At 42.6% G+C, this 288,358-nt stretch overlaps 10 protein-coding genes across 13 annotated transcripts in view; 4 read left to right on the top strand and 6 right to left on the bottom strand.

Annotated features, from left to right (window-relative positions):
* The window catches only part of rptor (regulatory associated protein of MTOR, complex 1), a 155,130-nt gene extending 81,580 nt beyond the window's left edge, over window positions 1–73,550 (bottom strand). Inside the window, exons 1-7 of the mRNA XM_078282116.1 lie at window positions 73,163–73,550; window positions 72,073–72,247; window positions 57,526–57,628; window positions 55,211–55,293; window positions 18,485–18,643; window positions 17,021–17,167; window positions 7,458–7,633 (exon numbers count right to left, since the gene is read on the bottom strand). Coding sequence (XP_078138242.1) covers window positions 7,458–7,633; window positions 17,021–17,167; window positions 18,485–18,643; window positions 55,211–55,293; window positions 57,526–57,628; window positions 72,073–72,240 — 836 coding nt within the window. The 5' untranslated portion in view covers window positions 72,241–72,247; window positions 73,163–73,550. The remainder of the gene's footprint in view (window positions 1–7,457; window positions 7,634–17,020; window positions 17,168–18,484; window positions 18,644–55,210; window positions 55,294–57,525; window positions 57,629–72,072; window positions 72,248–73,162) is intronic.
* Window positions 73,551–86,166: 12,616 nt separating this feature from the next.
* On the top strand, window positions 86,167–91,675 carry LOC139924861 (neuronal pentraxin-1-like). Its single transcript, XM_071916069.2, has 5 exons — window positions 86,167–86,583; window positions 87,063–87,270; window positions 88,443–88,684; window positions 89,408–89,587; window positions 90,456–91,675. The coding sequence occupies exons 1-5, from the start codon at window positions 86,167–86,169 to the stop codon at window positions 90,675–90,677; spliced, it is 1,269 nt and encodes a 422-aa protein (XP_071772170.1). The 3' UTR covers window positions 90,678–91,675.
* A 50,124-nt stretch (window positions 91,676–141,799) lies between these two features.
* LOC139924866 (endonuclease V-like) lies at window positions 141,800–173,732 on the bottom strand. Its single transcript, XM_071916074.2, has 9 exons — window positions 173,573–173,732; window positions 171,412–171,583; window positions 166,254–166,388; window positions 164,317–164,356; window positions 162,713–162,825; window positions 156,711–156,779; window positions 156,300–156,428; window positions 143,753–143,821; window positions 141,800–142,045 (listed from the first exon to the last, which is right to left on the bottom strand). The coding sequence occupies exons 1-8, from the start codon at window positions 173,614–173,616 to the stop codon at window positions 143,765–143,767; spliced, it is 759 nt and encodes a 252-aa protein (XP_071772175.1). The 5' UTR covers window positions 173,617–173,732; the 3' UTR covers window positions 141,800–142,045; window positions 143,753–143,764.
* A 2,379-nt stretch (window positions 173,733–176,111) lies between these two features.
* LOC139924837 (SEC14-like protein 1) lies at window positions 176,112–214,268 on the bottom strand. The gene is made up of 16 exons (XM_071916027.2): window positions 213,929–214,268; window positions 212,290–212,379; window positions 191,308–191,457; window positions 190,562–190,693; window positions 189,182–189,310; window positions 188,228–188,501; window positions 187,419–187,528; window positions 186,832–187,021; window positions 185,860–185,948; window positions 185,423–185,493; window positions 184,361–184,532; window positions 184,006–184,140; window positions 183,540–183,674; window positions 182,342–182,593; window positions 181,291–181,469; window positions 176,112–179,608 (listed from the first exon to the last, which is right to left on the bottom strand). The coding sequence occupies exons 2-16, from the start codon at window positions 212,350–212,352 to the stop codon at window positions 179,503–179,505; spliced, it is 2,187 nt and encodes a 728-aa protein (XP_071772128.1). The 5' UTR covers window positions 212,353–212,379; window positions 213,929–214,268; the 3' UTR covers window positions 176,112–179,502.
* Window positions 189,703–268,710, bottom strand: cbx8b (chromobox homolog 8b). Of its 2 annotated transcripts, XR_011785242.1 has the most exons (6): window positions 268,565–268,710; window positions 268,394–268,437; window positions 268,055–268,120; window positions 267,871–267,937; window positions 265,208–266,882; window positions 189,703–189,713 (listed from the first exon to the last, which is right to left on the bottom strand). XR_011785242.1 is itself a non-coding variant. In XM_071916033.1 (5 exons), exons 1-5 carry the CDS (start codon window positions 268,631–268,633, stop codon window positions 266,001–266,003), a joined length of 1,128 nt encoding a protein of 375 aa, XP_071772134.1. In that variant the 5' UTR covers window positions 268,634–268,710; the 3' UTR covers window positions 265,187–266,000. The 2 variants fall into 2 exon arrangements, 1 of the variants encoding a protein (XP_071772134.1); XM_071916033.1 differs by lacking the exon at window positions 189,703–189,713 and having other exon boundaries at window positions 265,187–266,882.
* Window positions 219,467–231,861, top strand: rasal3 (RAS protein activator like 3). 2 transcript variants are annotated; one of them, XM_078290683.1, is made up of 19 exons: window positions 219,467–220,469; window positions 221,515–221,657; window positions 222,309–222,387; window positions 223,782–223,849; window positions 223,982–224,067; window positions 224,247–224,376; window positions 224,528–224,626; window positions 224,912–225,586; window positions 225,831–225,975; window positions 226,159–226,303; window positions 226,415–226,651; window positions 227,214–227,415; window positions 228,206–228,297; window positions 228,457–228,570; window positions 229,352–229,556; window positions 229,714–229,827; window positions 229,946–230,136; window positions 230,471–230,555; window positions 231,464–231,861. In XM_078290683.1, exons 1-19 carry the CDS (start codon window positions 219,848–219,850, stop codon window positions 231,575–231,577), a joined length of 3,546 nt encoding a protein of 1,181 aa, XP_078146809.1. In that variant the 5' UTR covers window positions 219,467–219,847; the 3' UTR covers window positions 231,578–231,861. The 2 variants fall into 2 exon arrangements, with proteins under 2 accessions (XP_078146809.1, XP_071772148.1); XM_071916047.2 differs by lacking the exons at window positions 219,467–220,469; window positions 221,515–221,657; window positions 222,309–222,387 and adding an exon at window positions 222,708–222,951.
* trim25 (tripartite motif containing 25) lies at window positions 232,997–245,782 on the top strand. Of its 2 annotated transcripts, none has more exons than XM_078290583.1 (11): window positions 232,997–233,056; window positions 233,117–233,227; window positions 233,589–234,238; window positions 234,922–235,017; window positions 235,282–235,515; window positions 237,118–237,286; window positions 238,358–238,441; window positions 239,782–239,838; window positions 240,709–240,816; window positions 241,285–241,344; window positions 241,445–245,782. In XM_078290583.1, exons 3-11 carry the CDS (start codon window positions 233,642–233,644, stop codon window positions 241,975–241,977), a joined length of 1,938 nt encoding a protein of 645 aa, XP_078146709.1. In that variant the 5' UTR covers window positions 232,997–233,056; window positions 233,117–233,227; window positions 233,589–233,641; the 3' UTR covers window positions 241,978–245,782. The 2 variants fall into 2 exon arrangements, with proteins under 2 accessions (XP_078146709.1, XP_071772131.1); XM_071916030.2 differs by having other exon boundaries at window positions 237,118–237,292.
* Window positions 245,805–256,378, bottom strand: dgke (diacylglycerol kinase, epsilon). The gene is made up of 11 exons (XM_071916032.2): window positions 255,658–256,378; window positions 254,499–254,658; window positions 254,243–254,362; window positions 253,365–253,508; window positions 252,515–252,672; window positions 252,366–252,414; window positions 252,015–252,128; window positions 251,713–251,784; window positions 250,451–250,578; window positions 250,019–250,130; window positions 245,805–248,855 (listed from the first exon to the last, which is right to left on the bottom strand). The coding sequence occupies exons 1-11, from the start codon at window positions 256,107–256,109 to the stop codon at window positions 248,634–248,636; spliced, it is 1,731 nt and encodes a 576-aa protein (XP_071772133.2). The 5' UTR covers window positions 256,110–256,378; the 3' UTR covers window positions 245,805–248,633.
* c3h17orf67 (chromosome 3 C17orf67 homolog) lies at window positions 258,844–263,627 on the top strand. The gene is made up of 4 exons (XM_071916034.2): window positions 258,844–258,984; window positions 260,371–260,471; window positions 262,404–262,531; window positions 263,260–263,627. Exons 1-3 carry the CDS (start codon window positions 258,930–258,932, stop codon window positions 262,518–262,520), a joined length of 273 nt encoding a protein of 90 aa, XP_071772135.1. The 5' UTR covers window positions 258,844–258,929; the 3' UTR covers window positions 262,521–262,531; window positions 263,260–263,627.
* Window positions 268,711–276,948: 8,238 nt separating the features above from the next.
* Window positions 276,949–283,856, bottom strand: LOC139924848 (E3 SUMO-protein ligase CBX4-like). The gene is made up of 5 exons (XM_071916043.2): window positions 283,635–283,856; window positions 283,393–283,436; window positions 282,780–282,845; window positions 280,882–280,948; window positions 276,949–279,817 (listed from the first exon to the last, which is right to left on the bottom strand). Exons 1-5 carry the CDS (start codon window positions 283,701–283,703, stop codon window positions 278,354–278,356), a joined length of 1,710 nt encoding a protein of 569 aa, XP_071772144.2. The 5' UTR covers window positions 283,704–283,856; the 3' UTR covers window positions 276,949–278,353.
* Window positions 283,857–288,358: the final 4,502 nt, after the last annotated feature.

Raw genomic sequence — 288,358 nt, 5'->3', positions numbered from 1 at the left:
GAGAAGAGAAGAGAAAAGGAGAGGAGAGGAGAGGAGGAGAGAAGAGCAGAGAAGAGAGAGGAGAGGAGGGGAGAAGAGCAGAGAAGAGACAGGAGAGCAGAGGAGAGGACGGAAGAGGAAAGGAGAGGGGAGGAGAGGAGGATGGAGAGAAGACAAGAGAAGAAGAGAGGAGAAGAGAGAGGAGAGGAGAGGAGAAGAGGACAGGAGAGGAGAGGAGAGAAGAGCAGAGAAGAAAGGAGAAGAGAAGAGAGGAGAGGAAGAGGGGAGAAGAGCAGAGAAGAGCGGAGAAGAGAGGAGAGGAGAGGAGGAGGGGAGAAGAGCAGAGAAGAGAGGAGAAGAGAGGAGAGGAGAGGAAGAGGGGAGAAGAGCAGAGAAGAGCGGAGAAGAGAGGAGAGGACGGAAGAGGAGAGGGGAGGAGAGGAGGATAGGAGAGAAGAGAGGAGAGGAGAGGAGAAAAGAGGAGAGGAAGAAAGGAGAGGAGAGGAGAAAAGAGGAGAGAGGAGAAAAGAGGAGGAGAGGAGAAAAGAGGAGAAAAGAGGAGAGGAGAGGAGAGGAAAGGAGAGGAGAGGAGAAAAGAGGAGAGAGGAGAAAAGAAGAGAGGAGAGGAGAGGAGAAAAGAGGAGAGAGGAGAAAAGAGGAGAGGAGAGGAGAGGAGAGGAGAGAAGAGAAGAGGAGAGGAGAAAAGAGGAGAAAAGAGGAGAGGAGAGGAGAGGAGAGGAGAGGAGAGCATGTACACATTAAACTTTGAGGAGGGGAATGAAGTGGGATCCTGTGTGAGAAAGCTCTCCCTGGGCTGCAGAAGTGGGTCGTGGAGGAGAGGGAGGAGCAGAGCGTCTCCTGCGCTCCCCACAGAGCCGGCTGTCTGCTCCAGCTCATTACTCCTTCAATCAGCCCTCCCAAGTCACCGTCTCCCTCGGTCATGTGCTGGAAAGCGTTGCTGGTTGATCTCACATCTACTCTGATCTGTCGCTGATCCACAACATGGAATTTGAAATAAACCGTTGTCTGTATGTTCTCTGAAACCCTCAGAACGTCAATATCTCTCTGCACCAATGTCACAAGGACAGAAAAATGTAAAAGTACATTTATTATGCTCGGTGGATGGCGATCAAAGAAATTCTGATTCTTACAATTCCCTCCAGTTTCTCATCGATGTCTTCTCTCTTCTTTTTTGGTAAAAGCTCAGTCTGAGTTTGTCCCTTCACTCCACTATGGTCAAAAGGTTCAGAGTCCTGTAGTGTGAGTGAGTGAATTTCATAAGCGTCCCAGAAATATGTTCTCTGTGCCCATAGCTGCTGGTGATAATTAACATCGGCCACATGCGACACAGAAACCACTATTACTATTCGGGCTTCAGCTTCTGCTCTCAAACAGATTTCTGTGTTCTCTGAGACTGTAAAACTGCTGCGTATATTAGCGTAGTGACCTTTCAATACCGGGGTTTCAACCACAAAAACGCTGTTTCAATTACGCACAGGATGGAACCCCAATAAGCAATGATCACTATGTAGCCGTTTTAATCTCAGAGCTTGTGGTATCGGTGTTGCATAGTTAAATTCCTGCACCTAATGTAAATTATCGCTAGAGGCAATGGCCACAGAGGAAATATTAGCATAAACTAAAGAGACAACTATGTCCGCAAGCCAAATTGAGAGATACAGCAGGCATTTTACCCAAATACAATGTCTTCACTACAGCGCAGCATGTGGTCCATATGTCTAAAATGTATTTTGCAGACTATGAGAACAAAAGAGACATTTCAAGTGCCTCTAACCACTTTTTCTCATTGTTACATAAGACCATAACAAGTTGCTCATTAAATGCAGTGGCTTGCATTTGGTGTCTTGTGCAATTGTTCTTTTGTATTCTTAACAGAGCAACATTTCAAATTATGATGCATTATGATTAATTTTTATGCGATGATGGAGAGGGCTCTGCAATCAACATAGAAATATTGCTAAAAATACTGCTTTCATATCAAATAATTAGCATCAAAGTGTAGCACTAATTGGAAACATTATGCTAATTAAAAGATATTTCCTGAATGTACAGGGAGACTGACCTTGCCTACAGCACCACTGAAACTAGCAAGCTTTCATAATCAATCAGGTTTAAATATACACATATAAATGTTGTCAATTCTGAACAAAATTTTTTTACTCTTATTCCCAGATATTGCCCTGGTGCTATCCCAGTCACCTTTACTATCTTTCCCTGTTCAAATTCTTTAAATTCTCTGGTTTTTGCCATTCTTTGTCTTCTTCTTCTTTGCAATAGAGTTGTTCGTGTTCACAAACTTTGACTGAACTATCCAAGATTGCATTTGTAAAATTGAGTGATGTTCCCCTTTACGGGTGATCTTCAGCTGAAATTGTGGGTAATTGTGGGTACAAACTTGTACATCAGTGACGCACTGGAAGCGTCTGATTTTAAAAGCACAAACTGCGGCTGCTTGTTGTGAGATTTATGAACTTGCAGTGGCCATTTATCTATTCCGAAGTAAACAAAAGTTAAAAAGGTAATATAAAGACCACAAGCTAGCTAGTAGCACACAATTGTTAAGATGTATGGGCAAATTATGCGCAGTAGCTGGTCTAGTAACTGGTCTCTGAATATACGAAGCAGACTGCTGAACAGGCCATGGGACATATTTTAAGTCACTCTAAAGAAAATATGGTATAATTATCTCTACCAGTACATTCAGGCCTTTCGAGCGAGGAGAGAGCTGAGTTATTGGATATGCTGGAGTTTTCTGAGGTAAACCCGCTCTTCTATTCAAATGCACCGAGGTCTCTAGAAACTAAATAGTCAGCTAAGGCATATGCGGCGTTATGTAATACTTTCCCTCTCTAGTTCACTCTACATCAGGAGACAAGGGGGGAGGAAGACAAATGTGTCAACATTTCCACAAGTCATTTACATTTCAGTCATTAAGCCAAGGCTCTAGAATAAGAACAGACAGGGTGCTGTGTGTGTGTGTGTTAGGGCAACAAATAATTATTTTGAGTGTTTGATTTTCCTCTTTCCCCCTATAGAAGCCAGAAATAGGAGGACAGAGACTTAACCATGTTTGTTCTCAATGAATATAATGAGGCAGTGGTGTGTCGGGGGAGCGCCCGCTGAATGAAAGGAATACCAGATGCGATCACGTGAGAGCCTCGCTTGCTGACGCGCCGGCATTAAGAACCGATCCGCGTGCTCGCTCTTGAAGGTTCAGTACGTACATGAAGATAATGAGAAGCTACTTGAGGTTCCCGCCTTACCTGTCGAAGCCGAACAGGGAGGTTTAAAGTCACGGCACGCATCCACACACACGCACACACAAGGGAACGGTTGGTGTGTAAAAAGCAAGTGGCATTCATATACTAACGCATGGGCAAGCACGCAAGTATCCACAGGAACACACACACACACACACGTGCAACGCTTGTGTGAAAAGTGTCAATGGAAGGGGATATACTGACTGTGTGTGCATGCATGATTAATCACATACACACACAGAGCACCCAAGTGGGGGGAATGTAAAGAGGGGCAATATTGAGGAGACAGAGGCAAACGCTTGCCAAGGAGCCTTGCGTTCCTCACAGATTCAGCAGCCCGTTCCCAAAAGGGGAAAATGACAGAGGTGTTGCACCCCCCGTTCTGCCTGGCAGTGATGATACAGTTTCCTCCTGCATTATCCTTCTATTCATCCAGCGGCCACATTTGGCTCTTTAACAATCGAAAAATGCACTCCGGGGTTTTTATTCCTTCATCCCTCGTTTCTCTCCCTTTCTCTACCCCCTCCCCCCCGTTTGTCATCCCTTTCCCTCCCTCTCCATTTTCAGAACCCACACCTCCTCCACTCCCCCGTTGATCGCAGCATCGGGGAAATCCCTTGGAGATGGCGCTCCATCAGTAATGATTTTCTGCTTGGCTGAGCAATGAAAGGTACACATGCACACACTCTGCCTGGCTCTCTCCACCCCGCTCTCTCTCTCTCTCTCTCTCCCTTCCCCCTCACGCCGTAAACCCAATCATTCGTCCCTCAATGCATTTTATTAAAGTTTTAAAGCCAAGGTAAGCCAACACATCAGTCCCCACATCAGTGAATTGCACCTCCCCACTCCCCCCACCCACCCCATCTCCTCTCTGTGTCTCACTCTGGGGCTGGATGAAATTAAGGAGAAGACAGCTCTGTGTCTTTTTTTAGAAAATGAGGAGGGAACAGAGGCATTGAGACAGGAAGGAACTGGAGGAAGAGGAGGAGGAGAAGGGTAAGTGGTGAAAGAGAGATGCAGCACAGGTTGGGGGAAGCTGGAAGAGGTCCAGGTTTCACTTCTAGCTCGGGACCAGGTTGATTTAGATTCGGGCCGGAATTGGCATGGAGACTGGCGGGCGGTTTGAGCTGGCAGGTAGGTTTCTCCAGCGCTGGGAATATTCTCATTCAAATTGTTATTCCTGATCAAAGCCGGCAGAAGGACACTGAATGGCAGCTGTACTATGTGTGGAATTATTAATGTGCCTCCCAACAGTATACACCTCCTCCTCCTCCTCCTCACCCTTGAGTTAAACTGCTGTCACTGAAGCCCGCTTTAATAGAATTTTTCAGGAGGGAAAACGAAACACCAGAAATGAAATTAAATGGCGACTAGCTTTGTTGTTTTCCCTCAAAAATCCATGGTCCCCATCTTTGATAAAAAAATACAACTGAGAGAGACAGAGAGAGAGATAGATTGATTTTTGTTCTTTTTGATGAATGTCAAATTGTATTTAGATGCATTGGCAAAACAGTTCATGTAACATTCATGCCAATAAAGCACATTGAATTGAATTGAACTGCCAGACAGAGTGAGAGAAATTCATATATAAGCGAGAGGAGCGTCCTTGGTGCGTCCATACATGACTAAATTTACTGATCTGTCACTGTCAAGTTAAATTTATCACTAACTATTCATAACTATTCGTAGTCGGCCTTGACTGATCTTTTCTATTTATGACCCAGATAAATAGAAAAGATCAGTCCCAACTTGCCCCCAAAATGCCACAATATCCAGAGTATTAAGGAGTACTGGGAACTGTAGTTGAGTCAATGTTATGCAGCCGGCTTTTAGCACCTTGTTCTTCACAATGGGATGTTAGTAAAGGGATATCAATATTAATGGCATAATACGGAGACCTCATTATGCTGAAGGTCACTACAGGAACTAGATTTAGAGAGGAGAAAGATAAACGAAACTCTTTAACATTTATGGCAGAGATGAAACATCCCACTAGCTCTAGGACATTTCCTGGAGGCAGCCGTCCTTCTCACTTACAGATTTAGAAAAAAAAAAAGTTATCCGTCTCTTTCAAATTTTCAGCTGAAAATTTGGTTAAATCATCCCCATGACCTTAAGTGTGTGCAAAGTAAATTCAGGAGATATTAAAATGGTTTGCAAAAAAAAGTGCTGGTAAGTAATGATTTATGGCACCATGGGGAGACTGTGCACTGCGGATGGAGGATGTATCTGGGTAGGTAGTGCAGTGCATGTATGATGAGGTGATGACTCCAGACCTGCAATGCCCAAATATCAGTTACATAACAAGAGATCCTGTTGAGTCCAATGGGTGATGTTTGCATTGGCGGTAAAGAGTGGTGGTGCAGACACTAGCATGTTCCAGCAACAATTTACACATGTGTATATACGTACGCAATTTAGATTTAGCAGTTTATTAGAGAACAATGTGTCAGACAGCGGGAATGAGTCGGCTATGATAACCTGGTAACATGCTTTCTTATACAGAAAGACAGACAGAGAGAGAGAGAACAAAAGAGAGAGTGAGCGAGCGAGTGAGGGAGAGAGAGAGTGAAAGCAAGAATCCGAGAGAGAAAGAAAACAACAGAGAGGAACATTAAGAATGAAAGAGGAAGAATGAGCGAGAGCGAGAGAATGAGAAACAAAGAAACGGATAAACAGACTTTCTGGCTTGCGGAGCTGAAATTGATTGACCTTGGCTCCTGGCCTAATTCCACTGTAAAACTCATACAAAAATCATTTCACTCTCTCCGCTGCAAATATTCCGACAAGGACAGGCACATGCAAACACACACAGAATCACAACTCTATTCAATAGATTCGAATACTTGAATACAAAAAAACACAGGAAGCAAAATCTCACTTCTCTTTCAAACAACTAAAAGGTAACTAAAAGGTGAGCAAAGAGTTTGCTCAAGTGCAACTACATCACACTTTAAACTATGTCTTCTTGTCTGAGTGATAAAGAAGCTGAGCTCCCAATTCACCTCTCTGATCACCTCTTAATCCTGTCATAAATTGGTATAAATAAATACAAAAGCATGCCCGATATGTGGAGTTATATATGTGGATAATACATGAATGACCCATATCTGTGTCTGTGTGTGTATGTGTGCATCTATGTTTTGTGTTGACAGGGGATCGGAGGTGATGCAATCACCTTTGCCTGGGTGTGCAAGCCCCACATGCTCAGCATGCCCCACACAGCTGACTGGCTGATGCAACACATCTGCTCTCTCCGTTTAGCTTGTAGCTCCATCACTACAGTCCTCTGAATGATGCATCATCACGCATTTCCATCAGGCCACTGTATCGGCCAAGCCTCCCAAATGGACTCATTTCGCCTGCATATCTTTCACCTATTTTACTGCATCATCCTCTGCAGGGATTATCATCATCGCAGCGCTGTGGATGATGTACGTTTACATTTTTCATCATTGCTGAATATTGAACAAGGTCTGGGCTCGGTGGAATACTCGTTCTCTACACATGACACATGATGTGTTCTCTGAGCGTCTGAGCAATCCTCTAACGAGCTGCTAATAGGCTTGACAAATGTGTGACATGGACAGGGTTGTCACTGTGGGACAAGAGAAAAAATCCATGGGTTTTCCATGTCTTTACATGACTATCACAGAGAATGAATCCATAATGAATCACAGAGAATTCATCCAAAATCTTAAAATAATCTCAAAAATTGTATGATAATAATCTTAAAAAGTTCCTTAGTGGCATGTTTGCGTTGGTTTTTGGTCAAGAAAAGATAAGTAGTCCACATTGGGGCCAAACTGATTACTCAGCGACTCAAATTAGTTACTCAAATTCTCCCAAAACGAATTTTTTTTTTTTTTTTTACAAGCGAAGGTTCTAAGCTTCCCCTTGCCCTGGTTAAACCATATTTTGGGCTCAATGTGAAGAAGTGCTCATTAAATGTTAAAAAGCAGGTGAGGAAAAAACAAGTATTTCATGACTTCAGAGAATTGACTTTCTCATCTGAAATGCATTTCTCAAACTTGCACAACGTTGCAGGAATTCAATAAGCAGTGAGAAGCTTGTATAAATCACAGAAACATAGCAAAATGAAATACATCTCCCCACTAGTCCTTCATCCAGATGACTGAACGACTCTGCTGTGATGTAAGGGAGGGAAGGGAAGGAAGGTGTGAGAGAAAAGCTTACCACCGGAGGGCGATCTTGATGGGCGTGGTGAGGCAGGAGGTAAAGAGGTCGGCTGGGAGGTCGGGGTTCATGGGCAGGAGCTCGCTGGCCTCGCAGGCCGCCAACTGGATGCAGTTCTTCATGGAGGGCGGCAAGGGCATCTGGGCAAGCGGGTGGTTGGGGTTGATGGCTGCCACCTGAATGGACACAACAGACCAGAGTTTCCCCCTTTACATTCATTTGGCTGAGATGGCGCCCCCTATTGATGGAAAACTGCCCTCACAGCTAGAAATATGGAAATGCAATTAAAAGTCATCATCTGGCGTCACTGCTCAGTCCTCCCCACCGGGAAAAACAATTATAACAATTACAGCACAATTGATCATATATCATGATAGAAATGTCCAATTAAGAGACATTCTACAACTGCAACAGCAACTGATCACAGAATGAACCTGGGTTTCAGAACCAAAACATTTTTTTATTTTATTGCCCCGCAATTTGATGCCTATAATTGTGGGAGAGAGATGAGAGAGATGGACAGCACAGGAAGGGAAGCTGGAAAGACAGAAAAACAGAAAAATCCTGACTTCAAAGAGACAGAAGCTGTTGGTGGTCTGTGTTTCTGTCTGCCAGACAGATGGACACATCTGACAGTCATGGAGAGCATCTTCTCTGCAAAGCACTTTGTGACAATCCCATTTGTTAGGACAGATTTATTAATAAATAGGCCTTGACTTCACTCAACATTCACTAACTTTACTGTCATGCCAAAGCTTACCAGAGCTGGGCGAGAGGTTCAATACTTTCACCAAATATGTTCTACCAACTGAAATTCCATTTCGACATCACCTCCAGAGGGCGTATACACGCAGATTGGAATAGTTAGCAGAAGAAGAAGAAGGAGCAGGATTGGAACAAATAGAGCCGCAGTCTGGCTCTTGACAGGGGTGTGAAGCAGTCAGCGCAAAATTCAGTCAAACAGCTGAAAATATGGCAACCGCTTCAAACTATCCACCACGTCTTAAACTGGATCCCTGTCCACCTCAACTGGTTGATCAAACTGGTGCGAAATACGGAACGACTTCGCTTACAGTGCCGACAAAGACTACAAAGCTGTCCAAGTGTGGTAACACATTGCTTGTTGTTTTTTCTCAGTTGCCAAGGTTTCGTAGTAGCTAGATATAAACTTAGTATTGGTACAGAGTCTAAATTCTTGTATCATGACAACACTACCACGAAGAGACAAAGTTTGGGGACAGATGGGTTAGAGGATAGCAGAAGCAGACAGGATGATGGACGTTAGCTGAACACCAGATAAGATTGCCTTTTATTAGAGAGACACGAAATGAGGGGTCACAGTCACAGACACGGACTACAGCCAGTCCAGCTCCAAACTGATGGAGAAAGATATGAGGGGGACAAAAGAGACAAAACTACACAGACAAGAAAGAGACAATGGCAGGAGACTCCGATAAGAGAACAAGAGGGAGATTCAAAGAAAACATGAAGGGGTATGGACAAGTAGAACGATAAAGTGCGTGCGTGTGTGTGCGTGTGTGTGTGTGTGTGTGTGTGTGTGTGTCATGGCAGTTCCAGCAATGGCAACAGGTGAAGGCATTAGCGCCCCCTTACCACCTACACACACCTGTTGTAACGGCTGTCATTATTGGTGCAAGCTGTTTGAGTGCACGTGCATGAATGCGTGCATGCATGTGTGTGTATGTGTGTGCACGTGTGTTTATTGTGGTATTGCTCCACAGATTTGGCATCATCTCACAGCTCCTCGGCAACTTTTGTACAAAGGCAGATCTATATTTCATTTGATCACCTGTCAACTTTCCCTCCTAAAGCAGCAGACTGAGCTGAGACCAAAAACTCATCAATTTTCCCAGAATGCATTGGGCCTTGTCCAAATGTGCTGTATATAATATATTTTTTATTGTATTGGTTATGATGGACCTGGTCTATCACTGGACCTTTTCTGCTGTTCCTTACCTTTTGGGCTTCTTGTCTATTTTTGCCAGAGCCGCTTGCATATTTGAAGCATGGAAATACACTATTTTACTTGTGGGTGTATCTATACACAATGAAAACACAGAAAGTAAACAAATGTGATGTGATCGCTGTGCCTTCTCAAAGCGGCAAGCTGGTCGCTGCTTATCACGAATTATGTGCTTGTTTTATCTTCATAAGCTGCCATGTTTCGTTGTTACGCTGCATGAAAAACTGAAACACAGTGTTGCAGAAAGACACTGAAAACTCATTAGAAAAACAGAAAAATAATTTAAAAAACATAGAGTTAAACTTTTTCCCCCTTGTAGAGAGCATGGGGTGTGGAGTCTTGAGCAGAAATGAAGTGCTGTTTTTATTATTTTGGTTTCCAAATGTTGCATAAGAAGGAGGAGGAAAATATGTTGGTTGCATAAGAAACAAGCCAGCGTCACTTTGCAAGTTTGCCACCTTGTGCTTTCAGCTAAAACAGATTACAATGGACACAGTGCCTGAACCATTTTGAGAACTTAATGATGATGTGATAGTTTATTGATCCCAGCAGAGAAATTTTCTTTTCGCCTGCCTACTCCCAGTGTGGTCCTTGGTCATAAACAATCTTCTAGTCTATCCTCCAAACAGAATTAACACGTCATTTCCACCATCTTGGACAGCTCCGTCAATACTTGCGAACATGAAAAACGGAAAAGGAGACTTTCAAATGACGTAAAACTTTAATTATACTTGGAGCACTTCATTATTTATGAGCTCATTATGCTGTTGTATTGTTGATTTGTTTGTTGGGAGTTCAATATGGTTTCTGTCTTTTGCTGAGAAGACTTTAATGAGCTGTGGGCGTTAATGGAGCCAGCAATGCAACACTTCCCTTTATCATAGCTGATTGTTATGTTTTGTTTCTTTTAATTTGTAGCCCTTTGTAAATTTAAGAAAACAGCTATACAAATATGGTTATTATTATTATTGTCTCAACAGACCAGTCAATACTAGAAACCTTTAATATTCTAACCCTTAATGACACCAAGAAACACTTTGTATTGCTCCAATTAATTGGAAATTGACTCTAATGATGTTCTTTTTTTAATTACAGTAGTTTTTACACCCAAATGAGCCTGATTCCATTCCAGAAAATGCCTCTAATGAGGGAAATCACCACAAATTCAGTCTGTCATTGCCAGTGGAAGAGCTATGGAGGGTGTCATCCCCTGATGGCATCCCAGATTAGAGTCTTGTTTCCAGCTATGAGAGACACTTTTTAATTGGCATAACTCTAAAATGAACTGCCAGAGGCCATAAGAACAATGTAATTGATTTCTTATTAAGAGGTGGATGCTTACTTGGATTGAACAACAGTAGGCGTGCATGCAACAGCTGATATATGAGACAGTGGGGATGCACAATTAATCGTATATTGCAGTATTAGTTTCCACAACCAATAATCGTACAATATTAACATATCAACAATATTGAAACGTTTCGTTTCATTTAGAATGCCTTCTCCAGTTGAAAACCGTTAAGATGTTGATATGAGATGCAAATCATCAAGACTAATAATCATGATTAATAACTATAATCACAACGTATATAGAAAAATAATCATTGTCATAATAACTGTGCAGCCACATTAGTCAGCACTTCTGTCACTCAAGGCTGCTTCAGCAGCCAGGGTTTCTGCAAGTTTCATTAAGTTCAATTTAAAACGTTTTTAAGACCTTTTAAATGCCAGTTAGAATGAAAAATAAGACCAATTTTGTAAGGGAAAATGAAAATGGAAATGAAACAACTGTAGAGCGATCAGAATATACTGTCGGTCTGCTAATTGGGCTCATTTTTCACCAGAAAAACAGCACACCAAGAATTTTTAAGACCTCTAAAACTGAATTTAAGATTTGAAATGACTGAGTCCAAGATGCTCTACTACTTAACTGTATTCTAGACCTTGTAATGCCTTGACTTTAGCTAGTATAATTTAATTCTAAGAAATTTTCAGGACTTGCAGACACTCTGAGCAGCAGTTTACTGCAGCAGAAAACGCTGCTTTTAGTGTTAAAACTCTTTCTGTGTTTGCAAACACTTTTGGGCTACAGACCGAAAGGCTGAGCAGGGAGAGTGGGTGTGAGGAGTCTTCAAAGTGTCTGGCGCCAGGTGTTACAACACACACTAAAAGCCCTGGCGATCAGTTTACACTGGAAAACATACACACAGGCAAACATACAAACACACACACACATGGATACAAGCGCAAACATACAGTGAACATACACAGACAACCACACAGGCACACTCATATAGATCCATCATCAGTAGGCGGTGGTGTAGAAAACAGCACAATCCACCACACAACAACATAAACACAGATACATACACACACACACACACACACACACACACACACAAACACACTACACACATGTAGTAGCACTCAGCTAGAGCTCCAGAATGGAAACTACTCCACAGCCCTCCCTGCCAGCTGTGTACTGTGTCTCAGCATCTGATGCAAGTCATGGTAAACCCACACTACCTGAGGCTAGCACTGAGGGGACGTGCTGCTCTTCTGAGCCCTAAGGGTTAGCCGAGCCGGTTACAAGATAAGACACGAAGACAAATAAAACAACTGATCCACAGGCAGCCCTGGAAACAAAATGAAAACAGAAAAAAAAACGCAGTTCCTACTGTATGCCTAGAAAGATTACTTCACAAGAAATAAGAACGTAAAGCATCTGTATTTCATTCGGGAACCGCCGCGACCTAATTCAGATATTCAATCCCTATTTCTGTTTCCAGTTTGGCAAATCACAGCCAGAAAACAGCTTCTGAGGAAGCAGTGTAGGTTTATGTAACGCCGTCCTATTCCTGTATCTACACCCTTACTGCTCTCTGGTAGCCCAATAACTCATGAGTTGACTCTATAATAAGTAGATTGGGTTCTCTATAGACAAAAAAAAAAACAGACAGCAGAAGCTGAGGCTCAGATCTCAGTGCGAGACATTATGTATTTACAGTACTGCACTATAACGAGTTCAGCACACACATGAATAAATCATGATATTAAGATTACAGCTCTTCGAAGAATAGTCTAAATTAATGGGGGAGTGTGATTGTTTGTGTAACTCTGCGTGTGTCTTTTTTTCTGTGTACATGCATATTTCATCCCTATGTGAAAGAATTATGTTTGCAGCCGTGAGTGGGTGCCCAAGTGCCGTCATTGCTGTGCGAGTGGATGTGTGCCAATCTCCGTGTACCATAATTCCTCTTCTCCCTCTTTAATGAGGAAAATGTAGACTCACTCAACCTCGCACACACACACACACACACACACACACACACACCACAATCAAAGCAACATGCATATCTAAGCCTCTCACAGTCGTCTTGTTGTGTCAATGTTAGAGGAACATTGTCTCCTAAAAGAATTTTGAGAAATTGTGCGACACCGCGCTAATCCTTGCGGTAAATACGACAACATTGCCAGCAGAAGCTGATTAATGCCAAGCATCCACTGTAATTATCACATTAGCATATTGTAATCTCACAAATTACCATGAAACTCACCATGACAGCTTTCTTTTCTCTCTCCTCCACTTGGGGATATCAGGATACAATTTAATTGCTGAGAATTCCTTTTTTTTTTTGAGTGACACTAATTTATAACACTAATCCTACGGGGGAATTTCAGATCCTTGTGTAATCACACAAACACGGTAAAGGAACAAACTCACGCACGCGCATTCAAACGCACGCATAACATGGCGGGCGACCAAACTGCAACTCTAAGTCAACCGATAAATTCTACCGCCGCATATCAATTATTCATCAATATGAAAGCGGGAGCCAGTAGAGGCTTAATGAGGGCATCCTGGAAACGCTGGCAACACAAACACCTAGTCCACACCACACACACACACACACACACATACACACACACACATACACACAATCACTGTCCAGTATGCCCTAGCTGCGAGTGCTGCAGTGATTCTGTTTGAAACTTTCCCTATTTCTGCATGATGGATACACGCAGAAACACACACACTCTCACACACACACACACACACACACAAAGACACACGCGCACTCACACACACCTCTTTCCGCCCCACAGCTAATGCGGGGAGCGTGTTTGCTGAGTGTGTGCAGGAAGTCATGAGATATTTAAAAGGAAGCAGGTGGCCCCATAATAGAGCACTCAGACCAGACGCCCACACACAGCACTGACTGGCTGGCTGGCTCAATGGATAGCTGAATTGAGGTTGCATTGATATTGCGTGGTGGAGGAGTGATAAAACACCTCCTCTTCCTCTCCTTTCTTTTCTTCAGCCTCTCCCTCGTCTGCATCACTGCCCCTCTATCTCCTGATAATGTGTTCCCCAGTGAGATCAGGCCTGTCGCACGTTGGATCTGCGATTAAATGTGAAAAGGCGTGTGGGTACATTACATTTTGTTAATATGTGTACACTGTGCCTGTGATTGTGTATGCAAAGCCAGTTGGAGCATGCAGACTTGTGTTTGTGTTCAACAGTCCATGAAGGCCAATGCTGGGACTCCCTCTGCTGCACGCTCCCTCAGTGTTGCGACAGAGAGATTGGGGCGGGGCGAGGTGGGTGGGTGGGTGGGTAAGTGGGTGGGGGGACTCCCCGCTTGGATTGTCTCCTGCATGTTTAATAAGCCTCTGGAAGTCGCTCCCTCACTCGTCTCCTCCATGTCTCCATTACCCCTCCCATTATTCACTTTCTGTGTGAGTGGGTGAGAGGGGCGAGCGCTCGGGTGCGAAATTGAAACATTTCCGCGTTTGGCTGTTATACAACTTCATCTGCATTTAACTGGGGGTCTTCTCCAAGTTTTAACCCTGCCAACCAAAGCTCTGTAGTTTAGGCTTACACCCTCAAATAAATACGTTTTGTGCAATGATGCAGCTAATGGCTTTGGAGTGTGTGATGTGCCGCGCTACGTACACAAAACATGCAGAATAGAGTTACCAAAAATCAAGGCACTGGCAGCCATAAGATAATTTTGAATGGATTGTGAGAAATGCAGTAAACAGTAAACTTCTGCCGTTCCCTCACCAAGTGTTTTGTCCACTCTTGCCTCAGCCACACAGCATCTCTCAGCATGCGGTGACCTCCTGGACGACTACAGCTCCTTTAGACGGCTTTAGCTCCCGGGCTAGGTAAGCTTTGCAGGTGGGCTTGACTGCAGTTACACTCGACTGACTGCAGACAGCAGTAGCTAAAACTCTTATCTTGGGCTGTAGCTGTGGGAGAACCCCAAGTGGCCCATTACACCGTAACCCTCGTACGAGCTCGCTAGAAGAACCAGGAGTTTCTTCTCCTGCCACCTCCTCTCTCCGGCTGCCTCGTCCCTGCAACACTTGAATCTCACTGCTTCTACTCCTCTGTGAAAGCCTATCCTGCTCTTGTGTCTTGCAAGAAAGAAAAGACCAGAGGGAAGGGCAGGGGGTCAATTCACTTTCAATACACTCAAAATGTAACTTGAAACTGCATGAAAAATCCTGAACTTTCATTATTGACAGTGTTTTTAGTTTAAGAATTTCTTAAGGGGTAAAATAACCTTTTTATGGCAAAAGATTTCCACATGCAGTTCCAGTTGTATTTTGACAAAAATCCGTCCTGAATTAATCGCAGTGATTGTGATTTAAGTGATTTTACCCTAAACCTGTCTCCTTTTCTTCTTTCTCTCTCACTCTGTTTGGTCTCTCCTTTCTGATGTTCCCTCTCTCTTTTACCTATAGGGCTGCACGATTAATTGTAGATAATCATATATCGTAATTTTATGTTTCCACGATTTAAAAAAAATCATGTAATTCAGCGATACTGACGTGTTTGTTATTTGTCAATTCCCTTGAAAGCCCCAGTGTGGTATATCAAGCGCTTCCATTACGGATGACCAATCACTACCTCTGAATGTGCAACGTGCACCATGTGACCAAAACCACAGTTCAGATGGAGAAGTAGGTAGCTCCGGTGGGAAAGAAAGAGAGAAACCTTACCTAGACCAAGTCACAAACAAAATGAAAAAGAATGGATTGGCCAACGTTAGAGAGGAAAAACCTTCTATCCGAGTCTGAAGATGAAAACATTTTAGTTCATAAAAGTGTATTGGCATCAGTCAGAGATACTTTGGCTTTAAATCAGGTGATGACAAACAAGTACAGATTCTGTGCAAAGTTTTCCTTACGGTTGTAGCTGCTCCCCAAAGTAATAATCTTAATGACTTACAAAATTCAAATAATAAATAATTAATAATTTATTATTTGAATTTTGGAAGTCATTAAGAGTGAAAACAAAATGTTGTAGCTGCTGCTACTTTGAGAAATACTGAAAAAAGTGAAAATATATGTTAACGTGCGGAAGTGCAATAAAATAAGTTTGTTTCTGAAGCCAACATATAATCATGATTAATAATCATGATCACAATATTTGTCTAAATAATCGTAATTATCGTTTTTGTCATAATCATGCGGCACAACTGTGACCCTTGCAAACTTCAACAGAAAAGAGCAGAAAGGCTGAGGATGGAGAGAAACTTGTGAGGGTTTCTGCTGAATTCTGTAGCAACTCAGCAATTTGGCTTCTACCTTCACCTTTACTTTATCGGGTAAGACAGCCTTCACAGCACTGCTGCTTTTTTCTCTCCTTCTACCTCTGTCACCTCCCGTCTCTCTGCCTCCCCTATATTGCTTGGTACTGTTCATTATCTACCTTTATTCTCTTTACTAACTCTACTCTTCATCTCTCTCTCCTCCCATTCTCTCTCTCTTTCTCTCTCTCTCTCTCTCTCTCTGCGTCTCTCTTCTGTTGTTTTCCAGCTAATCTACAGTCTGGCTGAAACTTCTCCATGAATAATTGAGATGAATGACAGCGCCATCTCATTAGGAATTCACATAACATGCCATAGCTGGGAGAGAGAGAGAGAGAGAGAGAGAGAGAGAGAGAGAGAGAGAGAAGGAGAGAGAGAGAGAGAGAGTAATAAAAAGATGAAGAGGTAGAGGGATGGGGAACGGCGAGAGGGGCAATGGTGTGTGTGTGTGTGTTTATGTGTGTGAGTGTGTTTGTGGGTGTGTGTGTGTGTGTGTGGGTCGTATCTACCCAAATCAGAACCACAACCCTATTATTAATTCATTTAGAGCCAGCTGCCCATTTGATTGGCTGGATCACAGCATTGAGTACTTCCTGGTTCTTTATACAGAGGATTCAAGCCAAGCATCGTGATTCTACACACACTGAGACCACTTACGTCTCCTTTGAGGGGGTTTTATATATATGAGCGAGTGTGTGTCTGTGTGTGTGTGTGTGTGTGTGTGTGTGTGGGCAAAAGCGTGTGTGTGTGAGAGAGTGATATGTGAGTGAGTGTGATATGTGAGTAAGTGTATGTGTGTGTGTGTGAGCACATTTGAGACCCATTGATCACCCAGCCTTAACTGCAGATATGAGTGTGTTTGCCACTAATAACTCATAAAATACCAACAATTCATTTTACTCTGTGGGAGTGCAAACCAAATGTTGTGTGTGTGCGTGTGTGTGTGTGTGTGTGTGTGTGTGTAAGCAACCACCCACCTCCAGCTCCTGCTCCCTCTGCAGGGCGAACTGTTTGAAGGACTTGACAATGATGCCTGCGTTGGAGCAGTCGTAGACGAAGATGGACGGACTTCCCATCCATGTCTGCAGGTCGTAGATGGACAGAGGGATGTACTGGGTGTAGTTCTAGAGAGAGAGAGAGAGAGAGAGAGAGAGAGAGAGAGAGAGAGAGAGAGAGAGAGAGAGAGAGAGAGAGAGAGAGAGAGGGAGAGGGTGGGGGGTAGAGGGAGAAAGAGTGAGAAAGAGAGTGTGTTATATTATTGCTGACAACACAGATATTTATTGGTTTTTGTTAAATTATTAACTAGTCATCTGTTGTTTGTGTCTACAATATTACATCAACGTGGCTTTCTTCCCTGCCATGCCGATAAATCATATTTGAACAAAAAGGGAGAGAGAAAGAAGGGAAAGGAGGGAAAGAGAAGGGAAATAGGGGGAGAGAGAGAGAAATGAGAGAGATAGGGAAAGAGAGCGAGAGAGGGAGAAAGCGAGACAGAGGGAAAGAGATAAAGCAAGAGAGGGAGATGAAGAGACAAAAAGCAGAGTGAAAGAAGGGGGAACAGAGAGAGAAAGAGAGAGAATGGAGGAGAGAGAAACAGAAAGAGGGAAAGAGAAAGACTAAGAAAGTGAAGAAGAGGGGGAGAAACAGCGATGGACAGAGAGAGAAAGAGAATGTCAGAAGGCGAAGGAGAGAGAGAAACAGTGAAATAGAGAGAAAGATGGAGAACTAAAGTGAAAATGAAAGACAGAAAGAGAAAGGAAGTATAGGGGAAAGGCACAGAGAGAGAGAGAAAGAGAAAGAGAAAGGAGGGCAGGGGCAGAGAGCAATAAATATAATAGTCACAGTGCTATAAAGTTGTTATACCATATACTTTACAGAACCCCTCCACTCCTCCTCCATTCAATGCAGGAGCAGCGAGGAAAACTCGGTGCTCCTTCCACTTCCCTGACATACTTTTCCTGCAGCTTCGACGCCAAATCCGAATCCCCATTGATCTCCTCGTCGGCCGTTCTTAGCCACACTGACACAGCAGCTTCTTTTTATAGGATTCATCAGTATACGGAATAAAATTAGGAGGAAAAAGGAGGGGGGAAAACAGAGGAAGAGGAGAGGAGACAAGGCCCAAGGGCGTACTGGGGAGGTGGAGGCAACAGCCAAGCCCAGACAGCAGCGGTGCATCATTGTGAGTGGGTGCTTACTTATAGGACAGGGCAATGAAGAACTGGGATTTTTATGTCTGATTTGCAAGTCGGTGAGTTTCTATAGTGCAACGGTGCTGAACCCTGGTGTCACGGCATGCTGGTTATACAGTGGAATTGAAAAGTTAGGATGAATCTAGGTGTTTACAGTTGGCTGTGATGTCAAAAAGAGTCGATAACTTCCACATCTGTGTATGCACGTCTAATAATTTGTGTGTGTGTTTGCGTGTGTCTATGCGGTACCTTGTTAAAGACCCAGATCTCTCCGTTGACGGTGGGTCGAGGGACACCGTGGCCGTTGTAGTGAAAGAGGACGCGCTCCTCCTTGGCGTTGCGTCTCAGCGACGTGCAAAGCTTCTTCACCTCGTCCACCGTGGGGTCCAGACTCTGCTTGTAACGCGCCTGAGCCGGGGAAGAGAGAGCAAGATGTCAGCATGATTGTTTACATATATATTTCATGCTTTAGGCATTTAGATGACGCTGTTATAGAGAGTCATCGAGTAGCACAGACATTGTTTTGCAGGCCCACACAACCACGCAATAACAGAGACAAGTAGGAAAGAGTGCAGTTTGTCAAATGAAAAAAGTATCAGTTCATTTTTATTTGGTTATTTTCCCATACGATGTTAACATTTGTGCAGCCCTCCCAGGTAAGTTAACAGCCCGCCAAGAAAATGTTTGTTTTGGATTCATTTTGGCTGCGGTGATGCATGAAACTGGCAGTTCTCAGCGATGTAGTTTCCAAACAATCAAGATTTAATTCTGCCAAGCGCCGAAAGCGTTTTAGTGAACTACAATGATCATAATTCATTGCACCTACAATGTAACGCATCTGTGCTCCTTTCGAGTTGCGGTGCGACTGTGCCAACACAAACTGAATGGGGAGACTGTGAAATGTAGCCTCGATAATCAGATGGAAGTATGATAGTCAGCTAATGTTGCAATGCCATTAGCTTTTACTAGATTGAGAGACTTTAGTGCCTGAAAACGTATGAGTTAATGCGCTCGTTAAATGAAACGTCAATAACAAGTCGTCAATAACATCCCTCCCAACGCCGCCCAGTAAACTGACAACCTGTGGGAAACACTGTGATGTGACTTACTTACTGTGACCATACAGACTACAGAACCATGTAAAATTAAGTAATAACCCATGAGTCGCCGTGCTTTACAGTGATTGTAGAACAGCAAAGAGGAGTTGCTTGGCACAACACGAAGCAGCAATGCAAAAAGCATGCACATGCTGTAGCTTTGTAATCAATAAAGAATGCAAATGTTCAATACATTTTATTTTCAATCAATCATAATTAAATAATATAATAATTAAATGTTATTCTTCTGCCAAACCACATGTTTCAAGTGCCAGTATGAGTACTGATTCCTGGTCATGCAGTCACAGGTTACATTGCATTTATTGGTTATTGTACAACAGCTTTGAATGTGATTCAGCCAATCAGAACTGAGGACCAGAACTATTCGTTTTGTAAGAAGAGAGAAGACGGTGGCAAGAAACAGCAACAAGAGCCTTCTCAAACACACAATTCAAGTGCTAGGTTCTGCTTCAATCAGTCAAGGTGAGTGATTGTGAATCTTATTGATCAGAATATAAGAGTCACATGGCACTCTTATATTCTGATCAATAAGACCAGCAATACAGGCCTAAAAGGGAAGAATGTGAAAGATGCACAAAGAAAATGAACAACCACACAATTCAATTAAAATCTTTATTGTCCCATAATGGAAATTCGGACCACAGATAGGATTTAATATAAAAGCACTTAACAAAATCACCACATCGTATACCAAGTTGATGACCAGTTGAAAATCAGAGAGGGAGTCGACAACAACAGAAAGTTGACAGCAACAGAAAAGTTGCTCATCATTGCAAAACACATATAGCTCCAAGCCCAAAAACAAAATACATCTAGTTCCAAACCCAGCACTAAAAGTATAAGTCTATAACCAAAGTAAAAGTGTTCACCACTTATCATGCCTGCAAATCCACAGAGATGCAGAGAGAAGAGCAGACCAAGCATTACTTCCTTATTCATCATGTCACACTTAAATGATGCAGCACCTATGGAGACGTCAGCCGGAATCGGTGGGGTTTATACGAATTCAACAAGTAGCAAACAATGCCCTCGTGAAAGAGGGAGAGGCAGAGAGAGAGAGTGGTGAAGGAAAACCTAGAGAAGCACATCTTGTGAAAACTGGGCTACATGGCCATGGGGGGGATCGTCCTACTGGTTTTCATTACGCATTTCTTTATGTTATGTGTGTCACTGGCCTTCCTACGAGAGAAACAAAGTGCACCGTGTCATGGTTACCCAACGGTGAACTATATAAACAAGACTTACCGCTGCTTCTTTTAATTAGAGACATTCCTATGGTGGACAATTAGCAGAGAGTCATGACGACCCACTACTCTGCAATGAAACTCACTGTGCCTTGTTTGACGCCCATGCTCACCGTTCTTAGCTGAGCACTCCAACAGCGCTGAAACGATTAGTCAAAGTCAATTATGCAAATTTGTCATCGACACGTCACATTTTTTATACATTTTCAGGCTGTATGCAAGAAAGATGTGTATTGTTAACTTGTCAAACTGACCAGCACGCAGCAGAGAGGCAAAGACGACGTTTCTGGCTAAAAATGCAACCAAACCCGCAAAAACCTTCCAAAAACGTTTCAAAACAAAGTCTGTGAATGTTTCAAACCCAACAATACAGCAGAGTGTAACCTCTGCAAAACAGAATGGCCTTCCACAGCAGCACTGCACCAACATTTAAAACTCAAGTATCCTGGAGCCACATATGAACCAGATAGCAGTTGGTGAGTCATTATGTTACCTGACTATCACTGACGTAGCACCTTGAATATGTGCTGATAGCTCTGGTTAGTTTAAGTCCTAAATTCACGTGCTCTCTCACCTCTACCTGCACACAGAGAATCCATGGCATTTGCAGGCCATGACATTATTGAATGTTGCCGTCTCATTCTCATTCTTCTCCTGCCTCTTATTTCTCTCTTCCCCTCATCTCTCTCTCTGTCTCAGTCCTCTTCTCCTCTCTCTTGTTAGGTTCAGGTTGAACAAAAGAAACAGAGAGACGGTTATAAATTAATATGTGCCCATCACTCCTCGTGACTGTAAAAGAAAACTGATTAAATCCTATCCAAAAACCTATGAGTTATATTTAATCAAAGGTTGTCCCTATATATATTTCATTATCTCATTGGGGGGGTGGGGCATCGTCTTTGCAACAGCGAGCAACAGGATTTATGGAAAATGTGGTCTTAATTTTGAAAAAGACAAAATGCTACACAAGCACCTTTAATTTGTGGGTAAATAAGCAAGTTTTACAATTCTGAGTGTGAATTTTCCGCAGGCTGGTGATGGTATATAGGGCATGAAACACAACAAAATAAAGTACTGGTTCTGCAGAAGTCTAGTATAGTACCATTTCTCAAAATAGGTATTACAGTACTTTTTCAGTACAGGTAGATTGTGCAACACGACCACACAGATCATCTACACAAGCTGTAAAGGTGCATGTAAACACAAGCGCACACAGCGTTGAGTCTAACGTGGTGCTAGCTTTACTCTTGGCCACCTGTTGCTTTATATCATACCTCGCTAGTCTCAGATGCTTTAACGCCCAAGTATCCAAGAGTGAAGTGTGTGTGTTGCCTGTGCCTGTGCATGTTTGTGTGTATGCAGCGTGAAAAAAAAACGAGAGAAAGTTTAAAAGAATAACAGTAGGAGAAACAGAAGACTGTGCATTGTTTGTGCTCCCTGAAGTTGAGTTAGGGATGTAATGTGTTTGTGTCTATGTATGTGTGTGTGTGTGTATGTGTGTGTACGGATGGGACAAAGAGGTGTCAACAAGTTATGCAATAGAAAGGCACCCGGTTAGACCAGTCTGAATCATTATCACACTCACCAAGGCACTTCTGTTATATAACCAACATGCCTTTTCCCAAACAGCCTGCCTCCTGTCAAATGGCTTTGAATCAGAGAAGTAGCCGCATTTAACCTCAACTTCTTCCAAACTTACAGTTACATAAAGCTACTACCAGCAGAACCTGAACCTTGATGACTTTGGTGACCCCTTAAGTCTCTTAGTGGTAGTATTTTACATCAACTGCCGCAAAGACGACTTGAGCGGTGGAACTGGAATAAACTTGTGTAAGGAGGCAAGTTATTTTTCCCCCACGACACACACTGTGCTCATCAGGAGCCAAATTCAGGCCAGACGATCAGTCAGTCTCTCTCCTCATATTAAAAGATGCTCGCTCGCCCGGTGTTAGGTATAGCTTTGCAACAGCAGCTAATCAATGTGCACAAAAAAAAAAACATAAAAAAATTTGCCAGCGAATATTTTACTTAAACTAGATTGAGCTAGCGCCGCTGTTTATTGTGTAACAGGTTTTGAATTTATTTGCCTCTCTCACCTGTATTAAGTGATGCTCGTTTGCCCAGTGTTGGTATCACAATGTGTATTTGTAACTGTGGTGGCTGATGGATACTGACAAAATATATTTTTCCTGACAAATATTTTAGTTACAACTAGATTGAGCTGGCACAGCAATTTATTGCCTAATAGTTGTGGAATTTATTATGTTTGGGCAATGCTAACGAAACATTTTGGCTAACAGGCTGCTATGATACTGAAAGGTTTGCTTTGAGGAACAAAATTATTACTTGCTCTTTGTTCATTGCATCCCACCTTGCCACCACTCAACCACTGAGGCCAAGCCACAAACAACGAAAAAAAAAAAAATCCTTGTGGCATCTTTGATCCTTGATCAAAGATGCCACACTTTAGTTTCCCCTAAATGAATGAGTTTGAAGTGAAGTGAGAAGGGCTTTGATAGTGGAGCTGGCAGGCTGATTCAATTTGGGTATAATCAGATAGGAGCGTCTGAATGCCGAGAGGCTCAGCGCTCGTCCTGATGATATCAAGTGGTATCTGAATGGGATAATGGTGTTACTGAGGGTCCTGCAGTGATGGAGGTGTAGCGTCTGAAATCAGAGCTTGTATGGGAAATGGGGGTGGGGGAGGTGGAGGGGTATAACTTTGTCAGAATACTGTGGAAGAGGGAGGTGTGTGAGTTAATTGAGGGAAGAGAGAGAGAGAAAGAGAGAGAAGTGGGACAAGTGTTGACGCTTTACCTGCTATGTATTTGTTATTTCTGATGAATCCCAATCCTATTTAGATGCTTTGGCAAGGCTGCTCATTAACATTCATGACAATAAAGCACATTAAATTGAAGTGGCATACAGAGACAGAGAGAGATTCATATGTATGAGAGAGACACCTAGGAGAGTCCATTTAAATATACCAATCAGAATTTTATGAGAGGGGGAGGTATGAGTGTTTGTGTGTTTGTGTGTGTATGTGAGTTAGAAGGCGACAGGGCGGGAGAGATGGAGAGAGAGACAGAAAGAGATAACGGAGAGAAACTTTTCCTCCTAACTGTACCCATCTTGACCTGAAGGGGGAGCCCCGGCACCCTGCGGGGTCCCTCTCCCTCCAGGCGAGTACAAACTGCAGCTGTCTGCCTCTGTCACCTCCTCATCCCTTCTTTACCCCACACCTCCCCCTGTAAAATACCTCCATTATATCCATCAAGGCCACAGGGAGCAAACTCTTTTTAACGGTGTGTTTTGTGTGGGTCCCGTCACTATTCATCATCGTGTCACATCCCAAGAACAGGTGACCTTTCCAAAGTACCGTAAGCATTCAGGATGCAATTACAATAAGACTGTTGAGCACTAAGGAGGGAGGCTGTCACACACATTGGGCAACATTTGGGACAACAAAACTGGCAATGCCCCCAGCGACAGGAAACAAACAACTCAAGCCAGCAAATCCAGCAACGCTTCATTAAGTTGCAATCAGTGAAAAAGTACTACTTGTTTCCTAGTGGATCAACCTTTAAGAACATTGTGTTGGTCTATGAGCACAAACTGCTTTGGTTAACAACAAAAAAGCATTTCTTTTTGAAGGGGAATGTATGAGGTGTTAAAGACCTGGTTGTAAGCTCAGTTTGGACACGATCACCGTTTTCAACAGCTGAGGCCTTTTTATCACAGTCTGGGCACTTTAGCTGACCTGAAGATAAGCTTTTTTGTTTTGTTTTGTTGTTGTTTTTTTTTTACCATGGAACGAATAAAAAAGCAATATGAAATAATGTATTCAACTTAAATAATTTTACTAATAAACTTTGGTTTAGTTTTTTTCTATCAAAAGCCCATTTAGTAATCTTGAAAATGGGAACTGCAACCACAAAATACATTTCCTGCAGAACATATTGTTGCCTGTTGTCGCATAGCAGCAACACAACATGGTTGTCAGAATGGATCATACAATTATTTTAAGTCATATGCAGAATGATTTCCTGGTAAAATGCATGGCAAATCTGTCTGTAATAAATATATTTTTCAAGGATCAACGTTTGTGACAGTGAATTTTTTTGACAACTTCAATGTGTCTCAATGTGTAATAAAGAGAGATGCAATGGAATGAAATGCATGCTTTTCATCCGTTTCTGTGAAAGTGGCAATCCTTTTAAGTTGCCAGACTGAAAACACCAAAGGACGTGTTAGTTTGGACGGCAGAGACAGCTGCAGCGACTTGTTGTCAAGGAGAGGAAATGAATAAAGCTGACCTCTGTCCTCTTCATCACCACCGCTGTATCAACATTTCAGCAGCAACACTGGGCTTGTTTAGATGGGAAGTACACCAAAGTAACAGGTAGCGAGAGAAACGCAGGTAGAGAGAGACAGGCAGAGACAGAAGCAGAGAAAGAGAGATGAGAGACAGGCAGAGACTGTTTCAAAGCACTGTATCCTCTTGCTGTTTTCAGCTGCCTAGATCACTTCTGCCTAGGCAAGATGCCAGTGAATGCACACATCAGGTGCACACACACAAATCCTGGTAATAATATCCCTATGAAGCCCCTCTCTCTTTGACTGCACTCATTCCCTGACTCCATTAAGTCATTTCTGACTTATAGACCTCTATTGGCAACCAAAGACCTGCAACATCGACAGCTCTCTGGCACAGCTTACTGTGTGAGCCTGTAATTGATCTACATATAAAAGGGCACATTTTCATAATAGAACGAGTAAGCTAGCTAATTAGAGCACAGATCCAACAGAAACGTCTGGTGAGGAGGTAATATATAAGCATATGCAAAGTAATACTGCTTTGTCATTTGTTTTTTTTGGCTTAAGAATGTGTTGTTGCAATGCCGGTCCCTTGAAAATGTGAATTGTTTCAAAACAGAGTACTGGTCAGGCAAGGAGTTTTGAAAGCCAGAAATCTCAGTACATGGTAAAGTAATTGGTGAGTCATTGGTATTGATCAACGGCCCTATCAACCCCCTGCAGATATATTATGGTCATTCTGTGCTATGGGACAGTAAAAATCTTATTTAAGGCTCCTTTAAACCTCACCACTACATGCCCAGCCTTAACCCCTGACACTTAGAGAAGTAAGAAGAAAAAGAAGTACCGGCAAAAAGAGGAAGGAAGAAGGAGGACCGGCAAAAAATGACCTCACTTCGCAAAAATGTCGTCACTCCTAAGGTCTAACACTCTAATACTGGTTCTCACAAGGATATAAGTACAAGGACACACACATACAGGATGTCACAACCTCTCACACACACCTTTAGTGATGAGTCAAAGTCTCACCTGCACATCGTCAATTCCGCTTACTGCTAGCAGTCACACGTACACAGGGACGGTCTCTCACACACACACACACACACACACACACTTTGGTCTTTTCAGTGACAAGTAGCAGTGGGATGATGCAGCGGTGGAACCGAGACCCCCTTGACCGCAGGTTGACAACAATCTTTTTCAGATTCAATGGGAATTTGAAAAGGCCATTACTGTATGTGTTACACGTGCACATTATGCAGCTCTCTCTCTCTCTCACACACACACACACACACACACACACACGCGCGCAAACAGTAAAAGTCACCAACATGACGTCAATGACGACATCATGTGAGTCAGAGTCTATAGTCCAGGTCAGGGGAAAGACAGCCTTCAACGGAGACTACCGGTGGTGATAATGACAAGTGGACAGATAGACGGCTTCCTAAAACACCTTGTTATTACCTCCAAACTACAGGAAATGGGGAACGACCAGCGGGTGAGTGGATTCAGGAGGTTTTTATACCTCGCTTCTGCAAAAACTCAAGTCAATTATTGCCTCTTAAAAAAGGCTACAATGATACTCAGAGGATCACAACACTAAAGGCTGCTTGGCTTATCTATTTTCTGTTCTAAACCCACTAGTCACAGTGTGTAATAATGGGGCTGAAAAATAAGGACAACAGTCATATTTCAGTGTGTAATTGTGGTGCCAGTGTACAGCTACTGAGTTATGCTTGGTCAGAACAAGGCAGTATTTCATATTGGTATAGTATTTGTAGCTTTTGGGACATTTATCTTGGTGTGGACTCGTGAACAATGAGCCATCAGCATCAGACACAGTCGCCTGTAGTGATGTCAGTGGTTTGCGTTTGTTTTGCATCCGTCTGAAAATCGTAGTTCCAACAAACATGTGACCTAAAGCTGGGCGACCATTTTCATTTTCTATTTGTCAAAAAGTGATTTTGATTTTCTTTTTATATTAGCTCAACAAATATCCAATAAGAAGATTAAGAATATATACCCGAATAGTGGTGATGAAAAGGGGTTCAACCAGGTTTATGAAGGCCGATGATATTTTTGATATTTTTGGATTAAAGCTGCCGACAACGAATCCTTTTGTGCCGGTATTCAATATCTTTAAATCTGACCGTTTTCATGCCAAAAAATTCCAAGTATTCAGTGTTTCCCTCAGATTTTTATTCTCGGCAGTGTGTAAAAGTCTTTGAAACAGGATTTAGACCATGGGACACTAAAAATGGGACACATTGAAACCCATACTAATGAAATTCTCTTAAGGGGTTTAGCAGCTTCTTAAGGCAGAGTATAAGAAAGATATATCACATAGTAGTAAATTCCCATTCCATGGGCAGCAAAGATCAGACAGTGAGAAACTGAATCCCTACCAGCTCCAAGCATGCTGATCTGTAGCCAGCCGTGTGATCTGACCCGCCTGGAGGGGGGCAAGCAATGGACAATTTCCCTTCAGGGATCAATAAAGCATCACAATAATCTTATTACTGTTGAATTCAGCTTAGAGAGCAGAGTCAGCTTTGGTAACCAACAGTGAGCAGGCTGGTGAGCAGGCCAGCACGGCGGTAGTCATTTCTCCAGTGACAGCAGTCCCACTGGGGCCGGCGTGTCCGGGCTGAGTCAGTTCGTAGCGGGTCGGATGGAGAAGAGGGAGAGGAGAGCTGACACGTCACCTCCCATCCTGCCAACACTCACCTCCTGTCGAGGCTTCGTTACCCACGCAGGCCTCTTTCAGTCCCAAAACTATAGTAGCAGAGGCGAGGGTGGGTGAGCGATTGTGCTTCTGAGGAGTTCTATTCCAAAACACAATATATCCGTTTTTGAAAAATGAAGTCATTACCCGAAGTTTGTGATTCAATTTTTCGAAAACAGACGATCTATTAGGATAAAGTTTAAACATTTTGTCAATAAAAGGAATTAAGTTACCTCTATCATTTAAAATGTATTACAACTTATTTGGCTTTTGTCAATAATTTTGTAAGAGGAGGTGTCATTCCAAATGGTGATTATCTCATTTTGCAACAACAACTCATCATTTCATATCTTCCCCCTCTGTTCTTCTGTTTAAGAAAAGCCCGAGGCTTGAAGGGAGCAGCAGGAGTCAGGACACTGCGCTGTCGCCGCTGACTAAGTGACATGGGTTATGTAACTGGCAGAAGGTCTGAATACAGTACGTGCTTGTGTTTGTTTAAAAGGGTGTGATAATACAAAAAAGACAGTGTGAAGACTCCACTTCAAAACGCAAAACGCACAAATCGTTTGATTTGATGTTTCAAAATCTAAAAATCTAACAGATGGCTGATTGTTGATTGACAGCTGACTGTTCTTTGATGCTGGAAAGAAAAACAAATATCTCAAACACAAGGGCCCAAAGTGAAAAACATCAAATTAACTATTTCAAGTATATTTGTTTTGTTTACAATACTTCTGTTTGGTTTCATTTACAAATTGTGTTCTTTTTGTTTACCATAGTGCATATTTTTTGTTTGCAATTCTGTGGCATCATCTTGACTCCATAGAGCGCTAAATTCCTAGATCGATAGAGTTAGATAGAGAGATAGATGAATAATTATTACTGCAACACATCTTTCCTCTCCCATCTCCTTCAGTATCCTGGCCTCTAGGTCTCTATGGAACATGAGCCGGTCCATTGAGAAGAGCTGAGAAATCAATGAGGCTTCCACTCCTCTGACCTTAACAAACCTCACTTCCTGGATCTATTATCAGAAACCTTTTATTCGGGAATACTTAGCATGCTTAAACACCCCCCACCCCCCACCCCCCACCCTCCCACCGCTCCACCCCATCCCTCCTTTCCTCCATTGACATCTTGTTTACGCATCCAGTCATAACAATTATTGTGTTATATTATTGTTTTTTCCAGTAAGGGACTTCTACAGAGAGAGAGTGCAGCTGTGTGTTACTGTGTGAGTCAGTGATAGTGTGTGTGTGTGTGTGTATGTGTGTGCGCGTCTATGACTGTGAGTGTGAATGTGTGTGTGTGCGTTTGCATACCATGGAGAAACAAAACGTTAAGGTGTTCTACTGCACCACAAAACATCAAGCTCTCAACTCAAAGTCATCAAGGAAGCAAACACTGGGAAGGCTTTCTAGATATGACGCTCTGGTGGAAATGCATGCACACTCAAACACGTGCACAGGCACTAACGCGCGTGACCAATTCAATGTCAGAGTCTGAGAGCCTGCCTAATATGTGTATGTGTGCGTTTTGTGTGCGTGTGTGTGTGTGTGTGTGTGTGTACACGTACATGTGTGTGGTAGAGTGGGGACAGAGAGACCGCTAAAGCGCCAGTCCAATTAAAACCTGAGTTTCAAGCGGTTCTCAGAAGTGGAGTGTTTGTGTATGTGTGTGTGTGTGTGTGTGCGTGTGCGTGTGCGTGTGTACGTCTGCATGCGTGACTGTAATTTGTAATCTTGTCCGTCATGTAGCCTTGTATTTGTATGCAGGACGGAGCGGGTAATGTTGTAGTTTGTTGCAGAACGCGTCTAAATCAGAAAACTTCCTAAAGTTTAGTATAGCACTTAATATGATGGAGGAGCTAAATAAAGTAATAGGATAATTAGCCTATCAGCTGCGATCCATTTGTTCATTGCTCAGTATTTAAAAAAAACACAGATAATTAGATTTTCTGAAATGTTCCTTTTTTGGAAAAGACTCAAGATCGTTAAGAAATCAATAACATTTAATAGTGACTGCAATCACCTTGTCAGAGTAGATGTCAGTTTTTTCCAAATAGTGGATATCTCATTTTGGAATTAAACTTTTTCACATTTATTTTACTTAATAGTCAGTTGGATAATTAGGATAGGATAATTTGGTAGATATTTTAATACCATCAAGTTGTCAAAAATAGGTGCATTTTGTATTTGGAATGAAATCCTTCAAATCTCTTATTTCCATTATAAAACCACTTAATACATGTGTGTATTTCACACTGTTATGCTTATGAAGCTGTTCTAACAGGGACAAATATCACAGGTTTCATTCCCCAGCGATAACGGACAGAGACCGGAGGTGCCGGTGGATACATGAGAGCGTCAGTTAGTCACAACAACCTGTAGTCCGACAGAAGCATTCGAGCAGCCACTCTGTTCCTGTGCTGCCGGCTGCCTGTTACAGCGCTTTCCTCTGCTCTAATCAACTGCTGTCCCCATTTCCAGCCACCAGCCGGGAGAATTACTCCGGCTGGTGATTGAGGAGGGATTGGAGCGACAAGAGTGCCACATACCATTAGCCTGGAGGAGAGGGCTTGGGGACTACTGCTGTTTGTGACTCTGTGTGACACCGAGACTGTGTGTGCGTGTGTGTGCGTGCGTGTGTGTGTACACACTTGGACATCTATTTAGGGAATCTACAGGTTTCAGAGAGCCACATTTTGGAATTGAACCTAAAGTCCTAATGACATGAAAAATGACTTAGCTAACACCTATTTAACAATAAATGCCATATTTTCTTGTATTACATCATGTTATCATTTAGATCAAAATCCCATTACTTTGCATTTTTAATGGTTACCTCATCCTGTACCAGTAGGCATAAATCAAAATTCCAACCAATAAAACTGCCCGTCTCTCCCCAACTGATATCCCATTGGTTTACACATCAGAATGATTACTTCCCCACGTTATGTCCCGCCCCAATGGCAGCAGCAATAGCAGTTTGTTTTGGAATAAATAGAAGAAGAAATAAGTAGTTAGCAGGAGCGAGAGGAGCGAGAGGAGCGAGAGGAGCGAGAGAGAGAGAGAGAGAGAGAGAGAGAGAGAGAGAGAGAGAGAGAGAGAGAGAGAGAGAGAGAGAGAGAGAGAGAGAGAGAGAGAGAGAGAGAGAAAGAGAGAGATTTGGGATTCAGGGTCAATTTTAAAATGTGGATCAGTAGGGCGATGAGGGGAATGACACCACACACACACACACACACACACACACACACACACACACACACACACACACAGAAGTATGCTTAATGTGGGTGTAATCAATCCACCTGAATTCAGAAATAGCTGGTAATTCTGTACACAGCACCAGGGCTCCACCGGACATTACACACACACAAACACACACGTCATGATATTTGAAGCATGCGGCGGATGTTTGCGGTGGGTCCTCCATCTCCAGGTCTATGTTTCAGTAAATGATGTTCATCCTCAATCCCAGGGGGCATTTGGAGTGGCGTAGGGTTTCTGTGACTGACCCCTCCCACACACACACACACAAATACAGAGGCTAAAACACAAACATATCTGCACACACACATTCTCATGTAAACCAAGCGAGGGAACAAAAACACGTGACAGAGAGGGTCTCTATCCTCATTTCCAAGTCTGTATCGATTGCCTTAGTTTCTTATAATAACTCAGCGTGAGCCCCGAGGGGTTCAGCAGACATATTTATAACCAGATCGATGGACCTATATCTACACCTGAGCTGGATATCTCCATAGACCAACATATCACCTGCGTGTGTGTGTGTGTGAGTGTGTGTGTGTGTGTGTGTGTGTGTGTGTGTGTGTGTGTGGTGAAGCCCATGTAAGAACGAATGGGAGATCCTGTGCTTTATCAACTGTTCAATCAAATTTCCCATTAGCACTCAAAGACTTCCAGGAAAATGTTTATTACTGGTTCTCATGTGTCTCTGTGTGTGTGTGTGTGTGTGTGTGTGTGTGAGTGTGTCCTTAGGTATGTGTATATCTTTACCTGTTTGTTTGTGTGTATGTGTTTATGTGTGTTTTCCGTTCTTTCTTTTTTATGCAAGTGTGTCTATGAGTGTGTGTGTGTGTGTGTGTGTGTGTTTGTACGTGTGGTTCCCCAGTCTCCTCATTAGTGCTCCCAGTCAGAAGGGTCAATATCCCAGCATGCATCATGACCTGAAGAAAAAGACCTGGCCATTAGCCAATAAGTTGCTTTTTTTTAATTTTTTCTCTTCCTTTCCTTCTCTCCCTCTATCTTTTTCTTAGCTCCCATGTACAATGGGAAAACACATTTTCTAATTCCAAGAATTCCATATTTTTCCAGACCTCAAGTTAGAAACTTTGTAGATTTATTGATGACTGGTTTTACACCTTTAGCAACTGGCAAATAAGTAAAATCTGTATTTATTCAGGGAAGATTTGTGGTGCGCATGTTTCGGTAAATGCTGGATAATGGTTGATACATTTAGTAAATCTGATAAATGTGAACATTTCCTGGTTAACGTGAGTGGAAAACATTATGCTGACCACATATCTGTGACACCATGATTCACTACAGTTCTGCACCTGAGGGTCTTTTGGTATTTGTTGTAGTACAGACTTGTCATTGGCTTCATGGAGTTATGTTATGCCAGATTCTTTAAAATCACTGGCGTAATTGAGAGGAAAGCATGTTTTGCACATCCACATCTTTTTACACATGGATGGAAATGAGATGTGTAGTCTTGTGTGTCCACTATTGGACTGAAATATAAAATCAATTAGGCATCAGTTTCTTGGTCAAACTACATCTACGTTGAATACACAGGTTATCAACTAAGCAATGTCTTATCTGCATATCAAAAGTAAAGAGATACACACGACAATGTACACCAGTTTGACAAAAAAAAAAAAAATCTGATAAATGTAAATGTCCAGAATATGCGGACATTTACCATGGAGTTGGTACACATTTACCATTAAATGTGAACATTTTACATTTTCCCACATTTACCTGCCACTGGAGCAATTGGGGGCTCAGTGCCTTGCTCAAGGGCACCTTACTGAGGAATAGTATTTGTCATTCAGGGTTAGGGTTACAAGTCTGCTTTTCTAACCTCTAACCTACCACCACCCACCGACTTATACTTAGTGGCGTAAACACACTCAGTCAGAGGTAATCTATTGACAGTGGTGATGAATTTCCAGACTTCTTCCAAACTTTCTCGTGATATATTTTTTCCCATATCTTTAAAGACCTGAAAAATCATTGAAATCATATTTATACTTTCTAGAAATGAATCACTGTGGAAGCTGTCCGCCTTCTCCTCCTCTTCTCATTATAGGCTTTTCGCCTGCAGTATTCCTCTCTCTAGAAACACATGCAAAGCAACTGAAAAACCTTGAAACCCATTTGAATTCTTTAACACCCAAACAAAAAAAGAAAAAGGAGCAGTGTGGGCTTTCTGCACGTGTACAGTAAGTGTGAGCGAGTGAGCGTGTGTGTGTGTGTGTGTAGTTTCAAACATTCATTCGCAGACATTAAGCATATGTAGCAGAGCCTTCAGCGAGGCCACATAACTACTGGTTCAGTGGGGGTTTAAATAACACCTCTAATTGTGGTGCCCTTGTGCCTGCTTAGTGAGTAATGGAGTGTGTGTGTATGCGTGTGTGTGTGTGTGTATACATGCAAGAGAGAGAGAGAAGAGAGAGATGTTAACATGTGTGTAACCGTGTATGTCAGGTGAGCCCTCGTTGCTGTGATTAATGAACTAATTGTGTGTGTGTGTGTGTGTGTGTGTGTTTCTCTGCATGTGTGTGTGTGTACTATTATGACTCCAGCCCTCAGGGTATTAGCGCCCATTGAGAGTGTATGGAAATGACCTTCTTCCAGTGTGTGTGTGTTTGTGTGCCTATGTGTGTTTGTTTATATGCGTGTGTATGTGTGTTCCCCAAGACTAAACACACACCTCCACCCACTCCCTCTCCCCCAGGGCCTCCAGCACTGGGAAATGGACTGAGTGCATTTTCCTGCCCTCCTGCCTCATTCCAGGAAAACTCAGGAAGGTGTTTGTCATTAAAAATAGCTCCCACATCTCCAAATCTAATAGCCTTTTCGGATGTAGCTATGGTGTTTTAGCGATGAGTAACAGAGCATCTCTCTCCATTGAGAGGAATAATGGTTGCACAAGAGGCTACATTCATATCGCATTAAACGTAATGAGATTGAGCAAGAGGCTGAAGATTGCTTTATTGGATTGGTGTTGTGCAATGTCAGGAAAAGGGAAAGACGAGGGAGCCTAAAAGCATTCGGAGGAATTTTTCTGACATCGCACAGGTCGACCTGTTCCGTTCACGGTTTTTGATTACATATATACATTATATGCAGAGTTGTTATGCTGTACTGATTTGAAGATGGTTGGGTATTCAAAATGCTCAATGTTAGCATGATAATGCCATTACCAATATAGGCAACGCACCTGTATAAATATCACTGAAATTTCTGACCAATTTCACATTATACTGTGACATGTAATGTACATTGGTTCACATTTTCTCTGGAGTCTGACAAGTCATAAATGAACTTCTGAATTCGAAGAAATATTCGAGAAATATGAAAATCTTCCCTTCATTCCACCAAAAAAGAATAAAAGAAACAAAGGATAAGGCTAATTTGTCCATATAAAGCATCCAAACAGAGCCACTGTGGACGTGAAAGTGCTTAGGCAAATTAAACACATTGCAATGATAGAATAAAATGCAATGGCAGGACACAACTGTTTATTTTTTGTTGACACTGCAATGTTTGGTTTGCTGTAAAACCTAAACCATGTACCGCTGTGTTTTAAGTGGGGAAAAGCTGAGAATTATTATTATGAGCAACCAAAGTCTACAGAAACCTTTAAGTCATGGCGTTTGACAGCTTCAAATGAGTTAAAATGCAAGAACACTTGCAAGATCTTGCTTTGAGCCAACAAGTGGTTCCAACGAATATTTCCTCATCATCTGAACGCAGCATAAACGACAGTCACATTCGTAAAGGGACGGGAGGTCTGCCGTAGCAGAGTGAGACATGGGAGGAGAAAGAAAGATGCAAAAGAAAGAAACGGTAACAGAGAAGTCAATATTCACAATTTCAAAATCACATTTCCCCTGTCAAAAGACGGCTGATACCATTTGTTAACCAGGCAAACTGGTAATAATCTGTTTAGGTGCTAAAATGTGACGTGTCATGTAGATCAACTCTTTATCTTGTCTTTACAAGCACAAGTAATGTGAGGCTTTGCTTGCATATAAAGCACTCTTTAAACAGTTTGTGGACAGTTGAACAGTTCTTTCTGTTCAATTTTCAAGCAGCTCTCCTGTGCAGAAGGTCTTTCTTCATGTCTGTCTGCACACTTCACCTCTATGGAAACACTTCCAAGCTCTAGGTAGCAGCAATATTCACTCTACATCAATGAAGCCAGACATGTGTGCATTCGTGTGAGTGTGCCTTCTTGGTCACACAGTACTTTGCAGACAGAGGGAGAAAGAGAGGCATGTTAGGATTGGGAGAGAAGATGGAGAGAAGGATGAAGACGGGGAATAGAAACTTGAGAGGGATGAGAGCGAGGCACAAGGTGAAGAGGAAAATAAGGGGGTGTAGGCAGAGACTGAAAGAGAATAATCAGCATGCTCTGCCTCCTGCATCTTTCAGGGGAAAGCTGATAGTCTGCTAGGATGGAGTGATGAATTTTAGGGGTGTGGGGGGCATGGAGGGGGAGAGGCAGAGCCATATTGGGTAACAAAAACCAAAATGAGCACATAAAAAGGAAGCAATGCCCAGTTATTCTTTTACTGCTCTCATAATATGTGAAATGTCACCAATTTATTTAATCAAACACATTTTGGAGGCAGCAATATGAGTGGACACTACGTTCGTTTTATGTAGACTTTGGCTTTTTTGGCTCCTGCGAAGAGATTGATATTTGAATAAGGATTACCTGACAGACATGTTTATGATTTGTTCAGTTTGAATACAGTGAAAGGTTTTCTCTGACATGAAACTTTTTTGGGCAGGTACTGACCATCTCTTACATTGCAGTAATCAATATTTAGTTTTTTGTTTTTCAAATTAATTCTGCAATTAATTAACTAAATCAGACAGTCAATTACTTAATTAAAACCTAATTCCGTGAAACTTCTTCTTTCTAAACCATACAGAGCAAGCTGAGAGGAAGAGGTGGAAAGGAAGGATGTTGAAATGCAAGCCTTAGGAAGTGATCCAATTTCAAAAAGCCAAAAAGTAATCTTAGCATCATATATCCTATACGGACAGTGATTACAGCGTGTTTCCTACTCTTTGACATCCAAACCACTATTCAACCACAACTGAAACTGAAGTTCCTGAATGAAACTACAGGGCTGTTGAGTCACCTGAATTATGAGCAATTCACAGAACCTAGAGAGAATGATCATGGCTCTATTTTTTTCATATTCTATTGATCCAAAAGCGGGAAATTTGTCTTTTTCTACTGCTCCCTCCCTCAGAGCAGAGGGTCAGCTACAGACCAGCACCCCTCGAGCCGATGACGAATTAGCGTCTCGCCCTGCTCCAGTATCCTCAGTAAGACGATGAATCCCTAGCAGACTCCAGGGATGTTGTTCTGTAGCTGACCGTGACCTCTGACCTCCCTGTGGAAGAGGGGAAAAGACAAAATAGAATTTCCCCAAGGGGATCAATACACTATCACATCACATCAAGGACTCTTTTACAGACTGGACACTCGGGGTCACGGACCGTGGGACCTTCCGGTTACAGGACGGTCTCTTTGGGTCTGAGCACTCACTTCATCTTACCACAGTATCATCAATTTACCAGCACACATGATTTAGATGTTGCAATCCTTTGTGCCATAATCCAAGGTGAGCATTAATAAAGAAGCACAATTCAGATTTTAAAAGAATGATACTAAATCACAAATGGTGAGTATACAGCAGTGGTTCTCAACGTGAGGTCTGGGGACCAATTGTTAAACTTCACCGTCATTTCATTTACAAGTATATTACAAGTTAACACAATTAGAGAATGTAGAACAAAGACTCGTTTGATCATAGTTTCACTGTTATCTCTCTACCTACAATACAGATAGTGATGGAATTCTGGACAAAATCGTATCTAACAATAACAATATTCTCAGATTTGGGTCTGAGAGACAAAATCTCATCAAATGGGGGTCCGTGGCTCTAATGTGGACTAAATTAGGGGTCCTTGATGTGAAAAAGGTTGAGAATCACTGCTCTAAAGGACATCAGGCTCTGCTGTGATAAATCTACAGGATCATCAGACAGGCAGCACCATTCACCAGATACCTGATCTAAATGTTACAGGGTTGAGTGTGTGAGTGCAGGTGTGTCACTGGAAGCGTGCACCTCCCATCACAGATGTTTCATTGAATAAGGCCCACGACTCCTCCACAATTAAGGCTCAACAGTGATTTCTGTCGTCCCAGAACACCCTGGACCTACACTTAGGCTTATCCCCAATTCCCAACATCACTCAATAATTGAGCCATCAGAAAGGCAGCTAAAACATTTCCAATTTCGGTATCTGGCTGTTGCTTTTATCCAGAGCGACTTGCATCAGGTGAATATGCAAAAAAAGGCCGAGATCACCATCGCCAGAAGCAATCAACAGTAAGGACTGAATTATCCTATAAGAAAGGTGCTAGGAAAAGAAATCAAATAAGAGCTAAGAGGAGAAGCATAAGGGATCTTTAAAGCAATTTGAGTATTGAGGAGAGAAGGCTGGGACAAGGTGGAGTGAAGTTCTTATGAAGTGAGTTTTCGGCAGAAGACGGGGAGTGACTCTGCTGCTCCGACTGGAGTGAGAAGGTCATTCCGCCATCGGGGAGCCAGGAGGGGGAGGAAAACTAGACCTGCCGACAAACTCCGGTCTAATTAGGGTGTTCACCCAGTCGCTAAATGCTCCAGATCAATCTCATAACATGTGGCCAGTGTGTTCCTAACTGTGGGACTGCTTAATATAGAGATAAGCCTCTCGTGTCACCAGCTAGGGCCCCTATCTATCTTCATTAAGCCGGCTGCGCTCGTGGACTGGCTGTGATGAATGGCTTCTCTCTCCTTTCTCCTACCTTTCCTCCCCCCCATGTCTCCCACTCTCCATCTCCTCCTCTTTTCTTTCTGTTCTTTCTCTCACTTTTATGCACACTATCCAATTGCCTCTATGACCATCTGCCACAGTGGGGAGCCTGTATGTGTTTTGTCAACTTGACTATACAGGGAGCATTTTGGTTAAGTTTGTCATGCTGACAGAGAGATATAAAGAATGTTTATCAGCCAGCCAGGCTAGCCAAATACAGAGGTATAACATATTTTAAAATACACCAGTATGGATCCATGAAAAGTTTGCAAACCCATGCAGTCTGATGAAGAGCAGTGAGCTTGAAATGTCAAACATGTATTGGTGTTAATCAGTTCATACAACTTGGAAGCAGCTATGAGTGTGCAGTGTGCTACTTTTGTTTACACAAAGTTAAAAATTTTTTTTGATTTGAAGCATGGATCCAGAAATCCTCACATACACATCCATTCATTCATTCATTCATTCAGTCACTCACTGTTCTGCCCCTAGTGGTAGTTAGGAGGCATGGCAATGTCTACAGACAGTGAACCATGGTCATTCACTCGCCTCCTCTCTGCAATACTGCTGAACTGAACTGTGTACAGTGCTTCACACTGTGTCCTTGTTAGAATAATGTCACCAGTTGTTTTTGTCAGTATATGTCAATATAAAATTTGCACATTTCAGTAGAATTATAATTTGTGTGATTTTTTATGAAAATCATTATGACAGTTTTGCTAAAAAAAACATCCAAAAGACATGACATAAATCAAAGCATAATTTGTATTGGAAAAGCCAAATACTACCAAAAATCAACCGAGCATCAAAAATGATGAAATACTATGACATGATATTTTGGCCATATTGCCCAGTCTTGCCAGTCCTTCACCTCTCCACCCCTGTGTGTCTGTTTACTGATGCGCACTGCCATGGGCAAACTCTGCCATGCTGCTGTCAGTGTCCTGAGCCCACGTAAGAGCTTTGAAATGGTACACACACACACACACACACACACACACACACTCACACACTCACACACAGACCAAATCCCTCCGTCACACTTGTGTGCTGGTTATCCAGTGAAGCGTCCATGACAGGGAACAGGGGACTGAGGTTTGCCCTGGTAACACTTCCAACACCTCCATGTCTGGTTCACCGACTAAAACCAAAAGCATGCAGACCAGATGAGACAGGATGAACGCCTTAAGATGTGTGTGCGTGTGTGTGTGTGAGAGTGAGAGAGACACAGAGAGACAGAGACAGAGAGAGAGAGAGCATGTTCGTGCATGTAGGTGTGAGCACGCAGGTCGATCTAGATTCTTGGAATCGCGAACACCAACACAACTGCAACAGAGGTCAAGGTGAGCTGAGCAGAGCTGTGGTTCAGGCAAGAACAGGCAAAGCCAGGTGAGGAAATGGGTGGGTGGGAACGGTGAAGAGCTCCACTGACCAGTTAACTCTTACAACAATGCAAAACACAAGCTTCTTGATTTGGTACAGTACTGCAAAATAGGGCTGAAAGATAATTGACAAAAAATCCAATTGTGATTATTTGACATTTTTTCTTTGTCATACATTTTTTATAAAATAAAAAATGAATTTTGTTACTGTTTTGTTTTGAACAAATAAATGTCAGTGTGCAGGATTTACTGAGTTTGAGTATGACGAAAGGTTTTCATCAATATTGGACTTGATTCATGGACCAAAGATTACCTGCAGTTCTAAAACACCTTGTTCAGAAATCCAGAAGTTCATAATTCCAGTTTTTCAATGAATTGACCCCCCCCCCCCCCCCCACTATCTCTGTATTGAAAGAAAAGAAAGAGAATCTCTGTATTATCCTGATGTGGTAAACCCCACCCATCTGGTATTTCATGGGGTTTTAGACAAACGCAAATACTTTCTCATACTATTTCATCCCGGTCTGGCCTGCACACTGGTATGTACAACGCTAAGTCTGTGGTCCTCAAAAAGGCTCAAGAAGCCCTCCTCTTTCCTTCTTTCTCCATCACATACACACTTTTGCCCTCTGGGATATTCAAGTCGCACGCATTTCTTGACGAGTCTTTTTAATTAAAGCCCTTTTCTGTGGAGAGAGGGGGCGAGACGGAAAAAAAAAACAAGAGAAAAGAATAGAGGAGAGATGAGAGGAGGTGAGGAGACAAAGGGAGAAGAGGGAAGAGGCGAGGAGCGAAAGTGGAAGGAGGGGAGACGAGATGAGAGGAGGGTAGAGGAGATGCGAGGAGATGAGAGGGAAGGAAAAAGGCGAGGAGAGAAGAGATGAGGAAAGAGGGCAGGGGAGGGGAAAGTATTGGAGTGGAGAGGAGAGGTAGCCTATAATGATCAATTGTCCCCAGCCTGTGGCAGTCTACAAGCCCCTCTAATCCTGAAAAGACTCTCCCTTCCATTTAATGATGCTGAGGGACAGGGAGGAAGAAAGAAACCCTGTCAAACTCCACATGGCTGGGCTTTATAGTTTTTGGAGGAGCAGCAGAGGGATTTTCCTGATTCTCTGATGTTAGGACCGGCTGTACTACGGTTCACGGATAATGCGTGTTTGGGCTCTGCGACGGGGCTCCGTTTCTTTACTTGGCTAGAGGTTTCATCAGTGGGTGTTTCAGCGCGAACATATTTCCTTCTGTACATAATTCAACCCACTTGTTAGTCAGCATAATCGCATGCGCGTCCAAGAAAAGCATACACTGCACGCTATCCTCCGGAGACTGGTGGCAGAGGCAGGGCCAGCTTTAAGCAGCTTTGAGAAGGAGCAGAGGCAGAGGCTTAGATCTGCTACTGTTGGCCAGCTAGGGCATCAAGGCCAAGCTTACAGCAATGCAGTCAACAGTATTAAAAAGAGTGAAGTAAAGCTTTTGACTCGTAAATCATGCAGTCAAAACAAAGGGCAGTAAATTGTTTAGTCAAAACAAAGGCCAGTGTGTCACTGCCTATTTAACTTTTCAACAGTCCACCCACAGTACGTGTTTTTTTTTTCCTCGCTTCCTTAAAAAAAATATAAAATGTACTGTACACTCGGGTCGTCACAATACCAAAATCTTGACTTTGGTAGTGATCCAGCCAAAGGATTACAGTTTCGATTCTAGGGAAACCAGGAAACCTGCATAACCTAAATAACATCACCTAACCCTTCAAACTGTTTAAAATGCAATAATAAAACAATTTTTTTTCTTTACATTTTTTCCCACCAAATTGCCATTGATACTTCTTTTTAAAGAGAGGGAAGAGAAACTACAAAACTGTTTCCAGTGGGACATATTTTGCTGACATTTTGTAACTTCCCTCGCATGCTACCAGCAAAATCACATGGTCAAACCACAGGAGCACATGAAAACCTTGAGTCATCTGGAGAATGATTTTCAGGTAAAATGTGATCTTAATCTGTGTATAAATATAGAATGTTTTTACAGGGATTTGTGAGTAAATCAAAAATTTTAATTTATTCCAGAGCTACACTGTGGAAATGAACCTGGAAATGTATACTCAGACTTATCTACAATCCACAACCAGGCCTTTCATTTAATTCAACATTTCCCAAATGGATGTTCAATTAACCTCATGTAAAATGTGATGATATCTGCCCCAAATCATCCTGGGATTCTCCTAACAAGCTGTAGCCATCTGCCATCGTTACAAAGCGTCTCTTTTTTGGGGGTTAAGTGTGATTACATTCAAAGATGGACAACGAGGCAGAAATCGTGCTATAAAAAGAGCCCATTAAAAGCCAAGCCCTGGTCACTGTGAACAAGCGGCTAATACAGACATCCAACGCTGCCATGAGATGGAGAGAAACCACAGGAGGAGAGCAGGCCATTAGAGATGCTGGATAGGGAGGGGAGGGACCGGGGAGGTGGGGGAGAAGAGCCATTAGCTGAGGACTTTAAGGGGCAAGAGAGGGGAACACTAATGATCTATAAAGACGGCAGTCCTGCTAATTGGTGGAGAGTGAGCGGTGGAAGTCTCAGCATTCGAAAGCAATCAGGGCCAAGGTGGAGGACAGTGGGATTGATTGACAGCGGGAGAGAGTGTGGAGGTTAAAAAAAAAACTTGGTGGCTGCTGACTGAACCGCTGTGTCCTGATGATCTGACATATAGAATTCCTATCCTGCAATTTAGCTCGACTAACGAGAGCACGGATGTGAAGACATATTATATATTACAATCTGTAGAGTGGATAATTGGAAGAACTCGCTCTTCAATTGGAGCCACTTTAGGAACAGAACAGACTGTGTAGCCTAATAATTTCAACTGCAGTCGAGAGGACACCCACCCCCCACCCCCCCGCCCGCACACTCGCTGTGTCAATAGCAGCCATTGTTTACAGCGATGTAAACACCATATCTAAATCAAGCTTACTGACAACCAACTCATTACTTAGAATTCATTAGCAGCATTATTCACAGCTGGATCGGCATCACAATTCCTTCACAGATCTTGATGAAGACCGAAAAACAAAACAAACACACAAAAAACCTTCTGAATAGCCATTATACGTCCATTCAATAGAAAGTTTACATAACTTGCGATCCTATTATGTCTGTTCCATAGCTTCTTGCTCGTCAATGCAACCGCAGCAAGGACATTAGTCTGTGTTAGTGGATGCTGTCCTCAACTATGTGAACAATGGAGCTGAGCTTGACACTGTGGCATGACAGGACTCCTTGCGACTGCCTCTGTGCAGACTCAAGGACAGCCAGCGAGACACTGTTCAATGGTAAATGAATTCACTGTAGTCAATAAGGAATAAAAAGCAGATAAATAATTAGTTTAGGGTTTAATTAGTAGGGGTTTTTGTGGTTGTCTTCAGTCACCATAGGACAGAAAACTAGTTAAAGAGCATTCCATGTCAAAAGCTTTCTAGCGTTCAGCAGAGAGAGGAACTGCATGGAGAGATCTGAGAAGATTTTTTTTTCAGCTTTTCTTTGTAGTGATGCAGCAAAAGGAAGCGTTGAGTACAAAGAAATCCTGGCTTTTGGGAGGCATATGAATGTCACATAGCAAAACCTCTCTCCGGCTTCAGGTACAGGATCTCAGGAGTAAGCCAGGGTAATTTTGCAAAATTTCTGGAAAAAAAAAATACATTTTGAAAAAAAGTAGTGGAGATAAGATTAGACAGCTGACAGAGAAAGGGCTGATTTGTAGACCTGAAGCTTATTCTTCACAACAAAGTCCTGATACAATTATATTTGTATCAGGACTGAATACCAGGGTTTTTTTGCAGACTTCTCCAGATTTCTGTCCAATTCGCAAATAAGACCTGGAATTTATCCTGTTCATTTCCCACACATTTCAGACTTAGAAGTAGTAGAAGCATACTGGCCAAGCATGAGGAGAGGTCAAACCCGTGCTAACGAGTGTAATTCCCTGACGGGGCAAGTGTTTACGATGGCCAAGTTCAACAACAGACACCCTCATGTACACAAATATTGTCACACCCACACTTGCCCATTACTGGTAGTGGCACATTTGACTGCCAGACAAGCTTGGACACTCGCCAACCAGTTCAGCAGACATTCTGTGTACAAAGGATATCCTTCTAAAATGGTTATCACGATTATATCACGACATATTATGATCATGATTATTAATCACGATTTTTAGTCTTGATGATGTGACAAATAAAGTTAGTTTACTGCACTTATTGCATCTTATACCAACACCCTGACCACTTTCACCTACAGCGGACATCCAAAAAAATACAAAATCAAATGTTCCAGTATTGCCAATATGCCAATACTGTACTATCATTACTTGTGGAAAAAATGCAATGTACCACTAAACTCAATTGTGCATCCCTAATCCCTCTCAAATTAAAGTTGTGCCAGTGAATACCAACCATACTTTGTGTGAAGGAAAGTCACCAACAGTTTCATTGACAATATCTCTGGGGACTGCACAGTTTTGGAGAGACACTGTAACATTTCCAATTTAATATTACAGCCATGGGTGGCTGGTTAGAGCGGTTTTAATAATCAGGAACAGGAGGGAACATAAATGTAGACCACTGGGCTCCGATGCACACGGAGAGTTTTGACTGAGCACTGTGTAAAAGGAGGAGGAGGATGTTCCTGTCAGGGTGGAAGGAGTCTAGCAGTCAGTGGAGTGGCTCAAATGACTAGCAAAGAGCCAAAACTTCTTCAGGGATGGGGGAACTTTGTCATCGCAAGAGCTCTAGTGTTTAAATTCAGAAAGACTGAACTGGATCAGTCCCAATTTGCACCATTGTCCCTCAGCACTCTGACGCGCCAGTGCCCCCACTTTGCAAAGCTGGAAACTTGTCGGATTGGAGTGCAAGAGGAATGAGAGCGCTACATTTTCACGCTTCGCTAGAATAAAGAATAAGTCAATGAAAAGGTGGGTGGCGTATCTTTAATATCTGTCCCCTGAGTCACATCCTGGCTTCCCGTGTCGCACCCTCCTGCTCTGCATCCTCTCCAGCAGGCTCGTGCCAACACACACACACACACACACACACACACGGAGGAGCCAGGATGTAATAATAATAGTCAAACACTGGCCATTAGTCCCCAAGCGCAGCGGACACTGAAACACGATGAGTGCAGCAACTGAGAGGTGAGTCATTGTGGAGAGAGCATCGCGGCACAGGAACGATTCATTACACACAACGCTGCATAGCACACACAGGGTTACACAAACACACACACACACACTTTACTGACAGGCTGCATTTACAAGGACAGACACCCTCATAGATTCTGAGAAATGGGTCTCTTATTTATACAGTATGCACCCGGTTCTCTGTTGGAACGTGACTGATGGGAAGTAATGGAAGTCAGCAATAGAAATAATATTAATAATAAACAGAATAATAATAATAATTAACAGAAATATATACAGATCTACAGAACATTGCACTGAGTATAAGCAGTATCAAGAGTAGGCTATAAGCTGAGTTTACATCCAAGTATTTCTCACAATTTTTAATAAATCAAATTATCGAAGCTGGAAACGGTCAAATTCAATAAAATTCCCTCAATATCACGATTTTACGCTTGCTTGAAGTGGAAAATGGTTTCATCAATACAGAAATTATGCAATAAATAGAGATGAAAACAAATTTGTCGAATAAATACTCATGTAGGCTTGACAACAGCATTTCAACAAATGGTTCAGTTTAATTGCGTAACAGTTTGAAAGTGGTTCTGGACATCCTGAAATGTCTCTAAGATATCTGTCCACCACGACCTGCCAGAGATGTCCTACCTGCTGTCATTCACATGTAGAAGTCTCCACTGTGGTTATACGGCCATTAGTTGGTGCACTGGAATATTGCCAAGTAGATTTCTTTGTTTTCGCCTTTGGATGAAAGCATGAAATATGGCCAGCACTAGCTGACACTAAAGGACAATAGCAACTTGCCCAATACTGATCAATTCTTGCAAGACTGGATTTTTTGGCAACCAGGAAGCCTATTTATTCCCTTCAAGCCAGCTGATGGAAACCCACCTAAATCGAATTTTTTTTTTTTTTTTTTAACATTTCAAAGTTAAAGTTAAAATTCGCTTGATGGTTAGATGGAAACATAGCTACAGACAGAGAGATATATCTATCAAAGCAACTAAAAGGAGTTTTGTATTTGAGTATTGCTAAAAGTTTCCTCACAAGTGGAATTCTAAAGAAAGATAGACAGAAGAAGAGATGGATACAGAGAGAGAGAAAGAGAGAGAGACAGACAGTCAGACAGACAGACAGACATGATGGAGGAAATTCTTTTCACACAGCGAGTGCACAAAGTACAGACACACTGTAGCCTAGCAGCAGCACAAAGTCAGAGGAAGCACACAAAATAATAAGTCACATATCCCAAGTCAATAGGCATGGTGCTGCCGTAGCAATCTTTAATATTCCTCGTCCACTGACACTTTCATCATGTGTTCTGTCGCACTGCTCATTCTCTACATCACTTAGTTTTATCACATGCAAAGAGCAGTCGTGGAGCGCTCTCTCTCTTTCTCTCTCTCTCTCTCCCACTCTGTGTCATTGTCTCTCACCCACGCCCAAGCACACCCATGCTCACTTGCACACAAACACACGTGCATTTTTTGGACAAACATTCATTTATAATGAAATATTATCACTTTCTGTGCCACTTTTGTGAGCCTGACTCACACACACACACACACACACACACACACACACACACACACACACACACACACACACACACACACACACACACACTCATGTCCAGTGGTGATGTCTCATAATTTGTCACAGCATTCGCTCACACAGCCTGCTGACAAGTGTTTTACACAATGGTCAGTCAGCACTCACTTGACACTGTCACACACACAGGCAATATTTCAATTTGGCAAAAATTGAGCCGTGAGAAGTATGATCTATGACACAGAATGAAATAATACTGACAATATTAGAAGTACGTCTTTTAAACTCTGTTTTAAGACAGTGGTATCGACTACGGGTCCCCAGAGTAGCCAATACTGGTGGTTAACAATTCATTTAACTTCTTTGGAGGTCTGTGCATTTACCAACCTGCATTTCACACACAACTACTGACCAGGAGCAGTACTCCCAAAAAAAGATCTCCAAAATTAAGTCTTCTTCCCTTCATCTCAATAGGGAGATGATGAAAGAGAATAGAGGAGCGCTGCAGCTATTGAACACTGCTAACAGCTAACCAAGGCACATACCACTTTAAAGGCTCGGGTTCAGAATGAGAGATTTATTCTCTCGCCCTGGGAGCGAGGATCAATAAAACACATTACTACTCTTGTCGTATGAGGACCCACTCGCCATAAACCTGTGGCCCAATTTGGGTCCCAGCCCCAAAGTTGATTTTTTTTTTTTTTTTTTTTAAGTTCAAAAACACTGAAATATAAGACTACAAAAAGACAAAGGTGAGGCATATTGGGACAAATGGATAGTCTATTGCAGGGAAATTGAGAAATTGGGTGACAACTTAATCCCTTTTTCTTTCAACTAAGTGCGAACTGTCGGTTTAAAAAAGGGAAAAGGAAAATGTAATTCCTGGCAACCTACTCCCCTCTTAAAATTCTATCTTTTTTTTTTCACATGTTACCGATTTTTGTTTATAACCCTGTTAAACTAATAGAAATAAAGCATAAAAAAGCACTGAACCACAGGCAACTACTGCATTCCCCTATCTGGTAATAAACTAGACTAGGTATAAACCATGATTATACTGCAGTCACCTTTACATCACCATAATCTAGAGTTAATCTCCTCCTAACCAGATACACTAACACTAGACGGCTTGATGTCTCCAAACTGTCTTCTAGTAGGATATTTATGAGGTGATCAGCAGCAGTGAGGGAACTGATCGATATTGTCTCTCTCTCTCTCCCTCCCTCTCTCTTTCCCCTTCGTTCTTGCGCTTTCTCTCCCTCCTCTTCCTCTCCCATAGGGATATCAGAGCCCTGACCTGCAGCCTTCCTCATAAGCACATTGTTTATAGATCTATTGGTGTGACGTCCATAACTCTTCCTGTGTGCTAATGGTTTCTCTGTGGCTCCCTCTGGGCTAAGTGCAGGAGGAGGGAGGGAGGGAGGGAGGTAGATCATCAAGACAGTTTCCGCATCACGTTATTCACTCCGTATATAGCTTCCCGCAACTTGGTTGTCAATTGAATTCAACTGGAATTCAACTGATTTAGCAGCAGTTAGGGGTCCTCAAAGGGAATAATGTAGTGGGTGTTGGGTTATTGTGTTGCAATTAAGGAGAGGAAGTACTTTTGCTGTATTCCCACTGCACCCAGGCAAGGATGAGTTTCATCAAAATTCATACAAAACTGGAAATTGTAAGCCATAAAAAGAGTCCACACCCAATCACACTCTCAGTCTGTCTATACTGTATTCATTGATCTCTATATCTCCCTTTCATATTCATCACCATTTTCATTTTCAAGTTCAGTATGAATTTGTTATAATTTCGTGCCATTAGTCATTTTGTAAGAGTGGGTGCCACTTTTTTCATTTCTGCTGGATTGTGATTGCCGTTGGTCTGATCACCGGTGTGAATTCCCTTCTTGATTGTAAGTTATTGCTTCTTGATTTCTGTTAATATAAAATGTAAATACTTCGCTTCCTTGCACAGTCAAAGCAAAGTTTCTGAAGCAATTAGCCTACTTAACTCCTCTCTCTCTCCCTCTCTCTCTCTCACACTCTCTCCAATTCAATTGGTTTTATTGGCATGACATTTGATGTGCTGCCAAGGCACCATTTAAAAAAAACCAAACAATAATGATTACAAAGGAAAATGCTAAAGGATTAACAGTATCAAAAACTCCATTAAGATATGTTAATAGAGAAATATACGTACAAGTAGAAGTCATCTATTAATCTATAAATAAGGGCAAAAAATAATAATAAAGAAAAGAAAGAAAAGGAGATGGTACTGGTAAGTGAAGTAAAAATCGCAGACATACTCTCTCTCTCCCTCCTCTCTCGCAGTTTCACTCACACAATCATACTCTGCCTCACTCTCTCTGTCTCTCTGGTTACAGATGCACCTTTGACAGTGAAGTCTAGTGAAAACTGTCCTCCAACACTGCTCAGCCTGCACATTCATACCATGAGACCTGGACCGCTCCCTAACCTTGTACTGCGGTGTTCTCTCTTGCCCCCAGCTGATCCATTGAGTTATATGGAGACAGTATTTTTTGCGGGCCATAGTCGTGCACAGTCCCATGCAGTGAGCAGCGCGCACTGTGCTGCACTCAAAGTTCAAAGAAATTGAAGACAAAAAACAAAAAAACTTGAGCACAGCGTGTCAATCGAGAGATGCTGGTACATCAACGCAACCAATAAACGCCACATATTTACAGCTGGAACGGCACAGTCAAGACCCAGGACAACAGACACTGTGCAAAAGAATCCTTTTTATTCTAAGATGATAATGAGCTACATGTTTCGCCTGATGAAGCTATAAATACATGGCATTTTTTGGTTCATTCTAATAAACTGAACTTTGAACTCCAAGTTGCTGACCATTGTAGTCTTGTCATGATTTCAAAAAATTCAGGAAAACTTATGCAATGTATTTCAGAATTTCTACAACAACTCTATCAGAGAATACCAAGAAGAGACAAATACGACTTATCCTTAAATGTAAGATTGTGTCACTCATGTAACTCACTTACCGTGCCTTACTTGTGAACATGTACTGAGTTGAGTAGTTGCACAGAAGCAGTACACAGAAGTAAATTCTTCATTGGTTTTTAATTGGTGCCATCCAGCGCTGGAGAGGCTACAACATTGCACTTTTCAAGTGCAGTGCAAGCATCTTGTATAACATTTTTCTTTGAATTAGATTTGCCATCTTGCCGCTGGTACAGAAAAAATACGCGTACGACTTATGTGTGATTGGTATCTGTAAATTTTGATACATTTGGCACAAATAAAAGCTGTGGCACTGACTCAGTTTTATTGCGTCATCACTGAGGCACGGTAACAAGTACTATCATGGCCACCCAAGCTTCACTACACGTGCAAATTGTTCACTCCTGTCTCTGTCTCCCACTGGGTAATTTGGGTGTTGCCAGGGTGATAAGAGAAGGCCTCAAAGCCAATCAGTGGCAAAGTGTTTGAGCTGCAGCACATTGATAAATAATACAGAGACGGTTAGGGGAGTGGACAGCAGGGATTCACAGGCTGCAGCCAAGCAGCACAGGTAGATAGGAGAGAGAGAGAGAGAGACAGAGAGAGAGAGAGAGAGAGAGAGACAGAGAGATAGACACAGAGACAGACAGACCAAAAGAGATATTTGAAATGACGATTATTCTCACCAGGAACCCAGCCAAAACCTGTTTGGCAGCTGCTACATGCTCACCAAGTTAGTCACACTGCAGGGCCTTTGAAAGGGTAATTGACAAGACAAGCACGTTGCTTTTCATCTCAATAACTACCAAACATCTAAAAAGTGTAAAGGGGAGAATTTCTGCACTAACCCCTCAAACACATAACACAGGCCAGAGAGGAAAAAAGTCAGAGAGAGAGAGAAAGAGAGGAAAAAGGGCGACAATGAAGAGACAGAAAACGAGGAAGAACAAGTGAGGCTTGAAAGAGAATAGGGGAGCAGAGCAGGCAGAAAACAAAGAGAGAAACTGAAGGTTAAGTAAGGTATCTTAATAACAGTCTCCCGACGCATCTCTATGAAACAAAAAGTAGTCCTCAGTTGAATTCAGTCTGTGCTCTAATATTACACACTCCTGGAGGAGCTGGTGCCACACAGACACAAAAAAAAACCCAAAACAAAACTATACCAGAGACAAGACTCTTCAGATGATGCTCAACAACAAAGATGGCTGAAGTAAATAAGATGGTGGTGGTAAGGGGCTATACTGAAGGCGCTGTACATGACGGAACAATAACGAGATAAACAAGTAGAAAAGCGTTAGAGAAAAACTGAAAAAGTTGAGTGTACGCACAACAATCTGTTAGTACATGTTTCCCACTTGGCTACAGTCAAGTTTATATATAGGCTAGAGCATTTTAATAAAAAAGGATGTCATCGAGTGCTTTACAGAAAACAAAGCGCAGAAATAAAAATAAGAATAATAAAAATGAATGATGGAGCAGCAAGCACATCACAAATTCCAAGAAAAAGTGGGCCAGTGCTTGTGCAAATGAGTGGATGCGTGTGTAAAAACCTCTCGTCAGTGTGTGGCTGCGTGGGCACATTCGTCTTTTTCTGAACCAGTTTGACCAAGTGTGTGTTAGCGATGGGCCATTTGTTGCCTTCAAAAGCTATTGCATGTGTAGGGACTTTCCAGCAGCTGACTGCCGTGCGCCACATGACGCTTTCAGCCTCCGCTGCAAACCTCTATTTGTATTCACAGTCATCTTGCGCCCACACACACACACACACACGATATCACCGTCTCTGAAGTGGCACACACTGGCCTTTATCTCACCCACACTAAACAGTTCATCAATAGGACACTGGATTGTTTATGGATAAGTATACAAGTGACTGTCATTATGAGGCTCAAGTGCGGAGGTGGAGAGGTAGAGGTAGAAAGGAGTTTCAGGCATGCAGCATGAGTACCACAGAAGCTGAAGTTAAGCCTGGGTTTGCGTGTGGGAAGAACGAAAACGCCTCATTACGCCCGACTTGAGCGCGGCTGCAGACAAGAGGCTACTGTGCGGCAGTGTTACGGCCGAGTGACAGAGTATGAGGACATCAGCCGGGCCCTCTGTGGGCTGACAGCCAACAGCACAGACAAATCAGCCCCGCTGCCAGCCGTCAGGTGTCACTTTCACTCAGGGTCTTTATCAGTGACTGGCTGCTAGCATGCTACGCTAACGCTACACCAGAGGGACCACACACAGACTCAACCGAAAACTGAATTTGTTTAAGCTATACAAGGTGTGGACAACAAAAAACTGTGAAGTACATAAATCACAATTACAAAGGCAGCTACACAGCCAAGTTATACTGAGTCAGCTTTAAAAAAGCTTTATATGTGAGTTTTCAAGGCAACATGAGCTAACTGAGTTCCAAAGAGACTGTATATTTGATATACATTAACACCCTAGGGGACTGATCTGTTATAATGAAGTTTTGGGTCAGATGTGTGCTAACTCAGCAATGTCATGCTACTGTTTGAACCAATAATGTTTCTCCCAAAAGGTCAAACACACAAGGCATTGAAAACCAATTGTGTAACTTCTGGTAGGCGCGTACCTGGGCTGCATCTGGTAGAATGAGCTAAATCGAGCTAGCTACACCCTGGGGGCAGATCCACCGCCTAAAATAGCCAATGCACAGTTGGACAGTGTGTGGGGTAATTTGCATCTACTGTATGAGCTGTCAGCTCCAAGCCAACAAGCAGCAGAAAGGCTTTACATCATCCTTTTTGACTCTAGTACAAGAAGAAAAAAATCCACAGGCAAGGAAGACTGGCACAGAGACAGAGAGGTGAAGAAAGGACGGACACAGGAGAGGCTTGATTGAAAAAGTGAAAACCAACTTTGGTGCGGAGTGGAAAATGGTGAAGAAAGGTCAGAGGAGAGAGAGAGAGAGAGAGAGAGAGAAAGAGAGAGAGAAAGAGAGAGAGAGAGAGAGAATGAAAAAAGAGCAGGAGGTAGAGTGTTGATAGAGAAATTGAGTGGGCTGCAGCCAAGACGGTGTTTGCCTTTCTCTCTGTGTTTTCTGGCCATGAGGGTTAATGTGAGAGTACAGAAGCAAACAGAGAAATGGATTCGTGACGGCAGGTTGGCACAGCGAAACTCTCCGGGTAGCTGAGCTGTTATCAACACTGCTTTCAACTACCAGCACCGCAGGTTTCACGAAAATGTGTGACAGGGTTTTGGTATTAATGCCTTGTGTTTATCAACTCTGCCCATCCGAACTGAGCTTATCATTATGCAATTTATCATCAACATGTTGACGAAGCAGCTAAATAGCAGCGGCCTCACGGAGTGCATTGTCAACAGTTTATGTAAGGTGTGTTGGCGAACGCTGCTCTGCTGTGCGGTGCTGCGGAGCTGTGAATCCCCAGGCTGGAAGAAAGAACAGCTTTCTCACCCTCCCACTCCTCCTCCTCTTCATCCACTCCTACCACCATTTGCCGCTGACCCCCTGGGTCACCCGAGCCCAGGCCCACACTCCTTCAGCTGGTCTCTCTTGCTCTCTCCATCTCTGTGGATGTCTGTCCTCCTCCTCCTCCTCCTCCTCTTCTTCTTACCTCATTCTTCACTTTTGTACTTTCTTTCCAAATGCAGTCCAGCCACACACCTCTCCATCTCCTACATTTAATTCCTCAAGAGTGGAGACAATTTTTTCAGGGGCCATGCAGGTGGCCAGCAAACAGGCTACAAGATATGCAGTCAAATGCTTCCTAGCAACTGGATGTTTCCATGTGAGTAAAGCAACAACACTGAGGCAACTCACTGGGTACTGTTGCACTAAAGTTGCCCTGTGCATCACTGCATTGGCTCCCTTTCACCTCTGGCAATCTCAAACTGTCTCCTCGTAGCTTTGCCTTTCCTCCTGCCCCGCTTTTCTTTTCATCTTCCTCCTGCTGCTCTCCTGCGCTCTCCTTCCTTCCGCCTCCACCTCTCTAAAATCCTCCCTCCTCCTCCTCTTCCTGTCCCTCAAAGGCTAAGCTCAGACAGGCTGCTAAAATCTGATTCTTTTACATATATCCAATATGAGTCAGACTTTTTCTAAAGTCTGAACAGCAAAAGAAACCTATGGAATCTGATCCTTTCAGATCATATTTAAACCACATTTGTATGTGGTTTGAAATGCGATTCAAATCAGATCTCAGTCGCAGTCGCCCCGCTCAGATCAGATTTCAAGTGGGGGGGTTTTCGCCACTCTCCACGGGACACGTGTTTGACGTCACATGTTACAACAAGAAGAGCAGAGAACAACAAACATGGAGGACAGCCATATCCATATCCCTCGCTGCACTGTGATGCCCGTGGTGACAGCAGTACCAACTAACATCGTATATACCACCCTCCTTTAGTTGCTGGACAGGAAATGTGCTTAGTCAGCATGTGTCATTACTATGACAAAAAATGGCATAATGACAGTAAATGATGATACTGTTTAAACACACAAATCTGAACAGTCAAATTACAATGTGGACAGTCAGCCTTAAAGATCAGATTTCAATCAAACAAATTGGATTTGCCTGCTGTCTAAGTCCAGTGAAATTCTCTCCCTCATTCCCTGCTCTCTCTGTCCCAGTGGTGTGTGAGCAGGTTTAGGAGCAGAACTCGGCCTTTTCTTTGCCAGCATCTTCACCGCTCAATCCAGCTACATTCAACACCGGCTCCTTCCCTTTCTGTCTCCTCCTGTCAATCTCTAATCATTTACTCTCCGTTTCCTCCCAACCTCACCACCTAAAATCCTTGCTTCCTCCACATCTTCAGTCTTCTGGTTGCCCCCCTGCGCTCCCTGTCTTAGTGTAGTGGGAGTGTGTTTAGGAGTGATGGGTGAGGGCTTGCCCGGCCAGGGGCTGCTGGAGGAGCACAGCAGACAGACTGAGGAGCCTCTGGGAAAACAGAAAGCGTACTCACAACAAGCCAAGGAGAGCTGCCGCTGCTGGCAATGACACAAATGCACACACACACGCGCATGGGGACAAACTCGCACACACACACACACATACACCTTATAGCGGAGTTTCCAAGCACACATGATGCCTCTGTTTAAAAAACTATGAATGATTGTCAAGAACACACGGGTGTTACATTGCCACAGTATTGGAACTGACAGGGTGAACACTGGGAGTGTCCAAACAAACCCAATCACCCTCTTTTGAACCACCGTTAAAATGCAAACACACTTAATTAGAACAACGCGTTGACACCTTAACAGAGAGTTGACAACATAGTTAACTGGCATTACTCCCACACGTGTCGCGGCTGTCCATATGCTTATGTACAGCAAAATATATCCGTCTGCATCTTCATTAACACACCAAATAAACTAATAATGAGCATTGAAGCGCTCTGAACCTGATGTAGGCTTACATCAGCACATGTCCGCCACGCAGCCCACGAATACACACACACAGCAAGGGAGTGAATATTGAAGAACTGTGTTTGTCGCACTGATGCACATCAGAGAGCAGAAAACAGTGTCTTAGCGGTGATACCTATAGAAAACATTGGAATCAAGAAAATGTGCTCAGTAGAGCACAGACCTCCACAACCACCTTTTGGTGATATGCCACGCCCAAAAGCACACCCCCTTTTGGCCAATCGACATGAAAAGTTAATCAGTTATTCCTTGGCCCATAACCAACCTTCATACCAAGTTTTGTGCAAATCCGTGCCCAACTTTTTGAGATATCCTGCTAACAGACGGACGGACGGACAGACGGACACACAGACACAGGCGAAAGCATTATCTCCTTGGCGGAGGTAATAACAGCTGCCTCTGTTCTAGGAGCCCGTTCTGAAACAGTACGGTACCACTGGATGCAAGCAGACGTGTGCCAAATAGTAGTTAATTTTTTTATTTTTTGGGGTTTGTTTTAGCCTAGTTGGTTGGCAGGTGCCGCTAATGAAGATCACAGGATTGGCAAAGAACTGAAGGACATATAGCAGGTATGACCTTCTGACAGGGTACTCTGCCAAAATCTATGCCATCTAAAATTACATCTAAAACATCCATGAAAAACACAGGAATGGCTTGATGAATGCTCATGCCAAAATGTGTTTGACTAATCAGTAAACATATGGTATAACTGAGGTTATGTCTCACCTTAATTGCATAAAAAAAGTGAGTTTTGGAGTGCCACCATTCCAGTTTTTCATGGATTTTTTTTTTAAACATTAAGAGTTCCTTGCAAATCCTATTTGATCCCAGTCTGTATGCAATGTGCAGCAGCGTGAGTGAATATAGTCACTGTAACGATATATAAGAACACACACGGGGGAGGAGGGAGAGAGGCTGGTTGACATGAACTCACTCACCCTGGGTTGCCAGTTTTCATATTGCTTCTGCAGGTTGGCCCCGATGGTCTCCAGGGCTTTCTGCGGGCTCATCGACAGAGGATCTGGCAAGCAAACACAGAGGCGCTGTAAACACACCGAGATCACACACAGCACACAGCGCTCCTCGCATGGCAAAACCATGGACACTCAATGTGGAGCTGACAAACCGGCCACAAATATATCATCCACCAGACAGCTTTACATTACATTTCTATTTTAGGCATTTAGCTGAAAACGCTTATCCAAAGCAACTTAAAATTATGTAATAAAAAAATCCAAATAAAAGTCCCTTAACCCATATACATCTTAACATCACTCAACACACCAGCAAAAGACACAGCCATGCTCATGATTACAGAAATAATCCAATAGGTGAGTTAAGAAAAAACAACAATGCAATGCAGTTTACAGTATCAACATCAAAGCAAATTCCTCCATTTCATAGCCATTTTCATATCAAATCATGCACAGGGTTAGGAAAAATAGGAACAGCACCTCAGGTTGAAATATTGATGAGAGAAAATCAATATGGCATAAAGAATAGCAGAATATAGATTGAGGGGGATCAAATTCCGCTCAGCAGGCAGAGAATAATACATTGGCAAGATTGCAGGAGATATTGATATGCTTTATGCATATAGAGACAATTAAACCGTTGCTGTGATGATGAATGAAGCTTCATCGCTATGAGTGTATTATTGCAACAACAAAGCTAAGGTCTGTTTGAAGAGCTAGATGTGAACTCCACCATTTGAAAAACACCTCCTCTTACAAAATGATTACTTTCTTTTCATTCTCTTGGAAAAATATTTGAGTTACGAGTTATTTTAACTGACTTTAAACCACAAAATACTACAATTTTTGATGATTTATTTTCTTGTTCTTTTTTTTCTCAAAATGGATATGCAGCATTTTGTGATGAAACACTTCATATGTAACTATGGTCAAATAACTCGCCTACCATGTTTAAAATGCACATCCCTGCAACAGCAAGGCCTATACCTATATATTAGTGCGGTCATCCTACTACAGTGTAGAGACAATTTGTCTCTGTAAACTGTCTGTTTATGGAGGGGAAGGTTTCACACACACACACACACACACACACACACACACACACACACACACACACACTGTGGCCACTGAATAGTAGATGTAGGCTGTTCTACTAGCATTTGGCTGGAGTGTGAGTAATAATTTAAACACCTTGGTGCATCTCAGGATATCTCCCTTGCCTCTAACCCTAAAAATCGCCCCCCCAAATAACTTCTCAAACAGCAACTGACAGGTCTGCACAGTGTCAGTGTCCTCAGAAGCCACTGGAAAAAGTAGCAGAAAACTTTTAGAACTGTGCTCCAACTTTAATGTTCTTTCCTCACTCTTAAGAGTCAAGTCTCAAGGGACATAAACAATGGTTTTGAGGTTCCTGCTCAATAGGGACGGTTCCCTTTGTTTTTGTTTTGCGTCACGTCATCTGGCTCTGGTGGGGGCAGATTGCTTCATCTCTAGTCGGCAGGGGCTTTATGCATGAAGATCCCTCGGGACAACTGAGAACATCCCTAAATGCTGAGAAATAAGAGCAAGGGGAGTTGGTAGTAGTGTTGCACAGCGTACCAGTGCTGAAAATGTACTGTGGCACCTGGTTTGAGAAACAGTACTATACTAGAATATTCCAGAACCAGTGTTTCACACCATATTTACCATTTGCATCTGGCATAATATTCACACTCATAAAAGTAAATGCCTGTGAAAATGTGTTTCTTTACAAATAGATCAAGTTTGCCTTATATTTTACCCCATTATCATAACTAACACCATTTGTTTGTTGTTCCATGCTTGTTCGACAAAAGAGGAAGCTGTGCATCAGCAAAATATGTCCCAAGGGAAGCATTTTGTCCAGATTCTGTCCCCCCCTCTTTATAAGAAGTATCAATTGCTGTTTGATGGGAAAAAAACTAAAACAAAGTTTATTTGTATAATAATTATTGATTATTATGACAACCCAAGTTGTTAGGAAATAAAACTGGGCTCCAGGCAGTGCCCAAAAAATGATCAGAGAATGCAGTCAGGGCAATGCAAGGACCTTTACTGAAATGTGTACACACTGTAATGTCCTCAGGCACAAATCAACGCATGAAATTCACACTGTTCTTTAGTTTATAAACAATCAACCTCCTCATGTACTGCTCTTTGTTCTGTGTTTGAGTGTGTGTGTGTTTTGTATTCATGTTGGTGTATTGTCTGCGTGTGTGTTGTGTGTGTGTGTGTGTGTGTGTGTGTGTGTGTACACTCACCTATCCAGCACTCCAGTCTGGCGCAGGGGGAGGTCTTGACCACGTCAGGAGGGTCCACTCCCACGTTGAGACACAACACCAGAGCTACACTCACCGTCTTCATCTAGGGGAAGACAGAGAGAACAATCTTTCAAGAACATTATCCTCACATCGCACACACACACACGTCTCACTTCATGCACATTCATGACAAATGAGCACACACACACACACACTATTTATGCCTCCAAACTAGAGATAAGCGTATATTCACACACAAAACACACTTTTTTGCCGATTTCATTCCACCGGCGTAGGCCCACAACAGAACAAAGCACCTGCAGTGGTCGGACCCACACACACACACACACACACACACACAACACACACACACACACTTTACCCTCTGGCATGGACTGATAGCATAATTACCTCTCTGTTGAGCTGGAATGGCCTCAACAGCCCAGAGATCAGATCACCTAGCCTACTCAGCCTTAACTGAACAAGATTTCACCAGTGTTGACTTGAGAGTTTATCAATTCACATGTTGTACTATGAGTAGCTCTATGGCAGCTCGATCTCCCCTACTTAAAATTCAACTCATCCATGTTGTTGTACAGTAATATTGACAAACTAGGGCTGCACCATCTTGTATAATCATATATCATAATCTTAGTTTCCACAATTTATTATCGTAGACTATTTGCATATTGTTATCAGCGGTACTGAAACATTTAATTTCATTTAAAATATGTACTGTAGTTGAAACTACTCAAGATGTTGTTATAAGATGCAAAAGGTCCAGTAAAACAATTTTGTTCCTCAAATCACTGAGACTACCTACTGTGACTAATAATCATAATCACAATGTCTGGCACCATAATTAGGATTTTAGCCATAATCATGCAGCCCTACTACAGAGTATGCAGCATTTCAGTCTTTCAAATAATTCGAGGGAGCAGGTGAGGAAGGTGAACGATGGTCTTCCCTCCCTCAATAACTACCTTTGTTTTTGTTTTGTTTTTAGAAACCTAATTTTATCCAGAGAAATTTGACTGAACATGCATTCTCTTTTGCAGCACCTTCCTGCTTCACTTTTGCACAGTTACACACACTCAGTCCTGGGAGCTTCCCAGTGCAACCACAGTCTGCTGCTGTTGGCCACTGAAGCTCCACTGGAGCGGTGGAGGTTAAGTGTCTTACCCAAGGGAAACTCCACAGTACTTGCTGAGGGAGGAGAAAGCATTACTTATTCACTTTCCCCACCCACATTTTCCCAGCTGGTCCAGGGATTCAAACCAGTGAAATCCCAGTCACAAGCCCACTTCTCTAACCTCGAGGCTGCTGCCACCCTGGATGCCGAGCCATCAAGGTGCCACTGATCAAGGAATTAAACCTGCAACTGCCTCAGCGGCTGCTCAGCGGCCAGCAGGAGAAGACTGTTGTCGTACTCGGCAGCTCATAGGCGTAAATGTGTGACTGTATGAATTTAAAGCAGGACGGTGCTGAAGAAGCACAAACGTGTTCAGCAAAAGCCCTTCCTTGGATAAATAAATATAAAACAAAAATCTTGTGCTGTATTAAACATGTGCACTGCTGTGTTGTTGTATACAGGTCAGTAGCCACAGACTCTGAGATAGCCAGGTAACTAACCCAGAGGCAGCAGGCCACTGGGACTGAGAGCAGGGTGAGAAGCAGGTCATCTGAAATGGGACAACCATCGATCCACGGGGTATGTGGCGAGTCCTTCCACACACACGCACGCATGCACACGCACACGCTTGAGCTGGCAGCATCGGCCACCTACAGTGCAGATGACACACTGCAGTAGTAGTTTTGACCTATCAGTCCATCTTCACTGTCGTCACGTCAGAAACAGCTTTCATTCCACAATTCCTAGTGCGTCACTGACAACGTCAGCGTTCATCAGTCCATGTTGCCCCCAACCTGCAGCTTTACTGAGGGCGAGTGACCGCTGGCCACAGGAGCTGCCACTCAGGCCGATCAATAGCTTTCATGCTGTCCGGTGTCATATCCCACACTGGCTTTGGGTCACTGACGTAAGTAAACTTTAACTGTATAACACCTTTGTAGACATGTAGTACAATCGCAAAGCACGTCATAAAACAGACGACTACACAACACAAAATATCTGCATTACAGATGTGTCTCTTTCTCTCCAAGACAGAGGTCAGTTATATAGCTGCTGCCAAGTGGACAGGGCAGTTACAAATTTAGGAATAAATAAGAGAAAGATGTTAGAGTTGATATTTGATGGTGAAAGGGACCTCGTCTGGTATGTTTCCCCTTACATCCATCAAGGCCAGTGTTTCTGTACAGTTGTAGCATGCTGCTTTCCCCTGGAGCAAGCTAACGCATTCCTTGAGATTGTGCTCAAGCTGTGCTGCCTGCAGCAATAAAAATGTTGACAGTAACTGCAGTATAGCTGGTCTACACCAACTTCTCATCTCCGCTATTGATGATGGCGATCGATTTCAGCAGGACAATTGTTTGTTGATGGCAGCGCTCGGCCACAGCTGACGACTCACCGTTTCATCAGCCTCTCTCTTTGTAGATAAAAGCCTGATAGCCAATGTCATTTACCCAGGGACAGACTGTGCTTAACCATCAGGAGACCTTTGTGTCCTCTCGGCTCCAATTAGCCGTAGGTCAGCTGACTACAGTATCTCTGCTGCTGTGGACTCATTCTCTCATGCACCATCTTAAATCTGTATGGGTCTGTGGTTTCTGATTTGCCAAAATCGCAGACAGAATCGAGGTATTTGGGTTTAAAACAGGACTTCAGACAAACGTTTTGTACAAACAGTCATGGAAATAATATTATTATTTTGAGTGGTTTCTATTAAAAGAAACGGTGTGTGTATATGTCTGTATGTATGTGCTTGTCTGTATGTGTACATCAGAAAATCCATGATGATTCAATAAATCACCAACACCACAACTGTTTAGAATGAGGCAATGAGTACCCACACAAATAAGATGAGACTTCAATGATCCCCATGAGGAAATTGGGTAATTTTCAAAAGTGCTGTCACTTTATAACTATGTCTATGACAACTTCTAAGCAGTGGTGTGTGTTGGAAGATTTCTGCATAATGTGTGTTTCTAACATCTAACGTTCTCCTTTTAGATAAAGCCCAACGCAGCCTCTACTTTCTCTGATGGATGCAATGTTTTGACCTAGGTTCAAATTCAAAAATATGTTAAAGTACCATCAGCCAGATAAGGAATAACAGCCGCTCACAATGATTAAAAGATACCTGCTGAAATAATAAACACTGAGAGATAAATGTGTTGTGCGTCTATCGTGAGCATTGCTCAATTAAGACAACAAAACAAGGATTACAGGCATTACTCAGTGTAAAAATGCTTAAAAAGATACAGAAGTAAATCTATGGAGAAAATGAAGCAAATCCACAGACAGAATTTGGGAAATCTTAAAAAGGATTCATTCACTGTCTACAAGCCATGGTTGGATATTGTTGGGGTACGGAAATGGATAACTACACATCTATGAACAGCTCCATGTTTAACCATCTGACAGTTTCCACACATGTAGGTCAGTGCAATGGGACCTATTAGCGACCTTTTACAGGTATTGTCAGTGAGGTATTGTCTCTGTGCGTAATGCAGACCTATGGAGTGCAGGTTGTGTGTGTGCTGGGTGGTTACCTCCCAGGGATGAGCGGGGTTAGGAGAGCTGCTGTTATGAAGGTAATTAAGGCTCCCTCCGCTTTCCCACCGACGGAGGAAAAGGTCAGTGTGCTAGTGGGACTCAGTAGGACAAGACCCAATACGACCCACACACACACACAGAGGCACACTACATTACATCGTCTCACTCGTCATTCATTCTCACCTGACCTCCTCACCCCTTGCCCTTTTAACACCGGTACGATCTACATCATGGACCTATTCTGATGAATGGAAACTGATGTGGAAAACACGACTGCATGCACACAATACGCTGGTTACTGTGAAAAATTAGGTTAAGGTGATAGCTCGATTAAAGCGTTTACATTGCACAAAGTAACGTGATTTCCCCCAATTATCCGGTTTTACAGGGGTTGGACAAAAAAAGAAACACCAGATGAAAAAGGACTTTGACTTTGAAGTAACTAAATCATAATTACAGGCAGCTACATTTAAAAAACTGAATGAAATGAGATTTAAGGTGTTCACATGGCCAAACAAATGAAAAGATTGAGCAGAATTGCCTTGTGTGCATGTAAATGCGCCTATTGTCTATCAGCTTTACAGGGACAGTAAAATATCTATACCAGTAACCTGGAAAAAGACATTTACCAATAAAACAAACTACAAAGACATTGACCCTGTGGGGATAAGCAGGTTGGGTTTGCCCTTTACAATACAACAGCTGAAATGACAGCACGCTTTGGGGAGGTAAGTCCTAAGAGAAAAAAGCCATTACTGCCACGCCAGGCAAAATGTCAGAGAAAACTGTTGATTATCTGGGCGAGACGGTAAGCCACCATTTCATTTTTTATTACTCTCCGATCATTAAGTTTCTGCCTTAACATACGCCAAGATTTTTTTACTTAAAACACACACACACACACATTAAAGAAATGCCTGCTCTAACGATACATAAACAGTACTCAAACTTTTTGGTCATGCAAGGCACTGCCAGGAGAAGAGAGTACACTCATGTCAGCAAAGTGGTCTCACTTAATCATGAACACAATTAACTAGCTCAAGACGCCAAGATGATTAACATCATAATATAAACAGCACTAATGAAATTATTTGTTTCCACCCAGCATCCAATGCAGGCAATTAATAATACATTTGATACTCATTTGCATGAGAATAATAGAGATGAATGAGAGATAGTGTTTTTCTGTTCCAACTCATCATCACAGTACAAAGTGGCATTTGGGTGTGACGGCAGCCAGATGTGGTCCGCATTTTCCCCCCATTCATTTGTCAGCTTATTTGTTCCACAAATCCCCTTCCCTACATCGGCAAACACAAAGTATGAGTCACCACTCACTAGGCTGGGAAATTAACGACCACCCACCAGATAAATGCTGGTAAACTTAAGCCAACATCTAGAAATCTAGTTGGCAGGTAAAATAGTCAAAGCGGCTGGTGAATATTGGGATTTAACAGCCGCTGTGGCCTGTAGTAGTAAATTAGTTTTCCTGCCCTGGAGTAAATTGTCAGACCTTGGGCTTGTCACTGTGTTTGTTGGTTTGTAACTGCAGCGTGCCAAGTGGGGTTTTAGTTCACATAAAGGCATAAAGGGGATTAACTAAAAGCAAACAGAATTGGAGTATGTAAGCTGGTTTTTATCTGTGGGAAGCGGGCCAGTGTGAGAACCAAATCGACAATCGATTTAGACTCGAGTCCAGGCTGTACCTGGGGCCAATTTAAAAAAACACAGCTCATTGCTGGCATCGTCATGTCTGGGTTTTAACACATACAATCAAATGTAACACAAAAGAAAGGGAGGCAGGAGGGCTGAAGAGAGTAAGAAAAATGGAGGAGCAATAAGAGGAAGGTGTGAAAGCTGAGCAGGACAGAAACAGAGAGCGGGGCTAAGCCAGGCTTCCCACCGGGCCAAAACGCTGTTCCACCCATAACAAGTGGCTCTTTATCAAATGGGCGGCCCTGGCCTGTTAATTTGATTGTTAACATTAATCTGAGAGGAAAGCCTAAACAAAATTAGATTTTAATACAGGTCTGCTGGACCTCATGGATTTCCAATAATCTCATAAATCCTTCTCCTGTGTGAGGAGAAAGGGGAGGAGGGAGAGGGAGAGAGAGAGAGAGAGAGAGAGAGAGAGAGAGAGAGAGAGAGAGAGAGAGAGAGAGAGAGAGAGAGAGAGAGAGAGAGAGAGAGAGAGAAAATGTGGCAGAGCCTCAGAGGAGTGCAAGCTTTCACAATGCTTTGCTCTTTGGCACACAGTTTGGCCCTTTGCTGAAATATAGAGAGCGAGAGAGCGAGAGAGAGAGAGCGAGAGTGAGAGGGGAGAAGAGAGACACAGAGAGAGAGAGAGAGTACATGTATGTGTCTTGGTGAGTATGTATGCGCATGTCTTCCCGTCTGGGCCCATGTGGGTAATTGGTGGCTGTCCTCCTCTCATTAATAACCTTCCAGCCTTTCCCCTCCCTGCCCTCTCTGGACTCCCCTTCGGCCCCCAGCACCTCTCACTACGTGGATCAATGGCCCCTGATTATTCCATTTGTTAGCCCTGCAGTAAATGAAGCTATTAAAATAGTGGAGGGCATTGATCTCCTCCAGGCGCGCTATAGCTAGCTGACTGCAACAGGTCAGCCATCGGAGGCTTCAGCTGCAAATCCACAAGACGAGAGAGAGAGAGGGGCCGATTTCAAGGGCATGCATTAAGTCTAGTCCTTGAATACAATGAGTGGGTTTTTTTTCCAATGGATATATCAAGAAGAACTCAACTAGGACATTGTTACGTTAGTCTATGCTGAAAACTAGTGTCTATAAAAGCATAAAATTGGAATAGAAAGGGTACGGGTGTTAAGTTGGCTGCGATGACAAAGCCAGAGCAGCCGAGCTTAGGCACCAGCTAAGCTTCTTTTAGAGCCGGAGAAAAACCCTGAGGGGGAGGAATCGTGCCAAAATACCAGTTTTCTACCTTCCACTGCTCACCTACACAACTCCCCATATCCATCTCCACTAATAGACACAGAATTTAACATCCGTAATCATTCCCACTAAAAACTAACACTCTTCTTCGATCAATCTTGTATTTCGTTCCTCCCCATTAACCTTCCCCTCGTTACAACTACAATACGAGGAGGAAAAGAAATGTGATATAAACTGAGATGGAGTGATAACACGAAGAAAGCAGCAGGCTGGAAGCCAGATATGCAATTAGCGGGCTTGATAAAACCGCTCGTCTTTTGAGGATATGAGAAAATCACTCTTGGAAATCCGGAAATCCCACAGATGTATAAAAATTTAAATATCTCAAATGCATATAAATGAGAGAGAGATACAGCTTGTGGCAGCCTCGTTTGTTTGAAATGCCAATTGAGTGCTTTTTTGTGATACTCTATTGAGACCCCGAGGAGAAACTTGTCTTTTGGTTTTCCCTCGCCTCATGGAGGTCAGAGCAGAGGGTCGGCTGCAGACCTGCGCCTGGAGCTGGTAGGGAATCAGTATCTTGATCAAGGACACTTCAGCAGTGCTTGCTAACAAAGGGGGGCTTGAGTCTTGGCCTTTTGGTTTCAGAACAGTGTCCTTATTCACCATGCCAGCCCTGCTACCACGATTCAATACCAATATAAAATCACTAGCCTGTAATTATTTATAGTGCTTTGCAAATACATTTTCTTTTCAGGCCTCCGTGGCTGAAAGTCTATATTCTAGCTAATGGACTGTGTACATTGATTGAATTCAACTAATGATACAGAAGATAAAGCAGCACAAAACACCTGCCTCATTTCCACATTATTACAATGGACTTGGTTATTGATGATGTATTGATTCAATTATTCCAATGTCGAAGAACGCAGCAGGCGACACGTGTGTGAAAAGCAGCAGGGAAGGAGACGAGAGAAAATGTAGGCTAGAGAAAATGTCTCATCATCTCACAAAGTTCAAGTCTGAACAATTCATTATCAGGGAGACAGACTTAAAGTTTATTCAAAATCCTCCTTCCCTCGAAATTAAAAGATCAAAACTAGAGTCATTGTTTGATAGTACAAAAGAGGTCACATCACATCAATTAAAACTCTAGCCTGCGATTTACAAATGAAAGATCTCAAGGAAGTACATTGTTTTACAAACACCTGCAAGCCAAGTCAACAAAATCTACAGTGAAACAGACTGCTTTGTCGATGCTGCATTCTGGTGTAACAAAAGCATTTCACCAACAATGTGCTGTCACTGTGTGAACTACAACAGTGCTGCGTGCATCGGGGAAAACAAAAGCAACGGCTAAGCTGTTGATGAGAAATATTAAAATAGTGTGATGGAATGTCGTGGATGACATGGTGAATCACACTAGCCTTACTGTGCGAGTGTTTCTGATAGTGACGAGGGCAAAGAAAAAAGAAATGTACAACACTGATGGACAGTCGGGACACTGATGATGATGGAAACTGAACTTCCATCACTGAACTTCTGTTCTGTTGGCTGGTTCAAAAATTTCAACCATCAACTCTCTCAAAGTGCCGACATATCGGTGCTCTGGAGTGTAACTAGGTCGAGACCATGAGGTGCTAACTGGAAAAGGCTGGCATGGCGATGCAAGTGATATAAACAAACATGAACATTGTGACAGGACACAGTTCGAGCCATTTGGCCCGGGGCATGCCAGTCAAACAGCCGGCACCAACAAAAACACACATACGGGGTCAAAGGGCACAGCTGTGGCTAGACCTTGTTCAGTCTCTCTGATGCAACAAGGACGACTGACTAAAAATCTGCGCCGTGTTATCTCTGCTCACCTGAACAGAGGCTGTGTTCATCAGACCTCTTTGGTTTAGACAAACAAGTTGCAAAAAAAATCGGCATCAGTCATGTCAATTTGTCAGCAAATACTAGGGATGCACCGATCCGACTTTTTCAGTCCAGATACCGATACCGATAACTGGGCTTTGGGTATCGGCCGATACAGAGTACCGATCCGATACCAGTGTTTAATTAATAAACTGTAGGCTATGCCTCACTGTGTGGAAGAGACTGGGATCATTCTTTTATGTGTAAGGCAACATCAGGCTTGACTTTAACATTGCTTTCCTAACTTTGTAAAACAAAATGTAACAAATAAATACATAGATATAAATGTACTCAATTGTTATTTATTATTAAAATAATAAATAATCGTGCTCCAGCAACTTGGTAAAACATCTTCAAAATTAACAGGAATTACAATTCAAGTGTAAACCTTTTAAATGCAGCAACAAATTGGTCAAGAATTAAAATTCCAGTATAAAACAATACAACTGCATCAAATGAGAACAAAATGTAAACATTAAATCACAGTTAAGTCACAAACTAGTGCAAACAAACTTGATAAATTAAATCACAATTCACACAAGTAGTACAAACAAGTAACTTGGTAAAAACAAAACATTCAAAATATGCAGAATAAACCTAAATTACTGAAATAACTCTGGCTTAACTGGTAATCTTGCTTTATGAAACAGCCCTCAGAAAAAAAATCAAGGTATGTTAGTCTGACTATGTGTCGGCCGAATGGAGCAGCAGTACCTGACGAACACGGAAAACACTTTAAATCGTGTTGTGGCAGGAAACAACGTTGACCTACAGCCGAGTCCCCGTAAACCTTGGATTTATGAATGGAGTCTGGCGCCGATTGTATAATTGGTGGAAAACTACTTTACCTCGCAGGTTAAATGGCAGCCTGCTCGGCCGCGCGGTGACCCGGGAGAGTTTAAACATATAACCGAGACAAAGTATTCATGCAGGTGTGTTTTTAACTACCGAGCATCAGCACCGACCCCCGGTCAGCTCACCCCGACCCCCGGTCAGCTCACCCCGACCCCGGCTCTGTTATGAGGGTTGGGCGCCAGGTTAGCTTGTTAGCCTGGATGCTAGCTGCGGGAGGCTCGCACCCCACGAGCGAGAATTCAGTGCGGGAGACGCTGCGCACGGCAGGCGGGATCCTCCGGGATCCTCCGGGATCCTCCGGAGCTGCTGGACCGGAGGAGCCACCGGACGGACCGAAGGCAAATGGCCGGGTCTACCGGCGCGCTGCTGACGCATGACGTAGTATGCGCACGTAGACATAAACATAGAATTGAATTGAATAGATCGGCCCCATTGTCACCGATACCCGATCCAGCTATTTGAGTCAGTATCGGACCGATATCCGATATCAGTATCGGATCGGTGCATCCCTAGCAAATACTTCAGGATTCAACACGTTAACATTGTTCCCCATGGTCAGAAAAAGTTGCCAGATTTGTCGCTAATCACTTTTGAGAAATAAAGTCACCAGGAGGGTCTGAAAAGTCGCCAAATCTAGTGACACCGTAGCCAAACGGGCAACACTGATCACAGAGCCAGTTCAATGGACAACACTGCTCTATCTTGAGAGACAGCACTCGAAGAAATGGAGCTGTGGTGTTTAGAGCGCCTTAATCACCACTAAAAGCCCACATGACACCAACAGAGCTTCCTCATGGCACTGGCCCAATGCAGTACTGGACACTCACAATACCTCCTCTACAGCTGCAGCCATACTGCATGTCCTGCTGCTTGAATGCACATAGTGACCAAATGCTGCATGTAGCCTATATTAGCAAAGTGTTACGTCTAATCTACTGCCTATTGTACTGTACACCGTGCACTTTCCTCTTTGCTCATTCTCCCCATCGCTGCACAACTGCGACCAAGACTAATTCCTGTACATTTCTTATTGGCAAATAAAGTAAATTCTGATCCATCTTCATGCTCAACAAGCTGAACAGCCCCCATAAGCACAGAGCCCTAAAAATATGTATCCCCGACGCCATTTCAGGGGCTGATAGAAAGTCAGGCTGGGAGGAATGGGCATCAGAGAGAGAGACAGGATGCTGGCAGGTGCAGCAAAGAAAACCATGCTACAAAGGTAGACTGTGAAGGGATGGACATGTGCATCAAGATGTCTGCCTCTCTGTTTGACGTCACACAGCTCTCCATACCAGTTCCACAGGGGATTGTGAAGCATAACAACAGCGAGGGAAGAAAAAGTTTCCATGCGTGCAAGGTAGGTCGATTCACATCCAGCTCTGAGGCATGTTCCCTATGTTAAGAATCTGTGAGTTATGTCTGCGTTTGAACATGGTCATGTAATTGGTCATATATAGCTGAAAATCGTCTTATAATTGGTCATGAATAGCTGAGTACGGCACCAACACTGCCAGGGGAAGGGATTTAATTCCAGCTGAGGCCACCCAAGCTAAAACAAAAACTATCACGTAAAGAGATCTCATGGTACTATAAGGTGCTTTCGAGAAAAGTGTCCACCAAATGGTATTTCTATTTATTTAGTAGATATTTCTACTGAATACTTTTGGCTTTATTTTAACAGGCGATTTCAGTCAGAGGAAAGGTGTTGATGCATGTGTGGAGACCAACTGTAGCGGCCGTGGATCTGCGATGGTTAAAGCCCTGCTGCAATCAGTAAGTTATCTTATCTGGTCGAGGTTCAGATTTATTTGCTTTCAATAGACAGACATCACCTTCTCTGTTCACTGTGACTGCAAGATTGCAAATTGGCCTAAAACAACAAACTATGTTTTGCCTCCAGAAATACAGAAACTGTTGATTTTATTGGCTTATTTTTTATTGTTCCCCTTTCTTGCTGTCGCTTTATGTGCAAACTGACTAAATCAACCCAAAATTAACATCAGTACCAAGTCCAATCCCAGTCCTTCATTCCCTCTCTACAGGACTCCATCCATTTGACGCTGCAGGTCTGCCAGTCCAGTAAAGGGAATGAGGTGCTGGACCTGCTCTAATCACACCTCTCCTCTTCTCTCCTCTCTGTCCAATTAACACTACTTACAACACTAATAGGGCTCTGATCAGTGGCTCTGGGGCAACATACAAGCTTGTCTGCCTCCATGTCTGTCTGATTGCTTCCTAATCAATGATTAGGTCACTTTTTATTGGTTAAAGGGGAGGCGCTTGCCATCTGAAGCTGGCCCTGACCTTGTACTATACTGTACAATACTGATAGCCGCTCTTGTATCTGAACACCGTTATCACAATTGTGCTTAGCAGGTGCAGTCGACACACGCATAGCTGTGCACAGTTGCACAGACACACACACACACACACACAGACAGACATAGTCACAACTCAATCGCAGACATCAGCCCCACAGGGAATAAAGACCCCATTTTGACCAATGGGCCTTGTAATTGTGCGGCCTCCCCCGCTCCTCCCATGTTCTCCTTCATACTGTGACAACTGCATGTGTGTGTGTATGTGTGTGTGTGTGTGTGTACATGCATGAGTGTGTGCTAGTCCTCTGATTTCCCACGGTGCAGAACATCACTTACGGCCCACTCGATAGCCCTATCACTGGACACTGCTCTGCCCAGGCTTAACTGTTCATATACCAACTGAGGAGACATCCTCACTGCTACAATTACTATCCATCAGCTTAAATCTCCCAAAACAATTAGTGCTGCAAGGCAAGTATGTGAGCACCACTGGGCAACTGGAGAGGAAATGTCTGAAGTTTGCAGAATAAGACCCAGTAATAGCAAAAACATAACATAACATACATATGCCATTAGATGATGCGTTTATCCAAAGCAATCTACAGTATCATGAGCGCATGAGCCCACTGAGCTACAGAATGAGTCATTTTTCGTAGGGCTGAACAATATATAAAAAAAACATCAAAACTGCAGCATTGACTGCTGAAATTTCAAAGTCTCAAGAGGCTACAAATTTTTCTCTGGGGCAAGGCTGTTAAAGAAAACTTCCTAAACAAAGTATTCATGCGCTACGCCTCATCCCTGACCTACAAACAAAGCTGTATGTTAGAGAAAATCTTCAATTTGATTCAAATTAAACTAATCAAGCATTTCCTTGTCCACTCAGTTTTAGTGACATTTTTTGAGTGATGAAAAGATAAACTGCATAAAAGTAGCTGGGCCCACATGATTCATATCACAATCATAATATTCAGGAAAATCTGATTTTTTTTAGTAAGTATTGGACAGACCCATTATTCAGCGATTTTTGTAGTGTTAACAATCAAAGACAGGCTTAGAGTCCAACCTTGGCCCACCTCTAGAGGCAGTGGACAAAAGCTAGGTTTGACACCGGGCCAGAGTTATATTCAAAGCCAAATTCTTCCTGTGTCAAACACAAACAAAATATTCTCTTTACTTCGAGTTCTCTTTGACTCCGGACGTGAAAGGACACAATCTCACTTGTGCAAAAATGTGGGTCTGCGGCCTGAAAAACGCTCTGAGCGAGAATTTGCAATGATGATAAATGTTACACAGTCGATTTAGTCTGACTTTCTGATAGGAGTGCCCGATGAAGAGTTGGGCCATTTCAGCCAGCCCCTATTACCTCTTTTAAATCAATACCAGACTCACATTTAATGATGCCTTCTTATTCAACATTTCCCTGAAGCTTGACAGTTCACCAGGCAATGTAGTGTAATTCTAGTGATGTCCTAACAGCAGTGCGGCGTTAAAATTTCATTTGGGTGAATGTCTACAATGGGTGCCGAGTCTGCCAGGGTTATGTATGACTATGTGGCATTCGGCATTATTATAACTATAGCTCTCCATAGCCGTGAGGCAATGAAATAATCAGGTAGGTAGCACTGCAGTGGATCAAACGCCAGCTTTATGAGAGCTGAGCAGCCGAGAAACCCACTGTAACCATTCATGAGGGAAAGCTTTGAGATTCCCCTGTCACAGCGTAGCGTGGGTAGCCTAAAGCAGAATAAAATGAATTGCACAAAAGTAGAACAATAATAAAGGCTAGGATGAGGGCTGGTTCGCTGCTGCAAGCCTGGCTGCTTAAAAGACTGATGTCCTCTCAAAGCGCAATGTGTGGCTTAAATGCGTTTGACTTGTCTCTTTAATGAGATAAAATATGTTTAACTTTAAGCAATTCTGAGAGCTGGCAGGGAGGATGGTTAAATATGCATGTCAGCAAGCTGAAACTCCATTTACAGGGACATCAAATTGGACAATCAAATTACTATTCTGCTCTCAAAATCATCCGTCTCTGGTTGGCACGGACAAAAGATCGACCACAAAAGATTCTGCAGATTTTAACCAGGACATCGGAAGAGAGATCATTTCGTTGCACCCCACTGCACAGTAGTTCATGCCCACTTAAGGTTTATCATGCATGTCAATGAAATCAAAGCACCCAACCCCTATTGAGGCTGCCGTCACTTTTAGTTCGCCGCTTCACCAGGGGAGATAGGATAGTCGAACGCATGCTGTTTACTAAAGCAGGTGCAAAACAAATATCTTTGACTAGACACTAATTCACAATGTATACACGTTGAGTCAGCCACACTGCTGTCTGCAAGAGGGTCTCCCTGAACTTATTGTTACTCGTTTCCAGATATAGGCACTAGCATCTTTCCCATTCACACTAAGGGCTCATAAGTTTGATGTCTACCATTTCTAAGATATAAAAGACTCAGGGATTTTCTGCTACTTTAGATTTGCAATATCTAGTCATTATTCTGTGTAATAAATCATACCTTGGTAATCTACTTTCCCCATTCCTCATATTATTAGTTCCTTCCACAAATAACTTGGCACCACCACAGATATTTGTATATGAAAAAGTAATATTGCATAGCTGCCAAAAATGTTAATATCTGTGTTCCCTATTGATTTGCATTGTAGATATGCCTGCAGAAGTTTATACCCCCTCAAAAACTTTGGGTGCCCTACATCCATGGCTGAAGGGATGCAGAGCAGAGCAGAGCGACGGGACAAAGAGACCCAACGACTTCAAACGACACCTCAGCACAGCTCCATTCAGACAGCATCCTTAACCTGCTGAAATACTCAAAATATAGATGAGCAGATAATTACCCTGTCCTTCATCCTCCAGCTCTGCGCCAGCGCCTTGGAGCCCTCGATCTTCTCCGAGTGGCGTTTCTTCATGAAGGCCAGTGGAAGTTTCCAGTCATTCATGTCAGGCTCCTCTTCCTCGGCAAGGCCCACGGCCGGTGAATGAAGCAAGTCTGAGTCCATTTTCATCAGGGCCCTATGGGGAGAGAGTTGAGAGAGCTCATGTCAGTAACTTAGATTTGATGACTTGCTGTGGCCACTTGTAGCGTGTGCTTGGTAGGAAATTAACACTAGTCACCGGCCAAATGCTTGTTAGTTTTGGCAGTTTATTTGCTGTGCTCTCACTTAAATAGTGAAAATGGCTATTGTATTTTGTGATTTTAGTGACTGTGGCCTCTAGGCAAAAAAAAGAAAAAATGGTTTCCTTCCCTTAGTGCATGACATAAAAGGAATGAGTCATTTTGCAATGCACTGTTGTGAATCTCCTGCTTGAATGACAACAATAACACCAAGGAAGCATGGGTGAAACTCAGTACGCCCACATCTGGAATCCTTCAAGTCACCAGTGCAATTCTGTTTGCGAACTGATTAGCTGCTTCAGCTTGTCCAGTACTTTTTACACGTATTATCCTAGCTGTCACATTTCCACAACCAGAGCAGCACCTGGATCGTGCCATGATGAGGCTCGAACTGGCCACGTGAACACAGCTCGAGCCACGGACGAGGAGCTGGTCAGTCCAGTGTAATAACTCATGTTACGGACAACTGTATGAACTAACGTTAACCTGGCCTAGCAGCGTTAAACTTGGTAATACAACCGGCTTCTTAGCGAGCAGCCGCTAAGCTAGTTAGCAAATAAACCGGCTGGCTAACCGCTAACATTCACTAACATGTTAGCTAAGCTAGCTCGGCTAATTTGACAGCTCTCACTGAAGCTGGCTCTGCCTTTTGCTGTCAGCTGTCAAACTGCAAAGCAGACTACTGCTATTTAAACCATTTCCAGTTAGCTTGCGAAAGAGTGAAACATTACGACCAAGCTGACAAGTGGGACAGAGCAGATGTGCAGAAATGGCGCTTGTCGTGGCAGCGAAGCGTGCAGATGCATGCAGACCTTGGTGCGGTAGGATGATCAACCCGGGCTTGGGAACCTCTCCGTCTCCTGACGATGACAGATACGGTCGCGCAAACAATCCTGGCCAGAAAATTGTATGGCAGCGTCCACAGCCTGTATATAATGTCAAACCCGTCAAGTCCAAGTTCGACGGGTATGTGTTTGCAGGGGAATCTGCGGGTCCTCTCCCCACGGCTCTTCGCTATGGGAAGGGGCTTGAGACGAGGCCCATCTTCACACGGACAGTCTGCCACAGCCACACGGAGCACCGACCCCACTTATCGATGACTTCGGTCGTATGGTCTCCCTGTACAGCGGTGTGTCGCTGTAGCTAATTTCGTGCGATGGTTTCCGCGAAATTCAGAGGCAATCCCAACAATTTCTCCAGAGAGGCACTTCTTCAGCACTTCTGCAAGGGCGCAGCCATCTTGGGTTGGACCCAGAATGCACTGTGTAGCTCTGTGGGGCGGCGAGGCTGTCATGAAACGTCAGCACTGTTGTTCGTGTGACAGACCAAAATAAAAACAAAGTGTCACTAGAAAAACACCTCAACTGAATGTTACCAGTCACTATACTGCAAATTTGAGTAAATAATTACAGTTATAAATGGCGCACAATCAGCTGCCTGTTTTGTCAACAAGGAACTGTTGTAAGGTCAAACGCCTAAAACAAGTCGTTGTGAAAATCTGAAAAGCATCAGGCAATATCTCCTAACGAAAATGCAATATAATATTCCGATATGGACTTATTATTTGTCTGTGGTAATCTTCAGTGAGTTTATAGTGACTTTATCATACTCTATGGTGTGTTTTTATCTCCAATAGTATCAATATGATATTCCTAATATATTCCTATATATTTTTTCAGTGATATTAGTATAGTATCCTGAAATTCTCTTCCTCATAAGGGGTTTAAACTCCCAATAATAATAATAATAATGAAAAACTATAGAGACTATAATGAGGCACAGAAAGCAGCATTAAAACTTATCAATGCAAAGAAAAAACACATTTTCATTCATGAACAGCAATGAGGAAAAACAAAAAGGAACTTGCCTCAAAACTTTTTCAAACTTGAAATTTTACTTAAACAGCTAGTATGGTCATTTGAGGTGGTTGACCACAGACTCAGCTCTGAATCTTTGGATAAAAACTGATATTTAGATGTGTAAGAGGAGGAAGAGAAGATGCCTGGGGCCTGTCCCTGATTCAGTAAGCATGTCACTTTTTAATTTTCTGATGTGAATGAGCTATAAATTCAGGATTAATTCAATACTAGAAGTAAATGTTTCTTTAAGTGGGTCGGAGACATAAACACTCACACAAAACACTCAACTACAACCATCATGCCCTACGACAACTCTGAAGGCTTCAGTGAATCAGAGGTCAGGTCTGCTTAACCTGCCTCTTTTATTCATCAGTTTAGAAGAAGAGTGTATTTCAAATGTGTATCTGGGAAACTCTTTCTGCAACAAATGATTCTAAATATTGGTCTAAAAGTATACAAAATGAGTTTCATGTTTGCCATATATCATTTTTGTCTATAATCATGGGATACTGACGTCGTTAGTGCCAAAGCGTGTGGGGTTTGGCTGATTTAACAGCCAAGTGTAGACCGACATGAAGTCTGTCCTCTGTGTGATGTATTGAATCCTGAGCCAGTTCACCCGATAGTTGCATCAATCAAAAAATAGCGGGAGAGCAGCTGTTCTGAAATCCCTCACTGCATGTGGGAGAGTTTTAAAGGTAGCCTGCGCTGTATATAACTCATGACGATCCACCATACTATGAATCAGTTGCTGCAAATACACATGAAGAAAAGGGGTTGCAGGTGACTGCAGGAACTGGTGAAATGTTGCAAGTTTTCAAAAATGTCTGTTTTTTCATTGCAAAATAATATAGTTTCTCGAATTCCTTTGAGTCTACCTTTTAAAACATCTGGTGAAAGTAATTTAATTATTGGAGTGACCTCATAGACATTCAATTACTAGGCTAAACACAGCAAAACGGTAAATTAAAGTTGGATGATATCTCAAATATGTTCCTTGTTGCTTGTTACATGGTTACATTCCATTTTTTTTCTTGTGTAACAATACAGTGAATGTACACGACCTTGCTTTTCTCACTGTCTACTGAACCAGTGAATTCACATGCGATTTGTCCCCAACATCCTTTGCTGTCACACCTCACACTCATTTCTCAAACAGCGGGAGCTACAGGTTTGTTCTTGAGAAAAAGCTGTCCCATCTGTCCCCGGGACAGAATCAAACAACAGTTCGCGTGTGCCTTCCACTAAGAATACAATACAGCAGTTGGCCGTGACATTATTGAGAGCCGTTTAATTGATGCGGCAAAATGAAAATGTTTAGTGTTGAGCAAAGACATTTGGCTGTAAGGTCTTGATTGCTTTAATCAAGCAGAACACGGGACACAGGACAATGCAGCGCTGAGATCACAGACAGCTTTCTCTGGGCGGTCAGCTCATCAGAAAACATGAAAATGCTGCACCAGATGGACGGGGGGCATGAAAATATCCCTCTCAATGCATTCACCAGTGCAGTAATCATCCCTATGGCAGCAGCAATCTGGTGTGTAAGAAACTCATAGGTACATCAGGCTGAATTCGTTCCTCTGCCTCCCCCTCCCCTCCACCTCCTGTCCCGGTGTCCACTGCAGTGGGGAAACCAATCCAATCTCCCAGGTGTGATAGAGGTTGGGACCCTGGGATATTTGGCACAGGAAGGAGAAGGAAGAGAAGATTAGTCTACTTTTTCCTCCCCACCCACCTCCCTCCATCTCCCCTCCTTCAGACTGGGAGCAGGGTGACATGATCAACTGGGCCGGATCCTGGAAGCTGGAGCTGTTCCCAGAGCCAAATCAGACAGGGGCAGGTACGGGCTAAAAAAAACCTGTCTCCAAGGACTGATTACAATAAGGCTGGCAAGACAGAGAGAGGAGAGAGAGAGACAGAGAGAGAGAGAGAAGTGGATGTGAGGGAGGGAGTGCTTCACAATAGGAAGCTATGCTATCATGTGATTCTCCAACGGGACGCCAAGAGAACAGTGACTCCTCTCAGGCAGGAAACTGGAGACACAAGACCCGTAATGGGGCATTAAGCCTCCTCTCCTGCGCTCTCCAATCACATAAAGATTACATATGGGGATCGGAGTTCCTAACTTTCTGGCTCAGCTTTATTTTATTACTTATCTGCTTCCATCGGTGTCATGAATCATGTTTAACAAGAATCAAAGTGTTTGAGAATCTGCGAGCGATTCTCCATGACACTTAGCTAAAACTCCTATTAACGCAATCTAATTTGAGGAACTTTTGAGGGAGATAAAAGGTTATTCTGAGCTTTTTTTTTTTTTTGCCACTATGCCTCTGAGGATAAAAGGCCAAACTCTCGGTCCACCTTTAATTATGCATGCAATTGCTGTTTTCAAGCCAAGTTTACGGACTATCAATAAAAACACTGGTGCAGTGATTAATGGTTTGGATTCCTCCGCATTATGATGAGCAGCTATTTTCACGGACAGCTCCGGTGGATGCTTCGGACCTCATAAGTCACATTCAAGGTTGATTGAGACATAAATTAAATCCATCAAGTCTGCACCTCAAACCTTTGAGAAGATGATTGCTGCAGCATTTGCTTAGAATGACGTCCATCAGAGGTCGATCTTTAGATAGACATCAAAGTATAATACGGTATGAGTTGATTAAAGAAGTGTCAAGAGACATGAGGTGGAAGAGAGCTGTTAGAGAGAAAGGCATACATATTAGGCCTTCTCCTTCAGCTTGTAAGATAAAAGAGATGAAGAAAAGGAGATTAGTCTGTATCATTTGAAGGGTTCATTTCCAAAATATATTCATTTTGGAAGAATAAATCATTACCTGATGTTCATCATTCAACTTCAACATTCAACATCATTCAAAATATAGACCATTCAAAATATATATGTGTCAAAAATGTCAAAAGTGTCAAAAGTCATTTTGTTGAGCAAGGATTTAAGTTACTCATTATCCTATAAAAAGTTTAATTTTATATTTTGGGTTATCAATCATTTTGTCAGATTGGATATCCCATTTTAGAACAAAGCTTCATTTCTTGACTTTTTGTTGACAGCGGTGTAACGAGGCTAAACACACAATATGATCCAAGATCATGATACAATGCTAACAAGAGAAAATTTAAAAACGTGTGTATGGAATAAGTAAAGTCTAGGCTACTTGTCTCTGTTTTAATGAGAGGGGTTAAATGGATAAAGAGCACAATGTCTTAACAATGTCTAGACATTTTAAATTAGAAGTGATATACCATGCAAATTTTCAGCTCCGCGATGTAAATTGTGACTTTTTCGTACCACAATATATGTGAAAATATGTTGACTCATGCCTGCTTCTTGACTTCACTGATGCATCTTTATAATAACTGAGCAGCGTGCAGAGCTTTTGCGGTAAAGCCACAGAAACCAAGCGTCCTTACGAGCCGCCTTTAAATCATAACGGTATCTGACAGCAGTGATGCCTATTAAAGCCTACCAAAAAGCTTTGTCAATAATTAGCTTTGAGAGATACACAGATTGCCTCTGCGTTCATGCAATTCTTCTGTAATCGCTAGCAGCCTCAACAGACAAGGTAATCGATAGCCACTTAGACAGGTGCCCATTCATTCATGACCATACAGGCATCATGGATCACACATCTAGACATGTCTCCATTTACCCCTGATCAATGTGTTCATATGAGACCAGACTACACCCAATCAATTGGATGAATGTGGAAGCCTATGTTCTGTCTCCTCCTCCCAGTAAAATGAATCTGCATGAGACGCGCTGGAAGATTACCTTCCTCACAGCATCAGCAGGTTATGGGAAGGGATATTTTACTTTTCACTTTTAGCATGCATAAGCTCATATGAGTTCATGAACAGTCGACTTCCATTACTGATGGCAATGGGTGTCCGCAGTGACATCACTGAGCCGCCTTCATTTGTAGGCGGCTACAAATATACAAAACTACAGCCAATGTTATATTAAGCTATGTTTATCATTTCAGTAAGTTGCCTAAATTTGCCTTGTTTTTGTTATTGATAATGAGTGTTGATAATGCTGAACATTGACAATTCATGAAAGTATATGCGCCATAACAAAGAAATTCACATGTGAAAAGCCACATGGTAATTCAAAACGCCTCTGCTTTTTGGACACGTTGGTTTTCATATGTGAATATTTTTTTTCACATTGTATTCTGACATCACGTCACAATTTCAATTCATAGGTGTAAAGTTTTTTTTTCACGTTTTCACCTACCACCTCATAAGAGAATATTTGCTTCACATGTGAAAACTTAATTTCACATGCAAAGAGACAATTCACTGGTGAAAATGTCATTTTCACATAGGAAAAAGGACATTTCACATATATGTCCACGTGTAATGTGTAAAACCAACTTTATTTATTGAACTTTTAAAACGTCATGGTATTGCAAGGCCTTCGTTAGAATACTGAATGGAGGATTTGCAGGCACACGCCCACCCACCCACACACACACACACACACACACACACACACACACACACCCACACACACAGAAACACACACACTCAAAGACATAGACAAAAGGTGGTGGGGGAGGGGGGGGGGTGTAAGGGCTGCTTGACCTTAACCTTGAGTTTTGAAGTGCTGTCTTCAATAATGGTGATGTCACTTTGTATTTGACAAAGCAACCATTGAAAGGCACTTCAGGCTGAGCACTTGTCACAGAAGTAGAAATGGCTATTTAACACTCACACGCACACAGGCCAGCGATGAGGCCACGGCTCAGGCTTTGTTCCAAGGAGAAGACCGAAGCCACGTGTTCACACTCATTAACAGAAGAAGTCCACACTACAAGTGTGAGGACCATTTACCATAGCGCTGAACAGCAGCTGCTGCTCACCCTCACCTTTCCAAACACACCAAGAGGTGTGGGCGGCGTGGAGAGTCTTGTTCTCAGAGGCCACATCAAACCCAGCACAGACCACTTCAGCTGACTGAGATGAAATTGTTTTTTTTGATCTGCATAGCTGCGTCATCATCTTAACACAATGAAATAAACAATACAGAGGGAGAGAGAGAGAGAGAGAGAGAGAGAGAGAGAGAGAGAGAGAGAGGAGCAGCTCTGGCTCGTGTGGCGCCATCTTAGGAATGGAATGATTAGCTTCTATGCCCAGAAGAGTAACAGCAACATAGCTGAGTGAAATTAAAGTATGATGGAGTGAGCGCTTTGTATGACAACAGTCAGGATTAATGAGACATGAGGGCAACAAAGCATTCTGAGGAGGCAATCAGCCCTCTGTACTGGGCTTCAGAGGGAGCACCTTGTAAAGAAACTGGGAGAGCGTCAAGCGGCCCTGCGCAGCACATCAAAGGTACATGATGGAGGCAACGTCTCAGGCAGATTTAAAAGAGTTGTTTTTGATATTCAAATAACTCTGACATGCTTGTCGCTCAAAGTCTTTAATGCTCACACATGCGGAGAAGATGAGTGCGCAGCGAGAGACACATCTTGTTTCTTTGGATCATAAAAGACACTGCATCCATCAACTCATGCTGCACTGAAGTGTAAAATTTGACAAATTTTAAGTAGAGTTATTGGCATATACTGGCTAATTATAATGTACAATCCATACGTCCCTAATTCCAATGAAAAGCAAAATCTGAAGTTAATGGTTGAAGTATATTTCTCTAAGAAATATTACTAAATAAGAATTAAATTATGACCTGGTCATTAAATGATGTGTTTGTGATCTTAAAAGTGCCAACAAATGACACTGGCACTAAATATGCATATTTATCACTCATGTTCAGTTCAGTATTCCTCCTCATATAAAAAATATATAGTGAGATGTTGTGCCATGCTAAGGTCTCTAAGCTTTGCTCTAATATTATAAATGATGTGGACCTTGACAAAATGTCCCAGAAGCAAACCTGAGTGATGACAGTGTGCTTTAATTAACTCTGCCTGGCTAATTTGTCATTTCTCATTACATAGACATAAAGGGATATACCCGCTCCCCATTGAAATACACCTTATTCCCCACAAGACACCAAGTACCCACAAGACACAAAACACAAGACAGGTGACTTCGATAACTGCCGTGGGCCTAGCTAGCCATCTGGAGAGGTGCATGATGGGATCTGGGTCGCTGCCTAGGAGACAATGGGCTTCCTTTAACTTCGTTTAACGAATGAATGAAATGAGAACGGGCATTACGTTTTTGCAATGTTCTGTCCACCTGCAAAGAGAAACCTGATGCGTTGTGATGACATTTTTCCTCAACATTTTTCTCTGTAAGCGAGGTTTACTCCAACCTCAGTCAAAATTTTATTACAGACCTCTACAAAGGAGGGTTGTGGCAGAGAGAGTTGTATTTTACAAGAAGACGCTCTGGTCACTTCAGGTAATTGAAAGAGGAAGTGCAGGGTGCTCTGTTTCCCTATTACTCACTTCCACTCTAGACCCTTCTGGTTTACAGGGTTTCATCTTCACAACATTATTGAGTCCTAAAACACACCTGCTCCCATAGTGCAGTGGTCTCGCTCTGCCACTAAATAGTAAGTGCTTCAGCTTGTCTTTAAGACCACAAGCTCTATGGGAATTGTTATCTATTATAGCACAGTATAAAATTTTTGGGACGCTTAACCCATTTTTCCGCTTGGATGATGCTGCGGTACACCTCTGCAGAGGGGTGAGTGCTTCCATAGCCACATAAGCAGAAATGGTGACATTTTCATGAGAGGGGAAAAAGTGACCTTGGTGCACTCAAGTGCAAAATGCAATGTTAACAAGCCTGGCTGATGTATTCGCTAGGGCTGTGAGCCACAAAAATAGTTTTTATTATTATCTTTTATGAAAAAAAATCCCTGAAATAAAACTTAACAGCATTTAAAGTGGTTTGATATACCTTGATTAGCCACCTGTAGATGTAAACAGGGATGAAACCCAAAAGGAGTTGGATTTTTCTGGTTTCTTGGTTTTTCTATGTTAAGAAAAGTATATGTTCTGTCATTAAAAGTCAGATTTAACAGTGTCACACCTTTCTTTGTTGCTGTTAGTTGGAACAATAAACCCATGAACATGCCATGCTCCCCCTCCTCTTGTGCTCACACGGCACCACTTGCACAGGGAAACACAAACGCACCCTGCACTTTTAACATCTGCTGTAAACTTTTATCACCAACTGTTAACTCTGCATAATCTTATCTTATGATGTACATATCTTTCACACAGGCCTACTGGAACAGAATTACCATTTCAATCAAACCGATGTTAAAGACGAAACCTGCCTCCCCTTCTGGACACATTTTGGCCCCAAACTTGTTGTCGAGGCGAAGGCCTAATGGGGAAGATGTTGTTTTTGGATGGAGTCCAACAAGGCCAACACCAGCGGCTTGATGAACAGCGCTGTCGTAGCAAAAGCGTTAATGTGCAGGCTTAGGAGAATTATGATGAGGTTAGCTTAGCGCCTGTGGAACACATAATGCCACTGGTATTTGTTTATGTCACTTTGGGTTTTAATGAGAAGGGAATAAGTTACTGAATGACTCTCTGGTGTGGCTGGACATCAATAAAACAATGGCCTGTTCCAGTCTGAGAGGTTGTGAGCAATTGATTATGGGGGTGAAGGTCATGGCCAAATCATTCAGCTCCATGCCTCAATGCCTCATCTACATACATGGACATCTAGAGGCAAATAATGACCCCAGACAGAACTATTTACAATGTCTAGTTTGCACTGTATCGGCATGTGTGTGTGTGTGTGTGTGTGTGTGTGTGTGTAACAAACCAGACTTGAAACTAGGCCTCTTAGACGGGAAACCAAACATCTACTTATCAGTGAGAGAAGAACCAGGTTTCAGAATGGCCTATATATTCTGCAACAAGTGCCTGTGTGTATGTGTGTATATAAGGTGTGTGTGTGTGTGTACATGCATGCATGCATATACTCCAACTTTTTTCTACTCTCCCATTCTTGAACTCTTCCATGCTGTCCTCCATGGGATTACATGCATAGAGACAGATGGACAGACAGACGGACGGACGGACAGAAGTCGGCGACACAGACGACTCCCTCCTGACTCTCCCTTCATCTCTCTCTCTTTGGGACGATTGAAATGGAGACATCAGTGCAGGAGAGACAGGGAAGTTACTACACTCAGGCTTCACTCACCTGGCAGCACATCTTACATCTCGACAGTCAGAAGTGAGGTAGTGCAGTGTGAACAAAGCTAAAGTATCGCTTACTTTGTGGATCCTGCACAGAGCAAACAAAGAGAGCAAGTTAATAGTTTTGAAAATGAAAATTACACTTCTTTTGAGGACTACAGACAGAATAAAACAAAACCCTGATCATAAAAAAAACATGATAAACTGTTTTAAAGTGTGGTACACTAGTGGAAAGAACTTATTTCTTCTGTGGTATACTTCAAAATAAGCTATACCTAACATACTCCAAAATACAGCTGCTGCCCTCACTACAACCCTTCCTTCCTATCTTGTTTTGTTTGTGCTGTACTCTCTGTTTTACAGTCACCCCCCCATCCCCCCACCCCCCGCCTCTTCCCTCTCTGCTATTGCAGATGCTGGATAAATAAGCAAGCGGTGCGCTGCCAGTGTGTGAAATGGTCCTTATCTATCTCTGCCATTAGAGAGTGGGTTCTATTATAAAGCCTTGCATTATTCAGTAAGCCTGAAAGACTGATCATTATGGATTGCAGCCCTTTTCCATGGAGCCCCTGGAGTCCGGCTCAGCTAGAAGGCCTGCTGGCTGATGCATGCATAGATCCCAACCTGACCTTGTGCTCTGAACAGCGGAGTGGAAAGGGGAACGGTGCATCATCTGAGCCTGTGTGTATTTGTGCGGTGCAAAAACTCCACCAAACACCAAAATAGAACATACCAAAGACTGAGCATCAGTGTGAGCACTTTGGTTTCAGGATGATGGAGAAGCTCTGCTGAGGAACTCGACCTCTCCATAAGCTTAAAGACTTGAATCAAGACTGCTGTTTGGATTCCTATATGGCAAATATGCAGCTTTTTAGGAAAAAAAGGAAAAATATACCGCACACAATACAATGCAAGTCACACATTTACATATGCAGCTTTTACCTGGTTTCATCTGGACATGGCTCCAAGAGTGACACTAAGTTATTCGAAGTTCCTGTGAACAAATCAGATTACTTGCATTCTGGGCAGACTAGTAAAAGTTGATTGACATTTAATGCAATTTTTCTTAGTGTAATAGTGGAGTAAGTGGCAGACACATGGTGAGAGAGAGAGAGAAAACATGGCTGAACATATGGTGCTGCTGCACTTTTTTTTTATGCGTAGGATAGGAGATGAATATTGAATAGATATGTGTGGCAAGCTGCTCATCCCTGACTGCAGCCTTACTGTGGCAGAGGTGGGCTGTTTCCCGGTGGGAAGTTTGGCTTAATCATTTACAATTCTGTACATCTAAAGCATAGAGCACTACCTCATTTGCTCCCATATGGTAAACAAGCATTGTATTGCTGGTCGGGGCTTGGACGAAGATAATGAACCATTACTTGTTGTTCTGTAGCTATTCAGGCTACTGCGCGCGCTAATGGCAAAAAATTGCTTGGATTTAATGTGCATGTGCTGAGATAAGGAGAATTTGTTACACGCCTGTCGAAGGCCGGCAATTAGACTCTGCCATTAACCATTTGTTATCTCCGCTGTTTCTTTGCCTTCAGCCTGGCACCTTGCTGATTACAACGCGCGCGATCGATAATTAAACAAATTAAACTGGACTGATGGGTCAATTTTCATCTTGTCTTGGCCAACGGCTGCCACGACGTCACGCATAAGTCTGGAAAACCTCTTGAAATGCAACAGACATAATTACAGTCTTTTTCGAAATGTTATTGCACAGTTGTTCCCAAAGTCCGTCCTGCACTAATGCCAGAGCTTTACGCGCACGAGACCCTGCTCCACTCCACTGATCTGATCTGAGAGCAGAACAAGGAGGGAAAAGTCGTCTGTGTAGTTTCTCAGGAGCGCCAATTCACTAAACCCTAAGGTGTGACACAGTCCCTGCCTATCTTTTGCCACCAAAACTTCGAAACCCGCGTATAAAGACACACTTCTGGGGACAAATGGAGCAATGACTGATGACTGACTGAAATTATTATTATTTGAGCAATGTGATAAAAAAAGACGTAGGTCACTAAATTTTCTTACACAGGCGCACACAGTGTAGAGGGAATATTGGTCCTGAATGCACCTCTAATGAGATTTTTTTTTAAAGATATGGCTTCCAAATTGATTTCTGGCATTTTATTTCTTGATCCTTGACCTGTATTATAATGATAAAAACTACGATATGAAATTTAATGGTCTCACTTAGGCTAAGGTGTCTACCGAAGTGACGCCCATGCACTCCGCAGTCGTGTCCTCCTCCTCCTCCTCCTCACTACGTCATGCCCCTCATGGTGATCTGATCTTTCCAACATGATCCATGGCAGACTGTGGTGTGGAAGACTCTTCCCGCGCTGTGTATCTTGTAAATATTCATGCAATAGCCGCGGGGATAGTTACGTAACAGTCTGTTTAATTATTTGAAAACATTTCGTTTTCCTTTAGCGCTTCTCCCGTCAGAGTGGTGAGATTTGACATAACTATTAGCATATCAGACAAGGCAGTGATCAAGCCCAAAGCTCAGAGATGAGATGATCATACTCACTCTCTCTCTCTCTCTCTCTCTGTCTCTCTCTCTCTCTCTCTCTCTCGCTCCCAAAACATTTAATGCCTCTGGTCTTCCTTGTTGCACCTCAAGGGTGGAAGAAAAACACGAGGTGAACAATAGACACAAAATAAATTATAGTCTACATTAAAATACTTAAAACTTAAGAGCATAAAAAAACGAAACTGTTTATCATTATATATAATCCTCCTTGGAACATAAAACACTCAGTATGCTCTTCCTGTGGGCCAGAGATAATGGGCATTTTGAAATGTCAGTAGGCTACTTCTAAACCTCTTGTACAGTCCCCGACAGCGCTGTTGTACAGTAATCACATATGGACAATATAACATTATAAACCTTGACAAATCACATTTCTCGGCACAGGGATCCAACGTGTGCACGAGCGAGTGAGACGCAGTGACATGTTCTAATATTTTTTCACCTTGAAGAAGAGCGGAGAGAGAGAGCGAGAGAGAGAGAGAGAGAGCAAGAGAGAGAGAGAGAGAGAGAGAGAGAGAGAGAGAGAGAGAGAGAGAGAGAGAGAGAGAAACTCCGACCGTGGGACAGGGAGGCAGGCTGCCACCGTCCTCCTCACTCCCCAGGATCGTGGGGACTGGGGAGTGGCTTCGGTTTAAGGTAGACCAGCTCAGATCACCACCACGCGCATCCACGTTTTAAAAGCATGTAACCCAACGAGACTAAACAGATATAAGACTATCATATAAAGTCATATGAAGGATATAAGGACGTCATATAAAAGTATAAATGGACAGTTTCGCAAGAAGACATAGGCTTGAATCAGCATTAATTACATTACGTCATTTTACATTACATTACATTATGCTAATATCTACACAATGTCTACACAAACTCTATTTCCACTTCAACTGTTGCCAATTTGCCCCAAGAACACTTTCATTATGCCATTATAGCATACAAATACACTCTGGTCTCTCTCGCATTTCTGCTAATGGGGGTTCTTGCCTGTGTAGGCGCTCAGCAAATAGTCCAGGTCCACCTTAAATGAGGGGCTGGACGCTGTAGGTAGCAGAACCTGCTGCCTCCCTTCAGTGATGCAGTGAACCCGCGCTGCGCTGTGTCCGCTATATAAACTGGGGCGAGCAACGGTGAAGTCTCACAGCTTCAGTGGACAGCTCCGTCGTGCTGAAATCTCAGGCGCACACTCGCAGCGACCGAGGCATTACACACACACACACACACCACACACACACACGCCGTGATACATGACTGGAACCATGGACGGATTCTCTTGGAAACTTTTTCTACTTTCTTGCCTGGTTGCGGAGGGCTCCGCGCAAGACTTCGGACAGACCCAGTTTATTTGCACGTCGGTGCCCAAGGATATGGACTTGTGCACGGCTACGATGCAGAACAGCGGACCGGCGGAGGACCTGAAGACCACGGTCATGCAGCTGCGGGAGACTGTGCTGCAGCAAAAGGAGACCATTATGAACCAAAAGGAGACAATCAGGGAACTAACGTCCAAGTTGAGCCGCTGCGAGAGCCAGAGCCTCCCCGAGGCGGCGGGACCTGGCAGCAGGCGGCCGGGATCGAAGAACACCATGGGGGATGTATCTCGGGGTCCCACGGACACTCTGGCCCAACTGGGACAGACTTTACAGACCCTCAAACAGAGGCTGGAGAATCTAGAGGTAGGCAAGCCAGGGGGAGTCCACTGCTAACCAGGTTAAACACTCATATTTTCTGTGCGTAAAGTTAATTGAATTAGGTTGTCCTGGTTATTAATTAGAATGGGGATTAAGCCTCTAAGCCACTGCTGCCATATTGTTCTGTCCGTGTGTAGTCTCTGTTCGGAGCTGCCGTGAGAGCCACATGTGTTAAGGATATTCTGTTTTCTTGGCAGTCCGACAGAATCATTTACAGTAGAGCCAAGTGCAACAGACTTCTGAGGTTCACTGCCTCGTCTTTGCATAATAAACCATGTGACGCAGAGTTTAATTATAGTCAACTAACACAGTTCCAAACAGGCTGCAGCTTCTAAATGAGCAAAGTGAGCATGTGTTCGGGAGTTTTTCTAACACCGTTAACCCCCCCCCAAAAAAAAAAAAAAAAAAACCCCTCTCCTCCCTCTTTTCCTATTTAACCCAATATCTGTCTCCCTCCAATGCAGCAATACAGCCGAGGGAACAATACCGTGCAAGCGAACAGTCTGAAAGATCTACTGCAAAACAAGATAGATGATATGGAGAAGCAGGTTCTGTCCCGGGTCAACACTCTGGAGGAGACCAAACCGGGCCCGAGAAACGACACCGACCAGCGGAACAGAGTGGAGTCCACGCTGACTTCTCTGCACCACCGGATCACAGACCTGGAGAAAGGTGCGTTTGGATTCAGAGGAAACGGGAATGTGCGCACAGGACTTTTAATTCTCAGTTTAATATCCGCATGGAAACCGACCAGCTCAGTTAACTCGTTTTTATGTCCTTAAAGGGGCCTCCAGGGGGGTTCCCAGCAAGATTTGGTATAGTTTTATATCACTTTTATAGAGGAAAGCGCAATAAGAGACCGGATAAGGATGCTGTTTGTTTTGTTTATAGGTTTAACTCTTCCCACTGCAACCTCCCCATCTACAATAGACAGTTATGTAATTCTGTATAAAAGCATAGTTAACTAGAAAATCATCCTTAATTGGCTGTTATGCGCAAGGTCGTCGGAACCCAGAGAAACCAGATGTCTTCAGCTCGTGCACATCATGAACACACCACTCATACGGAACGGTTTACACTGCCGCAGCCATCACGTTGCGCACAGATATTGTGAGGGAGGAGGAGAGAGCTGCATTGCTTTGCATATCTCAGTACCTGTTAACACCTCGGCTTCGCTGAGTTTAGATTTTTCTTGGGCCAAAACGTAACTATGTCCTGCTTATTAGCCTACGCACAGGGTATTTTTGCAGAGGTCGGGAGGTGAGAAACTTTGCAGGGTAATTCTCTGACAATGCGCGCCTCTTGCACTGCGCACAGACAGGCGCATTTTGGAATATCGATCAAGGTTTAAGCTTGTTCAGCTTGTTACTGACAGTCATAAGCGTGTGTGTGTGTGTGTGTGTGTGTGTGTGTGTGTGGTGGGTGGGCGGGTGGGAGAGTGAGAGAGAGAGAGAGAGACCTCATACACATACATGCAACGCACAGACACTGAGAAAGCTATAATAAAAACATTTTCATATAATATAATTACTGATAGAGTGGTAAATATCACCATAAGGCAAAGAACCACCATTATGAACAAAAATGATCGATTATATTTTCAGAAAAGCATTATTTTCTTTTCCCTAAGAGAGACTGTTTTCATGTAATTTCCATAAGTTTAATACTACTTACTATGATCTATATTATGAGTTTATGTGTGGAAGATTTATGTAAGCCTAAAAAAGGTGGATAAACTGAGCGGTGGGATTACCCTCCACTAAATCCCAAAATATAATAAACAAAATACTCAGTTGAGTTTGACAGATGGAATAGTTTGTAACTGAAAACAATCTCCTGCACAGGCAAAGACAACAGACCAACGGACAAGTTCCAGCTGACCTTCCCCCTGAGAACCAACTACATGTACGCCAAAGCCAAGAGGAGCCTCCCTGAGATGTACTCCTTCACCGTGTGTCTGTGGATCAAGTCCAACGCCTCTCCTGGGGTGGGAACACCCTTCTCCTACGCTGTCCCGGGACAGGCCAACGAGCTGGTGCTGATCGAGTGGGGGAACAACCCCATGGAGATTCTCATCAATGACAAGGTAATGGCAAACTCATCAGCTGAATGATGACTATGCATAAACACAGATTCATAATAATACGATTTTAGACATTTATTATGCTTGTAGTGCATCCTTATGGTCTTTTACATTTACATGTTACATTTTAAGCTTATCCAGAGAGATTTACAATGAGTGCAACAGTAGAATAAGCTTCATTTCCTACATCACCATTCATTCACTCAACCTTTATTTAGTCCTCAGAAGACACAGAGGATTGGGCCCCTCTTTTCCAGTCGTGCCGAGATTACAAATAAATAGAGTAACATTAGCAACAAAAGGGGGGAAAAAAAGAAAGAAAGAGAGAAAATAAATGAGTAAATAATCAATTAAATATATAAACAAAAAGGCAATTCTAAATCAATATTGCAAGAAACCGATGAGGAGGTGAGGAGTGCTTGGGTGAGAGCCATAGTGCCTTGACATTATTTCTGTGACAGAACTGCTGGAAAAGAAGTAAAAATAAGTGCTAAGGTGAACAAGAGAAGGACTTTTTTTTAGAGCGAGTAGAGGAGGAAGATGTGGGAGAGGGGAAGTGATTCAGCAGGAAGAGGGGGATGTGAGGAACTTCTCAAAGAGATGAGGAGGAAGATGGGAGTGTAGATGGAGTGACCCACCACAGGATTCCATGTTGGCCATAAGTTTGCTTTGGCATAAAGTCAGACTGAAGAGTTTGAAGTGAAATGTGCATTGTCACTGTTGCAGGTTGCAAAGCTGCCATTCCTTATCAACGACGGCAAGTGGCACCACCTGTGCATCACGTGGACCACTCGTGACGGGATGTGGGAGGCCTTCCAGGACGGAGTGATGCGGGGCAACGGTGAAAATCTGGCACCGTACCACCCCATCAAGCCACAGGGAGTCCTGGTTTTGGGACAAGAGCAGGTGAGCAGTGGCTCAGTGGATATTAATTTTCTATGGTTGCAAATCAGCGATTGGAACTACTGTGATTTGATTCCCACATATTTGGAAACAAGCCCGAGCCAATTATGAATTTTATTTTGGAAATAACAGAGCGCCTCATCACAGCAAAGATCAAAGGCAGGAATATTCATGTAATGGGATTGTTGAGACATTGAAGAGGTGGCCAATTAAGGCCTACCAATCTAATTGATGTGCGATATATCATCCCATCGTGGGAAGCCCCAACAGTGCTTCATCAAGTCGGCCTGAAATTTGACAGGAAAACATTCTTTCACACTTATTTCAGAAAGAACATTATTCTTCACAGAGCAAGACAGAAATAGTGTCAGGTAGAAACCTTACAGGAGACTGAAGGGTTGGCCAAGTAATGATGCTGTTAAATTGGTGAATCAACTGCATGCTTATAGATAGATACCCAAGTGGTTACCAAATTGGAGTCTAGTACACACAAGGGGTATTTGAAGGGATGCCAGGGTGTCTCCAGCAAAATTAAGTATAGATTCATTTCATGTTTATTACCTGCAATGAGAAAATGAATAAAGATGACTGTTCAATGTCTGCTGTTGCCTTCCCATCTAGAATATAGACAGTTATGTAATTCTGTGTAAAGTCATATTTCACAAGAAAAACCTTCTCAGATGGTCTTCCTTAGAGCAAAATCTTATAAAACATATCTATTTAGGGGTTCTTGACATTAAAAAGTTTGGGAAACCCTGAGATACCAGCCTATAAATCATTCCCTCACCATCTAAATGTATGAATGTAAGATTGATGCCTTTCTATACATTTGCACCACTGATGTTTTACACTTGTCTGCCTTGCTCCACAGGACACTTTGGGAGGAGGCTTTGATGCGACACAAGCCTACGTTGGTGAGTTAGCAAACCTGAATATTTGGGATAGGAAACTGTCTATCGGCGAGATCTACAACTTGGCAACCTGCAACAGCAAAGCACAAGCTGGCAACGTCTTCTCCTGGACGGAGGCCAACATCGAAATATTTGGAGGAGCGACCAAATGGACCTTCGAGCCTTGTCGTTCACTCAACTGAACTGCATTTCACCATTTGAGAAAGGCCTCTCCGTATTTCTGAGCTTTTGTCGTTCTTGTCTTCATTTGACGTTTGTTAGAGACTATTTGATCTTAAGTTATTGGTAAGCTTAAATCCGGGATTTCTATTCATACATACTTAGATATTTATGTGCAAAAACAAAACTTTTCATCTTGAGGAAAAAAAAAAATCTATTTCGTCTTGGAAACCTCAATGACAAAGTATTGGTATCTGTTTCTATTTTTTTCTTGGACGTTAAATTGAAAGCACACCTAAAGCTTTTCGTTTCGGCTTATTTTGTCTTGGACTGGCAGCTGGCAATCTGCGCCTTATGTTGGACAATTCACAATCCAAGTGAGGAATTACATAACCACTCTCGCCCTCCCCTCCCAACTCCACACCCCATCCCACCCCCCCCACCCCCCGCCACCCCCCCACCCCACCCCTTTGGAGAGTGGGAGATTACGCTGTCCGTCCAATTCTTGTCAGTGTTTGGCGCTGTGAAGTGATGTTTGACGCGGTACACCTCCCTCCAAACCCCCCGTCTCGCTCCCCCACCCCTCCGGAACTTGCACTGTGACTGACGAAGAGAAAGCCAGGAGAGGAGGGTACGCTGAAGGACACTGCAAAGTCAGACTGTGGTACAAGTCATTTGTAATCGTTGTTCGCTTCAAGTGTTTCTGTAAGAATGTCGTTACTTGCCAACATTGCTACAAAGCCTGGGTGCCTTGGGCTGGTACAAATATTCAGCACATTCAGTATGTTTTAAGTTGCAAAATTCAATGTATTGGTTTATGTTTCTTTTTCTGGGGTGGGGTGAGTTTCTTGTTCCTCTGGTAAATGTAATTTAATTACGGTTTGTTATCTGACATGACGTGTTTTGGCAGGTGTTTGTACTACTCTGTATTAGGAATGTTACAGTATCTGTATAGTAACAGCATGAATGACAGAGTGCTGTGAAAGCATTGTTGAAATCTGCTTTACTATCTTCTCTGGGTCTGGGTTTTTTACTGTATTGTTATATGCTCCAAGCATGGCAAAACTGAGAGATGAAGAATTTAATTTTTGTAATAAAATTGTGATACTTAATGTCATAGTTGTGCATCCGTGGCTTTGATGGTCTGCATCAAAAGGTGTGGTTAAGGGAGGGAAGAGAGTGGAGAGGCGAGGGGGAGAAAGAGCGAGAGCAAAGAGATTGCAGAGAGAGAAAGCGGGTGCAAGAAAGAGAATTGCTGATCTCCAGATATAATATTTTCACCATGTCAAATGGTAAAGAGGGGGTGATAATTGCCAGATAAGTGAAATGTCCAAAGGCAGTGAAGGTCAGGGGGGCACTTAGAAGAAGAGAAGAAATGAAACTGTGTGTGTGTGTGTGTGTGTGTGCAATGACTCTTTTTAGCTGACTGCAGGAGATAACGCACTCGGTGCTTTGTTGTTGCTGCTGGTGTGAGATGCAATGCCTGCACTAAAGAAAGCGAGGCTGTCGGGAGAGAAAAGTGCCTAGTCATATCATCCTTTGAGTGGCCCAGTTCAAGCGAGCGCAACCTAAACCAAAACTACAGCACTTTCGGCTCTACTTTTCCTAATCATTTGACTTAGATGACCTATCGCTGTAGCATACATATTCACGTGCAGTATAGCTGTCACAGCTGACAGTTGCTGCGTTGAAACGGAGACACTTATCTGCTGTCGCCCACGCACCAGGTGGTGAAACCAACATCTCAGTGCGCCACGTTTTGCTCTTTCTCTACCAGGCCGCCGTGAGAAATGTTTAGACCGCACCAGCCAACCAGTGTTACCACGCTTCACCAGCAAGCTGTTCACAATGGGCAGCTGTTTAGGTGATTTTTCTGGGTGCGATGATGGTGTTTATTTCATTCAGAAAACCTACAGTTCCACAGATTTGTATCGTATCGCATCGCATCATATTGCATCGTATCGTATCATATCGTATCGTATCGTGCACAACTGTTTATCATTGATTATCACAGATTTTTCTGGGTGGGATGTGTTGGTATTTGTTTCATTCAGAAAACCATTCAGAAAATTCAGATTTTCATCGTATTGCATCGTAGCTTATCGTATCGCATCGTATCGCATCTTGCCCAACTGTTTATCATATTGTATGTTATTATCTTATGAAGTTCTTCTCTTCAGTCCAAATCCAAACCTATAAATAAATCCCCAGTGACAACAGTCATTGGAAGGCAACAGCTTTAACTGAAATCTTCAGTGGGAGAGATGAAGTTGTAGGTCCTAGCTGGGTTTCAGTCCAACAAATCCTGAACTATCTTGAGCTTGACCTTGAAGTGCGCTTTCTTTAGGTGAGAGAGACGATCTGCATCACCACGGCAGAGCCTCCATCTCCCATGATGCACTGCACACAGCAGTGCATCATGAAAGAAAGAATGACAAGGCATTAATACAAGGAGCAAATCTTTTCTCCTGAGTCACCTCCCCTCAGTACTATGGGATGCTTTCTAGTTAGCAACGAAAGCCACACACAGAGGCAAGAGAAAAAAAATGTTTTTGTCCACATTCCATCTGCCACACTGGCTGATGGATTCCAAAATGTGTAGTGAAAATTATTTTACCAGCCAGCTACATTTTTAGAAAATAACAGGACCTCTGAAAGATGACTGGTTCCCGGCCAAAGTGGCTGGTAGAGTAGAAAAACTTTCCAGCTGCTGCCAAAATTTACCAGCATGTGGCTGTGGCTTGTGGGTAGAGTTAATTTCCAACTTTGAAAGTGGCCAGACACGGGGTTGGAAACAATAAAGTGCACACCATTACCTAAAACTCTTCACAGTGAGGGTGGATTGTGCTTTTTCCAAGTAGACTACAGAATCATCTTTCCTTGTGCCAAGTCACAATGTTGATGAATATATTTTATTTTAAAAATACGTGAATCAACACATTATAAGAGGGCACTTTTAGAACGGCAGGTCAGAGGCCCACCTTGGATCCCATCGATGCCTATTAACAACCAGCCAAAACATGACAAGTCATTCTGTAGCTGCTCAAAACACACACTGGCTCAGGCTTCAGCAGGGAGGGTGAAGCACAGTCAGATTAAGCCTGCCTCATTTGACGTCACCACACACACACACACAACACCCGTCAATGGGCACAGTGTCATAATCACTATGTCTGCTTACTACACTCAGCTAATACCCTGCCAGCGTAATGCTGCTAAGCCTTGATAGACTGTTGCTGCAGTGCATGCCAGTGCAATTGCATTTGTGCTCCAGACATTGCTTTGTCCAGAATTTAAAGCAGATAGACCAAAATAGATCCAGGCGGCCCAAAGGATGATCTTAACGGCTTCCATGTGTCCGACACAAAGATCGAGCCGTCTCATGCGTGAATACAATCTCATCCGACAGCATTACATGATGAAATGTTTGGGGTTAAACCTGCCTTTGCTGGCATTGAAAGTCAAAGTATTACAGTGTAATTGTTCCATAAACTCCTGACATAAGCACGAAGGAGGCCCCATGACTAAAGAACAGTGTACAGAGTAACTTCTGAAGGGGAGTTAGTAATATATTCAGCTTCTATATGCTAAGGTACAGTACATTACATAAAGTTTTGCTGACGAAGCACATATTCTAGGGCACCTCCTCACCTGGCAATGTAAACAGATGTTGTTGTTCATACTGGAGATTAGGAGAAGGCGCCCTACTTTACTTTAAAAGACATCTGCTTATATATTTGGGAAAACTATTCTTTAAAACTTTTCATAAGCACAAAATTAGGCACATATTCACATTTAAATAGACAATCATTTTTGGGTACATATTATAGAAATACAACTATACAAATAAAAGATGGCTACTGTATATTTTGTATTCAGTGACAGTAACAGGTTGGTGCTTTAAAAACGTTTAATACATGTTGAAAAATCAGCAATAAATCAGCTTAAAAATTGGCTCAGAAATGCAGTTTCTCAGACTTACCATGTAATATACTGTATGCTAACTTTGGGAGCAATAGACTTGGATAGCCACAAAGAGCAGAAACTGCCAATATTCACTCACTGAGGTTAAATACTGAGCATGAATAGAAGGGCAGATCACTGCAGTTACACAACAGCCAAGTAAACTCTTTCCTTCTGCATCACCACACACTGGTATTTCAACAAAACCCCTCGACAGCTACACACAAAAGCTTCATAGCTATGAGTCCTGGTGCCTCGTACACATAAACATTTTGTGCTTATACGACCAAACCCAATCTAAAGCAGTGATTTATTCATTTTGATTTTGATGCAAAAATAAGTGGGTCACACAGATTTATTCCATTTTTTTTGCTCCAAAGGTATAACTGTCATAACAAAAGAGAAAGAAAGAGCATTTTTAAAGACGAGGCCCCCAGAGTCGAGCCACAAGAGACAGACAAGATTCATAGTGCTACATTATGTCAATTCTTCCACAGAGGTTTTTTTTTTTTTTTTGGTGAGATCGAGTGGATAAAGAGATGACATCTCTGACATCTCATTAATTCATAAGCTGTCCCCCGTGGCAGTGGCAAGAGAGGAATAATGCTGCGGTTCAGAAGAGCAGCAATGCCTCTTGTTGACATTGGGGTTCACAAAGCAGTGCCATGTACGGTAATGAGGGTTTGGGGGGCTCCATGCTGAACAAATACAAATGAGAAAGCTGTCCGCTGAAAGAGTTTTTTCACTCAAATATCAGCACATGGCAAGGCCTGCTGACTATTGACAGCTTGCTTATTTCTACAAGTGCAACAGTTAGCTCTTTCATCATGTTGAGCTCTGAGGCTTGTGGTCGAAGGGATTTGACTCACAGCTGATGCCTGAAAGTTGAGTGCCAAACATTGGGCTTTCTCTTCAGACGAGAGAGCGCGAGAATGAAAGCCTCTTTCTCCTCCGCGCTCTCCTCTCCTCTCCTCTTCTCTTCTCTCCTCTCTGGTCTTCTCCCATGGAGAAAGCTCCCAGAGGCAGCGGGGCGCGGATACTTGTGGCATTTAATGAGCAGCAGAAGCTTCCAGGACGGATGCCGGGCGGATAATGAGGCTTCCTGGGCAGGCCGGGATCTAGGTGGATGTGGGCCGCAACAGGAGGCTCCTCCGCCGGCCAGGCCCTACTGTAGGACGCAGTGGGACACAGACTGCAGCGCTGTTCTCTCCTGGTGGAACTAAACGATGACCCGTCTAGCTCGACCAAGGTCCCACGTACAGGGTGTGACCTCCACTGTTAGCAGCCAGGTAATTTGCTCATTGTGTTAAAACAACTCAGGTGTTATTCCTCTCTAATTGAATCAGCCTTTTTCACAAACATTGATGACGTCTTCTGCTTTCCGACTTAGCAGGATATCCCCATTCCCAGCTGATCCACCTGTTTGCAATTGAGTTGAAAGCCTTCCTTCCTCCACAACCTGCGTAAAATCAGCTTCAGTGAGTCACAGATGTTTTAGAAAGGCTACAAATTGTTTTTTGAAGGTGGTGTGTGGCTTAACGTTGCAGATCGTTTGTAGGCTAAGTTAGTGAACGTTAGAAAGTTAGCTGCTAGAATAATGTTAACATTCTAACTACAGTAGTTAGCTAAGTTACTGCTGTGCAGCAGGTAGCTGTATTCAATATTCAACTTAATCGTGCCTATTAGTATGTTTTTAGAGAAGATTTTGTTGTTAGTATCCAGCTAATTTGCTGATTGTATTAAAATAACATGAGCTGTGCACCTGGGCATAAAAACATATTCCTTGGCTTGGGCATTTCAGCTGGGTTTGATTCAGAAGCTGTGTCTGTTTCCAGCTATTTTTTCTCATTTTGTCCCATTAAATGTCATTATGCGGTCTCATGCATTACTGTTGATGAGGAAGAGGCAGTGAGAGCTATAGGCATCATCGATCACTACAGTTGCACTTGGTAGTAGACTGCAGCTATTGCTTAATTCTGCTTTCCGAATGCGCAAGTGTGAGAAGGGCCTATTAATTCATTCTCCAAGCTTTCTGAATGTGAAATAGAAACTCTTCTTATCCATGTTAGCCTTTCTGCATCCCAAACAAGTGTGGACAATTCTGACCATTCAGGCCGTTCTGCAGTATGAGAGGTGGAAGCCTTTGAAGTGTCCGTTTGATCTGAAACCCCTGCTGAGTTTTAACCCAACGGTCCACAGATGGAGTCTCTCTCCTGTGGTTCTGGGGTCTCTCAGGTGTTTTCAGGTCCAGACCAATGGTTCTGACCAGTTGTTATCAGCTGGTTTCTACCCGACCTCCACTGGACCTTCACATAAAAGTGTGTTTTTCAGGAATGACTATGAGAATGCTTATTTTCTCACTGATGCCGCATGTATTTTTGAAATTATGCAGTGGGTTTTTGAAAAAGTTCTCAAGTGCTCAAGGGTTATAAAACTCACTGAACATACAAATGACTGTGTAAACTTTCAGTTCAACTAAAACAGAAAAACAACCATGACTGCAGTGCTCAAGATGCACAAGCCTGGGCCAACGCAGGGCCAACTCAGTATGAAACCTCACCACGCCATTTCCAATCTGCTTTGATTTATTAATGCGCCTAGCCTTAACCTGCCGCCACTTACTCCATGAAATATGTATGGCTGACGCACGACAACAGGATGTCAAAGAGGAAGCTGAAGGTACACTGGGGTGGGTGAAGGGGAGGAGTCCTCATCGTCAGGAGTCGTGATCTGATTTAAAAGGTCATCTGAGGTGAACTCCCCCGTGGATATTAGACACGATAAGACAGAGAAATAAGATGAAGCTGAGGTTCAACACAAGAGTGGTTAAAGCTTAAATATGAAACTTTTTTCACAGTACAATAACCCAATAAGTCATGTCTGAGCCAAGAGAAGGTTTATTGAAGGTCAACATTGTTCCTTCAATATAATTACTAAATTACGTTTAATCACATTTTAATCATATGTCTGTAATATTTCTGAAATTTCTTTTGGTATTTGACTCTAGCAAAAATGTCAGCTGTGATACCTGTAACATAGGTGACAAATTAATTTGTAATATTTCAGTTTTCAAATAAATATCTGAAATCATTATAGCATTAGCATATACTGATGAGCCATGAGTCCAACTGTATGAATGCAAAAATGTAAAAGAGCATGCTGCTGAAAAATAGGACGCATGGTGAAGGAAAACATCTCTGGATAAATGAGAAGCGGTGCATTAAGAAGTTAGTTATGTATAACCCAAAAAACATAGAGCTGTATATTGACACACTTCTGTAGATTCCTCCAAATCTTCCTCTAGACTGTTTTCATACTTTCTATGCCTGACTCCCTCCAACCTCATCTCTCTCTCTGTCACTCTGTCTCTCTTACTCCTTCATCATCTTTATTTCAACCACCGTGAAGCCAACTAAGCAGGCATATTCTCTTTCTCATGCTCCCCACCCGCATGTTCTCTCTCTCCCACATTCCCCAAGTTCTTTCACTTTCTCTCTCATTCTCTCCCTGTCATGTTCCCTCTCTCCCTCCCTCCCTCCCTCCCTCCCTCTCTCCTTCCGTCCCTGCCTCTGTCTCTTCCCCCTCTCTCTCTCTGGGGAGCCAGTTACAGACCATATCTTACAGAAACGGGCCATCCACCAGAGGAGGCCACTGATTTCCATAAAGGAAAAGAAAAGAAAAAAAAAAAAAGGCTGACACTGGTCTGCTGCATTGAGCAAACCTAGGAGGAGAAGGGTGTGGACGGAAAGACCAGGGAGGCGGGGGGGGGGGAAGGGAGAGGGAAACAGAAAAAGCAACAGAAGAAGAAGACAGGCAGAGAGTAAATGAGATACCTGGAGATGAGCACAGACGATCGGAGGACCAAGAGAGAGCAGGGCGACCATCTGGGCCAAATATAGTTCCTGGATCAGTCGTTTACAGTGACCACCGGAGGGGGGGTTTAGAAAAGTGTAGGGTGTACTGTAAATGGGATGATGTAACCTCCCGAGGGGCCCTAAGTAGGGAGCGATCACATATTCAAGGTCACTGGTAGTAGGAGTAAGAGTGTCTTGGGTGAGCACACAGGCTTACACAGAGAGTACGGTAACACCTTCTTCTTCTACTGTAGCGTGGCTCTCCCTTGAGCTGTGACAGCTGTAATGGCAGGGGCTCGTCCCGGGATCAGGGGGCGAGGAGGAGGGAGGGAGGGGGAACGATAGAGAGAGATACAGTCAAAGAGAGCGAGAGAGAGGGTAAAGGAGAAAGAAGGAGAGAGATTTATTTACATTTGTGTATGTATTGCAGTAATTAATATATATAAAATGCTGATATAAAATGCTGATATCATTATTATTCAGCAATTTTTTAATGTAAAGACTCTGATCTGTTGTATAATTTATACATTTTTTCTTATATCATCTCACATTTGTTGTAGTATGCTTTGGCAATATGTACACATATGTCATGCCAATAAAAGTTAATTGAATTGAATTGAATTGAATTGAGACTTTTAGATTTACATTGAACTTGTGAGCTTTGTAATGATATTGACAGTGTCGTGATTGTTATTTTAATATTAATAGGCCTAATCATTCTCATGCATACTTTTTACTCTGTTGTTATTGCCTTTGGGAATGTGCTTTGGCAATACTGCACTTGTCTATTGTCATGCCAGTAAAGCCTCATTGAACTGAATTGAATCGAACTGAGAGAATGAGATGAGGTGAACACGAAAAAAAGAGATTGGTAAAGGAAAGGAGGAGAGGGAGAGAAGGGGGGGGTGTAAAAGAATGAGAGCGAAAGAAAATGAGAAAAGGTGGAAAGAGAAAGAGAGAGATCAGTAAAAGAAAGGAACAAAGGGAGAGAGAGACAGGCAAAGGAGAGACAGAGAGAAAAAGAGGGAGACAGAGATGGAAAGCTGTGTGGTGAAGTACAGCGGGACGAGCTGACGACAGTGAAATGGAATAGAATAGAATAGATGCCGCCAGTGGGTACACATACATATTCCATCTCCAACTCACAAAGCTGCCTTTCTTAGGAAATACCAATGCCTTCTCTCCCCCTCCCCCCCCCCCCCCTTCTCTCTACCTCCATCTCCATCCCTCCCTCTCCCTCTCCCTCTCTTTCTGTGCCAGAGCACCGCAATAGCAGTATGAATAATTGAACAAGCCCGAATTGGGATTGAGAATTTCTGTTGCGGTTGTCTGCTGGTGCGGCAGGCAGGCTCTGCTTTTTTTTTTTTCCTCATTCATGACAAAAACAAAAACAAAATAAATAAAGAAAAGCACAAACACACAGAGACACACACACACACACACACACACACACAGAATCCTCGACCATCCTGTTCTTCAGCAGTATGGATCTGAGGAGAATTCCCTTGAAGACACACACACACACACACACACCAAAAGCTTGCAGCCCCATCCCATGCTAGTCTTTTTCATCCCCACCTGCGTACCTGATTACACAGTGTAGGACGCCTACGCAATTAATTCATGCATGCCAGCCCGTGTGTTGCCTTCCTGTGGGGAATTGAGAAAAGGAAAGAATATTCGGCTCCAGATGTACCGGAGCGTTCGCAGCCTTGTATGACATTGAGCTGATGCTCAGATTCAGTAGGACTTTGTAAAATCTTTTGCTGAAGGAGAGAACCGGCCGATGTTTGATATGAATATTCCCAAGCAGATTTCCAGTGGAGCAACTGTCTGCGTAGGATCAGATCAGGCAGTCAGTCTTCCCAGAGGAGAAGTTTGGAGAAAAAAATAGGAAAAAAAAACGACTGAGGGACAGACAGATATTCATGTGGAGGACAAAAGTTGGAAATGTACTGCAGTGGATATGTGTGTGTGAGTGTGAGTGTGTGTGTGAACATGTGTGTGTGTACTGTATGTGAGTGAGTATGAAACAGAGGGAGGGAGGGAGAGAGAGGAGCGCTGCAGTGTGTGTGTGTGTGTGTGAGAGAGAGAAAGATGGGCGCTGCAGTGGATGTGTGTGTGTGTGTGTGTGTGTGTCTGTGTCTGAGTGTTGTGTCTACAGCGAAACAGGCTGAGTACCTATTTAAGGGCTTGTGAGGTGTGGGACAGAAGGGAAAAGTGTGTGTGTGCATGTGTGTGTACTGTTGGGAGCTGGGGGAGGGTAGGGGGTGAGCTGTATAGGAGATACAGAATGAGATAGCAGAAGTGTGTATCCACAGGGTGTTGTCAGGCCAGGCCAGGACTGTGTGTGTGTGTGTGTGCATGTGTGTCAGTGTGTGTGTGTGTGTGTGTGTGTGTGTGTTCATATGTGTATTCGTTCCAGTTGCAGTTTAATTGGCCCAAATCTGCCATTCAGTGAGGCCGGTTCCTCTCCTCTCCTTGTGGGCTCCTGGGGTGGGGGTGTGGTGTGTGTGTGTGTGGGGGTGGGGGGGTGGAGAGAAGTGACATAAGTGACATTAAACCAGCACTCTCTCTCTCTCAGACACACATACACACACATACACACATCCACTGCAGCGCCCATCCTACTCTCTCTCTTTCTCTCTGTCTCTCTCTCTCTGTCTCTCGCTCAGACACACGCACACATGCACACACACACACACACACACACACACACACACCGCTCGCCTTCCCACCATCTGGGAGCAAAGCCAAAGGATGGGCACGGTAATTAGGTCAATTGTGAGCTGTTTAATGCACTTTCACAGGTATATACAGTACATTTGTGCACACATGCATACACAAGCATGTACGCAAATACACACACACACACACACGCACACACCGACACTGACACACACACACACACACACTCCATCATGGTGACATGAAATTTTACCTGCACACTTTCACTACAAACTCTTCACACACTTTCATTTTTACTACACATACACAAGCAAACACACACACACACATATGCACACACACACACACATACGTCAATGTGACACGAACTTTAAAATTCCGACCTTCACTACCAACACACGCAAGCAATCTAAAAGAAACATGTTATCACCCATTAATTACTTATTGATCATTTATGTGAGTCAGCATGATGTGAGTGTTTGTGTGTATCAGTGTGTGTGTATGTCTGTGTGTGTGTGTGTGTGTGTGTGTGTGTGTGTTTACATGTATGCATCCAGCACCAGTCTTACACCTAATATAAACGACAATTTAGATAGATGAACAGAACAGAAGGTGGTGCGGCAGCAATATCATGGCTGCAGGTGTTAACTCTAAAATATGAATACATCTGTTGTATTGAAACGGCAAGGCACAACTGACAATTAGGGAAATGAAGGCAAAACTCCTTTCGGCGTGATTGGTGCTGAAACGAGCTTCGCTGAAGTCAAGCTGGCCACATACTCGCAAGCTAAATCAAGATAGCGAGGGCCAGGAGAGCTAGCTAGCCCGCCAAGCGAGGCTATAACGCTTAACGAATGCCCTTATGGTAACAACAAACATATTTCCACTCATTAACTGTGAGGACTGTTCAATTCAATATGATTAATCTCTGTTTTAAGCCTCACTGGCAGGGATATTGTTTTGAGCATTGCCAGTGCAGTAGAACATTACATAATGACATATAAATAAGTTGGAATTACATAAGGAAGCACAGAGTAGCAGCAACTCGGTTTACTTTTTCTTGGATCCGTGGCTGGGGACCGAGAGCTGACGGATGACAGAGGGGAAAAGAGAGAGAAAGAAGGGAATCAAAGGCATGATTCAGCAACTGAATAAAAGCCAAGCAGGAACCATGTGACTACAAAGCGCAAAATGACAAGGCTCATAGAAACCACTTCAAATGCAACGGAGAGAAAAGGACCTGGGTTTCCTCCCCGGATAGCTGGGGCGATACGCTGAGGGAGCGACGGAGCAGGGGATGAGAGAGCAGAAAGTAAAGAGAAAGTGAGATGTGGAAATGGAGGATGGGGGGGGGGGGGGGGAGAGAAAGATTGTGAAAGAATGAGAATATAGGATTAAGTTGCGTTCACCTCTGCCTCATTTTGTAAACCGCGTTTAGGTAGTTAACATAAAGTCACATAAAAGCTGTGTTGATTTAGGCAGAGAGAGGCGCCGCGTGTTGAAGTGGTAAGACAGCCAATCGGTACTGTGAGAGGGAGGGAGTCAGTTAATTAGGAAATTGAGGAGTGTTGATGCACTGCGGTAGAATATGACCTCGCGAACAGGAGACAACTTCACATGGGGTAAAGGCCAACCGATCCCCTGTCAGTTTCTCCCAAACCCCCTTACCAATTACTCCACTGATGTCCCCAGGAAAGACAACTTAAGCTCCCTGCACACTCCACAAATCCCTCGCTTCCCTCTAACCACACACAGGTAGCTCGCAGATTCATTAAAAATCCTTCCTCTGGTTTTATCTTGTGTGTGTGTGTGTGCTGTAGGAGTGTGTAGTCTCCCTGCCTTGCTGGCCTGATGTCCTCCCCAGAGAGTTTCCTGAGGTTCTCCTCCTCTCTCCTCCAGTTAACTAGGCCTACAACTGACCTTCACACAGATGAACAAGCAATGGAGTCTCCTTCTGAAGCCTGAAAGCCACAGCGAGACAGTTCAAATGACAAATGATTATTATTTTCAAATGCAGCGCAATCTCTAGACTAAATAAACACCCTGATTATGTGTGCCGTTGTCATTAATATGGTGAATGTGGTTTACAGACATGATAATGTGTACAGGTGAGAGCAAGAGAAAGGTTTGGAACATAGACTGTAAAAAAAAGATGGACGTAGTGAGTGTGACGTCACCCATTGGCTTCTGAAGGGGCGTTTTGAAGCCTGGAGATTGGGTTTACAGACACCGCCATGTTGACATTTTTGGAGCCAAAGCGAGGCAAAGGGTGGAACCCGATATTGGCAGCGCCACCTACTATTGGCCTGTAATCAGCGAAAATCGCCATAAGGACACACATTAGAAGAAGTGAAATCAGCTACTGAGGCCATAACCTCTTGTCGAAAAAATGTATTGACCTTATATTTTGAGCGAGACGTTGGGTTGTGGTCCCATTGACTCACATGGAGTTGGGCCGGGTTTGGAATCTTTTTGGAGCCAGCCTCTAGCGGACGTTAGAGGAATTGCTGCCGCCGTCACTTCTGTATTGGCTTCAAAATTCTGCCGTGGTTTTGGTTGCTTGGTATGGAAGATGTGTAGCCAGTAGAAAATGCAACAAACATGTTGCATAATGCACCCCCATGCCCCTTTGTGCTTCCATAAATTGAGGGTTTTCAATTTTCTAAGGCGTGTTTTTTTTTTTTTTTTATCAGGCAAGCTACATAACATAAATGCACATCCACGATTCGAGACACCTTTCGTCATGCGTGCCCCTGTAGCGCCTGAGCGGTGAAAATGTTTCTGTGCAGCTGACTGTGAATGCATTGCTCTGAGATACAAATAGAGTCACAGCAGAAATGGCTTTCACATCAGGAAGATGTAACAGGATGACAGGGAAAAGGTAAAAAAAAAAGAAAAAAAAAAGAAATACAAGAACAAGAGAAACACGTGAAGGGAGAATTGAATTAACACCTGCCAAACATTATTCGTCTTTGACATTGAATTCCTTAACATAATTCAATGAAATCACTCCATGCGAATTAAAGGGGCAATAAGTACGATTTTTTACTGCCCCATAGCACAAAATGACCATCCGTGATCTATAGGGGGTTGCTAGGGTTGCTGATCAATATCATAATCACTTAATGATTACTTCTGGCTCTCAAAACTCCTTTTCCTACCTGTACTCTCTGTTTTGGAACAAAAACTCCCAGCCCATTGCAATTTCAAGACACTCCCAGTCAATTCCTACTGGTCGTTCGATAGAGGTCGATACAGGTCATAAATTACTTATTGCTTGACCGGACGCTCTTGAAAATCCTAGCGCTCGCTTACCAAAATGAAATGCAGGTTAAACAGGTGTAGCCTCCAATCTATTGAAAAGTAAACAGCAGTGTAGCAGCTCCATTGAGTCGAAGGAGGAGACAGGCAGGGAGAGGGCAGATGAAACCCGTCGCCAACACAGAATTTCCCTACAAGGACTCCCACAGATTACTTTGGGGATTCTCAAACCCACACACACACACACACACACACGCACACGCACACACGAACACGCATATTCACGAGCACACACTGTCTGTCCCTAAAACGCATCAAAGAGTGTTAACTTCAGTCGGGAAGGAACATAAAAGGATGAAACCACTTCACATCCCACCCTCTCTCTCTTCCTTCCCTCTCGTTCTGCACCTTTCTGTTCATCAGCTGCACTATCTGTAGTACCGTATGTCGCAATTTCTCCCTTTGTCTGTCTGTCTCGCCCTCTTTAATCTCCATCCAGCCGAGAACCACGTCGAGGCCCATGCAGGTACGGCTTCTCCAGGAGGGGAGACGCAGACAGACAGTTAAATATTTCATGTCTTCGGTGGATTTCGGATGCCGAAGAGCCGGGGACCACATGAAACATCGTTTGATGGTTAAACCAAGTTGTGAGAAATCAACTGGATAAAACCCCCCCAGGATAAAAAAAGGGATTCAAAGCACTTTCTCTTCTTCTCTCTTGGAAGTCATTCATCAGAGAGAATTGGAGATCGTTTTGGACAAGAAGAAGAAGAAGGGAGGTAGAAATCTGCACTCAGCCGCTGTGATTCTGTGCAGTTGTGCCAATTGTGACAGTGTGTCTGCTGCTGTGCCAACATAGTAGGGACACCCCGTTTTTTTTTCTTTTTAACACTTATTTAACCAAGTAAGTTGACAGCAAACACTTTTATTTTACAGCAACACTCTGGGACAGTTTGGTGGATGAGTTTCCCACATATATGCAGAGTCACACCTGCTGCACGGTATAAACAGGTGGAGGTTCAGCGTCTTGCTCAGTAATACGCACCCTCAAGTCATTTAAATACATAGCAAGATTGCTTTTCTATTTCTGTAAGGAAAACTCTGAATAAAATGTACTGAACTTGGAAACACTTATGCAGGACAAATAGATGTAAATGGAAAAAACTAAGTCTACTCTCAATGGCTTCCTGTGACGTTTTTGGAGCGCAGAAAATCAATGTTAGGGAGAGAGAAAAATTAGATAAATTGTAGATGGAAAGCCAATGGAAGTGGGGAAAGCAGAAATAACACAGCAAAGCAAGTATTGGCCATGTTTTGTCTCTGAAACACCCATTTCCCTCTAGAATTAAAGGTAAAATCCACCCTAAAACACATTAACACTGTTAAAAACCTCTATTGGTGATGTATCTTGGATTTGTGGGTCCATTTTGCTGTATGGTGGTGCTGCGTTTTGAGTAAATGATGTCACTGTGATCATTGACACACCCCGATGTTCACAAAATTAGCTAGCTAGCTATATTTAGTATATTCCCATGCGCCCACCTTTGATTGAAAGCAACAAGTTCACATTCACGTCACAAAAACACGTTCACGTTTTCTGGAGGTTGTCAAAAGTCATTCTGGGAAACGTAGGAAATCCCCAACTGAAGTAGAAGTAGGCAAGGCAAGACGAGGGAAAGCGGGTACACCAAAAAAGTAAATTACAACACTTCATCACCTGGAATAGACTGAACATCACAAATGATCGATATCAGATAGTGTAAGAGTGTCTGAGGGTGGATTTTTTCTTTCGAGCTTTGCTTCTCCAAACTGTTGTTGTTCTTCCTCCTGAAGAAATTCCCCAGCTCTCTGTAGACGCCTCTGCAGCCCGTTTCTATTTTCTCAAGCCTGTCGATGGTGATCAAAAGAGAATTGAACACTTTCTCCTTCTCTTTACACACTGCCATAGCCCTCACCTCTGTCTCTCTCATCAGCCTCTCTATCCCTTCTTTGGCTTTCGTACAGTGCTGCAGAGAGAAAGGCAGGGTCTCAAGGGCAGCAAGGCTGTTGGACTTCTTGTTCCTCCTGGTCAGAGTTTCGAGAGTTTGACTCAGGCCATCAATCTTGTTGTCCTTCTGATTGATTTCTTGAAGCGATCTTTCTTTTCTTGTCCTCCAAGGCTTTAGCAGTTTGTTCCTCCTCATACTGTAAAGGTGCGATACAGAAGGGAGATGTCTTTGCTTTTCTCCTCGAGGACAATGGTCCACTGCTCTGCTGCTTTCTTCAGTTTCTCTTCCATATCTTCCCTCTCCTTCCTCCATCTCTGCTTGGGCATTAGGGGCCCTTCATTGTCTCTCCCAGTCACGGAGGTTTCTTTTTTTTTTTCTGATAAAGTACAGTTTGTTATGTTTCTGCCTCATGTGTGCTGTCCACCAGGCTGTCTCTTCTCTTTTCTTCTCTTCAGTCTCTCTGATGGTGTTTCCCCCTCTTCCACCCTGAGAAAAGCCTCCAACCTAATATTATCAACTGTCTCTAACTCTACTGTTTAGGTACTTGCAAAACAACTGAAAAAGGTCTAGATTTTGACAACCAATTGATATTGTTGAGTGGAATTCTTTCCATCAGAGGCTGTTATTACAAAACTTCAGGATAATGTTGCCACAAAGGTTTTGCATGTTAGTATCCGCATTCATTCATTCATTCATTCATTCATTTTCTCTACCCGTTTAATCCATATCAGGGCCACAGGGGGGGACTGGAGCTTATCCAGGAGCTTAGCATGCACTGGAGGCAGGGAAACATCCTGGACAGTTCGCCAGTCCATCTCAAGGTGAACATAGATATGCAGATGTCACTCACACTCACATTCATACCTATGGGCAATTTAGTTTCCAATCTATATGACTTGCCTGTCTTTGAAATGGGGGAGGAAATCAGAGCGAACTCCACACAGGGAGGGTTGGGAATCGAATCATACCACCTAGGAAGTCTCCTACAAATATAATAATAATAAAACAGTTTAGATTTAAAGCTATGACAGCTTGTTATATTTATTACTTTTACTGCAATATCTTTGCTATAGCATTATGGCATATTTTGCCTGAATCTGAACTAAATGTCCAAATTAAAAATAAAGCAAACAGTTTTGTGTCAGTTTATTATTGGAGATCAGTGGGTTGTTTTGATCTTTGAATGATGCACAACATGACAGCTCCAAACCAAGACTAAATGTCTAACATGCAACATAATGTACAGGATGCCTGTGGTGTATTGGCCCACAGCTCTGCCAAAATACAGCAATAATTTAGTACCTGGAGATTCTGTTCACTGGAGAATTAGATTAATCTGTAATGCTAATTTAATGGGGAACATCACTCAGTTTCAGAATCCATTAATGTTATTTTCCATTTCCTATATATTATATGGTTTAGAACAATGCTATCAATATTCATGAACATGAACAACTCTTTCCAAAAGCCTGAAACCAGAGAATTAAAACTCAAACCTGTAATGTTAGTAGTATAAAACCTAAAATGATTCTCAAACTCTTGTACAGCGAGTTCAGAGCCATTGCCCTGGTAAGCACTGCTTTGGAAATGAGCTGCAAAAGCCAGAAAAGCACATTTTTTGAAACCAAAATGAAGCCTGTCCTGAGGGGAAAAGACAGGACAATTATAAAGCTGTGAAACACCGTCGAACACATGGAGAGGAGGAGAAGGGAAGACAAAGTGTGTTGGGCATCAGAGTTGAGGATGAGTCAAAAACATCAGCTTTCTTTTAAAAAGCTCTGAGAGTCCTGAACAGGCAACAGAGAGCCACCATGAAACGGGAGGACCGACGGAGAAGAAAGAGGGAAAGAACGGAGGAGACGGAGTGGGAGTTGAGAGAAGCTGCTGGGAGAACGGTGGCAGATCTGTCAGAGACGGACAGGAAGATCGCTGCCCTCTGTCAGAGACTCTCTCTATATAAAGAAAGAGCAAAGATGTCCACCAAAATTGCAACTCTTAAGGTCCTCTGAAACTCTCAGCATCGCAGAAAGTGAGAGGAGAAGATAGAGGGGAAGACGGAGGGAACTGCAGATGGGAGAACTGTGGAGCAGACAGAGAACTTGAAGAGAAGAGGAAGAAGTTGTCAGCTTCTTTCCACCCTTTCCTTCCCCTCTGAGTGTCAGTTAATCTATGCCGTTATGCTTTGTTTAAATCTCTGCCATATTTTGACATACCCCATCTGGACTCATTGGACTCTGCAGGTCCAAGTACTACAGGTAAGTAAGAGACAAATTATATATAGGTCCAAAATTGACAAACTTATCCTTTAAAGCACACACTAACACATTAAAATGTAATTACTATGTCTGGATAAAACCTATGATTTATTTACTCATGGATAGATCAGCTATGTCATGCAGCTATAAGAACAATCTGTAAACACAGTGCTGCTGTATATGCTTGATGTGCACTTTTACATGATCTGCTGTTGTTAGTAGAGTCTGGGTAAAATGCGTCATTTGATCGTATCAGCTGATCAATTGGAATTGGCCCTAGAAACCCTGATCGGTGCATCCCTATAGTTTCTATAGGAACGTCAAACATCTTATGTAATTTCAACGCACTGCTTTTATTAAGTGCATGCACATAACACCCCGCCCCCCACACACACATCTCCCACAAACAAAACCCCACAATCTGCCCCGTATCTACTTGCCCGGTGCCCCATGCTGTCCGCATCCCTCTGACGTAGGATCAGTCCGTGGCCTCCATAAGCTGATCCCCTGACCCCTCCTGCTGATCAATACTGCCCCATCTGACCGCTTCTATTCCTGGCCTCCATCCCTGCAGAGTCAGCCCCCTTCCCCCCTGCCCTTCCCTTCCGCTCAGCTCCCTGGGACCAGCCTGGCACAGTGCTGCCCGCTGCCAAGTGTTACTCATTTAAAGAGAGACACTCAATGACGGCATGTAATACACAATATGGCCTGTGTGTGTGTTACAGTGTGTGTGTGTGTGTGTGTGTGTTACAGTGCGAGCGTACCCACATGCAGACATGTGGGAACGGTTTGCTGCATAATTCACAATACAGTACATTCTTTTCCCACAGATATTATGAATGACTGATACTCTGAAGCGGTTCAGGGACATTTATTAATTATTTACAAGCCTCCCAATGTAAAAAACCGAGTGACCTAAAAATGTAATGAGATCAGTATATAAAAAGAGCCAGGCTGACCCATATGTGCATAAAAAGATGCAGTTAATCTCACAGCTTCTTCACAGCCAAGACTAAAACCGCCGCGCCTCACAAGCACATGAAACAGCATATTATCTCACTCTCATTCTCAATGTCTCTCTCTCTCTCTCTCTTTGACACACACACACACACACACACACACACACACACACACAAACAAATATTTTTAAGGACTCTTCTCTGATGGCACTGCTGTTCCTTCAATGCTTCTGCACCAGATCCTTCCCTGTCCCACTTCCTACCTGAAACAACAGGATGGGAGGAGGGAGAGAGGGACAGAATGAGAGAGAGAGAGAGAGAGAGAGGGAAATAGATAGAGAGAGAGAGAGAGAGAGAGAGAGAGAGAGAGAGAGAGAGAGAGAGAGAGAGAGAGAGAGAGAGAGAGAGATGGTTAATTAGTTCAAGTTCAAGTTCAAGTGTGTTTGTCATATACACAGCCTACACAGGGTAAACAGAGCAATGAAATGCTTGTATGCTGGGTCCTTTCAGAATAAAAAGAATAGTAACATATATTCACAAAGATAAATAAAGAATTAAAATAAAATAAGAATCAATTAAAAATAAAAAAGCACAAGTTAATTACCAAAGAAAGAACAGCACAAACTCTTTAATTCAATGCACATACTGCAAAAACATTTTTACTGTGTATGTAGTGTTCATAGAAACAAAACGGGTCACACTAGCAACTAAAGCTTTGAATACTGCAGTCACCTGCAATTGGCAGCCATTTTGCATGCAGCAGTTGCCCTCGGCTTGGCTCAAGCTGTGAAAAACACTCAGCAGCACAAAATGACCAACAAAACAAGATATGCAAAGTCCTGCCCAATCCGCCACTTGGGAAGGATCCAATTAAAAATGGCGAACTCAGGTGTGGGTTTACACCACGGGGCTACATCACACAGCACCAAACACACTACCAGATCGCAGCTATTTCTGTGCTGTAACAGTAAAACCTGGAGCCCAACAGCGAGGCAGAGCTTGCCCATTAGCAGTTTCCATCATTATTTTTCCCAAACTGCAGAGGCCTCAGACCTGACTCCCCAGTCCAGTTAGTTTGGGCCCTACAGCAATACAACAGCAAGCTATTTGCTCTGAATAGCCACCAAGGACATTTTCAGTGCATTACAGAGGCAATCAGCAAGAGCAAGTAAACCGGGGGAGAGTGATACAGAGCGACACAATGGCAGGGAGAAAATAGAATCAGAAAAGCGAGAGAGAAAGATGGAACGAGAAATAGAAAACGGAGAGAGCCAGATGGAGAACGAGACGGAGAGCTGTTATCCCATTATAGGCGGCCACAGTGCCGGTCAAGGTGCTGAACAGGCAATAAAAGGACAGCATAATAGAGATGTAATGGCAAGTGGGCCAGACACCGCACAAGGCCGACCCAGGGTCAGCGATAGACGGATGAAGAGGAGGCCCCCTGCTGTGTCCACAGGGGCCGGAGGCAGCTCTCAGATCAGTGGATGTGATGTTAATTTACTGCAAGACATATTAGTTATTAGATGTGGACACATTATACCATAGCTGGTGATTAGGGAGAGGTGTTATTAGTTCTGCTGGTGGGATTTTGTGTGCATGTATGTGTGTGTGTGTGTGTGAGTGCATGTACCTCCTGAACCTGCTGAAGATGATTCGGGCAGCCATATTTTATTTTACTGCGATATCACACATCCTTTTATCTCTGCAGGTGAATATCCATAATACATCCTACAGCACTCCTGGGTTTTTCCCTGGCAGAACATGAGAACATGGAGGAAAGGCCTTAATGAAGCCAACAGTGCCAGTCTTCCCTCTTTTATCGTAGCTGAGGGTTTATTAGTACGCTTGTTTTGTTCCTTTTATTTTTAAAGCACTTTGTAATTTTGTTAAGAAAAGTACTGTGTTATTATGATCATTATTGCAGCTAGAATTAGCTATTATGCATTTGGCAGTTACTGATGACAGGGGAAAGCATGTGGGGAGTGGATTTGAAGAATTAAATAACAGGCAATTTTGTCAGCCCTGTATATACAATTACACACATATATAATTTACTACATGTAGACACTTCAGAAGAAACTGAAAGTTTGTTCCAAAATGAGATATTCACTGTGAAAAAGCTACTGCGTGTGTGTGTGTGTGTGTGTGTATAGGACAAAGACATCAAGAGTCATTACCAGAATACATTTTTCAGTATAGAAGCCATATATGTATTTGTCAGTCCTGCTTCTCCAGTTATATAACCAGACAGTGTCACCTAGTTAGGCTGTGTTCAAATCTATGTCTTGCTGCCAGTAGGGAAGTTCAGTTATTAGTTAAACTACATTTTGCTGTAGCTTGGTGGTAGTTGAACTAAATTTTATCTCAGGTCTTAGTCAACAGGTAGACCATGGAACAAACACTGCCAGGGTGAAGGCTTCATTTGAAACAGAATGGACCAAAAAGAATAGTTATTTTAACTTTAGTGTAACTTTAACATACAATTTCACTTATTTTAATGCAAAGTATGTCGGTGGATTGCTGTTTTGCAGTGGTTTCCCCAGCACTTCCCACTGCCTCAGTGTAAGTGTAGATGCAGCACTCCAGCTGTTAGGTGTCATGGCGCTGTGTTGTCACCCATTAACCTACATTAACCTGACAAGATCTGCATCTGATCTGACAGAATGGGGAAGCTGGGACAGGAAAAGAGGAAAACAAAAAGAAATGAGGAGCTGACATTCACATATTTTTTTTTTCTCTTGCAATTGTCAACCTGACATTGGATGTATTGCACACTGAGCGCTGTGGCTCACCTACAGTGCAAGTACGTCTTTTGCACATGTTGTGTTAAACAAGATGTGTTACCCAGATGTGTTGAGAATGACTCATCCTTTTTAAGTGTGTTGTACATCCAATGTCAGATTGACACTGAAAAGAGGAAAATACATGAATATGGCCCATTCTGATTTCTTCTTTCAGTGATCAAGGCCGGAGTGACGAAAGCACTTTGTCCGTCTTAAAATAAATACTGCTTATAAATATCCTTGCTGTCAAGTGCGACCACGTTCTTCTTAAAAGATGTGCTGACAGCAACACACTTTGACATTACATGTGCTGCTATTAAGAGATTATTGCTGAAAAAAAGACAAGATGTGTGTCTTATATGAGGCACTTGGACATAATGGAACCGACGTCTTCTTTTAAAGAGTGTAAAGTAGAGCTTTGATGGCGAGAGTCGGGAGTATTACTAGACTCTAATAGGCTATTATGCATCTTCTGTAATTGGATATGAGGTATGATGATCCATGGGGGAGATACTGCAGGGATGCGGCACTAATACCAAACAGGGATAATTCTAATGTATATATATGAATATATTTTAAGGCATATGTATTTACACACACATACACAAATGCGTGCTAGAGTTCCTTGGAGAGATTTATATAAGTTTTATGAATCTTAATGAAGGACTTCAGGCAATACAGCACAGGGCTTCATACTGGCTATAGCAGGTCACGTTCAAATTCAAAGACAGGATTGGAAGTTGCCTTGGTTACTACAGGTAAGACAATCCATCATATTACCATACCGGGGTTGGAAAACATATCGGACACACAAATAAGCATATCTAGTGTCTAATAAGGAGCAGGGCCACCCTTCGCATTCGGAGCAGCTTCAGTCCTCGTTGCATCGCTGTCACACAAATCCTGAACTGTGTGTCATCGCTCCAGAACTTCCCATAAATATTCAATGATGTTTAGAGCTTGTGATCTAGGAGGCCATGGAAGACGCCTGACTCCATCCTGGGGTTCATGAAACCACTCTTGAATTTATTTAGTGGTGCGTATAGAGACATTTTTGCATGGCTTAACGACTCCCATATGATTGCTGCCCGCCATTACAGACCCACGCATGTTTGGCAGCTGGCAACAGACATTGTGGGCTGAAGGCTTTCTTTGGCTTTCTCCAAATCTAGGAAAAAGGTAAAAAGCGTGAAAGCGTGAAAGATGACTACTTTACACATGACTTTATTCCATTGCTCAGGGATCCAGGTTTTGTGCTCCTTATACCAACCGCTGAAAAACAAGAGGTTTCTGAATGGCAGCCCTGCTATAAATACCAGCTTTGTGAATTTTTGTTGAGACTGTGTCACAGAAATGTTGATTTAATTCTGCGGCCATTTTTGAGGCTGCAGTTTTCTGGTGTTCAGCAACTATCCTGTCAGGTGTCTGTCCATCCCTGTCGGTGAGCTTCAATTTGCAGCCACTGTTCCTCAAACGTTTGTCCGTGTTTGCCATGTTTGTCATGATTTTCCAGACCTTGCCTTACATTCAATAATTTTACAGTTTTGTGACAGATGCACTTGCAATTTGGGACTATCTGGCATCTTTGGGACTGTTAGCTGCCTCATGTTGCTTTGAAATCTCACATATTAGAGTGTCGAGTATCAGACCGCTTTTAATGCTGACACACACTGCTAATTGGTATTCCACTTAAAGGTCCCATATTATGAAAAACATGTTTTTCCTTGCCCATACACATATACTTTAGTCATCCTTCAACCTAACAACCCACAGAATGTGAAAAGTGAATGCCTCTGCATCCAGATGTCGGACCTTTTCACTAGCACTTGAACGCACCACACCTTTGTGGATCGGAGGACTGCACCCCGTCAGATTTGTCCGAAAAATCTACAAATAAATGCGACCGAATCCACACGTGTCTGGTGAAATGCAGATTCGAAAACCTGTAAAAAAATGCAAAAACAACTCGTGTGATTTGGAAAAATAAACTTCAAACTTGGAAATATATATGTGGAATTGTTTGACATTTAATCATGTTGGGTAGCATTTATTTGTAGAATTGTTTGACATTTATTCAAATTGAGTGGCATTTGTTTGTGGACAGGAAAATACATTTGTGATCATTCTTGTATATTTACGAGTCGTGATATACATTTGTGAAACTTGTTGTGTGCATTCATTTCTTTTTAAGACAAATCTGACTCCATATGCATCATATTGTGCGTTGGAAGTGTTACTAAACCATAATTGCATGTTAGTCGAGTGCAAGTGAGGATGGGTGTTGGCAAATTGAAGCAAGTCTAGAATTACTTCATTAAAAGCACTGATAGAACTATTTCTGGTTAATATTGAAGTTCAACATTGGTCATAGTAGGCCTATGTAAATTGTAATGTGAAATTTATGAACTTGGGTGGTATGTAATGATTACATCCTGTGCATGGCAAAATGACATGAGCGCCTCCACAACACTAAATGTTAGCCTCGAGGCCTGTATGCAGTTCTTCACAGCTTCACTGTTTAACAGGGTCACTATCTGCTCCATTAACAAAAACCTCTCGGCCTGCTTGTTTTCAATAGGCTCCTCTGTCATCCATCCCTCGACGTAATGGGGCACGATCGGGATACTTGAACCGAAGACATGTCAAAACATACACAAAGGAAGTCGTATGTTTGCCTTTTTCACCAGAGGCATCGGTCTTCGTTATACCCAGAGGAGACACTCGGACCAGGTTAGCTCAGGCTGGCCTTGTTGGAAAAATTTCATTTTCCACAGAATGGTCTGAAGACCAACTGAGAGCTGAAATAACGGCTATTTTCAGAGGAGCATTTGGGTTATCAGAGCACCAGTCATACCCATTTCAGTTTTTGAGCACCATTAAGGGGTGTAAAAAACTGATGAAGCCAAAGGTCACCTCCAATTTCCCCTGGGGTGGTAAAGAAGTTGCCTCCGTCTGTTCCAGCACTTGTCTGTACATCATGGCAGCAATGCAAGTTCCAGCACAGGTGAGCATGTTCTTGCATAACTTAGTGTGGTAGAATCCAACTCGGAGAGACAAGAGTTTCAGTCCAAATGGGTTGCTGCCCGTTTATTAAACTCAAAACAAATGATAATCATACACAACCAAGGATGCCCAACTGTCCGGCTCGACTTTCAGCCCACAGTAGTCCACAGCTTTTCAGCCCCTACGTTTCCACAGACCTTGGGCAGCGACTCCTGGACGATCCACCTACTGCACACGGGACAGAACACACCTATAAGCTGGTGATCCAGTGATGAGCACACCTGTACCCAATCACTGAATCACCCCCCACAACCTATTCCACCACAGTCGTCTACCCCCTTCTACTAGCCAGATGTTGCATACTCCCCACACTTAGAAAATATGTAATTTCTCAATCAGATAAAATTATCTTTGTGTCATACTGTAGAGTTTTCACTTTGTGACTTACTGTTCAAGTTGCCCGTTTTACATAGGAGTTCACACCTTTCTTTTGTGCAGAATGGGTGTGTGGAACTGTCTGATGACAGTGATTTTGAAAGCCCAGTTGTACAACAAAGGAGAGGTGGGTAAAAAAACATAACGCCCCTCATCCGTTTGAAAATCACTGTAAATAACAGCCTCGAGGTTAATTGCTTCATTCCGAAGGCTATGGAAATTTGATTTTATATTTTTAGTGATGAATTGGCGACTTATTGCATGTTAAGGTTATTACTGAATAGATTTTGTTCATATAGTGAGTCAGAGAGATGCACCGTCCACAACCCAGAGGGAACACTGTGAGAGGCAAGAGGGTGTTGAAGCCAGTGCTCCATCTGACGATGGGATGGAATTACAAGGACAGCGGGGGCCAAATGAGGCTACTATTCACTTTGCAGATTTCATGTACAATTATATGTATTAAGGTTTTCACAGATAACATTTACGTTACATTTTATGTTGGTCCATGTTGTTAGGGAACGCATCTTCTTTTATCCTGTCATGTGTCTAATTTCTAGTCCTATTGATGTTGAAGAAGATGAAGCCATTGAGGAGGCCATCAGATGCAGTCTTTTAGAAGAGTCTGTGCAGTCCTCCTTACAGGATTCAAGGTATACTTACATAGCTCATATTTAACTTGTACTGTTGCACCACTCAAAGTAATACAAGGTCAGTTTGGCTTTAATGTGTTTTGGTAATAGCCATGTTCCCCTTTTGTTTTGAAGGTTTGCAAAAACTTTGAGCAAAGAAGAAATTACAGGAATTATAAAAGCACACAGTGAGAGGGTTGTCACATCAGCATTCAGACCGATCTACATCAGCCGAGGGAACGAGTGGACAACTGCCCTCCGACAGTTTAGTAGACGTAGATTCGCTGAGAGTACCGATGTGCTGTATGTCACCTTTGCCAGTGACGAAGACACCGATGAAGATGCAGAAGACCTCAGAGGGCCCAGGCGAGAATTCTTCCCTCTACTTGTAAAAGCTATCTACAAAGAGAGTGGAGCATTTGAAGGTAATCTTTTTTTTGCATAAATGTTATGTACTACATGTTAAATGTACTACTATGCTGTGGTGTTAAAATGCTTTTTCTTAAATACTGGGTAAATTGCCCTCTAAAAGTTTGGGTAACATACATACATAAGTAACTAATTAGACCTTTATTAGATATTAAGTCTTGATTATGGAAAACACTTTAGTATAGGGAGCACATTGGGAACTAATAGTGAGTATGCAGCTAATTAGATTGCCATTAAGTATTAGTGTTCTAACCTTATTAATATCTAATAAAGGTCTAAGTAGTTACTTATGTGTTCCCTATACTAAAGTGTTACCAAAGTTTGTATTGGTATTCAGATGCTGGTTATGGTATCTTGAATGATTATTTTTGTCTTTAATGTATATATATTTAATGTGTGTGTATATATATATATATATATATATATATATATATATATGTATATGTATATGTATATATGTATATGTATATGTAATGTATAATGTGTATGTTTAATGTGTTTCTCCTAGAGTCTCCAAATGGCTTCATTCCAAGAATGAACATTTCTCATGTGCAGAATGGAGTGTACCGCACTATTGGACAGATGATGTCTACCATCATAGTCCAGGGTGGTGAACCAGTGGACTACCTTATGACAGGAGACATTTTTCAGGTGAATGTCACTCCAGATGACGTAGCTGACATAGAACTGAGAGAAGCCCTGAAGAAGGTATGATATAGGTGTGATCAAATTTTTTTGGCTTCAACCCCAATTTCTGAGGCATTTATTTTCACTGTGAATGCATCTTTCTTATCCTTATGTTTCCATTATGCACCTTGAGGTTGATCAAGCAGCAACCAAGGATGAGCTGGAGCAAGCAGTGGAATGCTGTGACTCATGGAGATACCAAATCAAAGGTCTTCCAAACCCAGGCAGCATGGACAACAAAGATGCATTTGTGCAGAATGCAATACTTTTCCACGTCCTCATTCAACGACAGAGCTGCTATGATCAGTTAGTTGAGGGTTTGAAGTACTACGAGGTAAGTTTAGTCTTAAATTTAACTGTAATTGCATTCTAGTGTACAACAGATAGTGAATTGCTTGTGCATGATTTGATAGCACACCGGAAGACTGTTCAGTCCTATTCGAGAATAAACAGTGTGAATTATCTACAGACTGTACTTTAGGACTTTTTGGTAGTGTAACAGAGGCCAGCAGGTTTGTAAGCTCTGCGGATGTGAAAGGCCAGCTGGTGAGCTGTGCCGAAGTAAACCTCACACCTTTTAACCCTTTAATGCATACCTTACCCTGCCTCTTAATTCATTCTTCTTTTTTTTTCAGTTTAGCCCTCAATCCCCTGGTATTCCTCAAACTATTTGTTTTTAATAAATTTACTGAGTCAAAATGTCAAAATTGTTTAAAAGTATTATTTTATGTTTTTTAGCTAAAAGTCTAAAATCATTTTTAAATCAAATTAAATCAAATCGTATTGTCATTGCAAGGCACAGCCAAATGCATTCATGTAATGTTTTTTTTTTTTTGCTGTTTGGCCACAAGGTGGCAGTGTAGTCTCCTTGATCGTGTCATTGTCTGTTCTCGTGAGGATTGTCAAAAGATGCACAATCACTCACTCGGAATATGGCACGTAGTGCATTAGGGGCGGAAGGTAGCCCAGAGGCTAGAGAAGTGGTCTAGCAACCGAAAGGTCGCTGTCCCGAGCCAGACGGGGGGGAAAACTGGCATGGTGTGAATTGGTAACCAAAGGGTTGCTACATCAATGATCAGATGCCAACTCCTACCCGTGTGCCCTTGAGCAAGGCACTTAACCCCAAACTGCTCCCCGGAAGCTACACTGTGGCTGCCCTCTGCTCCAGCCTGTGTGTGTGTGTGTCTGGGGGGAGTATTGGATGGGTAAATGCAGAAGACAAATTTCTCTATGAGAAACAATAAAACCATTATCATTATTTGTGTGGAGTGAAAATAGTGTAGCATACTTAGCATCAAGAGATTGAAAATATTAAAATGTAACAAAAGTTATTTTATTATTTTATTTCTGTCAATTATATGTTTTGAGAAGTTTACATGGACTATTATTTCAATTTGTAGCTCAATCTATGTTAGATACCGGGACCCTAGGTATGTAGGAGGAACATTTGGCAAAAAGCCCATGCATTTAAGGGTTAAGCTTCAAATTGAGTTTTTGTTAATGTTTTCAAAGGTTCTACCAGTCCTGAAAGAAAAACCTTGCCTGAGGGTTCTTGATATGCCTGAAGAACCCAGTGATGTCACAGCAGATGTTGCGGCTGGCCTCCTGAAACCCAACTACTCTGTTCTGGGAAGTAACAGAAGACCAAGAGAGGAGTTAATGGTGGTTAAGTTGAGAGAGTTTCTTCACTGTGTACAAGGTAAATGGATGTGTTAACCAAGTATGGCTGAAAAATAAGCTTTTCCCTGATAAGCTCTAAGTTTGCTTAATAGAAAGCGTCATACTACTACGCATTAATAGGCTGGGCCAGCATGTAAAAATGTTTGTGGTGTTTTCTGTGGTGTTTTCTGGCTCAGAGAGGGACAAGTCAGTATATTCTGGTTCGGACGCCGACCATTTCATAGCAGTCTCAACATAAAACACAACACAATCAGTCCGGCTTTTTTTTTTTTTTTTTTTTTGTAGCCTAGTCCATACAGTTCCAAAAGCATACTTGCTTCAAACTCCATCTCTCGACACAAAACAAACACACACATTAAATAACTGATTTCCTAATTCACAGCCATCATGAATCCAGGAATCACTCCAGCTCATCCAATCACAGTCCTGCAACACCTTCTACAGGCCAGATGCTGCTTCTCCTCACAATGTCATTGGAGTATGTAGAGGATATTGCTGTGTATGTCATAGTACAACTTGTGCACTATCCTACTGCAGTCTTAAGTGTTACAATAGGCCTGTGCTTTGTTAAATGTTCTGCCTTGTTTCTACATTCTCCTACCTGTGTTGAGGACAATTACAATACTATCATTTCACTGTCTATAATCTGTGACAAATGTACTTCAAGATATGTAGACATAATTCTGTTTTGTACATATAATTGTAATGTCCATCTTTTCTATTTCTATGGTTTTGTACCTTTTTCACCTCTTTAGAGAAGGAGGTTGGGGAACAACTTAATGCCAGGGACCTCACTGAGGCAGAGAAGACGTTTATCCTGACACTGAATCCTGGACACATCCTAGCCTTTGCAACGGGAAGCAGCAAAGTTCCTGCGATTGGATTTCTTCACAGTCCGAAACTGACTTTTGTCCATGATGAGACAAAACACCTTCCCATTGCTCACACATGCTCAAATGAGCTTCAGATCTTTGTTAACAGAAAGAATCTGGCGGATGACGATGAATTTGATTACCATTTTCTGGTGGCTCTCATGAATGGAGCCATTTTTAGTGCAGTGTAGCCTACATGAAAAAAAACAATGCTTGGATTGCATAGCTATACACACAGAGACAAAAAATAATTTCAGATAAATATGCTAGTAAGAAAATCCATTAACAATTGATTACAAGACAGCACACAATACAAATGAACCAATGGGTGGTTTTGCTGATTCTCTAAGTATGTGATTTTATTAACATTTTTTTTTTACTATCTTTTAAGACAGTCATGTTAATGTTAAAACTGTTTAGTCTTTATCTAAAACCAATGCACTTTGGTAGTATTTACATCAATTTATTTGCTAAATGTATGCCACTTTTTCATTATTGATATGTTAATGTTACATTCTTATAATTCATTAATATGGGCACAGGAGTTACAGTTTACATATTTACAATTTTGTTGAATACAAATTCCTGTACTCTGTGATATGATGTTTTTCCCTTGTTACCATCATTTTCAAGAGGGTTTACTGCAACACACAATTCTTGCAAGTCCTGTTGGTTAAGTGGGCAAAAGGAGTAATGTGCATGAGGTGTTGATACCGACTCCACTGTTCTTTCCTCAGTTGCAGCTTCTGGATAGTTTAGTAACAGAAGATGTCTGTCTAGTGTGAAAAGCTGAACTGGGGTTCTGTTTCCTTCAGAGGAAATTGAATGATTGTTAAATGCAGCTTTAAACTAATCTAATGTGCGATTGATCCTGGGAATGTACACATAATGAAGAGAAAATAAATCTGATTCATTGTCTACGTCCAAGGCCTCCATTGACTCTAGCTCATAGAAAATGGGTGCAAACACATGACTGCAGTTTCTGTTCAAGTCCCGATTGAATCGTTCGATTCGCTGGTTATGTACAGAGCTTCCAGTCTACACAGAATTTTCACCTCTGTGCAGTCTCATGTCTTCCCAAATCCGGACATTCTCCCCTCCATGATCAGTTCTGATATGGAGGGGCCGGCCAAGTTCGCTGATGGCTGTACTGAAGAGGTCCTTAACAGTTTCAGCCCGATTGTTGTTGGAACACTGGAGAAACGTCAACATCCTACTGTAACCATCCATTGCGCTACCTACAACTAATTTCCATTTAATCAATTTGTGATTTCCGTCTACGTGCCATATATAGTTTGGACAAAGCACAGTGTGTACTCGTCTTTGTATTGTTGTTGTTCTCCTAGACTCGACACCAGCACCATCGACCCTTTTTACAGAGTCTCTGAGACGATGTGTCTGCACCACAATGTTTCTGGCCCACAAATGTCCATTAAGCATAACTTCTCCTACATGAGGATGTTCTGCTTTTATCTCACTTATGGTTGCGTCCAATTCCTCATCAGAAATGTTACTAAATTTTGTGTGCCGTATGTTGTATTCCCACATGAGCTTGTATAACGTGGGTCTAGAGATCCGCAGGACCGAAGCTACTTCAGAAAGTGTTGTCCCTAGCAGCAGCAAACCCTCAATGTCCTCTTTGGTAATTAAGGCATGCCCATCCTAAAAAAAATAAAATATATTTATTATTATTTATTTACAGGTTGTCGAATCTGCATTTCACCAGACATGTGTGGATTCGGTCGCATTTATTTGTAGATTTTTCGGACAAATCTGACAGAGGTGCAGTCCTCCGAGCCACAAAGGTGTGGTGCGTTCAAGTGCTAGTGAAAAGGTCCGACATCTGGAACTTCCAAATCGGCTGTTGAGGCTGCTCTCAGCTGGACCGGTCGGTAGATGCATTGGAGCTTTGCCCCGTGGTTGTTAACGACCTGGAGCCTAACGAGAGAGCGGGGGGGTGGGCTTGTTTCTCGGTTCAGCACCTAGCCCTCTCCACCAGCCACATAGGGAAGTACCAGATGTCGGACCTTTTCACTAGCACATGAACACGTTTGTCGATTAGAAGACCGCACCTCTGTCAGATTTGTCTGAAAAATCCACAAATAAATGCAACCGAATCCACACGTGTCTGGTGATTTGTGAATGCAGATTCAACAACCTGTCTTCCTTCCTCTGAAACATGCCTTCTGAATGGCTCCAACAGAACTTGACATGGCTAGTCAATTAGCTAGCTGGCTAGATTGGATGGGTTTCCTTTTTTGAGCTACCTTTCTCAGTTAACTTAGGGTAACATAAACGTTATCTAGCTATATATCACAACTTCACTTACTGATCTCAGTGATGTAACGTTTACATTGCTGGTGGCAAAGCTGGAAGTGCCTGTGGGCACCACTGGTGTGGAGACCTGAAACAAGAGCCCACATTTTAAATGTCAGATATAGCGGCAAAGCCCCTGGTACTTGACTTAATGTAGCGAGTGATCGAGCTAGCCATCAGGGAAAGTTAGCCACATATTAACTACAGCATAGGCTTCATAGAGTGGTCAGTTTTGTTACCGGTACCTACTGGCTAGCGTTAAGTTAACTTTCTGAATCATAGCTACAGAAAGTCCTTACAGTTGTTCACAAAACCTTAGCTAGCATCCGAGTCACACTGACGAATGTTAGCTAGCTGGGTAGGTTAGGTTAGCTAACAGTAACTCCCTCCCTCCAGAATGCATTAAGAAGTTAAAATTAAAACTAGTTAACTTACCGTTAATGGTGTGGAAGGTACTGGTGGTACTGCACCTTGGAGTGCAGCCCACACCTGCCATAACTGCGTGTTCGATATCTTCTAATTGGAGAGAATTGGCCATGTTTGAAATGATCCTGTCACCGACAGATCCACGGTCAGTGGTGTGGGGCGGTGCGCGCTTTTTGACGCTACTGCAAGGGGCGTGGGCAATTTGCATATTTTCGTAACATTTAGATTTACATTCAGCGCCCCATTTAGATTTAACATTTAACATTTAGATTTAACATTTAACATTTAGATTAACATTTAGATTTAACTTTTAACATTTAGATTTAACGTTTAACATTTATTATTTACATATAAACATATTGTTAACATTTACATATAACATGTTGTTTTACATGTGTAACCAGGTGGTAAAATAATAATATCTATGGGAAATAAAATCCATGTGGATGAAGTTCTCCGTTGCTGCGTTCCGGCCGGGGATGCTTACTTTGGACAGCAGGGGGCGTGGGTTCACCATTTCCTGGCGCGGTATGCAGGGAACGCTGGGAAAAGACAGGAAATAATGCGCTACTTTTCGCTGGGGATGGCCACTGGTTCCAACGGTGAGAACATTAATCAAGCATCTTATGTGGTTTTGAGGTTATTTTGCACAATTCTGTAAAATAGTGGTTTAATGTCGTTTGATGCACTTATAAAAGACCACATTTTGTGCGATTGTTTTGGTAGGATTGCAGATGGTTGTGGACTGAAAACCTCACACGTGCGAGCAGTTTGCTATCTGTGAATTCGGTATGAAACAGTTTGATGATTATTTCTGTTTTTGCTGTTTTGTATTTTTGTTTGTCAAATGTGTAAAGCAGAATGAATGTTGGTTTCTCTGTGAACTGAAATGGCTGCTAAATTTGATATATTAGCACAGATATTTTAGAGAATTTACAGGGCAATGTGGTGAATATGTTTCTGTGTTCTTCCGTTTATAGAGGTGCCACTGCCGTATTTGTGCCACATTTGTGCCAAGTTGTCACCATTTCTGTGACGTGTTATCTGTACTGGAATAAGTACTGAGTTTCTTTTTTTGTTTATTATTTTTTGCTAAATGTTTCTTTTGTAAATTTGAAAGCCTGGCCTTCAGTGGAAGCCAAGATTTCTTATAAGCTACTCTCCATAATTGGGGAAAACTAACAGAAAAGGAAATAAAGTCCCCACAAAATAGCATTTGAAGTTGTGTGTTAAGTTTATCCCGGCTTCACATGAATTTTTGTCTTAAATGTGAGGAAAATGAGCTAAATGTGAGGAAAGTGAGCTGAATATTCAAAATATATCAGCTAGAAAATTGTAGTATGTCGTTTACATTCGGCGCCCCATACTATAGTGGTCGGAAAATCGCTTAGTGTAGCTTTAAAGAATGTTACACCTGTCTGAGAAAGTTTTTAGAGACTTGGAGAGTTATTGTCAAGGTAGGGGCTTCTGGAGGGAGGGAGGGAAGAAGTGAGACACCAAAGCGTTGACCTCTGACCTCCAGCAGTCAGGTGCAGCATCATGTCGGCTAGCCTCGCTCTGACCTCGCTAACCTCCGTGTCTGTGCTGGACAGCCATGGTCGGCTCCGCTTTCATCTGCCTGCCACAGGCCAACTGTCTGTCAGACACACAACATGAACATGAAGGAGCGAGCAAGAGCAGCAGGGTGGCAGGACAGAGGGAGGGAGGGTGTGTGTGTGTTTCTATGTGTGTGTGACTGAAAGTTAAAGGCAACAGTTTCATACGCGTCCAAAAAACACACCTAGGCGTAGCATGTAAACATTTTCACACATGAAATTTGGTGTATTTATTTATTTAACAAGGGTCCCAGGCCGGGTTCAGGCCCAGGATGTTGAAGGCACAGGGTGTGTGCCTTCGCCAAATGAGCCACCAATGAAATGTGAAATTCATGTGTTTTTACCAGGCAGAAAAAGAGAGGAAAGAGAAAGAAAGAGAGAGAGAGAGAGGGAGAGAGAGAAAGAGCAAGAGAGAGACTGCCCAGCCCCTGAGTATGGCCACGAACTGATGAAGCCCAAACATCTCAAACAAATAATGAATAAATAAAGAACATAGTCATAACAGGGAGCTTCAGGCCAAAACATATTATACTGGATTCTAAGTGTACATAAGGAGAAATCTGTCAATGTAACTCAATCACCCTTTGCTGAATAGAAAATACATTTCTTTTCGTGAAGAGTATGAAGAGGGACACGTCCTTTGTGAGCTCAGTGTCAGTGAAAGTAAGTAAGTGAAAGTTCAGTGAGTCAGTGCGGAGCATGCCAGACAGGTAGGCGGTTCAATGGCACACATTATCAGCCTCTACACAGATGAACATATCGATCTGAGCCGAGGTGTCACACTCCACACAGGAGCATACAACGGCTGGTCAGTGTCCTGTGCTTTGAAGTACCTCAGCATGGGCCAACACAAAGGTTCTACAGTACTGTGGTCAACAATATCTAGCTATATGTTTTAGCCCAATGGATATAACAAATGGTTCTTTCCCTGCTGATCTATTTAGTCGTGTGCCTGGAAAGTGCATTTCAAAGTATAATTCAAACATCTCCATGCTGCCAAAAAAAAGGCCATGTGAGATTTCTGCTACATCATCACATATCAGTGATGAGAAGTCAGTAGAGCACCTTAGCTGCTTGAGCTAAGAGTGCAGTTTTTGTTGTCTCATTCTCTAAGAAATGTATGCAAATCAAGTTGTGGCACAAACACGCCGTCAAAAAGAGGACTGCCCAGACAAACAGGCTCCCTTCATTACCAACTGCAAGCGCAAAATTGTGTGCTTCAGCTGTAACCGACTAATCCACCAAGGCTGGCACCCTTCCGCCCCAAAGCGTCTTTTATAATTGGAGCGTTCTCTGATCTTCCTTGAGATTCTAGGATGGAAAACCCTCTCGCTTGCTTGCCTGACTGCTGACGACGTCCACGTCTCACCTGTGCTTTAATCATTTGGGGAAGTTGCTGTTGGGAAGTGTTACTGAGCTCAGTTTGCATGGTCATATGTGGGCAAAATAATGACGTTTACATATAACTTACATGTGTAAATCGGGTTTATTTTTTGACCAGTGCTATTAGTCACGCTTCCCACTCGCTGCATTCTGATTTGGCGATATAGCGTGTGCTCCTCGCTGCACAATACCCATGAATCCGGGCCTCAATCTGGATTTGGTCAGAACAGTAGATGTGAGCTTGCCGCACAGCAGAGATTCACGCAGAGAGAAACCAAACAAAACACACTCAACACACACAGGCACGCTTCAACGGCAGCTGGGGAGAGAGGGGAGCATGATGATATTGCTGCGAGGATTTGTTGATGTGGGAAAATAAATTTACACCATGATACATCCATGGCCTGCCCCCCCCTCCATACACACACACACACAGGTACTTGTGCACTGCAAACACAGCTACATACGCACACCAAACCCCCTGATGTCAGCACATTTCTAGACGGTAAACAAGCCTGTGAGCTGCTTAGCCATGCTGGTCAGGCTTTGGGCATTACCAGTGTGCATAACGTGAACATACACACACACACGCACACAACACACACACACACGCACAGGGCTGTAAACATTAGCAATATTTTCCCATTTCGTCTGCAGGGCAGGCTGGAGAGCAGTACATCTTCAGGGGGGCTGAGCCCTTCACTGGTAATAATCTCCCTTACACTTCACACTGCCATGGAGATGAATCATGGCGGATGGGGTCAGTGTGCGTGAGAGGGAAGGGGCCCTGATACGCCATGTGAATGCTGGCCTTTATGGTCTGTGGGTGTGGGTTTGTCTCTCTGTGTGAGTGTGTGTGTGTGAGTGTGTGTTCAGAGGTGTTTGGAGAGGCCAAGGTTCTTGTTCGGGTATTGTCAGGAGACCAGAGGTGCACTGGTGTTTTCATTGATGCTGATGAGGGCATGTGGAGCTACACTGAGATTTATGTACAGCAACGTAGCGGAGGGTTAAACCACATAAACCCACCCTTTAATTTGCCAAACAGAGTTTACCCACCTTTTCAGGCTGATATCGATATAGTGTTTTCTTAAAAAAACAGAGAGTGGGCAGTCTGCTCACCTTGAGCATCTGTTTATTTATTTAGACAGCTGGAAAGCAGAGAGGGAAAGTATCAGACTGATGTAAGTGAAAAATAGAGTATTCTAAAGAAAAAACAAGAAAATAAATGTAGTCTATTCTGAAAATCTTGTTCAGAAACAGCTGGAGTTTACAGTTTACTCACCTTTTCAAGCTAATTTTAGATTTTTATCATCTAAATTCAGTAGTATCAATTTATAGTAAGTAGCCTGTTATAGAAGTATAGAAGTATCATAATGATCTAAGTTTTTTTGTTTATATTGCTGGTTGTTCAAATAGAGCTTAGACTTAAATTTACCCACTGCTTTTTTTTTTTTTTTTTACCTTGACATCACTGTATATTTGGCTGCTGTCATGTACTTTCATGCTATCATCAAATTCATCAAATCATATTAAGGGACTCCCTTGGGAATAGAGCTAGTCTGAACCACTGAAACGTTGGGACGACTGTAAAAGTATTGGGAAAAAAATCAAGGCTTGTGGAAAAATATTTTCATGTATTCCAAAATGTCTCATATAGAGAAGTTAAATAACCAAACCATCTGGATTCCTGCAGACTGGACTTCTTCTCTGCAGCAAATAGCTAAAATGATAATACTGATTATTTTGCTTAATAGTGTAGTCATGATTATTAGTACTGATTATCATTTTTGATCATTTAAGGAATTCTTTTACTGCACATTTGGCATCTCATACCAGCAGCTTGACTATGTTCAACCATATCGGACATTCAAAATGAAATGAAATATTTCACTTTTGCCAATATGCCCATATTCTATGATTATTAATTGTGGAAACTAAAGCCTTGGCTCTACTGTAGGATGGAATACCAAGTAGCATTTCTCTTTGATTCACACTTGAGACTAAAGTGCAGCCAGGCTCATTTTCAGACACCAACATCTGAGATTCAATTCAAATCATTCATCATTTGCGTTGTGTGTTGTGTGTGTTATGTGTGTGTGTGTGTGTGTGTGTGTGTGCATGTTTTATGTGTGCCTGTCTGGTTGCATCCATCTGTGTGTGTGTGTGTGTGTGTGTGTGTGTGCCTCTGTGTCTGTGTGCAGATGCATCTGTGCGCATTTGTGTGTGTGAATTGGTGGATTCAAATAAACCTTTTAAAATGTGTGCGCACGCCAAGATTTGGCCTCAAGGTCCTTTCATTTCACAGAGAGGTCCGAATCCCTGCCAGCTTCATCAGAGTTCACCCCTCCTCTCTTCTCTTTATTCAACCTTTACCTAACCGAACTCGCAGAGCGGGAAAAATGTTTTCTTTCACAGCTACGTCTGAAAGGAGTTTGATGGAGTCTGAATGAAATTGAATCTCCTGAACATGATGAGGAGGAGGCTGGCTTGGTCTCATATTCATACCTTCTTCATCATCTGTGCATAAATCCTTCATTGGGGGAAGTTGTATAACAAAGTTAAACTATCAGGCTTATTTCCCCCGGAACTTCATTAAACATGATATTATGGCTGCAGTCAGCTTTGTGACTGCTGCTGAATGTGGGAAGGAAAGAGGAAGAGGAGAGCAGGAGAAAGCACTGAAAATCACTTCCGACGGTTCACGACTTTCGAAAATAGCTATTGATGGAAGCGAAAGGGTGCAGACTGCTGGGACAGTGACCATAATTAGATCAAATGGGATTTATCAGAGCACCGGGAGCCAGTCCTACGCTGCGTGACGTCAGCGCTGACCTGACTGATGAGGACGTGGCAGCGTGACAGAGACCAGTGGGCCGGGTGCCACCGCTCCGCTGTCACCTGCCACCGGTCCTGTCCCCGGTGGGCGCCCGCTACCTCCGCACACCGCTGACGGGCTGCTGGAAAAAGAACAGAAGCAGCACCAAAAATTTATGGGTGACATCTGTGCTGTGGTGACAGGCTGCAAGTCAAGACGAGAGCTGGAGTTTTTAAGAACCAATTCCTCCATGATTTGCAAAGTTACGCATATTATCATATTTTAGAAGTGACACCATTTCCAAGTATTTATGATATATTTTATGATGTATTTCTGATATATTAAAGTATAGTGAGTCCAAGAAAAAAAAAAAAAAAGACTTAAAATTTCATTTCATTCATTCAGCTGATTTAGTTTTTATGTGGTAGTAGTAGTAGTAGTAGGACTGGTAGGAGTGGTAGTAGTAGTAGTAGTAGTAGTAGTAATTGTAGTAATAGTAGGAGGAGTAGTAGTAGTAGTAATTGTAGTAATAGTAGGAGTAATAGTAGTAGTAGTGGTGGTGGTGGTAGTAGTAGTAGTAGTAGTAGTGGTAGTAGTGGTAGTAGTAGTGGTGGTAGTAGTAGTGTTAGTAGTAGCAGTAGTAGTAGTAGTGGTAATAGTAGTAGTGGTGGTAGTAGTAGCAGTGTTGGTGGTAGTAGTGTTAGTAGTAGTAGTAGTGGTAGTAGTGGTGGTGGTAGTAGTAGTGTTAGTAGTAGTAGCAGTAGTAGTGGTGGTAATAGTAGTAGTGGTGGTAGTAGTAGCAGTGTTGGTGGTAGTAGTGTTAGTAGTAGTAGTAGTGGTAGTAGTGGTGGTGGTAGTAGTAGTGTTAGTAGTAGTAGCAGTAGTAGTGGTGGTAATAGTAGTAGTAGTGGTGGTAGTAGTAGCAGTGTTGGTGGTAGTGTTAGTAGTAGTAGTAGTAGTAGTGGTGGTGGTAGTAGTAGTGTTAGTAGTAGCAGTAGTAGTAGTAGTGGTAATAGTAGTAGTAGTGGTGGTAGTAGTAGCAGTGTTGGTGGTAGTAGTGTTAGTAGTAGTAGTAGTAGTGGTAGTAGTGGTGGTGGTAGTAGTAGTGTTAGTAGTAGCAGTAGTAGTGGTGGTAATGGTAGTAGTAGTGGTGGTAGTAGTAGCAGTGTTGGTGGTAGTGTTAGTAGTAGTAGTAGTGGTAGTAGTGGTGGTGGTAGTGGTGGTAGTAGTAGTGTTAGTAGTAGCAGTAGTAGTAGTAGTGGTAATAGTAGTAGTAGTGGTGGTAGTAGTAGCAGTGTTGGTGGTAGTAGTGTTAGTAGTACTGGTAGTAGTGTGTAGATTCCACACAGGGAAAGTCTCTTATCACTGAAACAGATTGTAGAGTATTTCATTTTAACAAACCAAACTTAAATAAGTCCCAGACAGAGACTGTAAACTCCTTTTGGCAGCATGCAGAGAAGCAGCTATTTCTTACTGCATTCTTGCTGGACTATTGTTGCACTCTGGCTCCCTCCCCAAGAGAAATTGTTTGGGAAAAATCCAATTTTGCTCTCTCTTCAGTCACTGGAAGCTAAAAGGAGCGGTCTGCTATTTTGATAGTTGAGAGACACTAGGGCTTTGTGCTACAATAAACTTATATAAAATATTTCAGGCGTCCTGGGGCTCCACTGGCAAACGGCCATACTGCGTACCCACAACTTCCTGGATTCAAATCCGGCCTGGGACCTTTGCTGCATGTCTGCTGCCCCTCTCTCTCTGCTGTAAACTGTCCAATAAAGCAGACAATGACAAAGAAACATCAAAAGAACATACATACAGTAGGGCTGCAACTAACAATTGTTTTCGTTATCGATCAATCAATTATCAGTTTTCTTTTTATTAATCGATTAATCAGTTAGTCTATAAAATGACAAAAAGAATGACAAATGTCCATCACAAGTTACCAGGACCCAAAGCGATTCTTAAAATTGTTTATTTAGTCTTACCAGCAGCCAAAAAAAAAAACAAAGTATTGATTTTATAATGATAGAAAAATGAAGAAAAGCAAGCAAATCTTAGCATGTATGAAGCTGTAACCAGCAAATGTTTCTCAAATGACTCTAATTTTCTTTCAGTTTCAGTTCTTTACAGTTTCAGCACTAACATACAGTAAGTACTAATTTCCTTCTACTGGATAACCTTCAAGAAATAGCTGTCTGCAGTGCTGCTGCAGGATAAATGCATGAGGAAGGGAGATTTCTACGGTGGCAGCCACAGTACCATCACACCCAGCATCTCTTATTTGACTGAACTGTCCCTTTAAAAAGACCCACGGCATCCTAAACAATCAGGAATTCCAAGCAGAGACTATCAGTGAACTGTGAGAAGTTGAGCCCCTTTTGTCTCATGTCTATCTTCTCTCGCAGGGCTTCTCTTCCAAATCAGCGGCTTACGGCTAGCCGTTAGCGGAGCACGACTATCGCTTTGAAGAGGCGCCGCCTCATGCTGAATTCTGATTGGCTAAGGAGGCCGATCCGATTCACTGCCATGTCTGACAGCCGTGGACCGGAGTGAAGAGGGGTGATGGAGGGGAGACAGAGTTAGAGAGACAGCCGGAGAGGGATAAGATGAGAAATCGAGGGAGAGGAGGAGGTAGAAGCAGACGAGCGAGGGACAGTGTGCAAAAAAATAAAAATAATAAAAATAAAAATTATGAGCAGGGTGTGAGGAGAGAAGTGCCGGAAGACAGTGGGGAGGAAGATGGAGGGTGGGAGAAGAGGGTTGAATTGTGTCTACTTGAGAGAAGGAGAGCGAAGCAGGAAGAGAGAAAAAAAGAGAGCGAGAGGAAACCTTAGCTTAGAAAGGGAGAGAGAGAGATAGAGAGAGAGAGAGAGAGGGCCAGAGAAACAGGGGAAGAGAGAAAATGAGAGCAGTATGGAGACAGAGGAAGAGAGGATGTTTGAAGCCGCCTGTCTCACATCAAACCAGTGGGCTTTATGAAGCAGCTCAGCCTTTGACACCGAGGGCATCAGAGGGAGGGCGAGAGAGAGAGAGAGAGAGAGAGGCGGCCGGGATGGGAGTTGAAGGGGAGGACGAGGAGGGAGAGAGAGAGAGGGAGAGAGGAGGAGGAAGAGAGTCAGTGAAGAGAATTGACATAACGAATGGTGCAATCTCTGTGCGCTTAACATCCTACGCCGCTGCCGTCTCCAGAGCCAAGATTTACCACTGCATGCGTACTACATGTCTATATGTTCAGTGCCAGGGTGTAATTCATGTATTTATGTGCATAGTTCATGTATACATGCTCAGAGAAAAACACATTAGTATGACACTTGAGTCTGAAGTCAAATATCATCATCGTAGATTCACTGCTGCCTCGCCCACTGCAGCTCCCCAACAAATCACAGCTTTGCATCGCCCGTAGTAAAAACCGTATTACACCGATGCAAATGAGCTCTAGTGGGTGTGATGCATGGAACTGGATTTAGTATCTTCGGGAACTCACAGGCAATACAAGCCGCCACCACTCACGTTGATCTACTCCACACTAACACACACACACACACACACACACACACACACACACACACACACACACATTACGGCGTATGAATGGCTTGGAAGACGAGGCATTATGGTCAGGCTGCAGCGAAAGAGCCCCGCGGCCGTGGTTTAGTTATAGTGAGTGATGATGCACTGTGCGGGTGTGTGTGAGAGTGTGTGTGTGTGTAAGTGTGTGTAAGTGTGAGTTAGTGTAGGTGTGAGTGTGGGGGTGCGTAGGAGCTGCTAGTTTCCCCAGACTCACGAGTGAACGTGACGGCGTAGAGTAAAACCCACATACTCATGCGTGCGCAAACACACACATCCTCTCTCACACACACACACACACACACACACGCGCGCGCGCACGCGCACGTGTGGCTCAGGCAGAGGTATAAAGACGCTGCAGCTACTGATGGGATGTCAGGGCGAAGATAAGATAAGAGGCTGATGCTGCAGATCAGCATATGATTATTTCAGGACTTGAACCTGTTCACTGCATTCATTATTTCCTCAGGGGTTATGATGAGTGTTTGTTGGCATAAGTGAGTGTGTGTGTGTGTGTGTGTGTGAGAGAGAGAGAGAGAGAAAGAGAGAGTACAGTGCATGTGTGCACGTGCAGAGCATTCAACATTAATATGTACTTTGTGTGGGTGTGTCTCTGGGTAGATAGATAGATAGATAGATAGATAGATAGATAGATAGATAGATAGATAGATAGAGTGATGCCTGTGTTAGTTCATAGTGATGAGGCACGCTGAAGCGCCTTGGGCAGATGACTATCCCATGCTCTCTCTAGGATTATCAATATTCATAGGTGTCAGCCAACTCTGATCAACCGCATACACACACACACACATACACACACTCACACGCACATGTGCACACAAGTAAATACAAAGAAAAAAAATATTCCCTTGATCTCAAGACAGCCATGATGTGAATGGGACTACACTCTGCCTCCGAGTGTAGAGAGAAGAGAGAAGCTGATTATGTTTTCCGGAGAACAAACATAAAAAAACACAGTGCTTTGAAAAAGCCTCGATCGTAATGTAACATGTTTTCTGAATATTGTGGAAGAAGTAAGGTGAAATAGGAGATGGCAGACGGCAGTGGGCTGGAACGGAGGAATAAGAAGTAAGTGTATTTGTGTTTGTGTATGTGTGTGTGTGTGTCTACAAGTTTTTCCCAGGCTAGTAAAATGCCACAATACATAAAAAACACACAACATATGCCAAACTGCGTTCCTACCACTGCAAACACACACTTGAGTAAAAAACAATTTCATCCATCTTTCAATAGTTTCATCTGCAAGTACAATTTAACATTTTGATCTGGGATCATATAGACACCTGGTGAAGATCTACTGTAACGCCTGACACTCAATTCAAAACAATTTGCAAGCTAAGGTGGGAAACTCATTCACGTTTAAACCCTCTCGTCACCGGGAAAGTCTACTGCGAGCGCTAAATCCCACTCTTGACAAAGCCGAGCGGCGCTGCTGACTGAAGCACCTCGCGGAGCGCAGCAGCCCGCTGGCAGCGGCGGCGGGGTAACTAAGCAGGGACGGACTTAACGCAACAGCCGCTCAATGAAAACAAAAGCTCTGGCCCCGTCTGCTCAGCCTCTCTTCCCCGAGCAGAAAAATCTAATAACCGATGTTCGCTGCATCTCCTCTGCCTCGTCCAAGGCTGACGCGTCCTTATTACAATAGATCGGCCTGCATTGATTTGTCTTTAGAAGCTTCGGGGGAAAAAAAAGAAAAAAAGGCCTCATTGATTTTCTGGTTTAGAGCAAGAGAGAATGAGAAGGAGTTTGAGCTCGCGGAGAAATGGATGGCAGGACAGCTGGACAGCGTGTGTGTGTGTGTGTGTTTGTGTGTGTAAGTGGAGGTGAGCGCGTTAGTGAGGGCACAGTCGTGTGTGTGTGTGTGAGATTGGTTTCCATGCGTGTGCTTGAGCCAGGGCTTCTATTGGAGATAAACAAGGCTATTTGTCTGGCGCTGCAGCAGCTCACCTGTCGTGATAACTCAAGTGCCAGGCGTCGTCGGCCCGCTCATCCATCAATCACAGATGTCAGGATGCCACAACAGAACAAGCCGATGCCGATGGTGGAGATGCGGCGGCACAACACCCGGGATGCTTTTTTAGTCATTTTTAGAATGAACAGAAATGCAAACCGCAGGATGCACTGAGAGGTCGTGTCCTCCCACACATGGAGCTGCTGTTTGGGTCTAATCTTGCTGAAAGTGCCTCACCACTTGAAAAAAAGGAGTTGGCGCTATCATAAGTGGATGAATAAATATTATGGCGCATGCAACTGAACTTTCTGGACTCATTTCTTACATTGTGTGTAACAGTAGCATGGCAGAAAGGCTGGTAGGGTGGCGTAGCGTACTTTTTGAAAAGATGAGTTTTCAACGCATGAAGAAGATGCAGAGTGGCTCTACTGCTCTGACTAATGAGAAGGTTATTCCAGTATTGGGGAGATAAGACGGAAAAAAGAAAAGTTGAGTCATGGATGGAGCAATGAACAGATCGTCGCAGGGAAGAGAGAGCTATGTCCCTCTTTTACATAGAAACATACACACAAGCATTTTCCACCAATTATATTGTAAGCGGGTTTCACTTCATTTCCTCCAATCCAAGCATGGCTACCTCTCTTTGACATCAGCTACAACTGCAGTGAGGACAAGAAGAAGAAGAAGAAAAAAAGCGGGGGAAAGAGGCAAAAGAAAAGGTCAAAGCATGATGGGAACATAAAGATAGAGGCTAGTGCACATTTTATTGATTAACCAGTCAATGTGAGTCTCTAGCTCTGAGGCACCTACAGACCTTTCCTCTGCTACTGTATCCCCTAAACACAGCAGGACCACAAATATCCATCCCGGCTCGACTCAACCATTCAACACAGCTGTTTCAAGACGTTAGGTAGACATGATGGCATCATTGAGACGGTGTATTTGTGCGAACTAGGTATCTGAATTCTGAGTTTGACCTGAACTGACTGCCTCTTTTCTTCTGGGAAAGGCATATGCTGATGCTGTGACATTATTTAATGCATTTAAAGTTGGTGAGCTGCTAAGGAGATACACTTTTTTAAACACTTGCCTACTTTCTATCCCTCTCTAATACCTGTGCCTCTATACGACTCCTATATATGTTTTCATCCTCCCCCGCTTCACTGGGATCCTGGGTAATGTAGCTGCGCTCGGACTCAGTAAATCTCAGCAAACTGCACATATGTGTATTTTAATGGCATCGACATTTGCCCTTGTTTTGTTTTTTTACTATTCCTTATACAATTAAAATAAAACTGAAGGTGAACTTTTCTTCTCCAGCGCCTCAGAAGTGTTCGGTGCTCAGTGCCAGCGACTTTGACATTGGCAAGCTGTGTTGTTTCTGCCTCTACCTGTCTGTCAACACCTGTGAATGAAGCGATGTTTGCTACCGCTTGTTTTCTCCCCCCCTCCCCTCCCCAGCCCACCCCACCCCTTCTCTTCCTCCTCCACCCCCCACACACCCACCACCCATTTGGCCTTTCCCTCCCATCGTCCCATCTCTCATTCCTGGGGGCTCAGCGATTGTTCTTGTTATCGCTGAGGAGCGCGCAGGGGTGTGTGTCAGTGTGTATGTGTTTGACGACGAGGCGGCGGTTGTGAAAAATGAGGCAGGTGGTGGCAATTTATCAACACTTGAGCGGCGCTTGGCGGCGTTCTGGCAGAGGGAGGCGAGGCGACGCGACGCAACGCTGAGGGTTTTTCTGTGTGAGGCCAGGCATGATGAAATGGATGCGGTTCTTTCTCCGCCGCATCAGACAGACAGGAGGGTAGATGGATAAAGAGAGAGAGAGAGAGAGAGAGAGAGACAGCAGAGGGGGAAGGGGAAGGGTCTTTCCTCCATCTGCAGGCTTCCGCTTCGCATCAAGCGGCGGCTTTCCTCCCTCAGCACCTCCCTCCCCATCACCCCCCCCCCCCCCCCCCCCCCGTTCCCCTCCCCCCCCCCCGTTCCCCTCCTCCTCCTCACATCCGAGAGAGTCGGTCTTTAAGGGTTTGCTCTACAAATGCGCAACTCGCCCTCTCTCTCTCCCCTCCCCTTTCTCTCTTTTCTATGCAGTTTGTATTTCTGTTTGGCGTGGATACAGATGACAGAATGCCAATAGAAAGGGGGAATGAAGAGGGAAAGAAACTCTTCCACAGCCCCATGACTCCGTCTTCTCTCTCTCTCTCTCTCTCCCTGTCTCTCTCTCTCTCACACACACACACACACCCTACCCACCCTTAAACTTAATCATCTCTTGATTTACCTCTCTCCTTATCACCTCTTCTCCCAACCCCCTAAATCAGTACATACATGTGTTTAAACACACACACACACACACACACACACACACACACATAAAACCGCTAGCAACCTTTATACTATCTGACCACTTTTCGATTTATCTCCTTCCCTATCATCTTCTCTCCCAATCCCCCACTTCAACGCACACACACACACACACACACACACACACACACACACACACACACAGTGTGCCCACACGCGTGCACACACACATACTGTACCATGTCAGCCCAGCCAGATGCCTTCCGCTGCCTCAGGCATACTGTGCTACTCTCCCCACTGGGAGGAAAACAGGGAGGGAGGGAAGGCAAACTCACCAGGCGGAGGGAGGGTCAAGTGATGGAGAGGAGCGAAAAAGAAAGGAAAAATGAATTTCAAAGACGCTCAAACCGTGTGTCATGGAGAGCGGAGAGTCTGCAGGTTTTCATTCCAACCAAACACTACAGCAGCTGATTTCACCGATTAGTTCCTCCTCGTTGGCTGAAGGTGTGTTCATCAGTGAAATCACATCATCAGGCGTCTCTCACTAGTTCAAAAATATAGATGACACCAGAACAGAGCGAGGCAAACACGAGAAGGGTTTCACTACAAAAAAGAAAATGCGAGTACATACACATATAATTCCATCCTTAAAAATCTTATTTCATAGGCAAAGATAAAATAAAATGGCTCTTAACTTTGGTGCTTCCAAAATGAGCTTTTCTTTGATATAAACAAAAACTGTAATAGTAGGTGTCACTTTTTTCTGATGGTGGATCTCATTTTGTAACTAAACTCTTCATATATAAAGGAGGATACAGAGGGAAAAAGAGAGGAGAGGGGTAAAAGATAGATAAAAAAGAATAATTTGGCAGTAACTGTATGTAGGACGCACTGAGCTAACTCTGTTCACAAACAAAACGCAGAATGAGCCAGTGATTTCACCTTATTGCCAGACAAGGGAGGAGTCACAGAGCACGGATTAAAGGGAGTGAATTAATACACGGCACAAACAAAACGAGTTGAAGGCGAGCCAGAGAAACAGGAACAAATGAGGGAACAACAGAGGACAGTTAAGACGGGGTGATGAAACAAGGAAAAAATAAAAGGGAGGAAATGAGAGAACGATAACAGAAAAGCCTAGGGGGGATTCTTATGCTGAGATCAATCGCCTCATCATGTCTTCAGCTTCGATTTTGACATCAAATGTGGCAGGGAGTATTTTCTTTAACCTTAATGCGCACGTTCATATGCACACAGTGTTATTAGAGAAAGAGAGAGAGAGAGAGAGAGAGAGAGAACAAAGAGTGTAACAAACAGGACGACAAATAGAGAGAGTGAGGCAGATAGTAAATGGCCTTTTTCCCCCCATATTTCTCTGCCCCATTCTCCTGGTGTGGATACTAACAGTTAGAAATTGGGGTTATCATATGAAGGAATCAACTGTAAGAATCTTAATTTCCTATGTATGTGTGAGAGAGAAAGAGAGAGAGAAAGGAGAAGATAGAAAGAGAAAGAGAGAGAGAGAAAGAGAGAGAAATATCATTAAAGGTTTGCGCCCCGTCACCTCAACATCTTTTATTTACTGCCCTTAGAAGCAGAGTTGGTGCCAGAACCGTTTGCTCCACGGTGGCTCAGTCTGGGCTGCGTGCCTGAAACAGAGAGCCAGAGGCTACAGTCCTTCTGGATGCACTGGAGGTACACACACACACACACACACACAAGCATGCACGGTGGTCCAGTTCATCGGTAAATCAAATCCAGCAGGTTAATTTGGACCGCTCTGTAGTGAAAAGGTGAGTTAGTGTGCTGATGTTTAAAAGAGGCGGAAACAAACTGATATACGGTCAAACTGGACTTATTGAGAAGTTCTCCAAAGGAACAAAGGGTGGAGGAGAGAGTGATAAAACATTCACCGCCTCTCCAGCCCAGTCCTCCAGTTAATACCGCCAGTGAACACTTCCTCCAGCAACAAGCTGTGTCCTTGTACCACTATAACTTTTTAATGAGTGAGGCTGCTCCCAACAGAGCTCATCGGTCCAACCTTGGGCCAAACGCCTCCACAACACTTTCCCTGACATTTTGGAAATGTTTGGAAAAGGGCAGCAAAGTGTGTATAACAGCATGAGGCTGATTGAAACCTCCGTAGTTTTACTGGATAGTTTCCTGATGGCCTAGTGCCTAATTGGTTGGGATCAGGTTGTTACTAAAGTATCAAAACTGGGATAATAAAACCTAAACATAAAGAAAACAAAACACAAAATAGCACTTATAGTTGTTTAAAAAGAGTAGTTTAAGAGTAATTAAGAGTTTAATTAATTACCAATGAAGAGTAATTAGGGTGTTTTTTATTCATCAAATAGCCCCTGTTATTTTTAAGAGGGGGAACTACACTGTGCTCACATCTCAGCAGCAAAACATCATACAAACAGAACACAGGATGAAATGTAAGGCAACCTGGAAATATGTAATGCTGCATTCACACTGTGATGTTATGCAGTGGAAGAAGTGACATGCAGCAGTAGATGGCAAACCAGATATTCATTATTATTATTCACCACCTACTGCGCCTGCAGACGCAGTAGGTGGCAGTTCTTTTGACTTCTACTGTGGCTGTGAAGACAAACCAGAAAAATCTAGTGACATTGATGTTGCCCACATACATTTGTGCATGTGCTCTTTTGGTTTTGCCTTCCAACCAAGATAAAGTAATGAATAAGCAAAAGTCTTTCTTCTGGCTGTCCATTTTGGAGCCTGGAAAAACCTTTATGGTACAAAAAGAAGTACTGAGTAGAGAGAGGCCTGCTGCACACACAGAGAAGCTTAAAAACTGCCAAAACTGCAACAGCCTGTTAGTCAAAGGACGACAGCTTCCGCACACTTTATCACAATAAACTTTCACAATAATCACCAAGCTTTCGGTCTTAGACCTTCATCAGGACATATGTATCACCTGATGTCTGGTATGTCCTGATGAAGGTCTAAGACCGAAAGTTTTGCGATGATAAAGTGTGTGGAAGTGCTGCCAAATCTTGGTTTGGCCGGGCTTTTCCAATTCCCTCCTTTGGCTATTCATTTACAACAGGAATCATATTTAATCATTTCTGCAAAATCGAACCTATCTGACAATTTGAAATTAAATGAAATATTGCAAATGAACAGTCAGAATGGTTGAACCTCGTTTATCAAAATCATCTTGGCAATGAGGCGGCTTCCACAGTCACATTTTGTTGTTTTAGGCCACAAGGTGAATGCAGCAACTTAATCTGTCTGTAAATAAACAAGTTTTTACAAGGATTCACGTTTGGGAGCCTGAGTTTTAGCTGATGATGGTACACATAGTAAGCAAGTCTAACTTTATTCATATAGCATGTGTTTAAACTGTGGTTACAAAGTGCTTCACAATGGGATACTAGAAAAATAAGAACACATAAAACAGTAAAATAGTAAAACCAGAACATATATAAAACACAATCAAAGGCCAGAGAATAAACATGGGTCTTAAGCTGTGGTTTAAAGATGTTAGCTGGTTCAGATAATCTGATCTCAAGGGGAAAGCTGTTCCAAAGTTTAGGGGCAGCAATAACAAAAGCACTTTAGATGTAGCCTAGTTCGCTCTTGGCTTGAGGACTTAAGGGACCTAACAGTATCGTATGGACACAATAATTCGGCGATATACCCAGGTGCTTGACCATGCAATATGAAACAGTACAAAACCGAGAACTGATTCTGGAAAAACTATCATAATACTCTCAGAAACTCTCATAGAACTAACGCTGTTTCTCAAATCGGATACTGAAGTACTTTCACGGTATCAGTACTAAAGGGGCTTTTGTTCCTGTACTCTCTCAGTTAATTTTTATTTAATTTTTTTTTACCTTTGTTGTCTTTGTTGTGCTTTTACAAGGCAAATTAAATAATGGTGCAAGCAAAACAGCAGGGGAGAAGTAGAAAAGTAGAAGTAGAAAAGGACAATTGATGCATGTATTTCCGTAGCTCAGGTATGAGTAAAATCAAATGGTCAGACAGCAATAACTGCAATTAATAACAGTGAATACAGAGAGTTATGTAGAAAATGATCGGCACATCACGCCCTCGCTCTAACCACTGAAAGGTTTTTACCCTTTCCCTCTGAGTCCTCTCTGTTTTTTATCTCCTTCTCTCTCTTACACACTCATTGATTTTTCCACATTCTCTTGCTCTCTCTCTCTCCCCCAAGCCCTCCCTCTGCACTTCTGTTGTTTCCCTCCTCTGTTCGGATCTCTTCATCTCCTCTCCCGCTGCTCCGTCTTTCATGTCTCTCCCCTCTCTCTTTCGCAGAGACAGAAACTCTATTTCTGCCCTGCCACCCAGGGACTCAGACCGCAGCCCGCTGTCGAGTCGCTCCTTCTGCGAGCCTCTCTGCAGCCTAGCAGCGTAACGTGTAAAGACAGATGCCATGGCGCTCAGAGCTAAAGGCGACGTCTCCAGCTTCTCGTTCTCGCTTGACAAGAATAAGCGTTTAAACTCTGATACTGCCGGCGACCCGTGTTCATATGCGTTTAAAGAGAGGGGCCGCCTACTGTGGTAATTCAAATTGTGTTGAAAAATGATGGAAGAGTTGATTTGTAGCGTTTTAAGATGCATTTGGAGATGTAAACAGAAACATCGCCTGGTTGCACACACAGAGGGACAAAAGAAAAGGCCCATGAGGAAGAAGCAAGGTGAGAGACAAAATCGATCATCTTCAAAAAAAAGTACAATGATTTAAAGTAAAGAAGCCATGGCTCTCTTAAAGTTTGTGCTAATGTTTTCAAAGCATTTTTGCTATGGCTACCTATATATGCTGACCATAGGAAGAAAAAAGCTTTTTTCTTTTCTTAAAAACAGACTCTACCCTTGAATCCAATGAGCACCAAAAACCTTTTTGCAAGCAATTTTAAAAATGGTTACAGGAACATAATGTAAGGCTACATTCAAGTATCTTCCCAAGAGACTTTGCTTTCCCCCCACCTATTGTACACGATAAACTGCATACTTGACTTTGGTTTCTTTAGTTGTTGAGTCCTGAGTGTCTCTAAAACACACTTACACCCACACACACCAACTCAGGTCAAATAACAAGCTCGTTAAAGCTCTTGCTAGAATCATTTACTCGCCAAGTGTAATAAAGGTACAGGAAGGTATCTTGGTGATATTGGTACAGAGACGCAAGCTGTAATCAGAGGTAGTAGAAGTACACAAATCCTTTACTCAAGTCAAAGTCAAATAACAGTACATGGTCTTAAATTTACTTCAAGTATAAAAGTAAAAGTAGTCCTCTAAAAAAGACATTTCTAATGTACTGAACTGGTTCTCTGTTGAGCGTTCCTCTGAATCCCAGATGAGAACGAGTCTGCAGCTCAATTCACTAACGTTAATTCTCTTCTCTCTTGTTGCTTCTCTCTTCTTCGTGCTGCTTCTCTCTGTGTCCCTTTCTATCCTTTTTGGTGTCGCTTTGGTGAGCAAGCAGCCAATCACATTTGGCACTTGATCAGCTGTCTGATGCAGAAAAAAAAAAAAAAATCAGTTGATGATTTCCCGAGAGTAACGAGTCTGTTCTGAAAATGTAGCAAGTAGAAAGTATAGATTTTACTTTTCAAATGTAGTGAATAACAGTAAAAAGTCTTAAGTGAAGTACAGCACAGATACTTGAAAGTCTTACTTAAGTACTGCAACAAAGTATTTTTACTTTGTTACTTCCCACCTCTGGCTATAATCCCGCAGTAATTTACAGTAACGGGCCGCATACCTGTACTGTATAAAACCGGCAGCTTGAAATTTGAAGGTGCGATGCCTTTGAGAGAGCGCATGCTGGCCCTGTTGAGTAACTGAGAGGGTAAAGCTGGGTTAAGGCCTGGAGGAACCCGCTGCAGCCCTGCCGACTCAGCACAAAGCCTCTCTGCCTGTCTCAGTCTCTTTGTAGAGAGGCTGATCAAAGAGGGGAGAGCGCTCAGAGGATTCACCGCGTCAGAGAGGTTCGGAGGGGATGTGCGCGGACATCCCGTTATGTTTCCCAATGGGGCACGAGGGGGGTGCAAGAGTGCATACGCCCCCTGTGTGTGTGTATGCGTGTGTGTGTGTGCAACATCTATATTAGAGTGAATAAACCGGTCGGTGTGAGCACACAAGCCTCTGCGGTTTGTTGCAGAATGTCGGATTCTGCATGCGTTTGATATTACTTGAGTTTGCGAGTGTGAGAATGCGTGATGTTTTGAGTTCAGAAGTGTGTGTCTGTGTGTTTGCATGTGTGCGAGCGAGCGAGCGAACGGCCTGCAACTCTGAGGACTAATGAGGAAGGCAGGGGTCGAATTGGGCGGTGCCGGCTGTTACCTCAAGGCAAGAAGCGCAGGATCAAAGGCTGTTTTCTCTCTGTCTCAATCGTTCCTTCTCTCTTCCTCCCTCTCTATCTGAGCTCAGTCTCAGGTGTCCTGGGCTCACCTCCGCCCCGCCCACCCCCCCCCTTTGAAATGCAGAGAACCTGTCCGAATCTCCGTTCAGTACTTCGGTCGGCCCTGATACCCCTAAAAACTTTTGACGCAGCAACATGGAGTAGTGGGTATGGAGAAGGCCCGGGTTCAAGCATCCGCCCTGCTGAAGTGTCTTTGAGCAAAACACTGAATCCCTACCAGCAAAAAGAGAATTTCCTCATTTCCTCAGTAAAATATCATACTATTTATTGTTACATTGAACGCTGATGAGTGGAAGGCATGTTGATGTACCATGCAGATTGTATGATGTATATAATGTATGTATGGTTTCATTTCATGGGTTTGATTTTAATATTTATTGCATTTATTGCATTCATGCCCTCTCTAACCCAACTGTGCACCAACCAATAAAGAAGAAAGCAGAAATACCATAAAAATAAGCTTCTGGCAAAGTCTGAGGGCAAGCTTATTCTGTCATTCAGTTTTCGATAGAGACTGGGAACTTCATCTTCTCCAATAGATTTGCTTTATTTAAACAGCATATTAGATAGGAATGATTACGCTTCCTTCTTCCGAAGTTACAAACAGCCGTGGCTTTACTTTAGGATTTGGGGAAAACCCTGGATGAGTCAGTGGCTGCGCCTTTTAAACCCATTTTAAGACCTGTAAATCCCTCCTCTCTCACTGTGTGCTGAGATGCCAGACGTACAGTTTTCCTGTGTGTGTGTGTGTGTGTGTGTGTGAGAGAGAGTGAGTTCACACACGTGTAGTCACCCACCGCTTCCTTGATTCATGTGTCTGCTGTTGGGAAGTGTATGCGAAGGTACTCCCTGGAGCGAATGTCAGCCTGTGAGAAAAGAGAGGTGAGAGAGGGAGGGGGATGCCGAGAGAGAGAGAGAGAGGAGAGAAAGAGAGAGAGAGGGTGAGAGAGAGATTCTGCATTTAGCAAGTTGTCACAAACTATTTTCAGGTGCTTTGTTGCAAACACCAGTGAGCAAGAACAGCTTTACAGACTGAACACGTTCTTCTGAAGTTCAAACTTAAAGTCCGCCTTGATGCTGACTTCAAACAGAACAAACAGATTCTTCTTTGTGCACTGTATAACCCGACCAAAATACAGTAAACTGCTGTGTAAAACAACTGGTCCCGAGCCAGCAGCACCAGTTAAAGAGCACTGGGACATTACATGGCTCCTACTTGTGTCCCATCATCTGAAAACGTCTCCATGCGATCTCCCCTGTGGCTCCGAAAAATGACAAGAATACATCATTTATTATGAGAGTTTCGCCTGTGGTGTTACTCTCACCGCACATATTAGTTCCCATAACAAACCAAAACTCACGCTGTGAAGATAAAAGCTTCCATCAAATTAACCAAAACACAGAAAACAAAGACGGGCTATTCGACATGACAATGGTCATCCATCTGTCAAACTGCTTTAGAGTCATCTGAAGCTGTTTATGCTGTTTGGACGTGCATTGTTGGTAAGGATGTGTGCGAGTGTGTGTGTGTCTATGTATGTGTGTGTGTGTGTGTGTTTGTATTAGGCCTCCAATATGGAAGAGAGATGATGAGGGAGACTTTGTGTAGTAATGAAAGTGTTTTTGAGGTGAAGCTGCTGTGTCAGGTGAACTAATGACAATGGTCTGAGTGTAAACTCTACAAGGGCTTCTTTCGTCATTCAATTCCCCACACACACCAGTCACTCCATTTAGAGATAAAGCCCTGGGATTATATCCACATGACAAACACACACAAACACACACACACACACCAGACGTGGACACACGCCCTTCCACCTTGACATATACCCTCTAAAAACCACTGAAGTCAACATCACGTTTGTCCTGGTGCAATGGTTTTTCTGCTAAGATGATGTAATAGACTCCTACTCAGAATTAGAATGTTAATGTTTTTCTACATGCATCGACTCTTCATGAAGCCCCCCCCCCCCCAACCCCCCCGGTAGGTAAAAGTACAGAGGCAGAGCCAGACAAAAGCTATTTACAGCTGGAGAGATGAGGGCCTGCGTTGCTGGAAACCCGAAAACAGAACAGAACAGAACAGAACAGAACAGCAGGAGAACGCTCATTTGCATATCACCCAAAAACATCCCCTGCCTCACACACACACACACACACACACACACACAGAGAGAGACAGACAAACACCCAGACAGAGACACAGAACAGTAACATTGCCTTGTCACTCGTCTCTTTCAAAGAACTGTTGCCTTCTAACACATATACTCAATAACTTCTACCTGGCAGGCCTGTGTGTGTGTGTGTGTGTGTGTGTGTGTGTGTGTGTGTGTGCGTGTGTGTGTGTGTGTATATATACTATAGAGGAAGCCGGGGAGATTTACTTCCCACTTATGCCTCCCCACTGAGCACTAGACGTGATTTCAACATCGCCTCTATGCTTTAGCTCTCATACAGCCCAGGATCTTTTTTTGGCAATGTATAGCCCAGTTTTAGACCAAGAAGGGAATACATTATTATATATTTAAACAATGCATAAACAGCTGTAAATATCCAAAATATGCACTGGAGAAGTCCATATGTACGAAGCTGTCTACTAAACTTTCACTTTCTCCTAAACTTTCTCCAAACGTGTATATCTGCCTGATAAACTCATGTAGAGTCTATAACCTGCAGATATATGGTGTATGCTACAGGTATACTGGTCTGTCTGGTGGGGTTATGGAGCCTAATTTGGTTGATAGAGATTAGACTCTATATGAGTTTATCAGGCAGATATACACGTGTTTGGTGTGCATTTCAGTTCCTAGTGGCCACTGTTTTGTGAAAAGAGACTAAGGGAGATTTCACACCAAGCATGTTTGGAGCGGTTTAATCATTTAGTCTGGTTCATTTGGACAATGAGGACACAGCCGTTCGAACTGGGGTGCCACCAAATAACCGCACCGAGACCAGGAGAAATGCAGGTGCCGATCCTCTTCCAAGTGAGAGAGAACATAATTGTACTACTAACTGGAAAGCCTAGCATAACAAAATGAACCAGGACACCAGAGGAAGTAAATTACAATAACAAGCACGGAGAAGTCCATCATGCTTGGCTGAAGTTACAGAGCCTGGAATCGGATTTATTTTGACTCTCCCTGCCACCAAAATCTCTAACCTGGCAGGAGGACAGCTTACCAAAGCTCTGTCCAAGAAACAAGCTACTAGTGAGTCCATGTGACTTTTGTTTACAAGCCCTGGTTTGCTTGTAAGCGGGCAGCGTGAACCCAAATGAACCAAATACAAAAATGCAGCAAACTTTTCCACTATGGTTCGCATCAAGGACAACAAACTGTAGGGGTGATAGTGCACTAAATTATCACTGTTTGGGTTTCTGACAAGGAGGGGATGAAGGAGAAAACAAATGTGGCAAAATGTGAAGAATACGGCAGCTGAGAAAACCTCGACTGAAGTTTGATCCAAAAGTTCAAACCTGGCTACCTTTGTTTTCCCTGGCATGGTGTGAATGCACAGGTGAACAGGTGTGCACTGCTGGCTCTCAGTAGGGGCTTTTGGCACATACAGGCCACACACACACACACACACACACACACACACACACACACTTACACACACAAGCACAGTTGGTCTGAGTCTTGGCTTCAGTCCAGTGGCCTAAAACGCCCCAAAGTCCCTTCAGCCCTACAGCAATGTCTGTCTGCTCTCTCCCTTCTTCCCCTCCTTTCCTCTCTCCATCCTTTCTTCCTTTTCCAAATCATTTTTAAAGATCTCTCCCTCTTTTAACCTCCTTCCATCTACAATGCTCCTTCCTCCTCTTCCTCCCTTTTGGCCAAATCCTTTTTTTTTTCACTCTGATCATGATACTTTGCCTGTTCTCCCTCTTTCCCTCCTTCCCTCTCTCTCACCTCCAACCCCCCTCGCGCCCTCTATCTCTCCTCTCGTCTCCCATGTCTCCCTCCCGCTTCCTCCCCTCCAACCCCCACCTCCATTTCTCTCTTTGCCTCCTTCCATCTCCACTCCACTTCTTCCCCCCCTCTCTCCCTCCCTCTCTCACATCCACCTCTCCTTTCATCTCCCCTCTCCCCCTGTCTCCCTCTCTCCCCCGTCTCCCCTCCTACATCCATCTCTCCGTCTCCCTTCTTCTCTCCACACCCCTTCTCCAAATCCCTCTGTCTCCCTTCTCATCTCCATCTATTTCCCCTCCTCCCTCCCTCTCTCTCTCTGTAGAGGTCCGGGGACAGTGGCTGCAGCGCTCGAATGTCAGACAGTCATATATTAACATTTAGACAGCCCCGGGGCCAGAAAGAGCGCTACAGTTTAAATCAGTCACCTCCTCTCGGCACGTCCCGAAAAGCTCCACAAGCCAACTGGTGCAGCTGGCACCGGCGGCGCGCTGGTGTCAATCTTCATGGATGTTTGACAGTGTCAGACGTTTAACGTGATTGTTTTACGACTGTGAAACTCTCTCTCTCTCTCTCTCTGTCTCCCTCCTCCTCTCTCTCCCCTACCACTTTTCTTTTAGGTTTTCTCTTAGATTATTCCCGTCAAATTCCACCATGTTGTGTTCGCATCAATGTGACGCTGTAGCTGCTCCACAGAGCGCCTTGTTTTGAAAGAGGAGAAGAGGGGAAAAGTGTTTGTACCATATTTATCAATATGCATAAGTATAGCTTTGATGTTTTGTCATATATGCACAAATGTAAACAAACGCTGAGCAGTTACAATTTTCTGCTTTATGGAGTAAGTTTGTCGCTGATTTTTATGAGTGAATACGCCAGAAAACAATCAATATCAACTGTATTTCTCATTTTCATTTCTCATTTCTCATTTTAGTGCACAATTTGAGGATGAATGTGTGTGTCAGCCATTGAGAATTTAAACCTCTGCGACTTTTGAACTTCCAACTGAACTGACGCGACTTTCACTGATTTCAAAGGAGTATTTCCTCGACGGCTGATGGCAATGGCTATAGTGGAGCTTGGATGTTATGTGTACTGAAATATTTTTAGTGTTGTCTGAAAACTCAACACTAGCCTGTAACTAGAGTGTAAATGTTCTGCTGCTGCTATCTTCAGCTGGTTTTGCAACCTGTTGTATAAGACATTCTTAGAAATAAAGGTTAAATTAATGAACCCCAAATGTAGCTCATACCGTTCTGCTAACCCTAACTGGCAGCGCATGCAAGAAAACAAATCATGGTGAAAAGGATGGAAGGCGGCATATGTGACTAAAAGTAAGTGCTGAAAGTTTCTACGTAAGTTGTGCCGTACTTCACATTCCACATTACAACTGTGTAACTTTGTGAAGACAGGAAAAAATGAGATGTATTATTATTCATCGCTCGGATAACAGAGCAGAGACGGGGTGGAGCAGAGTGATAGTGTGAAATCCCTGTAAGGATAATTCCTCATAGTTAGTGAGTCTCACTGCTCTCACACAGTCTGTTACTTCTTGCTGTCTGCAGCCTCATTTGTTACAAAACACTTGTGTGAGTCAACGTGTGTGTGTGTGTGTGCGTGCATACTGGTGTGCTAGTATCTGTGTGTGTGTGTGCCGGTATGGGGTGTGTGTTTGTGTTAATGCGGAGGTGACAACAACCAGAAATACACAAGCTCTGTGGGTCTGAATTATTCAAAGAGTGGAGAGATGAAGCAGCAGGGGGGGAGAGATAGATGGATGGATGAGAGACGGAGAGAGAGGAGAAAAAACGTACAGTGAGGACGAAGAAAGTCGGGGAGAACAAGGGAGGTGGAAAGAAGTTGAAAAAGTAGGCAGACATCAAAAAAAAAAAAGAGCGGTACTGGTGACATAAGAGAGGACACACACACACACACACAAACACATGCAAAAACATACATTATGTTATGGCTGGCGGTCCCAGTGGGGTGCGGTAAGTGTTGTTGCATCTGCAGAGCGCAGAAATGAAATAAAATATAAAACAAAAAAACCTCCCTTGTTAAACAAATATAGCCTGGGCTTCAATACCTGCACACACAACAAAAATCAGCAATATCTCTCCCTCTCTCTCACACACACACACACACACACGCACAAAACACACACACACCGCATGCCTCAATCTCTCTCTCACCACCCACACCCAACACACAAAATGCATTCCTCAATCTCTTCCCCAGTCTTTTACTCTATGCTTGCCAGCTCCCCATCGCCTATCATTCACATTGAAATTCCATCTGTTTCTGCAGTCTGGGGAGCGTAGCCGTGGCGCTCTTGCATTTTCCGTCTTCCAGCCCGGCACAGGGGATATATGCAAATCCGAAACAGAGATTGTAGCGTGGGCCCACACACACACACACACACACACACACACCCCGACCGTCCTCTTACTGGGGGAAGTCGTACATATATCCGAAGTGCCTCACGGAGCCATATAAGTGCACACATTTTTAGCATGGGTGGCTCTGCTGGGAGTTGCACCCGCTGACCGTAGCAGTGTTGCCGTCATGCTCCATCCATTCAGCTGCACAGGACTGCAAGACAAACGCTCTGATCCTCCCAGGAAAACAGCTGGACCGACCTATGAGCAAAACAAAGCCACCAGGCAAACAAAGCCTCGGTGTCTGCCGCGTCAGATTGTACACAGCGCGCTGACTTTGTGCAATTCTATAGGAACTAATTTAGCAAAATAAAAGGCAAACGGCGGTAGCGCTGACAGCCGGCGATGTTCAGGTAACTACTGTAGACAGAGAGAGAACATAATTAGTGACTTCCGCTCGGTGCAAAGCACTCAGACAGAGACAGGAGCATTCTGGCAATAGGCTGTTATGTCTCAGCCAGTTCCTCAGAGTCCCATTACCAGTGGATGTCTTCCCATCAGTGTGTGTGTACGTGTGTGTGTGTGTGTGTGTGTGTGTGTGTGTGAAGGGTAGGGTAATGGATTTCAGCCTGGAGATAATGACCAATGGAGCGGATGTGGCCAAAGACTACACACATGACACGAAAACATACACACACGTTTACACAAACAACACACAGGCAAAGTCCCATGGTTAAACATACACGCATGCAAACACACAGTAGCATGTAAAGGGGTGTGTGTGTGTCAAATACTTCTTGGCTCAGTGTCATAATAATAATGATGTGATACTTTATTGAACCCCGTACGGCAATTCTCTCTTCGCTTGGCTTCCTCCCCTCCACAGAGGTCAGAGGTCACGGTCAGCTACAGAGCAGCATCACTGGAGCTGCTGGGGATTCAGTGTCTCGCTGAAAGAGACTTCAGCAGGGCGATGCTGGCCGGCAGAGGGCTTGGACCTGTGTCTTCTGGGTGAAATATGGGGCCAGCCGCATAAACTTAGTTAAGACTAGTCTAAGCCTTCGACTAGTCTTAGATTCTCAGATTAGACTAGTCTAATTAAGACTGTCTGTTGCGTAACTATTAAGCCAGACTTATTTTGAGGTATGAAAGTTAGCCACTTCCACCCTGGCTGAGCTTGAGTTAAGAACTTTGTTGCTATGGCAACAAGTAGGCCTAACTGTCAGAGTGGGAAGTTTAAATACTGTAGCTGTTTCATATAAGATGGTAAATCTTTGGTTTTTGGAACAAGCCTGAAGAAGAGAGCAATCAAGAAGTAGACTACAGGAGCGACTGTGATTTATTTCCCAGAGAAATCATAGATTTAAATCTAACTTAAAGTCTGATTTAAGTCTAAGACTAGGTCTATCTTTATGCAACTGACCCCCATGACCATTCATTTTTCAATTTTTTTTTACCGATTTCCTAGAGAGACATAAGATAGGCCTACTAATTCTAACTGGACAGGACCGGCAGGACACTAGTAGCTTTCTTTGTCAAGGAACATTAGGTTGAGGAAAATTAGGTTTGAATTCTACCACTGTCCATTAGGGTTATTGACTGACTCATTAGGAAAACAAGGAGGTGGAGATGCGCCTGTACAGTGTGTGTGCGTTTGTGTGTAAGTGCACATGCTATGTTGTGTGTCTGTACTGTGGATGAGCTGTGATGTGCGTGTTGTGTCCTCCATGTTTTACGTAACATCTAACCGCCGAAGCACGATTCCAAAACAAAAGAACGGAAGGACAGAGATAAAGAACAGATACATTTCTCTGAGGTTTACTTGCCAGTCGAGGAAGAATCAGACGGTGACTTGACCGATGAGAACGAATGGGAAGCCCCAAGATTCATTGCGAGAACGACGCATCGCGTCCGAGCAGCGCTGCAGTCTACAGTACAGAGCCGGGTGTAACAGCTGGGACAATAAACAGCTATGTGTCTTTGTTAAGCATGCGCCCGACATGAAGCACACCGCCCGTCTCAAACTGTGAGGAAGCGTCTCTGCGCTTACTTCCTCTCCAAGACAAGAATTTCTCCAAAAAGACACAAATATCGACTTGACATTGTTGGATGTGATAATCAGCCTCGTTCAAGTGCTGGAGGTGAGGTGTTTTCCGCTCTCTTCCTGCCTCTGACCGACCCTCAGCCTAAAACGAGACAACACCTCTAACCTGGCTCCTCTCCCCCGCTCCCCTCCACCTTTAATAAAATCTATTTTTGTTATTCCTTGCAGCTCTGTGTGTGTCCTGGTCTCTTTTTTCTATTGTGAATCCTAACCTGTCTCCCTGGGGAGCCACAGTGTGCATATGCTTAGCTTTTGTGTCTGGACTGTGTGTGTGTGTGTGTGTGTGTGTGTGTGTGTGTGTGTGTTTGGTCTGTGTAGGTGTGCGTGTATGTCTGCCAACACACACTGACACATTCTGTATCTTACACCTATACATATGGACGCAGCAGCAGCCTAGAGGTTAGAGAAATGCGCTTTTGACCGGGAAGTTGCCGGTTTGAATCCCTGGACTGGCTGGCAACATGTGGGGAAAACTCTACTGTTGATGTGTCCTTGAGCAAGGCACTTAAACCCCCAGAGCTGCTCAGTGGCTGACAGCAGAAGACTGGCTGTACTGGTCAGCTCCCAGGTGGGAGCGTATTGAACTGTGTGAATGTGAAACAGGACAGCGCAGGGACAGAGCAAGCGCGCTCAGTCGACGCTCCCTGGATAAATAAAGGCTGAGAGAAAATATATAAATATAACTATCAATCCCACTGATATACATAAAAAATACATGTATCTTCTGTTGTTTGTTCCTGCAGCCTGGGGCCAATCGTTGTCGCTGTTGCCGTGTTCTTGCAGCCATTTTTTTACCGCCGCTTGTTCCTGACACATCGGTGGCGTTTTGGGTATGCAAGGCAAGAGCGTGTAGTTCGCTCTGCCAGCTAGAAGTCATGTAACAGCAGTGCCAAGCCTGTCGTCAACTCTGCCAATCAGAAGTAACGTATTAACGCAAGAGCCAATCCCAGCGCAGTTGACTTGGTCCAGGATGGAGAAAAAATTAGAGAATTATGGAATATTGCCCAGTTTTGAACCATTATGTTATTTGAGAAAATGACCTATAGCTATCATTTTAACACGATCACATTAAATATACATGTGTCACAGTGACCAGATCCAGCAGAGAATGAGTTGAGGCTGGTGTCTAGTTGCCTTTTTAGTTCCCATTACATGTTCTCTAAAACTCTATCAAGTGAAGTATGGGCTACCAAAGGAGTGTGAGAATTTAATGGCATGAGAGAGCATGACTGTGTGGGGGTGTGAATTAGTCTTGGCGCACATGTGTGTATGTGTGTGTGTGTGTGTGTTTCAGCAATCCACTGTGGTATATAAGATTCTGCTGCAGTGCATTCACACATCAGCCCTTCACTGCAGAATCCAACCATGATGTCATCCTTTCCTTTCATCTTTTTTCTCTTCGTCTCTCTCAAGCTGTGGAAGGCGTTTTTTTTCTTTTCTTTTTTTTTTTCAATCGTGATGCGAGGTGAGAGGAGCGCATTCAACATTAGATGGAGCAGAGAAGGGCATAAAAGAAGGGAAATGGAAACAAAGCAGAGGAGAGGATATGAAAAGTGTGAGTAAAGGGTTAAAGTATGTACTCAAGGCCTTAGAGAATGAAAACCCAGCTCCTCCGCCTCAGTCATATCACTTTTTCTCCGCCAGCGCTGATTCCTGAGTATTAAACTTTAAAGCAACACCTGATACCAAGCACAGGTCCAATCCATAATTCTTACTTAAAAATACAGACTTAGTCACCCTTAGTTTGGAATCAAAACTGTCCAAAAGACAGATAAAAATGAGTGGAATCCAACTGATTTTCACCATTAGAGAGATCTAACATCCTTCTATGTGGAAAAAGGAAGATAAATAAGTTGCTCTTGGTTCAGATTTAATTTTGGGGAATTTATCTAATGGTAATACCCTCTTTACTCTGTATCGGCAATACATTTAACACCAGTATAAGTCCATTCCCAGCTCTTGATATTGAATCTTAGCATTGCGAAAATCCTCAGAATCAAGTGTGCAACACATACAAGGAAATTGACTTCAGTAAAGCCCCAGAAACCCTGTTTCTTACATTCATACATACATAACACTAACACCTACCCCACACATACTTCCATACCACGACATACATACATTCATATATATGCACATATTAGTCATCCTCTGATGCTAATAACGTGTAGAAGCCTGGTATCAGCCTGATATCCAACACCAGTATCGATATCGGTGTATCTGTTCCTCCGTCTGTCCACATCAATGCCAGATCTGCTGCTCAGCCTGCTACTCCAGTGCCCCAGTAGATGCCATTATCATAAACACTCACAATTTGTTACTCCCCTGAATACATTAACGCTTACTGTGCCCTTATCTGGCAACCCCCAGCCCGCTGCTCCTCTGTTGGTGTCCCAGCGGTGAACCGCAATTAGACACGGGCAAACCACAACATACTGCTCAGCCACAGAGAACCTGGCAACCTTTAGCTGCTGGCTCCGAGCAACAGTGTGTGTGGTGTGTGTGTGTGTGTGTGTGTGTGTGTGTATGTACACGTTTGAGCTCTTGTCAACAGTCGATCTTGATGACTGTCTGGAGATGGAGGGAGAATACAACGCTGCAGCCATCTTCTTGTATTCTTTTTACATTTCTTCGAACTTCAAAAAGTCAATTCTGAGTCTTATTTTCAGACTGACAGCCGAGCCTTTTTACAATTTTGAATGAGGTTTCAGAGACCCGAGGAACACGAATCTTGCTCTGCCCACAAAAGACCATGTAAACGTTCAGTTCAACCAAGAACATGACAATCACTAGGCTCTTCCATGATGGCAAGAAGCGATAAAGGGAGCAGAAAATGCCTGTGGGAGAGACAAAGAGAGAGAGAGCATAAAGCAAAAGATAAGGGAGACTGAGAGACAAAAAAGAGAATGTGGAAGACAGAGAGAGAGGGAAAAGAGTTGGACAGAGAGAGAGAGAGAGAGAGATAGAAAGAAAGATGCAAAGGAAAGAAGAGAGAGAAAAGCCAGTGATTGGCCAGAGGTAGTTGAGAGGGTCCCTGGTTCTCACTGATGTCCAGATTCAATACCTACCACTGCCCCCCCCCCCCCCCCCCCCCCCCCCCCAACACACACACACACACACACACACACACCTGCCAGCTAAACACACCAGCCCAGCGCCTTGATGAAATGAACACACACACACAGGAGGGGATGAGTTAGCCGCCTCTACTGCAGCTCCCCTGGCAAAAAAACTGATTGTGAGATGCGTGTGTGCATGTGTGCATGTGTGACTGAGAGAGTGTGTGTGTGTGTGTGTGTGTGTGTGTGTGTGTGTGTATTTATGTATTCTAGGTGCAGTGCGGGCTGTTGGAAGTGAAAGCACACTGAACGGTAGGAGCACAGCGCAGCCTGCTGGCAGAAAATAAAAGGAGCCTGAGGTGGAGAAGAGAGAGATCAGTTCAGGTCAATTCTGGGTTTTTCCCCCCAAAAGGAGAGTCAGATGTTTTTATTTTATGTATTTATTTAAAGCCAAATTTAAGACTTTTCAGGACTTTTTTAAGACCAATTTAACAGCAAAAGAAGAACAAACAGAACAAACAAAAAGAAACAACAACTTTCTGATTGAGCATAGCAAATGAAAGCTTTAAAACTCTAACTGGCAATATGAGAAAAGGCACACTAATTAATAGTCTAATAGCTGGGGGTCGTTACCACCGTCTCTGGGCAACAATTCAATTCAGTTTATTGTTTCTCTTGAAGCTCGATGCAGCGAAGTCACTGACGAAGCAGAAGAAATCATTCAGGAAAATGACAGCGCCATGCTCCCTCTCTCCCTCTCTTCCCACACACCTGATTTGTTTTTGGCAACAGATATAATATTTAAACTGTTTTTTTCCTGTCTCATTATAACCACACTTAACTCTTTCTGGATGCTCTTTCTGGGCAATAGTTATATGAGTGCAGCTCTGTGGGTGGGTGAGTGATCATTTAGCAGACAAAAATATAATATAATACAGTGTTTATGTGCCTGTGTGTACACTGCCTTGTTAAAGTATTCAACCCCCTTGACTTTTTCCCAGCAGCCTGAATTCAATTATGGACTGAGTTTTTTTGTCAGCAATATACACAAACTACCCCATAATTCCAAAGTAAAAACATAGAATTTTCTGAAAATGTATTGGCAGTGAAATACAGAAATATATAATTTAAATGTATATTCAAACCCTCTGAGTCAATACTTTGCGTCCATGGACAGCGACAGTATTTTGAAGTAACAGATTCAAGTCTGGGCTTTTTCAAGGACTTTCACATTCTTCTTCTGCAGCCATTCCAGTGTTGATTTGGCTGAATGCTTAGCGTCTTTGTCCTGCTGGAACATAAATGGTCGCACAAATCAAAGCTCTTTGGCACCTTGAAGCGGGTTCTCCTCAAGAATTGACTGTACTTGACTACATTCATTGATCCCTCTATCCTTACAAGTCTCCCAGTCCCTGCTGTTGAAAACCTCCACACCACCATGCTTCACAGTAAAGATGGTGTGACACAGGTGATGACCTGCGCCCGGTTTCCGACACAGCGCTCTGCATTACAGCTGAAGAGTTCAATTTTCATTTCATTACGCCACAGAATCTTTTGCCTCTTGCTCTCAGAGTCTTTCACGAGCCATTTTCCAAACTCCAGGCTGCTGTCAGGTGGATTTTACAGTCCAGATTTGTGCTGCACTGACTGTTGACTAACAATACTTATTGACACAAAACATTTCAGCTTTTAATTTTTAATTAATATGTAAAAAATTGTAAATAAAACAAATCAATTTTGACATTATGGGTTATAAAAAATCCTATTTCAGCCAGACTGAATTCAGGCTGTTACATCACAAAATGCAGAAAAAGTCAAGGGGGTTGAATACTTATGCTCTTAATATCACTGAAGGCACTTGATGTGTATGTAAGTGTGTGCGTAAGTGTGTGTGTGTGTACCTGTCTGATGGGCTCGGGGACGCGGTAGCGGCAGCAGGAGTGTGTGAGCCGTACGGCCGTGTCCAGGCTGATCTTGTGGCCGACAGACACGTAAACCGGCTTAGAGCTGCTGTCTGAGCTACGCAAGGCCTGGGGAGAGAGGGAGAGAGAGGGAGGGAGAGAGAGAGAGAGAAAGAAAGAGAGAGAGAGAGAGAGAGAGAGAGACAGAAACAGAGGCAGTCAGTGGTTAGTTGGCTAAGAACTTCTGTATTTATCTCTATGCATCTCTTTTTGTCATGCCAATAAAGCACTGTTGAATTTGAATTCTAACTTGAGAAGGGTGGGGGTTCTTTGATATCAGCAGCAACTATACTGCACCTTTTTTTAAATATTTTGTCTTTATGTTTTTTGTGTGCCTGTCCTCTCACGTACCTTTCCCAGTACTTTGCCTGAGGCGGCTGTGAGTGGGAAGCTGTCTCCTCCTTTCTGCAGAGCAGCTATCTGTGGAGGAGAAGAAACAGTCAAATATCTGCAGCATGCCAATAGAAATACCGCCGGATTGAAGCAAATTGAATATTAACCTGCTGTAGAGTCCTACAGATCTCTTCTCATCCCTCACTCTCTCTTTCATATCTACATTAATTATGCTCCAAAATGAGAACAAATACGTTTTAAAGGATAGGTGGCAACTTAACAGTCTTACAGACAACTGTAGATGTTAGGGTTCGACCAGCTACCAATAGCTAATATGTTGCGTCAATATTCAATACCTTTCTTTACCTTTATTTGACCACCAAAAATATTACATGCATTAATTTTTTCCCCAGGAATTTATTCTTGGCAAGATAGAAAAGCCTCTGAAGTACAAATACTTGTGTGGGATAAGATCAACATTTTTAACACTTTTTTGACTGCAGCTTTTTTAGTCTTTTTTTGTTAGTTTGGTTTTGGATGTGCTGTGTTTCTGGGTGCTCCCCTAGCACTCCAAGCTGAACATGTCTCAACTTTAGCTGCAACCTGCATTAATTAAATGCACAAATAGCCCTAAAACAAGTGCTATCTAAGTGGAGCTCTTGAACAGGGTGAAAAACTCAGTGTGTCCATTGTTATTTTCAACAACTTCATCCCCCCTTTATCCCCTTTTCAATGACGTTACTTCAGCTTATGTAGCTAACGCTAATTAGTAGCTTGCAAGTTGTTGTCAAATTCAACGTCAGTGTGGAAAAAACACGTCCTTTGTCATCACAGCCTTAGAATTAATCAGGCTAGTGGCTTCCTAGTCATAGTATTCTGTTACAGCACCACACAGCCATCTTGGCAAGAAAATAACAGGTGTAATAAAATGATTATAATCAAATGACAGCCACAGCCAATGAGCTGTGTATATTGTAAAGCACCTTATTGGTAGGAAATGCATGTGACATCATGGGAATACTATGAATAGACATCCAGTCTAGCATTAATCAATTATACAAAGAATGTATAATACAAACAAACTTAATTATTACTAGGTACTTAATTCAGGTCCTCGAGGGCCGGTGTCCTGCAGGTTTTGTTCCTCCCTGGTGGTTAATGAGCCGCACCTGGCCTGTATCTACCTGACACCAGGTGTGGCTCATTAACTATCGAGGAGGAACAAAAACCTGCAGGACGCCGGTCCTCAAGGACCAGAATTAAGAACCTAGGCTAGAAGATGCTTCATATTTTAGACATAGTAAATGACGAACTTCAGGTAATGTTCGTATTCCGATAGCGTTTTAAAAATCAACTCATTTTCTTTCTATAGAAACAAAACTTTTCTTCTCCACAGTCAAAGAGACAGAGCAAAGTCAGTGGCACTGAACTGGGCCGATGCTGACAGGTGTGCTGTGGGTTACGGGCCGGGGCGATGAAGGGAGCTTAGCCTCCATGATGGATGGGGTGTCTGCTCTACTATGACTGATTACAGCAAAGGAGCCAGCAGGGAGACAGGAGGGGCCACAGAGGGCCTCGGGTCCCGGCTGGGAGGAGGCCAACACTGTGTGTGTGTGTTTGTATGTGTGTGTGAGTGTGTCTGTGTGAGTGAGAGGTCTGGCTCCTGTGGTGCCAGTGTAGGACTGGAGCCAGAACGGGAAAAGGCAGAAAGACAGAGCATGTCATCAATAACACACTAGTTTGACTTCGAGCCAGGCAATCAGAGAAAGAAAGAGAGACAAAGACACAGACAGAGAGAGAAAGAGAAAAAGAAAAAAGAAAGAGAGAAAGGTTGGGTGAGAAAGAAAGAAGTGAGCAGGAGAAAGGGATAGAGAGACTCAGGGGGAGAGATGGATTAGAGGTGAGAGAGAGAGAGAGAGAGAGAGAAAGAGAAAGAGAGAAAATAAGATGAAGGACTGAAGGACTTTGAGCAACAAGGGAAACAGGAAGTAATGATGGAATTTTCCAAAAGTGAATCAAGGACAAAGAAGAAGAAAGGAGAAAGTTTTTTTATTTTTTTCATTTTTTTTTTCCATCCTTTTTTTTTATTACTGCTCAGGCTTGTGGCAGAGACACATACAAATACACACAGCCTCCTATCACTCATCCACGTTCTCTCTGGAGTCTCTCTCTCTCTCTCTCTCTGTCTCTCTCTCTGTCTATCTCTCTCCTGCTCAAGCACAAGCTCATTACATTTACATTTTTTAGGCATCTATCTGGCATTCTTATCCAGAGTGACTTACAATGACTGAGCAGATACAGTTTGAGTGTTTTGTGTTCAAAGACACTTCAACATGGTCGCTGATGGACATACTGGCTGTTTGCAGGGATCAAATCTGTGACATTATGGATACGGGACAATCTCTCTGCCGCACATACATATGTACTACACACACACACACACACACACACACACACACACACACACACACACAGCCCTTTTGCTTCCGTGTGTCACATTCTCCCATCGATTCATACAATAAGACCCACCAGTGATCTGTCCACCTGCGTCTGATATAATACATATTCTGCACAAGCCTTCACACTGTAAGACAGATTGTCACAGAGGTCACTCAGTCGGCATTTGGAAAAAGCTCATTTTGTCATCACCATGGCAACATCTTTTACATGCGCCCTAAAAAACTGCAGCTGTGAGGAAGTTCTCCCTGTAACCTTCACAGAGTCTTTTCATACCGCATATGGGTTTCTGAAAGCGCTCAGAGTGCCGGCGGCATATTCTGAAACTCTCACTGATATCTGGAGGGTTTGGCAGCGTATCACTTGTCATATGTGGCTGTGCGTGTGTGTAAAGCTATCCAGTGATGGCTAATCTTGTTTCAAAATGGCTAATCTTGTGAAATTTGGTAGGGAGCCTGATATGGCTCGTATTGCACAGATTAGTCCAAAACTAATTTCCCACTAAACTATCAGACGCCGTAGCTAGTTGAGACTTGAGGTGTCACACTCCCTGTGCATGCCTGTAGACAAATTAGATGCGAGTCCCTTGGGAGTGACAATGATGCCAATATGGAGGGGAAATAGAGTTATAATGTTTCACAAAGAGCAATTGATGCAAATCTAATAGCCGAAGCCCAAAGAGACTGCATGTATCTGTAATGCTAATGCTACCTGATACCCCACATCGTGTCCAAGCTGCTAGCTGTTGGCGCACAGATTGTCTCGGCAGTTATGTGAGATAGCATCCGTGGAGGTGACTGTTTCCCCCCATAAACAGAGCAATTGGATTCCTCCCTACTGCAGAGACCGATCTACATCTTTCAGCGCCAAAGCCACTAACGCTAACTGAGGGAGATGCATACTTTCCCACAGAGATTGAATTATGTTACGCTACTGTGGGGTTATAAGTACAGAATTTACTGCTAATTGAGTTAGCAGTAGATCAGTCGATTGCTAGAGCAATCGCCCACACTGCTTCCCTTGGAAACCTTTGGTAACTATTGTCATTGGCGTTATGGGACACACCCAACACTGCTCTTCTATGGATGGACTGTATAATGACAACGTTTCCCTCAGAGGCGGCACACTGGCTCAACTGTTAGCACTGTTGCCTCACAGCAAGAAGAACCCGGGTTCGATTCACAGCTCCGGCTCTTTCGGTGTGAAGTTTGCATGTTCTTGCCATGTTTGCGTGTGTTTTTTCCAGGTTCCTCCCACATTCCAAAGACATCCAAGTCAGGCGGACTGAAGACTCTAAGACGCTTTACACCTGGCATTAACACGCATCCTGGGTGATATCGGATTATAATCGGAGAAACACATTAAAATCCAGGTAATCCAGGTAAATGCATCCCAGACACATTGAAGATCCAATCATCCAAATCACCTCCGGAGGTGGTCAGACACGCATTCGGTCAGAAAAACACCAAAGGGTAAATTCTATGTATCTCCGGTCCACATATAGAAGCTATGTGAATAGAAATAAACTAAACAAACTGATTGTCAGGATACTCATGGATGGGACGAGGTGTTTCCTGTCAGTGTTAAAGAATGTAAACATCACAAGAGGAAGTGACATGTGTGACAATCTGTGTTTTGGCGAAGGAAAGAGAAAGCAGATTTCAATGTTTATACCAGAGACACATTTTAATGCCAGGTGTAAAGGGGGCTGATATTGCCCATAGTTATGAACATATCTATCTGTATTAGATAGACACTTACTGGGATGCATGCTGGACAGGCTCCAGCCCCCCATGACCCTTAGTAGGAATAAGCAGGTAAAGAAAATTACTGAATGAACATTTTCCTCTCTTACTTCAACCCCTCAGTAACTAGACTGTTCATCCTTATCGAAATGCTCTTCAGAACTGTGTGTTTCAGAATAGCCACAGCCGTGTTCAAACCTGTTGGTGCTGAGCTGACTCATCTGCCAGGAATAGGTGAGTGGGATGACCGAAGTCAGGACTGAAGAGTCTCGTCCTTCCAGCGTGAATTGAAAACTCTTCTCTTGAAGGAACACTTCACATCCCCCTCTCATCCAGGAATTTAAGTTTATTCTACTGTTGGGTCATTCTAAGTCACTCTGAATAAGAGCAGCTGTTCAATGTAATGTAAATGTAATGTTCTGGTGCTTTAAAGCAGTGATTCTCAACCTTTTTCATATCAAGGACCCCTAATTTAGTCCACATTAGAGCCACGGACCCCCATTTGATGAGATTTTGTCTCTTGGACCCAAATCTGAGAATATTTTTATTGTTAGATATGATTTTGTCCAGAATCCCATAAGTATCTCTATTGTAGAGAGATAACAGTGAAACTATGATCAAAATAGTCATTCTTCTACATCCCCTAACTTCTTGTAAATGAAATATTGCTGAAGTTTAACAATTCATCAATTTGCTGGGGACCCCCTGGAACCCGCTCAAGGACCCCTGGTGGTCCCCGGACCCCACGTTGAGAACCACTGCTTGAAAGTATGTCTGTGCTAAGCCAACCCGTCTGTCTGGTGTCTAAATGAAGCAGTAAGGTAGGCAGCCTGGCAACCATGAGACTAATTTTCTAATCCGCTACATGCAGAGAGGACAAAAGACATACAGTATCCTCCTGGTCAGTGAGGAGAAAAATCCCTGACCACTCACATCACAGAAGCTTGACCAGCGGATACCAGAACCTCCTCTTATCTCCAAATCCTGATCAATAAGAAAGACCTGGAATTACTCTGCTTATCCTCCCATTTCAGACTCCAGCCAGATGCCTGTTCATTAGGCAGATTTAACTTTAACTTGTTTTTGTTCCCTTCCCCAACAGGTCACTGAGGCTCCAGACTGAAACAAAGTGAACATTTGCATATTAATGAAATCTAAATTTCGCATTCCCATAGGTATACTTTGACTAATAGGTATTTGTTCCAGCTTGATTTGTATTCAAAAAGTCACATTAGCATTAGCTACGCAGGGAGGCCTTGGCTTACAACAAAAGTCACACTGTCAAAATAGCATGGGCACGCAAACACACACATTCACCTGCTCGTACACAGACATGTAACTGTGCGTGCTTGCGTACACACACACACACACACACACGCGCACACACATTCATCTCCCCACACACAAACAATTCAAAATTCTGTCCTTTGCTTTGTCCCTCTCTGACATTTCTTCCCTTTTTTTTGAATGCAGTACACAAAAACCACCGCAGAAAAAAAGATTACACTCTCAAAACTTTTCTAAATAATTCTATTTATCTATTGGAACTACTCCAGTCAAGGTTGGCAGCTCTTTCAGAAAAAGCAACATTTGAACACAGCAAGAAGGAACACACGAAAAGGTGAAACAGCACTTCATCCTTTTGTCAAGGTTTTCTTTACATCGGCTTGTTCCTTAAGCCGGGGGCATGTTAGAAAGAGAAACATCTGCAACAAAGGGGGGGAAAAGGCAAGTGTGCAACTCTGGCAAGTCTGGGGAAAGCTGCGAGTTCAAGCAAGGTTTAAGAAGTATTTTAAATCGGGGAGGCGAGGCTCTCACCTGTGATTGGTGCTCTTGGCTCTTGCTCACTCCCTGCACCTGCAGCAGGTTCTTGGCCACGCCCACACAGGGCAGACCTGACAGAACGCCAAGGTGACAGGCCAGGCCGAACTCTGGGAAGTTACAACAACAATCTCAAATCCAGACCAAATAAGAAATCTGGCTTAAAGCTAAACAAACATACCGGTACAACCACTAATTTGCACACTGTAACTGACTTAATTTTTGAAAGCACATGCACTTTGCACTGGTTTTTAAATTTTGTACACTTCAATGTCTAGTGTCTATTATGTCTTACTGTTGTGTGTTTGTATGTGCAAATTGTATATATGTATGTTTTCAACTGTAACCTGCCAAGGGACTGCAGATGAAAACTAGCTCTAAGATAAATCTGTTACAATACATCAAATGGTAACATTTATGTTTAACATTGTACATAGTCCCTTACAATTAAATAAAATAAATAATAATAATACAAATGTAATTTAATTGGTGTGATACAGTAAATATGATGTTATTGCATGATGATAGCCTAACACATAACAGAGAAAATATGTCTGATAGCTATTTTTTAAGTAAATGGATTGATGTGAAGTAATAAAAATATAAATAAACTGACACCACACAGTGGCCAAGACCGAGACATCACTGATATAAAACAGATTTGACTCTAAGACAAGTCAGGCTGCGGTAACATTTGTCATTTTGGTGTTATTTATCAGATCTGAGTCTAAACATTGCACCGCTGTTGGACAGCGAGACAACTTGCAGAATTTTCCCAGCTGACCTACAGAGCTTGTTGTGCTCACCTTGAAATGTTGCCGAGCATTTTTCGACAAGCTGGAGTGGACCCGAATCTAAATATCAGATTTAATGAGATCACACCGCTGTATGTCCACACCTGAAAATGTCTGTTAGGCGTCTCCTGTGGCTAGATATATTTAAACTGCTGGGTGCATTACTTTTTCTTCCCTCCCTCCCTCTCTCTCTCATAGCATTGCTTATGTTCAAGTTCAAGTTCAAGTTCAAGTTCAAGTTTATTTATATAGTGCTTTAAAAAAAGAAAACAAGTCTGTACCAAAGTGCTTTACAGAAATTGGTTATAAAAGAATAAAAATGCAAAGAACAAAACAAGACAAGAATAAAAATGCAAGAAGGATAAACATGCATAAGAGCAGAAAAATAAAATAAGAAGGCTTACACAAGGACACACACACACACACACACACATACACAGTCATGAGTATACATACATTCACAAACACCTGATCAATTGAGACAAAAAGCTACTGAGCACTGTGGCTGAATTGCATCCAGACTATGTAAGATAAGAACGCAATGCAAACCCGACCGCTTCCAGATCTGCTTTTAAAGCTCTGATAGGCCTGTCACTTAATGCGTCCTGGAGTGACAGGATGACAGACAGTCACTGTGTCAAAATGACAAATGCAACCGCAGCCTCAGACACCACAAGAATCTGGACTTTTGGCCGATCCAGGAGCGAGACCGGACTACAGCCTTGCTTGGATCAAACAGAGAGGATGCCAGGAATGCAAAAATACACTCTGGGTCAGTCCAAACAAGCATGAAGCAGCCAGACTCACCTCTGTAGTGGAAGAGACCGTTCCCATCTACCAACACCACCTGTTGGTAGGACGCACAATCGCAACATGAGAAATGGATTAAACCTAGAAATTGACCTATACCCTTTTCACACACACATCCCAGGAATACTACAGTATGTTGATCCGGGTCTGTCCTGTGTAAGAGGAAAGGAAGCAATTCCCACCAAACCTTGGACACAGGAACGTCCTCGACCTGATCAGAGTCGTTTTCTGGGGTCATCCTACCCGGGTGGAGCCTTTCACACTAATGGCCACCCACATATTTCTCGGGTTACTCGTCCAGTGGGAATAAGGTATTAATAAGCAAGGTACAGATACACGCTTTCCATCCAGGTTGCAGGATACAGCTAACTGGCTAGTGTTGCTATCATTCTCTTTTTAGTCCTGTTAGCGATACAAACAAGTTATCAATTCGTACCACTTTACAGCCAAATATGTAACAGTCGACATAGCTCACATCATGTTTTTCCTGATTAGCCCCACCTCATGTGTGTATCGGATGTATAGAGTTTCTTCTGCCTGAGTTTAAAAAGTTTGTAAGGGAAGAGTTGCTCAAATTGACGTTCTAACGCTGCCAGCTCCAACACCCCGATGATTTCTTGCTGCCAAAGGTGATTCTGCAGGCATATTTCTGCCGTGAATCACAAGTCACCGGGAAATCATTTGAAAGGTTACAGATAAAGTGAGCAGGGACTGGGTCTATCCAGGGCTAAATGTCACTGTTAAATCTATGAGTGTGTGTGTGTGTGTGTGTGTGTGTGTGTTTGTGCATGTGTGGTGACAGGGCAGCAGAGTGGGAGTGCGGTGGGAGTGATGTGTGTGAGCTGTGACTAACATAGGTGAGTGGGAGAGGACGGATGACAGGTGACTTATCGAGACACACAGTGGGAGAGGGGGAGCGGCAGATTTGTGTCAGATAGTGTTTGCAAATAATTCAAAGTGAGTTTTAACCTGCGTGGAGTAGCAGATGGGTGGAGTTTACAGCATCGGAACGAGCCCAGTAATGTCAGCTAAGTTGTCAACAGTGTTGGGCTTGTTGCTCAAAAAAGTTATATACAGTATTACAAATTTTAAAGGTAAGATTCTTACATAAGTTAATGGGAGCAGTGATTTGTTCAACTATTTGTTAAACTAAACTATTATATTATTTTTCCTTCACCCCCCCCATAAATTTATGTTTGCATCCTCTCTTATCCTTAAAAGTCAAGATAAGATCATTTCTTTGTGAATGATCAGGATAACCAAACAGCAAGATAGCCGAGACCACCTTAGTCGAGTCAAAGTAAATTCCAAGATCAGTTCCAGTCAAGTTTGAGTCAAGATCAGGTCCAAAGGGGGTTGAGACCAAGTCAAGAAGGAGACCAGAGCAAAACGAGTCCTATCTAAGAGCAAGACCAAAATAGGCAATAAACACCGTACATGTCTTTCCAAATGTAAAAATAATGCTTAAGGATCAACAGAGATGTAGATCCACCTGCAGGAGCTCTGGACTTTACCCTTCAACATCCAGCTAATTAATGCAGAGGGTTTTGACTCATCAATTTCCATACTATAAACAGGAGTAATCCTTTAAATTGTTTGTAGTGCTTTGTTTGTAGTTGTTTGTTTGTAGGGAGAAAATATATGAGGGTGGACCAGGTGGAGAAAAACATTATCTTTCAAAAGTTTTAGATAGAAAAGTGGGAAAAGTCAAGTCAGCATCCAATAGCGGATAGACAAGACAAGTTTGAGACGGGCTATAGTCCTGCCAGACAGTCTTGATGTCCAATATTCTTGTCAACCTTGTCTTGTCAACAAAGTAGTGGACACACTTCTGCCCCGAGAAAGTAAACTTTTCTGTCATTTCTTATCTAGTTTAATGTGTGCCCATCTCAACTGAGAGATGAATGTGTGTGTGTGTGTGTGTATGTGCTGACCTGAGGCAGAAGCCCGGGCTGCGTCCTCTCCAGCCGCTGCAGGGCCTCCAGGAGGTAGGGGGTTTCTCTGAAGGCCAGGAAGCCAGCGATGTAGGGGGCAGTGAGGGTCACCATCTGACTGTCCTCATACAGCACCTGGTGTGTGTGTAGGGGGGGGGGGACACAAACACTCATTCATCTTTTAGCACTCCTATCCCCGGGGCGGCAGGGTGGCCTAGTGGTTAGAGACTGTCCGGTAATCGAAAGGTTGTAGGTTCAATCCCTGTATCAGCCAGTGTGTCCATCAACAGCCATTTGTGTCCTGTTTGAGCAATAAACTGAACCCCTGCCTGCTCACTCACTGTTATTCACTCTGGATAACAGTGTCAGCTAATTGCCTAAATGTAACATAAAGTAAGAACAGCAGTGGGTTTCTGATGTGTCTGTGGTGCTGCATGGAGCTCAGTGAGTTCAGCATTGCACTAACACTGTCAGGGTTCAGGTTCTGGGAAAGTGCTTTGGTACAAAAGCGCCCCACTAAATTGCATCATGTAAGTGTGTGTCCACATACACACACAAGCTGTGCAAGGTGTAGAGAGTCAGCTTGAATGATTGCTAACATCCGAGCATCTGACACAAAATGAAACGTGTTTTGATTGTTGTTGATTAAAGGGACGTGAATATACTCTGAACATCGGCCAAGTTACTTGTGCCGCTTTTTTTTAATTAGCTGTTGCATACCTGAGGGCCATTTGCACATTGTTGTTATTATTAAAAGTAATACAGGCTTTATTGATAAAAAGACTTCAAAGGGATTATGCCACGGCGGGTGATAGGTATTTATGTAAAGTACTAAATTGGCTGAAAACACTATTGCCATTTTCTATTCTTTACACATAATCAGCTTGTCAAATTGAGGAGATTCTTTACAGTGTGAAACAGTGCAGATTCTGTCCAGTGGCATGGCACATTTGTGGTTTTGCAGCTTGATAGCAGAAAACAATTTCAAAACATATTAGAAAAGTGCAAATACCAGCCATAATCAATGTTAGACAGGGCTGTGAATTATGACCGAAATGTCCTACCTTTTGGTAGATATATGTGTCAAATAGTACAAAAAACAAAGGAGATTTTTCCTCAGATGTTGACATGAGCAGTCAAAGATGGAGTTGACAAAGTAGTTCTTTCTGAATATGAAAAGAGGATTGAGGGAGTGTGTGAAATATTCGTAGCTAAGGGGTGAAGCCTCATAGTTCTGATTCAATTTCATAATAGAGCTTTTACTTCCTTCTATTAAGCAGATAATGCTCAATAAACAATTTACAGGATTTGTAGGAAATTATTTTCTCAAGTGCTGAAAATCTTTTTTGCTGAATTGTATTCTTGTAATTCTCTTTCCTGAAATGAAATGTTTTTCTCTTTATATTGGAATATTTCTTCCAGGTTGTATGAATTGACAGGATGCATCCTCTACATGAATGCTCACCTTGCATTATGGCACAAAGGACAGCAACATCATATCCTGTGTATTGATAAATGCTTCTGTTCCTCTCTCTCTTAACACTCGGTGCAACAACTGATGTCCGGGTTGGCAATGTTTTTCTGTTTCCATGGTTGCCAGTCATTGGATCGCCATCAGTGTTGTTGTTGAAGAGCTGCATTGAAGAGGTCACAAAGTAACCACGGTGCGCCTTGCCAAGAACTGCTACACTACTGGGACACAGCCTGTTTACAAGGTCACAGGCAGCCAAGCTTCAGCTTCACACTATCTGAAAATGCCTGTTAATATTAATATTGCTCATTTACCACAACTGGTGAGGTTCATCTCTCTATTTGTCCATCACCATTATCATTTGGTGTAGTTTTAATTTCTGGATTAAGAGACAAAATGAAAAGGGTCTGGAACACGATGTTTCATGGTATGTTTAGGCTACAGCTGTCTCACGCTAACATAAACCCATAAACCCAAACTAAAAGCTTTTTATATGTATTGGACCCGGATATAGACTACTACATATTGCTTCATTCATATGATCTTTGGTCGATTCACACTGACTTTTTGACTTCTCATCCTATTATACCAAACGTTGTACATATTGGTTGCTACTAATGTAAGCCTCCTAAACCTCTTTACATGGAGTTTGTTCAGAGTTTTGGAAAACATGGATTTGTCATTTTGTTTTGGAACCAGTCATCCAAGGAATAAAGCCAACCAAGTAGAATCTGCCCTTATTCCTCACAGTCATTTGGAGAAATGTTGGGGAACAGGCTTTTTATTTTGGGCAACATCATCATGATAATTATGACCCTCTTTGTATCCCATGTGGGTATCAACAAAGTTGTGGAGGAGATACCGTAGCTCTCTGGTGCTTGGGCTGTCACTGCTCTTTGACCAGTTTGAAAATCTTCTCCAGCTTGAAACGAGAAGAGGCGCCAAGGTCCTAGTTAGACAAAGTGATGTTCTTTCAAATGCTCCGCAATGGCTCCTGCAAGGCTAACATGCAAAAGCTCTCCACTCTGCACAGAAACCAGCCCATGAAGCCTCTAGAGAGACGGATGTTTACTGGATAGAGTTTGCGATGAGACACAAAGGAGCTGCTCGTTCTGAATATGAAATGTCATCTACCATTCAGTAGATGTCAGTGTCATACTGCTGACAGTGGTGAGTCGACCTTCATAAAATGTTGTTTCCGCAGGTTATGTAGGAAAGTGAAATGAAGACTGGTGAGTGCAATGTTGTATTTGTGCACTGTATCTGGTTTGACACTGTAGCTGCAAGTTATTTCATTACGACAGGCGGACGTACAACATCCGTCTTCTGCTATAGAAGATGCAGTTCTCCGTAAAAATACAAGCACCAAGACATTTCCTTTCAGTATATTCCACAAATAAAATTCATAGCTTCTGCCACTGCCAGAAATTGTAACATGTTACCTGGATTTCTTGCATGTTGAAGGATGTGTTAAAGTATCATTCAAATATACAGTAAAACAAAGCAAAACCAAATGTGCTCAGCTGTTGTCTGAAAATGACTTCTTTGGGTAAAAACTTGAATGCAAACTGTGATAAAGCACAAAAACTATGAAAAGAAAAACACATTTTGATTAAGTGAATTTTTGAAATTCAGTAGCATTGGCCGTACTGTAACATATCGCCAATATTACTTTGTGTCACAAATGGCCTTAGGTGGCAGTGTTAGAGTAAACTGAATGAAACCAGGGAACATAATCACATTATTGGACAGCCTTTTCTGAACATTTCATTAGCCTTGTTTTATGTTATTATGGAATTGGTTCATGTATACTGACAAATGTCATTAATTATGATGGGTTACGCTGCAGAGAGTGCCAGCAGCCCGTGATAGGCCGCAGACGAGGGAAGGAGGAATGCTTCTGTAAGGCTCACAAAATGAAAATTGGGACTGTCACGGTCACTTTAACAAAAGGCAATTTAACAAGACACGACCTCGTGCTGCTTTGTATATTAAAGCTCGGCTGTACCGTATATTAAAATTGCTTCCTTTCCTTGCCTACTTTGCTTTAACTGCTTCGGTTGACTTGGAAAATTTATCTGGATGAGATTAAACATCCTCTGCTAATTCTGTAAAGAATATTAAAAATTCTTCACACTTTTCAGGCGAGGCGTCAACAGAAGACAGGTTAAACAACTGAATCAATAATATTCAAAAGCCCTCGAGTTATGATGCTTTTTGAAATAAGGTCAGAACGCTCTTGCATCCTTAACGCCTTTCTGATATGACATAGGTTCTTCATAAGTCCTTCATGATATTGTACGGCACATGCAGTTTATCAGCCTTGCATTTACATTTTGCTTTTTTACATTATGACTTCATGGCCATGGGAGTGTTATCATCTGCTATAGCAGGCGTATTGTTCATGATTTTTTTGTTCTTAAAGGGAGCAACAGTATTGAGAAAAATCCAGCCGGTGCTATTAAAATAGTCAACATGCTCCTCGTTGTTGAGGAGAGGCACTTGTTGGAAGTTGCTGTCTAAAAGGCAGAAGAAGAGTTAAAGATGCGCAGTTGGACAGTTTCACAGAGGCTGGGAGAAGGGTAAGACAGCAGGACATTAAAAACCATCTGACCATTAAAAATCCAAATGGTCAGATTCACACATTTCTAATGAGTGGAACATTAGTTGGGGTGAATCTTAATTAAACGTAATTAAAACTGAATTAAAAGACTGAATAAGATTAATAAAATCAGACACAACACCACTGGACCAGCAACAGACGTGGATTTTAAAATCCCCAAGAATTTAAATATTATGAAATTTGGGCATAATGAAGGTAGTTCTGAGAACTCAGTCACTATTTATCTTTGGGGGTCGATACACTAAGACACACAGCCGAGGGGTCTTCTTAACATTAATTAGGGAGCTCAGAATCTCAGAAAGGAGAGAAATTATTAAAAATGGGAGAACATTTGAAATCCGTTCTGTGGATTCTGCCACCAGAGAGCCTTGGTGGAAGTATGAGTACTTTGAGGAAGCGGCTTCAATCCACTGGGCAAAGTCTCCCTCACGCAGTCAGGTTTCAGTAAACATAAAAAAGTCTAGTGAATTGGAGGTGATGAACTCACAGCAGATAAAGGATTTATTTGACAGAGAGCTTGTAATCAATAATCCAAGGATGGCAAGACTATTAGCAGTAGCACTTTTAAAGGGACAATAAGTAAGATGTTTACTGCCCCAAAGTACAAAATGACCAAAATATATCTGTGGGGAGTTGACAGTGTTGTTGATCAATATCAATAACTCAACAATTACTTTGCCAGGGTGAAATTTCTGGCTTTCAAAACACTTTTGAAAAAAAAAAAAAACGATGGAGGACGGTGCTACAAGGGAGCGACCAGCATCACAAGATATTTCAGCTTTGAAGGCTAAAAAGCCTCATTCTCAAGCCAAAATAACAAACTACAAACACCATAATTATTACAGTATCTTACATTGGAATCTATGAAAATGTGACTATTGTTGATGGTGCTTCTGTAATTCAAGGGAACGGAAGCACCAAAGACTGTATAGGAGGAAATAAGTGTTGTTGTGACTCCTACTGGTGGCCGATAGAACTCAATAAAGGGCACCGATTACTTAATTCCCCTTGTATGTATTGGTAATAACGCTGACATGGCGGCCGTGCCGGGCATCGTGACTCACCTCCAGGCCGGGGTAGCTGAGCACCACCAGCTGGGCGCAGGCGTTGACGTCGTCCCCTTTGATGAAGGACAGATCCACTCCGCCGACTCTCTCCAGGCCGCAGAAGTCCGGGTTCCTCTGCCAATCCTCCGTGTCTTCCTCCACCAGCTGCTGCCGCAGACCGGCCTGCTCGCTGCACAGGGACAGAGCGGGAGGACGGCCTTCAGTCTGTTAGTGCAACTTTAAAAAACAATGTGTGCACACAAGCAGGTACAAATATACTACACCTATTATCACTTACCATCTGTGTTTCTGATGCTGTAACTTTAGTTTCTACTTTAAAACAGTTAGGCTACTCTAATTTGAGACCAAGGATTGTGAACTAGTAGTTTTGTAATTACTTTCTTCAATTTTTTGATTTTACATTTCTTCTTTTAAGTTTTAATTTTTAAAAAAAGTTTTTTATGCACTTTTCCATTCTATGTTGTGGGATATTGAGGGAGGGGTATGATTTTTGTTTTATGTTCCTGTGATTTATGTCTTGTCTTTTTTGTGTATTATGTTCTGTGAGCGCATTCAGACAAATTCACTGCAACAACTGCAAGTTGATGTGGCAATAAAGTACTGAACTAGAAAAAATGGGTAAAATACTTGCTCAGTTATAATTGGTAAGTCTCACTGTCTAGCCAACCAGATAATCTTTTCCAGTTAGAGACTTAACAACCTCTGACATGAGCTTTTATCAAGGACTCTGCATGGCAAACCCACACTGACCCCACCATAAAATAAAAAAGAAGAAGAAAAGTAAGAAAAAAAAGAAGAAGCCGCACTGATCCCTCTACCTCTCCGGTCTTCAGCTGGACTTTTATAGCTCCAGAGCCAGACACAAATCTGCCGGGGGGATGGCAGAGGGAATAAGGACATAATATGGTATCATGCCGTTATCAGTGGCCTTTTCACAACACACTCACAAATCAATGGCTGGTGCGGCTGGTGGCACCGCTCCAGAGCTGCTGGCAGAGAGTTACGGCGGCAGAGGGGGGAAATGTAGCAGCATCTGCCAATGTCTTATGGGACACTTTTATTTATTTGTTTGTTTTTAACAAGCAGATACTTCAAAATAGCTAATTATGACAAATGCATTGAGGGAAATAAGTCCCCATGACATGAGTGGTCTGGACTTTTGGGGGGACCTGATAGGAAATGGGCATTAGGTGAACATTAGGAAAAGAAGAAGGGGAGACAACACTGGCTGCTAAAGGAGGCTGCTAGATCATTGTGGAGTCCATTGAAGTATTATATTATAATATATATTACAGGGTTGGGCTCAATTCATGAATGAACTCATCAATTCCAATTCAACGAAATTGGAAATGGAACTTGACAAAAACCTACAGGAAACAGAATTGGAACTGAATTGGAATTTAATTCAATGAAATTCCATGTTGTTTTTGTTTTCTTACCACATATCTAAGATTACACATAGTGCTATATAGCCTATTATCAATACTGAATATCATAAAATGTTTAAGGAACCTTTCAGGTGGTATTTGATGCATAACATGTAATCTTAATACATACATTATGACTGAATGTATTTGATTTGTTTAACTGTTTTTTATTTGATTCATAATGTTTGATTTATAATATTTACCAAGTCAAGACAGCCTCTCTTAGAAGTGGAATTTAATGGAATTTAATGGAATTAATTTGTGTCCTGCCATTCCAATTCAATTCCAATTCTGTTTCCTTGGAGCTGGGTGACATTCCAATTCCAACTGCAACTCCAGCAAGTGAATTTGGATTTACCATGCATTCTCAGTTAAATTCATGAATGGCCCCAACCCGGATATATTATATTATTTGTGGTTCGGGGCCCCCTATGGCTGCTTCAGTGGTTTTGAGAGGGGTCTCCAGACAAATAACCGATAGTTTCCACTGTTTCTCCATATCAACATTAAAGGCAGCTGTCCAGTCGTGTATTAAATTATACAAATGGAACAAATTATCATCCAATTGCCGCTTGTGGCTCAATGTGTGGCCTATCTATTCGGGGGTCCAAGGCATGAATAAGGTTGGGAACACCTGTTACATATATACAGAGTAAACTTTGAAGCGCGTGGGTGTCGTTCCACAGGGTGCGAATGTCGTTATGTGAATGAAAAGAGAACAGGCCGCTGACCTTTCCCACTGCTTCACCAAATCTTCTTCGGCAGGACCGGACATTTGGACAGTGAGCGTGTCAGCTCGGCAGAGGACACAGGGTCACAAAGCAAAGGGCTTTTTTGGAAAAGAAAATCACTGACAGAAGCTGCGTTTGTAACACGAAGACCGAGGGCGATCTTCTTCCGTGTTTACAGCATGACGTCACTACGAGGGCGGGGCCTGGCTGTGGCCTCAGTGTGGCGTGGTGTTCATCGCCATCTAGTGGGTTTTAGAGCAAGCCACATGAATAAAAAATGTGAGTCCATACAACTGAATACTGTACTGATATTGCAGCTCTTTGTAAAGCACTATACTGTACAAATGAAACACTAGGAAAATAAATTAAATCACATTCAAGGAGTAAAAATGTAAGAGTTTTACTTGTGTTTGGCAGCTGTATGGCAATCCATTTTTGTCTTTGTTTCCTAAATGGTAGGCCTATAACCAGGAGACTTGCAAATGAGTTCAATACATTGTCCCTTAATGTCTTAGCATGGAGAAAGTCAAAGGTGTGCAATGGAAGTTCTTTAATCTGCCAGTGTCAGACTTAGAATAAAATAATCATATGCAATAGGAAGAGAAGCATCTAGTTCACTACTTTCAAATGCCTCATTAGCTCATTGGAATTGGAACCATTTCACTTTTATTCTCTACTAGATGGGACCAGGCAGCTCCAGTCAAATGATCAGATGTAACCAACAGTGTTCACACTTTTCACATAACTTAATACATGCACTGAATATGCACTTGTGTCAAAGTTAAGTGTTTTTCTTCACTATGTCAGGGGCAGATGATTGTCACAACTTCAGTTTCTTCAGCCAAAATGAAAGTTAATGTAAGAGATTTGGATTGCAATGCAGCTACAATGTGATGCCCTATAGCAGCTTTATTTAACACCATCACATCATGAGTACATTCATCAATCATCGTTATCCTGTGTTTTTTGTACCAGACAGACGAGGATGAGTGAAGAGGAGCTGGTCTTCCTGGCCAGCCGGGTCAACCAAAGGTCTAAAGACCTGGAGGTATTTCTCACACAGCAGCACAAAGCGCTTTACCGGGAGTTTCTGGTCAACGTACAAAACCCCAGAGAGGAGTCCTACGACCTGCAGGTCAGCACACTCTGCAAGAGACTGAGTGAAGTGTCGGATCTCAGACGGAAGATGATATGGAAGGAAGAAGAAGAAGAAGATGATGAAGAGGCAGGCTCCGAAGGCTCTGAAGAAACCAGGTAGATGACAGAAAGCTGAGAGCGAGGAGGATCAACAGGCAGGAGAAGATGGACAAGCAGGTTATCAGAGAAGCCTTGGCTGCAGCTGATGAACGAGCAAACAGGTACATGATAGAAGTAGAGATGGCCTGAAGGAGAATCTGGTGAAGAGGAGACGAGACAAGATCAACTACTAACCAGTGATTCTTTTGATGCAGAAAAAGCAGTGGTCCATTAACATTACTGCCTCCACTGACAGCACTTCCAATATTAAAAACACTGACTCCACTGCAAATACGAGCTGGGTGATCTGCAAACTCTAGAGGAAGGAAAGACTAAGGAGAGAGACACGGATAATGAAATGTTTGGTGTGAGAAAGACTGACTGGTGATCCATTAGACAAAGAAAAGACAATGTTGAATGCTGAGATAAACAAAGAAACTCAGAGGACCGGTGTCAATCTTCTCCTCCTCATTTTCAAAAGCCGGTGATGCAGCATGCATAAAACCCATTTTTTATGATTCTCACCAATTAAGAATTGATAAAAAGAGTGAATGCAGCCAGCGGCACACTGCTTCCAAAATTTGAGGGGGAACAAATTCACACAAACATGCAAATCTCTAGACAGCATATGACTTTGCAGCTTGGTAATAGAAGCATTTTCAAATAAAACTAATTTGTGGAAGGACAGTAAAACATGAGGAAGGGGGATGTTGGTTTACAGAAGTGTGATCTATGACACAGAATCATTCTGGATAAATATTACATATGAATAGCAGCAAAAAATGTTTCCTGTAAATATAAAATCTTTTATTTGGATTCTTGTATTCCTATTTCTATTTCTAGTCTAAAATCTATCAGGCAAATTCCACACCTTGTTTTGATGATAGTAAATGGAGGTTAAGGAATCAAAAGAAGAGGATTCATCTGAGTTCTTACTCTATAATTCATTGTACTGATCGATAACATGCATTTCCTACCAGTATGGTGTTTTACCATATACACAGCTCATTGGCTGTGGCTTTGATTATAATCATCTGTTAATTTGTTAGAATCACCTGTTATTTTCCTACCAAGATGGCGGTGTGGTGATATAACAGAATACTATGAATATGAACACATTTTAGATTTCAAATTGAGAGACAGAAGTTAACGCATGGGTCTGTGGGCCAAATTACACAGATTATCTCAATTATAGCAGCCATTGTATGGAAAGTTGTGGACGTTGTCAATATGTATCCAACTTCACACATCACAAAAATAAGAGAGCAATGATAACTGTTAAATGAATTCAACACAACAGTGCATCGATTTTCTCATAATTCAAGTTTAATGCTTTCAAAAAATGTAAAGGCGCCATTTTCTCATTAATCCAAACAAGTCCTTTTTACATAATTATTCACGTCAAGGTTAAAGAGATGAAGATATGCAACAACGTCAGAAAAGGAGAAGCAGAAAGACGAGGACAAATCGAGACAAACGGTTATAGCCCTCATCTGTCAATGAGACCTTGACGCAGGTGAGTAAGAGTAAGAGTTAACAGAGTCAGGGAGGCAGAGTGTGGAAGTGTTCTGGTGCTTGTAGTGACACTGAAGTCAGATGAAACTGAGACACAACATCTGCTCTGAGTACACTTTATATGTCTATGGCTTCAGTACTCAGCTTAGTGAGCCAGTTTTACGAAGCACATGTCCACTCTGCTTCAAAGACGTACAGAACAAAAGTGTTTGAAAGGAAAACAGAGCAAAACTGGAGTGTAAAAGGGAGAAAGAGAGAGACAAGAGAGAGACAAGAGAGAGACAAGAGGACAAATCGGAGAGAAACGAGGTCTGGAATTGATGCGACCTGTTTGTGAACCAATGAGCAGGATCCATCAAACGGCAATGAGGTCTCCCGGAAGAATTGCAAAGTGAGGGGAAATTACTGTATTTCTAGACATGCTTCAGAAAGTGAGAAGGAAAGAGTACAAATAGGTATTTACACCGGCCACGGGGTTCGGGGGACTGTTAGACAATTTACAGGCATAATATTTTCATCGTTTCAAACACTCAATTCTCATTCTTTCACACCGTCATTCACGCTTAACAGCCCTCATTCAGAGGAGGTCCTTTTCTCAGTAAAGCATTTCATGTTATTGCGGTTAATGACACATAGATATCACATATTATCCCTTGACCTTTTTGTTTACATGGTTAAAAACAAGCCGTGTTTCATGTAACAGCAAAAACAAAAAAACAGGCAGGGGGCCAGTGATTTCAGGAACTTGATTCCCATGTAAGAGGAAACCCTCATACCCATGTTTTCTTTTTGCTGTGAGCTACACAAGGTGACGTTTCGGGAGAGTCAGATGGCAACAGAGCCCAATGTGTTGCCTTGGCATTGCTGTTATAATGCCATACAGACATTTTGTAGCCAACACTGGAGGGATGTTTGACCCCGTGTCTCACTTCGTTGACTGGTGAAGGGAGTGTTGCCCATCTCTACTGCTCTAAAAAGATTTCCAAGTGTATCACCAACATACGGAGTAACATCGTTTAGATTTAAGTTAGGCTAGTTCAACATATTCACACATTTGATTACCCCAGTGTGACGAGCACTTCAGCCCTCTACTTTCTGACCACAGAATAAACATTTTTATGATCCAGGACTTTGCAAAAAAAGCCCCATTACAACAAACTCGGATGGACGATCATTTGTGCCCTTCGGCGGGAGTCAAATCCACGGGTAGTAATTAGTGCTTCACAAGCACACAGAGGTTGTATAAAAAAACAAACAGTTGCATGGATGCATTGCATTTAGAAATGTCGACATCATTCAATCCATAATTGCTGATCTACCAAAGAGGCGACCTTCAAAAAAGCAGGTACATTTCTAACTGATGATTATAAAGGCTAAAATGGTATTGACACATGGCTCTCAAATGTAGTATTTCATAAGTCTAAATTATAGATCTGTAAACCCCTTCACCATGTGAGCATGCAGTAACGCACCGCATCACCCCATCAAGTACTCGCCTCCAAAACAGTAACAATCTCCACCCAACACTAGTACATGTACAGTATCAATACGTTCCTAATGACGCAGTGACAAATGATAAGCTTCATCACAAAGTAACATTCATCCTTAATGCACACTAAATCTACATCACTGAGAAAAAAAAAAATATAATAATGGCAGTTTTGACCCATCACATCATGACCCTCCAAAATTCAGGCATTTCATTGGTTAGCGAGAGCTAGCCAATCAGTAGCACATTCACAAATCAGTGACAAGGGATCTCCTTGACAACTTGATTTCTTTTACAGGTGTCCCTCAATTCTGCAGACAGTCGACAGAAAGCAAACCGATTGACTGGCCATTCCAGTAACGATCCGATTCGATTTATGAATAAATAATGAAATTCCATAAAGGTAAAAACCGGCAAGTTATTTTTCTTTCTCTGCTGAACTGATGGCAGTTTAAATAAAAGCAAAGTAGTAATGTTTACGTCGCAGAATGTAGCGGTTTACTGGACCAGTTCGCCCGTCTGCCTGCCTGCCCGTCCATACCTTACGACAGGAAGATCATCTGCACCAAGCACCCATGATACTCCACAGTCTACATACATCTTAATGATAAATAGAAATATTTCACACAGTATAAATTCAAACTCGTGTTATTGCTTCTAGCGGATTACCTCGCTAAGAGTCAGACCCGGGTCAAATAGCGTGTTCAAATGCTTTTCGTGGTTTGATAAAGCCCTCATGAGACAGATGGGTGGGATTTGCCACATAAGACAAATAAAATGACCGCCGGAAAGCTCAGACAGCCACAGGAAAATATCTGAACGTCAATGTAGTATACTTCTGTGTGACTGACCACTCTCCTGACACCATCTGTATTGCCGTGATTCAGTAAACGCCACCCACTCAATATTCCATGCAGTTTTGAAAAACAGTTTTAATTATTTGGAAATGATATTTGACCCAGGTCTAGTAAGAGTTTACACCAACCACCCACACTTGACCTATAAACAATTCACCAGGTTAAATAAACCCCTCTGGTAATATGGCAAACACTGTAGATTTTTGCATGTCATCAAGCATCTGTGCGTGTGTCTCTGTGTGTGTGTGCGTGTGTGTGTTTTTGTTTGTATCCAACAGTACATCCAGTCTTTACAGCCGATGCACATTAAGTGAGGTGTGTGTGGTAATTGTTTGAGAGTGTGTGTGTACATGAATATGCATATATGTAACAGCGCCTCCAGTTTCTTCATCTGGTCCCACAGCTCCCAGGATGAGAATATTGCTTCTTCCAGCTTCCGTTGCCCCAAAAGGCACCAGCTCATCTCCCGTCTTTTATCCTTCCACCGCGCAAAAGACAAAGTCGAAGCAACCAAACGTTCTCCAAATGTTCTGATTCAACCGGCTGCCCGGCAGAGACAGCAGGCAAGAAAAATACATGACCTTTGTGCGATAAAACAGCCCTTTATAAATTGTACACATAGTCTTTGTATTTTCTTTTTGCCGCAGATTTTTTTTAAATTCTTTGTCTCCTGTTTGTGCAAGCATGCTTCAGTTCCACAGAGACTGGCTGTGTCGTAGGTAGAGTCTGAAGAGGAGGGGGGTAGGTGGAAGTTGGCTTGGGTTGACAATAAGGGCAGTGGGGGGGTATTGTGGGTATTGTAGTCCAAAGTTGTAGTCCCCAGCTTCCAGTTTCTACCTCGAGATCATGGAGCTGGACTGTGATTGGCTGGAGGAGGTGGTGGCGGCGCTGAGCTGAGAGAAACCGCTGTGGCTCGACTCCAGGCTGGTCATCGAACCCCTGAGACAGAGACAGACATCGAGAGAGAGGAGGGAGAACATGGGACAGAAAACCAAGTTAGCACTTCTCCTTCAGCCATACTTCAGATGCATCCAAAAACTTGAGCTACCCCAGTCTGCCAGTGGGCTAACTGAATGCATTGTGTGTGCACAGTTCGTGCTTTATCCAGGCCAGCACTCATGATGCAGATTCAGAACCATGCAGCCAAATCAAACCAACAGGAAGGAGGTTCACTCTGTGTGGCACACAAGGCTCAGGCTCTGCCATAGGCTGCAACAACCAATAGAATATTAGGTAGAAACTTTGGGTTTCAGACCAAGCAGCAACGCTATAATTAGGCTGGTTGAGAGAGGATATGAAACTGCCAAAGACTTTGCTTTTTTCAGTTAAGTATTTTCAAAAATACTGGGGAAGAGGCGGGGCAAAATTGCTAAAGGCTTAGTTGCCTGCAGCACAGTCATAACTATAAAGGATTTTTGTTTTGTTTTGCATGAATAAGTAAAGAGAGTTTTGGCTTCGTTTACCAAATGGTATAATTAGGCTGTTTGGTACAATTGCTTTGATTTCAAATAATTTCAGAGAGTCAAGTCAATATATACATTTCATATTCACCTAGCTCAAGTTGGTGTTTTAATGATTCAGAAAGATTCTGATTAAATGTTCTATACTGTAACATAATGCATTATTCTTAACCATGAGCAAAACATCCTGTTAAATACTACTAGAATGAGTTAGATGATGCTCTCAGTCTGTTTTAGAGAAGGAAGTGATGAAACAGCAAGTGCGCTGAAAGCAAAGTGAGATTGGTAGTACAAATGGATGGCTGTAGAAAAACAAATGCAGATGCCAGGAAGTGTCTGTGGGTGTGGGTGTGCATTTGAGTGCGTGTAGATACACACCAGTTGAGTAAGAGTGTGCTCAACTCAACCCAACCTAGGATTCCTGATATTGTTAGTCATGCAAGCAGGGTGGCTGAGGATAGCAAGTAGAGAGTTAGACTATAGTCTCAGTGCAAGAATCCTTTCTCCAGTGCAACGTGAAGCGCATTGAGAAAGACTACGGCATCCTGTTAGCCAACGCTAACAAAAGCAAAAACAGATGCAAACAAGCATCTCCTTGCTGAATCAGAAGAGTGACTAATATGGAGGGGGCCGTTCAAATTAGCAGCCAAAAGCAGCAATGATGATAAGTAGTGCTAACGGAACAGGGGCAAACACTGGGCCACTTACAAACTCTGCACATCACAGCAAGCCGTTCTTCACAGGAAGAGACAGAGAGGAGGAGGAGGAGGGGATTGTGAGCGATAGAACAGGAGCGTATTGAACAGAAAAGGCTGGATAAAAGGAGTCTCAGAGGGAGGGAAGCATCCTCATTTCATAACTGGGGTCCTAAAAAAACTCATGATGTTCTTAGGGCATTTTGAAATCTAATTTTTGCAACATTACAGGTTCAACTCATTCAAATATCATACGTGACACTATGTGGTAGGTTGTAGAGACATAGGGTGAAAACTGAAAGGAGACAGGAGTGAAAAATGGAGTCACAAAGGAAAAGTCACAATGTTTGAAATAAAAACACTATTACAACATCATGGTAAACAAATAACCTTTAAAAATAGCAAAAATATGGACACATACATACACTTTAACTTCTTTCTCTCTCACACACACAGAGTTACCAACCTGAAGTCCTCGGAGCCCAACACCTCGGTGTAGTACATGACTTTACACTTGTGCGAGGAGACCTGCAGGGTGGCCAGCACATCGTCCACCCGGGGCAGGTTGGTGGCCGAGCAGGCTGGCATGCTGTGGAACTTCCACTGGAGGATGTAGAAACCCGGCCACCGCGTTATATGGGAGCCCTGCGGAGAAGAGAGACTCCTGAGTTCATGGTACAGCCGCCATCAATATAATAACCTGTGAATACAGCCTGCAGCAAGCCAGCTGGAGCTGACCTCTCTAGCCTGTGAGAAGCCAGTTCTTAAGAGAAGAGATGAGATGAAGCTTCAGTGATTCAAATTAGATTTTTTCAGCAGGATTCAGCAGGGGAAAAAGAAAAATAGAATATAACCACACAAACTGAATATAAAATCACTACTAGAAACCAGTAGAAATAACAAGAGGCACTTCAGCTGTCTAAAGTCCTGCTGTACCATGATATACTAAAAAAATCATCAGTTATGCTCGTGGTTAATTAAGATAATTAATGCTTTAATTAGAAAATATTTAAATGTCACATAGTTACATAGTTGTCTTCACATAACACATGGGTGATATTAATATGAACTCCTTATCTTAAAGCATTAAGGATTTATAGTAGTTTCAAGAAAATCACTTTCTCCTCACTAATATGCACATTTATGCAACAAGGTGATCCAAAATCTTAAAATTGTAGTTATTTCAATTTGTTTTATTGTTTATTGTATTCCATTTCATTTCATTGTATTCCTTCTTTTAGATGGTGTTCATTTCTATTTTTAAGTCCTTTATCTTGTATGATGTTTTATTGACTTTTTAAACTCGTTGTTTAAACTTGTTGTAAAGCACTTTGTAACTCTGTTTTGAAAAGTGCTATATCAATAAAGTTTATTATTATTGTTTATTATTATTATTATAAAATCGAATCAGACTATCTACTATATAGGGGGAACCTGTGGTGTAAGTATGAAGTTTCCATCATGTATTGTTCTTGATAAGGACCATGATACACAGACTCATGATCCTGGATGCTGACCTGCACACTCTCTCCCTCCTTGCAGGTGAGTGGAGACTCCACCATGCTGTAGTCTTGGCCCAGGGTCCACGACTTGTCGATCAGCTGGACGTTGTTGCCCCCTGGCGAGGTGATGCCGTGGGCCCCCAGGGGGTCCTTACGGGGCAGCTGGGGGGCCCGCTTGGAGTGGTAGATGTTGAAGACCACGTCGCCTTTGCACACGTCAAAGTCCCAGGTGATGACCGAGGAGGCGTCAATGATCTCGATCAGCAGCTGGTTGGTGGGAAGAAATGAAGAAGAAATTAATGAATGAAGAAGAAATTAATGGAGTGATATGTGAAGAGAGAAACGGAGGAAACAATCAGAGGGAAAGAGAAAGAAATGTTTCAACCTCTCTCTCCTGAGCTCTTATTTTTATTTCTTTTCCTATGGCACTGTGGCTGTGACCCCTGCACTCCTTATTATTGGCTGCTATGAAACTGGTGTAGTCAAGGAACTGAAGCCTATTATATTGCTGCACTCATTGTAAGTTGCTCCATATAAGAGCTCCAGCTAAATGCCTATAAATGTATAATGCAAAAGAGAGAGAGAGAGAGAGAGAGAGAGAGAGAGAGAGAGAGAGAGAGAGAGCATCAGAGAAAGAGAGAGCAAGAGAGAAAATTGTGAACATCTATTTAAAAGGTCATGGGATAATTAACCTGAAATCAAACCTATTTCCAGGAGAGAGGATCCGTATGGCCAGGTGTCTCTCCCTGTGCTATAAGTTATATAACACCGCTACCAGTACGTCACTGCGGGCAGATGGGTTTTTCAAAGCAAACTTCATGCCAAATTTGTTCCCTATTTTGACTTGGGGACCACTTGGAATTAATTTACAAGCTAAAACCACTAGGTGGCAGTGCTCTCAATGCAACTGAGGTTAGAAAACATATTTGGATCTCTCTATTGAAAAGGAAAACGCAAGAGAAGGCAATACTGTCCTAGCAGCACACACCTCAGGGTATAACACATGTAGACTAGCATATATACCCACTATGTAGGACAAATATGAACCATACTGTTGGAAATTCTCACTTATTGACTTAAAAACGTGATGTACCTGAAATTCTGGCGCTCGTGACAATATTGTCCTGCCCTGCATGTTCCCTTATGCTTCCCACACGCTGCCCTCTCTCCTCCCTCCCCTTCCCCAGCAGAGGTGCTCTGTTTTGGGCCTCACCTCGTGCGGCGCTCCCTTGAAGATGCTCGCGCTTTGGTAGATTGTCTCTGTCCATAGGCGGACGTCCTCGTTCTCCATCTCCTCAGCTGTCCGGTACATAGACTTGGGCACCAGGCCGCCCTCTGGTACCTCACACTGCAGAGAAAGGAAGAGATGCACGCACGCACACACACACACACACACACACACACACACACACACACACACACACACACACACACACACACACACACACACACACACACACACACACACACACACACACACACACACAGAATTAGGTCAGTAAAGGAGACCCCAAGGTGGTAGGTAGTCTAAATAATGTAAATCGCTTCTCCCTTAACACAGATCATGTCACAGAATCTAGAGCAGATTCAGAATTATATCATAGTCTCAGATGACAACCTGCAAGTGTAAATGTATCTCCTTCTCACACACACACACACACACACACACGCACACTTACCATGCACTCTCCTCCCAGGAAGTCAGGGATGATCTCCTTGTCGATGTAATCCACCAGTCCTCCAGGACCCTGGTAATCATTGCCTGCATAGATCAGGAACTTCTTACGGGTGTTTTCATCGATGAATGGACTTACCTAGGGGCCGAGGAGGAGGATTGATGAGGGGTTAAACACATACACATAGCAAATAGGCTAAATCGCTGTACTATACATAAACAATAAACCAGCATTGAGAAGAGCGCAGTAGAATGCATGCATGCTTGGTGTGGGTTTTGTATGTCAACATATGAACTGCATGCTGTAAGTGGAGTGTTTGAGATTGTTGCAGCTAGTGTATTCCCTTCCTGGTTCTCACCAGTGTCCAGAGGACAGGGAAAACTCTGGGAGCTCTCAGGATCAGCAGTCGCCCCAGTGTCTCTGGGTAGTTGGCCTCCACGACCTCGATGATCCTCAACAGGGCCTTGACCCCCGGTCGCCACAGGTGACGCATGTTCAGACCCTCCAGATCTACCAGGCACGTCCAACAGCTACCAAAGAGATGTGAGAGGATTAGGAAGTGGATAAACGCCTAGCACACACATTGGCTACGGCCTCTTTTTTCCACCACTTAGCACCTGTCACCCTGAAGTGAAGCTCAAGTGTTGAAGGCAGCACTCGCTAATTCTGAACTCCACGCCCTCCCGTACATTTTCCCGCCTCAGTTCCCTCTCCCTCCCCCCCCCCACCTCCCTTCCCTCTATGCATTCTGCACAAGGGCTCTGGCGTGATATCCATCCACAGCCCACTTCACATGTGTTCCTGCATGGCTTTTCTCCCAGCCACCTCCTCACTCCTATCTGATGGAGCTGACAGATGACAGATACCATCTCTACTCCCTCCCTCTCCATCGCCATCTGAATCAGAGCACTCAGAAAACAACCCGCTGCATTCTTTCCATGGTAGAGATAATACTCCTCTGGACTCACTCATTGTGTGTGCGTGTGCGTGTGTGTGCGCACATACACGTGTGTGTGTGTGTGTTTGTGTTTTAAACCGCATAACCTTGCCAGCTACACCTGTGCCCATGCTACAAGCAGTGAACTGAATCCAATAGCCTGGGTGCTGGTTGCTGTTATAAAGCCGAGGACACATGTCATCTGGGTATATACAGGGTAGAGTTGCAATAAAAAAAAAAAGTCAACTACCATCTAAACACAGTTCAGTGTGCAATGTAGTAGCATGTATTTACGTAATTTTGCTTGTTTGTTAAAGTCAATTTTTCCACTTAGCCCTGCTTCTCTATGTATCTACACCCACGCTAAAGCTAGAGTTTAAAGCAAAATAGCTTGAGTGCTAGTTGCTGTTACATAACCAACATAGCAGTCTTTCAGCCACTGTTACTGAGGGGAGTTTGTATTGATCTGTACTGTAGGTTTACCTGATAGGTCGCCCAAACACCTTGGTGTTCTCCTCGCAGCGTCTGAGACCCTCTTCGTTGATGGAGAGCACCTGAAATGAACACAAGGAGCGTGTTTGTATACTAGTGCACAAACAGATTTTCATTTCGATTTTACATTTCAAGCATTTAGCTAATGGTCTTATCCAGAGCGACATACATCGAGAAGAGAATATACTCAAATTCCTAGATCATCAAAATTACAAGCGACACATACACGCTATATATACACACGCCCTTGTGTTATTACACTTGACAGGACATGCCACTGATGTACATTCATTCCCTAACCTGTAACCCAACCGCTAAATGTCTATCCTACACCCTAACTGACCCATACAGACATACACACAGCCTCACACATGAAGACACACACATGTAGATATTAGTTTGAAGTGTGTTTCAGCAGTGGTACATACATGTCTGAGCAGAGACTCCTCTCCGAGTGCACGGACCAGTCCTTTGGTGTCCATCTGGCCCAGCCTCAGGATGTACAGAGGACGACCATCTGGAGGAAGAAAACAAATATCAACATTATCTATCACACTTCTATCTACTTCCTACAAGGCTGTGTAACTGTTAGAAGGAGAGGTTTGAATTGTTTGCCCGTCTGTTGCTTTATGTTGTGTAAATAAGTCAATAAACGGAACGTGTACACCGAGAAATGTTCTTTTGCTTTATGCATGTGTATCCCATAAAATTACGTGTAGAAAGAATGATAAGAGATTAGCTGCATGCTGATAAGGCTGCATAAAATCCATTAGAAACCACGGAATTAAAGGGGACAGAGAGGAGGAGAGCAGGGAGAAAGCTGAACGTAAGGGCAGATAAGCTACTCCCGAGTTTGTCAATGGTTTCACTCCCTGTTCTAAATAAAGACTCCATAACAGTCAATGGAACTCTGAGTGTGTGTTTGTGTGTGTGTGTGTGTGTGTGTGTGTGTGTGTGTTGAGAGCTATTTGGGTAACCAAACAGGGCTGACAAATTGGCCTCATGTTTAATTCACATGCATAGCTGAAGGCTGTGGGTTGCCAAGAATGAGGCTAATTTATGTGTGTGTGTGTGTGTGTGCGTAACTTGAGTCTGTGGGTAATCAGAGAACCAAGATGTTCTTCAGGATAGTAGTATGGCCGGCGCTGAGGTGACCTACATCAATCACCAGTGTGTGTGTGTGTGTATATGCAAAAGAGCGACGGCATGCATGTTCAGTGCGGGAAGAATGTCACTAATGCGGCATTCGGGGGTGAGCATGCAGCATGTGTCCACTCGCTCAACTGACTGTGTGGATGTAAAGGTGAAAATTAGAAAAAAAGGTGTAGCATATTTTTTATGGAATTCACACACACAAACTGGTTCCCTCCCTCCTCCCCTCTGCCACGGCTGCACCTTACCTCTGTCATGGTGGTGCCAGCCGCCGGTGTAGTAGTCGTGGAGGACCTGCGGTGAGCTCCAGGTCTCCAGCAGGTAGTCCACCTGGTGCTGCTTCCTCCAGGTCAGAGACTGGCACAGGATCTCCCTGGCCTTGTCCATGTTGAAGTCCCGGGCCCGCAAGAAACGCAGGATGTGCTCGTCCTTAGGGATCTGGATATAGGAAGATGAGTGTTGAGGTTTAGTTTATTTGCGCATGAAAAAAAACATTAAAAAAAAAAGGATGAAAAAAAAAGAAGAAATACAAGCAGTGTGAGTAGGACAAAGAAACCAAAACACCAGAGGGAGAGATTTAAATGCTGATGGAGATTTATTTCAAGAGCTTATGCACAAAATGTAAAGAGAAGACAGACATTGTGAAAAACAACTGATCATGGCATAAGCTGTCAAAAAAAGAAAGTCTTCAATCCAATAAATCACTATGTAAACAAAGCCAACAGTAGGGCGACTGTATGAAGTTGCTAGTTCTCTCTAGTGTGGAGAGAGTCTATGATGTTCATGCATGGATTTGATATTGTTGGTGAAAAGAGTGTGTGTGTGTGTGTGTTACCTTGCCCTTGTGCGTCTCCTGCAGCCACTGGCGTAGTCTGATCAAACAGCTCTCCTGCAGGGGGGTGAGGTCGCCCAGGTAGCGTTTGATGTAGTCTGCGTCCAGCTTGTCTGCACCACACAAGCATAATATAACACCTCAAATTATCACAGTGAAGTCAAACACGACAAGGCAAAACCAATTAACTGCAAGGTTTATAGCCAAGAAATCATAGTATATTGATAATTTTTTATGCCAATTTATGACGTTTCACTGTTTTTGACCTCCCGTTTATAGAATCACTTGTTTCTTGCCTCGCTCAACTAACCTATGTTACCTAGCTTTCACTGCTTTTGCTATCAATTTTATGTTTTGCTTTTACTCCCTTGCTACGATTTGAAAAGTGCTATATACACTGCCAGTAAAAAGTCCGGACACACTCTAAAGGCTTATGCTTAAATGCTTGAAATTTGTTTTTTAGACAAATTAAATAGTGAAGTTGATGCCCATGTAAAAAAGGTTTCTTTCCAAAGCCTTTGTCTTTCCATCAAGGCAAAGGGCGGCTACTTTAAAGAATCTAAAATATAAGATAGTTTTGATTTGTTTAATACTTTTTTTGGTCACTGCATAATTCCATTTGTGTTATTTCATAGTTTTGATGTATTTACTATTATTCTAAAATGTGAAAAATAGTAAAAATAAATGTGTGTCCAAAACGTTGACTGGTAGTCTAATATAGATTTTTATTTTTACTATAAAGATTATTACTACTAGAAAATCAATGCAGTAGCGGTATTGACGCCCATTTTCAATCAGCTGTGGGCACCGACCTTCAGGCGTTCCAGCCGCGTTCTCCGTCAGGCCGTCCGGCTGAAGAGCACCGGTGTCCTTATTGGCATCCTGAGCGGCGCTGTCCTTGGCGTTGGCGGGCAGGGGGATGGTGATGGCGGGGGTGACCGGGATCTTGGGGAGGACGGGCGGGCTGGTGGAGAGGCTGGTAGGCCTGGGGGGAGGTAGGGCAAGGGAGGAGGGTGTCCAGCGGGGCACGTGGGTGATCCCCTCGTCCTCCAGCTCTTTCAGGTAGAACTCTATGATCTCCTTGCCCTGGGAGGGAACGGAGGCAAGAATGGGAGTTAGAGCGGGAATAGCAGAAGAGGTGGTGATTAAAGGAGATGAGATGTAAGAGGAGAAGAATTTGGGTAAAAAAATGAGACATAAAAAGGAGAAAAGTAGATTAGAAAAGAGAGGATGGGGGTGATTAAAGTATTTCTAAAGATAAAACCAACAGTGCTCATGATTCCTGTATCTGCAGATTTATGATGTACTAACCAAAGAAAGGATGTAGTGCCTCCCAATTAGAAAAAGAGGCAAGTAAAGGAACAGAAGGACAGAAGGGAAGAAATGAGAGGAATCCACCCCAAATGAAGGCAGATGACTCACTGGGTCTACAGTAGAAGACCCCAGTCCACTCTCAGAGCTTACACAAGCTTGTTTATGCTACGGCAGCATGGGACAGGCTGACTTACGCAACAGAAACCTCTTAACACCAGGCTTCTCCACTCACTGCACAGAATACAGGAATGATATGTCTGCAATATCAATACTGCACCCATCATGTTACATGGTGGAAAGGGTGCAACTGCAATGAATATTTCAAACTATATGACTGTCCTGCACTTGTGTGTGTGTATGTCTGTCTGTAGGACAGACAGGCAGCAGTGTTAAATATTGTAGGCATTTGAGTGTGTGAAAAATGATTAGGTGTACCATACACACACACACACCTTTTTGATACTGCTGGCATACTGCTTCATGGCAACCTTTTCCACCGTGCTCTCAAAGCCGAAGAAAGACTTGATGTCCAGGCTGGCGGTCTGCTCAAAACATGTCCAGTCTTCATTTTCAGGGTGGACCTGTACACACACACACACACAAATACATATACATATATATATATATATATATATATATATATATATGTATATGTATATATACACACACACATGCAGAAACAAGATGACCATGTTACTATGGCAACCACACACCCGGCTTTACAGAATGATGACGCACACAGAGCAAATTTCACACTGTGCGCTGCGAGTGGGAGTGTGCGTGTCAGTCTGTCCGTATAAAATTAGCCAGCCCTTTACACACGAGCAGATTGTAGAGTTTGTAAGCTGAACATGAGCACACACACGCACACACATACACACATGTATGTCTCTTACATGGTGTGTGGTATAAAGGTTATGAAAGTCACTTTCAGCCAAATCAGAGCATATCATCAGGACGTTGATTAGCATTAGGCACCAACTTCTCTTCCTGTATTGCCTTCATTATAAAATACAGCTTTGTTCTTTCTATCCGTCAAAAGATTCCAGCACTCCTGTAGCTGCTCTGTAATGGGGGCTGTATCTGAGATGAACTTGAAATATTTCAGAATTTAATCTTCAGTAACTTGGCAAAAAAAACATAAAAATAGGTTTTCACTTCATCATTGTGGGGTATTTTATGTAAAATATGTAAAAAAAAGTCATGGCTGTTGAATACTTTCTGAAGGCCCTGTGCTGGTAGGTTCATTAACCTTGGCTACCAAAATATTTTAGCTTTAGCCAAGTCCATTAGCTCAGTCTAACTGAGCTGCCTATCCCAGTTACTGTCTGTTAGCGTCAAGTGCTAAAGCGCATAATAAGAACCCCTGTGTGGCCTTGGACCTAAAATTAGCACTCTAGTTGGTTAGAGGCTAATACAATGTGCTTGACCTCATTAACTCAGAGCACATCCATTCATCGAGGGGCAGATCTGCGGTCAGAGTTGAGCATGCGGCGCACAGCAACAGGACATGGGAGAGGGGGCATACAGGCTGGCTTCAGATCAGTGTTTGAGTGCATTCAGCCAGATTGTGAGTAAAGGGGCTGAATAATTCACATAGAGAGAAGGGTTGGAATAGCTAGCAACATACTCAGTGCTAGTCTGAACACAGCTTTTTTCTGTCCATTTAGAAAGGCTTTCAGCGTGAAGCAGGGAGAAATGAGGGGAGGCACGGACATTAACATGGGCGTGCTGCAGGCAGGTCACTCATAGTACTGTAAGGTGCTTTGGATAATGGCCTCTAGCAAATGGCATGAGGTCCACCAAAAGGCAAACGTGTGTATGCTACTGACCGAATAGCAGCAGGTCTCATGGATGATGACCCTGTTGGAGAAGGTCTCATTATGGGACTCGATGTGCAGCGTCCTCTCCTTCCGGTTCAGGGTGTTCTTCTGACTGAAGTAGACATAGTCCACCCCCGCAATCTGCACCACAGACACACAACGAATGCAGTTGCAGGATATCAGCCACAGTAAGAAACTACTGTAGCTACATGAACTATCTGGAATTGGAAATTCACAGACTCAAAATTATTCTTTTATTCATATTCATACATAGATTGGAGTGACAAATGGAAAACACAAATTTACCCAGAAATGCAAAGTGATTGTAGCCAACATCAGGCTTTCCCCATATATTGTGTATATTTTGGCAGCCTGCCCAGGCAAATTATAAGGCAACCACAAAATGTTTTGTATAACGCTGTGATGCAATACGCTGGCAGAGGAATACACGGCACACAGCCATAAGCCAACCGCCAAACTAACCTGCTAAACTGTGGGAAATACTGAAAATGTTACTATTTTGTGAGCAGAAAACATAGGATAGCTAATATCTCCCGTAATACCCAATCATGATTTTCATTTTCAAGACCACAATCACTTTGTCTGAGCAGATACTAATTTTTGAGTGAAATTCAGTCAAGTCAAGTCGTCCCTAGGGCTCTGAATTTTTTTAAGTTTCACATTTCTCTTTCCAGTGAAGAGGAGGTGGGCGGGATCCTGGTGACTGTCTGATCCTAAACCTGTTCTCAACGCACCCTTTTGAGGAGGCGTGGGGCATCCACATCCAGGGCACAGCGGCGCTCAATCCTGTGGGTGGTTCCATCCTCGCTGGTCTCCTCATCCACCACGTCACTCGCCACAAACATGGGGATGAGGTGGCAGGTGGGGAACCGTCGCTCATAGGCCTGAAAGAGGAAGGAAAGAAAGAATAACCATCTAACTCAGTGGTTCAGTTCAATTTAATTTCACTATAAGTTAGAATTAGGAGGAAATGTGCATTCTGATAAGTTTCACTTCATCCACTGTTACCTCCCTACATGCAGTACAGACAGACAATAAAAATCTTATCAGATGTCGGTGCCTGAGACAAAACCTTCATTAGATGGCCATCTGTCGCCTTAAGTGCATCAATCTGGGGGTTCTTAACATGGAAAGGTTTGGGAACCCCTGACTGGATGAGTTTAGGAAACTAACTTTTTCATTTTCTGGCCTCGGTGGCTGTTACAGTAGATTCCAAGAAAACACAAGCTAGTTTTTAGAATTGAAAAGCACCTGTCTGAATACCTGGCTAATTGGCTGGTGACAAACTTACCAGACACAGGCAAAATTTAGCATAGGTATCAGGGCTACACAATTCATCAAAAAGTGTCAAAATTGCAAGAAACTACAGTTTTTTGCAGGGGGAAAAGGTTTGTCAGACTACCTCTTAAACATTGTATTATTGTGTTAGGCAGAACCCCTAGTCTGCAGGTCAGAGAAAACATTGGCTTGAACATTATCAACATTAATATCTTATTTTACCCCAACTTTTAATTTTTACCACACCCCACCAAGAATGTATACAGAAAGCGCTGTGTCCGTGTCTAACAATACATATTGTAATTGCAATATTCAGGGAAAGAAACAGCTTTATTTTTTAATGTTGTACAGCTACAATGGGGCTTTCATTTCTAAGCTTCTATCCAATTCATTAAGAAAAAAGTTCATGTATTCTTGGGAATGCAAGTATTGAGCTGTGTGAGACTGTGAAGAATGTGAATAGGTGGGCAGAGAACAGCTCTATGCCGAAAACGAGTGAGAGGCCAAACAAAAGCTCCTTCACCTCCGCACCGTTCCAAACTTCTCACTTGAGCTGAGCCACAGCAGAGAATGGCCCAGGCTCAACTATTGCACTTTTTAATTCCTTTACAACAAAGGGCTCAATACACAATAACAGCCGCTGTGCCCAGGGGCAACACAATGTCTCCAAATTATGTGTTCTCATAAACACAAAACAGAGGCAGCTTAGCTATTGTGCAGAGTCAAGGCAGCTGTTATGCAACTGGGCCTTGACTGGCACACTGTCACTGCAGCAGCACCTATGGCTCCTGTTTCTTAAATCGCCGCCATCCACCATGTTGGATCTGATTGGCACAGTTGCATAACTGGCGGGCCTCTCTAGAGGGCAGGTAACGACACGTCTGAACATCAGACCAGACAGGTATGCCAACGCTAAACTCTGCAGAGCCCAGGTCAAAGTGAGCCACTATGCTGGCCTGCGACTCTCATTTCATCCATTTGACCCTGCTGCATGAACCGCTATTTCTCTGTTTTTATTGCCGACTGTAAAATTCCCTATTCTGAACCCTTCTGAAACTGCAGTTTCCAGGATATCAATGAATGCATTTATCTGTGAGTGAATGAGCAAATGGGTGAATGAAAGAAACAAAGACAAAGAAAGGCCAGTGGAAAGAAAGACGTACAGAAAAAAGAAAGCAGAGACAGATACAGACAGAAAGAAAGACAGAGTGCAGCAAGAGAGGGAGGAGTGTTGGTGCAATGCAATCCCATCAGGTGCAAAACTACCACTTAGTCAAGGGGAACAGAGACTGGAAACATGCAATGTGTTTGAATGTACCAGTATTCATTGAGATTTAAGCCTGAGAGAAGAAAGGTTGGGGGGGGGGGGGCAGACTGTGAGAGATCAACTGGAAGAGCAAGTGCTGTTCACAAGGCTTTTGGGGTTGGCTGAGTTAGTGTCAGCTGAGTCTTGTCGATAAAGGAGCTGTGTTCTGTGGAGCGTGGGACAACCCATAGGTCTTCGAGTTCAGTTCAGGTCTTCTATGAGAACAGCCAATTCACTGTGGCATAAGATGGGGCTTAAAATTTAACAGAGCTGCATAGGAACCCACATACATTTTAGGTATTCAGCTGACGTTCTTATCCACAGCCAAGGAGTGGCATATGCACATGTCATTGGCAATGTTGATGTTTGATGTTTTCCAGCATTGTGTGATAGCTAAAATGCTTGATGTTCAAAACTAGACACATAATGACTTGTTAGGACATTATTGCTCTGCGTAGACCATTTCCACTCCAAGACAAATACAAGAGGGTTTAGACTGCTCAGTATGTGAGGAGCAGCAGCTGGATGCTTTGTGTTGGTAGTAGGCAGTCAGCAGGGTACAGCAGCTCCTGGCACACCGCTGCCAGGGCAATTGAACCACTCAGCTGCCCACTGTCCACTGACTGAGTGAATGCTGAGCTCTGTTTTTCAGCCCTGACTCTCTAGAACACAGGGTGCAGGCTTTGTACTGCAGTCAGCACTATGGCACTGACTGTAAACATCAGTTTCACCCATTAAAACAACCCTACGTCAACAACAAACAGCCAACTCAACCACAAACGTCACATGCCGTCCAAAAAAAAACAAGCACTTTTCACTGCAGACAACGACAACTCAACACAAAACACTAGGCCTACGTACAAAAACATAACATTTAGTTTGCACCAGACAGCACAGTGCAAAGCATTAAGAGGTACAAAAACAAACTGACGCAGAGCCTTGCTTTGCTTCATGAAGAAACAGATATGACAAAACCAACAATGTAAAGGTTATCCGCCGCTTGCGCACTGAAAATAGTCTGGCTGTTAAAGTTGGATGAAAACAGGAAGCCTGAAGGTCATGATACCAGACTATTCTTAATAGGGAAACAGAAGGCCATGCTGCGTGGCTCCAGTGTTTGTTCATCAAAACACACAGGGAGGCAAATCTGGTCACATCAGTTCAAATTCTCATTGCCTCCCATTCTGAACTACGGTGTTAACATTTTGCTCTAAGTTTCAAAATTGACTATCATGGTTTTATTGTGAATGAAACTTGACATTGTGGTTTTGAATTTTAAAGATTATTCATTGTAATGGCTGCTTATGTAATGTAATGTCTATGAGGATTTGCACTAGCGTGGCTAATGCTATTAAACCAGAAGTGGCTTAGAATCTAGCCTTCCGGTTTACCTGCCTAAATGTAGGTTACTAGATAATGTACGGCAAATAGGTCAAACTGCTTTGCACGTATGTTGCTTGAGTCAAAGATGGTGGGCTGCCAAAATTGAACATGTATGCCTACAGGAAAACCTAGACTACCACATCATGCTGATTTTGTCACATTAATCTCTGAATCAAACCAAAAAAAACTATACTGAGTAGTTTGTCTATGAAGTGATGCTTTGCAGGCAATGAAATTAAATAAAAGTAAATTAACTCTTTGGCTAACCTGCCAAGGGCTGGTAAACTTTAAAAAAAAAAAAAAAAAAAAAGTACTTGCCAAAAACACGAGCCAATATGACATACACTTATCATACACTTACATAGAAATGTCATTTTTCATAGAAATGGTTGGCAGAAGTTTAGTTGCCAACACTTTCTGTAGAGCCAGTGTCAAAGACTGTATATAACCGAGGCATGATCAGATGTTATCGTCTCAGAAAGTTACTGACCTTTGTGGCAGGTGACTCTTGCCGATATACCAGCCAAGACAAATTGTACGGCATTTCCTGCTTGGCAGGTGTTAATTTCTGACCCCGTTTGTAGGTGAGAAGCCTCAAAGCTACAGTACATCCGGGATGTCTCACCTCTAACAGGATCTAACCTACATTCATCTCATTTTTTTATTTTTTTTTAGTTGTACCTGTTTATCTCTTGTATTACCTTTTATTCCTATTTTTTATTTAAAAAATTTCGGCACACACTTTTATGTAAAGTTCGATCTGTTTTTAATTGTATCTCTGTTTGTTTGTTTGTGTGTTTTTAGTTGTACCTGTTTACCTCATATATTACCTTTATTTCTATTTTCTATTATATATATATATATATATATATATATTTTTTTTTTTTAATTTCTTTTTCTTTTTCTATCATTCATTGTGGTAGTTTCACATCACTGCTTTTGGGTTTTATTGTATGTAAAGCACTTTGTAAACATTGTTTTTAGAAAAGTGCTATATAAATAAAGTTATTATTATTATAATTATTATTATTATTATTTGACAATCCATAGGAGAACCTCCTTCGGTCACAAGTGTTTTGAAGAGATGTTCTGTGTGACTCACAATACACACAGACAAGGGCAAACACTGTATGAATGAGAGTCAGCCAATATTTAAGTCATATCATCTACCCAGACCGTCACTTGATCTTTAATGATCTACAATAAAATGTTGGCAAATAGTGTGGAAGTGTGTCGCACTTTAAGAGTATTCCATGAGGACACTCTCTTCTTTAATTTCTCCTCTTCCCCACTATAAATGTCAGGAATAGTACTGATAACTGGGGTGATGGGATGCTGACATAATCTTTGGACTTGCTCCAGCCTGTCTACTGAATCCAGTGTTACAGAGTGAATACTATATTATATTACATCTTCTTCCAAGTGTTCTGGGCCTAAATCAATGAAACATCTGTGATTCCCTCCAAAATCCAAACCAGGAACAGCTACATCACACCCTGTGTATTGAAGAAAAAAAGAAACAAACATTCATAGTTACATAAGACAGAAGCACCCTGCCCTGTAGTCACCCTCTTGGATGCAGAGCAGGCAATGTAGACACATCAACCCAAACAGACACGCTACCCAAACTCCACCACAGCAAATATTGATTGTCCTCTGCCTCAACCCTTCCCTGGAGCGCCTTATCACACTGGAGACTGGAAAGGAAAAAAAAAAAAAAACTTCTAAGGAAATCAGATAGCCTAGTTTCCAGGCTAGCTGCACCAAGTATGCGTGTGTAAGAAGGAGTGTGTGCACATCCTCCAGTCTCTATGGCGACAGGATACATTCGGACACACCTCAACGGGCCATGCTGTGAGTAATGGTTCCTGGAATTCGGCCGGAGATATTATGTGCTTTCCAGAGACGCATGAGAGAAAATATCAAAACAATACATGGTTACTTAATCCTTTCCTGCACAGAGAAAACAATTTCCCTTTGGACAAGATGCAATGCGGAGAAGGTTATGAGTATGGAAGAATAAGGCCTCTTTTGCTCAGGAAGAGAGATTCAGGAAATTTAGTGCAAGGAAAACGATCCAGGCATACATAATCCACTTTAAGACTATAAAGGGCTGCATGGTGCATGTATACGCCAATGTAGTACTACAGGGCAAGAAAACACCAAGAGTATTGGCAGACAGCCCAGCCAATATCTGGCTTGCTAAAGCTGTGGCATGAAAAACAAGCTTGGTGCTGCCACAAGTTTGGGCCTATACAGGATGATTTATGGAATATAAAGAAATACATTGCTAGTATACAACTACGGTATATTCGCTTGTTTGTAATTCTTGTGATGAACACCTTTTTCATGAGAAGTAATGAATATTTTCAGACTCTAGGCTTCTTCCAACAAGAGTTACACATAGACAAAACAATAAAAATCAGCATCCTGCAGTGACACCGTCCTGCAGGTTTAAGCTTGCAACAGGGGCATCACGAGTAGGCACGGCTATATTGGGGGGGGTTTACGAACCAAAAGGCTGAGAACTTCTGGGATAGATATCAGAGTATCACAATTACTTTATTCGCCAACTACAATAAATTAAACTTGTCACACTGTTGCTGAGAGACATCAGCAGTGCATGTGGCGCAACGGGTACAGGAACTGAGACATAGAACAGATAGTGAACTTTATTTTTAAGTCTTCATTTATATACACAGCAGTACCATGAGATAATTATACTGAATAGAATGAAAATATGGAACACATACACACACACACACACCCTCACCCACGGGCAAAGGCTGATGTAATTTGGCAACAGCTCTGATGCAATGCTTCAATCAATTTACAGCTTTTCATTAATCGGATTCATAACTGCTAGGGGGAACCGCAAGTTGCAAAAGGCCCATCATACATGAACTGACTTGATGATGAATGTACTGGTGCACCCAGTTTTGTACAGCCTTCACATGAACTACAGTTACACAGCAGAAAACAAAATACCAACTACGCTTAAGGCTACTAAGTTCTGGTTAGACAGGACCGTACTTCTCTAGCCGTCAGACTATGGAAGGCATCTTAGGTGTGTTTTAATTATACTGTATCTTAGATTATGGCACCTGCTCATACAGTCAATGCTGAAAATGGCATGAGGGTCATAGTCTGTTATGGTTAAGACAGGAATCCATGGCCTGCAGGCCTACTGGGACCGACACTCTGACCAGAGAACACTTCCAAGTTGGTCAGTAGCAGCGTCTCGTCTCCAGAGTCTACTGTATGCAACTGGTTGTGTAACAGAGCCGGCAGCCGACCAGAGGTCAACCCCTGCAATTTTTATCGGCTGGCTTTTCTGGCGGCTAGGAAAACGAGAACATTTTGGTTGGGGGCACTTTTAAGATTAAGATACTTGATGAGGACAGCTTAGTGTCAAGGCGATGTCAAAACAAAACACCAAAGGACACAAGTGTCGCAGAGGCCGTTCTGGCTGTTTTTCCTAAAAAAAAAAAAAAAGCCGGAAAAAAATTCTACCAAGGAGAAAAGCGATTAACTACAGTGTTAGGCAAGAAATGTTTCAGTTGACAGGTTCAAGTCTCAGGTTAAGTCATTTTAATATTTGAATAGAGAGCAAACAATGCCTTTTGTTCCTTCCTGTTCCCTTCTCACATTTCACGACAAACAAGCTAGGGTTACCTACTCACTTACCTACTCATTTATAAACCAGTACTATCAAATTTGTGCCAGTACCAGAGTGTGTCTTTGTTTTAAGCTCTAGTAACTATCTTGAAAGATGCCCAAGTTTTCCACCCAACATTTCCGCATAAAACATTTCAACATCAGCATTTTACACATGCAGTCACACTGATAAATGAGGCCCATTGTCAACAGCCGAGGCTAATTACTACAGTATACTGCGGGTCATTCTCTAAAGTCGGTCCAGGATGTTACCTCTTAATAGAGCTAATACAAACTGTATAACAACTATACCTTTGACGTCAGACACCAACAAAGACTGGCTTTGAGTGAGTGCTGCTGGCAGTGGTGTGATGTCATTTAGCCTTTATGTTCTGTGGCAAAAATCATATGGACTTCCGCCAAGGGCGATCCTGGGCTTTGACCTGTTAGGGACGTCATTGCAGGGTTGAGATCACACACTGGCCTGGTCTCATACTTGTAGTGTTGTAGGGAAAGTCATGGGTCATTGTGTGGCATTGGGTGTGCCAATTATTGATTGGATTGACTGGGTCATGTTCAACGCTGCTGGTCTTGCTGGCAGAGAGGATGCTGGTCTGGTCTGGTGGTCAGGCTCAAAAACATTTGAGAAACGATTATAGATTAGTGTTCCACTCCTGGCCATCATTGTTGGGAATTTATTGGCTCCTCAGGTATAATGGTAACCTGGTTCCACACTCCTGAATTGCGTCCCACCCACTTTTCAGATTTTGTCGAGCAATTCAGAGAGTCTGGTGTTGCTATAGTCAACGGCTTGTTCTCGCTCTGAGAAACAATCGAGTCAATCAGCGCCTTTGCGGGCTGGACTAAAGTTTGAACTGTTTGTGCAACAGTTTTTCACTGGTGTTTTGGCAGAATATATTTGTTGAAATCACCCCCTTAACCAACACATTGTCTTTGCAAAGACAATATTTTTAGCCCCGCGACAGCAGGGGCTCTATGGATGGCATGACAGGGATGGTAAATATGCTGGCTAACCATGGATGTAGTGGCTAACTGGCTGCCCAGCATCAGTGTCGACTGAAAATAACGCCAGAGCGGCCGGATACGTCAGTCACTACTGATTGGTAAGGAGAAAATCACCTCCCACACACAGAAAATGGCTAAAGAGGATGCAATCTCAGGCTGAATAATGGTGGTAACAAAATGGGCATTCAGTCTGAATATCAGGCTAGTATAATGGGCACCAGCAGGGATGCCAGTGCTGCCACCAATGACAAATAAAGTCACATTCATTCATGAGACAGGTTAGCACACGTCGTGTTGTGTGTGACACACTTTGGCATCTGCTTACACAACGTGATTAGAGTAAGACTGCATTTCTCCTAAAAGGGTCAGGGCCGGATTTGAGGTGAATACTATAGAGGATGAGGTGGAGAGAATGGCATATGAGGGGATGGGGGGGGGGTTCCCTCCTGGTTTTCATTTCAGAGAGAGAGAAGCAATAAACTTCAAACTAGGTCATTGGTGAGGATTGGGAGAGAGCAAGAGGAAAGTTACTGAGCAGGCAGCTTCAGGCTGCTGGGTTTCTTCTGATCGACTCAAATGCAGAGAGGTGGGAAAAAAACAGTGGTGTTAATGGGTACTTAGAAGATGCATCTATTCTCAGACACAGACATGGCCAAACATTCAGTTATATAAAACGACTACACCATAATGTACAAAATGGGTTTTTTCTTGTCTTCTTTCACTCATGAGGACTGGCAGGGTAGGTTTGCAACAGACTACACTGAGGCATCAAGATATTGGTGCTCATGGAGAAGAAAAAGGTTACAGTCTAATTGTACCTTCAAAGACTATAAAAAAAAAAAAGATTGATTTAATCCTAAAAACAAGGAGAAAAAAATCTTTTCTTCTAGCTCTGCTTTGTTCTCATTTTTTATTTCCTTTCCAAGCACCTCTCTCTTATTTGATCACTCAGGGTCACCAGAATAGTCTGGGTATTCAGACCCTTGCACCCCTAACTACTGGTTGCTTGTAATGATAGGAATTAAGGCTTTTTCTACTGCTGCACTCAGGCTAAGAGCGTCAGCTAAATGCCTAAAATTTAATGGAAAATGTAAAACCAAGCTTGGTTGGTTGGTCCTATTCAAACTTGAGCCTATGCTGTGTATATCATCCTTGCCACAGTCTCTGGTGTATTGTATCTCAAAGTAGAATGACCATAAAAACAATGTTTAAAAGAGAAGCCGGGCCCTAATGATGGTGGCAGGACCTCCACTTGCTCTATTCAACATGTGCAAGACCAGTTTCATTATGCCTCATGTCCCCTCTTGAATGAGATAATGTGTATTGACTGAGCATTTGAATAGGGAGCAGTTCATGTGAGCTTAAGTAGGTGAGACCACTCTCTTGGGAAAGGATCCTGTAATGTACCGAGGGCCTCCATGTCCCTGTTCTCTATAGCTGGGCCAACCAGTTATACAGCTTTAGACTGCAGCACTACAGGGATACTGTGGACACAGCTGCAGAGCTTAGTATAGTAGTAATAAAAATTAAAATTTGTATAGCACTTAACATAGTGTTTGGTGTACTCAAAGATATTTTACAAACCTAACAAACCATGAAACTGAAGCGACAGAGTAACACAAAAAATATCAACAAAGCGTTAAACAAAATATACAGAGCAAGATTAGAGATTAAAGCGAGCCTTTGTTATGGTGGGTTTTGAGGGCTTTTAGAAAGATTTGAGTTGTTGATGTCAAGTGTAAAGGGAGAGAGCTCCAGAGGAAGGAGAGTGTTATGCAAAAAGGTCTTCATGGGAAATCATGGGCAATCATTGGAATAGCAAAAGGAGGCAGGGTGAAAATTGATGCAAATCCAGAGGGCAACAAACCAACCAACAGATTTGTCATGCAAATATTTTTGACACTGACAATACTCATAGGTAAAATCGCCCGCCTGTTTTTGCAGAACCAATTTCTGGTCCATCACGCCGGTTTCCGCATTGTTACTAGCTGGTGTGGGATAGGTGCAACCCACTTGTGGATTCCATCGTTTGTCCTCCCATCTGCTCTGATAGCATCTAGGCCTAGGTGTAGGCTAGATTTATGGTAGGGGAGAGAACAAGCTCCTGATTGAGCAGACGCAACAATAGAGCCTTTGGTCTCTGTGCATGCCATACCACCCACTTCTTTTCTTCCAATGATCTCACTATTATAGTGTGCATTGTGATGGCAAAATTGCCTGGGACTGCCAACTTGGGGGAAGGGGGAATATATAGACCATACATAAATCTAAGGTCATTAAAGCTAAAGCAACCTTTATTGAAGAGTGTCATGAGCTACGCGTTTTGCATACAGCTTCATCAGGCATGATAAATATAAGGTCCTTTAAATATTTGGTGGGCATGCCATATGCCGAACTGTAGGGCTAGGTTATGCATGCATCACTGGCTGCATGGTTGCATCAGGGAATAGAGAACAGTAGGAAGCCCATCTGTCGGCTATCAAAAACTTGTCACAGTAACAACAGGAAATGCTGTGCCCAGTGTTGGTGTAGTGGATAAGACCCTCATGTCAGAACCACATGCATCCCTGCTGGCCTAGGACTGAATCCTGCCAGAACCTTCTCTCCAGTGTCTCCGTAACTCTTGAGTACGTTTTTCTTCTGCAGTCTCATTAAAAAGATAGCACAATAATCAGTGCTGTGGGATACAATCTTATCAAACAAGTTATGTTCTCCCAAATGAAAAAGATAGTTTGTTTGCTCAGTACTTTCTGATCTCAACCAAATAGTCTACGCAATCAAATATGCCTGAGTGATGTAGTTCAGGGGTGGCATATAATATAATCACAATATTTTCAGATATCTTCACAATATGCATCAAAATTCTTTCATTTTACTTTTCTAAGACAAGGTTGTAAGTTACAGAAAGGTAACTCAACTGGTAACAGTACAGTACTCAATTTGCAGTATATGTCAATAAGAAAAAAAAATGCTATCAGGTTTGAGGTAATTAAACACAAGTAAGAAGAATAACTTGAGACCATAAGCATCAGTCAAAACAGGTTTTCAGACTTATTTTAGTGAATTCCGGTTTCAAAAGGTAAACAAGCACTGCATCGATTCTAGTCATGAATAAAATGAATAGTCAGACTCAAATAAGGCTCTTAAGTATGACAAAACATTGTACATCTTTAAGTTGGCCTGCTATTTTCTTGCAGCATTGCAAGCACAGCTGTGGAATCGCAGTCTGAAAAATATTTGCAAATGGGCATTTGATAAGGTTTGTCAATCACTTCGGGCAATCTACTGAAAGCTTCATTTCCATCTATTTGATAGGAACCATCCATTGCTAAGTTAAGCATTACATCATCCATTACTTCTTGCCAGCGTTTGCTTTTTTTTTCATAGAGTGCTTCTCTCAAACGACTTGGCTAGCAGTGACTGATGCTGCCTTCATGTGCTCCGAGTTTAGAAGTTGTGAAGACAACTTGCACATTCAAGTGCTTTTGGTCGTGCGTAATTTTAGTAGTAGTTTTTTTTTTAGTGGCTGTTGCTTTATTTTAGAAACCAAGCTGCACAGAAATACTTTGTGCCGCAGCAGCAGAATGATGAGAAAAAGTAGATCATGTAATTTAAGTTTTCTAACAGAGGTGAAACCTTTTTGTAACAAATTCTTTCTCCACCATCTCAACACTTAGTTCTGGGTTCACAAAAGCAGCATACTAGACTTAATCACATGCCCCACTCGTAGCATCAGGTTTCCAACAGAGGAAAAAAGAGAAATGCCAATTATAGTAAATGACCACCATGCATTGATGATGCCATTGAATTCATTTTTGAGGGATGGGTTAGAAGGAATGTTATGTTAAGCTAAGTCAGTGTCAACTTATCTTAAAACATACTTTTATTTAAAAGCTTACCTTTAATCCTGATTTTAGCCACGCTGCCTCATTCATTATTTAATTTTATATTTACTATATATTTTGATTTATTTAATGTAATTTGTTTGTGTTCTTATCTCTCCGGTATGTTGTTTTTTTTTGGTTTTTACAGTACATTATGTTCTATTTGCACTGCATGTTTTATTCCTTGCAACTGTTCCTTGTTGTGAACTGTGAAGCACTTTGTAACTTCTCTTACATGTTAGGATATTGGCAAAGCAATACTGAAACACTTTCCACATTCCATTTAGACTGTGGTTGAAAATAGTCAGTGTTGATGTAAGGTTAAAAAAAAACTTGTTCCACAGATCATCCAATCAAATAATTGTGATCAACAATATCTAGCAAAATAATCAAGATTATCATTCAAGCATAACTGTGCCGCCCTGCCCATAACCCTGGCAGCATCATGTTCTCCCCGGAGCCACACGACCGCATTCACTTCTATGAGAATTCCACGTGAGCGATGAGTTACAGGAAACTGTGCAGCATAACTGATATCCTCCTTTACAGTAAGGGAAAGAGAGATGCTGGCAAAGCATATTCCTTCCTTGTTCTGCCACAGCTATTCTATCATTCAATTATTTCTTTGAACTAAGCTGAACCTCTATTGACTGGTTTTTGGTAAATGCTGCAGCGGCTTCATTGAGCACCTCATCTCTTCCAGGAAAGGTTGCGTCAGGAGCAGTGAACCTAAGGACAGCCGGGCGGAGAAGCGGGTGCGGGGCAGCGGTGATTTGTGATCACTGCGTCGTCAAAGGATTTATGGGACACACTGTGTGTGAGCTGAGGTGTGACTGAGAATGTACGCAAGGCTGAGGGGAAGAGAAACAGAATTAGCATACTAAATAAGGGGGTTTGGGGCGGGGGGGCTGTCCGTGGAGTGGTTCCATCTCTTTAATTCAAGCTTCATTCTCCATTTGGTTCACATTTTCAGATAAATAATTTTCAAGCTGAAAAAAAACACATTTATATAGGCCAAAATACAACCACAAATAATCAAAATATGTGCAAGCATACAAGAAAATGTGGCAGCATGCATACACTGGCACACACTGTGACACACACACTGTGACACACATATACTGTACACGTTCCTATTAACGTCACTCTCAGCTCCTACGTACGCAGATGTGAGTCACTATCCACTGCTACGCTATAGCGCGTATGTGGGTGCAAATTAAGCTACGGGTCATTGTGTAAGTAAGAGTACGTGTGCACAAATTCATCTGTCCACTTGTATGTATGTGTGCGTGTGTCTCTGCAGGACCAGCAGAGCGAAGCGGAGTGGGGGAGGGGAGTCGTTGGGGCAGCATCTCGACCTTGCAGCAGGAAGGAGAGGGAGAGAGTATCCTTGTGATCAGTGAATGAAATCAGCTGCAGAATTTTTACACTGGCTCCCAGAGTCACGTGGTGCTGGTACAGTCTTTTATCAATGCGGTTTCAAGCAGCATGCGGGAAGATAAGCCCCTTTGCCAAGGCAGGCCATAATTCTTTAATGTTTTTTGGCAAACAGTATCCGCCAGAATCAATGAATTACACACTGCAGGAGAAGCTCTGACAGATTCATTCTGAAGAGTGGGGGGAGATTCTCTGAATCAAAACAGACAGGTGCAATGCCGGGAAAAGGTAATGAGAAAAGTGTGCATAAAGGAGCTAAATCAGCAAACATATCATTGGTGATAGACATACTAAATTTCCTAGTTGGTACACAACTTCCACTGATGAACTGAGAGTGTGCATGGAATGTAAAGGAGCATCATTCTAGTTGTCTGTTCTCTCTTTTTTCCAATGGACCAAATCACCATGAAAGAGTAAGACTGAAATAATTAAATGACAGAAAAATAAAACAAAAATCAACAACGGGTTGCCATGTGATTCTTTAACCCAATTCCATCATCCAGGTTGACATGTAGGTGAACCTTCCGATTGTATAAGGGGATAGTAAACACCTTGGGAAGTGAGTCCATTAGGAGAAATGAGTGATGGACAAGCCAGGGGCTTAAAGGCGGATTACAACAATAGGGTAAAGCCTCGGATGCTTCGGGGCCAGAGAATTGGGCTGCAACAGCCTTAACCAAACCTGGATGCAAGTGGGTCAGGACATGGTGGGACAGACCGTCACCCTGGCTGGGCCGTTCTCTACCAAGCCAGGCCAGACAGAGAGAAAGGGGACAGCAGGATAAGCCCAGTTTAGAAACACCGGCTCACAGTAAACAGGCACAATGCAATGTTTTGGCTGCCCTGACTCGAAAAACCTGCTAGGGATGACCCATATACAGACAGTGATAGGAGGCGCAGAGAGCCCAAACTAGTTCATTGCGCAAAAGAAGACAGAATTAACAGACTGTTCAGAATCTGTGTTACATAGCTCCTCAGCAAACATTATTATCACTTTGCTGAAAATATTCTACTGCTTAGAAAAACACTGGCTTAACAGTATCTGGAATTAATATCATAGTTAAAGGCAGCATTTTGGCAACGAGTTCAAAGAGCAAACAGAATGAAAATTATGTAAAATGCCATGCATAATAAATGTACAGGAATTTGTCCCAATAATAGTGCTGATACATACTGAAAAGTTGTAGTGTTTGAGAGTACATATTGACACCTATGGTACAAGTAGGGTCGGGAATCATCTGAATTTGATCAGTTCTGAATCCAATTCTGCTTAGCGAACCCCGCGCTTGAAAACCATGAAAATGTTTCATGAAGAAAAAACCTTTATTCTTAAAATATTTAGGCTATAATCAGTAAATTGTCCACCATGACAAAATATCTTTTCCCTTAATTTTGGTAAAATAAAGTAACATTAGATATGCTCTCTTTTTAGGAATATTCAACAGAGATAATATCATAATAATAGAGGCTTTGCAGTTGCGTAACGAATCTAGCAACCATGTCTGGTGCCATCGTGGAGATCCAGTGTGGGATCGGCTGTGCGCAAATAATGCAAAAAAATATAACTGGCCAAGAAAAACAATTCTGTGGTGTTGGTGTAGATCCATTCAGTAACGTTACAAGTAAAAGTGAACAGTAAAAATGAACCTGTTAAGGTAGATTTATTACCAAATATAAATTACTCTATTACAAGAACTTTTCTTTAGCCCTTGTCTTTCTGGTCTTAGTTATTACTCCTAAACAAACAGTTGGTTTTTGGCTTTGTTAGCTAGCCAACTAACCTGCAGGCTAATTAAGCACCATCATTATTTGTTTTTCGTGAAGCTCAGCCAAACTTTCAAGTGTTTGCTATGGTCAACCAGTATGAAAACAATTCTCTCATGCTTTGTTGACGGATGGCGTAACCTATGATGTGATGTAAGGTTAAAGAAAGTAAAAAGGTCCCAGTTGCATACGGCCCTGACAGTTTGGAACCGGTTCTCGATACCGGACACTGGGTACAGGGACGACAGGGCCTCAAATACAGGGCAGAGGGACAGTGTAAGACATGCTAGGGACATGCTAGGGTATCATATGTTTTCCATGAGCTGACACTGAGCCGGTGTACCTGCTTTGATGCAGCTAAACACAGTGAAAACAGTCCTAGTGTAGAGGTTCCCTGCCAATTATCACAGCCATCCATGTGATGAGGGCCTATTTGATTAGGCCGGCCAATGGCCTTGTTCACACAGTCAAACCTGCTGCACTGCTGGCACCGTTTCACCAGCCAAACACCAAGTACACAGACAGGAAGCATTAGGGAGGAGAGGCGAGGGGAGGACAGGACAAGTGAGGTGAGATGAGGAGGTGAGAAGGAAAGAGTATGAAGGAGAAAAGAAATGAGCAGCAAAGCCAAACCCGGCTGTTCTCTTAATCAGCAGGTTATCTAGACCTGGTTGAAACAGCTGATGCATCATGATACGTTGACTGTATGATGCTTATCCGTTTCCGTTTGTTCAGATTGAAATCAGAGGAGTTCAACTTCTCATTTAGCAGACAACAGGCTCCAGCCCACCTTCTTGGCGGCAGTTTGAGGAAAAGCGTAAATGGATATTTCTCAGAAGGAGGTGTGTGTACGGTGCACTCTTTCACTCTTTTCACTTAACCAGAGTGGGTGGGCCCCACAGTGAGAAAACGAAACACTGAAATTTGTAGAATTGGGTGTGAAATCACATAGTGGTTGTCAAGAGACTGCAGGAGGGGAGAGCTAAGCCTAATAAATGGCTAACGTAATCTGGGCCACTCTGTCTGAACGTCGGTCCTTTAATTCTCTTGCCCGTTGTCTGCCTGTCATGGCCTTCTGCCTCAGTTAATATTCTAGCTCTATTTACCCATCTTTCATCTGATTCTTGATATGTTCTGTTCTGATACTCAAATGCATGTGCTTGTAATGCTATTATAAACCCAAGCTTTATCAGCATTAATTACTGACCAATGGCATACACCAAGGTTCCGATTGTCATTCCAGCACAATCCAGTTTAATTTTGACAATGAAAATGAGCAATTTGACACGATACAGACTTTCAGTGTTTTTTTCTTTTTAGGAGAGAATGGGTCTTAAGATCTGCTTATGTTGTTGCCTTTGGTAAAGAGGATTTAACCAAGAAAGAAACATCCCCTTTGTTGATGGTGCCCACATGTGAAGCAGGCATCACATTGGCATGGCACATCCTGTTCTTACCCTTGCAGCATTTCCACAGGGACAAGGAGGACCAGTGTGCTTTGTCCTCATGGATTAGCTGCACACCCATACCCACGTTTCCATGGAGCAGGTTAGGCTAGGCTAGACTAGGCTTTGACTCACTTAATACCCTCTCTCTCTCTGCAGCATGTGTATTAATCTGGGAGCATAAAGACTTCGGGGGTAGTAGCCGTCTTTTAATCTCAAACAAAATGGCAGGCAGTGTAGATGTAGCGGCTATTTACTAATCCAGGGTCAGGCAGTTTCTCACTCCTCATGGATACTGAAGTCATTCTACATCAGTGGATGTACTTCAGGATCAGTTCTCCCTTTGGACCTGAAACAGCAGTGAGAGGGGTATTGTGTTGTGTTTTTGACATTCCTCTGTTACTCCCGGAGGATAGACCACAGGCTCTGTGAGTGGACTGCTGCGATAATAGCAACAACAGCATCAGCTACACTTCCTGTTATTGAGATGCGCTAGTGGACTCGAGGGACAGCAGTGGCTGAGGACGATGTAAAAAAAACAACACCACACTGTTCCTGTACTTCCTCTCTCCAGCGATACCTCCCTCTAAAAAAATATAGGCCAACTCTGTGGAAAGATAAGAAGACTATTGAGGTCAATAGTTTTGTACGTGCACGTGTGTTGTATTGTAACTCCATCAAATCCAGTCAGCTGTTCTTGGTGCATAGCCACCAATGGACACTGCTCTCGGAAGGATGGTGGTGTTGTCAATTGAGTTCACTTTATCTACAGAGGAAGTTCAGAATTTCCTATTACTAGGGTGCAGCGGTGTGCGTTTCACTACGGCACCCTTATAGTCTAGTCATTCTCCCTGGAGCTGGCTCTCTAAGTGACATGCAATCCTAACTATCAGACATTTCCACCATCAGACATTTCCGCAACAAGTCATTTAGAGGAACATCACAGTAGAATTTGTCAAGTGTCAAGTAAAGTCAAGTTTATTTGTACAGCCCTTAATCACCTTAGACCCTCAACAATTGTCCATTAAAAAGGTTAGTTTTCTATTTGCTTTCTTATTTCCTATAGCCCAGATTGTGGAATACACAGGTAATTTACCTGTGTATCTACTACCATTAAAAAAATGGGTGGGTAAACATTATTCAGAGCAGCTATTATGTCACATGATTATTAGAATTAAAATTACAGGTTATAAAACAAACAGGTTGGACCTTAAACTGCTAAGCTGTACGAAGGCTGCCAAATCTGCCAAAAACATATCAACAGTGGGAATACTGGCCATGTTAAAAGGCAGGGTGCAGTAACTGCTAAAGAACAAAAACAGCTGGAGGGTATCAGAGATCCAAGTGACTTATGCAATGGTGCATTCCTTCTATACCAACAACAGCAGTGTTAGCTAGAGGTTGAAATACTTTGATAGCACCCGTCAGTGAATTGAGTGGCTCCTTGAGGCCTAGTGAAAAGAGACTGCATTTCATCTAGACTAGAGGAATGCATTTAAAGGCTATAACAGAGGAATGTAGCGCCTTGGTTTTTACCCTCAGAAGAGTAAATGGGTAATTCAAAGAACTGAAAGTATCCAAACAGCAGAGTGAAGTGGAGAGAGAACACAAAATTCCTCAAAGCAAAATGTCAAACATAATCCCCCAACAGACGAAAGGGAGAAGCCATTACTGGCAAATATTTCAGAAGCCTTTGAAAGAGGAACTGCTGAGGGGAAGAACGACAACATTACACTAAGCTATGGCCCAATATAGCAAAGTGCCTATATTATTTGGAACTACACTGCATAATGTATAGGCCTACTTACAGAATATGTAAAACCATACACACAAGCAAAAGTGAAAGTAGCCTTGACATTAACAATTTGATAACACAAAGCAAGTTAGTAACACATAGACTACATATACAATTGCGTCACGTCAGATTCCCACAAATGCAGGATGTTGTTACACTACTATGCTGCATTGGTGATAGAACCACAAAAGAAGAAGTAAGAAGGGAGAGATTTCACTGGAATCTCCATAAAAAAGAGCCAGCAAGTGTTGTGACGCACCATTAAGTCTGCTCTGCAGTGTCTGCAAAAATACTCTCTGCAGAGTCACAAGAAGGGAAAGAATGCACCAAACTCTGCTTCAGATACACTGAAATGTCCATTTCAGCCACTCATTAACTTACCTGCTCGCAATACATTCTGACAACATAGCTTATGCCTTAATCATTACATCAAAGCAAACATCTTTCAACGTCATCTTTAGGGCAAGACAGCTTCTTCTACATTGACCTTATTCCTACCCTAGTTTATCCCACCCGGGGCAACTCCATGAGTTTTCCGAACATAAACCCAGGGCAAACACTCCATCCCCAAAAACTCATGAGGCGGGTCATCTCCAGCTTACAACCCCTGTAAGTTGGTGGTACTATTATTACTATCCCCTCTCTTCAGTTGCATGTTTAGCCCCAGGTGTAGAGAACCAGCCCTCTATTTATAGCCATCTGTTTGCCCGGTGCTCAATCCAGCCTGTGCTAAGGAGATTTAGCTTTCCTGCATCCTCCTTCACACCAGTCCACAAGCAGATTCCCTTGTAAAAAAAAATAGCACCTGTCTGGAATCCAGTGTGCGATAAACTAATGATAGGCGGTGCATACAAAGTAAATGCAGGAGAGGTAATGTAGTGTATGCAATAAGGTAGTGTATGTACATCCAAATATGTGCGTGTACACATCCTGACCAGGTGCTTGAAAGGTGAGACAATTAAATGAAAAATATACTGTATATTTGCACAGTGCATTGATGCTGCCTAAGTGGTTTATTCGGCAACATTTTGACCTCAACCGGTTGCTGAAGCGTTGCTGAATTATGGCTTTTATAAAATGGTTACCAACACATGGATACTGACTGAAAAGGTTTTCTTCAAGTATACATTAGAAAAAAAACAGGAAAAAACAAGACAGACTGCTAACCAACGCCCTGGTTACCAGAGGAGCTGGCATAGCAACCAATAAAGCACGAATATCCATGCTTTATGGTAATTTTCAGCACAGCAATAATGCATCTTCGACCAGTTAGACTGCTTTGCTGGAACTACCTGTTGTATAATCAGCAACGTTTCAACCTCAATTAACCCTCCTCAGGCAAACACTCACACTATATGCCTGACAAAGACCAGCTGACGTCAAAACGTTGCTGAGTAAACCACTAAGGGAGAATCCATCCAGTGTGCAAATATAGTCTCACCATTTCATCTCATCTCAAGAAATGTAGCCTACTGATTTGGGTGGTGCACTACAGCTTGTTATCCTGTACATTAGTGTAGTTTTAAACATAGCACTCTCGTGATAGATATGGAGATGAAGTGTGAAGTACATTAACGTCCATTCTCCCCTAGGCTCCAGCCCCAGTGTTGTCGTGAAACTTCAGTAGGGAGAGACACTAGAGAGGGGCTGAATCAGTGTTTTTCCACTTGCTGGCTGCTGGAGCATTTAGCCAGTGAACCCTCCCTGACATCCACTCCTCCACTGTCCTCCACCACTGGGGCAAATACTGACTGGTAACTGAGCGGGGCAAGCGAGAGACAGACAATAGGAAATCAGGAGAAGATGGAAATTATGGGAGAGGAAGCCGAGACGGCAGGATGTTGGTGAGAAGGTTGGAAAAAGGCATGCAAATCTGCAGTCTCCGCACCCAGCACAGGCACTCATCTTGAGAGTGAACAGAAACATGCAACGAGGCAGTCGTTCGCTAAAAGCCTGGCCAAGCTCTGAATTTTTTACACTGCAAATGGACTACCACCACCAACTCAGCGGTGGAACCTCTGTTAGACATAACAGCCTTGTTGTATATTCAGATGCTGAGTGCATGGACATACAGCGCAGTGATTGTACACCTCACTGAGCAATGTGCAGGTCTTCAACCTCAAGATGAGAGTCAGCTAGATGCTTGCCAGATGGCGTAGAAGTCATTTTAGCATCATATATAGGAAGTGAGAGTGTGTGTGTGGGGGGGGGACACAAAGACTGTAATTTAACTGTTAAAATCATGGTAGCCAGACGATCAATGATCCGTTCATTAGCCAGCTGTGTTCACAATGCAAGCAACTCGAAAGCAAAAAGCCACTTCCAAGTCCATTTCTACGACTAGAGCCTCATTTATTCAATTTTATGCAAGGAACAGTTGGCCGCTGCTGAACTTTCTCTTGTCATTGCCCATCATTGATATAGGTCCTGCCAATCGCTAAAACAGCATTGACAATGCAGCTAGCCAACAACTGGCCAACGGACAGTAGCACGGCAATGTGATCGGCAGCTGTGGGAACACTGAGTGAAATGCGTACATTGCAGACTGGGATATAATGAGTAGCCTTCAGCAGTGGCACTTTCCCCTCCTGAGTCGATCACATGCAAGGTGTGCAGATCTCTGTGGCCACAATCTGAAGGTGACCTCTGGACACTCATCACCATTACATAACTCCCCGTTTATGGCATGTAATATTCATGTGGACTGGAGGTCGACTGCAGGTGGGTGTACAGACACTTACCGCCATCACCAGCTCGAAGGGATGCTTGTACACCCGCACAGGTGATTGGTACTTCTGCACCATGGTGGGGATTACGATAGCACCGACAACCTGAACAGAGAAAAAAAAGAGTCAGAAAAAAACAACACCTCGATGACTTTGGAGTTTATGTAACTATAATCATAGGCTTTGGCGAGAGAGAGAAAGGTTGTGATCTAGGGCTGTAGTAGATTGGCTCTCGGTGTCATCACAAAAACAAACTGTGTGTCGAGTGCCAAAATAACAGCATTATCACAATGCCCTGGACAAGGAGACTTGACATGTAATTAAGTAAAGGTGTATTTGGGCTGTCTGGCCGGATGATGCCGGCCGCTAGTGTTTGTGTGTGTGTGTGTGTTGGCCAGAAGCCTGATGCACTAGAGAACAGTGTGTGTTGATGGACTGCAGGAGGGAAGTCTCCTGAGCCGTGACCAAGGATCTGTGTCTCACTGATCAATGGATGCAGCATTTCCCGCTCATTCGTCAAAACACTCTCCAGTCTACCACGGCAATGGAATTTCACTGCCAAAAACTGGGGGTACAACTAAGCTAAGTCCAACTACTATCTCTACAGGAATCATAGTAGGACAAAATGCTTAAAAAAAAACAAAAAACCAAGGCACAGCTACTGGTATGCACAAACACTAAAGTGTTGAAATGTCTTCAAGATGAATATGCCATTAATTGATAAATGAACAGGTCCATTTCATTCATTAAAATGTAAACAGCACATTCCATATGCTGGAACATTCTAGCAGAGCCTAGAAAATAGGACCTGAGACTGAGTTAACATATGGATAATTTTCTAGTCATTTGCAAATTTATAGTAAAATTTTAACCACACTTTTTAAATCACTTTGCAGTTAGACAAATGCATCTGTAATAATGAAAACAAAACAAAATGTTGTGGAAGAAACGAGGTTCTGCTTGGCGATGAATGCCTCTAAAATTCAAGGTAATTTCCCAGAGGCAAAACATGAGCCAAGGTGCAAAGTTTGGCTTGGACGTCATGTTCCGTGTTATTGTTTTGTTCAGCATGCTGATACTTGTCTTTTTCAAACTCCTGCTGTTCAAAGTGTTGGGCTGCTGTGCTGAGAGGGGACAGGGCTGGAAGGAGGGGTGTGAGCTAAAGCCCCGGCACTACTTACTGAGGGATCAGGGCAGGCAGACTAATAATAACCCGGCTAAGACAGACACAAGACAAACAAGTCGCAAACAGTATTCCTCTCTAGAAAATATCTAGCTACTGTACTGCATAATTACCGTCATGTTTCAGGATCTGTCAGCAACTTCACAGTTACGTCCAAAGAGATACGTTAAATTGTGTTAAATGAGAGACGACAGGACACACACACACACACACACTTACAAACAGAAGCAAACACACTCCATTTAAAGCGTAAATCTGTTTCCTAATAACAAATCACGGCAACATATTTGGCAGCTGATAGATAAAGAGCCAACCTAAAGACGGTTATCTTTACATAACCTCCTAAATAGCTAACGTTAATAGTTGCCACGCTGACTTAGCTTACCGTAACGACAATGAGACTAGCCAGCAAGCTAGCGCTAACTTTACAAATCTCCCTGAGATGAGATAAATCACACAGCGGCTACTTACCGGTGAGTTAAACAGCTACAGAAATGTTGACTGGTTTACTTTGATTAGTCTTCCTTGTTTCTTCTGACAGGGCAAGCCGAGTGAACTCTTGCCATTCCCTGTCTTGGCTCTTTCTCCACTTCGCCGGGCGGTGAACAGCCAGCTCTCTTAGCTAGCTTTGTTGTGCTAGCTGGCCATCTAGCCGGAGTACAACTAACCGTGGCGGGACGAGTCTTCTTCACCGCACAACAGCCCCGCACATAGTAGTATATACGCTCACAGCTGCGTAAATGTCCAAATTAGTCCACTATGTATTGACGCCTAGATATTTGTCCACACAGGAGGACGAGTATCCCTCTCTCAGCTCTCTCCTCTCAGCCACTCATGCCTTGGTGATGCCGTGGCTCCTCCCCCTTTTTCTGAGCTCCTGGGTTTTTTTCCTGAGCGCAGTGCTGCGACGCGTTCAGAAAAAATTCCACTGCCTGCCTACTATCTGTTCAAGTGGAGGACAAGCACCAGGGGAATGTTTCTTTTATGATCTGTGTGACCTATGTGCAATACAAACTAGCCTATGAGGCAAAAAACAGAATCTGGTCATTAAACCCATAAGAAATTCCTTTCAAAGAATCAGCTGTGAATCATGCTGCAGCCATATGTGCATGTGCATATTTGCAGCTTTATTATGCAACCAGCTCAGCAGCGGTTATCAGATTAATTTCATCTGTCTCCAATGTACTGTAATGACAACCGCACGCAGTCTGATGTCAGGACCAACGAGTCAACTTTTAACTGTCCCGTGATTTTCATGCCATAAGACCACAGATGCATTTATGACTGTCAATGGTAAGGTCAAATTGTAACTATCCAAATTTCTAATTCACGAGTTTATAGTATGGTAATGACTTAAATGCAAAGCTGAATAACAAAGCCACATTAACTGACTATCCAATGCTTGATGCAATGATTTCACCCTGACAATTCACAATATCCTTCATGCAGAAGCTACAGTATTATATGGGTTTTGGTCAGAGGTTGGGGAGGCCAACCACCAGTAAGAGGAGAAGGTTGCTGGTTCAGTGCCCTCCAAAAAATTGGAGGGCACTGAGCTAATGGGATAGAAAAAAACAGTTATGCAATACAAATACATTATCATGCCTATTTCTTCAGATTTTTCTCTAATTTTTGCTTTTTTTCATACTGAATTGTTTTCAGCCTCTTGGCCTCCTTTGATAATTACTCAAATGAAACAAGCTGAAAAGAGAAAATCATTCTTTGGCTGAACTGTTCTCCACTCTGTATATGCACACATAGGGGTCATGAGTAGGCGGCATCGCTCCATTTTAAGGGGTCACAAGCCGCAAAGGTTGAGAACCACTGGATTAGGTCAATATATACAATGTGTAATCTACTAATGTACATATAATTTGTGTAAATGGACATCCATGGATCATGTAGTCCATCTTAAGGCACATTAATCAATGTTCCTGTTGTCGGCATCTGATAGTGGCTAACATAAAAAGTAAAAGGAGTTTTGTAAGTAAACACCAAAGATCCCACCCACCTGCTAACTCATCCACCTAAAACACAAGACTCTGTTCTGATGAGGGTTTAAAAGACATTTCAAGATCTCAGTCCACACAATAAAGCATCACTAGTATGGAGTAATCTTTGTTGTAAAATTATATGGTTTAATTTTCAAATGTACAGCTACCCGTGTCCTTGTAAACCATATACTTCCTCCTGTCCAGTTTGCCTAGACTTTTTTTTTTCTCTTTTACTGACTATATACAGTTTAAGTATTGATGATAGCATTTCCAATGCTAAACAAATCAATCATAATGAGATTTTATTTCATTGATTCCATGTCTGCCAGCATCATCACCTCTAATTATTAACTGAGTTATGGAGAAGGAGCACTAAACTGATTCAATTATGCTGTAGACTTAATTAGGATTGAAGAATTAAGCAAGGCATGTCCAGAATATTTCATATGTTATCAACACAATATACAGGTACTAAAGAAGGGTAAAGTTTTGGGAAGCAATGAGAGATTTGTAGATAATAATAGGTTTTCACTGGGGTCAGTACTACTGGCTTTAATGATAAATTAACTGTTAATTAGCTTTCAGCTCATATATTTCATACACAGCCGTTTCTTTCCTGTTTAGTCGCACAAAAGTCTGGACTTTGCTGGGGCCCGTAAGCTCATACTTGGTCCTCAGAGTTAAATACACACATCCTAATTATGTAAGGGGTTTAGCTCCGATGGCGGGGGATGATAGCATTAAGGCGATCCTGTTTCAAAGGGCTGGCTAGTTCAGTCTATACAGCTTACATCAAGATCTACCATCACATCAAAGTTTAAAGTACAACAGCAGTTGAATAAAAAACAATTAAATCCATCCCAAGAAGAAAAAAACATTTTATGGTCACATAAAATCTGTCTAGAGAATTTGTTGATGGAGAATGCCGGCGGTCCACTGAGAATCCGTAACACCACGTTCGTTCCCTCGCGGTGAAGGCAGCATGTACCAATATCTGTTTATAAATATAACAGCTTTGGCGGATTCAGTCAGCGAGGTCATCACGCTGCGTGCTGCACAGCGGTTCAGCAAGGACAAAGCAATGTCAGCATCAGCGAGCAAAGACAGAGATTAATACATCATGAAGCGAAGGCTGTGTAATCTATTACTGTGATCTCCCTCTGGATATGACCCAAGCTGGATATGACCTCTCACAGCCTGTTTGGGTGTTAGAAACACAGCAGAGGCAGGACCGGCCTGCAGAGGTGGGGGGTTCAAAGGCACAGAGACTTATTAATATGCTAATTAGAAATTTAAAAAAAGGGACAAAATGAGTATCCCTGAAGAAGAAACGTGAACATTTAGCGACAGATGTTTGTGTGCAGGATCACACAGGAGCATGACACAGCTGAAGCCTATATGTTCATACTTTGATGTAGATTTTGGGGGGAGACAGGAGGACACGTCCCCCTCAGTGTTAGAAGGATGAATTGTCCTCAATGATTATTTATGCAATTATTTAAACGCGTATGCTGTATTTCAACTGGCTCTGTGTTTTCAGAAGCACAGCTGAGTTTTATGGGAGCGCATTTTGTGGCTGGCTTTGGTCACAATCCAAAACATCCCTTCCCCTTTAAAAAAAAAAATGGAGACCTTCTCCTTGTTGTCTGAAAAATCTTCTTAATGTATGAATTTAAAGGCATTTTGACAACAAATTAGACTGCCATGTTTCACATTTTGATCCGTTTCCCCTTCAGATCAGAGGTTCAGTTTAACAATGTCTTAATGTATTTAACATTGCCTAATAATTCTCCTCACTCTCTCTCATACCTGCATACTTTTCTCATATAAATGTATATCTTTTGTTTCAATCTTGCTGATGAAGTGAGGGAAAACAAACTTGCATTTAGGCTGCTCTTACGCCCATAGTTTGTCAGTGTGTCTTTCAGCCCAGAGTTTGATCAAGAGTGTAGGGTCTTCCTGAAATATCTCACATTCCTTTCAAAACTTATTCAAAACTTCACGTCTTCTGTGACAAATGGTTACATGAGACACACTGGATTAATTGTTTAAGAGCAAAAGACAGTAGAATATCCTATACTTTGCAGGGGAAAAGAAGGTAGCAAGCTATGAAGTGTGAATTTAAACTGGATGTGTAGCTAGCTCCCTCTATTGGACAATGTCTAAAGTTACAACAAATTACTATCAAGAAGGCAAATTGGACAAATTATGAAGTAAAATGGCAACTAAATTACCTGGTTAAAACCAACTACGTTAACTTTCTATTAGTTCTTACCACAGCAGAAGTGTAACCAATCACTATACCATTGTACCGAAGCTGCAATTTATATGATACAACATTGGCACTATTCTGCTTTTCCTCACCAGAGCCTAAAATAGAGACTACACCAGTAATTTGACCACAGAGATATCATGTTACAGCTGTGATGCTTGCTTTACTATCACTTTACTACTTTAGTAAAGTGGAGTAGATATTAATACTTTTACCATCATATCCAATAGTCATGGAAAGGATTAGACAAGAGCAAGAGACACTGACTGTGGCATTCAGCCTGAAAAGATTTACTGATTTCTGTGATTTCACTTTAAATTAATGATGTTATTCCACAGATCAACATCATACTTCCAATGACATTGTATTGGATAAAGCACAGAGACAATACTTTATGTTGATCATACGCAAGGGAATCATAGATAAAACTGTCTTCAATTAGACTATTTGGTAAAATATTTTTGTTGATGATGGAGATGATGATAAAAGTGATATTTAAGTTAACTCTTACAGTGCATATATACATTTTCAACAAGATGCCAAGACACAGCCACCAGATGGCCTCAATGACACTAATAAGTCTGATAACTTTCATCCACAGTGGTTTCATAAAATTGAATTCATTCTTAAAAAATAAATTAGTGAATTTAGTATTTAGTGAATTTAGATTTCTACTTTATATATATCTGTATGAATGCTTGTGGAGAAAGGTCCTTAGAAAACCATAGAAAACCATGAAAATAGAGAAAATTTGAGAGTTGTTAATGTTTACAGAGGAATGAATCAGACAAACTTGGTTTTAAATAATGCTATTTGTGAATTTGAATGTCTAGAGATTAACCTAAGTATAATATGTAGTACGTTGTAGTGGCATATAAGAAAACTTGCTGTCCAGTTGTACTTCCCAATCAGGCAACAACTACATGTTCTACACATCTCAGCCCACTAGAAAACGGAAATATCCTGCAGGTGTGTGTACAAGCAGTGAGTAACATCAGTGCAGGAAGTGGTTTTCTGAGTCTGACAAACCGAGCCTGACAGGAAGTGCAGCGTTGCTTTGACAGGAAACTGAACTCAACAGTCAACAGTCCACACGCCCACAGGTATCTGATTGATACTGTCATCCTTTAATGATGTATTGCTTTACTGTATCATGGTCTGAATAACAGCCGTGTGCACAGTTTGCATACAATATTAATGAACTACAAGTATGGATATAGAGACGAGAAAGACCCCACCACTGCCACCATATGTCACTGTCATTACAATAAGTATACTTGTAAAAATGGGAACATAAATCCTGTTATTTATATTTTAATTATTGCTTTATCGTTAGCTCTAAAGTCTACCCTTACACTACAAAAGGCCAGCAGTCGATACTGTGATGCTGCAGCAATATTAGATGAGAAGTCTTAATCAATCTTTATTAAATAAACAAGATAAATGAAATCAACAAGGGAGGAATGAGGGTGTGAATTGGAGTCGTCTGTCGTTCAAACTCCATAGACGAGAAAGGATGAGCGTTTAAATGAGGTTAGAGTGAAAAACCACAACATCACATACTCTGAAGTTCTCAAAATGACTGGTGAACTGACAGAGACCTCCTATGAGCTGAAGGAGGAGCTGATAATGGCCCACTGTAAAAAACCTAGATGCTTACACCATACACTTAACACCAGTGAGAGATGCATTTGGGGGTAAACCCCTATGAAAATACATAAAAAGCAGAAGGGGAAGTGAGGAAGAGGAGTCTGAAGTGAAAATGTAAAAATAAAGACTAGGCAAAACGGTGAGATCTCTGAAAATGGTGAACATCTCGCTGTTGGTGTATGAGGAAGCAGCCAATCATTGAGTGACAGGATTATACAGTATTAGGCGCTACAGCGAAGCAACCACATGCAAAGCAGCCAGTCTCATGTTGTTGCCGGATGACATCTTGCAACACAGGAAACAAGAGAGAATCGAGATAGAACCAGCAAAGGCACGGACAACATTGCCATCCTTAACACACAAAAAAATCACCAAGACAGTGTGATATCAGTAGAATTTGGAATTTTTTATTTTGTTTGATGCATCCTTGAGAAGTTGAGCAAAATCTACAGTTACACACCCTGAAAATTTGAAATGGGCACGGAGGAAAAAGATTCAGAGCCTGCAGCTGAACATCTGCCGAACGAAATGGGGCCAACCGAGAAGGAAAAGGACCCTCCAGCGGAGCATCCTCAGGACCAACCAGCCGAGAACAGCAGCGACCCCCTCAACACATACAAGTGGCACACTGGGTCCAAGGGAACTCTCGATGAGGTGAAAGGAGAAGGAGAAGCGGGAACATCTTCAGCAGCATCAACAATGGATAAGGTTCAGAAGAGCTCCGGCACCAAGTGGAGCAAGATGCAGCACTGGCGCAAGGCCCTGAGTGAAGAACACGGAGACAAGTCTTCATCCACGGGCAAAGGTGGAGAAGCAGTCAAGGCAGATAAGGGAACCCGAAAGAACCCCTTCAGGAGAGCCCTGTCTGAGCCTCCCGGGTCGCTGTTTTCGGCCCTGTCCCCGTCCTCTGGCTCGGCCCAGTCCGCCCAGGCAGCTCCAGCCTCAGCTGCTGCAGACGCCGCGGGGGTCTGCTCCTCGGACCCCTCACAGAGAGCAGGTGGGGGGGCGCTCTTCAGAAAGTATCTGAGGACCGTGTCGCAGAAGCTCAAGAGGCCCAAGCTGCAGACCCGGAACAGCACCCCGATATTACTGCCAGGTAAGGCATCAGAGTGCACTCAGTCACAAAATCTGAGAGTTTATTCAAGTAAATTCATGCACTATATATACAGTATATATATGTATATCCTCTCTTATCACGCAATGTCCCAATTTCTAGTTTAAGATGATAATATGTGCACTAGTTGTTGCATTTTTGGGTCAGAAGGCAGGATGCAAACCCAAATCCTAAATGATTGAATTAATTCATTAATTAATTAATTAATTAAGCAATTCTTTTCCAAACTTGAATGACACTCCCCAGAACGTTATGCACGACCAAAACACAGTAAAATACATATACCTATTTATGAAATGTCTTTTTCTGCCAGTCAGCAAAATGGTGACCCCATGTGGTTCATGGTATTTTTTCAATTTGAGTGAGGATTTGGATTGGATTTTCTTAGTAATGAATAACAGCTTCATATCACTAGTAGAGTATAGTATTTCAGTATTTAATAATATATTGGACACATCCAGCAAAAAAACTACCTAAGATAAACCTAAAGTACCAGGCCATATAGGCAATATCATATAATTCCTGTGAAATGTATAAAATGCAGTCTGATACAAAATGTTGATTGAAAAAAAAAATTACAGAGAAACCACAGGATGTGCGTAGTTTGTCCTGGTGTGTCATACGGGGAAAAGAGGAAGATAGCATCAAAGCAGCAGCTTTGGCAACTCTAGAAATGGGAGTGGCCTGTAGTGCTGCAGGAGATAAGTGCCATCCTGCCACAATTACCAAAACTGAAAAACAAACAAGGGCCAGCATGTGCCTGTAATTTTGTTCACAATACCGTTTCTACAGTCAGAAATAAATATATTTTACAACATTTAGTTAACATTTAGTTTACAGAATATCTAAATTTAATATGTAATGGTATGGTGTGGGATAGAGAGCCTGCAGCAGTGTCAATTCTGTGCAGTTCTGTAAGTTGTGTAGAAATGAACAGGAGGATGTTATAATTTTGTGTGTGTGTGTGTGTGTGTGTGTGTGTGTGTGTGTGTGTGTGTGTGTGTGTACATGCATGCTTGTCTGGTAGGTGTGGGTGAGGATGAGGCTGCATCAGCTGCCCTCACTGAGCTGCCAAGGCTGCAGTGGGCCCCGCCCCAGGAAGTCCCCTTGTGGGACATCAGCAACTGTGTCCTTGAAGAAGGACAAATCCTCATCTCCCCAGAGGAAGAGGTACCAACACAAACACAAACACCCTCCTCTCACCCCTTTCCCTTCATTATCACACAGTGGTGGAGAGAGTACTAAAATATCCTACTCAAGTAGAAGTGTTGTTACTTTGCTCTTGTTTTACTTAAGTGGAAGTGAAAGTACTGGTATAAAAAGTTACTGAGTTAACTTTAAGAAAAGAGAACGATGTTAGATGTGATCTTTCATATGCAATTCTAAAAGGAAGAGAGTGCAGAGATCGAACTAGATTATTTTAATTGGAAAATTTGGAAATTACAAAATAAAATGCACAAAGTAAAGCCAGCTTATTCTTCTCTTCTTTGCTGTCTGACCGTTCACTGCAAATGGCTCCACAATTTGTCAGTTTATGATTGTCCAGTTTATGATGCTTATGGAGAGCCACAAAATCTGTCCTCTTAAGTGAAAAGTACTTAAGTAAAAGTTAAATTTCTGATTTAAAAAACAAAAAAACACTGTTAACAGTACTATTACACTTGTATCATTAAACTCAATAAAAGGCAGAAAGCATTACACTTCAACTGACAACAGTACACACAGTTCAAGGTGTTGTGAGTCATTATGTTTTGATAGAATAATAAGTGTGTGTGTGTGTGTGTGTGTGTGTGTGTGTGTGTGTGTGTGTGTCTTTCTCAGCCAGTGATGTGGACCCGCAACCGAGTCAGCAGCTGCCTGTCCAACCTGAGCATGCAGAACCTTGTAGATATCGACACAGGTCAATACACTCTCTCTCTCACTCTCTCTCTCTCTCTCTCGCACACACACACACACACACACACCTGAATTAAACAAAATGATCACTGGATTAACAGTAAAAACAAAACATCAGGGTTAAGGGGAAGCATGAGCAGCAGCATCACAGCTACTGACATCAGAGTTGCAGTAAGCATGATTGTGCAGACAGGCACAGAGGAAATAGCTGAGTGTTTATGCGTGCGAGCGGCTGTCAAATAGCTTCCTCTAAGTTTTTGGGGGGAGATAGCATCGCGCCTGGGTGTTCCACTGGTCCGACCGAGGCTGCTTAAGAGAGAGGGCTCTGTTCTCATTCACCGTCCGACTCTGAACATACTGCTCAGAACAAGCTGTCAGGCTGCACCGAAGGTCTGTGGTCTGGGTTGGTTGGTTCTGCATCAACGCCAGCATCCATTTCAAGAAGAGAGGAGGACCATGATAAAGGGACTGCTCCACTGTTGTATGAGATCTAAGTAACAAGACTTCCACAAACCTCTGGACTAAATGATGGGATTTAGACGCTGGATTGTATGTGGTGGCGCTTTGGGTAAGCAAAGGAGAGTGAAAGTCTGTCTGATGGTATTCTGCATTGTAAACTGTTGCATCCACATCTTTGACTCCAAAAATATCTTTACCTTATAAACCAAGGGAAGACAGAATGTTACTGTGAAGAATCAAATTAGGATAAAGCAATGATAGAATGTGTTTTTTCTAATTTCATCCTCTCCATACCTTTAAAAGGTTCTCAGTAATACCAATGTGTTCTAGCGAAGTCTGCATTCAGAAAGGCTGCAGTTCCAGCTAAAAACCACATCCTGTATGATCTCATTTTCATTTCAAGAACACTTAGATCAATTGATAATTTACTCTACTCTCTCTTGCTACTGATCTCAGTATAGTTGCAAATTCATGGGGAAGTGTGATATTAATCAAGTGGATGGACTGAGTTACTGCTAATACCAAAGCCTTGTCTAGTTTTTTTTAAGCAGTTTTAATTGATATTTTGATGCTTTAATTTTAAGCAGTTTTCATTGGAAATGCAGAAACCAGTATTGGTGGTGGGGTCGGGGCGATGGGGAGACTGTGTTTCCCCTGGAGCTTTGAGAAAGTGGACTCCAACCCAATGAGTAACGACCAAGCATGTGCTCACCCTCCCTCTCAATTGCTCTTACATAAACAGCAAAATGTATACAGAACACGCACATGTAGATGTGAACGATAGCCTATGTACGATACATATCACTGGATGGAAAAAAATCACAGCAAGAAGCCTCAATTGTGGATTTAAATGTAGATTCATGAGCAATGGAATGACCGTTAGTGTAATAATAATAATAATAAATAACCTGAAAAGTGTAAATTTTTTACTTTACTTAGAGTGTAGCCCCGACCACGTGGGCCAGGCAGGTGGGCCTCGACTAAAGAACCAAGATGGCGGTGTGAGGGTGAGTATTACACACACCAGAGATAAGAAACGTCATTGTGCTGGCCCTGCATTTCCTGGTGTTATGGTGCTTAATTACACTCATTCACCATACTTTTGCCTTCCCCTCTCTCTCTCACATCTTTACCCTTAGGCACTGATCAAGCGACGCTTCGAGGGCAAGACGAAGAGGAACAGCACCACCCAAATAAACCGCATTGGACTAGGCAAAGGAAGCAGGTACGGCACTGTTAAGGCACATACTGTATATCTTTTGCATCTCAAGTTGTGAATATCACTGCTTTATTATGAAAGTGAATTGTCTTGTTTTTGACAAATCATGATATGTCACCCCTCTTATCTTCATCAGTCCAGTTTTTGACTGCCCACATCTTCTTCCCTCTCTGTTTGTTTTCCAGGCTCTATGGTTCCCGGGAGTCTGTGTCTATTCCAGTCAGCGCAGTGGGGAGTCTAGATCTGGGTGCAGACACCAGCACCGTCATCAGGCCGGTCCACAGCTCTATTCTGGGGGAGAAGTACTGCTTCGAGGTAGACTTGACCTTTGACTTGTACATTCTATTCTTGTGTAAAATTCAAGTTCAGTTAGAAACATCATAAGGTGACCTCATGGTCTCAAAAACAAATTTCCCCATCCCAGTAACGTTACAGAAATCCCTTTGTTTTCAATTTACTTCCCTAGGTGATAAACTCTGAGAATAACCACTGCTTCGGCTGCACCTCAGCCGCCGAGCGGGACCGCTGGATTGAAGACCTGAGGCGGGCCGCCCAGCCCAATAAGGTGAGACGTTTAGAGTTGCACCAAAAAGCACACTGAAAATGCTGCCGCCAAATGAAAATGTTAATAAAAAAGCCAGATTTTGAGGAAATTAAGGAGGTTAATGTTCTTATCACCATATATACAATAGTTAGAAATGCAACCTAGCACATAAGAAACCATGTACATTATCAGTTACAGTAAAAACAGACCCAAAAGGCAACATTTGGAGTTAAGAGGCTTCACATGAAAGCAGAATTGATGCTTTCTTCTTCAGTACATGACATCCCAATGTCTTGTTATTCATAGGATAACATTGAGCGCACAGAAAACTCCCTCAGTCTGTGGGTGAATGAAGCCAAGGATCTGCCACCCAAACGGCGGTACTACTGTGAGTTACACCTGGATGGGACCCTGTTCGCCCGCACCAGCAGCCGAGCCGTCGCCAAGTCCTCCCACCGCTCCAGCCTGGCAGGAGACGGCTCCTCTGGGGCTTCAGGAGGCCTAGGGGGTGGCGGGGGTACGACCGGAGGCTGCCAGCTATTCTGGGGTGAATTCTTCGAGCTGGACAACCTGCCCTCTGTCTCCCAAATCTCCCTGCACCTTTTCCGCGACGAGGACCCCAAGAAAAAGCGTCACTCCCGGGACGAGGTCAGCCTGCACCCCCTGGGCAGCGTGGCCATATCTCTGGCTGACATCCGAGGGAGGACCTATCAGGAGAAGTGGCATCCCATCATCCCGTACAAGGCCTCAGGCACAGGGGGGAACAAGGAGCTGCTGGGACCCCAGGCTTCACTCCGCATCAAGGCCCGCTTCCAGAATCTGCAGGTGCTGCCTATGGAGAAATACAAAGAGTTTGCAGAGTATGTGACGCAGGATTATGTGGAAATGTGCAGGAACCTGGAGCCACTTCTGAACGTGAAGGAAAAGGAAGAGCTGGCAGGAGCGCTGGTCCATGTGCTGCAGAGTATTGGCAAAGCTAAGGTGAATAATGAGTCTCATGTAACCAAATAATTTCATCATAATTATGGTTTACCTTCATATTACGGTCATAGTTACTTGATGATCAATCATGAAGAACCTTTCACACATATATCATGATTAGTATTACGTCATTGATCCCACAGTGGTAAAGTATCACTCAAACACCACATTTGATATAACAATGCTGACAACAAAAAAAGGAATACTTAGGTATCATTTTTCTTAATGCGTGTTTATGCTTCAGGAGTTCCTCATTGCTTTGGGTGGTGCAGAAGTGGAGCGTCTTGGAGAGAAGGAGGCGCTGATCTTCAGAGAGAACACACTGGCCACCAAAGCCATCGATGAATATATGAAGCTGGTTGGCCAGAAGTACCTCATTGACACACTTGGTAGGGAAACTCAATGGCAGAGGAGCTTCTCTGATGTTGTTTTAGGAACTCCTTTTCTTCTCTTTGCAGCTTATACACCTTTAAGCTATAGTTACTGCAATGACTCCAGTTTGTCAGTTTTTCTTTGATATCAGCTGGTGCTTTGTGTTTTCATAAAATACTGTGTTTTCTCGCTCACTGCAGGAGACTTCATCACCCGTCTGTACGCCTCAGTGGAGAGCTGTGAAGTTGACCCTCGTAAATGCGCCGCCTCCGAGCTGGCAAACAACCAGAAGCACTTGAGGGAGAGCTGCGAGGAAGCGGTGCAGAAGATCACTGAGATGCATGGGTGAGATAAGAGAGCTCACCATATAGAAGACATGAAATGATATAAAGGTTAGATAGGCTGGTGAAAATGGAAATTCATTGAGCTGATGCTTGAAATCTTTCTTGCCTCCAGATCCTTCCCCGAAGAGCTGAACAGGATCTTCTCCAGCTGGGCGGAGCTGTGTGAAGACCAGGGCCGGCTGGAGATTGGCCAGCGTCTCATCTCTGCTTCCCTCTTCCTTCGCTTCTTATGTCCTGCTATCCTCAGCCCGTCTCTGTTTGGTCTGACACAGCCGTACCCAGAGCCAACCACCCTGCGCACCCTCACCCTGACTGCCAAAGTCATCCAGAACCTGGCCAACTTCACCCAGTGAGTGGCTTTTTTTTATGTATCTGTGCAGCAAAGTAAACGTGCTAGACATACTTGAATGTGTGATCTTGTTAATGAGCAAAACATCTGTGCTGTGATGGGAGAAACATTTGCATGACTGGAGGAAAAAAAATGCATTCCAGGAGTTAGGGAAACAAAATCTGCTCAGATTTCCTGAAGTGGCTTTAAAGTGATGTTGAACTTTGGTAGTTCAGCACCGAAATTCTTCCGAACGGATTTCAGTGTTAGACTTGTTCAAACTGAAAGAAAGCGATTCACTTAAAAACATTTCAGCAGATTCTTATATATATATTGGCAGAATCTGCTTTGTTCACGTTTGTTTATGTGCTAGAAGTGTGATTTTCAGACCTGTTCCACCATACAATGGCAGTGAATGGAGGGAGGGAAAAAAACGCAATTCTCCAATCGTCTCTACCAGAGCAAAAGATAACAGAGAATCGCCGATTTTGGGGTTATATCATGTCCAGGAAGCTACACAACCCAAGGTACTAACAAAGTTCAACATCACTTTAATAAATGAAATCTTTTCCCCCTGCTTCAGGTTTGGAGATAAGGAGGAGTACATGCTCTTTATGAACGACTTCTTGCAGCAGCACTGGGAAGGAATGAGGGGTTTTCTACAAGCAGTGTCCAATCCAGACACCGAGTTCCCAATGACTTCCTTTGACGGCTACGTAGACCTGCCTCTGCGCCTGGCTGTGCTGCACGGCCTGCTGGTCGACATCATTTGCCAGAAGGAACAGGTGGGAGCAAAAAACAATGATATGCCCAGTTTGGTTGGTTAGTTAACTTACTGTATATCTCAGCGGGGTCCTCTGATCAGTGTCCTTCAGTGGCTTCCAAGTCCAGGTTGAAATCAAAGGGAGACTGTGCCTTTTCACTCTCTGGAACTGCCTCACCTTAAATATTAAAACTACAGAAACAGTTACAGGTTTTAAGAAGCTTTTAAAAACCCATCTCTATCATAGGCACTTTATTTTGTAATGTTCTATTTGTGTCTTTGTGGGGTTTTTTCCTGCATTTTATCATTTTTATCTCTTTCTCTTTTACATTCTTTGATTTTGACCTGTACAGCACCTTGTAACATTGGTTTTGAAAGGTGCTATATATATAAAGTTTACTTGCTTACTTAAAGCAATATTCCGTTGTCATTTTGCATTTCTATTCTTGGTTTACACTAAAATTAGTATTTAAAAAAAAAAAAAGTAGATCCGGTCTCCCAAACAGGAAGTATCTCTCCTAAATGGTATCCCTCCGCTATGTTCTCTTCTATCAATAAAAATAGTATTCGGTGAAATTATGTTCTAAAATGCTAAAAGGCTATTTTCATGGCCTCATTCAAATGAATTGGAAGTAAAAATCTGAACGCTACAAACTCGTCCAGCTGCATCCGATCTAGGTGATTAGTTTATATTATGGTTTTCATCAAGTGCCGACTAACCTCCATGTTAAAACTAAGTGGAATATTGCTTTAACTCCAAATGAGAGTGAAGAGGTTGGTAAACTCTAACATGCATCCTGTCTCTTCCTCAGGGCACAGTGGACAAGCTGCACCCTCTGCCGTCCATTCTCAACCAGATCACAGAGTCTCTGGGTCCTGAAGCCCCTCGGATCGCAGTCAGCAGGTAAGTCGAAGGCCTGTGTTTCTGTGCAGCCTGTCTTGTGTGACTTGGCATTTTCCTCTATGATATAAATTGTACTTCTTCATCCCGATACCTTGTGATTGTGTTACAAACTTGAACATGGCGGTGTTACATGCGACTAAAGAAGCCTCTTCATTGCAGCCACATGGGACAAAGCAAGCCAACATATGTCCCTCCTAAAGACTTGGGCAAGTACAGTCCGCACCAGTCTTCACTCCAGCAGCTTCCTGTGGATCCCAAAGGCCTAAAAGATGGGTATGATACATGATAGGTGATGGGTGTATTATCGGATTCGACCGATATGGGTTTTTGAAGTTCGGTACCAATGCTAATAATTTGTGCCGATGATCAATATCTTTCAATCTGACATTTTTCATGCCAAAAAATAACAAGTAGTCAGTGTTTCCCCAAGAATTGTATTCTTGGCAGGGCGGAAAAGCCTGTAAAATAACATTTAGACCATCATGGGACACTAAAACTCTCCACTGAAACTCTCCTCTCTCCTTGAATCGGGGTTAACCTGAAACTCTGGGATTATTTTACTGTAATTCAATGACTAAATGATTAAATTAAATATGCAAAGAAAATAAAATGTCACTGTGTATGTAGCTGTGGTCGGAGAGGACAACGCTGACTGGATGATATTCCAAATTTAATAAAAGGCCAATATCGACCCAAAATATCAGTCTACCCCAAATGTGTATTCATACATATATGTGTGTTGTATATGTGTGTACATTACATGAGGTACACACATATAACATATATAGTATGTATATATTGTAGGATGATTTATCCCATTATAGTGACTTACTTTTCATGGTGACCTCATGTTGCACTAATAGGTATAAATATACATTTCTAACCAATAAAACCATCAGATTTTTTAACAATCCCGCCCCTCCACACCCCTCCCATCAATAAGTAAAGATGGTCTTTAAGGTCTTTAAGCACCCATTCGGATTGGCCATCATTTGATGTATGACACTTAAATAAACAATTAATTCAATCATTCATTCATCCATCCACTCAATAGGGATGGTAGGACCAGGAGGAGTATGAGGGAGCGGAAGCCAGTCACCAGAGCTCATAGCGCTCCACACAGGCGACACAACAAACTTGTTTTGAAGAGGCAGACGAGCTCTGAGCATCTGCAGATAGATGGCTATGAGCAAGAGCAGGAGCATAACCATGAACAAGAGATGGAGACTAACCAACCAAAGATCTCGTCACCAAATACTGTGAGTACAAAGAGGAGTTTTATGTTATTTTATGACAAGAACATTTCTGACATTAACTAAAACATATTAACACATATCGATAATATAGACATAGTGTTGTTTTTCCTGGTGTGGTAAGTAGGTGGAATCGTGTAGACAAGTTTTCATCTTCTTTCAGAGAGGCAGCATCAAACCTCCACCTGCACCAGTTCCCTGGATCAGACAAGACATCCACAACAGGGAATCAAGCGAGATGACGACTGAGAATGAGCAGCTAAACTTACTGGACAGGGTATGTCACATCTTCTAGCCACTATATCCACAAAATTGATTTAATACTGGCTATAGTGTATGATTTAATGATTGAATTACACCCCATAAAATGTCATTTTGGCATTCACACACACCAGCACGCTCAAGAGCTGTCAGAGCTTCGTCTGGGGGTGGAGCAGGTGACGGAGCGCGAACTGGAGATGGCAAAGCGGCTGGAGGACTTCATTGTCCAAAGCCAGGACCAGAATGCAATGCTGCAGGCAGAGGTCATTGAACTGCGGGATCTGCTGGCCGTGCGAGAAGAGCAGCTCGCCAGCGCCACCTTCAGGTGAGACTGTGGAGTCAACGATGAGCAAAAACATGCATGTTCATATCTTCAGCAACAGGTGGAGAGGGATTAGACAGCCCAGTGTGGCTTCCATGAGCATATGCACTAATCCTTATTTGATGTACTGTATGTTTCAATATGTTACCAGTGTGTTCTGTTCTGTCTGTGTGAGCAGTGTCCTCACTGAGTTTTACGCTGTGTGTATTGTACCACTTGTGATATTTCAGTCATTTCCCACTGTGGGATCAATAAAGTACTACAAGTAGTTCTAGATTATTTAAGTTGAATATGAACAATATGACATCTACATCTCTTCCCTCTGTGTGTCTCATAGGTTGGGTGTGATTGAGGAGGAGAGGGAGGAGGACGAGAGAAAGCTGAGTGTTGCCATTGCAGCAGCTGAGCGAATGAACGTCTTGGTAAGAGAGAGAGAGAGAAAGCCACTCTTCAAGCAAAGATGAAGTGAAGGGTTTCATTCAAAAATGACATATCAACTAATTGAAAAGTGGCACCTTCTCTTAGAAAATGACTGCACACCATTAAAATAAATTACTGTGCTTGTTAAAGCCTTGTTAAGGGAATAGTTTGCACCAAAATTAAAATTCAGTCGTTATCTACTCAACCCCATGTCAGTTGAAACTCCATTGAAGTTCGTAGGACCACCAAACACAGAGCGAGTTAGCCGTAGTTCCATCTCAGCCTTCTCCCAAACTATTGAAGTTCTTTACACCAAAAAAGCATAAAATGTCCTCAAACAGCTTGTGCGGCATAATCCAAGTGTTTTGTGGCCAAATGATTGCACTGTGGGTCCAAAAGTCCAGTATTTACCAATGTGCCAACAGTCACGTGTAACCAGAGCATTGTCAGTTAGGAAAATAGAGAAGATAATGAGGTAAATATTGGACCCACAGTTCAATCGCTTGGCTTCAAAACACTTGGATTGTATTGCATGAGCTCTTGGACATTTTATCTATTTTTTTTGGAGCAGTAAAAAGATGGCCCCGCTAACTTCAATAGTTTGGAAAAAAGCTGAGATGTATGGGGGTTAAGTTGTCGGTTGACTGATTGATATTATAACACTTTTACGTACTGGATCATTTTTGAGATAGTGAATGATATGTCGGCAGTTTTTTTCTGGCATATCCTGAGGTATATCATGCACTATCTCAAAAATTATCCAGTAAGCAAAAGTGTTATAATGTCAATCAGTCAACCAACAACCATTTCCCCCCAAAATGAATATGTAGTGCGACATAGTAGTGCATTATATATACACTGGTGACTTGGGGACAACATATTAAGTGATGGTTTTTCTCTGTGTTTGCAGGAGGAGCAGTTTGCAGACCTGATGAAGGACCTCCACCAGCTCAGTGAGGCCTACACAAGTGGCCAAAACAACACACAGCAGCATCCTGCGAAGCCGCACATCAACAGCAACTGAACCCGAACAGAAGAAGGATTAGAGTTATAGTATTATCACAGTAGTTTAGTTTAAAGAATCATGTGAAGTGTTCATTTGAAAAGCATTGCCATAAAGTCATAGATATATGGTTATTTTATGGACATTTTGAGCCAAAATGGATGTGAGTGAGCGAATTGTGACTGAGGTGAACACAAGCAAAAACCTTCAAGATGTCCAATGAACTTTATCTGCATTTGATTGTATCTCAGCTACAGACACATTTACCCTGTAAACCTTTCTGCTGAATAAAAGAACTAATAATATCTAATGTGTTTTCTCAGCGCTCTCTACAGTATATCATCAGTAGTGCAGGAACTTGTGTGTAGCGTGTGCAGAGCTTTAATACTACCACTATGGAAGCCCGTTTCTGCCACCTGTTAAAAAAATCTGGCACTTTTCTCTTTTTTTCCATCATGAATTGACATTTTTTTCTCAATATTATGACTTAGCATGTCATAATTATGAGATGCTAAGTCATAATTATGAGATGCTAAGTCATTATGAGATGCTAAGTCATTATTATGAGATACTAAGTCATGATTATGAGATGCTAAGTCATTATTATGAGATGCTAAGTCATTATTATGAGATACTATCTCATAATTATGAGATGCCAAGTCATAATTATGAGATGCTAAGTCATATTTATGAGATACTAAGTCATAATCATGAGATAGTATCTTATAAATATGACACTCACAGGCCACTTTATTAGGTACACCTGCTTGTTAACACAAACAGTCGGCTCCTCCAAACAGTGAAATCATGTAGCTGCAACTCAATATATAAAGCATGCAGACATGGTGAAATGGTTTAGTTTTTTGTTTGACCAAACATTAGAATGGGCAAGATGTATGATCTAAGCAACTTTGACTGATTGGTGCGATTGTTGGTGCCAGACGTGGTAGTTCAGCATCTCAGAAACAGCTGCCCTCTTGGGATTTTCATGCACTACAGTCTCTAGTGTTTACAGAGAATGGTGTGATAAACCAAAAACATCCAGTGAGCCGCAGTTCTGTGGCCGAAAACAGTTTATTAATGAGAGAGGTCAGAGGAGAATGGACAGACTGACGCTAACAGAAAGGCCACAAATGCTCCAATAACAGTCTTTACAACAGTAGAGTGCAGAAGGGCATCTGAACACACAAGTTGTGGCCCTTATGATAAATGGGCTACAGCAACAGATGACCAGCCGCTACTAGATAGGTGTACCTGTTAAAGTGGCTGGTGTAGGTCAGAAATTTGAGATTTATTATGATTTATTATGAGATAGTAGCTCATAATAATGACTTAGCATCTCATAATTATGAGATACTATCTCATAATAATAACTTAGCATCTCAATTCATGATGGAAAAAAAGAGAAAAAGTGCCAGTGGCGGAAACGGGCTTCCATACTGAGAGAGAGAGAGAGAGAGAGAGAGAGAGAGAGAGAGAGACTGACTTGTCAGTAGTCAGGTGTCATTTATATCGGGACACACCTTGCATTTGCATCACAACAGACTTGTCAGTAGTCAGGTGTCATTTATATCGGGACACGCCTGCATTTGCATCATATCAGACTTCCATACAGTAGCTCCGTCGTCGAGTTGGACTGAGTCGCCCTGCAGCTGCACCCGAAGGAAAAAGGTATTGTTGGAGAAATAAAAATCTATATTGTTTTTTCAAGTAGCCAATACTTAAATTCCTTGTAAGTTATTTGTTCAACCGTATACGCTTTTATCTAACTAGGCTACAAGTGTGGTAACCGGCCAGAATGACTGTCTGTCTGTGGCGTCTGATTATTCAGTGCTTTGGTTATTAAGGGTTTTTACACTGCTTTTTTGGTAACTAGTCGGTTTGACAGAGTAAGGTTGGAAAACAGACGCTAAACTAAAAGAGAATCGGCGTCTAATAAGAAAAATATGCTGTTAAAATGAAATGAAACGCTTGTTCCACCTACTTTCGTTTTCTCGGAATTGACGAGTTAAGTTTCGTTTCCTCCCCGCAGCGCCAGAGCTCAGTCTATGCGTCAGACGCGCCGCTGGTCAGTCAGAGTTCAGCATGGCCGCGATGGACATCGACGAAAGTCCGTTTTCTCTCCTGAGTTTGGAGGATGAGCTGAGTTGCAGCATCTGCCTGTGTCCGTTTGAATGTCCGGTGACGATTCCCTGCGGACACAACTTCTGCCAGGACTGCCTCCTCGCCAGCTGGAAAGACAGCTACAGCTGCCCGCAGTGCCGGACCCTCTTCGCCACCAAACCCGAGCTGAAGAAAAACACCGTCCTCAGCACCGTGGTGGAGACCTTCAAAATGAAGTCCACCAGGAGTGAGCTGCACGGGGAGGAGGTCAAAGCCGAAAAGAAGCCCACCATATGCTGCGATACATGCATGCAAGCCGAAGCATCCCAGACCTGCCTCACCTGCATGGCGTCCTTCTGCGAGGAGCACCTGAAGCCTCACCGGGAAAACCCGAATTTTCGCCTCCACCAGCTGAGCGAGCCGCTGGCCGACCTGTCGGAGCGCATCTGCCCCGACCACCACAAGCTGATGGAGCTGTTCTGCGTCCAGCACGGCCGTGCTATCTGCAGCTTCTGCCTCCAGCAAGTCCATAAAGGATGCTCCTTCATGACCCCCGAGGAGCAAAAGGGCTTGAAACAGGTGTGTGTAGACCTACTGTGGGTGTGTTTCAGTATTCACCTGTGCCAAGTGGTGGTAAAAGTAGCCTACCAGTGGTGGTAAAACTACTCAAATCCTTAAGTAAAAGTATCAGTCATAATGTAAAAATACTTCATTAAAAGTAAAAACTCAGAATTTTGAACTTGAGTAAAAGTATAGAAGTATTAGCAGTAAAATGTACTTAAGTACACTGAAGAATGGTCCCTTTCAGAGTGTTAACTTATTGATGCATTAACCTGTAACGAAATACTCCAGGACAGCACTCCAATTAATTCATTTATAGTTAGTTAAGTGCTTGGAGTGCTGTCCTGGAGTATTTTTTTGAGGATTCAGCACCCACATAAATAACTGAGGGTTGAGCGCGTTTTTTGCTAAATTGCATTAACCTGTAAGACATATTTTAATGTTGTAGGTAGTCCAGGTGGTGCTAAGTCTAACTGCTCCATATACTGTTGGGGAGTCTAAACTCCAACAATGCAACATATTTGATGAGTTTATCATATGTTTTGAATGTAAAACCTGCAAAACTCTGCAAAGTAAGTATAGTAACTACAGCTGTCAGAGAAATGTAATGTCAAAAGTACAATATTTCCCTCTGGCTACATAGTGGAGTAAAAGTATAAAGTCTGATATATAAAGTATTGATTATGTATTTTTGTCTGTAGACTGACTTCAGAAGCAAGTTGGGTTTGCTGGATGAGAAGATCGAGAAGAACAAGAACGTTATATCTCAAATGATGAACAAGCAGGACATGCTGAAGGTAATTCTCACCACATTTTAAAGAGTGACATTTACTTTTTTTTTATGCACACAAATGGTTATGAATAGGAATCATATAGTCTGAAGTAGTGACCTGAAACCCAAGAGGCTATAAATGAATTAATGAGTGATTCCCGGTCATTTGCGATCCATAACTTCTAGGTTATAAAAGAGAATGTGACAGAAATTACATGTCCGTCCGTCTGTCTTTATATCTATCTATCTATCTACTGATCTATCTATGTGTCTGATGGTCCACCCCTAGGACTCTGCGACCAACAGGAAGAAAGCTCTGGCGGCTGAATATCAGCAGATGCGGGACATGTTGGACCGCGAGGAGCGCGAGGCCCTGACCACGGTGGACCGCGAGCAGGAGAGCAGCCAGACCAAACTCAAGGGCCTCATGAAGAAGTTCACCGACAACATTGAGAAGATGAGCAAAGCCAAAGATGACATCAACAACCTGCTGGGTCAGTCCCAGAGCATGGCCTTCCTGCAGGTGAGACGACCTCTGTCACCTAGAAGTGGAGGTAGATCAGAGAAGTCCCAATCTTAGAATTTATTTTGGGTAGCTTGAATTACTCGGAGTGGGCAAGATATGAGGAACACCTGCTCTCTTCATGAGCTAGACTGACCAGGTGAATCCAAGTGAAAGCTTTGGGGCCGTGATTGATTTAGTCTCTGGAGTTCAGTTCAAACGTGACAGGGAGGAAAAAGGTTAAGAGGGATTTCTTGGGACAGTTGAGACATAGATTGTGCAGAGAGGGGTGCAAATCAATATTGGGAATGTGGTCCCAATATTGATTGTGTACACTGTGGCTATTGTTATTTTTTAAAAGGTCCCTCTGGCATATTTATATTTAGAGACAGGATGACTGAGGGGAAACAGGAATAAGCCAGATTTTGTCCCTGTCCAATAGGGCTGTATGTTATTGGGGTGCATGCCGTGTTTCAGCCACCACACTGCCACCTGGGCACCTTATTAGTTCGCTAATGAAACTTGAATTAACTTCTTCAGCCAATTTTTGCTTTGGATTAGAGCCACATATTGAATATTGTATAGGCATTTCTTGACTGACTTGGATAACAGAGAAGTATACTAAGTTGACTTCTATAAACTTTGCTGTGGTTGTCAAAACGTTCTGGCAGTCATTGTATTGTCTTTTGTGGCGAACTCCACCCATCTGGCATCTAAGTCGCCTAAAACAGCTCTGCAACTGAGCAGGATCAGCTGCTCCTTCTTCATCTCTTTGCCTTTGAACTCTGAAGACATGACTGGAACTACAACACTGTTTTAGCTTTGTGTTTTAGTTTCGTCCTGAGCTGTTTTTTTCTTGACTGAATAAACTAGATGATAATTTCACGTAGTGTGCTCATTATTTATGTCTCTGCACTAGGGCTGGGAAATAATTAAATATTATTGATTATCGTCTTTCAGTGGAATCATATTGTCATGATATGGTGATTTTGGGATATTGTGACACACAGTTCTGCTGTCTAAATTGATGCTAACAAGCAAATTGTATTTAAAAACTCTGACAAAATGAGGTAAGGAATATATTTAAGGAATATTATTTGAAAATTTCAGTTCATTCGGTTCAATGGGATGAACATTAATTTGATTATTTAACGTGATTTTGCATGCATGAGCCATATTGTGATATATCAATATTGAAAAAAATTCTTATGATTATCATGATATTGATTTCAGCCATATCGCCTAGCCCCACTCTGTACTGAGTTGACTATATTCACTTGGATGAGGATTGATGCCGAGGAAGAAACTTATCAGAATATTTGCTTGTTAACATTCCCAACATTTTGGGTTAGTGAGACTGTTGGTTGCATAAAACAAGAGCCACGTGATCATTTGAGGAGAATAGGCTTGGTTTGTTCTGAAGCTCTCAGCTTGTGCACTGTGAGGCCGAGGGAAGCGAACATGAGAGAGGGAGGCCTCTTGTCCCATGGGAGACTTGGGCATCATCAAGCTACAGGCCACTTGGATTGAAACCTCATTCTGGTCTTGGTTTGAAAAGAATGTGGCTTTGCAACTCCATAAAAACTGTCCAAAAAACGTTTTTCTCTTCCTTGTTCCTCAAAGGCTTCAGTTGACCTGCCCTCAGTAGTGGCCTTTGACCCCTACATCCCCAAATCCAACATGGACTCCAAGACGGTGACGGCAGCGCAGGCCTTCGCTGCCGTCCTGAAGGAGCATCTGACAGAGGTCCTCAAACAGCCTGTCGAGGCCAGGCTGCGGATGCTTAAACCAGGTGAGCGTGCAGGTATATCGTTCAAGGCAGTGGTTCTCAACCTGGGGGTTGGGCCCCCCCAGGGGGTCGCGAGATAATTTTGGGTGGTCACAAGATGATTTATGGGATAGGAAAAAATCACATTTCTACTATCAAATTTATTATCAAGTCTGTTTTTTAAGATTTTTTGCTGTTTTTTGTGTTTTTCTTTTCAATTTCTTAATAGTTTTCAGCCTCTGATAATTAATCAAATAAATAAAACGACCTGAAAAGGGAAAATCATTCTTTGGTTGAACTGTTCACCTCTCTGCATATGCAGAGTGTGACGAGGGGTCGCAAGTAGGCAACGCTTCGTTTTAAGGGGTCACGAGCCAAAAAAGTTTGAGAACCACTGTTTGAAGAGAGAGATTTTACAACTGAAGATGTATTATGAAAGGCTAGTGAAGCCAATGATGTGTGTTTATTTTTTGCAGAACTTAACACTTGCATTTTTCCATCTGGTGAGTTGGTGTCATGTGGAAAAATGCTGGGATCAGAAATTAAAACAAATCAACCATTTTAAAGGGATGGTCAACCCAGTTAAAAATGTAATTTTTTTGTATTATTTTGTATCACGATCGGCTTTTCTCAGTGTAGAAATAACTTCAGATTCTTGCAGTTTCGTTTTGTTTTTTACACCCAACAATGACTAAAAAAAAACATTTTAATGACAAATTGCATATTTTAGTTGGCTATCCCTTTAAGACATTCCTCAAATTGGTGCAACATTTTGCTTTGGTGGGGTAAATATTTGAAGTCCTGTGTGTAAAAAAGCCGTTGTAATGTGAGCATCCGGCATCTTAACAGGAGGTTTGTTTGTAGGGCCACCAAGAACAGTTCCTCTCTCAGGGTTTAGTGTCTTTCCACCTGAGAGAATCGCTCCTCACCCGCTGTTTGGTATGTTCATCTCCGTCTCACAGACATGCTTTATGATGCATGAATATGAATTTTACAAGCATTGTTTAACGCATGATGCCGCACCAAGGTGATAACACCATTATGGCTGCACAGTTTAAGAATGAAATGCCTTATCTTTTGCCTAAACCGTTTCAGAAATGCCTCCAGGCCCGCCGAGACCCCAGAGGTCCCACAGTCCAGGTGCTGCTCTGAGGGCCGGCCAGAAGAAGAAACCTGCAAGTAAGAAAATGTCATTAAAGACCCCGTGAAGTGGCTTCTTTACTTCCAGGATGTTGGGGCGGGACATAATGCAGGGAGGGATCATTCAAAAGTCTAAACCAATGGAATATGAGTCAGGGAAAAAATAAATTGGTTAGAAATGTATATTTACGCCTACTAGTGCAGCATGAGGTCATATATACCTAAAAAATACCTGATTATTGTCTTTACTCTTATTATGAGAATGATAATGATGATTAAGCTGTTTCTATCTATATGAAAACCGGTAATATTCCCATTTTCATGCAATCTTATTGATTTAATATGTCAAAGGTCACTTTCCCTATAGGCTACAAGCTCCATCAGTCATTTCCCTCCTGTCATAAACTGTAGTTATATTGTTCCTATGTATCTTTCCTGAAAGTTACCCAGTGGGGAGACTGGAGACGTACTGGTGTGCATGGAAATGTAGTGAACACCACAGTTGGTTGGATATAGATTAAGGGTTGAACAGTGTCAACGTCCGTGTCGAGGATCTGAAAAATTTGTGTTCACGTCATACCGATGACTCGTGAACAATGCTTCTCTTGTGAGCCGGTCAGTGACAGGTGTGCATCGACACGCTGTGTAGCGTTCTCAGTGAAGGCTCTGTCGTCTTTCGTGGTAGTTTTTTTATTTCTATATGACAAACAATATTACAGTCGTTTTATTATTTGATTCAGAATTCTTCCTGATGTTGTCAGTGATCAGGGTTGGGAAAGCCTGCTGTGAGCTTTACCTTCAGGGTGGCAGACAAGCGGACCAGTGTGTTTACCTTGGAAGTTGTCCATGTGCCGCGGCAGTATCTGTTTGTATTTGCCTGTTTATTGCAGTGTCTTTTAAAAGCAATGAAACATTGAAGGGTGGACTGCCTGTCAAGGGAATATATGGAGAGCGATTAAGAGCGATTATTAGTGGTTGCCATGTTGGAGCGGGAACACAAGAAAAACGCTGCAGCATGATTCCCTCTTCCGCCCTGGCAAAACAAAGTAAACCTGTAATATCTGCGCAGTGGCAGCATGTTCAGATTATACCACGCAAAGGAGGAAGAGCTGAGACAGGAGGAGGAGATAAAGTTACACAGGACGAGTCTCTTTTGGACAGTTCTGCTCTTCTGTTAAAAAACTAGAAATAGAATAAAGGTTTACAAATAGGGATGTGGATGTATTAGAGCATGGCACGCTCATAATTAGGACAACATGCGTAATCACAAGACACTGTTTGGCATGGTAGTACTGAAAAAACAACATACTGTAACTAGGAGTGGATTTCCCTTGTTTATCACTTCTAAACTGTTGTTGTCACACTCATTTTTCCCTTAGAGTCAGACAAGAAAAGTGGAAACAGTGAACAAACTCATCAGGACCAAAGACCTGACAGTATGAAATTTACTGTTTACTGTTGTCTCTTGTTGGTCGTGCACACAGTGCAGTAACCCTAACCCTAACCCTAACCCTAACACAGTGCACTAACCCTAACCCTAACACAGTGCACTAACCCTAAACCCGCAATAAGCGATTTCAGACCATGTAACCAATCCTGAAACTAACGTGTGCTATGTGGAGATTTCTGTGAGAAGTAATGATATAAACAAACAGCCACACAGGCGGGCCAGCTGTGTCGTTGTTTTCACCTCTTTCCTAAAGCTTGTTGTCAAAGTCGGCCCGAGTAATGGTGAATCGATAAAGCGAGCGAGTAAACGTTTTCAACTAGTAACCTTGCTACCTACCTCTTCACTTGTTATTGTGGGACATGTAACCTTCAGCGGGAGTAAAATCTGGCAAAGTGAGACTGGTAACCGCCGATATTTCTCCGTAGGTACGTTTATTTTAGCCATTAGCCTTTATGCACGGTTTGTCCTTAAGGGCTTCCGTCGCTGTGTGTGTTTACAAAATGTGTTGCAGTTTCTGTCACCCTCTAGTGGTCAGAAAAAATCGCTTAGTGTAGCTTTAAAATGAAATTTTTTTTAGGGCGCCCCGGTGGCTCACCTGGTAGAGCGTGTACTGCTAAGGCTTAGTCCTTCCCACAGCCAGCCTGGGTTTGAATCCGGCCCGCGGCCCTTTGCCGCATGTCATCCCCTCTCTTTTTCCCTACATTTCCTGTCTGCCAACTGTCCTATCAAATAAAAAATAAAAAAAATATTTTTTTATTTTTCTTGCAATTATCTTTCACAAAACATTAAACAGCCTATTAGACAGGATTTTCACTTGACACCTCCAAAACAAACTTTTTTGTGCGTCTTCCTTTAGAACAAACCAGAAAGCCAACAGAGAATATGAAAGCAGCCAATTCAATGGACAACCTACTGGACATGCCCAGAGGCCGACCTCCTGCAGAGGAAGCCAAAGGGAAACCAGGTAAACGCCGCCCACATTTCAATAATAAACGGCAAACAAACCAGTCATCTACGTCTGTTCTCACTGTACCATGCAGAAGGGAGTTTCTCAGTACTAATTCTAGTGCAATAGAGCAAACACAATTCCACCACTTGGACATATTAAGTAGAAGTGTATCAATGAAAATGAACAAAAAAAAATGCAATGTAGCAGCAGTAGTATCTGCATCAGCAGAACTCCCTGAGACATCAAGGCAACGTGTGTGTGTGTGGGCTGAGAAGAACAGTCTGCCACTGTCCTCTCTTGTACAGTGCCTCTGTGTTACCAGCTGATCCTTTGTTGAATATTGTAATAATGACATGTAACTTGATGGAAGATGCCGTCATTTTAGTACATTCGTTTTGCGCTTTCGTCTTTTCACCACAGTGACACAATGAGTATCGCAGTTTGGTAATGAATGTTTCTATTTTTCTTCCTCTTCTGTTTTAGAAACTCCAGACATCCCACTAAACATTACCTCCGCTGCAAAAAGAAACGATCTTCTGAAATGTAAGTTTATGAGCGTAGCAAGTACTTTCCCCTCATGAGGTAATAGAAGCATCAGTTCTCAGCCGCCCGGTCTTACCTGTCCTTCCTCTGTCCCGAACAGACGGCACCGTGCTCACCCTGGACCCAAAGACGGCCCACAAACGCGTCATCCTGAGCGAGGACTTGACCAACGCCTCTGTGTCAGACGAGCCTACCAACTACCCCGACGCCCCCGCCCGATTCTCCGTCTGCTCCCAGGTGCTGACCTCCAAGGGTTTCTCCAGAGGGCGCCACTACTGGGAAATCAAGATGAGCAGCAACAACTTTATTGGCCTGGGTTTAGCTTACAACAGCATCGACCGCAAAGGCCCCGCCAGCCGGCTGGGTCGCAACGCCCAGTCCTGGTGCGTCGAGTGGTTTAACGTCAAGCTGTCGGCCTGGCACGCCAGCAGCGAGACGGTGCTGGTGAATCCCAATCCGAAGCGCGTAGGCGTGCTGTTGGATTGCGAGGAGGGAACGGCGACGTTCTACAACGTGGCGGACAGGGCGTATCCCTTCCACTCCTTCGTGTTCCCCTTCGCCGAAGCCGTGTATCCAGCCTTCTGGATCTTTTCAAGTGGCTCGTCCATTAGTTTGTGCAAGCTGCAGGCGTGAGGAGAGTGTAATGAAATTGTACGTCTATATGAATTATACACACACACACACACAGACACAGACACACAAACAGACGCATACAAACTTCATGCCTGCACATGCATGCACCCACTAATTCAAGACGGGTAGCCTGTCAATGTAATTTGAGCTTTAAGCATATAAGGAAGCAATCAGTACATGCACATGGACACACACACACACACACACACACACACACACAAAGCCTTTGATCCTCATTGTTAGCTCTACTTCGATTCAATGATAATCACTATGAATGTGTATCATTTTAATCGTACTAAAATAATTAACTGTAAACTCAGTACAGATTTAAAATGATTCAAAGAGCGTCGTAACAATTGTTTGGAAATTCTAACAACTTATGTAACGTTCAGCAGTTGTTTTCTGGACTTTGATCTCTGGCTCCACACGGCTTCTAGTTTGTGCAGCCTGGCTGTTTATTGCTATGGAACCTGCTCAAACAAATACACAGTGACGAGGATTGCACAATGCAATATGGAAAGTTACATCGACGGTATAACGAAGTACATTGTGGAGTCATTTGTCCATCGAGCTGTTTCGGTGTGAATTTTGTTTTGCAAGAGGAATTTTAATTCCTTGATTGTGTAGTTTTTCAGTCCTTTTGGCTCAGACAACAGCTGTTCAGTTAAGCGACACTGGATTGAACACTGCTGAACGTATCAGAGGGCAAGGCTGTTCGGTTATATAAGCATTTGTTCTGAACTGGCCGTTCCGATTAAATAAATAATAATTGGAGTTGGAGTTTCATTCCAAAACAGGATATCCATCATTTGGGAAAAAAAAAAAAGCAATGATACCGACCCTTAAAAATTTACTGAAAGGATCACTCACTATTTAATAATATTTTTAAGAGACTACCTGAATAAAGGTTCAAAAAGTTATCTTTAATATTGTTGAAGATATTCGTTATCTTTTCATTATTATCATTATCTTTCTTTATTATTTCATTATCTTTTCACCATTTCATTATTAAATAGTAACATTTTTATGGATATAATTATATGTATTTTTTACATAAGGAGCCATGAACTATGGGTAATATTTTTTCTATTCATCCAAAGTGGATATCCAGTGTTTTGGAATGAAAACCTTCAAATAAGGCCTTAGTTTCTTGCTTAAACTGAACCGATCATTCATTGCTCTGTGAAGAAAGGGATTATATTCCCACCCTGTTGTGAAAAAGAAAGAGGCCACACAGGCTGAGGAACATGATGGTTTTGTCCAGACTCTGATAGTCTGTTCTGTGTTTAGCAGGTGGAAGCTGGTTCCTGCGGCTGCCTGCGTCATTCAGAGACTAACTGAGAATAGCACATGGCTACTTAACACTTAACAGTATCATCTGCTCATTGTGGTTGATGCTGGTGTTTGTCTCTGAACCTTGTTGTATACACCAAACACACACTGTACCTGTACTGTACAGCATGTGTGTGTTGGTGTGTTGACTGTCTTAACTATACAGACCATTTATCGTGGAGAGAAAGAGAGAGAAAGAATTGAATTAGGCATGTATTTTTCTGACACGTGTCATTATGGTGTTTGATGTGAAGTATGTAAGCAAAACAGTTTCAACATTTCGGAGTGTGGTTCTAGTGGTTATACAGTTGACTTCCTTCACAGCTGTTGTTGGCCTTAACTGGCTCGGCTGATGAGAACACCAGGTCATATAGACCCTGCTCCTGTCACCTTCTGTGGGTTTCTCTTCTTATGGTGGTCGGAAACATAACATTAGAGGACTTGTTTCACAGGGGTAAACTATCTGTAGTGTGATGACAGAGTTTATCTAGGCCTTTAATGTGTGTTTGCTGAAGGACAGCAGTCACATAAGATACAGTGGCTCATTTCCCGACTTGGCACCATGGAGTCCATCAGGTGGTGAACTGGTTGGTCAGTGTGCGTATTTGATCCTGCAAAAAAATGAGGTGAACCAAAATAAATCATTGACTTCCTTATTTGGAGCAGTAAAGTTTAGAAACGGACTATTGTAAGGGAAACCTGCCTGCTGTCAGTCCTACTGCAGCAATATTAACAACAGACAATACATTCAGAGTAATCTCTGTACACAAACAGGCTAATAAACTACACTGTTGCACTTGTTGACTATACATGTTAGTATTGTGAATACATTATAACAAAAGGTTGTAATACTGATGGAAGGTCCAAAATAAATCAGCAGACACTCTGCAAGATTTTGTTTGTTTAGATCCATTAACGGCAACCAACATAAATTCTGAAAATTGGTATTGAAATCCAAATTTGTAGTTTCTGGATGAACTCTTGTGGTGTGCTTCCACCCCAATCGACGAGCTGCTATGAGATGTCCACTTCACACAGTCATTTTATCAAGCTTTGATGCTTACCTGAGGACTAATGTGGCACTAATATGAGCAGTGTGGGTGAAATCGGAGTTACCACTAGCATGTTCGTTAAGTAGCAGCTGCGAAAGAGTTAGAAATGAGGACCGGCTGTATTGGTGTCAAGCAGAGAGAACAGGTCAACCGGTGATTTCAGTTTCAAGTTATCCCAGCGGGGATTGGGAAACGGTAAACTTCTTTTGACAAAGGTGGATGTCATTAAGTACAAACATCACTACATTTAAAGGTGTTTAGAAGACAATGCTATCCAGAGTGACTTAATGAGTAAGCAGGGAGGGGTTCAGACTGCTGTGGTGACCCAATCTGTGACCTGTTGGTTATGGGAGACGTTCTCTATTCGGGTTACCGCCTACCCAGTTTAGGTACTGACCCTTCCCTTTAAAAACCAGGTCACATGCTAATATTTGAAGGCACATCACTGCAAGTTGGGTTCGAACCTGAACAGTGGAACCCAGTTTTTTTGTTTTTTATTTGCCAGTTTGCCATCGCCTATCTTCACAGTGAAGGATTTTAGTTTGGGATAGCTAACTAACTATATATATATAGAGCTTTCCCATGCTATGGTCAGTGTTGAAGTCTTAGGTGTTTGGTGTTTTGACTCTTATTACCAAGGTTAAATGGCATAATCTTTGTTTCCATGCTTAGCAGAATTAAAGATACTGACATTTTTGCATGTAACTTTTTACTTTATTGCATAAGCAATAAAGTTCTGGCTCCTGTAATGCATCTTAGTTCAACAATATAATATATCAGATTCAGCCATGTTAAAGTCTTGATGTTTAGACCCAAATGAAACCCACTGTGTGACTGTGTATACAGCAGACTCCAGTGTTCACTCCATTTTGCAGCTTCATTGTGTATCAGCTGAAGTTAAATTCATTGTTCTTCACATTGTATATTTTCCAATGTTGCGTTGGATTCTGCTCACTATCTATTTAGATTTTTAGGGGCTGAGGCTTTTCCTTGTTTAGAAAATGTGTGTTGTGTATAAAGTTGAACCAATCTATGCATTATGATTTAATGTTCAGTTTTCTTAACCTCAGTGTTTGTGAAATTGGTAAATGATTATTAAGTCGGTGTTTGTGTACTTGTGGCATATATGATGGCTTGATTTTGGATTCATTCCACCTATCAGGAGCATGTTGCATTCCTCAAGTTGATGAATAACACACACACACACACAATCTTCCTTCATATGTACACATGCATTCACACACCAAGTTAAGATGTGTGTGTATGTGTTACTATGGTGGTTTTATTCATTGTACCCACCAGAAGCTTGTGGCATTCTGCACCTTGTTAGAGCTGCTGTAAAGTATTGCACTGTGATCTCTGATTGGGATCATAACAGCGGCCTTTTCCCTCAAAGTCTTGCAGTCAGTTACTGTATGACACAATTAAAACAAGACACACGGCTTATATATGAAAATATTTATGGGAATGTCTTCAAATTCAAAAGATCATCGCTTCATTACATTCAGTTCAATCAAAATCAGTTTTTAACATCTGTAGTAGCAAATTGACCAAACTTTCTTTACCATCGTTTTCTTTAATAAATAATTTTGAATGATTGTTACCAATAAAAGCTTCTTTTCTCTGAAACACTGTTCCTTTAGCTTTTCATGTGTATTTGGCAAAAGCCAGAGAGGGCTCACTCTTATGACCATTTGGTAGCCAAAATGAACTTAATTATGTTTCTACAGCCTAACATGCTGTTTCTCATCACAGATGCATTTTTTTTGTGTACAGTGGTTTGACAGCAAAATGTAAGTATTTGCAAATATATAGTGTTAGTTAATAATGGAAACATTTTGGTACACACACGATGAAATGGGAGCAACAGACTAATCTTGAAGCCCAGTGCGAAATCATTTGATGTCTGTCAGGAGGGATAGAAATCACACATTTACTGCCTCTCTTGGCAAATAAAAGTGTCCGTAAATACTATTTTGAAGTCAGCCACGGTCTGACACTACAAACTACCAGACAACTATTGATTTGGAAACATTCAAAACATTCTGTAACATCACAGTCCGCCCCTCCCACCCCCTCCTCTCATTCTCCAACACAGAAAGAAAAAACCTGCCGATAAACCCGGTTACATTTCAGTAAGTTCAGTACAACGTGACGACACACACAGCTCTGTATCTATGACATCGTAAACATGGAGGATAAGGTCAAGGGTCAAATAGGTGTCCTTGAGCAAAAAGACATTCACCAAACACATAGAGGGAAATGAAACCACGAGGCTGAGTTACCTGCCAAGGAGCTGCATATTCCACAAGCATAGGCATCACGCGGCTAATAACTGATCCCTGTTCAGCCTTACGGTCGTCAGGTTCATCAGTCCTGACCAGTAAACGAACTCTGTGCAAGTTGGCTCCAAATTCATAGTAAAGCACTAGCTAACATTCAACAGACTTTTCTAATATGGCTGTGAGCAACAGGCAACAAAGAGAATCACCTCCACCTGTACTTTCTAAAAATGGCAATATCATTATTCCCCAACAGGTAGGCTACTGTATTTAAGAAACTGAAAAATAAATCACCTCTTTCAAGATGCAACCAGTAAAAATAAATAGTCACAAAATGATGTGACCCAACTGTAACAGAATCAGGTACATGGTAGTATGATGTGCTGATTTGTAGAGGTTTGAGTATATGATGGACCCTACTTGGGCCTGTCCTTATATAGAAAAGACTGTCTCTAGGACGCCACCCTGTGGTTAGTGTTGCAAGCAGCATGAACAAGGAAAATAGGGTGAAAAACACAAATCTTAAAATACAAGAGAACTGCTTGAATAACTTAAAACAAGAGCATGTGACAGCATAATCCTATAAGCAGTATCACTTTCAGCAGTAGTAACGGCAACGGTAAACTCTTTTTTTTATGTGTTATCTATGCTTTTATAAACTATTTCCTATGCAGTGTAAGGTATTTAACAGTGTAAAAATGTGAAGTGCCAAAACAGTGCAACACAAAACATGTAAACGGAAGGAAATATGTAAAGGAGGGGAAAAACATGAAGCAGGATTTTACATAGGCGGATCATCTGAATAACGGCTACTTGGCCGTTTTTTGCCAAAATGAACCTTGTCGAGTTAGGTCGTTTCCTGTAGCTGTTACAGGGAAATGTGTAGAATGGTTTTAAGACCTTTTAGTACAATACAGCAGCTTGGACAGCTTCTTGAGACAGTGCATCGCGAAGTAAACAAAGCCAAAACAAAATGTCCAGTGATTGACAAACACATAGCAGTTGGAGTAACAGCACCTTCGCTCCCTCCAGGCTCAAAGACCTTTTGGCCTGAATGTATCACACATTTCAGAGTGCTGATCTTAGGAGGCAAAAGCAGGAGAGACAGTCAACTATGAGCATTATGACAGGGAGCCTGAAATGATTTCAACAGATATCCTGAACAGTGTGATGAGTCCACCAGCACCGTCTTTCTCGCAGAAAATGTGTCTGCTGCTATTATTTTTTTATCTATACATTATTATTTTTATCTATACATTATTTGTTATGCTTGTTTACGCTCTTTGTGGGAGAAAAACTCACTTATGGGCAAAGTTGTGCTTATACCTTCAGTCAAACCCCCCACTACACACTCTGTGACAACACTGTCCTCTCCTGTGTTTTCCAACTGGTGCCGATTTGAACTTGGCTTTGCCTGAAGGGTCAAAATGAATGAGTTGGTCAATGAAACCTAGTCGGCTTGTTAAAAATGGGCCACTGATGCCTGTTGGGCAGCATTGGGCATCTGTCTGTAAATACAGTGTACTCAACTATGTACTACGGTCATTGTAACTATTGTAACTATGGCACAAGGGATCAGTGCAAATAGACAATCTTCCTCCAAAACATTCACCTTCTCCTGACTGCCCCACCTGTGTAGGGGGAATTGCCTGAGCTCTGGGTTACAATATATGGGGAGTGTGGAGGTGTAACACCCAAAAAAAACACAAATCACACCAGCCCAATTCCAAACTAACCTCTCTAACCCCTGGATCCAACAATGAGATAAAATGGTTATAGGAATATATAGATTATATAGGAAAATTATAATAGATATTCTCATCGGCGAGATCTGAGGTCAAGCTGTCAGGCGCGTTCAAAGGTGCAAGAGAAGAAGAACTGAAAATGAGGGATTAATGGAAATTGGGCCAAAGAAAAGAAGATAGAAAGTAAGCTAACGAGCTTCAGATCAGGTGAAATTTGGGGGTGGGGTGGGGTGGGGGTGGGGGGGTCATGCACGGGCGGAGGCGGGCCCCGGGGGCCTGGGCGAGTCGTGGGGGGTGGGGCTCTCCGTCTCGGAGGCACTGGACTCGTCGTCGTCGTCGTCCGTCTGCTCGGCGCTGTGGTACAGCATGAGGGCCTGGGTCTTGTGGGTGATGGTGATGGTGCAGGGGCCCTGCGCCCAAGGCTCTCCGTCCACCTGCATGGGCATCCTGGAGCTCTTCAGAACCAGCTGGAGGAGACGCAGAGAGGGCAAACCATAACACACAACATTTTAGTGTCAGAGTTATGTCATGGATGTTGGTAGAGCGATATGTATACGGCCATATGCTGTCCGTATGTCTTGCACTGTCACTTTGCACTGTATGTGAGGTCCTGTTGTCCTTGTACCTCGTGCCACTATGAACTGTGAAGCCCTGTGTCTCGTCAGTATGTCTCTAGAAGGCGATCGCCCATGATTTAAAGGAAAAATCCACTCCGATTCCCTCAACCCGTGTCACCTACTTCTACTTCAGTTAGTGATTTCCAACATTTCCCAGAATGACTTTCGACAACGCCCAGAGAACAGGCGTGAACTTGTTAGTTTCAGCTTGTTGTTTATACATGCAAGTAGAGAGAGCAATAATGATAACAATAGCGGTCAATTTTCCAGTCAAGAAAATGTAACAGACAGTCGCACCCTTTACTCAAATTGCAACATGTCTTGTGGCTGCGTTGCATTCTGATCTATTGCGGCTGCTGTCGGTGAAGAAATTGGTATCTTTGCCTTCTATCTTCGTATCTTTGTCTTCTATCTTCTTTGACGGATTTCTCCCTGTATGATTGTTGCTGTTGGTGCAAAATGGTGAGTATAGAAGAAGAAAGTCCTTGCTCTTTAACTCTGAGCAACTGAGACCAAACCCTGACATTTACCGTTGATGTTTTATACAATTGAAAAACTTTCTATCTAACTCCATTATAGCTGCACTGGAAATAATCTTGACGCATCTACATTTGGCCAGTTATAAGAAAAACACACCAACAAACAACAAAATGGACCCAGACATGCAAACTACACCAGCAATAGCTGTTTTTTTAAGTGTTAAAGTGTTTTAGGGCGGATTTTTCCTTTACAGTGAGTCTGATTCTGACATTGAAGCATTTACGATTTCCAACCTAAACAACAGAGATATGAGAAGAGAAAACAAATGTCTAAAGGATATGAGCATACAGCACATGCTTAATCAAATAAGATAAAATTAGATTCTGAAATGCTGTAACCAGGAAAATGGCACAGTGTAAGCTAATTACACATATTGTCCTGTTCCATACCCAATTAGTAAAGTAAACAGGAAGTGCTGTGGTGGGAGAGTGTGTGTGTGTGTGTGTGTGTGTGTGGTTATGACATCCCCTCACCCTGACAGTGTGGGCCTGACCCAGCCGTACAGGATTGGCCAGCTTGACCTGGATCTGAGCGCAGTGGAAGGAGCCAAACACACCCACCACCTCCAGCAGACCGTCATCCAGCCTGCGAGGGAGAGACAGCACAGCAGCACAGGAAAGAGGAGAGGAGGAAGTGGAAAGAACACAGAAAAAACCCTGCTGATTGCTGCTGGTTGCCATGGTAACCATGAGCACTTAGTATAAACGCTCCATTCAGAAAAACATGGCAATTTGATTAGCTGATCTAAAAATCCAGAGGCAAAGAGCAAGGTAAAAAAGAAGTCTCAGTCCCAAACCTCTTAAAATATGTTATTTAAATACACTATCAGTTAATGGCATCATTTCTAAGTCAGTAATCACAATAATCACACTGTCTGTTGTCCTGTATGGAAGTGTGGGTCTTACCGTGTGGGGGGGCAGGGCTCATCTCCCATCCCCTCCCACAGTCTGCAGCCGCCTCCCCAGTAGCCAATGTTACAGACAATGATGCCCTCCAGGCTGGGCAGCGCCACCCGCTCCCCATCCAGCTCCAGCTGTGGTGGGAACACACACACACACACACACACATATTGATAAAATACACAGAAAGACACATAGCATCCACAGACAGACATGTAGTATTGGTAGAATTTCAACTTGGCCATACAAACTTAGAGGCAAAGGGACACATTATGAAAACCAAAGCTAACATATCTTCTGCATTATCCCATCCCAGCTTAATCCATAACTGTAAGCAGCACAGCTTTGAGTTTTTTGAGTGTGAAATTGTCTGGAGAGTCTAAGTCAAACATCATCCAGTTTTAGTTTTGTTAATTACCACTTGAATAATTCATAGCGATGAGGCTCAAAGCCTCAGAGGGGAAAAATACTTTCAAAATCATTAAGTTGTTTTATATATTTATAAAAGAGGGATTTTAGGAATTAAATTCACAGCAAAACATTACAGCCAAATATCTAACAAACTACAAACCAAAACAAATATCTTTCTGGGAGAATTATATAGTGGCTGACGGGTACAGAACCAAATGCACTGTTTCTCTCTCTCTCTCTGTCTCTGTCTCTCGCTCTCTCTTTTGCAGCACGTTTCCGTTGTTGTATTTGCTTAGAATTTTCGGACGTGTTTTTGAATTTGCATAATTTCTGAAGTCTTAATGCAGTTGCTTTGGGCTCTTGCAGTGCGTTTGCACCCGTCGGCAACCGTAGAATTAACACCCAAGGTAAGACCAAAAAGGCATTGAGGTAAATTATCAGTGAATGTCCCTTTAAGTAACATACACACAACATGCTGTTTTCACTCACAAACAGGCCTCAACAGAACATAAAAATGTGCTTTCTTGGTTAGCAAATCGTGCCAGTTTTATTATTGTATTTTATTTAACCTGTATTTAACCAGGGAAGTCAATTAAGAACAAATTCTTATTCACAGTGACTGCCTGGCAAGAGGCAAATGGCCTCTTGATGGGGAATTGGGGAAAAGGGGACAAAAAAAGGGAGATAATACATTTAAGAAGCAAAAAAACACTTAGCATAATTCAGTGATTTTCAGCCAAGAGTAGCGCAACTATTGAACGAAATGTTTGCTGATTCTGTTTGGGTCTGCTTAAGAACCACAGAGGTGAAAGCACAATAAACAGAGAAGTTTCATCACAGTAACATGGCTACTGTACCTCAATCCTCTTATCCAGATCCTTACATTCCTGCACTAAACAATCTTTGGTGCCATACAGGAAATATACAGCCTGGAGAAAGAGTGGAAATGTTTACAAACACAGAAAAACATGTGCATAAATATAAATAAAGCACTCCGTTTCATTGAAATGTTTCTGACAAGGAGAAAACAGTATGGCATCACTACCATCTTTTCAGATACCCAACACATTCATTGTCCTTGTAATAATATTCAAATTCAACCGCAATAGACATTTGCACATGGAAATGTATTCAAATGAAGCGGTTCCAGCTCTCTGACCTTGTTGATGATGCGGCTGGAGAAGAAGGAGGGCGTTTTCTCGCGGTGCGTGTGGAAGTTGAGAGCCATCAGGGCGTCGGGCCCCACAGAGAAGTAGTTATTCATGGACAGAACCTGGGGAAGACATATACCGGGTTTTTATAGTTTTTACAGAATGTTAAGTCTGTTAAGAAGCCAGATGTTTTCTACTACTGTCACCTTTTGTTGATTTGCACAATAAACCCACACACCCAAACCCCAAAAAACTGCATAAATGGTCTGACAAACACTACAATAAGAAGTTATTGGCAAGTAAAGATAAGACCGCATATTGATGAAAAAAATCGACATAAAGCTCAGACTGTGCCTCACCTTTGGTTTACGAAAGTAGATGCCTTTCGATGCTACTTGCACTTTCCATCTGAAAATGATTATGTAGGCAATTAACAACAGCAATACAAAAATAAAACACAAATTAGATGTTAGCAAAAAATGAAGCCAGTACAGTACACCTGCCCCACCTGTCCATTTTGACCACTTCGGCATCGAGGATGTTACGGAAGACCTGTTCCACAGGAATCTCTCCGGCATATCCGGCACCCCAGCCCAACGTGTTGGAAAGGTCATTCCCTGTCCCCAGGGGCAGGATGGTCACCCTGGGGATAAACTGGTCCTGACCCTGACACAGGAAAGTACAAGAGTAGCAGGGAGAGTGGAAGATGTGTCATTAAGTTGGTGCAGCAAGGGGATGAACAGGAATAGGTAGAGAGAGACAGACAATGCAACATTAAGCCGCAGCCACACTGATCCGTTGTGTCTGTCTGTCTCCGCTCATTTCAATTCATTTTCAATGAGAGCCGTCCGTTGTCTGGACTGGGCTGATGATGCGTCTGTTTCTGTCAAATTTCCATCCGTTTTGACATAAAGTAAAGGACATAAAGCCAATCAGAGACGTTCCTATGTTTGTTTTGGATAAAATAGTGGCGATCACAGACACAACGGTACAAGCAAAACAAAGATAAAACGGAGAAAGGCTGGTATAACGTTGGGATGACTGGAGGTTTTCCAGGTCAGTTTCTTATTTAATTTATAATGTATAGTCTGTTTCTTCTTTTTAGTATTATGAGCAAAGCTAGGCTTGTATTTCTGCCTCTCCACCATGTTGACATTCCAAAACAGCCAAATGGACAGAAATCTATCCGTCAATAATTCTGTCCGTTTTCTGACGGATCAGTGTGGCCGCCACCTTATAGCGCATTTTCTAAAAAAAACTGTAATGAGATGAGGCTACTGCGTAATCAAGTCTGTGTCTATGATATTTCAATTTAATAGCGAAACCTCTCTCATCACACAGAGACTCTCCCATCTCACCTTGAGCTTCATGGTGTCAATGGCGTCCAGCACCCAGCCCACGGTGCCGTCTCCCCCACACACCAGCACCCGCACACTGCCAGGAGGCAGCAGGGTGCACAGCTGGAGGGCTTTGGAGGGAGGCAGCTGTGATAGGTCAAACACCTGGAGGAGAGACGAGGGGAGGGTACAGGAGAGAAGGCAAGAACGAGGGATGAGAAGTGAAGGGAGAGGGAGAGGAGATGTGAGGAGAAGAAATTCAGTTCAGACGTATTAACAGGGAGAGGAGTAAGGAGTCAAGCAGCCAACAATCAAATCACTTAAATCCAATCACTGCTTCCGTTGAAAACACTTAGCTGTTGTAAAGAACGCAACTCATGCTGATCACTGGCATTATCAGAGAAGAAAACATACTTTTCCTCCACCAAACAGTGGCTGACGGATTCCAAAATACACAGGCCACTTTCAGAATTTTACCAATCAGATACCACTTTTTGGTATGGGGACGAATTTACAGATGATGGTTGATTACCTACAGAAGTGTCAGACACAATTAATCATGTTTAATCATATACTGTGATTTTAGTTTTCACAATAATTACAGATATATCTACAGTATTAAAGCATTACATTTCCTTTAGAAACAAGATGTTGATCTAAGATGGCAAATCAAATCAAAACTAACAATTATGATTAATCATCAAGGCTGCAATAGTGAGCAAAATAATCAGAATTATCATTTTATATATAGTCATGCAGCCTGATATAGTAATAAAAACAACTTACCAGCCACAGACAAACTTTACCAACCTATTTGGCTGGTGGCTGGTGTTAGTTTCTCCCCTGGTCATTACACACAATAGGCCCATTGAGACAGAAATGGAGAAGGGCAGACTGACCTGCACAGGGTTGAGGAGGGTGCGAAACTCTCCCAGCAGAGCCTCCCCCATGTTGTTACCGCTACGTGTGTTAGCCAGGACCAACACTGGAGTCCAGCCGCTACCGCAGGAAGACGCCAGCTACATAAACAAACACAAACACACACACATACAGCACCAACATTGCTTAAAACAGCCATAGGACAACACAGAAACCCCACAGAGGCGAACCGCAGCCCCAAACAGCCCCCCGCAGGTTCCAGTAATAAGTCCGGACCTTGCTGTACTCGTCGGGGTGCCTGCGGCGGAGCTTGTTGACGTGGTGGAGGTAGTGAGGAGGGATGATGAGGCTGCGGAACTCGCCCAGGTCGCAGCGCTCCCCGTCCGCCAGGCTGGACATGCAGTCATCGTGCACCGTGGTCTGACACCACACACACCTGTGGAGGGAGAGAGGGAGGGAGGAACAGAGTGAGGAGACACGTTGATTAGAAAACTAAGCAAGGATGCAAAAAAATGGAAGTCACAAATTGAAACAGCATTTTGAGAGCATCTTGCTTCCTTAGTTTCATGTATTTCATGTTGAAACAGGATAAACCAATGGGATAGCAGTTAGAGAGAGAGAGAGAGAGAGAGAGAGAGAGAGAGAGAGAGAGAGAGAGAGAGAGACAAAGAAAGAGAAAGAGAGAGTGAGAGGTCGTTTTATTCGACTGAGGGGAATAAGGGTGGGGTTGTTAAAAAATCGATGATTGGTTTTAGAGGTTGGAATTTTTATTCATGCCTACAGCAAGATACACAGTTTTCCAGGAAGCAAAAATAATTAACATGAATTTCCATCTGCATTCAGAAATTTAGGGGCGGCAGGTCAGCCTGGTGGTTAGAGAGACAGTCCTTCAACCAGATTCAAAACCCCATATCAGCAAACAGTCTGCTGAAGTGTCCTTGAGCAAGTCACCAAATCCCTACCAGCTCCAGAAGTGCTGTTCCGTCTCTGACCTTTGACCCCAAGTGAAAACTAGACCTTCCTTACTGGGACTAAAAGGGTATCACAATCACATTACATTAAATCCTACCACTGTGCCCCGAAACACTGCCACCATAGAGAGCAGCAACAGCCCATTAGACTAAATTAAAGACAGATTAAAATAAAAGGTCGCTGTGTCTCACTGGGTTTTGGCAGCCAGGGAGAGCTGGAGTGTACAGCAGCAGCCATTATAGATGCATCCTTCATGCACCTGCAACTATCCTGCATTAATGCTGTTTCTTTAATATTTTACACATCATATGCCTCATATGTAGGATGGTATATGTCTCTCAACTAGCTAGTTACCAGACCAGTCCTTGTATCTAGTGATGGCAGAAACGCGGCTGTAAATCAGCAGGAGAAAGTGACACTCCTACAGCGGCTACACCTGTTAGCAGCATGACCGCTACTGTACCTGAAGTCGCAGAGCTTCGGCTGGGTTCCGCATTGCTGTTTGCACACTGCACAGTAGCTGGCGAGCGGGACGTTTCCCCGGACCCAGCGGTGCTCCGGGGCCCCGTCGGGCAGGGACGGGGCCATGATCTCCTTGCACGGCAGGCTCCGGTCGGCCCGGCGCAGGCACTGCTCGTCGGCGCACAGCCCGCAGCAGTCGCAGAAAGCGCCTTGCAGGATGTGCTGGGAACACACGCAGCAGTACGTCGGCTTGTTGAAAAGGTCCGTGTAGTGCCAGCCGTGCTTGCTCTTGCGAAAGAAATCCTTCATGTGTATTTTCCGTTTGGAGCGCTGGGCGCTGCACCACAGCGTGATGATGACCGGGACTATCACGGCCAGCGAGGTCCAGAACAGCAGCGTCCACTCCTCCCGGGAGCCGCGGTCGTCGGTCCCCTCGTCCCCCTCCATGTACATCGCCAGGACGGGATGCTGCTCGGTGTTAGCGCCAACAGTAGCGGCGGATGATGGAGATGAACGGAAATCAGTGAAGCAGCGAGCTAGTATGTAAACAACACAACCGACTGTACGCAGGACGCGCGCGAGATGTTCCTGCGATACTCATTTTTACAGAAAAGAACAGAGAGCTGACAGTAAATCTGGTGCCGAATGAAGTTACCGTGTTACATAACAAGTACACGGCGAAATAACCGGTGTAACGTTGAGCCAGTTAGCTACCTCGACAACTTAGCTTCAGCCAGAGAGTCGATATTAACTGTCTGTCAACATAGTTCGCCTACTGTTCCAACCAGGAAGCGCTTGTCCGCCAGACCGGAAATCAGCTTGCACATGCGTAGAACTGTCTAAAAGTCACAGTCATCTAGCACAAGCAGGATAGCCACCCAAATGCATACAGCAGCTAATTTATGGAATAACCTTCATTTAATATTCGTTACTGACATTCAACATCGCTGTACTAAATGCACAAAATAGAAGCACCTGTATTTTTCAGCTGCATGTAGTGTAACACCTTATACATTTGGATAAATGAGATGAAATGATCCCTGTGGGGAAATTGCAGAGAAAAGGACAGTCCTATAAAGAAGAATAGAACAAATAGCCCACAGAGTACTGAAGATAATACAAGTCACCACAAAAAGAGAACATAGAAGAATAATACAACAGACAAAATAAAAGATAAAGCATATTCGTTGACAGGTTTAGCGTACAGGTTTGAAGCAGAAGTGTAAGTGTGCAATGTTAGCTGTTCACATTATCAGGTGTATTATTACACAAAATATAAATATAATATAAAATCCCTCACAGAAAAAAGACACAGGGCCAAATGTGAGACAGGACAATTCATTGACTCCCAGTGAAAAAACAGGCAGTCTAGTTAGTATAGTTTTCTTTATTGTCCCTTATAGAGAAATTGCTCTTGCAGCAGAAAGTTAAAACAACACAACAACAGCACAATACATACACACCATTAGCTAATGATATGACTGCACATTAAAAAGCAGTAATAGGTTACACAAAAACAGCACCCAACTATGTTAAATGCTGGGTGCTGTATTTGTGTATTTTTACCTAGTTCGTGTGTTTTTGCCTTGTTTGATCATGTTTGTCCAACGGGATTTAAGCGAAGACGGAAGTATGCACATCTTAACTTCGCTAAGCCTATATACTCTCTGATCCTGAGCTCCTGATGTGAGCTGCTGCTTCTTTGATCTACCGCTGCCTCCCGTGGGACGCATGCGCTTTCTGCTTTCCACAGTAGCTCATTCCGTGCTCGATAATTCATGATGCGATCAAAGGCTTCCCGTTGCTGATTAATTAATCAAAGCAAACTTATAATTAGATTGCACGTGGTAATGCACTACATGTGTGATGCACTGGCTGCCTGTTGCACTCACTGGGCACATCACGCGGAAACGGAAACAATGACGCGGTTTGACGTTTCACTTCTGACGTCATTGGCAGTGCTCCAAACCCTCTCTTAAAAGAAATATGTAAAATACAAAATGAGTAGACACAAAATCAAATGGAAATGTATCGACATAGTCCTAATAAAAGTGTGTTTTTGTCTGACAGTGATACAACATATATAGGGCCGATAGCTATTTTTTGTAAAATTAGATCAAACTTTAGTAAAATAAGATTATAAGATTGCACTTTTTATGATCCCCGTGGGGAAATTTGGTCATCAACAGCGAATAGGATGTAAATAAGAATAACACAAATAGAGAGTATCCTCATAAAGATAATACAATAATTAATTACAACAAATGAACATATTGAGACGAATACAACAAATAGATAGATAGATAGATAGATAGATAGATAGATCGGAACAGAAGTGATGCAAAGATAGGACAATTCTCTAGTTTCTCTGGATTTCTCTCCTGTATTTGGATGGAAAATGCAGTTTGTAAGCTACTTTGAATTATGTAAGCTACCTCAGTTATAGACTATTGTCAAAATGTAGTCAACAATCCTGCTGAAAAATATATAAAAACATATTCAGTGTTTTCAAACTACCAACACATCACTGTAAAATGTAGACTAGACTGTAAAACGTTGTCACTGCAACATCATGGATTCAAGTCAGTTCACTTTGAAAATATTAATGAAAATGATTGTTGCTGAACTTGTTGCAAAGATTAGTCCTAATTCCATAAGGCCTATCCACCTCTTCTGGAAAAAATATAACCCTTCAATAAAAGTATAAGATCATAAAACATTCTCAAGAAAAAAAAAAAAAAAAAAAAAAAACTGAAATGAAAATGCATGAGGCTCATATTCTTATTTATATCTAGGCTAAATCCATTCTTTTCTCTGTTACTTAGCTGCGGCTTTTCCCGGCTGGCACTAGATTCTTGGGGACTATTTCACAATCAGCTGACTGACCATCATGAGCAAAACAGCCTCAAAAGCCTCTTCTCTCTCCAAATGAATCTGTTTGTATCGCCATCTAGTGGACGGCCAGATAATTGCAACTCAACAAACATACGGGACTGATGTTTTCCCCATAGGTTTTTCCACAATTATTTTTCTAACCATTCCAGGTGTTTACACAGTATATCTAAATATGTAAATATGTTTTAGATATGTTAAATCATATTTTTGTAAATATATATTCTACTACTAATAATAAATTATTTAAAATACATTTTTTCCAGGTATGTGACAGTTTGTGGGTGACGTGCAGGAGGAGGAGAGTTTACCACCCCCCCCACCCCCAAACTCTGGACGGGTCTCGGAGCAGAGGAGCCGCGGGCAGGAGAGGTGAAGAAGATGAAGAAGTTCGTGGTGTTTTTCCTCTGCCTGGTCCTGCTGACCTGCTACTCAGGTAAGAAACTGAGGCAAATTAAACCGAGAAGACAGATCCTTGAATATGAACTGTGCATTCTGAAACTAAATCAACAGAATACACTTTTTCCAGAGATTGAATGTATTCTATAACTTGTTGTTACAACAGCAATTTTGACAAATTCAGTGTGCTTGGGTGACTCAAATAAGGATAATGAATAATGCATATCATATCAGGGTGGTAAATTGTTGATCTCATTTATGTAGTTTTGCACAAATTTTGTGCACCTTTCTTTTGTTATTTAACCAGTAAACCTAAATTTACAGGCTGAGTCAAGAGAAGGAAATACTCTATAATATATAAAACATTTTCATTTATTTTGAACTATTATAACATTGTAAAATTTGCATTCCCATGTACAATTCATTAATTTATTTCAATGCAGAAATTCACCCCATGGAATCAGCATGCATTCCTGCTTTAAGCCCTATGTGTAACACAGCAAAAATCAGCAGGATTCCTCATTTCACAAAAAAAAAAAAATCAATCTTCCCAAACTAGATAGCTGGTGAATGTGTGTGAGTGTTTTGCCACGTTGCTGTGAGAGTTAAGGCAGCAGCAGCAGCAGCAGCAGCAGCAGCAGTCCTGGCCCTGTGTTGACAGAGCGAGGCTCATTTTCACAGCAGAGAGGCAGAGAGGGCCAGGCTGGCCGTCCCGGCTGGCCGTCCCGGGTCACGTGCTACACGAGTCGGGCTCCCCAGGGAGAGACGGGATGAATGGGCACTTTGTTACCTTCCACTCAAAACCCTGCCTCCTAATGCAGGACTGGGCTGCTGAGAGGGAGACAGAGACAGAGAGCCCTCGCTCTGCAGAGACCAGCCTCTCTCTCTCTCTGTGTGTGTGTGAGGGCACAGGGGAGCAGCTCCCTTGGGGCTGGCTTTGGGGAATAAACAGCCTCACATGAACTAGCTAAACAGATCACACCAGCCACAGCTCACCACCAGCAGATAGTGGTGCTGAGAGGTTTATTCATTGTCCCTAATTAGCAAACCCCATAGCATAAACTAAACGACTTTGGCAGAGGTTGAACTCAGAGCAGACAGTCTTGGTTCATGAGTCTCTTGTGAAGAAGAAGAAGTAAAAATGGAGGAAATTGCTGCACAATCACATCTACAATAATAGGAGAACATTACAATCTAAGCTGAATATTCCCTCTAAAAACAGACAGACTTCCATGATAAAGACAACATTTTTATCTTTTCTTTATCATTTTAAAGTAGGTCCCGCAGAACTGAGTGCGTTCCTACTTTAACATTATTGAAACTTTTCTCATCTAGCACCAGTAGAAGAATTGGTCGTGCTTATCACAAGACATTTGACTGAACGTTTGATCTTTTTGAGAAATTGATCTTCCTCTCTCCCCAGATGCCAACCCTATCATCAAGGAGAGCTTTGCTAAGCAGCTTCTCCGCAGCAAGAGGCAGGAGCGGCCGAGGAAGGCCGGACACCCCGATGAGCCGATGAGGGTAAGGGTCAAAGTTCAAAGAGCACAGATACATCACATAGATACAGACACATTATAAGAGGTGGAAAGTAACCAGTTACAACTACTCTGGTTATTGTACTTGATTAGTTATTCAGTAATTATAGTATTTTACTGCTACATTTACTACTTCTTGAGATTTACTCCCACTTTTACTTGAGTATGTTTTTTTTTTTTTTTTAATTGGTTTATTTGATTTTCCAAAGTTGATAATATTCAATTGGTTATAAAGTGTCAATATAATTAAGTGACCTGTAAAATTAAAGTGTGTGAATAGATGTGAATAGATTGGGTTCACATGAAAACAGAAGACAAAATTGCTTGGTCACGCTTCAGAGATTAAATACAAATAGGGAAAATAACATGATATCATTTCTCAGAATTTCAGCAACAGTTCATTAAAATAATTTGGATTCAAGCCTGTAGCACAGTCATTGGGGAATCAATGGGAATTTTAGGTGAGCGCATTTTATTTTCAGACATAAGAACGCCGAGTAGATGTGGCATTTACAGTAAAGTGTGTCATTCTGGACATCACCTCCTTGTATTTACTGTCTGTGTTTTGTTTTGTGTATTTTTGTTTTTTATGTAATCGTCACTTGCTGTAAGTGAATTTCCCATCGGGGACAATAAAGTCTTGAACCTCTTGAACTTGAATAAGTCACACTGCAGCTTTGTTGACATGTTTTAGAAAGCATCCGCCCCCAAACTTGGGCACATACCCATCAAATTATTTAAAAGGTGGTGGGATGCTTCTGGAAAATGCAGAAAATCTTTATGATTTGGACTTAAAATATATATTTGGACTTGAGTATTTTTGAGTAGTGCTTGTATCTATTACAAAGCTATACTTATCTGAATAAATGTATAAAATAAACCTTTGTCACTGTACTTGTATAATTTCCTTGACAAATACTCTAATCTAATCAAATCTAACTGAAGTAGCAGTAGAGAGTCTACAAGCAGTAGTAAATTATTTCAGCACTCTTTCCACTTCTACACATTTATTATATATATTATAATGCACTTATGCACTCAGTCCATGCATGGTTCCTTCTCTTTAGCTCTACTCCTCTCTACAGTTTTACTCAGGTTGTGTTGTGAGCTGTGAGAAAGCAGAATGAAATGTGGAGAGTAAACTGAGTCAGAGGAGTTTTATTGTTGGCTGGTGATTCCCCATTCAGTTTCATTTTCTTGCAAATGCTTAGCAGGCAGCAAACTAAATCTTTCACCACTTGTGTTCTTTCTCCACCTCACCCCCCCCCCCCCCTCCTCTTGTCTGTCTCTCTCTCTTCTTCCTTATCCTCTATCTCTGTTGTTCACTACAACCATGCACATCTCTCTCTCTTGCTGCTGTCTCTCTCTCTCTCTCTCTCTCTCTCTCTCTCTCTCTCTCTCTCTCTCTCAATTCAATTCATTTTGCTCTATCGACATGAGTGTCAGAGGAAGTGTTGCCAAAGCATCTAAATACAAAGGGAAATAAGTAGAGAAAAAAATAAATATCTAGTACATAACAATAAACATCTAACAGTGAAGAAAACAAAACTAAGTGATTAGTGCAGGCTGGATTTAGAAAGAACAGATCAGTAGAATCACTCCTTATCTCCTCTCTTTATCTCTCTCTCTCTTTCTCAATTCAATTCAATTCAATGATTCAATTTATTGGCATGACATACATGTGTACATATTTCCAAAGCATACAACAACAAAACAACAAATACAACAAATGTAAGAAAAAATGATATAAGAAAACTAGAGAGAGATCAGAGTCTTCTTTAGACTGAAATGAGAATCAGTCTTCTTTACATTTACTCTCTCTCTCTCTCTCTCTCTCTCTCTCTCTCTCTCTCTCTCTCTCTCTCTCTCTCTCTCTCTCTCTCTCTCTCTCTCTCCCTCTCTCTCCCTCTCTCTCCAGGAGCATCTGCTCCACATGCAGGCTCTGGACCAGAGGGCCCAGGAGACGAACCTGGAGAACTGGCTGAACCCCCACTGCTACCCGCGCTGCGACAGGAACTACGGATACCCCGTCTGACCGCAGCCAAGGTCGCCACTCCTCACTGTCACTCCAGACCGCACATACATGTATACATGAATATAACACTGTGCACCATCAGTGAGAGTGTAAAAGCCAACACTATATTCCAGTGTTTCCAGAGTTCATTTAACAACATTTTTGAACATCCGCCTCAGAGCCACATCAGCTCTATGAGTGGACAAACAACTCTCCAATCAACACTGCTCAACTCCAAATAAATGTCACTGAAAAATCAACACCTGGGGAATCCTGGTAGCTCAGGTGGCTAAGGGGCGTACCATGTGACTGTGATGGGATTTGTCACATATCATCCCCGCCTCTCTCTCTCCTAATCTTTCCTGTCTATCTCTGCTGTCAATTATCCAAAATAAAGGCAAAATGCCCCCCAAAAAAATCTTAAAAAAAGAAAAATTAGCACCTATTAACATTGGAAAATTAACAGAACAAAAAAAGAATGAAAAAGTGACACTTTGATACACAAACAGACAAACAAAAGCACACTTTGGTTTCATCACACGCTCACTCTCTCTCACAAGTTCACATTTCCTCTATAGGCTTTTTTTTTTTTTTTTTTCGTTTTCTTTTTGCAGCAACCTTTTGGCAGTAAAGCTGAATGGTGTTGAAACACCTAAAATACACACTAAACATGTCATGGCAGCGTGGGTTGTGGCTGCTTTGACTCGCGCCCCAATTTCCCAATGTCTGTCTGACCCGTTTCCCCCTTTTCTTTCCACAGGAGAAGACCACAGTGGTGACAACACGGACTCAACAATGACTACAGGGAAAATGCTATGTTGAAAATGAAGCTATTAGAGTCAGAGGGCTCTTTCTATTCTATTCTCTCTCTCTCTCTCTCTCTCTCTCTCTCTCTCTCTCTCTCTCTCTCTCTCTCTCCTCTCTCTCTCTCTCTCTCTGAAGCCTCAGTAAAATGGCCATTAATGAAGACTGCTGAATAAATGGCCATGCATATAAGCTTATTACAGCTATGTAGTTTACTGTTAAGAGTATAGTCTCTAGATTCTTTTTTAATCTCTTGTAATAGCAGGATAAAATCATGAAAATTTGTTAATGAATATAACCAAAAAATAAAAAATGTAAATGCATGAGTGCTTACTGGGTAACTGTTGTTCATTTATTTTATTTATTTACCTATTTATTTGTAATTTCTGTGACGTGGATCGGCCACAGAAAAGGCCTACAGGCAATCTGATCTGAAATCCAGTTGTTCAGAATCGGTTCCTGCTAAGGGTTTGACCTCAGGGTGCTGGAGAGGAACAGTTTTGACCCGGGGTGAAGACTGCGGTTCACCCTGACCTGAGGTTACGTCACTCTTTACTCAAGTGTGGTAACCGCGCAACCGCGACGTCACGGGTTCGAATCCTATTTAATCTTTCCCCCTTTCCTGCCTCTGTCTACTGTAGGCCTACTGTCCAATAAAGCATAAATAATCTTATATAGATATAATAGAAATAGATATAATAGAAAGACTCATGCTTTCCACTTCAGTTCCACTCAGAGGAAAATGGATATTTGGATCCTGGCTTTGGCCAATGAGAAAATGAATTTATCGATTCTATTTTTAATCTAGAATTTACAGCCGACATGTAGGCCTATAGGCTAACGTTATAGATTCAGTATAACCTATGTATGTAGGCCCAATATGTAATATCGTTGTTTTAGTTTAGGCCTATAAGCTATTTGAGGAGAACGGTAAAACTGGACGGGCCTGTAGGTCCGCCAGGCTGTATGCACAAGCTAAAATGACATTGCCTATATACACATATTGACAGTAGGCCTATTTAACTAAATGAAAAGGCCACACCTGCCCTAAAATGTTGCTTAGACTGTCCTGAAATTATCGAAGTAATTAGGTGTTGCAGTTGGGGTCTAGCCTATTATAGATTTTTACTTATTTATTTTAGTTTTGGTGTCTAATCATTAAATGATGAGGCCTAATGAGCCTGCTTTCCCGGTTTCACCTCTGAAATTAAAAAAGTCCTAACAAGCACAAACTTGAGTTAGCCTACATGACGGGTCCATTATATTCCGAAATTAATTACATGCTTGTTGACCTCTGGAAGGAGGAAAACCCAAATCCATGTTTTATACCTGCAGCCGTGCCGGCTGGCATATGGCTCATGGGCTTGTATTAATTATTTGGAAGGAGCAGGATACCTGTTTTCATGCAGTGTGAGGTGAGCTGGTGTGGGCTGGTCCAGACCTAAGGCCTCTAGGAGTAAAGCTAAATGTCTATTCTGGTTATAATCTATTACAGCAGTGATTCTTACCTCACTCCAATTAGCCTGTAGGAATTAAAAATTACGGAACGGGTTGTTTTCTCAAAAAGATACATTTCCTAATAGCATAGTTTACACACGAGGAAGTCCTTGAATTTATATAAAATAATCCTAATAATTTAGATTGCGGACTACAGGCCTAATGGCGTTAAAGGTTGGGATATATCACATAATAATGCTTCATTTATGTGTTTAGGCTGTCACGTTATTAATCTAGTCCTACTGCCTTTAAAGGTTATTTCACATAAGACCGACTGGCTTGCTTTTTATTTAAATTGCTGAGTTAAATAAATAAAACCTAAAATATGACAGAAAAAAAACACACAAGAAAATGAGAAAATTCAAAGAATTTATTGGAAAGCGTCTAAAAAGCGATTTGACACCAACTGCGATTATGTTGTTACATCAAAGCTTCATGAAAGTTTTCTATGAAAATGTACGAATATACTATGTTAATGCAAAAATGTAGCTAAGCGTCTTGGAAAAACTCTTAACGTGTCCGTCTTGAATTTATTTACTTATTTCGCTTACAATTAAAAATGGAAGAAACATTACAACCTCGGCCGACAGATGAGCTCGGCCTTTGAATGCAACACAAACGGATTCTTTCTTGATTAAATTCTTTTCAAAAGTGCTTGAGAAACGTTTTTATTACTATTTTTAAATACAGGGCCTACATAACCAAACGGTCAAACGGACCAAACGGCAGCTCAGTCATTTGAAATTATAGAGGAATATTCAATCCCCAAACTGGGTCCAAATATCTAGGCCTCACCTATTCTCACTCAATTTATCAGCTTGAGCTCAATTTGCTGTTCTACAGTCCAGGCTGGAACAGAGACTGAAAAATAAAATTTATATTCTATAAATTGTCACACTTGGAAAATAGTAAAATTCACAAGCTCTGTACACAAGGTAGCCAGCTGCAGCAAAGGGTACATGCAACTTTTTCATGTCAACCAATGCATGTTGTGAAATGGACTTCATTTGATTTGGTCAATACATTAAATAGATGTCCAACTTTATAATATATACACATATGCACATTCTGTAATTTGCCTTTATACATTACATACAAAAACTGCTTTGCTTAATCACACTATATCCTATAAACTTCAAAATGATTTTGATACAAGTTTGAGAAAACGATGAATGCGGTGTAAAGAAATCAGTCAAGAAATCATCTTTTGTCTTTGAAGAAGCCTTTAGAAGTGCTGCTCTCCTTGATGGTGACGGTCAGGAAGTTGGTGGTCACGTCCGTAACCAGGATCTTTTCCACGTTGCTGAGGGTCGGCCTCCACGTCACTTCGTCCAGGTCGTCGAGGAGCCGGGTCGGGGACGGCCGGTCCAAGAAGGAAGGTTTCTCCATGTGTGAAAGCTCGGCGGGCCGGTTCTGGCTCTGGCTCATTTTGGACTGGTGCTTGAAGTGCGCAGGCGCCAGGTAGCTGGAGCCGTCCTTAGTCCTGTGTGACTCCGAGTCTGTCCTGTGCGGATGGAGGCCGCGGTCTGAGTACAGCTGCTTGTACGAGCCTCCGCTGGAGATGCCCCGGATGTGTGTGTGGTGGTGATGGTGGTGGTGGTGGTGGTGCTGGTGTTTGTGGGCGTGGCCGTGGTTCTCTGGGTGTCTGTGGGACAGTTTGATCAGCCTCATCTCAGATCCCCTCTCTTCTCCCCCTTGCAGCTTGGCCAGTTTGTGGGCGCTGTAGCTCAGCTGCTCCTCTGCTCTCCTCTTGTGGGACTCGGACACCGCGGGGCCGGAGCCGCTGTCTTTGAAGCGGAGCTTGGGCTTCGGGCCTCTTTTTTTGGGTATGTGAATGAGTCCGTCAGGGCTTGGTGGCTGGTGGCTAGATGGCTGGTGATCGCGGGCTGGTTCTGGCGGCCGGACGCGTACGCTCTCCCCGCGGTTGACGGTGCTGGGCGGGAAGATGGTGGGAACGACGGCTCTCAGGCCCTCTCTGGCCCTGGGGGTAATGACCGGCTCCGGGGTCGGGTAGGTGACACGCATCCCTCGCACCGCCTCACTCCTGAACTCATAGGACTTGGCTTTAGCTTTAGCTTGAGCCTGATTGGAAAAGAATGAAAACAAGACCAACTTTTAAAATGATACGCTCACAGACATTACTCCAGTCCAAGTATTTAAATTAATTTCATAGTTGGTTAATTTCAATTAATGCCTGATGCCTAAAGTTGGGCACAGCTATCACAGTCAGCCTAGAAAACTACTAATGTAATAATGGTCTAATAAAGAGGTGATATGGGCCTGCAATTAGCCTATGTTATAGTACTGCAAAAACAACAAAAAGAACAAGAACAAACAGTGTATCAGGCTACAGTTTCTATTTGTGAAATTCCACAACCCCCTTTTTTAAACAACAGCCCTGTCAACAGAGACTCTGGTATTTAGTTCAAGATAAACTGTCGGTCATTAAGCAATTTTCACGGTTCGTTGTCCTGAAAAGCTTAAAAGCTCTTGTTGATCACATCTACACGTTATGATGCTTTATTCAACTGATTCCATTCGAATTAAACATCAACACATTTGCGTCTGTATTTAATGAGTTTGTTATAGACGAATACTGCGATAAAAAACGGATTTTACAAAAGACGGAGGACTTTAACAGCACACCGCTTCAACAGCGGCTCATAAACAATCATGTGGGCCTACTGGCCATTTGTGAAGATAAATAATGTTAACAAATAATCAATTCTTGTGGGCCAACAACAAATGGGAATTTACAGAGTGCCCCATTAGCTAATACACAAGCCGAGATACACATCCATTATTGAGTGTTTAATGTGCCTGATTAGCATAATGAAGGAACCTTGTGCATTTAACTTAGGCGAAAATACAATGAGGCCTCTTTTCTTTTGTAATTACAGGTGTTTGAAGTGAACACGACAGTGCAATTAAGTAACCCGATTGAGAATGCACATGGCATATTGCATGGAAATTTGTTTGTATTGTACGAGAATTTGACTTGTTTACATGCCCATAACATTAGCCGTAACCACGCACGCCATAAAAACACTAAACAACGTTGCTAATTTACCTTGAGGAGGAATGTCTTGGGTTTCGGTCCTCTCTTTTTGGGCCCATACAGTTCCCTTTCACGCTCCCTATGAAAAATAGCAGCAGACACCCATTTTGAGTGTCAGGGGAGCGAAGTGCACCGAGGACACCTTTCATTTATTGGACATGTTACATTCACTCCGTGTAAAGGCCAGACATCTTACCTTTCATCGAAAGCGACAAAGAGGCGTGAGTCCAAAATATTCTCCTCCGGTTCCCAAGTGCTATATCTGCGGAACAAAACATGAATTTACACCAAGAAGGAAAGCGCTGTCTGCACACAGTGCGCACACACACACACACATATACACACACACTAGATGGATGGCCACAGCGTTAGCCTGCAAGCTAACATCTCCAGCGTGCTACGCTTACTTTGCCACTAATCCGGCTGTCTTGCTAGCAGCGTTAGCGGGCTAACGGCAGCCTCAGCGGAGGAGACAGCACCGACACGCCGGCCGAGGATCGCAAATATGCAAGAGACATAATATAGCAGGACTTACTTGGGAGACCAGCCCTTCCATTTCACTAGGTATTCAATCCGACCCTGCATGCCATCAGAAACAGAAAGACACTACTTGGTTAGCTTGCAAGGCAATAGATATATAGTGCAGTGGTGGTGCATTAAATTCAACGCCCCGGGAGCAAAACGGTACATTACATCGCACACCTACCCTCCTTATCCTCCGTTTGATGATCGACTCGGCAGCGAACACCCTCTCCCCGACAGCAGACAGCTCCATGTTTACTCCAGTCTACCTACCGTTAGCTTGGTGGACGCTAGCTGGGCAGATATTTTTCTCCAGTCCCAGCCACTCTGAATTCCCGACAGACCATAATACTCCCGAACAGAGAAAGACGTCAGCGCATTTTTTTTACAGCGTTGCCTAGGAACCGCAGTCGGTGGAACCGTTTGCGGAACGCCCATTGGTTCAGCCGTTGCTACGTGCTCGGGGTTGCTAAGTGAGGGGGAGGAGCGTGCACTTGTGAATTCTTGGGGGAAAATGGTGGCTTTTTCGCGCGCGGCCGAGTGGAACATTTCGCGGAACGGTCTGAGATCTTCAGAACGCATGTCATCAAAACAGAACGTGCGGAAGTTTTGTCATGTAAAGACAGAAACAAGGGATTAACAGCAGAGTTTGATTCCAACGAAGGAGGGGAAACAGCACATTAAACACCCCTCATTTTCGTTTAGTCTATCCAGAAATGTGTTTATCAGCAAATGCAATAAACTCTTTTGGCTGGGGTTTTCATATTAGTCCGTTATAGGCAAACAAGCTGTATCGCCTATATGATCTTTAAAAAAAACTGTATATCCGCAGGAAAAGGCAGGCAGCGTTCATTTCGCTTGACTTGTCATTGCTGTTTTAGACCAAGCGCAGGTTCAGTCTACTGTTTCTGTCAGGCAAAATTCTATTCAGCGGCTCCAAACTGACACGATTCAGCCTCTAAATAGCCCAGTCCTGGCCAGATTAACCTCGAAAAAGTTCGGGTTATAAATCACATAGTCTAATTTCTTGTCTAGATGTATGACGGCTTGTGGTTTAAAATGTTAAGCGATCCAAAATCTGGCTGGACAGACAAACTTATTCCATAGGCATTAGGCTATAGGCGACAATTTTAATTGAACCCGTAGTCATTCAGGAAAAACTAAAATGTATAGGTTGGTTGAATTTAGTTTACGGCTATACTGGTCACCAGTTTGTAAACAGTAGCCATACATAATAGCGCTCCGTGGGTTTTGTGGTAGACTTTATTGAAGATTTACGGCGGTTTGTCCACTTTAATTTAAAAATGTTGAGGGTGCCAGAATCTGTGGATAACTCACAACAACACGACAAGGGTTCAAATTATTAAAACCGAAATCATCCAGGCTAAGATCAAAAACACTGTTTGATATTTCGGCTATATAAAGGAGAATTGTGTGCCGCATAAAAGACGCTCTGACCTGCTCTTAATGTGCGCGGGTTCGAGTCGGACTCATGTTGCCTCTCACCTCACTGTCCTCGGCTTTCCTGTCACTCTCTATTATGCTGTCCAATAAAGCAAATATGAAAGTCTGAGGTCTGCCTGTGTGATTTCTATATTAGCATACAGCTCTGTCATCTTGGTGTGTTTTTTCTTTCTGAGATTACTCAACAGAAATGAGTAGGCATACTAACCTAAACATGTGGACAATATTGTTCTCCATGCACCGAACAACTCAGTAAATAAAAGGTAAAAAAGGTTAGAACTAGAAACTAGACACTAGAGAACTGAACAGGCAATTCTCAGATTTGAGTCCCCTACACACATCCAGGTATTCTGAATTCATCAACTGAAAAAAAAAAAAAAATCCTCTATAAAATCAAGAAATATTGTCCTTGTCTGTAATTTGCAAAGAATTTAATTACACAGTCTAATTGTCTTAATTAGTCCTCCATGTCTGCCTTAATTAGCCTACATATCATAAATCAGTTTACTATTTTGCTGCACGGCCACTGGCCGATGTCTCACTGTTATATTATTATTTAGGCAACACCTAAAAAGAAAGAAAGAAAGAAAGAAAGAAAGAAAGAAAGAAAGAAAGAAAGCATTACAACAACGGTGCTAATACATTAAGGTCCAATGTATTGCCCTAAGCGTAATAATAATATTAATTGTAATAATAATAATAACAATAATAATAATTATAATAATAGGCTAGTAATAATAATAGCAGTAATAATAATAATAATAATAATAATAATAATAATAATCATGATGATAGCAGTAAAAATACTACCTACTACCACCTCTAAAAATATTTTAATTACACCAATAAGGATCTAATTTAAAGAGTAGGCTATCATCAACTGACACATTTTCAGTTCAATTACAGTCACAAGTCTATTAGGCTCATATATTCAAATAATTATACAAATAAAACTTTCACTGATAGAATAATATTAACTGTACGTTTTTGACCATTCTCTTAGGTGATAAAAACTGCAGCCCGTTGTTAATCCTGGACAGTAGGCTATTCTGAAAAGCCTCAATGCAACCTACAGTTTAGTTCAAACAGATTATGAAGTAACCTTTGGTGAAGATAATAATTACTAATAGCTGTAAAAGATATATGATTTAAAGTGTCTGTGAGATAGCCTATTAAATAAATAAAGAAAATAGGGAAGAGCATATTATTTAGAGTAGGGTGCGACTGTAAAGATTTAGCATGTGTCCAATGTGCGTGCGTTCTGCTGAATTCCATTTAAAATTGTTATAACTATTTAATGTGACTGATAGCGTATCACGACACTTGGCTTTCTATGAGATGTTCTGTCATGATTTTGCTATTTCTTGTATTGCAATGCATCTCAGTGAACTCAAGAGTTTTTCAGTTTCTTTGTATGGACTAAATGGCCTTGTTGCTCTGAAGGAATAATACATTAATCAACAATGCATACAGATAACATACTCAACAACAGACTGGCACTTTAATTTAGAGAGAGGTTCTCCCATTCCAGTATTTTCCTAAAGGCCAAAATAGTCAGATCAATTAAAAAATATATTTTAGGCCTATCATCTGACACGTCCAATGATGATTTACACAGAATATAATAGCCAGGCCGGATCCAGTGGAAAATTTGGGATCTATGTAGGCTAAAGACTTGACAGAGCATCAAATGAATAAAAGGAATACATAGCCTAAGTAATAGATAGACCAAGAATGTGCCACCTATCTGTTCCAATAAAACGCATTAGTCTATCTTGGAAATACCCTCACTACTTGAATAATTCCTTTTGATTAATGAATAGGCCTAATTATTTTTGATTAATTCTCAACTTTAACCATTTTCTTACAAGCGAATTTATTCTTCCTCTTTTGTGTGTGTTGTATGTGCGCGAGGGAGGTAATTCTAGGCTATTTTACGCAGCTGTACTTTGTGAATCAGCTACTCCAACATTATTGCTGCCTATCTGGGCCGTCAGTTGGCAATCGGTCACTGAGACCAAAGCCGCTTTACTCTTACAAACCAAACCCGTTTGATAATTTTAATTGTCTCAAGGGGCATGACGTCGCTTTAGGTGAAGTGTGTCAAGAAGTTTAAGGACGTTTCCGCGCGTGTCAAGAGAACGGATGAAATCTGACCTCTCAAAGAATGAAAAAAGGCTTCAGCCAAATGAAGGTTAATGAAAGGGCTTTAAACAAGCTGACTGCTTTTAACACAAAAGATCAATAGGGATATGACCTGATAAATCCTGTGATCTAATTAACCTTGATGATTATAGGCGGACGGCTCGTTCTGATTTACAGGCCCATTGAACAACAAGAGCGTCAACTGGGCGCTTACCTTCATCTAATGTGGGTCCAAATCTGATGCTATATTTTTAATGGAGAGCAAAGATCAACCAAAAATTACAAGAAGTCTATTTCGAAGTCAAAATTCAGGGCCAATGAGTAACAAAATATTAACATCTTGACAGTCATCAGCCATTGCTCCATTTGTCCCCAGAAGTTTAGTCGTTATAAGCTCGTTTCGATGTTTTGGTGTCAAATGATAGCCTATTAGATGCAGGACTTTGCTGTAGCCTTATAGGGTTTAGTGAAATGCCGCCCTGTAAACACACGCACAAATAGACTATGCCATGATGCATTCAATGTCCAAGTCTCAATTTAGAGGAGCATATAGGCTGGAGCCACTTTTGGTGCTCAAATAGTTTCTTTTAACATTTGTTTCTAATTAGAGATAGTCGGTTCTAACCAAAGTCTCGTGGGCTGATTTCGACCCAAACCTTTAAAGTGAACCCCCACTGTCTGACAGCCTGACAAAGATAAATCATCTACAGAAGAAGTGCAGCGCAGCCTGTGTCGCTAATCATCACATTCTTTGCTAATTTGTTTCATGCTTGCACAATAACAGTAATGGGCCTATTTGCCAAATAAGTCAGGCTATTTTCTCAATCGGAGCTGTAGCCTTCAGGCTCAAGAGGGAAAAGGGCAGAGAGAGAGAGAGAGAGAGAGAGAGAGAGAGAGAGAGAGAGAACAGCTGATGTGGTTTGAGACCCAAGCAGAGAAGGAGTGGAGGGTAAACCCATCTAAACTCTGTACACAACTTTTTTATTTGTGGAATAGAGTTTACCCACATGCATAGCCTCAGATACACCTTCATGATGAAAATTCATTGTTTATATCATAATAAGTAGGCTGGTGTAAGTCACGGATATATGGGCTCTTTTAAGGGGGGCAGAGAATAGCCTATCAGTGTTTTTCTGGAAATATAATTGATTTTTCTTCATAAAGGTAGATATTTGTCTGATGATAATTTGATTTTGATTCATGATTTGCCTCATTTGCCACCGACTGCAGCTCATGGTTTACCCAGCTTTTTATTTCGCTTACCACTACAGTCACTGGAGCTAACGTTGCGAGCATTTGAGGTTTCCTGTCTATTTGTCCATGCATAAACAAACAGTCGGTGCAGGCTACATGTGATGCATGGCACCGCCGTGCAGAGCGAAGATGGGCTGCACCTCAGACTCCGTGGTACTGGATGCGATTGGTCTCGGCGCGCCTGCAGTGCAGCAGTGTTGCCGCCGTTAAAACACCATTGGTTGGCTTGTATCTGGGCAAGCCGCCGGTTCCCGGTGCGCGCACAAAGGGAAACCCCGGTGATCCTGCACGTGCGGCAGGGCGGTGAATGGTTAGAGAGAGACCGGGCAGGTAAGGTGTCAGGTTCAACCCATGTGTGTCCTGTCCAAGTGTCCTTGAGCAAGACACTCAACCCTATAGCCTGCCTGCTCGCGCACTGAGTCAGGCGCGTCTGTTAAATGGCTAATATGTCAAATGTGCAGGCATCAGAAAGAAAGGACGGCGCGTCCTTTACATCCAAACCCCTCTCTCTCGCGCACACACACGCACACACACACACACACACACACACACACACACACACACACACACACACACACACACACACACACAAGGTAGAGAAGGCCCTGCCTCCCCAATTCAGCATGAAAGTGGGATCAATACCGCAATGGCGAATTGACACAAATATTGATTGATCACTGGCTGTGTCTGTTTGATGAATACTGTTATCTTTAGTTTCGATAGTCCTTTGCTGAATGCCTTATTGCTTATACAAAATGTCCGAATTGAATATAGGCTAGCGTACTGATAATAGCCTATGTAGGCCTATAATAGAATATGTCATGGTCTCTTACATTCGGCAACTTTTTTTTTAATTTCAAAGAACCCAAATAGATACAGACAGACCAAGACTGTCCCAAGAAACCCCATCTTTGAAAATTTTTGTTGTTATGATGAGATGTTACAGAATTATATAGGCCAACAGTTTAGGTGTGGTGATATCAGTAATGGAGAATGAAACATCTGATCAAAACAGCCATCCATGTAGCCTACCTTACCTCTCACTGTGCTAACGAGGGAGTGAAACAATAGTGAAATGAAACTTTTCCTAATTTTTTTTCCAGGAACCCATGCAATTCTCTGAGGGACTCCTGCTGGTCCCCGAACCTTACTTTGGGAACCTATGTTCAGTCAAGGCTTCGTCTATTTCATCGATTGAGGCTATCTGATAAACAACTTTAGGTGAATAAGAGTAATTATACCAAATAGACACCAAACAGGGTCTTTTTAAATCCGCAGTCATGACTGTCCAGCTGTCATCATCATGATCCAGACTGAATGTCTTCAGGCTTTGCGATTTGTTTTGCAGTTTCTCACCAACCTTTGCTTCAAACGGGAATTTCCCTGTCAGTCCAGCCTAACCAATAACATAAAAATAAATAAAGATGGTGAAATAAGAAACCATCGAAATGTCAAAATGTCTTGGGGCTTTTTGGGGGATTTGCTGGAATCAACAGCACAACATCTGTGACTTTTTTTTTCTTGAAAAAGCCAATGACAGAGAGCTTTTACAGGCCCAACTCTCTCATGCATAACAAATTCAGTGTGAGTTGACAGATAGAGGAAGAGGAAAGGGGAGGAGGACCAAAGTTAGAAATAGCAGTGGCTGCTCGGACTAATCGATAAAGCATCAAGCCATGTCATTGAACATCCTTTACAATTAAAGGCTTTTTGGCATGAAGCATTTGTTTTAAATCACCGTATTTGTCAGATAACATAACCAATCACAACATTTTCCAGACAAACTGGCACACCGAACGAAAGTCACCATGAATCCCACTGTGACACTTGACACAAAGTTTTTGCAGTTTTGCTCGTGCATGCAAACCGAGCCATAGAAAATCATTTCGCCTCTAATCCAGCGGGGAATTTCCCTGTAAATTGAAACATCGTTGCAATTATTTGTCGGGCTGCAGCAGCTGCAAGGCGTTCGAGAGAGACGCGATAGAAAAGAAACTGGATAGACTAAAGAGGACAGCCATTTTCTCTGTCGTTCCTCACATTAACGCGTACACAGAAAGCAGTTTTATTGGCGGGCTGCAGGCTACAGCAGAGGAAATGGTCGAGAGCTGCCGTGTCGATCATTTTAATCGCCGGGTTGCAGCGCGTTTGAAGACAACTTTTACAGTGTCGGGAATCAGATGTTTCTCACTGTAACCCGCCTGTTGCCTGCTCTAGTCTGCACACCGGTCTCCTGTTAAATCCACTGGTTTCATATGCGACTTGTAAAGGCTTATAGCGACTCAAATTATAACAAACAAGAACAATCTGTCGGGATGTTTGTGGTTGTTGACAAGCTCTCCAGGGGACGCGGGTTATCATGTCGGTCTATAAAACCATTATTTTTCTCCTCCTCTAAACATAACTTTGCTTTTAAACGTCTTTCTGCCATTCAGGGGAATATAAATAGGCAGAAATCTCATTTAAACGACCGGGTGAAATGTAACCAGTGGAAAAACTGACACATAGTTGGAAACACGTTGTAAAAATAGGCTGCATCTGGTAGGATATGCGAGGAAGAGATGATTCAAGTTCGCTGTACAGGTTACAAGCACCTGCAGGTTCAGCGGCGAGCACAGTTTCCTTTCCTGCTGTGTTGCTGCCACCCTCAACAGATTTATTACAGGGTTCAGACCACATCTGACATGCATATCTGTTTAACTCGGACTTCTGTAAAAAGAAACATGGGCCTCAAAGTTTCTTATATTCCTCTTCAATGAGGCCTTTCAATGTTGATTAAACCATAAATCAATTCCTCTTTGTCTGACTTAATGAACAGCTATGAAAGTCACTTACAGGCCTATTATCATTAAGTTTCTGTTGTCATTCTGTTGTCACTTAATTGTCATGAAGTTTTTGTTGCATGAACAAGTTATAGCCTAGTCTACGGGCCTGTATGATGTCTTACCATTGGCGTGAATATTCCTCACTATCACGGCTACATTACGTCGAAAGATTATTATTATTAAAGAGATTATGTTAATTAGACCAACCTGAAACTGTTGCAAATCCTTCCCTGTAGCCTTTTTCAGTCGATTTGAATCATCTTTAAATCTGTGAACGCCTTGAATTTAGTGTGGGATTGAGTTTGAGGTGAGGATTTGCCTCAACAAAATCTGATCTCAATCTAAATATTAATTTTGCAGCAAGACACTGGCATTGCTTCCTATATTACACAGCAGCAGCAGACAAGGCCTAGATGGAAACAGGGCGGCCTGGGCTTTGAGCTCTGCGTGGCGAATAGTTGTTCCGGACAGGCTTCAGGGTTAGATGATGCCCGTCTGAAAATAGCCCGTGCAGGCTTGGGTCTGCAGACCAACATGGGCCTCAATAATCCTCGCGCCCCGCAGCCCACACACAAACACACACACGCACACGCGCACACACACACACACATACACACAGTGCCGAAAATAGACCCCCGCACAGATTTAGCAACCTCTGAAGTAAGGTTGGCCATTTATAAGCGCAATGTTTTCCTTACACCGCCCGTCTTTACCGTATCAAACTTCTGCGGGAGGAAGCGAGGTCTTCAGCCTGTTTAACTCCCATGTGATGAGCGAGTCATGGGGTTTCTTTTTTTTTGAGAGCAACGCTGCTGGTAGGCGGTTCTGATGTAATGCAAGTAAAAAAGAAAGAAAAACACATCTGACGTTGGCCCAAATACCACTTGCAAACAATTTTATTATTGCAAAATGTGTCATCGGAAGCCTTTCACTTAGTCTGCACACAAAACATCAAAGTGCATCTGATCACCTTCTTACAGAGCGAGTTAAATGCATCTCCAGACAGCCAGACCACACTTACTGCTGAAAGGGGTTTCTAAACAATTTGATACACATTAAGAAGCATGTAGGTATGACACAAGGGGACAGTTTTGATCATGACAAAGAACATGTGCTTGCAAAACTTACTCAAAATATGTCACCAAGCTCCTTTATAAACATACTGGGCCATGAAAACCCCATTTAATGCTCAGCAGCAGAGAAAGGGAACATGAAAAGTTGAATCAAAGAACAGCATGTTGATGGGATTATTTGGCTTACACAGTTCAGTCAGCAGTGTTAACAGAGATAGCTGAATGGTATAATTTAAATGAAACGAGTTCTCAGGTTGTAAGTGATTGTTAGTATGCTTACACACAATCTCCACTAAATATATTTCAAACCTGCTCTGCTGCACAACACAAAAGCAGTGGGAAAAGAAAATAAATAGGGTCACATGGTTGTATTTCTCACTGTTTGAATGGATGTGACTTGTGCTCAATATCAGGTCTCGGGAAGCCTGGTTCAAGAAACGCTTGGCCCATGAACACAGACCAAATCACAATAGCAGTTGTGAAAGCATAAACCAAACATTAACCGTTGATAATCTTTCATCTGAAAGCATCCGTCTCCTCTTCCTCAGCATTGCAAATTACATTTATTAACAAGGTCCTTCATTTTTCTTTATCTGCTTGTTTAAGCATGCCTAATGGCATAATCTGTCCAAGCAGCATGCATCCTGGTTTAAATCTGTCCATCTGTTCTCACCCACACACACACGCACGCACGCACACACACACATGCACACACACGCACACACACAGTGTCATTTACCATGTTTCAATATAATTTTTCTTGCTTACAAAATTCTCCATATACATATTTTTTAAACATTATCTGAGATGTAGACAGTTGAGTGTATAAATCAAAATGTAATTAAATCCATAGAAAAGTGAAAGATTATTTACAGGAGTAAGTGCTTCTTTGCAGAGTCCTGACACGGTTGGACAATTAACATTTTTTTTTTTTTATACTAAATTTGCTTTTTAAACTAAGTTGAAATAGCTGAAATTAGATACTGCATATGATAAAATCTTCAGAAGTAATGAAGAACAGCCAGAGCTTATAAGAAATAATATATGCCAACAACTCAATAAAGGATCCAAATGTGATTCTTTCTGACCTTTACAAAATGAAAAACCCCAGGGGTTCTTTTGTACATTCAAGCATCTGAAAATACCAATATATTTAATTTACATTTCTACAAATACACAGTTGTTTACACACAGTCGGTGGCCCCGGCTCCACTACACTGTCACATATTCCTTAAACGTGACGGTGAGACAGTTCGTGGTAATGTCTGTGATCACTATATTCCCAAGGAAAGGCTTGAAAGAGGGAAACGGCTCCTCTTTTCTCTGTTCGGTGTTAGAAACGGACATTTCCTCTACTTTTTCCTCCTCTGCAAGTTTTTGCGTTTCAGCCTGTGCTTGCGTTTCTGCTTGTGCGTCAGTCTGTGTGTGTGTTTCAGGCTGTGTGTGTGTTTCAGCCTGGGTCACGGTGGAAACTGCAGCCTCAGGTCTGGACTTGACCATGCTCAAGTCTATAGGTTCCTCTTGGTCAGCATACCCGTAGTCCTGGTGTCCATGCTGACTCTGGTGGCCGTTTTGGTCTGTGCTGATGCTTTGGGGGGGTGAGGACACCGCGTTAGGAGCGCTGATACTCCTGGAGCTCAAAAACCTCTTACTAGCTCCACGGTCCTCGCCGTCCGCTTCAGAAAGGTGTCGTTTGAGTCCCTGAAATCCACCATGGCTTCCTCTGCCGTCCAGCGGGGAAAGAACCCCCCTATCCAAAGGCCCGGACACCAGATTAGACTTGGTTGTCAGTTGTAAAGGCTGATCCGTTGGAAGCTGCTTTTGACCCCTGACCTCTACATGTTTATCCTGTTCCGTCACAGTCGGCTCCATTTTAGGAGACTGCTCCTTTTCTATAGGGCCGTCTCCATTATATCCAGAGCGAGGAACATTTGGTTTGTCCTTGGCGTTTCGCGCAAATCCATTCATGAGACCCAGCTTCTTGACGAGCTTCATCTTCTCGAGGTGGTTCTCCATGCTGCCGTCAATTTCTGGCGGTGGCTTGTCAGCACTTTCGGACTCGCCATTTTTAATCCTGGCCGCCTGCATGCCATTCTCCATGTACTTGCTCATGACAATAACAATCCGCCCGTTTTTGTTTTTGTTCTTCACGATCTTTAGCTTGCTGCTGCTGACGCCATTAGACAGCGGTGAAGCGTCCTCTTTAGCGGGAATCTGTACTTTCTCTGGCTCTTTGTGCCCATTGAGGTCTGCCGGAAGCTTCTTCAGCTCCATGGTGATATCCTTGACTTTGGTCAGGCAGCCCGAGTCCTTGTCCCGGACCCACTTCTGCTGCAGTGCCGGGGGAAGGTTCCAGCCCTGGTTGCCCAGCTCCGGAGCTTTGACCTCTCTGGGCTTGGCGAACGGCGGCTCGTACATCTTGAGGTCCGGCTGGTAGTGGTGATGCTTCTTGCTGTTGAGCTGGTAGTAGAACTTCTTCTTGCCGTTGGCCTGCTGCTCGGCCTCGCGCTCCCTGCACAGCGGCTGGTACTGGTGGTGCTTCTTGCTGTTCAGCTGGTACTGCTGGCTCTGGGAACGGAGCATCTGGATGGGGCTGGCCTTCTGACAGCCGTCGTCGTCCAGGGACGCCTCGTGAAGATCGGACAGGATGCTGGATCTCCGGGCGAAAGACGGGACCTGAGAAGCAAGACAGCAATTAGTGATCAGAAAAAAAGTCCATGAACTAGGCTATAGTTTGGTGAATGTTAGAAGAGCAATTAGGGAATTCCTGATGCTTTCAATTGAATATTTAAAACCAGGGCCTTCCTCAGGGCAAGACATGTGATTAATCAACAAACCTAACAGTCTACAGTATCTATAGAAGTGCCTATCCTGGGCTAGAACAAAAAAAGCACGGTTCACTGGGGGCCCACGAGCAGCATTGAAGGAACTCTGCTTGGAATGTGGAAAGGGCTTCTGCTGAGGCCCAAACGAGCACGCAGTTTATTTCAGGGGCCTTCGCCCATGTTCACACAGCCCTCCTATAGTTCATGTGCGGCCCTTTCAGCCACGGCCATGGCCATCAGAGTGACATTTCAAAGTGGCTCCTGTGGCTGTGACCTCAGCTCGGAGGAATGTCACTGGCTGCTTTGTGTCCCATCATTGACTTTATCCCATGTGTTACCACCAACACCCTCCTGAGAGGAACAAAACCGCTCCTCTGAGGGGTTCCCCTGGCCTTTTGGATTGGTGATTGATGCACTAAATGTACGAATCACAGTCATTCAGCTACAACTGTTAGGTCAGGGAACTGCTGCCTATAGAAATCAAAGCAGCTAACATCTACTAGCATATTTATTGCTGGTAGTCTGTCATTGATATTATCATAATGTACAGCGAGCAAGTACTCCCTACACCAAAGTTAAACCTGCCTATTTTAAGAAACAAGGCTTATTTACAAATGCGCAGAATTTGAGACTCAGGGGAACGACAATATTGTGTTACACTGCCTTTGAAATACCACCTAGTATTCATAAACTGCATTAAAAATGTACAAATCTTATTATGCATATCACAAAGATATGACCCAATTACTAGATGACAAAAAGCAAGCTTCTAGAAATACTACAATCCAAATATGTATTCCATATTGCGCCTTGGGACACTGTGGATTGGAAGGAGAATTATGCATGAAAATACTGTATTTACTGTACACAGCTGCTATTCTTAAAATTCACTTTTATTATTCATTTAGTCTTCACCTGAACCAGAAGGTGCTTGGGCTTTGGTCCTCTCTTGCGATATCCCATCAGCTGCTCTTGTCGTTCCCTGTGGGAGAGGAAAACAACAACCAATCACTGAAACCATCCCATAGAGATGAGCCGTTGTTGCATGGCAACACAATGTAATAGGGTTTCCTCGCCAGGCTCAATTAGAAAAATACTGAGCCTATATCGCAGGTATTAAACTTCATGATGTGAAGAGAAATTCATTTAACACAGATTATAAAAGCGATAATTCTATTAGATTTTTATCATTGGTTTCAATCATAATACCTTCTTACACTATCCTAAACTTTCTTTACTCAGCATCAAATATTTAATATATTCCTATAATTGTGCTCAACCTTCACTAGTGCAAAGTTCAACAATAGCTGTAAATTAGGCTTCTTCTTCCTTCAAAAAAACAACAAAAAAACATTCAATATCCCATATGGTGGAAGATACGGGCCTGCCTTTCTTTGACTTTCCTGGGTTTCCATGCAAGTCTCTCCGAGGCAGTAACTCAATACCGCAGACAGGAGTGATGTCAGTCCCCTCCCCCACCCTCCTCCCTCACATCTAATTACAATGACGACTCAGTGTATTTTCATAGCCTGGCATTCAGACGATTTGGCTCCCTGGAGAGACGCGCAATTAGTTTCAATAAAATCTCTCCCCTTTAGAGAGAGAGAGGTAATTGTAAAAGCAGATGCAGAGCACTGTCGATGTTTTGCTTTAACGTGTGACCTGCCCCTGAAAGGTTGCCGTGAGCAAACGAAAAAGGAGGGCAGGAGAAAAGCCACTGACAGTTTTACACGCTGTGCAGTTCAGAAATCAATTACGCACTGTCCTTCACATGGAGCTGTCTGGTCTATCCCTCAATGGACGGTTCAGCAATTAGCCGACCAGCTAATTTCACCACGGTAGCCTACTTTGAAAGTGCTGGGCCTTCTACAATTACACGACCAGAGGAAGTTCAGCTGGTAAGGTATTGCACAACATTTTGAGAAAGTGCACAGACTTGTGATTTATAACCTAAGCTACTGTTTAGTTCCCTGCTGACTTGAATCTTTATTTCCCTTACTATGCAGCCTTTCTCTTAGTACACCATGAGTAGATGAAGTAGATAACAACCTGCTAAAATAAAAGAGATGGACAAAAATTCTGGTTTTGGTTTAGCTGAGTATGTTATTTTGGACAGTGACACTGATAACCACTGGGAGCAGCCATGTTGAAACTGGTGGCAGTAGCTGACACAGGTGCGTTGGTTGACTGGATGGCGGGACAGCCTGGTTCCTTACTACAAGCACAACTACATGCACACAAACTACAAAGACGGTGAACTGCTAAATATCAAGAATGAAGGTTTTAATAGTTCTCTTGCAAGTTCTCTTCATCATAATCATCGTACAGTTCTGTTTGATGCATGCTAAGGATTTGTTTTGCACTGTTCAATCACCGCCACAACTAGCTGGTTGTGATAGGCTACTGGACTTTTGAACCAATTTGCCACTACAGGTGTAGTGAATAATGACAAATAAAGTAACTTAACCTATCTCTATAGCACTTTTTCTTTTTACATGCTGATATGTTTTGCATATTTTAGAAGTAGGCTGTAGAAAAGGGGAAAAAAAAAAAAAAAAAAAAACCTAAAAAAACAAGAAAATTACTTAAGGCTACTATGGATGGACGTGTGAGAGAAAACCCAAGTATACTGTGGAAAGAGCTGGATATGTGGGAAAAGTGAATTCAAACATGTTTTGGTAATGTTATTGTACACTGGTTCAAATTGTGGAGAGAGAGAGAGAGAGAGAGAGAGAGAGAAGACCCACAGCCTTGGCAGCCCCTCCCCCTTCCCTCTTTACTACAAGATCAGTGTGTCCGACCCTAAAACTCACCTGTCTTGGAAAGCATCGAGGAGTCTCGGGTCCAGAATGTTTTCCTCTGGCTCCCAGGTGTTGTATCTATTCAGAGAGTGGAGAGAGCAAACCAGAGAGACTTAACAATAGCTTAACAACAGCACTACTCTTGACCCGCTGGCCTGTCAAAAGTGGCTGACAATGTATGGCTGAGGATCTGTTGAGCTGTGTAGCTAGGCAACTTCTGCACCACACCAAATGGTCCTCAACTGGCCCTGCACAGTCTTTACAAATACTCCCATAGCTCATATTTTTAGGGGAGTAGATTTGTAAACAACATGGAAAGACACTTGTAATCCATGTTGATGCATGTGTAATAATTAATGCGTAACTTTTACGCACGACTGTAGGATGGAGGAAAGGCTTTACTACAACTGTAGAAATATGGCCACTTCTTTTTAAATAATAGGTTTCAAATAGAGGCATGTCTTCCTTTAACTGGTATATTAGGGATTGCACACACTCTAAAGCCACATCGATCATCGAGGCAAACATGACAAGCGCGCAAAACAAGCACGCGCAACCGCCCATAAGCGCGCCCACGCACACACTTCTGTTTAGGCTTTTTTATTTTTTTTAGAAGGTGACTTACTTTGGAGACCATCCTCGCCACTTGACCAGGTATTCAACCCTCCCCTGCGAACGGAAACAAACAAGATAACTGACGTTACTTTACACAGCAAAATGCAATCTACTCTGCATCCGTCATCTTACAAATCATCTTGTAAACAATAAAAACCATGATATCCGTCGGAAAGGGGCGAAAAGACAAATTAATACCCCTTTCTTTGGATATGCAACCACTAAATGTCCTTCAGTGCTCTTGTCACAAACCTTTCTACTGCGCTTCTTCTCGATGCTCTCCACCGCAAAGACGTGCTCTCCCGCGGCGGGTAGCTCCATTTTCCGATAGCGGGGAACCGTCCTTCTTATTTTTCCACGAGCTGTAACGTCTGTCACCTTACCCCCGCTTTCCGGTCGATTTACTAATCCTCCAAACCGAAATACAAGAGTTCCCTTTTTTCACTCTGCTTCTTCCCTCGCTTTCCCTCTCGGTGATACTCGGTCTGCAGGCGAGTTGAAGCTGCAGTAGAAAACACTTCATGCAAATAGCCGTTGGTGTGACGTCAGGCGAGGAGGAGGGATTGGGGGCGGGGATTCATTTCCCCCCTGGTGCGTTCAGGTGCTGTCGGAAATATTGGAATCACGACTTCAGCGGCACATGAACGATCCAACAAAGCAGTAGTAGGTAAATACGATTGGGAAAAGTCGGGATTTTCTTTGATACTCGAGTTCCCGAGATGGGACTTTTAGTAAGCGGAGAGCACGAGCATGGTAACAATTAGAAATTCAATTATTGTATTTTATTGTTTGGCCTTCTATGTAGCCTAAATGATTAGTAGCCTATTGTTGTATGTTTCTATTTTGACTCTTTGTTTGTCTTTTAGTTGTCTTGCACATTTATAACAAAGTTTGGCTAATAAATTAAGACACCAGTTAGGCTGCACATTTCTTTCTCTTCTTTCTGCTGCTGCAGCACAAAGTAGCCTAGTTCTGTCCCACTTCTAACCGTTAAAGCCACCAAAAAATAAAATAAATGTACTTCACGCAGTGTTTCTTCAAAACATGTGAGGGACCAGTCTTGTACCATGGAAGGTTATGCAGGTTTTCATTCCAACCACACTACAGCTGATTTCACTAATTAGGCTACTTCATCCCTCTCAAGGTCTGTCAATTAGTCAAATGAGTTGGTGTGGTGTTTGGCTGGAATGAAAACCTGCAGACTATTCCACGGCAAAGGGCTAAACACCACTGGCCTAGAGGGAGAACTGTTTACAGGGCCTGTTTTGATTCTAATTCCCAAACAAAAGGCGCTTGAATGTGCGACAAATCGTATTTTGTGACTTGTGTACTCGGAACTTGGAGCTTAGACGAGCGCCTGAAGGCAGCATCTCTCTGTCATCTCCATGGCTGTGCAGCGAGATCCAACTGCAAGAGGGAGCTGTGAAAGAGGAGAGCTATACTGAACCTTTATATACTGGCCTGTTTGTGCTGCCCAACTGGATGATAGCAACTTGGCAAGGCCATCGGCCCAGTGTTGGATTCTCCATTGCAACAGATTCATGGGTCATCCGTTTGGGATAGGCTTCTAATTTCTCTACACACATAATTCAGTAGCCTATACCTATAGACTCACCCAAAATATATACTACATAGGCCTATATATAGCCTAGAAATCATTTGGGGCTGATGATCCCATGGTGTGCTTGAATTCCCACTCAATATCAAATGAGAAATATCGAAAATTCATAATAGGCCTCTACCAATTGCAAGGCCCAAAGCTTATTTGACACTGAATTGTCACAGCTGACAATAGGCTAAGGCCTTGTCTATTCCTAACATAGCCTAACGGAAGAATTAATTGTTAAATGGCAAAACGATTTTCCCACCCAGCACTTCATAACGCTTCTGCTCGGCTTTGGGACGATAAGCGGCATGAATCACTGGCTTTGTGAAGTTAAATTACGAGCTGCTGTGTGTATTATACCGTGGATAGCTTTTCCCCATCCTCTCTCTGACTCAAGGTCACACAAAGAGATGACATTTCAGATGGCACCGTGTCGCGGGGATTTTCTGGTGGATTTTCACAGCATTAAAATGGCCCGTGGTTGTGTGACAGCCAATGTAGGTCAACATCCTCTGCTGGAGCTTCAGACCCCGCTGGCTTTTCCTTCAGTGCGGTTATTTTATGACTGCGGGACCCCGACAGGACAGGCAGCAGCCGGTTCCGTTATCACTTGGCACGGAGCGCGTGCGGACCAACTCTGGCTGATATGAACCGGCCCGTGCCCGCGTGGATGGGGAAATGTTGGAGACAAACACCACGCGCGCGCGCACACACACACACACACACACACACACACACACACACACACACACACTTCTTAATGACATCAGACCGAGAGTTTCGACTGAGAATGGCAAAGCCCAAGGTGGAGCCTGGGAAGTGGAGACCGAGAATGATGGTATAAATAAACACACACACATGCACGCGACGCTCTCTCTCTCTCTCTCTCTCTCACACACACACACACACACACACACACACACACACACACACACACACACACACACACACACACACAGCGAGAGAAAAAGCAAGAGAGAAAGAGAGAGAGAAATCACGCGACTATAAATCATACGGTTGGCTCACATACAGCTGTTTATAGGCCTATTATAGCTGCAATTTTCGGTTAAAGGCTTTGAAAAACCACCGTCGTGTATTGTTTCATATGGCTGGACCTAATAAAATTCAGCAGCGGAAGGGTTAAAGCGCCCGGTTCCCGCAGGCTGCAGCGCTCAGCCTATTGCAGACAGGCACGACTGCCTTTCCTTATAAGGCAATGAGCACAAATCGGCAGGGAAATATCAAACGAAATGAACGACCCCGGCCGATTCACACTCGTGTATTTGCGTTCAAAACCCCATTCCATGTGCACGAGGACTGTCAAAACATCCATTATTTTTCATGACGGGCTCTCGGGAAAGACTCCCGGCCGTCGGGGATCTCGTGCAGCTGCCACTTTGGTGTGCGCATGAAGGGCGCAGTGCCGTTGTGGAGCTATTAATTCAGCTGCGTCATTCCTAAATTAACAGTTGCCAAAATGAACATGACTTGAATTACAAGTAAAGGGCTGGTGGCAAGTCTTACTCTTCGGAAATAGCTTCGTTAGGCGTTGGTTTTGTCATTTAGGTATTATTATTATTATTATTTTTAAATCCATGGGACTTTCCATTTGACACCTACCCCGGTGACAATCACCTCACCAGAAACATCAGGCGGTTTCATAAATACTCTACAATACGCATAAGGTATGATATGAGGCTGTGAGACAATGGGTGATGTTACCATAAGCAAATGGACACCATTCACCCGACAGTTTTGCCTTAGATGTGTGGCTTATGGACGGCACGTGCTCCAGGGGTGGACGGAATGTGATGCTGCACGTGCGTGCGTTATTAATATTGCCGTGCGTAAACTTCATCTGAACTGCCGAGTCCACTCTCAACACTGTAGCCCACTGTCAGTCAAGAAGACCGCATTATAGGCATTAAAATTTAAGGAGCTGACAGTTCAATATCAGCAAAAACACAGATATTCTATTGCAAAGCAGCGTGTAGAAATAGATCAATGTATCTTCAACTATTTCCAGAGCAGCACGGTCGATTAGAAAAGACAATTCGATATGAAATCAAGCATTAAAAAAATACAATACAATACACCATTCTCTTGACAGAAGCAAACCAACAGGTCTTCTGTATGTTGAGTAAAGCCCACACAGATAACATCAAACACCGACAGCTCCCAGTTATAAAACCACATGCTTTCTGCTATCTACATTCTTCTAATCTGCTCTTGAGCCCACCTGTCAAAACATAGAAGTGAAAGTGAATTTGTTGCCAAGTCTTCAGAAAGGTTAGAAAAAAGAATCCAACTTCAATGCCATCATTACATACATTTCTCTAAATGAAATTGCCTTTTACAGTAGTGCGACATTCAGGCACTGCTGCCACAACCGTGATGACAAAATGTGCAAGATGAACGATATGAGATGACTTGTCCAACATGTTCTATTTCCTGCAGTAAATCCGCCATATGTCAAGCTCCATTTGAGAAATCCAGACGAAATTAACACAACCGCATTTATGTGCCAATGCAATCTATTTTCCACCAAGCTTATTTACAGGAGGAAATTAAAGACACGTGTGAGAGCTGTAAGGCTTTGCATTCTGATACTGTTCAGGGATTAATCCTCTGTCAAAAGTGTAAATGTGTAATTGGTTAATAAATAATTTTGTTGTCTCTTTACCATTTAGCAGGTGACTTTCACACTTTTAGATCTTCAGCAACTGCAGAGCAATTGAAGAGCAATCTCCTTGGTTAATCTTATATTGATTGAAAATCTGTAAACTTTATTGTTTGTTGTTATTGTTATTGTAAGAGCTCAACGCAACTAGCTAGATATTCTCTGTCACTTAAACAGTATCTCACTTCCTCTAATCTTTACAGGAGGTCGCTTTTGAATACATCTTTCTATTATGACCAGTTTGAAGCATGTGATTGGTCTTGGTTTGGGATTGCTGCTGTGGGACTCTTTGTGTCCCTCAGGGAAAAGCCCAGGGTGGGAAACAAGTGATTATTCTCAACGGTGATAAAGTGATGGGAAGAAGATAGTCAGTGTTGTCATTTATGACACAGCAGAGGCAAGAGGGAGGAGGGAGGAAACAGGAGTGAAACACACAAAACACAGTGTCTTTGCTCTCTTGAAAAGGTCACAGCTCACACGTGTGCCTTTTCAACATGTGTTAATAGCAACACACACTGACACATGGCATATGTTGATATTAAAATATATGAATATGTGTGCGCTGAAAAGAAACACGTGATGTGATGTTTTTTCGTTGTCCCAAATCTGACACATGGAGGTGTTGAAAATTACATCCTTAAAATGCTAGCAAAGGGCTTTAAAGGGGATCTTTGCTACACATGAGTCTAT

This window comes from Centroberyx gerrardi, chromosome 3, assembly GCF_048128805.1.
Source record: "Centroberyx gerrardi isolate f3 chromosome 3, fCenGer3.hap1.cur.20231027, whole genome shotgun sequence".
NCBI lineage: Eukaryota > Metazoa > Chordata > Actinopteri > Beryciformes > Berycidae > Centroberyx > Centroberyx gerrardi.
This window is presented reverse-complemented; position numbering and strand designations above follow the sequence as displayed.

Coding starts and splice junctions, on each gene's coding strand:
- LOC139924861 (XM_071916069.2), top strand. CDS start 86,167: ATGGACGGATTCTCTTGGAAACTTTTTCTACTTTCTTGCCTGGTTGCG. Junction 88,685..89,407: donor AGATTCTCATCAATGACAAG/GTAATGGCAAAC, acceptor TCACTGTTGCAG/GTTGCAAAGCTGCCATTCCT. Junction 89,588..90,455: donor TGGTTTTGGGACAAGAGCAG/GTGAGCAGTGGC, acceptor CTTGCTCCACAG/GACACTTTGGGAGGAGGCTT.
- LOC139924866 (XM_071916074.2), bottom strand. CDS start 173,616: ATGTCCGGTCCTGCCGAAGAAGATTTGGTGAAGCAGTGGGAAAG. Junction 166,389..171,411: donor TCAGCTACCCCGGCCTGGAG/GTGAGTCACGAT, acceptor CACACACACCAG/GTGCTGTATGAGGACAGTCA. Junction 143,822..156,299: donor TCCCCGAGCCCATCAGACAG/GTACACACACAC, acceptor CTTTTCTCACAG/GCTGACATTCGCTCCAGGGA.
- LOC139924837 (XM_071916027.2), bottom strand. CDS start 212,352: ATGGTGCAGAAGTACCAATCACCTGTGCGGGTGTACAAGCATCCCTTC. Junction 188,502..189,181: donor ATGCCAGCAGTATCAAAAAG/GTGTGTGTGTGT, acceptor GTTCCCTCCCAG/GGCAAGGAGATCATAGAGTT. Junction 182,594..183,539: donor TCAAGGGAGCGCCGCACGAG/GTGAGGCCCAAA, acceptor CCCACCAACCAG/CTGCTGATCGAGATCATTGA.
- rasal3 (XM_078290683.1), top strand. CDS start 219,848: ATGGGCACGGAGGAAAAAGATTCAGAGCCTGCAGCTGAACATCTGCCG. Junction 224,627..224,911: donor GGGCCGCCCAGCCCAATAAG/GTGAGACGTTTA, acceptor TGTTATTCATAG/GATAACATTGAGCGCACAGA. Junction 225,587..225,830: donor AGAGTATTGGCAAAGCTAAG/GTGAATAATGAG, acceptor TTTATGCTTCAG/GAGTTCCTCATTGCTTTGGG.
- trim25 (XM_071916030.2), top strand. CDS start 233,642: ATGGCCGCGATGGACATCGACGAAAGTCCGTTTTCTCTCCTGAGTTTG. Junction 235,516..237,117: donor AGAGCATGGCCTTCCTGCAG/GTGAGACGACCT, acceptor TGTTCCTCAAAG/GCTTCAGTTGACCTGCCCTC. Junction 238,442..239,781: donor CCAGAAGAAGAAACCTGCAA/GTAAGAAAATGT, acceptor TTTTTCCCTTAG/AGTCAGACAAGAAAAGTGGA.
- dgke (XM_071916032.2), bottom strand. CDS start 256,109: ATGTACATGGAGGGGGACGAGGGGACCGACGACCGCGGCTCCCGGGAG. Junction 254,363..254,498: donor ACCCCGACGAGTACAGCAAG/GTCCGGACTTAT, acceptor TTGTTTATGTAG/CTGGCGTCTTCCTGCGGTAG. Junction 248,856..250,018: donor GTCAGGCCCACACTGTCAGG/GTGAGGGGATGT, acceptor CGTCTCCTCCAG/CTGGTTCTGAAGAGCTCCAG.
- c3h17orf67 (XM_071916034.2), top strand. CDS start 258,930: ATGAAGAAGTTCGTGGTGTTTTTCCTCTGCCTGGTCCTGCTGACCTGC. Junction 258,985..260,370: donor CCTGCTGACCTGCTACTCAG/GTAAGAAACTGA, acceptor CTCTCTCCCCAG/ATGCCAACCCTATCATCAAG. Junction 260,472..262,403: donor ACCCCGATGAGCCGATGAGG/GTAAGGGTCAAA, acceptor CTCTCTCTCCAG/GAGCATCTGCTCCACATGCA.
- cbx8b (XM_071916033.1), bottom strand. CDS start 268,633: ATGGAGCTGTCTGCTGTCGGGGAGAGGGTGTTCGCTGCCGAGTCGATC. Junction 268,438..268,564: donor TCAAACGGAGGATAAGGAGG/GTAGGTGTGCGA, acceptor GATGGCATGCAG/GGTCGGATTGAATACCTAGT. Junction 268,121..268,393: donor TGGAAGGGCTGGTCTCCCAA/GTAAGTCCTGCT, acceptor TTTGTTCCGCAG/ATATAGCACTTGGGAACCGG.
- LOC139924848 (XM_071916043.2), bottom strand. CDS start 283,703: ATGGAGCTACCCGCCGCGGGAGAGCACGTCTTTGCGGTGGAGAGCATC. Junction 283,437..283,634: donor AGAAGAAGCGCAGTAGAAAG/GTTTGTGACAAG, acceptor TTCCGTTCGCAG/GGGAGGGTTGAATACCTGGT. Junction 280,949..282,779: donor CTCGATGCTTTCCAAGACAG/GTGAGTTTTAGG, acceptor CCTCTCCCACAG/GGAACGACAAGAGCAGCTGA.